The sequence below is a fragment of the Copadichromis virginalis genome, linkage group LG20 (assembly GCF_057382275.1).
Source record: "Copadichromis virginalis isolate Kocher_CV1m ecotype Utaka linkage group LG20, C_Virginalis_male_GT1.1, whole genome shotgun sequence".
Classification (NCBI taxonomy): Eukaryota; Metazoa; Chordata; class Actinopteri; order Cichliformes; family Cichlidae; genus Copadichromis; species Copadichromis virginalis.
The window spans coordinates 30,180,469-30,466,490 of NC_140637.1; the positions used below are offsets into that span (position 1 = coordinate 30,180,469).

General features: G+C 39.1%; 17 protein-coding genes, 3 long non-coding RNA genes and 1 pseudogene across 28 annotated transcripts; 15 read left to right on the forward strand and 6 right to left on the reverse strand.

Annotated features, from left to right (window-relative positions):
- Positions 1-636: 636 nt before the first annotated feature.
- On the forward strand, positions 637-17,817 carry cs (citrate synthase). The gene is made up of 11 exons (XM_085443496.1): positions 637-818; positions 4,683-4,733; positions 5,005-5,112; positions 5,839-5,904; positions 7,686-7,817; positions 9,672-9,860; positions 10,027-10,226; positions 13,115-13,244; positions 14,446-14,547; positions 15,505-15,714; positions 15,812-17,817. Exons 1-11 carry the CDS (start codon positions 768-770, stop codon positions 15,980-15,982), a joined length of 1,410 nt encoding a protein of 469 aa, XP_085299622.1. The 5' UTR covers positions 637-767; the 3' UTR covers positions 15,983-17,817.
- Positions 17,818-20,810: 2,993 nt separating this feature from the next.
- On the reverse strand, positions 20,811-27,417 carry coq10a (coenzyme Q10A). Of its 2 annotated transcripts, XM_085444814.1 has the most exons (6): positions 26,809-27,417; positions 25,127-25,276; positions 24,853-25,045; positions 24,585-24,686; positions 23,573-23,751; positions 20,811-23,336 (listed from the first exon to the last, which is right to left on the reverse strand). In XM_085444814.1, the coding sequence occupies exons 1-5, from the start codon at positions 26,943-26,945 to the stop codon at positions 23,584-23,586; spliced, it is 750 nt and encodes a 249-aa protein (XP_085300940.1). In that variant the 5' UTR covers positions 26,946-27,417; the 3' UTR covers positions 20,811-23,336; positions 23,573-23,583. The 2 variants fall into 2 exon arrangements, with proteins under 2 accessions (XP_085300940.1, XP_085300938.1); XM_085444812.1 differs by having other exon boundaries at positions 20,811-23,751.
- Positions 27,418-29,848: 2,431 nt separating this feature from the next.
- Positions 29,849-50,510, forward strand: ankrd52a (ankyrin repeat domain 52a). Its single transcript, XM_085444811.1, has 28 exons — positions 29,849-30,069; positions 30,694-30,777; positions 30,868-30,946; positions 31,144-31,214; positions 31,420-31,620; positions 31,701-31,788; positions 31,917-32,059; positions 32,225-32,437; positions 32,926-33,004; positions 33,123-33,237; positions 33,414-33,496; positions 33,608-33,725; positions 33,863-33,931; positions 34,048-34,188; positions 35,331-35,393; positions 35,520-35,631; positions 35,810-35,881; positions 35,979-36,180; positions 36,302-36,389; positions 36,534-36,651; positions 37,357-37,576; positions 37,682-37,769; positions 37,848-37,931; positions 38,432-38,577; positions 38,719-38,801; positions 38,943-39,025; positions 39,411-39,502; positions 40,491-50,510. Exons 1-28 carry the CDS (start codon positions 30,043-30,045, stop codon positions 40,760-40,762), a joined length of 3,234 nt encoding a protein of 1,077 aa, XP_085300937.1. The 5' UTR covers positions 29,849-30,042; the 3' UTR covers positions 40,763-50,510.
- A 2,285-nt stretch (positions 50,511-52,795) lies between these two features.
- Positions 52,796-57,636, forward strand: rnf41 (ring finger protein 41). The gene is made up of 7 exons (XM_085444389.1): positions 52,796-52,924; positions 53,726-53,808; positions 54,923-55,031; positions 55,127-55,398; positions 55,501-55,636; positions 55,964-56,067; positions 56,165-57,636. The coding sequence occupies exons 3-7, from the start codon at positions 54,942-54,944 to the stop codon at positions 56,517-56,519; spliced, it is 957 nt and encodes a 318-aa protein (XP_085300515.1). The 5' UTR covers positions 52,796-52,924; positions 53,726-53,808; positions 54,923-54,941; the 3' UTR covers positions 56,520-57,636.
- Positions 57,637-59,046: 1,410 nt separating this feature from the next.
- dgkaa (diacylglycerol kinase, alpha a) lies at positions 59,047-77,154 on the forward strand. The gene is made up of 24 exons (XM_085443346.1): positions 59,047-59,460; positions 66,119-66,222; positions 66,555-66,631; positions 67,829-67,958; positions 68,141-68,215; positions 68,296-68,345; positions 68,435-68,509; positions 68,805-68,921; positions 70,471-70,588; positions 70,760-70,848; positions 70,963-71,082; positions 71,295-71,393; positions 71,634-71,720; positions 71,860-71,933; positions 72,027-72,101; positions 72,232-72,317; positions 72,406-72,495; positions 72,668-72,828; positions 72,920-72,984; positions 73,369-73,459; positions 73,586-73,772; positions 75,799-75,916; positions 76,094-76,154; positions 76,254-77,154. Exons 2-24 carry the CDS (start codon positions 66,147-66,149, stop codon positions 76,326-76,328), a joined length of 2,196 nt encoding a protein of 731 aa, XP_085299472.1. The 5' UTR covers positions 59,047-59,460; positions 66,119-66,146; the 3' UTR covers positions 76,329-77,154.
- A 1,172-nt stretch (positions 77,155-78,326) lies between these two features.
- Positions 78,327-88,383, forward strand: tamalin (trafficking regulator and scaffold protein tamalin). Its single transcript, XM_085443822.1, has 8 exons — positions 78,327-78,684; positions 80,568-80,620; positions 81,917-81,971; positions 83,837-83,939; positions 84,999-85,092; positions 86,149-86,215; positions 87,001-87,067; positions 87,551-88,383. Exons 1-8 carry the CDS (start codon positions 78,490-78,492, stop codon positions 88,018-88,020), a joined length of 1,104 nt encoding a protein of 367 aa, XP_085299948.1. The 5' UTR covers positions 78,327-78,489; the 3' UTR covers positions 88,021-88,383.
- A 22,160-nt stretch (positions 88,384-110,543) lies between these two features.
- On the forward strand, positions 110,544-114,900 carry nr4a1 (nuclear receptor subfamily 4, group A, member 1). The gene is made up of 7 exons (XM_085443923.1): positions 110,544-110,653; positions 111,680-112,484; positions 112,598-112,727; positions 112,833-112,996; positions 113,112-113,314; positions 113,421-113,599; positions 113,923-114,900. Exons 2-7 carry the CDS (start codon positions 111,690-111,692, stop codon positions 114,177-114,179), a joined length of 1,728 nt encoding a protein of 575 aa, XP_085300049.1. The 5' UTR covers positions 110,544-110,653; positions 111,680-111,689; the 3' UTR covers positions 114,180-114,900.
- A 9,888-nt stretch (positions 114,901-124,788) lies between these two features.
- gtsf1 (gametocyte specific factor 1) lies at positions 124,789-127,675 on the reverse strand. 4 transcript variants are annotated; one of them, XM_085444990.1, is made up of 7 exons: positions 127,649-127,675; positions 126,742-126,842; positions 126,538-126,644; positions 125,953-126,079; positions 125,744-125,833; positions 125,180-125,237; positions 124,789-125,099 (listed from the first exon to the last, which is right to left on the reverse strand). In XM_085444990.1, exons 1-7 carry the CDS (start codon positions 127,660-127,662, stop codon positions 125,024-125,026), a joined length of 573 nt encoding a protein of 190 aa, XP_085301116.1. In that variant the 5' UTR covers positions 127,663-127,675; the 3' UTR covers positions 124,789-125,023. The 4 variants fall into 4 exon arrangements, with proteins under 4 accessions (XP_085301116.1, XP_085301115.1, XP_085301117.1 ...); XM_085444989.1 differs by lacking the exon at positions 127,649-127,675 and adding an exon at positions 127,521-127,619; XM_085444991.1 differs by lacking the exon at positions 127,649-127,675 and adding an exon at positions 127,343-127,503.
- An 827-nt stretch (positions 127,676-128,502) lies between these two features.
- letmd1 (LETM1 domain containing 1) lies at positions 128,503-137,058 on the forward strand. The gene is made up of 9 exons (XM_085444987.1): positions 128,503-128,630; positions 128,916-129,070; positions 129,838-129,953; positions 131,454-131,536; positions 131,667-131,853; positions 132,990-133,091; positions 133,184-133,336; positions 133,421-133,517; positions 135,901-137,058. Exons 1-9 carry the CDS (start codon positions 128,515-128,517, stop codon positions 135,975-135,977), a joined length of 1,086 nt encoding a protein of 361 aa, XP_085301113.1. The 5' UTR covers positions 128,503-128,514; the 3' UTR covers positions 135,978-137,058.
- A 38-nt stretch (positions 137,059-137,096) lies between these two features.
- cd63 (CD63 molecule) lies at positions 137,097-147,737 on the reverse strand. Its single transcript, XM_085444988.1, has 8 exons — positions 147,564-147,737; positions 146,782-146,870; positions 139,300-139,488; positions 139,079-139,153; positions 138,885-138,983; positions 138,551-138,694; positions 137,697-137,780; positions 137,097-137,519 (listed from the first exon to the last, which is right to left on the reverse strand). The coding sequence occupies exons 2-8, from the start codon at positions 146,845-146,847 to the stop codon at positions 137,454-137,456; spliced, it is 723 nt and encodes a 240-aa protein (XP_085301114.1). The 5' UTR covers positions 146,848-146,870; positions 147,564-147,737; the 3' UTR covers positions 137,097-137,453.
- A 4,624-nt stretch (positions 147,738-152,361) lies between these two features.
- nemp1 (nuclear envelope integral membrane protein 1) lies at positions 152,362-161,713 on the forward strand. Of its 2 annotated transcripts, none has more exons than XM_085445064.1 (9): positions 152,362-152,512; positions 153,441-153,562; positions 153,771-153,987; positions 154,078-154,150; positions 154,241-154,334; positions 154,437-154,572; positions 156,206-156,431; positions 156,722-156,898; positions 158,565-161,713. In XM_085445064.1, exons 1-9 carry the CDS (start codon positions 152,404-152,406, stop codon positions 158,722-158,724), a joined length of 1,314 nt encoding a protein of 437 aa, XP_085301190.1. In that variant the 5' UTR covers positions 152,362-152,403; the 3' UTR covers positions 158,725-161,713. The 2 variants fall into 2 exon arrangements, with proteins under 2 accessions (XP_085301190.1, XP_085301191.1); XM_085445065.1 differs by having other exon boundaries at positions 154,437-154,551.
- Positions 161,714-161,723: 10 nt separating this feature from the next.
- On the reverse strand, positions 161,724-172,499 carry ormdl2 (ORMDL sphingolipid biosynthesis regulator 2). The gene is made up of 4 exons (XM_085445066.1): positions 172,414-172,499; positions 166,991-167,164; positions 163,401-163,552; positions 161,724-162,287 (listed from the first exon to the last, which is right to left on the reverse strand). Exons 2-4 carry the CDS (start codon positions 167,162-167,164, stop codon positions 162,152-162,154), a joined length of 462 nt encoding a protein of 153 aa, XP_085301192.1. The 5' UTR covers positions 172,414-172,499; the 3' UTR covers positions 161,724-162,151.
- LOC146685125 (uncharacterized) lies at positions 172,061-174,051 on the forward strand. The gene is made up of 3 exons (XR_014917335.1): positions 172,061-172,342; positions 173,661-173,760; positions 173,924-174,051. It is a non-coding gene; the product is annotated as an uncharacterized LOC146685125 (long non-coding RNA).
- Positions 174,052-184,266: 10,215 nt separating this feature from the next.
- Positions 184,267-185,477, reverse strand: LOC146685126 (uncharacterized). The gene is made up of 4 exons (XM_085444628.1): positions 185,246-185,477; positions 184,888-184,995; positions 184,577-184,747; positions 184,267-184,498 (listed from the first exon to the last, which is right to left on the reverse strand). Exons 1-4 carry the CDS (start codon positions 185,390-185,392, stop codon positions 184,337-184,339), a joined length of 588 nt encoding a protein of 195 aa, XP_085300754.1. The 5' UTR covers positions 185,393-185,477; the 3' UTR covers positions 184,267-184,336.
- Positions 185,478-190,280: 4,803 nt separating this feature from the next.
- On the forward strand, positions 190,281-204,897 carry pan2 (poly(A) specific ribonuclease subunit PAN2). 3 transcript variants are annotated; one of them, XM_085443523.1, is made up of 26 exons: positions 190,281-190,502; positions 191,591-191,896; positions 191,980-192,149; positions 192,418-192,538; positions 192,650-192,727; positions 192,814-193,084; positions 193,963-194,308; positions 195,337-195,433; positions 195,600-195,719; positions 195,850-195,969; positions 196,063-196,191; positions 196,340-196,539; positions 197,176-197,324; positions 197,658-197,764; positions 197,857-197,955; positions 198,050-198,132; positions 198,692-198,836; positions 200,117-200,254; positions 200,347-200,406; positions 200,508-200,598; positions 200,674-200,831; positions 203,096-203,239; positions 203,315-203,494; positions 203,615-203,708; positions 204,293-204,496; positions 204,613-204,897. In XM_085443523.1, exons 2-26 carry the CDS (start codon positions 191,609-191,611, stop codon positions 204,645-204,647), a joined length of 3,627 nt encoding a protein of 1,208 aa, XP_085299649.1. In that variant the 5' UTR covers positions 190,281-190,502; positions 191,591-191,608; the 3' UTR covers positions 204,648-204,897. The 3 variants fall into 3 exon arrangements, with proteins under 3 accessions (XP_085299649.1, XP_085299647.1, XP_085299650.1); XM_085443521.1 differs by lacking the exon at positions 190,281-190,502 and adding an exon at positions 190,511-190,885; XM_085443524.1 differs by lacking the exon at positions 190,281-190,502 and adding an exon at positions 190,511-190,885 and having other exon boundaries at positions 204,293-204,484.
- A 14,236-nt stretch (positions 204,898-219,133) lies between these two features.
- LOC146685128 (uncharacterized) lies at positions 219,134-225,824 on the forward strand. Its single transcript, XR_014917132.1, has 4 exons — positions 219,134-219,317; positions 221,040-221,072; positions 225,118-225,277; positions 225,497-225,824. It is a non-coding gene; the product is annotated as an uncharacterized LOC146685128 (long non-coding RNA).
- A 14,349-nt stretch (positions 225,825-240,173) lies between these two features.
- LOC146685129 (PAN2-PAN3 deadenylation complex catalytic subunit PAN2-like) lies at positions 240,174-246,334 on the forward strand. The gene is made up of 22 exons (XM_085442988.1): positions 240,174-240,440; positions 240,534-240,703; positions 240,792-240,909; positions 241,031-241,108; positions 241,186-241,441; positions 241,583-241,871; positions 242,047-242,143; positions 242,270-242,380; positions 242,512-242,631; positions 242,725-242,853; positions 242,967-243,166; positions 243,292-243,434; positions 243,613-243,719; positions 243,816-243,914; positions 244,012-244,140; positions 244,397-244,534; positions 244,622-244,681; positions 244,772-245,020; positions 245,165-245,308; positions 245,407-245,586; positions 245,698-245,791; positions 246,123-246,334. The coding sequence occupies exons 1-22, from the start codon at positions 240,174-240,176 to the stop codon at positions 246,305-246,307; spliced, it is 3,363 nt and encodes a 1,120-aa protein (XP_085299114.1). The 3' UTR covers positions 246,308-246,334.
- Positions 246,335-253,754: 7,420 nt separating this feature from the next.
- Positions 253,755-259,177, reverse strand: LOC146685130 (uncharacterized; annotated as a pseudogene). The gene is made up of 3 exons (XR_014917211.1): positions 258,623-259,177; positions 256,244-256,503; positions 253,755-255,198 (listed from the first exon to the last, which is right to left on the reverse strand). The product of XR_014917211.1 is annotated as an uncharacterized LOC146685130 (transcript).
- Positions 259,178-269,281: 10,104 nt separating this feature from the next.
- Positions 269,282-274,542, forward strand: LOC146685131 (uncharacterized). The gene is made up of 4 exons (XR_014917220.1): positions 269,282-269,608; positions 270,193-270,234; positions 272,437-272,843; positions 273,719-274,542. It is a non-coding gene; the product is annotated as an uncharacterized LOC146685131 (long non-coding RNA).
- A 2,159-nt stretch (positions 274,543-276,701) lies between these two features.
- On the forward strand, positions 276,702-281,531 carry LOC146685132 (uncharacterized). Its single transcript, XM_085444428.1, has 7 exons — positions 276,702-277,022; positions 277,462-277,797; positions 278,016-278,156; positions 278,715-278,816; positions 279,136-279,173; positions 279,256-279,393; positions 279,842-281,531. The coding sequence occupies exons 1-7, from the start codon at positions 276,983-276,985 to the stop codon at positions 280,028-280,030; spliced, it is 984 nt and encodes a 327-aa protein (XP_085300554.1). The 5' UTR covers positions 276,702-276,982; the 3' UTR covers positions 280,031-281,531.
- Positions 281,532-283,636: 2,105 nt separating this feature from the next.
- On the forward strand, positions 283,637-285,326 carry LOC146685133 (uncharacterized). Its single transcript, XM_085444192.1, has 2 exons — positions 283,637-283,877; positions 283,995-285,326. Exons 1-2 carry the CDS (start codon positions 283,637-283,639, stop codon positions 285,074-285,076), a joined length of 1,323 nt encoding a protein of 440 aa, XP_085300318.1. The 3' UTR covers positions 285,077-285,326.
- The last annotated feature ends 696 nt before the right edge of the window (positions 285,327-286,022 follow it).

Here is a 286,022-nt window from a genome sequence, read left to right on the forward strand (position 1 = left end):
GTTGTGTCGTCCGCAAACTTGATGAAGAGGTTGGAGCTATATGATGGAGTGCAGTCATGGGTCAGCAGAGTGAAGAGGAGGGGGCTCAGCACACATCCCTGCGGGGCCCCCGTGTTTAAAATGATGGTGCTGGATGTATTACTGCCGACCCGTACTGCTTGAGGTCTTCCGGTGAGGAAATCCAACAGCCAGTTGCACAGTGAGGTGTTGAGCCCCAGCTGGACCAGTTTTTGAGTGAGCTGTTGGGGGATTATAGTGTTGAATGCTGAACTGAAATCTATGAACAGCATTCGAACATATGAGTCTTTTTTGTCCAGGTGTATGAGTGCATGGCAAACATAAGTATATGTTACTGTAGCCTCACAAAAAAGCTCTTTAACTGCATCTGAACAATAGGAAGGATAAAGATCATTTTAGAAGAAAAATCCTTCAATTTGTTCGATTTGTCAGATTAAGCTAAATAATTGCGCGGTTTTATAATGTCAGTGTTTGTGAACAGAGCCTGATATTCAGCCCTCGTCACAGGTTGAAGGAGAATCTCTATCCAATGAAAATAACCTCAACGGTATGTAAACCAATCAGATGCCTTTACGTAAGTGCGCCGATCCAGCCCATTGTCCAATCAACGCTGTTTGTAAATGCGGGCCTGAATCCCTCTTCAACCTTCTGCTTTCTGGAGGGGCACCTTCAACCAGGTCCGCGGTGCACTGGCAGCGGCTGTCTTAGTTGTAAAGAATAACTGGAAATAAGACTTTTAGACAGACACAATGTCGTTCCTCACTGTCACCAGGCTAGCGCCCAAACTACTTAATTCAAAGGTAAGAGAAACAGAATGAGCCTCGATGCCGCTTTCTTGGTTAAATCTGTGGACGTTTCCTTTAAGCTAACGTCGGGTTTGGTAGCTAACAGGCTAGCTTAGCCCTGTCAACCACATTGTGAAATGCAATTGGCCGAGTTTTTTGCAATTTGCTTAAACACTGACAAGAACTTTGATCATAGTAATGTATGGACCCTGTTTTTCGTAGATATTATTCAGAGACAGAAGCCGTGTTCTGTTTGACAGCTCGTATCTTGTTAGCTAACGGTAGCGCATGAATCATTGCACTCATGTTGGCCTTGTAGTGTCATAACTGTGGTATGTTGTCCAACCAGCACAGAGCAGACTCTTAACTTTACGCTACGAGTTTCTACTATTTGTAGTATAGCGTAATAACATTAAATTGTACTTTCTTTTAAATTCACTTTAAACTCTGTGTTTATTCACCATCGCAGTTGATCTTCATATTAAGATTTTAACCAACCATATAATGCTTATGTTTAAAATACAGCTGAATAGCCGGTATAAATCATTTTTCATAAATCAATTTTTATGTAATCAGGTTAGGTCCACTGAAAAGACCTCTCTTAAAATAAGAGCTATGAAGAGGCAGTCAGCAGACAATTACAGCGGAAAAAAGCTGCAAAAATCATATAATAAAACTTTATGATATCTAAAGGTAGAGATCATACTACTTACAAGGTAGAAGGGTGCATACCTTTGGAACATCTGGGGTTAAGAGGTGAAGTATTTATTATGTTGTGTGGTTAATAATATAATAGTTATGGGATGGTTTGAAAGCTTTACAAATGAATACCATAAGATAGCTTTTAATTCATGACGGGAAGGAAGTTCATTCAACCTTTTCAAAAAGAGCAGTGATGAGTATAAAATGTTGTATATTAGACGTGGTTTAACTGCAGAAGTATTTATAGGTACACCCCACAATCTTGAAGATGTCCATGGTCAAGGACAGGCATGAAGGTTGACTACAGTGGAGGAAGTCAGGGTTCTTTAATTATAAACAGTTTTATTTTCCCTTAAGTGAAAGTGTTTTGTAAGGGCATATAGCCATTTTTATTTTCTGCCTTTAAAACTCAGATTTGGCTGCTTGGAAAATGTTAAAGGTAGATGAAGCATAGTCATACTCTGAGCTAGGACAATTAGGTATTCATTAAAATGATTACATTGACAACTAGAGATCCCCTGTGGTGTTCTGTTTCTAATGGTAAAATTGCATGATTGATGATATAATCCCATCAGCAGCAGTCTGGGTTTTGTCTGTGAGGTTGGATATTAACCAGTTAAATGTGGCTTTATCTTGACATGGAGACAGAAGTAAGATTTATGGTTTATGAAATGGGCAGGGCACATTTAATATCTTATGTTTTTATAAATATCCAACATATCCAGTTGCATTTGGAAGAGCATATTGCTGTAATGTCCATTGAAAAAAATGTGATTATTTGAACAGATAAATGACTTTGTTTTAATTAAATCATTTAAAATATGCTTTGGCCAGCCTGTCAATCTTAAAGTACCCTTCCAGTGACCTTAGTCTACTGCTTTACTCCAGTGACCTCTCAGTATGAACTACTTGGTTGCCATATCAAGTCAAGTCTCCTACTACTGAAATAATAGAGATAATTTTTCAGTCATGGCGACTAAGTAGTGTCTCTCTTTCTTTGAAATCTCTATCATATGTGGGGACCTCACCTATGTCACAGTTACCTTTCTCTCTTATCATTTGTAATCTTTGCTCTGGAGATTTATTAGTAAGCTGTAGTTGCATAAGAACGTATGTGTCTGAACTATGAAAGTCATGTGATTTTTAGTAACACAATGAAGTCTTATAAAGGAGAGTCTCATGATTTATTTTTTTCTTGCTTCACATCATTTCATCTTTTGAAAAAGGGGATTGTTTTAAGTACCTCTAGATTTAAATGTCATTAAAATGTGTATTCCTTATACCAAGATGTCTGTTTTGATTTGTTTGTCCATAGAGAGGGTGGCTTTGTTGCTAATCACTCAAGTATCATGTGTTTCTTCTAAACACAGCCTCCGGAGGGGTTGCCTTTTTGTGTGGAGTACTTGCCATAGTTGCTCTTTAACCCTGGCTGATGGACAGTTGGGAGTGAGTGAGTTTAACTGGTGCTCTATATTTAAGACACTGAGCTGTTACATAATCTCCCCGATGCTCAGCTGGGTAAACTGTGTGTGTAGTGACGCACCCTACCTTTTTGTTTCGCTGAGCCTTGATGGTCCTGATTATTCAAAACGGTTGTGGTTATAAGGAGTAACTGTCTCCTGCCCATTGATAATCTACTGATATGTTTAAATGAACACACAGGAGTCGCATTTCACTAGTGAGCAAGACAGCCAGCTGAACTTCTCAATACTATCAATGAGTTTCCATTAAGAGTACTTTCATAAAAACTTTTTTTTTTAATTAATGCCTTGACATGAAAGGAAGGAGGCATCTTTTCCTAGTTTGTGAGTAATTAGGTTGCTTCACTCTGGATTTGCCCCTTGGATACATGTAATGGCTGGTTTACATTTTACCAACAGTTAGATCTGAAAGAATAAGACTAGATGTGCTTTTCCTGGCTTTACAGGACCAGTCTGATTGTTTTACACCAGCATTAACATTGTGAAAAAAACAAACTAGAAATGACACACGAGCGTGAATAATTTGTTTATTATAATGAGATTGTGGTGTGAGGTTTTTAGAAAAAGTGCACACTGTGCTGTTTGAAAGAGGTGGGGTAATATTTGTGACTTGGAACATCTCCACAGTATTGGCAGATAACACAAAGCCCCAGTTTGTGATCCGATTTTTTTTTTTTTTGGCCAGGTTGTCAGACTTTGAATGCACCTGAAACCTTCAGGTGCAGAATGCCCTGAAATGGCTGTCACTAGTGGCCTTTGTTGCAGGCCATGTACTGTGAACTACCCAGTTATAAGTGTTGTTGTTTTTTTAACTCTAAATTTTGGGCAAGTTTGAGTGGCAGTTATAAAACGATGAGGATGAAAATGGAGAAACTACTCTGAATAACTGCTTAGTTTAGTGAAAGCTATGTGTTATGCTACAAGGTACACTTTAATAGGTAAAATGCTAGAAAGAACCTGTAATTATATGTATTAGGCATGCACCAGTACAGAAAACAAACATTGTTACTGAAAATATGGTGCTCTACACTGTTATCGTCATATTAAAAAAATAAGATGGCATTTACCAACATCAGTAGCCGATATGTATTTGGTACCATGTAATGGTTAGTGTTCAGAAATTGTTTGATGAAGAGCAGGAATGGAAATGGGCTTGTGCTTGTAACAATCAGTGTAATATTGGTGTAGCACCAGTCTTGCACAAGGATACATTAACATTTGGAGGAGCCTCTAACCGAACCACTGACCTTCCAATTAGTAGCGCTACCTCCTGAGTGACAGCCATGCTAGTGCTGTGGACAAAACAAGCATACGGTATTATATAAATATAATACTGTTTGCTTGTAGTGTAATGTTTTTTTCTGGACCACAATAAGAACAGTTGTTACTGTGGGAAAGAGAAAAAAATTATTATAGAAAATGTTTTTTTTTTCCTGTGTAAAAGTTTCTGTACACTTGGTAAGAACACGGTGATTCGTTTAACATGTATATTGCTTACTACAGAGAAAGAGTTGGAGCCATTTCACTCACAGACTGATTGCAGTATTATCCTTAGAAATGTTTTGTCGCTTTTAAGGTCCTCCAAGGTTGTTTCATTTTAAATACAAGCAGTAGGTAGTCTAGAAATTCTGTTATTACTATAATGTTGTTTTGTTGTACTAACAATCCAAATTGTATTTCCTAATATGTTCTGCAGAATGCCTCTTTCCTATTTGTGGCTGCCAGAAATGCCAGCGCATCAACAACAGTAAGTGCATTTAATTTACTCCACTGTTTTCTGCTTGTTTTATATAGCTGTTCTGTAGTTTTACTGTTTGTGTTAACAACCTTTGGAAGAGACACTGGTTCTTACTCTGTGGTCTCTGTGAAGATATTGACATTTGTGGAGCAATAAATCATTTTTTTTCCTGAAATGTTTGCATAAAGTTTGTTTAACCACAGGTCACAAGGGAATGTAGTCTATTTTAAGGCTGAATGTTTATTCAAGGGCATTAAAGAGTAAACATCGTCTTTTACAGAATCTGAAGGATGTCCTCTCAGACCTCATTCCTAAAGAACAGACCAGGATCAAGAACTTCAAACAACAGTATGGGAAAACCAACATAGGGCAGATTACTGTAGACATGGTAAGTGGCGGAGATTTTTGCACACGTTTAGTGAGCTGAATAAAATAAGACCCTCACACAAGCGAGTCACTGAGCTGGATTCCTCAGATCGATTATATTAATTCAGGGAGGGCTTTACCTTGATGCAGATTAGCTGTGGCATGTTAGCTGCACATAATCCATGTAGGCCTGCCTGGTCTTGTTTACTGTGCCAGGTATCACTGTTCGGTCATCTCCCTCAAAGGTCACAAATTGTGCTGCTTCCTGCCAACAGGGATATTTGAGCTGGCACTTGCACTTTCTCTCTCGCACGCACGCACGCACGCACGCACGCACGCACGCACGCACGCACGCACGCACACCACTGCAACAAATCTATCCTCTTCCATCTATCAAACACTGCATCTAACTTGTTGCATTGTAGATTTAAGTTGAGCTTCATGTGTCACGGCAATAATGCATTCAGTGTCTATTAACTTATTATCCTGTGTGCAGAATTACAAACCTGAATAGTATTTAGGATGTTTCTTCCTGCCTTTATAAAGACATTTGGTGGACACTGATAGCAAAAGCAAAGAGGTGAGCTTCTGAAATGGTCTACTGATAAAAATAATCAGTAGATAAAATGTTTTAAAGTCCAGTATAGCGTAACTTTGTTACTACAAACACACACGGCTGTTTATATATATTATGGGCAAGACAATTTTCTGAATGTCATTCCATGTTTTTGTTTGTTTTCATCCATAGGTCTATGGGGGTATGAGGGGAATGAAGGGTCTGGTGTATGAAACCTCTGTGTTGGATCCTGAGGAGGTCAGTATCAGAGCTACAGAGAATACACTGATATATTATTGCAGATCTATTAGTGCCTGCGTTTGTTGGTACATTTGTATTTTTAAAAAAAAAGAAGGGGGGGGGGGGTTTGCAAGACAGAGGTGCCACACTAGGTTTGAGGTTGTTTAGAAACAGAACGAGTCAGTACTGCAAAGTAGTGCAGGTCAATATGGCCAAAAATATTTAGCCCGTTATATATTTGAAAATTTGCGATAACCATACAACTGACGTTATAACTGATGCAAGACAAAATATTTTACAACTCCATACCTCAAAACCCTGCATAACTTTATTTTCACTTAAAAAAGCAGCTGTTTTTTATGTGCATTAAAGCCATGTACAAATTTAACAGTGCAAACGCAAATTCCTTGCTGACAGTTTAACCAAAAGGCATTTCCAGTGGAAATGGGCCAACGTATCCTCAGCATAACCATGCATAATATCCACAAAAGTTAAAAGAGGTGCTTTGCAACATGAAACTGCAGTGTGCCAAATAAATAAGTCAAATGCGTACTTTTCAGACCATAAGGTGCACGGGATTGATTATAAGGCAGATTAAGCGAAACAAAACAGTCAGATAGCCTTGAGTTTAAAATCCGCTTCATACGCATAAGTGCCACACACACAATACGGTAAAATTATGTTGAAGCACTGTACGTATTACTCCACGAGGCTCCTGACTACGGTACTCTTAATGTTCCGACAATCCATCAAGCGGTGCGGCTTTTTAGTATGACTGGTAAGCTTCAACATTTTTTTGACAGTTTTCTGAGCGCTGTGTACCGCATAAAATTGGTTTGAGGTCAGTACGCACAACCAGAATTCATACAAAAGGCACACCGGATTGTAAGGTGCATTGTCAATTTTTGAGGAAATTAAAGGCTTTTAAGAGCACCGTATAGTCTGAAAAATACAGTAATAAGGACGGCCCGCTTACATGTTCTACAAAACACTTTGCTTTGGTGGCTATCTGACGGACAAAAATCAAACCAGTTCCACATCACTGAAGTTGAACCATTTTTATAAACCAATTCTGGTTCATCTGTTTCATTCAACGATCTGCTTTCGCCCTTCTCATTCTCTGTCGCCGCCACGCTTTTTCCACCATGTGTGTATGAAAATAAAGGCACTGCGCATGCGCGTTTTACCCATATTCTGTCACGATATTTAATTTTCTTATCATTGCCCAACATTACTGTGAACAGTATATTGTATATTATAGCTTGAAATTCAGGTTAATCTATATTAGAGATTAATGGTTGCTCTCTGCTCACGTTCAACATCGATGACAAAAGCGCAGAGTGCATAGTGTAAGTTCTCATAGCAGTGACCACTTGCTGCTCTGTGCGGAGAGTTCTTGGAAGTAATGTAGAAAAGGCAGCAGCCAGAAAGCTGCACTGGCATGACATGATATCTTAAATTTAAATCAGTTAAGGTTTTTGAACAAACATGTTATCAGTCAGACTCTAAACACAAAAAGCACAAGGTATTATTATGGTAAGCTTTTTTTCTGTTATTTTACTCTTAGCTGCATTAGCATTCCCTGTAGGCACTTGAGTTGATTGCTTTCTGGCCAAAGCTGAGGCACTCTGAGGCATTGAATCATCAATATTCATTGGTAGAGATGCAGCTTATATTAGCAGCTTGCCAGCACTCAATTGATTGTGCATTTGATGATAACAGGAATATGTAGCTAATTATCACAAATAACATTTACTTCAACATCTTCTCTCCCCTCTCATCTCTACTTTGATAATCAGGGCATCCGCTTCAGGGGCTACAGTATTCCAGAGTGTCAGAAGCTGCTGCCTAAAGCTCCAGGAGGTGAGGAGCCACTGCCCGAGGGTCTTTTCTGGCTGCTGGTCACAGGACAGGTCCCAACCGAGGAGCAGGTGAGTCGATGCAAGAAGTTATTGTCGTAAAATGTTGTTGCCTACTGGAGTTTCAGTGAGCAGCTATCTGTCATGGTATGTCAGATGCTGTCAAATCTCTTCAGAATGCTTCATCAAAACTGAATATTCTTGCAGTGCAGTAAATAAGGTGACTTTGGCACCTGGATCAGTTAAGGTACCAAATACGTGAATCATGACATTTTCTTTTGCATCATGGAAAGGTGAATAACAAGATGCTTGGCGTGTGTTCAGTTCAAGTGTATTTATGTAATGACAGATACAAATGTACAAAGGCTCAAGGCACATTAAATTTTAACCTTGGTTCTTCTCAAAGTGCAAACTGCCATCCTTGTTAAAAAATAAATAAATTCCGTGGCCTTGTCAAGGAAAAAATTTATATAGTAATCTTTAACTCAGAAATGTCTTAATTTCATTCGTTTCTAGTTATCCTCTACATTTAATTTTTCTTTAAGTTCACAATAAAAGAAATGGTAGCTTAACAGTAGTTTAAAAGCTAACTCAGTGAAAAACTGACAAATACACACAAACAACCAACTGAAGTGATATATTACACTAAATGTCTTGACGTGAGCATTTCTCTTGTGCAGCCTTTAAAAATATATTTGCGCTGAGTAACCAAAATTTTGAGAATCACTTAAGGCTCAAAAAAAAAAACAACCCACCCTTGAGCAAGAACCTGTTTGCAGTGGGGAGTAAAAAAACAGGCTCTGTGTGTGTGGCAGTCTGCCTTGATTGGTTGGGTTGAGGAAAGCGAAGATGAGCATTTTACAAACCAAATGACACAACAATAATAACCTCTGGGCAGGTTGGTAGGGCCAGTCACTGTTGATGAAATGCATGCAGTTTTAAACTCAAAGATTTGCAATTTTTGCAGAAAAAGGTACAGGGACAGAGAGGACAGAACAGAATGCACAAACTACAAGAAAGAAAATAGAAGCAAATGACATACAATACTATAATAAATAAATGCCTGCAGAGTGAAATACAGAACAGCACAAGACAGGTGCTCTGTGAGTTTAGAGGTCTCAGCAACATAGGCCTATGTAGCAGCAAGAGTCAGAATCAACTAAGCCAGCTCTAATTGTATCCATCAATCCATCCATCAATTTGCTTCCACTTTTCCTTTTCAAGTTTGCGGGTGGCGCTGGAGCCTATGCCAGCTGTCATAGGGCGAGAGGTGGGGTACACCCTGGACAAGTCGCCAGTCTGTCACAGGGCTAACACACAGAGACAGACAACCATTCGCGCTCACATTCACTCCCGCATTCACACCTATAGGCAATTTGGATTAATCAATTAACCTATCCCCCTAATTGTAATCATCAGTATTTAGTTTTTTGTACAGCGTCTGCCGCTGAAATATAAAAGCTACTTACGTTAATTTAAAAGCTCTGAGAAGCACAAGTAAGGCTGAGTGAAGTTTTCTATATGGAGCTGTGAGAATTTTAGAAAGTAGATACAAGAATAAGCTTGATTTTTACAGGGAATCAATAACCAAAGTCAATATCTAAGAAAAACTGTTTCTGAAATTTGGCGTGTATAAACTAGAGGTTGTATCTTGTTTTTACAACTGAGAAACAAGACACAATCTATAGGGATTTTATTGCTGCCAACTATCTCCTTACAGAATGATATGAGGACAACCTATGCTCCTTTCAAATGCTTGCAACTTTCAAGCGCACCTCTCTATCTGTTCTTCCTGCGTCTCATATCTGCTCAAATCAGCCAAGGAGGAAATGTTTATTCTCAACACACATTTGTCTCCTTATTGATCGAAGAGTTTTCTGAGATTTCTGCCTCATCTATTTATTTTGTGTCCATCTTTCTTTCCAGGTGAACTGGGTGTCCAAAGAGTGGGCAAAGAGAGCAGCACTTCCCTCTCATGTTGTCACCATGTTGGATAATTTCCCCACAAATCTGCACCCCATGTCCCAGTTCAGCGCTGCCATTACAGCTCTGAACAGTGAGAGCAGCTTTGCACGGGCCTACTCTGAGGGAGTCCACAAGTCCAAGTACTGGGAGGTGAGTTTACACCCATACCTTTTTTTGAAAAATATGGACTAATAGAAATTTTTTTTTTTTTTTTTTTTTTGCTCAAGAGACTGAATCACTTTAGACACAAGAACGCTTTCAGTTTGGTTTCATGTGGTCTTGTTGTGTAATTTATCTTTTTTTTTTTTTTTTAAAGTTTATCTATGAAGATTCTATGGACTTGATTGCCAAGCTCCCCTGCATTGCTGCCAAGATCTACCGTAACCTGTACCGTGAAGGCAGCAGTATCGGAGCTATCGACTCCAACCTCGACTGGTCCCACAACTTCACCAACATGCTGGGCTACAGTGATCCTCAGTTCACTGAGCTTATGAGGCTCTACCTCACTATCCACAGGTGCAACTTAAGATGCCTTTTTACATAAAACAAGTTGGATTTAATCTTATTTTTTTTCTAGTAACACTTGAATCAAAGTCTTGCCTTTTTAATCTAAGAATTAGAGATGTTAAGTCAGATGTCGAAAAGATGAGAATGAAACTCGCAAACCTATCTGGAGTTAGACAGCATGACATTATGTCACTACTTGGTTTGATTGATTAATGATGAGGATGATAGGTTTGTTTTTTTTTGTTTTTTTTCATCATCTGACCATCAAAACTAACCAAACTATTACAAACAGAAGCAGTAGTTCTCAGGTATAACACAGCCTGAGGTAACTACCTACAGGTTTCCTAAAGTGACCTTAAATTTATTTAGCATGACCTTTTTCTTTTTTTTTTTTCTCAAGCTTAGTTGAATTAGTTGCTTAATCCAGGTGGAAGGAACTGCAAATGTAATGACTGTTTCTCCAATTTTAATATGGACAGAAGCAAAAACTCTTCCCAGACTTTTTGGTTGATGTAGGTCAGTTAAGTAAGATGGGAGCCGACTGAGAATAGTATTGTAAATAGGAATATATATATATATATAGTAGTAGGGCTGCACGATTAATCGTTAGAAAATCGCGATCTCGATTCATACTTATGTGCGATCTCATTTCCAAATGACAACAATTTAAAAAAGAAAAAGAAGAAAAAAGATGACGATTGTACCACATTTTGATCCATCCGGGATGTAATCTGCATGAAAACAAGCGCTCACTCTTCCTGCTCAACAAATGACAAGGGCGGAGCCTTATACCACGTGATACAGAAGCTGTGCCGTGTGATGCTAAAATTGGCAGGGAAAAAACAACGGAGAGCACGTCAGGGATGACGAAAGTGACAGGAGAAAATCCGTCCCGGTCAACCACCCAAACATCAATAACGGGAACCTTATACAGCGCTTCCCTATACCCGTCAAACTCCCGCAGGCACAAAGAACTTACAGAGGCTATCACTTATCACCTGACCAAAGATATGGCTCCCATCAACACTGTGCAAAACGAGGGATTTAGGAAAATGATCAACATCCTAGACAAACGCTACACAGTGCCGTCCCGCAACTATTTTTCTATTGTTGCACTACCTGCTCTATACACACAGTGTCGAGCAACGGTGGAGACGGAATTTCAAGCAGTACAACATTTTGCGACAACAACAAAACGTGAGACATTTGTTGTTTTTATGTTTATTTATTGTTTTTATGTTCAGTCTCAACTGTTACGAAGTTGATGTGCAGTTAATAAGTGCAATAAATATTTATACTGGAAAAGAAAATCGTGAGAGAATCGTGATCTCAATTCTAAGCCAAAAAATCGTGATTCTCATTTTATGCAAAATCGTGCAGCCCTATGTAGTAGTGTAGTCTACAACACAGTGTTGGGTGTGATGCGTTACTAAGTAACGCGTTACTGTAATTAAATTACTTTTCCACTGAAAAAGTAGAGTAACTGATTACTGTTCATTTTTAGGTATTTTAATTACAGTTACTTACAATGTACTTGCGTTACATTGTAGAATAATTAAACTCGCTGAATATCATTATTTCATTTCAATAATTTATCTTCTAAACGTAGAAGTAAACTCTGCCGCTTTAACATCGCTGTAGTGCAGGTGCACGTCATTTCGCGCCAGTTTGCTGCATAGTCGTATTCTAAAGCGGAAGATGTCGGACTCGACTGAAGCGTGTGGCTGTTTTATGAAACGGAAATATTCCCGTCTCTTAACTTTTCTGAAACAAGCAGACAAGAACATTACAGTAATATGTAAGCTATGTCCTGGGGAGAAAAAAACTCAGCCGTTGTTAATAGCATGAGTAATCTACTGACACGAGAGCATAGACGAACACTTCTGAGTGATCCTTGTTCATCATCCATGGATAACACCGCGGCAACTCCTGCTAATCAGGCAAAACTTGATTTTACTTCAGCAGCGTAGAAATTGTCTGAAGGTGAGCTTAAAAAATGATTGCAGGCTACATTGTGGAAGAGATGCTACCGCTGCGTACTGTAGAGTCTCCGTCTTTCAAAAAATGTATTTATTATTTAAAGAGTTTAATTTCTATTGTTTGTCCACTCAAGGTTTATATGGTTTTTAAAAAGTATTTAGTTAAATTACTTACTGAGTAATTAAGTTACTTTTCTGACACAGTAATTAGATAAGTATTTTAAATACAATATTGATTAAGTAATTAGTAATTAATTACTTTTTAAAGTAACTTAACACTGCTACAACATGACAAAACAGACCATCCAACCTGAGTGTGCAATGATGTGCAAAGGCTTTAAGGTTTGAGTGCTGAGGTAATGAATCTCAGTGCTCCTGAATAAACAGAATCCACTGTTGCTAAGGTGCATGTATATAAATAAAATCGCTATTATCAGACAGACAGAAGTTAGAGCAGCGAGGCTTTTTCTTGCCTCAAAAGAAATGCTGGGTTGAAAAAAAAGAAAGGAGAAAAAAAAAGAAATTTAACCAAGAAAGTAGCATCTTCAGTTATTTATGTGGAGAAATTCCTGCTTTTTACTGTGACAGCAGTCCTCTTATCCTGAATTTGATGCAATATACAATAAAAATAGATATTGGTTTACACAGTCTGCAGTTTGTTTAGCAGTCAAACATGCCATGTAGGATATGTGCACTGAAAAAAAACAGACAAACTCTAGGAGCAAATTCAATTTATCTCCCACACAGATGGTTCTGCTCAGATAAAAAGGATTGACAACTCTCCAGCCTCCCCAGTGTTACTATTTGCCATTGTGATGAAGTGTAGACTTAAATGGCACACTCTAGAAACCTTACTGTTAGAATTATAATTTTAATGTGTTCATTACTATGTGTTTTTGTGTGTTTGTAAAATTGTAGTGATCATGAAGGAGGCAATGTCAGTGCTCACACTAGCCACCTAGTGGGGAGTGCCCTGTCTGACCCCTACCTGTCCTTCAGCGCTGCCATGAATGGTTTGGCCGGTCCTCTCCATGGCCTGGCCAATCAGGTTAGTAATGCACAGATCATCATTTTCATTCTGTTTTCACACTGAGAGATTTGATAGAAACAACTTGGCGATCCCAAGTTAATCCCCCATTCATCTTTTTATAAAGAAAGCATTTTCATTAGGAAGACTGCAGTGGATATTATGTGATAATGATTTTTATTTCAGTCAGTTTATTACAATTGTTCCAAAAACACTACATACAACACTTTAATTATTTGATTTTTACCAAAAAACTAAGAAATCTGATGAGGAAAAAAACTGAAAACAAGTTTAATGTGTAGTTTAATGGTTGGTTCATAATTGTTTAATGCCTTTATAATCTCATAGATCTCTTCTGTAGCATATAGATGGGTTAGAGTTTATTTCGCCATACCTTCTTACTAATATTAAAGATGACCGAGTTCTGCTAATCAGCTTTACTGTCACAGGCCTGGTATTCTGAATACTAGCTTACTGTCACATTGTCACAACACTTGATTAAAACGGATCATTAAATTATTAGACACTTCTGTGTTTTTAATCACACATCAAAATATCCACTGTGGTAGAAGCCTTTTTTGAAACAACCTTGTCACCTTTGTGCCAACATGGCAACATAATCATTGAGGACTTGGCTGTTTTTTGGTCAGTGCAGTAGACAAACACTAAAGGTGAAAATGACAAAGAACCAAGAGTTCAGAGTCAAACTGCTGTGGTGCTCAATTATAAATATTATTTTAGAGTTCAATAACGTTCACAAAGCACTGCTTGATTACCAGCACCCGAGGGAAGCTCTACCCTCCTTTTATTAGCTAGCAATTTGTCAAAGCTGCTTCTACCTCCTCCAATAAATTTTGGCATCTGTTTAATTACTATCCATCCATTTTCTTAAGTGCTTATCCAATTATAGTGTCAGGGGGGCTGGAGCCTATCCCTGCTTCATTTATTTATTAGCTACTTAACTAGTTAAATACAGTCATATGATATGACCAACTATTATGAGCAGTTGTACAGTAACCTATGATTTTTGGATTAAAATGTTCATAATGATTTTTTTTCTTTCAATTTGCGCTTTGCTCACATATTTGACATATTGACACTTAAAATGAGTTTTGGTTTGATTTCAAACACAGTGCCAACAAAAATACAGCAGAAAATTCACTTAGCTTATGAATGTGTGTTTTGTTTTGTCTTGTTTTGTGGGTTTTTGCTGCACCTACAGGAGGTACTGGTGTGGCTGACTGCTCTGCAGAAGGAGTTGGGAGGAGAGGTGTCTGATGAGAGGATGAGGGATTATATCTGGAACACACTCAAGTCTGGAAGGGTAAATAAGCACCACATCCGCAAACAAACAACTCTAGTTATTATTATGACTTCATTTTCCACTCTCACTCATTTTCAGAATAACACTTCTGGTGATGTCAGGGGTCCAGTTGTTTCTACCAGAAGTTACAGCTAGATTTAGGAACCTTTGGAGGAGCTCAAACCAGATTCTTTGTTAAAAGAAAAAATTAACACTTTAAAAAGTCCCTAGTGGGCTTTTGTTGTTTTCTAAAAGAGTAGAAACTTTGGGCATGAGGCTTTCTGCATTGAACATTTCTAATTGGTTCTAATCTCCCTAAAAGTGTGTGAAATCTGTTAGGACCCCATTGTCAAAGCAGTAACTCGAAAGCAACATCAACACAACAAGTTGCTTATTGTTGTTGCAGTGTTGTCACTTTATATGGCATCATTGTTTTTTATAGTCTTCCTTCACCTACAGGACTAAGAGGAGTAGTTGATTTAATGTTGGCACAAAGAAAGTTGTGTAATTACAACAGTTTGTTGTTGTTTTTTTGTTTCCAAAACCAAGAAATTGCTATTATTACAATTTTTATAATTTACTATATTTTACACCTGATTTACTCTGACCTTCATCTAAACCTTCATATTCTAGTTTGATTTACCGATTAACTAAATTCTGTTTTTGTCTTTCATAATAGGTTAAAATTGTTAATGTATACCATAAAGAATTTGTAAAATAATAGTATTTTAGCACAGACAGAACGGTGTTGATGTCACCTAACAGCAAGTGGTTTTACATGTAAGTTCTGCACCTGGTTGGTTTCTTCTGGTTTTGTTCCCCAAAACATGCATGCTAGGGTAATTAGTGATTGTAAATTGACCTTATGGGTGTGTTTAAGTTCTTAATGCGTTTCTGAAGGTCTCGTGAGTACTTAGTTGTCAGAGAGACTAGAAGAGTGCACTGTCAGGTTAAAAATGTTGGGTTTCTTGGCTGTAGGTGGTTCCAGGTTATGGCCATGCTGTCCTAAGGAAGACTGATCCACGTTATACCTGCCAGCGTGAGTTTGCCCTGAAGCATCTGCCCAGTGACCCCATGTTCAAGATGGTTGCCCAGCTTTACAAGATTGTACCCAATGTGCTCCTGGAGCAGGGTAAGGCCAAGAACCCCTGGCCCAATGTAGATGCTCACAGTGGAGTGCTGCTGCAGGTAAGACCTGGGATTATAATCATGCATTTGTTATCTAACTGAAATAATCACAGATGCTGAAGTAACTGACTGCTTTCCTGTTTGTGTGTATGTTCAGTACTATCAAATGACTGAAATGAACTACTACACTGTGCTCTTCGGTGTGTCCCGTGCTCTCGGCGTGCTGGCCCAGCTGGTGTGGAGTAGAGCCCTGGGCTTCCCCCTGGAGCGCCCGAAGTCCATGAGCACAGATGGACTGATGTCTCTGGTTGGAGCAAAGTCAGGCTGAAGCACCAACCTGGAAGTAGCTGTGGGTTAGTGTTAAGGGTGGGAGGAGGTGGAAACATCAAAAAGCAGACATAAGTTGACCCCTTGTCATTTCCAACCCCAGGGATTTAGAGGATTCAAAGAGACAGTATGTGTTTAATGCCATTTCACAAAAAAAGGGCCTTTTTAAATTGTCATAGCATTAGTCTTCAAGTGTGTTTAGTTAATCACTGACAGGCTTTCCAATCATGTCTCTCTATCTAAAACATGAGCAGAACAAACTTTATATATGGCCACGGTAGGCTCAAACTACCTACCACTTTTAGGTCTGCTAGCATTGCTAAGATTTCCCCTGAGCGGTGCTTCTCATTGGACACTGGGTCTAAACTAAGAATAGGTAGTGGCATTCAAAGGGAATTGTGCACTTCCTTTGTATTTAAGCTTCTACGTTTAAAAATCTGACTAAATCTTTTTGGCCACTACAGTGATGTGTTGTAGAGGATACTTCCAAGCAAAATACAGTTTTGTCACACAGCTCTAATTTTATTTTTTCGTCTATGCAAAGTTGTCATCCCACCCAGTTGATCGATGCGTTTCACTCCCACTTATGAACACTCCAGTGTAACGGGAAAAAAAGGTCCTCACTAGTAAAAATCCTAGAAAGCCGTTTAAGAAAAAATATTTGTTTAAAGACACTGCCCCTTTAAATCTCTGGTCTCCCCTTTTTTTCTCTCTCTCTAACTTGTAGTTTTTTCTTTTTTCTAGATGACCTGTAATACCTCTATGATCAAAATAACAGTCTTTATTAAAATTTGTTTCCTTGGTCTTATTTTCCTCAAAATAATTTCCTATTTTTTTAATGGGTTTCTTATATTACGAATCGCTGAGAATCAGGACTAATGAAGGTAACTGATACAGATTTGAGCAAAGGGTGTTGTAACTGGCAACCTGTAGGAAATCCTTAAGAGCAAGCTTGAATAAAAACAGGATGGGAGGGGGGGCTTTGTAGAGTTTTGTTGTTTTTAAGTCTTCTTTTATTTGACTGTATGTTCATGTCTTTATCCCAGCAGCAGAGCACTTCAAATGACAATTGTAAAGTTATGATGTATTTGATTGGATTTCCTAAATTGTAACAGTAGAAAATCTCCCCCCTTTTTTTTTCTTTTGGTGTTAAATGATGTATAAAAATATATTTGGGTTTGAATTTTGTTGTGGTTTTATTTATACTCTGTGTACATAGGTATATATATGTATAGCATTAATGTATGAGCTGTAAGCATTCACTTGCTGCTTATAACCACAATGAGCACCACAGTTTACCAGCAGTGTAGTCGTGCCCACTATATGTCCAGTTTCGCTGGTCACTGTGAATTTCTGACAATGAACAAAAAAAAAACAACTGCAGCTATCTTCTGTATATAGAGTTTATTCCCAAGCTCTGTTTCCTCAGCTGGTGCTGTATTTCAGGTATTTCACTTGAATGTGTCAAGCTTGCTCTTAAGTTCTGGGTTTCTCAACACTCCATTTTTGTCTAGTTAGAGTTCTTGCGTATTTCCTCCTAAGAATACTCTTTAACGTGTTCGCTCCGATACTTGATTCTCTCTGCTCTGCTCTTCTGGCTTTTTCGGGCACGTGTTTTGTGTTTTATTGTAGTGTTCTTCCATTTGGCAGGTTGTTCAACAGATGTGGTTATTTTGATCGTAGAGGAGCTTAAGGGTTGTAACTGGGGGGAATCATTAGAGAAACACTTGGGGGCGGGGGGACAGGGCTGGATGGGTCAAATGGGCAAGAAAAGCTTGAAACAACTATTGGAAAACCTTAGAAATAAATGAAAATTAAAGGTTTTTATTAACACTTGTTTGGTCTCATTTTCTTCATAAGTGCTTGAAAAAGAAATTGTGATGTAATTCCAGGTCCAGTTGCATGTAACCTTTGAAATTACCAGGATTTCTGAAGTGATTACCCAAATGGTCTATACCCTCCTTGTAATACACAAACACAGTCTCACAAAACGCTGTCTTTTAGCCATTGCTAACAGTTGTTAAGCTTTCACGATTTAAAAAGGACTGAAATAATAGTTAACAATCATTATTAATGGCTGTGGAAAAAAAATTTTTTAACAATTAAATTTGCACTTGTTAGATACCGTATTATACACTTACTGGACACTGTTAGTTACACCCTGCTAGTACCAGGTTAGACTCTTGTTTTCATTACTGCCTTATTTCATCATGGCATTTAGCAAGATAGTGGAAATTTCTTTTGTCCATATTTACATGATAGCATTACACAGTTGCTTCTGATCTGTTGGCTGTACATCTATAATGTGAATGTCTTTGACGTTTAAACGATACTCAGTTGGTACAGTTGGAATCTAAACTGGGCTGAGGAAAATATCACTCATAAGGTTCCAGCAACAGCCTGAACGGTTGATACAAGCCAGTGTGGAAGCATGCTTTCAGGCTGTTTATACCAACAGCAATGGAAATTCATCAACCCAACATTCAGTCTACTGTTTTCCAGTTATGGTGAGCCTCAGTTTTCTATTATCTGACCGGAGTGGCACCCAGTGTGCTCTTCTGCTGCTGGATTCTATCGGATCCAAGATTTGTCAAGTGTCTGTGAAGGTTCTCAGTCATCCAGGTCATCGTAGTCTAAGGAGCTTGCAAAGACAAAACTCCTAAACACTAACTTAACAAGGTAGTGTATGCTCTACAGTGCAGTGAGGAATGCTCAGACCTCTACATCGGAGAGACCAAACAGACACTTCATAAAAGCATGGCACAACATAGAAGAGCCACCTCCACAGGACATCTGCATCTAAAGGAGGATGCCAGTGTTCCCATTTTGGACAGAGCAGAAGGATGGTGTGAAAGAACCCATCTATGTCAACTGTGAACGGCCATCTTTGAACAGAGGCGGTGGTTCACCACACCAACTGTCTGCCATCTATATTTTTATATTGACATCCTTTGTTGTGTTCCTACCTTTTAAGTTTCTTGGTTAGGTTAAACTACCGTAAGGTGTTAACTGATGCCTTAATGCCCACTCACATCCTGGGCAATTTGACCTCAATAAATCACATGATAGGGTGGGGATGGGTTTCACAATGGATTCACCTGAAACCTTGGCTGACTGTGAGACACACCCGTTTTCAGACCTTGGACCTTGTGATTAGGTAGAGGATCAATAGAGGGTCCATGACCCTCTTGCGGACACTCCCATAGGGCTTAAAATCTGGGACTCTCCACCAATTGCGCTTAGAACTGAAGAAGCTTCTCGGATGAAAGGTGAAACATCTTCAAGACAAAACTTAAAGAAAAGAAGTCCAGACGCTTTTGTTTCCAAGCTCCTTAGACATTTCATTTTGTTCCCCATTCAGATGCTTGACTGGAGCATCACAAGTTCATCTTGACCATGCCATGCATGCCTAAATGAATTGAGTTGTTGCCATGCGATCGGCTGATTAGATATTTGGGTTAAAGAGCAGTTGAACAAGTGTACCTAAAATTCAGGAGCAAATGTAATAAACAGTGAATATAACAGGACCAAAACTGCATTCTCCAGCTTCAGTCTGGTGATTTACACCCTTACCTACCTACTTATTATCTATTTAAACAAGTATTAGACTTTACACTTGCATCCAAATAATTTTTGAAAATGCTTTACACAGTAAATATTAGCAGTTTACTAAGATGTATAAACATAATTTGCATTTTTATAATAACCAGATAATGATCTTCAAACCAATGAATTCATTAGTAAACCTTATGTCCATTTGTTAACAGCAGTTAATTTCCCTTATTGTGGACTTTGTGTGTCGCTGTAATGCTCCTGATTCAAAGACCATTCACACTGAGCAATCTTTACTGAGAACATCACTTCTTGTCAGTTCACACACTTTGAATGCCTTTATTTATAGGAAGGGCACCTCTTCAACTCACACTTCCAAAATGAGATCCTTAGCTGGAACACTTGACCTCAAAACTCACTTCTCCTTTTGGAGAAGCTGTTCCACAGAGGTTTACCTTTTTCCATCTCACACTGTGTGGTTATTCAGTGTGGACCATAAAATATGAAAAGCATAAATGTTTAAAGATGTTGAACTTGTCAGCTGTTGTGACTTTAGATAAAAAAAAATATATTTTATGAGTGATTAGTGCTACTTGATAACTTCAAAGGGATTACAGACTTTTTTTTTCTTGCAATGGTGTGTGGCATTTCAAAATGATTTATGACAGTGACAGGTGAGGTCAGTTAGGTAAATTCTCGTCATGTTTGTAACATGATGATGGCACAATGTAAAAAAAAAAATGTATTTACACTGTAAACTTTGAGTAATTTTCTCTTTCCAATGAGACATACAGCTCTAGGCAAGAGCGTAAAGAAGTGTTTGAATTCAAAAACCAGATACAAAACCTGCTCATTTAAGAATATCATGATCATCAATGATTCCTGTTGTAATGCTCCAATTTCAATTAGTCTTTATCCCATACTGTGATCATGAGAAGAAGATGGCCCAAATGCCCACCTCTCCTATGTGCTGTTATTAATAACTGGCCCAAATACCATCACCCCACTCTGGTTTCTTGCTGGTCAGCTGAGCTGTGCCACTCTTTCCACTCCACTTGTGCAACAAAGGCAACCAGTGCTAAGGGACATCAACTCAATGCCATCCTCTGGAACACAAGCTCAGTCTAAAAACGGTACCTGGTGTCATCTAAATGCATTACAACGCAGCTGCTGCAAGTGAAGGACACAATGCTCAAGCACTAATGCAGGTATACCTTCAGGAGTCGTTTTTTTTTTTTTTTTATCAATCACCTTTAAAAAAAAGCACATACGCAAAATGTGACAGCTCCTTTTTATTTAAATACAAATTTAAAATACACCAATATTTACATAGATACATTTTCTGCTTGCAAAAAAAAGCAACTGAAATCCAAAACAGTGAAAATAATTTTGATTGAAGCAACAAGTGACTGATATTTATTTATATCTCCTTTTATACATACAAGGCTGCCTGTATTAAGACCAGTGGTCATTAATACGCCTGCAGCATGAATATTGATGTGGAAATGTACAGAGGGGTCGAAGGGTTACAATAATTTCAAGTGAACCCTTTATGCTCATCTGGACTGTACTAGAGTAGCTTTTGCATGAGTCACAGTTCATTTATCAGTTCATCTTATACTACAGCTTGGTGCAGCCCCTCAGTTCATCCACTGTCTGAAATAACCTGTTTTAGTTCCTCCACCTTTCTGATTGGGCAGCCTTTACAAACAGGAGGTTAGAACAGCAGGTGGGCGGGGCTTCTGAGCTCATAACCCAAGCAGTGTGCCTGAGATAACCACTGTCACTGACATCATATAGTGCAGACAGTAGAAAAACCTGCCTGGAACCTGAGCGTTTGGCTCACAGGCATTACTTGTGCATACGCTGACCTCATTATGTTCAATTTTTGGCATATTTAATACGAGCATTCACTATTATAAGAATCTATATGTATATGTCAGAAAATCAGGAAAAGCATAATAGGCTAATTCGGAAAATATTTCTGTTTACACTGCCCCTTTTTTTCCAATAAGGATTGGCACTTACAATGAAAAACAAACTCTCTGTAATACACTTAAAGACAAAAAAAAAAACTTGAGTAAAGATGAATTCTAATGTGATGCAACGTTAAAAACACGACACAAAATTTTCATTAACATTATTTATAATTATGTTAGTCCACTTTGAGTCTGGCAATGGTAGGACCATCTTAAATAAAACTACAGTTAATGCAATACTTTTGTTAAACTAAGAAAAAAAAAAAAAAAAAAGACGCTGGAACTACACTTCAATCATATCTTGATTGTGTACTATCAAAATTTGAAAAGAAGCAAAGGCCAAATTGCAACATAATACACAAAAGTGGTATTCAATGATTTTACCTCAAACCATTTTTAAATGTATTTATTTATTTTTTTAAATAGTAACAGTGATTCTCAGACTGAATACGCCTGTATTGGGTTTTGATGACTCATTTTTCCTCAATTCCCAAATCACTTTACTAACCAAAAATAAAACAACATACTTCAGTTTCACAAAAATACGAAAAAACCTTTTAGGTTTACTGGACCATTTGGACAAAATGAAACATTTTTCACAGAGAAGGTCACACTACATTACTTCTTTAGCAACTTACGAGTCACCTTTAAAATGTAGCAAAATACAATCAGTTACCTTTAATAGCCCTTTATCACAGAATACTGTGAAGGGGCTGCTTGATTTTAAATTTAAGTCAAGTCCTGACAATGCAACACATAAATGCTACAAATATATTTGCCTTTGTTACTTATATCCATGCATCAAAATGTGTGTAAAGATAAGCCGAAATGTCAACAAATAAGCATGAAACTCATTGATAAATAAGTAATGTTTTATTCTACAGCCCACCGCTACAATTTATAGATAGATGACTTGAGTGTTTCATCCTCCGGATCACCTTCAAACAATCTAAACACAAAACAGCCCACTAAGCAAGGACACACCTACATTTTTTAAACTATAACCTAAACTGACTCCTAACAGTTAGAATCCACATAACATGGCAATGTTTATTTTTGATCCAATTACAATATAAGCCACATTCAAATCACAGGAAGCCATCTTTAATTTCCAATTCTTCTTTTGTTTTTAATCGATCATAAAGATAATTTTTGAGTGTAACATTGTACTCTTCTTACATTCTTTGTGATACCTTTTACAGTACTGCAGATTTTTCAGTTTCAACAGGGGTTCTTGGTTGTGCTAATTCTTATTTCCCCACCTTTACTGACTGATACTAGTGCTGGGCTGTAAAACAAGGCAGTATTAAAACTACTATGCTAATTTTTCTTTTTTAACGTTCTAAAGCCCAATCCTCACAGCATCCAAGTTAAAGTGACATTTCTCAAATCCTAGCATACTGAGGCCACAGCTAATTTTCCTCCTTTGCACTTCATACTAACCTACAATAATGCTCTTATAGCATGGCACTGTCAATATGAACCCCTATAAAACTGGTTGAAAAGTGCTGCTGAATAAATTAAAGAACTAAAAGCAATATTATTTTGCAGCAATACCAGTACTTTATTTCAAACTATATATTACTATTTCCATTTGAAATGAAGTCAATGCTAAGTGTAAAAGCAAAGAATGTGCTTTCCCAATATATTAGAGCTGAAGTTCACTTGATAGTAGTAACCTCAAGTTACAGTGAGACAACTGCTTCGGCAAAAGGGACTGTGTCTTATAGAAAAACCGAAGTTTAAGTTTAAAGTAATAACTGAGTGTCCAGCACAATGTAACAATGCTGCGATGACTTACTGTTCTTTCTGCTAAACAAGGATCTGGAGGTAGACAGAAAATGGACAAACGTAACACAATGAGAAGGGATGTGAGCAAAAATTTACTAAGGCAGGAATTACAACATTATGTTTGCAAGCGTTAGATGCGCTACACCTTTGGTAGCCGCTATAACATCTATGAAGCAGTGGAGATTTGATGTAGTGGCCTGCTAAGCCACATCATGCAAGTTTATTGAGGGAATAAAGAGGGTACGGTTTAAGGCCAGATGAAGACGTACAGTTGCTGAGATCACGTCTGATGCACCTCATGAAACATCAGCTCTCGTGGGATGCGAGTCTCTGGGCCGTAAAGCTTGCCGGCTCGCCGCTCGAATGCAGCAACATTCTGCTTTACCACTTCATCGAAGAACATGGTGGCTAACTGTGAGTGCAGCAAAGAGCGGAACTCGAAGGATATCTGTTAAACACACAGAAACATAATAATTTAGTTTAAAGAAATACGGCAAATATATATAGTGGGCATGATAGGTTAAAGCTAAGCTCATTTGTGTTCTTGCAAAGATATCAGATGAGATTGGAACACAGTTAGCTTAGCATAAAGAGTGAAAAAAGTGGAACGAAGCCAGTCTGATGGTTTAAAACAAAAAACAAAAACACAACAAAAACAAACAAACAAACAAACACCTGACTGAAAGGTTTCCTGCAGAAATACATCTTGTTCTGGTGGCATTTCCTTTAACTTGCAGTTAAAGAGGGTGGAGCTGGAGTCTGACCACAGGACAACAAACCCTTTAGAGAGAGTGAAACGATAGTGGCCACTGCTAGTCTTCAGCCAAAATGAACAAATTAGACAGGAAGGGGGCAGGAGCTGCTGATAAGAAGCAACTGACCTTTTAAAATAAGAAGTTGGAGACTGCCAACCAAACAGTAAATCATCTCTTGAATAGATATAAAGAAAAAGTGCGATATAATTGGGTAGCTGCTGTTAAACCTAGGAGGCTGACACAAGTAAATCAAATGTTTGGGAAACACTTCCACGGGTGGTCTCTCTTCCTTCATCTTGTTCACTGTAGATGAAGGAAAAACCACACGTAACCACTCATAAAACCACAAAGTGTAATTTTTACATTTGTGCTTTTTCACAGCATAAAAAAAACCCATTAACTAATGAGCATGAATACAGACTTTAATGATATCAGTCTTCTGATGTATCATCTATCCCATGTGGTGTTTAGTACACACAAGCAGTTAAAGTGAGCTACAGGCTAAAGTGAGGCACAGGCTACTTACAGAAAAGTCTACGGTGCAGGTACGAGGGTAACCGGGAATGCCAGGACTAAAGCGCCATATCGTCTCCAGGTGATTGAAGAGCTTTCCATCTGTACACACTGCCTACAAATAACAAAAACAAAGACAATAATTAAAAGTTGTAAAACACAGAAATTGTGTTTCAGTCATATCGTTTCTATATAAACAAATTCTAGCAACAGATGGAGCATTAAAAATCACATATCACAATTCAAAAAGACTGGGATAATATTTCTCTACCATTACTTACTTTGACTAGATGAGGTCTAACATTAGTGATCATAGATGTGTATCTTTCCACTACTGGAGGAAATCCCACTTCAAGCTGGGCTTTGGAGTGACCTGCTCTTTTCATGATGGTCTGGGACTTCTTACACCAAGGCACAAAGTGCTTGTACTCGTCAACGTTGGCCACAACATCATACATTTCCTGCATAGAATACCTGTAACAGGAATATCCTTTTAATTAATTTTTTGTATTAATGATCAAATTTATGATTATAAAAAGGCTCATCAATACTTACCCAAGTATTCTACGTTCAGAGTACTCCTTCCTTTTGTTGGTGAGGCTGATGAAGCTTCTGCTTTGGGAAACCGCTGTCATTGTGTCACAATCTTGAAGGCAAAGCACCCTGGGACTTCTTGTCATCAAAATGCCACATGACGACAAGTGTCTGGAAAGGTAATTAGAATCTGTGTTGAAGTGATGTGCCATAAGCCCCTATCTAGAAAGAGTGCAGTCTGCAACAAAATAGGTCCACTGCTTTCCAGTTTCAACAGTCAGTGAGTGCATGGATGGACCAGAGAGTTATGAAAGGTCAGTGTTGAGAGCATGCTGGTATTTTCCACGTCTGGTCTTTTTTTGTGAATAGCAAAAAGCTGTAAGGTGACACCTACCTGCTCTGGTTGAACAAATTAGCTTTGTGCTTTCTGGAAGGTAGCCTGTAGGATAGGGGTGAGCAACATTTTTTCCTCATACTGAGAGTCAAGGATCAAACTAAATAAGCAAATTAAAATATTGCTGTATCAAATTATGACACAAAACATTAGATCCTTGTGAATAAAATATTCCACTTAAACGAAGCACCAGTTTTCAAGTTTTTATATAACTTTACCATAAGACATCATAGGTTATGAGAGAATTTGTTTGCCATTTGTTGGAATCAAGTTAAACAGCAGTGAAGCAGTGATTTCTTTTATTCTTTCATCTAAAGACCCATTAACACAACGTTTACCTCGATCAAGGTCAACCTGATCAAATGGGTTGTGATCAGGGTGATCAGACTATTTATTTATGAGTGACTTATGTATGTATATATATGTATATATTGTACTATTCTTAGTTAGTGTATTGTCTGTCTTGTCTTAATGTTGGTTTAAAATGGAGCACTGTAACAAAAAATAATTTCCCCCAGGGATCAATAAAGTATTCTGATTCTGATCACTAGTTAATGCAAGTGATTATGTGTGTGTGTGCTTCCCAAAACATGAAAACATTCATTCATTAAGTCAATGCATCATACTATTCACTGCTACCACAAACAGGCTGTTTTGGAAACTGTTCTCCACATTTTGGAAACATGTTATCCATTATGGATAAGCCCCCCCAATTTTTTACACCATTCTTCAGCTCTTACTTTCAGCAGTTTACTTATGGAATAAAATAACTGTGGGTATTCTGTAATGTTTATATTTCATGCATGAAAGAACAAAGTTGAGTGGTTTATAGTTGTGATTTTACAGTTATGTAAAGTCAATACAACAGTGCAAACGTAGTTAATATCCTTCTTTATCAAGTTAGCTTCTTGTAATTTGTTTTCACCAGCAACATGGCACAATTATAACGATTAACTTGCTTGTTTTCATTTATGTTTATGTATGTATTCTACAAAAACATTAAAGAAGACTGGACTGCAGAACCCATGTCGAAGGCAGTTGTTAACAGCTGCCTTTACCTGGTGAGACAGTTCTAGTTATTGGTAGTTCTGTTACACTAATCAGCAGTTGCTTCTCAAATGGAGGCTGGTCACACTTTAAAGATAAGAAACCAGAATTATGGAGCTTGATAACATTATCTAGTGACCTTCTCGTTATATATCGTCCGCCCTCAGTGGCGGCAGAGCGTCAGTTCCTCTGTACTGAATGACCAGCTCGGTGCTGTTAACCATAATAATAACAGCCTCCAGTAACTCCCCGACGGGCTCACCTGATGTTTTGTCGCAGGCATCCTCTTTGCACCGCCGTGCGACACGAGCGAGGGGATCCCACAGTGGCGATCTGGAGAAAGTCACTGAACGTCCGAACACCCATGGGTAATCTCCGGGCACCGGTCGAGGCTGCCATCAAGTCAGCCTCTCCGCTTCAAGAGAGGGAGATCCTGGGTCTGTCGAGCTAGCCCGGGGTCTGCTTTAAGACCGAGGGCACAGAGATTCAAGGGTCCAGTCCAACCTGCACGCTGCTTCGGTGCGGGTATATTAATGAACAAGTAGCGTTAGCACAGCCGCTTTCCGAACTGCGAGCGTAACTATCGTTAGTTACGGCAGTCAGCTGCTAACGTTAGCTAGCAAGATTTCCAACAGCCCAACCAATCACGACGTATGGTTACGTTCCGCTGTTTTTTTTTACGTAATACTCACATTACTCCACGCGTCGAGTTCCAAACTTCAAACAAAGTTAAATTATTTACGTCACTTTCTGGCTATAAATATTGCCAAACTGCTGCCAGCTGCGAACGACCTTCTGCTGCTAAATAAAACGCCGGTGGGACAAATTGTTCCTTTCTTCTGTCATCGATTCTGCCCAACAGCTCTGAGAAGAAATGCCGCCCCCTACTCTACAGGAGGTTAACGGCGGGGAAAAAATATTTTTATTTTGTTTTATTTTATTTAACTTACGAAAGCACTTTTATATTAGTATAACAATATATATATATATATATATATATATATATATATATATATATATATATATATATATATATATATATATATATATAGTATAGACTGTATAGACTGTATAGACTGCATACAGAGCTGAAGTTCAGAGGCTGTCAGATTGGTGTGCAGACAACAACCTGGACCTCAATACCACCAAAAAAAAGGAACTGGTAGTTGACTTCAGAAGGAGGAAGTCCGAGCTGCAGCCTGTCAGCATCAACGGGGAGTGCGTGGAAAGGGTCTCCAGTTTCAAGTTTCTGGGTGTGCACATAGACACAGACCTCCAATGGAGCTCTAACACCTCTGCGGTCTTAAAGAAGGCCCAACAGCGTCTCCACTTTCTGAGAATCCTCAGAAAAATGGACCTGAAGAAGGAGCTGCTGACCGTCTTCTACCGCTGCTCCATTGAAAGTGTGCTGACATATTGCATCGGTGTGTGGTTCTCCAGCTGCACCACAGCACACAGAAAGGCACTCCAGAGGGTCATCAACATGGCCCAAAAAAATCATTGGACATCCTCTTCCCTCCCTGAAGGACCTGTACAGCACTCGCTGTCTCAAGAGGGCACGCAGCATCCTACGGGACTGCACACACCCAGGACACCGGGTGTTTAAGCTGCTGCCGTCTGGCAGGAGGTTCAGGCTGCTGAGGTCCCGAACAAATAGACTCAAGGACAGCTTTTACAACAGGGCAATAGCCCTGATCAATGTAAATAGCTGACCTGACTGGATACCTCCCTGGACTTTTTAGGGGGAGGTAACAATGTTTAAAACGATAACAATAATATTTATATTTATAACAAGGTGCAATAATAATTAATGTGCAATAATAACAGTGTGCAATACACATACACTTATTCTTCTTTTTTATACTAAGTTAATATACTGTGTTGTGTTGTTTGTTACGTTGTGATGTGTCATATCGTGTCGTGTTGTGTTATATGTAGTGCCGACGTAGGACAGTTTTTCCAATTTCATTGTACTACTGTACTATGTATGACTGTGCAATGACAATAAAGAGTTATCTTATCTTATCTTATATATATATATATCCTGAACAAAATGCCGTGAGACTGTATAAACAGGGTTCAAGTGTTTGTTTGTTGTGTGTGGTAGGAGTGGCAGATAGGATGAAAGTGGGGGTGGGGTTCTGAGATCTTTCTTTTTTGCATTGGTGATGGACAGGTTGACAGATGAGGTCAGGGAGTCTTCCGTGGAATATGTTGTTTGTGGAAGACATCTGTAGTGTGAGTAGGAAGCGGATGGAGAGTAGCACTGGAGAGAATGAAAGTCAGTAGAAGACAGAACACAGTGTGTGAATGCGATAGAGACAGTAACAGTGAAGCTGCAAGGAACAGAGGCAGTGAAGGCGAGAACGATAACAGAGGGGAGATAGATCACGTTTAAAAACAAAGGTCCTCAAGCTAAATAAAAAATAACAGTCAATAATTTCTAGGCTTATTTTACTGTTTACCATTGTAGCCTGGACGAATATCCAGCAAATCTGGATATTTAACTCGATCTTAATTATTACACCCAAGGCCTACATTACTTTTTTTCATCTGTGATTTTTCACTTCAGTTTCACTCTCACACATGGAAATGGAGATGTCGTACTTTTTATTGGCTCTTGTTTTACAAAAAGTAGAACTCCCTTTAACTGAAATGGAGATTTGCATGGATATGGCTCTGCAGTGACAGCCAAAAGCCAGTTAGCGGGCAGAACAATATGATGGAATTAATGTTTTTAAGTTATAGTGATAGAAAAGGGAATACATGACTAATCAATGCGATAAAGTGTTATTGTATTTAAACTGTAACCACCACAGATGGTGTTTTGGGGGGTTTTCTTCAACCGTTGAATAAAAAATCCCCCAAACCCCCCAAAATAGAACACTTTTACCATCCATAATTCAAAATTTTGGGATAATATCTCAAAATGTCAGGTTATTTATTTATCATAAAGAGTTGGCTACTATTTCAAAATAACTCACAATTGAGAAATTTACTTTAAATTTTGAGTTCTTAAGTCAAAAGTTTGAAATAACCTGAAATTAGTGGAACTTTTTTGTTTTTCAGTGGTTGGATTTTTTTTTCTTTTGTCATGCAGAGCTAAGTCGAAATTTCGACTTACTGAGTAAGTTAACCGAAATTTTAACTTGTAGGTTCCAAGTTTAAAAACATTTTTTTTCGGTGGCAGAATCAAGTTTCCATGCCACAGACGTCACACCGCCGGGCTGTTTTACCGTTCTTTTGCCGCACGGTGTCGCCATTTTATCCGAGGAGACGAAAACAGACCGCCACGCCTGTAGGCGGACCCGCACAGTCGTAGCCAGTATCAGCAGACCAGACACTGGATACAGACAACAACAGTGACAGACCGAGACCGTATTTCTGTTTGCAATCAGCTATGGGTGTAGTCTAAGAAGAGGACACAGTAGCGCACCACAATATACCTCGAAGTTTTATCCTCATGAAGGAGCTCCGTCCTGGCTGAGTTTGGGAGATGGGAGTACTCAATATTGCAGACCAGGTACGCTGGAAGAAAGCGCTCCGAATTTGTGCTGTGGCGCAGTCTATTTGCTGGGAGAGACTCTGCTCTTGTGCGCAACATACTACGTCTTCTCCGCCGAACGGCTTGCTTTCATTATTAGCTCGCGGCGGGTGCATGCATATTTAGCCGGATATTCGCATGGTAATGGTATTATTTGAAAAGATTAGCAATCTTCGTCTTTTAAATGTTAATCTGTGAGGGGTTTTTTTGTTTTACTTTTTAATTTTTTTGATGGTGTAGTTTAGGCCCTGGTCTGGGTCAGGGCCAGCTCTGTTGCAGAATTAGCTAACAGAAGCCATTTGGCTAGCTGACGTAAGTAAAAATGGCCTATAGGCCTCAGCCAAAGGCTTGGTGTATCTGCTGGAAGCAAACAAGAAACCCATTCAGTTACACACAGTAAAAATATTCAGTGAAACATTTAATGTCACGGGAGTACATTTAACCTCTCCACTGCGCAGTTGACGGCTTTAACGATGGTTTAACCTCCTCAGATGAGACGTAGATGATGTGTGATGGTCGTATAAGAGTCAGCGCTCCGGCTGCACGTAATTTTTTTGCAACGTTATTTTTTGCGGTAATTTGACTGATGTTCCTGTATTGCAGCCTCCTCTGGTCCAGGCCATCTTCAGTCGCAATGCTGAAGAAGTTCAACTATTATTGCACAAAAAGGAGGATGTCAATGCACTGGTATGAAGCAGATTCAGTTACCATGATCATGATTTTGAAGGACGTTACCCCCAAAAAAATACCTTTTAATTTTTTCCCCCCGCATATCAGGACCAAGAGCGTCGTACGCCACTTCATGCTGCTGCCTGTGTGGGAGACGTCCATATAATGGACCTCCTCATTGAATCAGGTGACTGAATTGCGTCCATCTATCTGTGCATTAAGTATTGGTCACCTCTGTTAGCAAGTAATCCTAACACCTGATCATTGTTCCACAAAAATAAGCTTGCTCATTCTTGGTTCACTCGACCTCTGTATCACCTGAAATATAATTAAAATCTACTATGTAATATAGTATGTAATAGTGTTTCTGTTTCTGTATCACAGGTGCCAGTGTAAATGCTAAAGACCATATATGGTTGACCCCCTTGCACAGGGCAGCTGCTTCCAGGAATGACGTAAGCAATGTATTTCCTTTTTTTCGTTTAAGACTGATGATTTCCCAGTCAGATGACCTCATCATCTAAGTCTTTTATGTATTAATTTACAGAGATTATAATTCTTATTTAGACTTACACACTCATGAACTGCACTAAATTAAATGTGGGAAGCTGCAGATGTGATATGCACCTTAAGCTGTGGTGATTGCTTCCCTCTTCCCAGAGGGCAGTGGGTCTGCTGCTGAGGCGCGGAGCTGACGCAAATGCACGTGACAAGTTCTGGCAGACGCCTCTGCATGTGGCTGCTGCCAACCGTGCCTCGCGCTGCGCAGAGGCCCTGCTGACCCAGCTGAGCAACGTGAACATGGCAGATCGCAGTGGCAGGACTGCCCTGCACCATGCGGCGCAGAGTGGTTTCCAGGAGGTGAGGCTTAAGTGATTTGCTTTGTTTTTGAAGGACATAGTGTTTTCTTTGCAATAAAGTTCCTTCAATTTGTCTTGCAGATGGTTAAGCTGCTGCTGAACAAAGGGTCCAACCTGAGTGCCATCGATAAGAAGGAGAGACAGCCTATCCACTGTGCTGCTTACCTGGGTAAGCAAGTTTTACTTTTCTTGCCAAATAGCACTTACAGGAATGATGACAAGTGCCGGCCTGGGCTTTTAATCTGTTGAAATAAGTAGAACTTGTAATGAATTGTGTCTTTCTTGTATTATCCACAGGGCATCTAGAGGTTGTGAAGTTACTGGTGTCGCGCAGTGCTGACAAGAGCTGCAAGGACAAACAGGGCTACACACCTCTCCATGCTGCTGCTGCAAGTGGTCACATTGAAATTGTAAAGTACCTGCTTAGGATGGGGGCAGATGTGAGTAACTATGCAAGAAATATTTACCTTTAGAAAAGCCAAAGTAGTCTTCCCTCATGTCTGGTTTATAAATCGTGAGCGTCTGAGAGCAGCTCAGGGTGCACTTTATTTATTTTTCAGGCTTTTGGCACATTCTGATGTCGTTTTGTTCTGTTTTATTGTCAGATTGATGAGCCCAATGGCTTTGGAAACACTGCGCTTCATGTGGCTTGCTACATGGGGCAAGAAGCTGTGGCTACAGAGCTGGTGAACCATGGAGCTAATGTTAACCAACCCAACAAGTGTGGCTACACCCCTCTGCACCTGGCTGCCGTCTCCACCAACGGTGCCCTCTGTCTGGAGTTGCTGGTCAACAATGGGGCAGATGTCAACCAGCAGGTAGCTGTTTTGGTTCTTCTTCTTGTTTACTTTATTTCACTGCTTCTGAAAGTAGTGAAACTCCACATTTTTATTTAGGGCAGCTTTGCAAGAGTCAGAGTTGGAATAGTTGTAGATGGGTTGATCAGATTATTCGATCCTTTGGCCATTCTGACAACATATACAAATATTAAGAAAAAAAAGAACCAAACGAAATCCAGGTCCCAAGGTTTCATTTACCATTTATGATTTCTCAGTTTCTAGTTTACAGTGCCTTAATAAGAATATTACTGCACATTTTTGTTGAAGAAAATTATCAAACGAAAATCTATAGGTGCCTTTATCCTAGTGCCAGAGTGCACCGGCCCAGGTTTAAGTCTGGGCTGTCTTCCCTCTTTCTCTCTTGCTCTCTACTTTTCTGTCTATCTTCACTGCTCCACTATCTAAAAAGGCAAAAATGCCCCCCATGCATAAGATCTACCCTGAAATGTGATTGTTACCCCCTGCAGAGCAAAGAAGGGAAGAGCCCCCTGCACATGGCAGCCATTCACGGACGCTTTACACGCTCTCAGATCCTCATCCAAAATGGTAACACAGAGTGTCCGGTCTCATATTTATTTTTATTTTATTATAAGATCATGTCACTGTCTCTTTCTCTTCTGTTAATGGGTCTTTGATTTACTCCCTGTACTCTGATTTCCGTCAGGTGGGGAAATTGATTGTGTGGATAAGTATGGCAATACCCCTCTCCACGTTGCTGCTAAGTACGGCCATGAACTGCTGATCAGCACTCTGATGACCAACGGAGCAGACACAGCCAGGTATCAGACAACTTTAAGTGGTGTTGCTGATGTAGTAATGTTACTGTGAGGTTATAGAAATGGTTTAAAGCATAGCCCAATATGAGGGTGCATTAAAGTTTATGTTTCACGATGTAAGACGCTTGGTTGTAAGTAGATGCATTTGTACCATCGACTGTTTTGTTTCTTCTTTGCAGACGTGGGATCCATGGAATGTTCCCCTTGCACTTAGCTGTGCTGTACGGGTTTTCAGACTGTTGTCGCAAGTTACTCTCCTCAGGTTTGTTTAATAAATGTGTGCACTCTTCTTTACACTAATCCCTTACCATCTGTATCTGTGTATTACTTTGAGATAGTTGTTACCTCCAGCTGTTTGCTCATTGCCCCACAGGTCAGCTGTATAGTATAGTTTCATCTATGAGTAAAGAGCATGTACTATCAGCTGGGTTTGACATAAACACCCCTGACAACTTTGGGAGGACCTGTCTACACGCTGCTGCCTCTGGAGGGTGAGATGCAGAATCTGGTTTAACACTAAAATATTAAAATGAGCAGAAATGTTGCACATGCATTACATTAAATTGTTTACTTCCATTTCATTTATTCTCATGATCTTTTTTTTTTTGTTTGTTTGTTTTTTTTCCAGAAATGTTGAATGTCTGAACTTGCTTTTAAGTAGTGGTACCGACTTGAATAAGAGGGACATAATGGGAAGGTGAGTCCTGCTCATCTTGTTCAGGTGTCATCTGGTTTTAAACAGCATCTGAGTATCATGTCCTGCATACTCAACACAGGTTAGAATTCAAAGTGAGGACTTTTTTCTGTCTGCAGGACACCGTTGCACTATGCGGCTGCTAATGGGAGGTACCAGTGCACTGTGACCCTGGTGAGCGCTGGCGCTGAGGTCAACGAGCCTGACCAGACAGGCTGTACTCCCCTGCACTATTCTGCTGCCTCTCAAGCCTTCAGCAGGTTAGACACTTGTTAATCTCCTTCTCTCTGTTTTCTGTTTGAAAAGACCGAGTCAATACAAGCTGCCAAATTCAGCCCAAGTCAAAAAGTCAACTGTTATTTTAGAAAAATGGCTGGCTGATTTTAAAAACTTGTAATATAGATACGTTATTTTGCCTCTCATCCAAAACCAGGGGTCTCAAACTTAAATGAGCTGTAGGCTACTGCTGGCACTGTCATCTCATGTGAGGGCCACTTTACTAACTACCAAATAAACAAATTGGTACTCTCTTTCTGGCCTTACACATGGCAGCACTTCTGCTATAATTTTGTTCGTATTTAACAAAATAAAAGCACAGGCCGAAGTGTACACGTTAGTTTTTGACTGCTAGTGAAAATTTTTTCTTTACAAATAACTTTTTCACTGGACTAAACACAGCCAATCCCTCAACATGTTTGTACATTCTGCTCATATTGCCTTCATATTAAATATTTTTTTTTGCTTTTTAAAGAACTTATTTTAACATTGCACTTAACAACAAACAAATCCTCCCTAACAAAAAAAAGTAACTTCAAGGGCCAAACTGCATTATGTTTTTTCACGTGGGCCACAAGTTTGAGACCCCAGTCCAAGAAGCTTCTTCAGTTCTCAAACATGTGATGGTTGTTTTAGGTATTTGGGTGTTCTAAAACAGCAGCTCACACTTTGATGCAAGGTGTGAGATGGGGTTGAAATGCCTGGGAAGGCATCTCAAAACTGAATCATCAGTGGCTGATAAGTGGTGTCATAATCCACCACCTCTAAACGATGGTTGTTCACAGTGGATGTGGTCCCTCGTTTACTCCTCTTTCAAACCGGCTGTCTTCACGGTCCTGCACCCTTTAAATGCAGGTGTACACTTGTTGAGGTGGATCTGGTATTTTGTGCCATGTGTTTGTGGAAGAATTATTTTGTTTCTCCATGTTAAGGTCTGAGCACTACTCACAGCAGACACTACGTTTTCCTCTGTATCGGATAAACTGTTCTCGCCAGCCTATACAGACAAATATGACTCTATATATGACCCATATGAACCATCAAGTTTGAGAAGTTAAGTTTTAACCACGTCACAGCATAATTTAGGAAAGTTTGACTAAATGGAAGCATTTCTCATTTGTTTCAGAGTTGATCGTCATTTTTCTGGGAGCCATCAGAATGATGAGGATGAGGCAAAGGAGTCATACTTGTAAGTTCTGGTTTTGTTTTTTGGGGTTTTTGTTTTTTTTGTCTTTTCATCACCTGACCATAACCGGTTAATTGTAGGCAAATTACATGTCTTCTTTATGTCTTTTTTTTCTTCTTCTAATAACAGCTGCTTGGAGCATCTTTTGGACAATGGTGCTGATCCATCAATGGTGAATTCAAAGGGTTACAGTGCTGTTCACTATGCAGCTTACCATGGCAACAAACAGAATCTGGAGCTGGTGAGTTTCCTGTTTTGAGCTCACCAAATAACTTGGCCCATAGATTAATCAGTCATCTCACACGTTTTGCATCAGGTTGGGGATTAGTTCATGAGGCTAATGACAATTTATGTAACATTTTCTTTTACTAGTTTCTTTCCTAAATTACACAACATCAATTCTTCTGCCTTGCTTTCAGCTCTTGGAGATGTCCTTTAATGCACTAGGAGACATAGAGAGCAGCATTCCAGTCAGTCCACTGCATCTTGCTGTAAGTGTTGCACTCACTTGCAGTCACTTCTGCTCGTCTTCAGCTTCATAATCTTAACTAAATGCAAAATTGTGACTACCTTCCTCTGCTCGTTCAGGCTGATAAGGGCCACTGGCAGGCTTTGCGTGTGCTCACGGAGACAGCAGCATATGTGGACATGCAGGACGCTGCAGGCCGTTCTGTACTCTACTTGGCTGCACAGAAAGGCTACGCACGCTGTGTGGAGGTGCTATTGGCCCAGGGGGCTTCCTGTCTCCTCAATGACAACCGCCTCATGTGGACTCCAATTCATGTTTCAGGTATCTGAGCTGGAAGATTTCTTGATACAGCAATGTTTGTGATTCTTTCCCACAAGTCGATTTTGTGTTTCGTTTTTGTTTTTACCTTGTAATTGTTCTTTTGTATCTTATTACATTCCAGCTGTGAATGGACACTCTGACTGCCTGCGCATGATGATTGATTATGGGGAGGAGGGAGATCTCACTAACATGGCAGACAAATTTGGCCAGTGAGTTGTTTTATATTTTTATTTTTATTTTATTTTTATTTATTTTTTCATTCAGCTTCAAAAAACTTTTAATGCTTAAAGCTAACTTGACGAGTGAACATCCAGTGCTAAAGTGTATTTTTTGTTGCTTTTGTCCCCATCCAGGACCCCTCTGATGCTGGCTGTTCTCGGAGGACACACTGACTGTGTCCACTTCCTGCTAGAGAAGGGTGCCCTGCCAGATGCCAAGGACAAGAGAGGCAGCACAGCTTTGCACAGAGGGGTAGGTCAAAGAAACAACAGTTAACCTAGCATGCATGTCTTTGGACTGTGACAGAAAGCTGGAATACTCCTAAATGCCATCTCTGTTTGAAATATAGTAATTTAAATGTTGCCATTAAACTTGGAAGTTGTTATTAACAAACAAAAACAACATTGTAACTATAAAGCTGGTTTTTAACATGTGCCCCTGTTTGAAAATTCTAATGACAATGACAATGCCAGGTGCATCTTTCTGGTCCTGTTTCAGCTCTTTGATGGATTTTCTCCCTATTTTTTTTTTTTTTCTTTTTTCCAGTTGTAAAATTGTCATCAAATGTTTTATAAACTGGACACTACTCAGATGCACAAAGTTTTCACCTGTTAGTCCTATGCAAATGCATGTTGCTGCAAAAATACCCAAATGCATGTTAGATTGTGTTGTCTTTGGCATTTTTTTTTTATTATTTTTTTTTAAAGAAAAAACAAAAAACAAAACTTGGTCACGTACAAGCACTGAACTAAAAATGAATGGAAAAAGCAGCCAGTATCCAAACAAAACTTTGAAAGACCTTTGGAAAGCCTGGAGAACTATACTATCGTTCAAGACCACTTTAGAAAAAGTCTGGCTCCTTGGAAGTAAAATGTAAAGGGAAAAAAAAAGTAATATTCTGAATTCAGTTTTTGACATTGAAGTTTAGCTCATTCCCCATTGTTTTTCGTTGCACAGGCTGTGTTGGGTCATGATGAGTGTGTGACAGCCCTGCTGGAGCACAAAGCTTCTGCTTTATGTCGGGACACCAAGGGTAGGACACCGCTGCACTATGCTGCATCCAGAGGCCACACAAAGATCCTGGCCAGTCTGGTGCAGGCCGCCATGGAAACAGACCCACAAGATAAATTGCTGGACAACAAACAATACACCCCATTACACTGGGCTGCTTACAAAGGTTTGCTCAGTTTAATGCCTAATCCCCAAACATTAATGTTACACATAATCACTGTCACATCTGTTGTCTCTAATGTTAAATGTGTGTTTGTGTGTTTGTTCTCAGGGCATGAAGACTGTTTGGAGGTTTTACTTGAATATAAAACATTTATCCATGAAGAGGGAAACCCTTTCACCCCCCTGCACTGTGCTCTGTGAGTATCTTGGTCTGGAAAAACGAATTACCTTTAGATAACATTAACTTTTCATTAACATGGTTTTCTTGCTGATAGGATGAATGGCCACTGCGGTGCTGCAGAAAGACTGCTGGAAACCTCTGGGGTCCACATGATTAACACCAGAGATGCCAAAGGAAGGTGAGGCTGCAGAATGAAAAGTACTTTATCAGGTTTTTAGGAATAAATTTGTTCAATTTAGAAAAAAAAAACAAAAACCTGGGACTTTTAGACTGTGCAAAAGATGACCAATGTGGAGCAATTGTGGTTACCAAATTGTGGTTATTGTTGGGGTTTCCTGCTTGTAGGGGTACCTTACAGTACAAAGCACCTTGAGGCAACTGTTGTTGTGATTTAGTGTGATTTTGGCTATAAACAAAAATATAGGGATAGGATGTGGAGTTAAATGTTACATAGTTTATAAATGGGCAAACATTTTCCCACATTCTCGACTGGGAGATCTTGGTGGAATATCCGAAACAGATCTTTAATAAAGGGGGCATAAAAGACAATTTAAAAAGACGTACAGCAGCCTGGTCCTGTTTGATCGCAAAGAGCTTGACAGGAAAGTTGGCTCGTAAGCACAGACATTTAACAGGGTTTTGTTTGTTTTGGGGTTTTTTTGTTTCCTGTCTCTATAGGACCCCACTGCATGCTGCTGCATTTGCTGAGGATGTCGCAGGACTTCAGCTTGTGCTTCGTCATGGAGCAGACATCAATGCAGTGGACAAAAGTGGACGCTCTGCTCTGATGGTAGCAGCTGACAAGGGACACAGCGGCACCGTGGGTAAGTACTACAACTGTTACTTATGTGGGATTTAGTTTTTGTTGCAGAATGTGAAACATTTCTATAACAATAAAAAAAAGAAAAAGGCAAATTAGTGCAACAAAAAAAAATAAACAAATTTTGTGTCTTGGTGTTGTCCAGCCATCCTCCTTCACCGGGCCAAGGCTGACCTGACACTGCTGGACGAGAATAGGAACACTGCCCTGCACTTGGCCTGCAGCAAGGTACACGTTAGTTTTTCACAAGATCCTCAGATCACAGGATTCTCTAAGGAATATCTTTCTGTTGACATTTTATTATTATTATTATTGTTTTTATTTATTTATTTATTTATTTATTTAATGGTCATTTGTTTTATTCCTCAGGCTCATGAGATGTGCGCCCTGCTGATTTTGGGCGAGATCCACAGTCCCACTCTGATAAATGCCACCAACAGTGCTCTGCAAATGTGAGAACTTGGCAACATTTTAAACCAACAATAGATTTTTTTGTATATGTGGAATTAGACTGACACCCACAACATGCTGCATAGTCCATGTTTTTTCAAACGTGATTTTTTTTTTTTCTCCCTTTCAACTGTAAAGTGTTAATATATTACATTTTTCATGCAGGAATCTACTTAATTTAGATTAATTAATTTGTAGAATTTATCCCCTGTATTGTTAAGAAGATATTTTGCCATGTTGCAGTAACAGATGTACAGGAATTTAATTACTATCACTAGGATCTACATCTGAGCATTGGATTTAGGATGGATCTTTTATTGAATATCATGACTTGCATTTATTTATTTATTTATTTATTTTCCCACACACTACCTTGTTTGTCCACAGGCCCCTCCATCTTGCAGCACGCAATGGCCTGGCTACGGTGGTGCAGGCACTGCTGAGTAGAGGAGCCACGGTGCTGGCTGTGGATGAGGAAGGTGAGCAACACCGAAATTGAGATTTTTCAGTTTGTTTCGTTTTTCTATAGATAAGAACACAAAAGGCAGTCCATTTTTAATCAGTTCATTTATTTTGTTAATCTTGTTACTGTTTGAGGGAAGTAATGTTGAAAGCAGATTTTAATAGGTCTGGTAAACAAACATGCATTGGCCACCAAACACTGCTACCATTATATCCAAGTGTTCTTTTTGTTTTTAGCTCTATATTATTACTGAAACTTGTGATCTTTATTAATGGCACATGGGTTAAATATGCAGGCAGTGGAATGATATTAAAGCCATTACTTATTGGATTTTGGCCCTTTATGTGCAGGTAGCCAGCGGTGAAAGAAAAAGATCTATTACCTTAATAACCTAATGTGCAAAATGTCTCTTTCTTCAGATGTAAAACATTTCATTGTGTTCACTAACTAACACAGACTTTGCATACATGTGGCTGTGCAGGTAGTGAGCAGTGGCCTTTCAGTGCTCTGAGGGTCATTGTCCAAAGGCAGCTGCTTTTGCACTGGGTGTGCCTGTGATCTAATTTGTAGAGGGTTTTTTCTGAAGTGCTTATTATTGCTTAGTTACAAAAGCTTCCTTCTTCAGTGCTGGATGACAGTGACAGACAGGATCATTGTAGACGATGTTGATGCAAGTCTCACCCCTTGATTTTGATTGGCCACTGAGATGGAAGCAACAATGTATGAGGCGAGTGTTCAGAAGTTGAGCTATACTGAATATTAAAGTGGTTTACCGATGCCTGTGGACAACAAACCATATACTGGAAGTGAGTCAGTAATAAGAGCTTTAAGAGGGGGAGCTGAGGCAAACTAAGCAATTAGAATTAAGAAAATGTAGTATTTCTCTGAAATTGTACCACTTTTTAATTGTTTAAATGTTTCATTAGTTAATTATCGGTAGTTCCAATATTGATTAGAAAATCTCTGACACATGATGCTCTAATGTGCATTTTGATGTGGAACAGGACACACCCCAGCTCTGGCCTGTGCTCCCAACAAGGACGTGGCTGACTGCCTGGCTCTGATCCTCTCTACCATGAAGCCTTTCCCCCAGCGGGACCCTTCCTCCTGCTCCTGCTCCTCTCCTACAGTCTCCCCCTCCCCGGGTCTCAACTTGTTGAAGCACTGCGGCATCACTGCCGCCTGCGCCCCGCTGCCCAGCAACGGCCTCCACAACGGCTACGTCAAAGACCGTCACGGTGCACCAGTTGGCCTCGACGGGTGTCTGTCTGAGTGAGGCCACACGGCCCTCTCAGTCAGCTGCTATCACCATCATCACCACCAGGGGGCGACTCCCTTTAAAATGGCCCAGAGGACCAGGAGAGCACCCACCCACATGTCTGTTTTCTGTGTATGTATGTGTTTGTGTGTCTGTGTGTGCGTGAGTGTTTGGTCTTCTCTTGAGGTGCAGTCAAACCTAATATGCAATTAGATCCCATTCCTCCATTTCCTAATAGTGCTTAATATATAGAGGCACATTGCTCTACAAGGTCACTCAGATAAAGTGTGGCATTCAAAATAAACACTAGCAATCTGGCCATCTCTAAATCATTTAACCCTTTAAAATCATGTTGACATAGTTATATAACCAACATTTAAGAGCATGTCTTTATCCTCGACTGTATTTCGCTTCATATCACTCACTATAAAGAAAGTCATATCATGTTAAATCAGTTGCAGTGACCTTGTAGAGGAACATACAGCCTTCCCAAATTAATGATCAAAGAGTTTCTTTGTTTTTTATGGTAATTACTTTCTTTTTTTTCTTTTTAATTTTGTTTTTAAATTGTCCGTTAGCCTAGATTTTTATGAAGGAACCACACAAGGGAAAAATCTAAATTTAGCTTCAGAGTGCAATGCTTGTGTACTACAGTACAATCTGCAAATTTGGAAAAGGGTCACAAAGATGTTAATTCCATAGTGTACTTTAAATGTACGGCCTAGAATTGTTTGGCATTTTAAGATAATTTGGTAATGCTGCTGAATACATTGGCATGCTCTCCTTCCAAAGGAGAGCTATGCTCGGGTCAGCATCGTAACATCGATCTGTTCTTAATGCTGACTTCCTTTTTTTTAAAGATGCTAAATAAGTGTTTGTTAAGCTAGAATGTTTCTAAGCATATAAGTTATGACCAAAGTTGATCAACACTACTATGGCTATAAATTATTTATTTGAGATGAACTGTACTGTATAGAGAAAGACAATAGATCTCGATATACCTCGTCAACTCGTTTAGCAGCTGCTTCATCTTCACCCAGGGTCCGTAGGCCTAATGTTCTCTTTTTGTAGGACTAGAGAACTACTGTAGGATAGTGACTGACTGAGGCCTTGTTTATTCTAGATGAAGGCTTTACTAGTAATATCTGCCAACAACACCTCATCAAAGCATCATATATCTGAGCACATAAGTGAACAAGCCATTTCAATTTATTTCCCATCTCTTTAACAGTGTTTTTAAGGAAAAGATTTTAGAATCTGAATGACCTGATTGTTGAAAAGAGTGATCAATTTTGGGTTTTGGCGCTAATGATGTTTTTGCTCTTTGTGTTTCTGAAGTTGAACCGGCCATCAGCATTGCGGTTTTAACAAGCTCTCTCTAAAGGAGTATTTCTCGGAGCTGATGAACTAGTCTTAAGCATCTAATAGCTTATATGTCAACCGGTAAACGCTGATCAATTAGAACAGATTAAGGAGTATTGTCTGCTATTTTTATTGGGCAGTTTTCAAGCAATATTTTCTTTTGGCCTTCTTTTGTTTGGCGTTATTGAATAGACAATCACTGTCACAAGGGCTTTTGTTTCCCTGGAATGTGTTTTGATTTTTCTTTATTTCTCGGGGGTTAGTTTTTTGGTTTTTTTTTAATATTTCATGGAAAAATAACCTAAAGACTAAACGAATGGCTCTGTGTGCCGGGCATTTTACTGTCAGTGTCAACACAAATGCACTGGATTGCCTTTATGGCATCTCATGAAATGCCTTTTTGACCCATGCCTTCCGTACGTAACACATCATTTCAGTTGGATTGCTTAATGGCAGAGAATGACGAGCCCTGAGACCAATCATGTCTCCACCAATTTGATTGGAACAGCATTAAACCACAGTATCTAGTGGGAATAAAACTGCCCGGCTTATCTTTGTGTCCCGGCATTATCAAAGACCAGGGAGTTTGAAATCCCTAATAGAATCAAATAGGGCTAAGAGGAAAAAGAGGGATCTTTGCTTAGGCCAATACCTGTTATTTAGATTTCAGGAATAGCAGAAATCCAAATATGTGCTTTTTTTGTGTTCATTTTTTTGTCTCTTCACCCCATTTTCTGGTACTAAGCATACTAAAGATGATTGTATCGGACCACTAGAGCTGTTTGTGACTTTTAGATGTTGTACCTATGCTATTTTGTTGTTGTTTTTATTTTTAAAAACCATCGGCTGGTGGTTAAATTACACTGAGTCAGATTGTTTTCATTGGCGCGATAACTTCATATCCACAGGTAATGAAGTGGCACAATTGCACACGTTAGTTGACTGGATGAGAGATGAGGACCTAGGCTAGGCTATGTTGTTAAATACATCTTACAAAAACACTTTCGCATAATTGTATTTAACTTGGTTTTCTAAAACTGACAATAGTACACGTTAGGGCAGTGATTTCTGAGTTCATGATTCATAGTTTGCATTTAATACAACCTCTATAACTGACTGAAATGACGCGAAACTAATTGGTGAACCCCGGCCTTCGTTCTCTTGATTAGTTTATAGTTTTCTCGAGAACCAATATAATATTACTGGGGATGGGTACATACTTTGTTGTAATCTCAGGATCTGTGCTGAAACAACAGGCAGAATTTATTAATCCAATCAGATCTCTGCAGGATTATTATGTCTACACTTTTCTTCTTGATGGGATGTTCCATAATTTAATTCCTTTTTAACCCCAATCCCACAGCACTTAATTAGATAGTCAAGCACGCACTTTAGTACATTCAGGTTCTAAGTGTGCAAAATAGAGCAGATGTAATGTATGTACTTATGTTTACATGCATGTGTAATGCTGCTGAAAACAGGAAAGAAGGGTTGTAAAAAGACAAGCAAAGGCTGCAATGAAATTGTACTCCAACAATGCATTATTTAAAATAGGGAAAAAAAGAAAGGAAAAAAAAAAAAAAAAAAAGGTGTATTTTTGGGGACAGTGTCCACTGCCCGCTCACTTGAGTTATCGGTTTCTGGGTGCATGGCCCAGCAGCGTGATATGGTTACATTACCCAGCCTACTGCTGACGATAGACTCTGGTCTAAGTCACTTAAAGTCAGTCCAATGATTTTTAAACACCTCAGGCAGGCTCCTCAAAAACTGCATACTCTTTCTGCCATCAGTAGGTGCTGTCAGGCCAGCCTGTCCAGGCAGGGGTGTCCTTTTTTTAAATTTTTTTTTTTGCTTGCCTCTTGTGATGTCCATATCTGACTAGTAAATGGAGCCATTGCCCCTTGCAACTATACAAGTCGTAACTGAATCCTTTTGTTTTATTACAGTGTTCTTATACATGCTTTTTTTTTCATTATTATTATAATTATTATTTGTGTGTACCAGTAATAACTGAATGATTGTGCACGGAGCTAGATCACGATTTTGATATAGCAACGATTAAACAAATGGAGCATATACAATATATCTGGAGTCAGAAACGGAAAGCAATGAAAGGTCCACTTGTAGCAATAGCGCACGTGCGTGTGTAATAGTGTGCAGCACAAATATTGCACTGCCATCCATTTAGGCCAGTTTAGTAAATCAAAGCATAAATGCCAATGGAAGATTTAAATGCGGGTTAGATGTCATAATCTTTGGTCACAAAAAAAAGGCCTGATTGCCAAAATGTGTTAAGGGGGGAAACCCCTCTTAGTAAAGCAGCAATGGATTTATGCATTCAAGCAGTTTACAGTCTGACCATCAAATCTGAGCCATGAATTTTCTGACTGAAATGAATGTAGGGTCAGTTTAGAGCAGGACAAATTGCTTTCTCCCGACTTTAAACTGTTGCTCTTCATTTGTCTTGCATAGATATGATTATACAGGTAGCATGTAGTAAAAAGATTCTCTGCATATTATACTGTGTGTGTAGTAGTCTTCCTGCATCGAAAGTCTGGATATTTCTTTTGGCATCATCATTGGTGTATAGGCTTACTGTTGTGAAATATCACTTTTCTTTCTCTATACATATTGTGTGGAGTGTAGCCTACAAGGTAAACGGAGGACAGGAGTTCAGATGAATTCAACATTCATATTCATCCATTCCATTGAGATTGCCTTACAGTACAGTAAAACAAGAGGGACAAGGTGGTCTTCAGTAGATACGATCACACGTTAAATAGCCTATATTTGACAAAAAAAATGCACCTAAGCTACACCCATTTAGTGCCATAGAAACCTTGATTTGCCTTTAGACATTAATCACATTTACTCAGTCCGTAACATATTCAGACATAGGCAGGAGTATTATAAATTTTGTGTTTGGAGCTGCATGCTTTTCACCAGTTATATTAGTCAAAAGAAAAGCTATAAATATTTGCATGGGATATTCATACTTGAAACCAAGTATTCTGTTTGGAAAAAAAAAAAAAATTGGTGTTGCTAGAAGTCTATTTTATAATTGGACATTTTTTGAAGAATATACTTAGTCCCTTTGGTATTGGCAAAGCAGTCCCTAGGTTTTGTGGTAAATAAGGTGGTTTGTAAAGTGTGTTACAAGGAGAAAAAAACAATTTTTGATGTCCAAAACTGCATGGTATAAATACAGAATAGAATTGATTTGCCTCAATGGATGTCTTGGTTCTTACTTGAAGTAAATTGCAAATTTCAATTCAACCCTCTGATCCACTGTTGAGCCTTTTGCCTTAAAAGCTATAAAAGAAAATGATACCTGGCAGTACCTGTTTAGTTGTCACCTTCAGAGTTATGCTGCTAGGTTGGATTGCTGAAAAAGAAAATTGGCTTCTTTTTTTTTTCTTCCTTCTTTTGTTTGGTCTTACAAAAATCTCTGGGTGTCAAGAAGCACACAAATAAATTGAGGTAGCACATAGCTCAAGGTTGCCATGGTGCAGAGATTGCTCGGAGTGGTTGGGATCTCGCCATATTTTCCACTGTGAATGAATTCAGAGTTCACTCGTAAACAATCGACTTTGGCTTATGTAATATCTAGAGCCAAACGACCGGGGTGGGGGGTGGGGGGAGAGCAGTGGTGTACCTCAGAAATATTCAGACAGAAAAGAAATTCTTGCTTGTACAGCTATGCTAACAAAGAGTTCAGATCTTTCGATCCATTTCGTTGTGAGTTGTGTAATTCTGCTTAAACCAGCCTAAATCAGATGTATCTACGCGGAAGTGTTTGATTAGTGTCAGTAGATGTCTCATGTTTCCTACCTTGCGAAGGGGCAGCCAACTGCACTTTGTACTTTTTATTGGACCTGCAGTTTTACCTCATCAGTGATCTTTTGTGTGACAATGCTGACATTTATCCTCTGTGATTTTGGGGGGGTGGGGCGTTCTTTTTTTTTTTTTTTTTTTTTTTTTTCTTTCTTTCTTTCTTTTTTTTTTCCTTCCTGATGCCAGTTGTGAAGATTTCTCTTGTAGTGTGAGTGACTTTTCAACATATGCATGTCGAACCTAAACATGCACAAGCCCTTTTATTCTTCTTTTTTTCCTTTTTGAATTGAAAACTGAACTGAAAAGCTTAGTTAACCCTGTTGCGACATGTTTCTCTTCATTACGATCAACCAATGACTCTGTTATCTGACGCAAGTCATGTGGAGCGAAGGGTAGAGTCTAAGTTAAGGTGGGAAATGAAGGTAGCTATAAAACTTTACCTCTGTAAGTCAGAACAATACAAGTTTTACATTATGACTAATGCTCGTTTGACCACCTTCCCTGCCTGAACACTTGGTCATTAATTTCCCCCACCAATAAGACCTGTGTAATATCGAACACAGTGTTGGCATGGTGCCTTTTATTTGTTACTACCGAAAGGTACGGTCTTCCATTTGTATTTCCCAGAAGCCTTATATTGGGAAAGAGAAATTACACTGAACATACATGACTACAGTAGATGGGCTCATACTCCCACTGAGCATTATTACTTCAATCTAGTGTGATCCAAGTTAAAACAACGAAAACAAACAAAACACTCTAAAGAACTCCTACAGTTTTAGTCTGGATTTCACTATTTGCTCCCTTCGGGAGGCTGAATAACTTGCACAGTACTGATGCGATTTAGGGCACATCAAACATCAGATGGATGAGGATCAATAGTACGAAAGCACAAATCCAAAGAAGGCACCTCGGGGCTCAGCTGGCTCTCTCAACAATAAGAAGCGAAGGAGCCTATAGACCAAATTGAGGCAAAGAAGTGAGGAAAAACATCTAACTCTAGTGCAGGAAACATGAGGTTTGATTGTCAGTAACACATTAACTGTAGAAAGGCCATTGCCTGGAATTTCAGAGCTTTCTTCTGATTGTTCTTCTCAACTCTTGGGTATTCGTTGACGGTTAGTAACTTCACAGTGCAGATTGTGAAACGATGCGGTACCTGAATTCAACATCAGACATAGGTAAACTGTTTGTTGTGACTGTGTTGCGATTTGATTGTGGAGATTGTTTTTTGTCTTTTATTTTTAGGCTAGACTGACTACAAGTAGGGTTGCAGTAGTAGCTGTGTGCAGTGTTAATAACAGTGTGATCATATTATAGGAGTGACGTAACATTTGTTGTCTTACTTCGACATTAAGGCATGGATCATCTTCTCTCAAGCTGACCTCGTTTGAAATGGAAGATAAAAGTGCAATAACCTTTTGTTTATCATTGCTTCCTCAGTTGGGAAAAATATTTAATATGCCCTTTTTTTTTGTTAACACCAAAAGTCACTCATCTGTAGCAAATGAAGGATTTCAAGTGGTCCTCTTGTTTGTGATCAGAGAGGTGGCATTTGATTGTGGAGTGTGTGTGATATTCCATTCTTAAAACTGTGATCGACATACATCTTTAACAGCTGCCTGCTCAGACAAAGGACCCTGCACAAGTTGATAAATTTGAGTAGGAGCATTTTTTCTTCTTCTTTCTTATGGATGGACTTTGATGGTATTGTAGTTTGGACTTCTGGTTTAATAGCCGGTGTAGACATGTTCATTTGCATGTGTAGATGTGTATATGCATCCTTTCTTCCTCCTTGAATGAAATGTTTTCTCAAAAAAAACACAAAAAATATATTTAGACCTGCTGTCGGCGATGTATGCGGATAAATGGAAATATGAAATGCCTTATATTTGTTTTCAATGTTAAGCATTAAGGGTTCTTACGTGTCCCTCCCTTTTCAGTGTGTAGCCTAAAGCTTGTACAGTTAAGAAACTCATGAGATTTATATCTACTGTATAGCCTGTGTGTTTTCAGAATTTGTTACTTGGAGGTCCTGTGATTGTGGTTTTAGAGAAACATTCCCCTTGAAAGTGCCGTTTGTTTTCACCAGCAAAAGATGTGTCTTTGGGGGGAAACATTTATTTACACGAAGGAAAACAAATGTTCGAAACACTTTCCAGTGTTTACCGTCGAACTGAATGACACAACGCATTCGTGCAGTTGAACCAAGGCAGCAATCTTCTGACGGAGCACCTTATCGACATGCTCCTTCTGTGAGCCCATAATAGAAGTAGTCTCTCACCAAGCTTGATTACTCTAAAGCAGAGCCATATCAAAGAATTTGCCCTTTAGGAGCCCCCTTGAATGTGCTATTAGGAATAGCTTACTGTAGGAAAGGATGTATACTGCATGTTCTGTGACATTTTAGTAGTGGTTGTCCCTCTTTCTTTTTTGTTTCTCCGTGTTTTTATGTTTAGTCTGCTTCACTGTAGATGTTGCCACCTCATTGCAACTCACGAGCTATTAACAATCCTCTCACAACTGGACTTAAAGCAGGCGTTGATCTGCTGCTGATGCAGCCTTAAGTCATTGCGAGTTTTAAAAAGGAAACGCTAGATTAATGGGTTGCCTGTTTTGTGTTTTTTTTTTTTTGTTTTTTTTTTGAGTGGCTTATTATGGGGTAATGACAAAGGATCTCCACGTGAGTGGAAGGACTTTGAATCAGGTCATGTGATGAATTACAATCAAAGAGTTTCACAGTGCACCTTCATAGAAAGTTAAACAAAAAAAAAAAGTTGGCTTGTCCACCCAACATTCCAAAGTTGATTTAATTTTCCACAGTCCTGTCCCTCTGATTGAGAATTTTTATTTTTTTTCTCTTTGCTGGTGAATGAAGTGGGCGTGTGTGTCAACGACAGGGTTCCCTATTTAGCCTAACGCTGATTACCTCATTTACAAATCTGCAAATACACTATTCTACTGTGTGTAAAGGAGTCAATGCCATCACCAGCAGCGCGGTCTCGAGACCTGTGATGACAACAGGACCAATGAAGTTGAAATTAGTCAATTTTGAAATATGACCAGTCTGGGAATATAGGGTTAAGACACGATTCAGACATTTTTTTTTCTTCTTCTTTTTTTGTGTAAAGATGAATGAGCCTCTTAAGATTTCTTTAACTAGTACATCACCACAGCTGCTACCCCAGTCAATGCAGGAGCTGTCAGAAAGCTGCAGATACACTTTTGTTTTTTTTAAATAGCCAAGTCAATATTCAAAGTTAAAATCAAACACTTGTTAAAACACAGCTCGTCAAACTCCAACTGGACTAGCAGCTGTTGGCACTAGCATGGTTCAGGAAGCCTGGTGTGTCACAATTGTTTAAGTGAACGATTGCGTTAGCGTCACTTGCTGTTTTTTCAGTAGCATTTCTCCTACCTCCTTGTTTTGCAGCCTTGAGTATTGTTCGTCTCTCCACCTGTTCTGACTTACAAAAAAAAAAAAGTTTATTCACAGTGCGGGAATACAGATTTATCATAAGCAATGGTAGTTATACATAAAGTGTGCTTGGTTGTGCTGTATGTGTACTTGTCTATTTGACGTTTGGAAAAAAAATATTTATGAGAAGCATTTATACGACAAAATACCACTGGAATGTGAAGCCAGACAACGTTATGATGCAGATTATGATGATAGTCTATCCCCTTTAACATTCAGTGGCGAATGGTCAGAGGAATCATCTTTTTAAGAAAATGAATAACCATTGGCTTTATATTTTAACAGCATTTATTTCTTTGGTTTCCTCTTATACATATACTTTCCCTATCTAGCCCTATGCTATACAATATTTCAACGTTTACAGCTTCCTTTTGGGTCAGCCATTTATTTATTTATTTTCATTATTTTTATTTTTTCTCCCCCCTACAGTTGTAATGATATCACAGGTTGTCACAGGGATGATAGTAAGGTGTATTTGTAAATGTGGATGAGTTTGAGCCCCTCGAGCCGTATGCCTTTGAATCCATCTGTCCACTCTGTACCAAATTCTGCTACACAGGCGTCTTGTTTCCGCACTGCCCCAACATTTTACATCCAGTTTTGACTACAAAGGGGTACGGGACAAAGGTGAAAGGTTTGAGGTTTTTCAGACCAGGCCCCACCATCCCACCACCCTCACACCCACCCAACAGCTCACCCATGCCTACTCTAAAACAGGACCAGCCCAACTCCCCCACCCTTCCCCTCTCACCCACCGTCTCACCTTTAACCTCAAGCCATTCATTTTTCTGTTTTTGTTTTATTTTAATTTTTTTCGACAATGCAATCCTGAAAGCACTTTGCCTTGTTATTCCTTTGTGTGAACATCTGAATGATAATTTGTTACAGAAATGTTAAATATGTAAAAGATCATTCACTGTTTTGGAAAAACCTGCATCTGTCTTTCTGACGTTAAAAGGAAAAAAAAAAAAACAATTTAGTGACATTAAACCTGAATCTATTTTATAAAATGTTTGCTGCAGCCAATTGGTCTCGTCATTCAGTATTGTGGCTTAGGGTTGTTTGTGTTCAATAAAGTGCTATTGCTAAATATTTCTTGAGTCTGGAGTTATTTATGTTTTTCGTGTGTTGTGTTTTCTGCAGTGTCTTTCAAACTAGGAACCCAAGAAAAAAAACATATAGCTGAGAAGACATTTTAAACCTTTTAATGTGTGTGTATGTGAGAATCTACTTGAGGCTTGAGGTTTCTCAACTCAAATGAGGAACTGACAAAGCAAAGAACTTGACTGTTTTTACCACCACTGTTAGCTCGCATTTTATAGTAGTATGATGGGAGTGTATTGGACTTTGACCTTTGTGTGTTACTCATAAGGAATTTATATACTTCTTAAAGTGTTTGTTTTTGTGCAAAATACAGTAACAAGCGACATTAAAATATTGATCTGCTGGAGTTTATACGAGATTGAACCACTAGTTTCATAAGAAACTAATGTAATAAAATGACTGACTTGCATGCAAAAGTAATGTGAATATTGCTGTAACTAGCTCTAAGTTTCCTCACATATTTATAAGAGTACCAGTGCAGTTCAATGACACAGTGTCAGTGTTGGAGGAGCATGCACTCACACTGTTATAGACTGAGTCATTCATTTCAGTGTGCGCCCTGTTCCGCTAAACCAGATCCACCCACTCTGCATAAAGTGCATTTTCTGTCTGGATATTTCTACCTATTTTTTTCCCCCTTCCTGTTTACCTTCTGTCCTAAATATAACATCATGTTCTTTCACGGCTGAGAAAGAATCGTGTCATATTTGTGTGGCTGTGCTGTGGAAAAGTAATGAGCAACCCTCCGTTTCTTTATGCTTTGCTAGGAAAATGGCAAATGGTTTCAGCAATTCAGTTACATGCACAGACATATCTTGAAATTTGGTATATTAGGCAGTTTGCACAACTCCAACAAGATTGAAAATCAATATTTGGTATTCCTAAAGGACGCCTGAACTCTCTTAGACACATTTTAGTCTTTAAGTAGTCTTCAGGAATAGTTCTATAAGCATCTTGAAAGAGATTCAAAGTTCTTCTTTGGATGTTGGCTAATTTGTGTTCTGTTCCCTGTCAAAGTCACCCCCACACTGTTGACGTCTAGGCTCTGGGAAGGTGAGTCCATGACGGATCGTGATCCATTGTGTGTGTATGTTTTTTTTGTTTGTTAGTCCGGGTATTCTTTAACTTAGTATGCTTTTTGTGGTCATTTTGATGGTTATAAATTAAGCCATTCATTGTTTAATTCTCTCCTGACCACCTCCAAACATTGAGACAAAAACGTAAAATCTGGATTCATCATCCTCACACTAAACAGGTCATCACAGATGGATCCCCCTCACTGGGACTGGTCCTGCAAGAGGTTTTTTTTCCTGGTAAAGGGAGTTTTTCCTTCCTGCTATCACCAGCTGCTTGGTCACAGGGAGTTGGGGTGACTGTTGGGGTTTTCTCTTTATTATTGCCAAGTGTATACCTTACAATATAAAACACCTTAAGGCGACTGTTAATGAACTGTAAATACAATTTAATTTAACTAAACTGAATCACACGTTGCAACTCATTGTCAGTCATTTGGCATACCTCAGCATTTTCTGTTTTCATATTTTAAGAATGTCTTCTTGACTGCCACTCTTCCACTGAGACCATTTCTAATGATGCATTACTCAGGTCCTGTGTCAAGTCTTTGCTGGCTGTTTTCCTGTTTGTTACAGACATAACATTCAGACACAGTTTTTTGTAGGCCTTCCACTTCTTTTGTCTTCCAACAGGCTGCTAATAACAAAGTACCTAAAGATGCAATTTAAAATCAGACAAATTTAATTTAATTTAATGCTTGAATGATTCATTCAAGTACCAAAAAGCTTGTCTAATAGAGTTCAGGCAATGCTGTAAGTAGTTTCAGAGACAAAAATGTTTTTATCTGAATATGGTGGGTAATAGGGATAGACTGAAAATGAATGAAAAAAGCAACCAATGTCCCAAGAAAATCTTTGAAAAATCATCCAGGAAACCTAAAGACGTATTGTTGAAGAGAACTTTAAAAAATACAAGAAGATCAAAATACAAGATTTTGCTTCCTGGAAGCAAATTATAAAGACATGAGAGGTGGCTCAAGTCTGTTTCAGATTACTGTATGTATTTGTGCCATATTTGTCTTTACAAATGAAACCATCACGGAAAAAATTAACTGGTAGTTCTAGTCAGATTTGAGTAAACGTGTATTATAATGTGGTCTGTAGATGAATGAAGATAGAAAGATGGATAGAGAGAAAAAAAAAGTTAAAGGACCAATCAAACGAACGTTGTAGCGGTACGTCATGACGTCGCCGCTCGCTTGCGTCTCAACGACGCTGAAGTGTAGGATGTAGCACAGGACGTGGCTATCAAGCTTCTAGCTACACTGGGACGTCTGAAAACCCCCCCCACAGAATTCGTCATAAAGAACTGGTTTAATACACGCGTAGGTAAGTATATCTGTTAGTTATGGTATTTTCTTCTAGCGTGTGCAATTGTAAGCGGACATTTCTCTGTGTAATACGCCTAGACTGAGCTCTGTCTGGTTAGCTTGATGCTAATATCCAGGGAAAACCAACGGTACCGTATTTGCTAAAAGGGATGGTTAGTGGAATAGCGATAGCTACATGTAATTCGTGACTAGAGAGGGGTTCTTATATCCAAGCATTGAGGTGCTTTTTGTGTGCTGACCCCAGTTGCTTTAATTATAAACCCCAAATTACTGGAGCAAAGTACAGCGTTGTCAACGAAATATCTTCCATATAGCTAACGTTAGCGATGCTAATGTTTGCAGGGCATGTTGAGAGCAACTGGAGAAATGGGGGGTCTGTAAATCGCCTACATGTGCCGCTTTCAGTCAAATTGGGTCATCAGCCAGTCAGCTGGAATGACAGGATGTTCTCATTAGGTGCCATAGGTGATAGTAGGGTTTAATTTACACAACGTTAGGTCAAGGGCATCGATACAGGGCTGTGTGCTCAATGTCTTGAGTCATTGTTCCTTTAAAACATTTTTTTGGTTAAAGCAGAAAACGATGTTCATAAGGATAAAACAGGTGTGAGATGCTGTTAGGTAAAGAATATAGATTATTGCAAGAAAATTTGAAAACGACTGAGCTCACGTCTTTTTTAATATATCTCCAGATAAATTGCGTCGATCTTGGATTTTGTCCCATGCAAGAACTGTAATGAATCTAACAATCACTGTGAATATTATAATTTTTCTTTTTCTTTTTTTTTAAACTCTTTTAGCAAGGAGGCCATTTTACCAGATGTGACGTATCAGCAAAACATCAGGACCTGAATGGAAACATTTGAGGCCTTTTGTGCGTGAGGTAGGCTTAAAATATTTGAACGTGTGAAGGATTTAGGCAGATTATTTGGCTTTGCTTGGCAAGTAATTTGTCAACATGTCTTGGTAAACTTGCCCTTGTTCTTTGAATCTGAACTGCTTTTGATTCTTTATGTAAACTCAGACTGAGCTGATGGTGTTGAGCACAGTTGTATTATGAAGCAGGTTCAACATATCCAGGGGTTTTGTTTTTTTTGTTTGTTTGTTTGTTTGTTTTTTGCATTAGCTGGCTTTACCAAACCTAAAACTTTATTTTAAAAAAACGAAGATTTTTATTCATTCTCACACTTGCATAAAAAAAGGGAATTTGATGCACATGACTGCTTCTCAGCATGAAATTGCCAGATTGTGTGATAGAGATCTATGAAGAACATACATACCTCAAATGGCAATTGTTGCTGCTAGACATTGTCAATAGATCAAAGCTAAATTGATTTTATTGGTTAAATATACTCTGTGACTGATATACAGCAAATTGACTGATTAATTTCTAATCTGCTGTATTTTCAGCAGTCTACTACGAATTATGACAACTGAATACATGTACATTTATATGACATGTGGTCCACAGTATGCACTGTAATGGCTTCATTTATTTTTATTAGTGTTGTTCAGCTGGTGCTATATATAAAATGGTTTCCTTCAGCAGAGAATCTGTAGCACACTTGGATCATGCTGTCTTTAAGAGTACCAATTAAATTGTGGCAGTTGCTCACAATTGTAAACCAGAACTCTGAACACACCTGCTCTGGACCAGGTTAAGAGTTTAACATGAGTTACCATGGTGACCACTTTTGTGACACTGAAAACTCTTGAGTTTTAAGCTTGACATACGCTGCTGACCTATTAGTCTCGCTTTGTGGTACACCCCTCAAGGCTAGTTGAGTACCATCTGGTGTTTTTCTTGTCACTAAAAGTGTTTTTTTTTAAATCACTTTGGGGTCATTATCATGCACCCAAATAAATTTAGGATTAGTCAGTGCCTCTCTGTTGCATAAGAATTAAAAATACTTAGTCTTTGTACAGATTAGTATCATCTGTCTACAGTTGTCTCTAAGAAGTTAATATGGCTAAAAACCTTTTTGTGTGTTGTTCAGGAGGTGTGGGTAATGTACCATGGGGTACGACGTTACGAGGTTTCAAGGGGAGGTGGATGAAGACCTGTTGTGTCCAATATGTAGTGGAGTGTTAGAAGAACCAGTGCAGGCAAGTCTTTGATCAAAATACCCCCCACCTTTTAATTCTATCTGTATTTCTGACATTACATTTGTTTTATATGCATATGCATTTTTCCACCTCAGGCTCCACACTGTGAGCATGCTTTCTGCAATGCCTGTATAACGCAGTGGTTTGCCCAGCAGCAGATTTGTCCTGTTGACCGCACAGTAGTGACGCTGGCTCACCTCCGTCCTGTGCCCCGCATTATGCGCAACATGTTGTCCAAACTTCAGATCAGCTGTGATAATGCGAGCTTTGGCTGCACAGCCACACTGCGGTTGGACCAGCTGCAGTCACATCTCAAGGACTGTGAGCACAACCCCAAAAGGCCTGTCAACTGTGAGGAGGGATGTGGGTAAGTGGATTCCATAGAATAAATCCTTACAAGCCTCCTTTGTATTTTATAGTATTACATTTTCTTTTCTTTCTTAATATTCTGTTTTTCTCACTCTTGCAGGCTTGAAATGCCCAAAGATGAGCTGCCCAATCATAACTGTATTAAACACTTGCGGAGCGTTGTCCAGCAGCAGCAAACTAAAATTTCAGAGCTGGAAAAAACTGTAGCCGAACATAAACACCAGCTGGGGGAACAAGTAAGAGTATTTTGCCTACACAATAGTATATTTTTGACAAAATATTCAGTCTAGTCTTGATAAAATATTAACAGTTGTCTGTCTGTATGATATTTGGCAGAAATAATTCGAGTGCCATGTCTTTGTGGTATAACACACAGATGCATGCCTATTATATGTGTTTGATGGACGTGCAATAACAATGGTCTCCTCATTCTTATTGCACTTTTTTTTTTTTTTTGGTGTGGATGTGAATCTATTTGGGTTTTTTAAATGGACAGTTACAGATTTTGTACTTGAGGCAGTTTTGAGAGGTTTTTCATTCACTGTATTGCTTTTCATTTCCAGAAACGAGACATTCAGCTGCTAAAAGCCTACATGAGAGCAATTCGCAGTGCAAACCCAAACTTGCAAAACCTTGAGGAGAGCATCGAGTACAATGAGATACTTGAGTAAGTGAAGCTTTCCTTTCCTCTCCCAATATTTGATCTGAAATAAATTCAGTTCCTAATTTTCTTTTTTTTCTTTTTTTCTTTTTTAAATCTTCAGGTGGGTAAACTCCATGCAGCCTGCTAGAGTGACACGCTGGGGTGGCATGATCTCCACTCCTGATGCTGTCCTCCAAGCAGTCATCAAGCGATCCCTCATAGACAGCGGCTGTCCTCTCTCGATTGTAAACGACCTGATCGAAAACGCCCACGAGCGTAATTGGCCGCAGGGACTGGCCACTCTCGAGACGCGGCAGATGAACAGGCGCTACTATGAGAACTACGTTGCCAAGCGTATCCCTGGCAAGCAGGCAGTGGTGGTGATGGCCTGTGAGAATCAGCATATGGGGGAGGATATGATCCTGGAACCCGGCCTGGTTATGATCTTTGCGCACGGAGTCGAGGAGATCTTATAACTGTGCAGCTAGCTGAACTGATCCAGCGACGAATAGGGACGTTTTGCTTTGGGGGTTTGCTGTGATGAGTATGATTTCTCTCTTTGGAGTGAAACCTTTTGAATAAATCTGGCTTATTTAAAGTAAACTCTTAGGCTTACTCCTAAGCTTGATACCTATGCCTTAAAGTAAGGACAAATGCTTATTGAACCTGGCAAATATAAACTTAAACTGACTGATATCTAAGATAAAAGGTGAGATGTGATGTTTACAAGGTTTATATTTAGTGCATTATATGATCTGATTGTTCTGCTCCATGTCCTGATAGAGTAATAAGCCCAAACCCCAGTTTAATGTGCTCTGTTGTATAAATGCTTGTAAATAGAAATACTATATTGAATTATAAATGTTATACTCCTCACTGTAATTAGATTTTTCTGTTTTTGTTAATCTCAGTTCTCTTTAGTCAGCTTCTCTTACTGTCTACAGGGACGTGCTTGCTTTAGTATTTAGTTTCCTGTGAATATTCCCAGAGACATTGTGCTTCTCAGTTTAGATTGTTCAGACCTTCCGTGCCATTTGTTTTATTTATTGTGTTGCCTTTCACACAATTATGCTTGAAGATGTTATCATGTGACATTTGGAGCTCTGCCTTTATCGGTGCATTTGAAGTTCACTGCAGAAAGAAATTGATTTTGTGTTCTATCTGTTTGTTGCCTCAGTTGTACATATAGTCTGTATGTTGGGTCTAGTGAAAGTTTTAAAGTTTGGGATATGACTATGTATAATGAGCTTTGAAAAAGTGTTGTGGCTCATTTCTGATTTAAATATAGACATTTACATCATGGACATCTTTTTCATTATTCACAGTTGGCTAACATTGTTGCTGAAATGCCACTAAAACCAGACACAGCTTGGAGATTGTACCAGTATTTGTAAAGTCACTTTTAAGGCTTTCAAGAGGAGAAATGCTTCGCCATTAGTCACTCATTACTGTAGTAAGACGAGCAAAAAAAGCTGTTGTTATAGAAACCCACACAAGTGGATAATTCCCTTTACTATTTTCCTTGTTATTGTTTTTGTTATGTGTCTGTTATGTACCATGTTGTACAGACAAGGTAATAAAATGTAAAATCTGGGTGGATTTTTGTCATTGGAAAAGCCTGAGTTTTTATTTGGCTTCCTAATTAGGAAAAAATGCAGTTCCTTATTTTACCACAACATGTCATCAGAGAACTGCTGGGAAGTACACTTCATAATTCACTTCAGCTGACTGCTTTATATAAAGATTTAAGTCCAGAGAAAACTGCTGCAGCCTGTAAGAAGTCACAATATGGAGTGTGAGGTGGTGCTGTCCCAGTTTACGAAAAAAGAGGAAAGTTTAACCACAAAACTAAAGACGGGGGGAAAAGTCTGACTACTCTGACCTGACTCACTCTCCTTTTCTAACCCAGACACCCACATGTTTTCCATGTCTGTTATCCTCTCCTGCCAGCCTCGTCCTCATTGTGCAGCTTAATCCCTCACCATTGTGCTCAGTGGAATGTGAAATCATGTGCTTTACCAAATATTGTGGTTCTTGTTAAAGTCCACACATATAATTATGTCATGTGGTTGGTTGAGGACTGGTATGCTGCAATACCGCACTGGCCAGAATATTACAATACACCTCAGAATATGTGTAAATGTATAATAAAGTACTTAAGCCTTTCCACAAGAAGCATAATTTAAATAAACAGAACTTGGTTTAATGGAGACGCAGAGGAAGCATTCACCTCATTTAAGAAAATTTAAAGTGTGGCTGCATTATACTGCAGCTATATATGTGTTTGTTAGGAAATAAACAGGCAGTGCAACTGTTTGAATTTCTCTGTTATATTAATGGGCTACTGCGTGAGCAACTCATTCACATACTGTGCGATAACACCAGAAGCTGTACGGCGTTCACCCATAACAGACATCTTGCATGGTAAGTTCAATTTTTCATTTTATCTGTAACGTATCCGTCGTTAGTGGTGTACAAATGTAATGAAGTAAAAAGGAACAAAAAACAAAACTTTTATTATTTAATAACAAAATACTCGTTTCTAATTGGATGAAGTTAACGTAAAACTCGCCAGCAATAGTATAGTCCCGGATTTTGTTCACGTTCGATATCAATACGCACTGTTTGTTAAAGATATGAGTTCATAGCCGCAGTATTTACAGTATTTCACTGTTTACTCACTATTTGATTAAAAGCATACATCGGATAGCAGCGTAGCCTCTATAAGGCTTATAACCACGCAAATACAATTAATATTTATCGTTATTGGTCACTATCTATAAACAAATTCTATCAACACCAAGGTGGCTCGAGGTCTGTAGTCTAAGTAGCCATAAGTTTAGTATTTATTTATCTATTTTTTGTTAATGTTGTTACAAGCAATTTGAAGGGGTTAGACGGTGATATTGCTTTATTGTAACCACGGTGGCTTTTTTTGTTCTGCGCCTTAACATGTGACGTCAGCTTCATCACTTTAAAAAGGCTCACGATGGACAGCAACACCAAAAACAACAACAGCGCTGCAAATGATAAAACTGTTGAAAGCATTACGGTGCAGCTTTTAGCGTATACTTCCTGAAAGATGCAGAGTGATAACTGCGCTTTTACAGCTGCATAATTTAAACGAAGCATTACTTTCTAACTTTGCAGATGGACGCACGGGACCGGAATAACGGGTGTGTATTGGCTAGCAAAGGAGGGCGCAGATCAGCTGAGGCGGTGCTTCGCCGGAGGGATCCTCAGTCGCTGCTCTGCGCAGTAGTTCACCGCTTCCACTCGGCAGACCTCGCCGCCTCCGTTTAAAGTTAACGACCACTTTGCTTCGCGTCTGAGAGCAGGATTTTGGTTTTGATTTTTTCTTCTGCACAGCGTCGAGACGGACTGTGTAAAGGCAACCAACACAGTGGCGGCGGAAAGGTAAATGACAAAAAAACAAAACCTTGCACCGTTCGCATTGATCGAAGTTTTAGCAAACCTCTATACGTCTTTCGGCTGCAGATGAGCCCCAGTCAAATAAGAGAGAGTAAAATTTCGTCTTGGTTTTGCGCTGCTATTAAGAATTGAATGAAAAGATCCGAGCAGATTCATGAGGATATCGATGAATTTCAGCTTGGTGCTTTTTTGCTGCTAATAACAGAGTAATTCACTCAGCAGATCAGCCTTTTAAAAATCCCCACAAACATGCAAAATTTCAGTTCCCTTTGCCAATAAGTTTGGTACCTTTGTCAGCCTATTTCATGTGTCAGAGTAGGAAATGGTAAGCATGTAGGCTGCTAAACACCTGAAGATACTTCATGTAAAACACTTACTGTTTTCTGTTTGTCCAAGCATGTCAGCAGCATACTCGACAAACAGGTTATTGGGTGATTACACTGCCTGATAGGACTTTATCTGAGTAACCCCCATCTGAGATTACAGGTGTTGCAGGGTATGGTGCTACACCAGTGGGAAAAAACAATAAGTACACCCCATAAGGGCTTTTGTATGAGTTTTCGTCACTACTGGGAAGGCAAAATCCTTCCTGGTGTGAAGTAGGTGATGGGGCACGTTGGTGAATAGCACTATTGCATTGTTTACTCAAACCTCTCCTTTCACTGGCATATGTCTGCAAAACACGAGTCCCCATGTTAAGTGGAAAAAGAAAGCATACAGGACAGTCTAGATATCAGGTTTGTGCCCCCCATCACCACTCTTTTTGTCCCAAACTCTCCAGTTTTGCAAGCGCTTTACATCCAAGTGATTTAATTTACAGAGCAGTTTTTCCTTTGTCATCTTGTGAGCAGGTTATTTTTAACGCTGAATAGGCTCCGAGGTGCTCATTTGTTTGCGGCTGCAAGAGGGTTTTTAGGAACAGACAATCAATAGTGTAGTCAGGTCAATTGTGCCATTGTTCACGTTTGCATCACAGGCTAGAGGATGTAAATTAAGTAGAATTCAGCCCATTCTGTGACTTTCGGTTTAATTTGCACATTTTTAATGTTCCAGCTATAGTTTTGCAGGATATGAGAAAGGATGAGCTTCCCTTCCTTTATTATATTAGCAAACCAGCCTAAAATGAATGAGCTACTACCTGTGAATATGGCATGAAGTGTCCTACATCAGTAATTTTCAGTAACACACTATGGTAGCATGCTGCGACTTGTAACGCTGATCCTTTCCAGTGAAGAAAATTCCTCAAAGTACAGGTTTTTTCCCAGTTCATAATTGGTCTTTAGTTGGCGGTAACTACACAAGTAAGCATGATCAGATCACATAAGTTAAAAGCAAAGATTAGGTATCTTATTTGACAGAAGTCCAGTTATTTCCACATTAGTGCTGATCATTTTGAAATAAAAATATGTATTATGCAAGAATTAATAAAGCCTCAATCAACAAAACTGGTTTTTCTGGCTCTGACTGAACCATTTAAAAATGTTCAATGCAGGAAATCCCGAATCTGTATATTATAGCTCTTTCGGATGGAAAAGACTAAATTACTGGTATGATAGTGGAAAATACCGCTGAACAGCACTTGAGATCATTTTAAAAGAAATGTAACATTTGTTTCATTTTTAGTTGTGGAGAGATCTGTGGGTGAACCAGACGAGACTCCCTGATAAGTGCAAACAGTCACACCATAAAAGCAATGTGGCCCTTATATGACAGCATGCACTCTCACTAGTCTGGGCAGGTTTGAGGGTTTTTTTTCTGAAGGCAGTATGGTGTTCTACGGGGCTGTCTCCACACACACAAACACGCACACACAGCTATTATATAAGTCACATTCAAGTCTGAACTCAGAGTGATGGGCTGCTTTCACTTTGAAGCTTGTGAGCATGTAAAGCCCTGCCTACATTTCCAAGAAATGTGTGATTCATGCTGTAGTGAATAGCTTTTGTTGTTTTTTTGTTCAGTCTTTTTTTGTCTTGATTTACAAGCCATGTTTATTATGTTCACATTATCCAGTATTCCTCCTAACTGGAGCCTGCAGTTTGCATTCTTCAAATATCACCAAACAGTGGTAGACAAGGGAAAGCCCTGTTTAACAGAGCATGCTCAATTCTGACTGTGGAATTGTTTTGGCCCAGCTTTGTGCGCTCTATCTATCTATCTATCTATCTATCTATCTATCTATCTATCTATCTATCTATCTATCTATCTATCTATCTATCTATCTATCTATCTATCTATCTATCTATCTATCTATCTATCTATCCTGATTGATGAAAGTTATAATGAAGTTTTACTGAAGATGACCCCCCCCCCCCAAAAAAAAAAAAAAACCAACAACCCAAAAAACAAAACAAAACAGAAGTAGAAGCACTACATAAATGTGCAGAAGTACCATTTTTCCACCACCACCAGTTAGTGGTTTGTAACTTCAGGCTTAACCTGCAAACTGACCCCTTAAGCAAACAGTCCTTTTATAGTTAGGGGAGTGTTTCCCTCTTCATGCAATGAGTCACAGTAGCATCTGCATGTAGAACGCAATTTGGAGCGTGTCCTCTAGTTTTGAAGGCCAACCAAGACCTGTGGTGTGGGAGGAGGCACCGATGAAGGGGGAAGACTCACAGTTATGACTGGGCTCCCCTTCCCTCTAATGGATACCCCCCCCCCCCCCCCCCCTTTCTGCCTCTGGATCCTCCTACCTGTTAGTCACCCATGGCAGCACTTTGACAGAGAGCAGCTGATGTAGGGAAACACTTTCCATAGCAACCAAACATGTCTGTCCTTCCACTTGTGTTAACCCGATGCATTCGGCACACGGTTCAATGAGCAGACTCGTTGTAGATTCGAGAGAAAAACAAATGGCCAACATTGTATGTTGACTTCTCTTTCTTCAAAGAACCTACGCAGTGTTTTCCAACCGCAGAATGACGGAGTCAGTGACTTACACCCTGCAAGTGTTGCAAAACAGCAGATTTCCTTGACACAAGGCGTAGGCGTTATGACAGCTTGCACAAACATTAGCCTGCGTGGAAAAAGGTCATCCCCAAGTATACCTTCAAGTGCCTGTTGTAAACATGGTGGTTTTAGGGTCGTTGACAGTTTTAAATGAAGACTTTAAGAGCTCATAATTAAACCCTTGCCATATGTTAAGGAAAATGTAAATGGAACTGTCGCTTTAATCCTCCAGTTTTATTTTTGTAGTTTTTTTTGTCCGTGTGGTGAAAGCAGTTGCTTTGGTGTTTTTTCTTTTGGGCAAGTGGTCAGAAGTTAAAGCCGCTGTCAGGCCTGAGACAGGTGGTTTTTTTCAGAAGTTTATTTGGGAAGTCGATGTTTCTGTCACGAGTCGTTGCTAACCACTTTAACGTTTAAATTGTTCTTCAGTGCTATTTGAAGAACCACTACTGCGCCAGTAGCTTCTGTGCACGGCTGCTCAGAATAGGTTGCATCATTTATTCTGTACTGATTATATGGAGCAACATTTTGTTTAAACAGTTATACCTCAAACTGTCTGTCTGTCGAGCAAATCAAAGTAAATCACGTAGAAGAACTGTACTCTTTTTAGGCCAAATATGAATTTACATAGCCAAGACTCTACCACATAAACTTTATATAAAGGAACACAAACAGTTCCTTCATAAGGTATCTGCCATTTAATGTTATCAGTGGGACCTTATTGACCTGACTTAGTCACATGGTCTGTATTCGGTCTTACCGAGCTTCAGGCATTTGTGAAACCTCCTGAAATATGTATGCCCACTTTAGTAAGCTCATTTAGTCAAGGCCATAATTTTTCAAAGAAATCCATCCCATGCTTTTGAGTGTAAACAACTGGCTCGTGTGCATTACACTCTTCATCCGTCCTCTGAGAACATAGAATGCTTCTTCCTGTCCTGACTGGTCCCGATTTCCCACTCTGCATCGTGCATGCAAATCATTATCTAATCAGGAAGTGTGGAATCAGATTACTCAGATAGGCTCAAGATCTAGTGGAACCAGACAATAATGATGATGATGGTGATGATGATGACCATGATGCTCTGGGAAGGAGAGAAAATAGGCACGACGCTGTTCATGACATCATGAACAAAAAACACCTAAAACGTATCGAAAATGAGGTGTCTTTTTATCTGCAAATAAAAACTCACTCGTAAGCTTGTTTTTAGTTTATTTCTGGGGCAGTTTTTAAAGAGATGGAGACAGGAGAACATTTATAGAATAAAGAGGTTCAGGCTGTAATCTGGTGATCAGTAGCAGATGGCTTCTCATGATTCCTCCATGTGTCACTTTGCTGTCGATAAAAACCTGGCCCACCTGATCGGCTGCATAAACAAAGTGCTAGGCAACGGCTCTGACCTTTTGAGGGAATTAAGTGAGGACAGCCTGAACCTTTCGGAGCCCAAAGAGAGAGCAAATGGATTCAAAGGGAGTGGGTGTTATTTCAGATTATTTCATTTCATCTTCTCAGGACGTTCTTTAAGTACTCTGATTTTCCTGTTTGGTGCAGGCAGCCTTCACTAATGCCTAAACAGACTGCACATAGATGTGTGAAAACACCTGTAGACAGCTGTGTGAACGGCACATTTACAGTTCGTCAGCCCGGACGGAACACCACCATGAATTTTTTTTATTCTGTTATTCATAAGACTGGATTTGCAGCGTGTGCATGAAACTCGTCTTTAATAAGAAACAAACAAAAAAGATTTTTCTTGTAATAATTTTATTAATGAACACATTTTTAAGCATGAAATCACCATCATTTCTAGTGGGTGCTTTAAAGTTTGTTCATAATCAGATTAGTGTTCTCAGTTTTTCAAACCTGAATCTATTTTGTTGTTGTTTGCCTTCGAAGTCTTATTTTGCATTCCAGTTTCCATTTCTAAACAGTAATAAAATCAATTAGGAGACGATTCAAACTTTCACATAGTGTACTTGTACTCTTAGAGAGTGTTATATAAACGGTATTTAATGGTTTTAAGTACCCATTACCGCTGCACAAGAATGCTGAAGAAGAACAGATCGATTTATAAAAAGTCTTCCCTGCATTGCCTCATCATGGTAATATAATTCAGACAAAACCTAATGTAGCTCGCTGTGATTTATAGCACAGAATGACAAATACAAAATATTCTGTCATGTGGAGTATTCAGGGGTTAAACCAGTGCTGGTGTAATCCTTTTGAGAAAAGCCAAGTAAATTTAGCAAAAGGATGACAGGATAATAATAGATGAGAAAATGTGTAAAAGAAAGAATTCGTGACAAGTTCAGAGGAGCCATAAAATCTTTGAACAGCCTGAGTCTTGTCAGTTTTACAGCAATATTTAACACTGTACCTACGTATCCTCTCCTTTATTTAATACAGCAAGGGTTCTGTTTGATTATTAATTCAATATTTCATTTCTAGATGGGAGAAAAATGGCACGTTTTTTGCCTTAACATTAAAGAAATGGATACTAAATCAGAAAAGCACGTGTGCTATTTCTTGGTGCCAGACGTGATGGAGAGATTTCCTGGCTCACCTAATTGTAGAACATTGATCACGAGTATGTTAGGTATACTAGAAATTTGCTATTGATTTTATCCGTGCATTTCCTTAGGAACCATTTTTATCCACACACATCTAAAACAACATTAAACAGGATGTCAGGATGCCACTTTGCTCCCTTCCATTAACCAGTTTCTCCTCTTTCTTTAATTAGTTATGAGCTGTATGCTTTCCTGTCATTATAGAATTCATCCCCCATCATGTGGAGTCGTTAAAAGTAACATACCAAATCTTCATCCGCACTTCACGCTTCCTTGCTTCTGAATGACTTGCCGGGCCAGTTTTTATTGAACTTACAAGCTCTTTTTCTGTGTCAGATTCAAATTCACGCTGTCTTTCAGCCTTCTGTGACATTTAAGTCTCTTCCTTTTGTTTAACGGGGAGGCCCCTTGACGAGCCAGTTTGGTTTTTGCAACCTCTCCACAAGGTTTTATTGTTTATCTGTGCATTTTAACACACCAGTGCATCTTCTTGTCCTAAATGAAACCAAAATACTCCCTGTAGCTGGTACTTTGCAAAACTAATGTGGGCCAGTGAGTACATGGAAAAAGACTTTGGGTGCAAAAAATCCCTAGACACAAGGCATCATGGGAAAATTTAGCCTCAAATTATTTTTGAAAGCCTTTCGGCCCAGTTTCCATTGGCTAGTCGCATACTCTGGTGGTGTGAGATCTAAAACAAACAGTGTAAAAGCACAAGTGCTTAAAGTTTGCTGTGTTTGGCAGTGAAGTTGCATTTTAGTGCATCATACGAGGAAAAATGTTATCATGTTGAGGAAAAACTGTGGGCGTATGCACCTGGACCACAGTGACAATATTGCGTTCTGATTTAAAAACGCCCTGTTGTGGTTGTTTTCTGATTAAAGACATTTTAATGTGTGCACAGTTCTGTGTACTCTTGCTTCTGCTTCAAAGAAAGTTTGGATGTTAAGAGCGATTCTCCCTGTCTATAATCATGGATTTTTACAGAGCGAGATGAGAGATGCTATCTTTTGCTTGCAGCCACGCTTTTATGTTTTACAAAGAGGCAGGCTAGCGTGCACCCACCTTCTCTTTTCTCTCCGTCTACATCTAACTGTTTCTCTCGCTGCCTGCTTGTTCACAGGCAGGCAGTTTGTGCAGAAGCAGGCACCATGTCCTCCCCCACAAACCCAGAGGTGAAGGAACTGAACCCTGTCGACTTTATCCAGCTACAACAGTACATTGAATGTGAGTACAGACAGGCGGGCAGGCAGGCAGCTTTCTCAGCGCTTAACACCCCCCCTCCACTTCCACTTCCACCCACACACACTCATTTACACTCGCTCATGGTTTCTCATATCTAGAGGAGGTAGCAGTCTACCACATTCTCTTTTTCTGCAAACTGAGCATGCATATATATATATATATATATTGTTGTACTCCAGATAAATCTATATTTATGGTGTAATCATATACACAGATGACATTTAGAAGTGTGGATTAAAAACGTTTGCACACAAAGTCGAATGGACGAAGTATGCGTGCGTATCCCTGTGTGACCTGCGTGTCTTTGCTTCCAGACAACAACTTGAAGGTGAAAGATGTGCTGAGGGAATTCTATGCAGATGGCAGTCTGGCCCGGCACAGGCATGGAGAGGTGAGGGGACAGAGTGTCCTGCTGTTCACAGTCAAATCCATCCCTCCAAAACTAATTCACAGAGATGCCATCTAAAAGCTTCATAGCTCAACAGAATAATAGGTCTGAGAGTAGCTGTTCGCTGTAAAATGAGAATAAGATTTACGTGTATTGGGCAGTTATTAATTATCCTTCGCTGATGAATTAGATTTCAACCTGCAGTATCGATCAGGCTGACTAAGCTGTCCATGAGAAATATCGTCAGCGTATTCAAGCGAGACTGCAAATGTAAATTACCTCCTTAGATTTGCCCACGCAGCAAGGCCTTGTTTAACAGTGTGCTGGCTTTCCTCATGCAGTGTAAGCTCAGATGTGATTGAACAGCAAAAAAAAGACTGCTCAAATCAATGGCTGATGCTGACTAGTAATTTGTGAAGACAGCAAATACAATAATTTCTTAAGTATTTATTACAGCAGTGAAAGTTTATTTGCCACTTTGAGTTTAATTAGAAGAATGAAATGTTGTTTTTCATAATGGGAGAGAACACAGTTGCGTCCATAAAGTTACAAGTTAATTGCTGTCAAAATACAAATACGGCTACAAGACTACATTTAAATGATTTGTTGGAAATGTTGTTGTGTTTTGGTGCTGCAGCTCCGTTAGTCTCTCTCCCTTGTTTTTTTTTTCTTTGTGTGATCCGGCTGCCTTGCATTTATGTTATTTATTACTCGGGCAGCTCTGCAGGGTAAAAAGTATGGAAATGCATAAGCAACAAGAAATGGGTTTGTAGTTCACCATTATCAGGGGACTACAGCTTGTTAGCCCTGCAGCATAATATCATGTGAGAAACACAGATGCCATGCCAGACAGATGGACTGAAATCTTCAAGCAGGAGCTTATTTTTTTGTTTTATGTCATTGTCACATGACACCCTGTAGACACTTTGTTTTGGTACATTTTTCAATTATTGATTAAATCTATTTGAGAAGCTTTTGAGGCTTCTGAGATCTTGCCAATCCCTATTTGAGCTTAGAACAGCTGATAAAGCGACGCTTGTAAAATATACGTTTTTCACACAGTTGTTCATAGTATTATCTTTTTTTATTTTCAGAAGTAACAAGCATATTATATACAAATAAGCTTCAACCCATTCATTTCGCGCTTCACTAGACCGCTGTAAACAGAACATGCTTCTCCCATTCATGTTTTTTTCCCAGTGCATCAATGAAGAAGGCTTTCGTCTGTTTCTCAAGACATATTTAGAAGTGGAGGACTTCCCTGTGGATCTCTGCCAGAGACTCTTCCGCTCCTTTCAAAACTCTGAACCCGGCCAAGAAGACAGTACCAGTGAGATTATACATACGCACCGTGCATACAAACAGCTTACCGCCTTTTCAGCCGACCCTTTTTGCCTCATGGCCGATTTGGCATGCGTGCAGTTATCACCACATCCCTGCATCGTACTGTTTGTATACATATGTTAACTAGAGAATTCACAGCCTCCTCTCTCTCCTCAATCTCTCCTGTAGAGGAAGTCTTCCTTAAAGATGTCTCATGTTACTTCTCTCTACTTGAAGATGGCCAGCCCAGGGACAAACTGGAGTGTGAGTTTTTGTTTTCTTTTGTGCCCAAAATAGTAATGACTCATCTAGCAGCTCCACTTTCATTTCCATTCTTTCTTTAGTTGCTTTCAGGCTTTATGACAGAGATGGGAATGGAGTTTTGGACAGCTCTGTAAGTTGTTGAGAAAATCTTTTAAAGTATATTTAAAACATCTTCAAAACAGCCGCAACACTAAAACAAGCCTGCTACATTTTGAACAGGAAGTGGATCGGATTATTGCACAGATGATGCACGCTGCAGAATATCTCGACTGGGATGTGTCAGAGCTCAAGCCGGTAAGTCCCAGAATATAAATGTAATGCAAATGTTCTGCATGCACTGCACTTAGGTAACGTATAGTAAATGTATGTGAAGACAGATTTATTTGCACAAGACATCCATAACAGTGTCGGGTACACACTATATGGCACTTCTTGTTACTCATTTGCCAGAGGTTCATAAAGTGATAAGCTTCTCTGCATATACAATTTACAGATTCCAGCTCGACTAGTTTCAGAAACCACATGGCCCTTTAAGTAATAGAAACGTGTGTGCTGATTGGATAATAACAACTGAATGTGATTTCATCAGGTTCTGAAGGACATGATGACAGCAATTGATGCTGACAGCAGCGGCACAGTTTCTCTGGATGAGTGGGTACAAGGAGGCATGAACAACGTTCCCTTGCTGGTCTTGCTGGGTCTAAAGGTGCTTTTAAAAGGAGCGTGTGTTGGCTCCAAAGTCCAAGCTCAAATATATTTCTTTTTTATAGCAGATATCTCACAAAGTGGTAACTACTCTTGTAAATTCCTGGCCTCGCATGCCTCGCCTCTGTCCTTCGCCTCCTCCTCCTTTTCCCTAAAGCCCTTTTTGCCAACTCACTGTTACAGGGTGTGGTAATCTCATTCCTTCCATGCTCTGCACCATCAGAATGCCTTTGTGTTTTCCGTTTATTCTGCACAATATGAATGCTGGAATGATATAGCAGTGCTTAGCGCTAAGGCCGTGTATATACAACTAAGGAAATAATTAAAGGAAAGCACCCTAAGATTAAAAGAAAACAAATGACAAAAAGGGTTTCCCTTTGTTGGTATGTGCCAATCCATGTAATTAAAGAAACATTTTCATATGCTTGCACCTCCCCTTCCACTCAGAGCTAGACTCTCAGCTTTTCAGCACTTAAAAACTTAAACCCAAAGAGCTCAAGCATATTTGTTTGTTATTTTTGTAATTTTATTTTTGGGACTACAAACCAAGCAGAAACATCTTTGGGTCTAATGGAATTTCTCTTGTGAGACTTTTCTCACGTGTCACTCTGACCTTTTCCTAAAATGTTTTAATCCCAAACAGAGTAACAGTTTCCCACCACCATCTGTACAATTTGTATACAAGTCTGGTATATTTTATTTTATTATAAATACTTAAGGAGTTACACATGCTTGCATTGACCGGTTGTATTAATCTGAGGCTAGTATTCACAAGAGTTAAACAGAACTCTCCATTGACAATTCAGTTTTTCATTTCATCCCTTTAAAATGAATCCATTTATTATTGGCCCTATACTTTAAAGGGGTTTGATGAGATCCGCTTTGTGTTATCGATGTTTAATGTGTTGCCAACAATATAGAGCTACGCACAGTCTGTTTGACAGTTAGCTGCAGCGACCTAAACCCACAAACTAGATTGTGTGTTTGGCCTCTGCAACAATGCCAGGGACTTCCCCTCCAGCTATTTCTAGCCACCAGTGGACATTTGAAGCCTAGGGTGCATGAATTCAGCCCCCTCACAGTTCCTGTATGCTGATTCGCAATTCTGTCTACTGATCCTCTTGCAGCAAGTGAAAGGGTGATACATCCTGTCATTTAAAAAAAAATGTTTCAGTATCTAATCTGGATAAGAACGCTGACCACTCAGTAAACAGATTGAAACAATTTTATAATCTTCTGTTAAGCGAGATTATAGATAGTTTTGATTTGAATGTCCATGAAGTTGTGCGTTGTGTGATGATATGTAGAGTCACCGCCATACTACATAATGAGCCATCTCATTAAGTTTAATAATGAATGGGTGCAAAAGATGAAAATCATGCCTTGTTGTGGAACTAATATCTAAGAATTGGAAGAGAGAACAGCTTCTGTTCTTGCAAACATATATTTTTCTGTTCAAAAATCATATTCACAAAATAAAAGATCATAAACTGTTTTATTCTTCCCTTTCTTGCACTGACTTCTTCATTGACTGTTGTTTCAACAAATAGATGACCCAGAAAGACGGCCAACACCTGTGGAGGATGAAAAATTTTAACAAGCCTGTTTACTGCAACGTGTGTCACAGCATGCTGCTGGGTTTGAGGAAGCAGGGACTGTGTTGCACCTGTGAGTACAAGAACTAACCAGAAGAGGGCGCAAGGAAGTGTCTAATTTGAAAATTGCATGATTTTTTTTTTGGGATTAATCAATGCTTATCTGCCTCCTTGACATTTACCACAGTAATTTATATGTATTTACAAATTATGTGACAGCTGGTTTGTGTGTCGTTTTGTGCAGCCTGCAAATACACAGTCCACGGTCGCTGTGCAAACAAGAACCCGGCCCCTTGCGCCAGGACATACGTGAAGTCAAAGAAAGAAATAGGGGTATGCTGATGTCTCCATGACAACCTTTACAGTCACATGCACGGTCTAAATTTGATTTCATGCTATGTCTGAGTGCTCTTACATGGACAATTTAAAATCCATCTCACTTTTCAGGTTTCAACACACGACTGGGTGAGTGGGAACTGTGACTCTAGGAAGTGTGACAAATGCCAGAAGAAGATCAAGAGCTTACAAGGCCTAACAGGCAAACACTGTGTGTGGTGCCACACGATGGTGAGCAAACATATCAGTGCATGACTCACTGAGGAATAAATTTGAGTAAATTATTTTCTAATCAAGGAGGAGATTTGATTTAGTTGCATTCTGGAATTGTTGTGCGCATTTGTATCTATTGAATCCAGGAAGCCTCCTTTCTATACAGTTTTTTTTATTGTATGCTCTAAATCTGCACTGTATTTCTGAGTAATTTTATTTGTATTCTACAGCGTCATGATCAATGTGTGGACCAAGAGTCAACACCGTGTACGTGTGGGCTGCTCAGAGACCATATTCTTCCTCCATGGGCCATATATCCTGTTATAAAGGTACACAACTATCCTCAGGCACATCTCAAGCAAATGCACAGCTCAGAGAGTACGCAAACAGTGCCTCTCTCACACCAACGCAAAGCATAACATCGGCCAGAGGCTGTTTTTTTCATTGGTAAATCATTCTCACCTGTGTGGCATTTTGTTAGGTACACAGTGTAGATATTTTTTATCCAAGGAACGCTATGATATTTTTAATGATTTATTTACTCTCTGTCTTTATTGTTCTCCCTAAAGGAGAGACCAAATAATGTAAAAAATGGCTGCTCTGGGTCAGGAGATGACAGCGAGCTCAATACCACTCCTGACGGACAAGTGCTTCAGGTATTATTCATGCAAGCAAAAGCTTTTCATTAAAGCTGAATAACAAGAGCTCAAAAATGTACACCATGCTATTAGTGTGGGGTTTGCTTTTTATATTCCTTTAGTATAATACCTGTAACATTTGTTTATTAATCATCAGATCTGCCCTGTGCTGAACGCCCATCCTCTTCTAGTGTTCGTCAACCCTAAAAGTGGTGGTAAGCAGGGAGAAAGGTGAGCTCGGAAAAGAATATTTTACTGGAAAAAGAGATTTCAAATCCATGAACATTGTGCAACTTGGTTTTCTTTATGTTTTCTTTATTTCAGAGTGCTGCGCAAATTTCAGTTTTTACTGAATCCACGACAAGTATACAACCTTTCAAATGGTGGCCCTGGACCAGGGTAAGTAAAGTGATACAAGAGTTTTTGTTCAAATTGATTTTAATATTAGATTATTTCTTACCACATTATCCTGAGTACTTACTTAAACCTCCATAACTTCCCCCCAAAATATCTTTCACATTTCTTTCAGTTTGAGTTTCTTCAGAAATCTTAAGGAGTACAGGATCTTGGTGTGCGGTGGAGACGGCACAGTTGGGTGGATTCTCGATGCAATAGGTGAGATTGTTGGCATAAACTTCACAACATCACATGTGAAATTGATTGTTACACGCTTTGTATTTCCTTCCCTTTTTTTTGTATTCAGACAAAGGCAATCTGCTGGTGCGGCCACCTGTTGCTGTACTTCCTCTTGGCACAGGAAATGACCTTGCTCGATGCCTTCGCTGGGGAGGAGGTGAGAAACGAAGAGATGAAGTGTTCCCTTATGTAAATAAGATAATACTTGCACGTCACTATTTTCACGTTATGGCGCCACTGTCTATGTGTGCTTTCAGACAGTGGTTGCACTAATTAAATGGGCTTCAGCAAGTTCTCAAAATTACAGTTCTCTTGTCTTCATCTTTAAGGGTATGATGGTGAAGATCTGAACCGTATTCTTAAAGACATTGAGGGGAGCTCCCAGGTGCTGATGGATCGCTGGAGCGTGCAGGTTATCACTGATGAGAATCAAGAGGAGGGTGACCCAGTGCCATATGAAATAATCAACAACTACTTCTCTATTGGAGTTGTGAGTTTCTCATAAATGTGTAATACAAGAGGAAGTGTTTTATTTTCGGTTTAGTAGGTCGTATAATTGCTATATTGTTTTGTGTTTGCAGGATGCCTCCATTGCCCACCGGTTTCACACAATGAGGGAAAAACATCCTCAGAAATTCAACAGCAGGTTTGCATATTTGTTTGAATATTATGTGTCTCTAGGGCACATTGTCAGGAACAGTAAACAAAGCGAATGCATTCCTGCTTATAGCAATACAACAGTGTTTCATAGCTTAACAGATGCACAGTTTAAAAACACAACAGAGCTAAAAGACAGCAAATTTTCTCTTCGCAACATGACTTCTATATTTCCTGTTTGCCTTTGCAATTACTGATTTTTTTAAAGCAGTAAAAGGCACGAATGCTCGAGGTGACAGCAGATGTCTGTGGCACCAAGTGTTGCTGCTTGACTCCTACTCTTTCTAAAGCGCTGCGTGCACTAAAAGGAGAAAATGTTCTGTGAAAGTGAAGTATCACATAAACCTAAAGGAGACGCTTTTTCTAACGGCAGAATGAAGAACAAGCTGTGGTATTTTGAATTTGCCACTTCAGAAACCATCTCTGCTTCCTGCAAAAAACTGAGCGAAAACTTAACAATCGAGGTGAGAGCGCAGCACACAAGTTTGCAGTTTGCTACTTTGAAATAAGTAGCCTCGATACAAAACAGCAATCAGAGACAGCGCACTGATATTTCACTCTAACGCTGCGGTGCGCTGTACTGTCTCCAGTGTTGCGGTACTCCCCTGGATCTCAGTGCTGTGTCTCTTGAGGGTGTTGCTATCCTGAACATTCCTAGCATGCATGGTGGGTCCAACCTGTGGGGTGAGACCAAAAAAGTGGACACTAAGGGACTGACGGCGCAGGAAGAGCCGGAGGTGATCGTCAATCCAGAAATCCTGAAAGTGACTTCCCAAGGTATTTTGCAGTTGACCTGTATTATTCAGATGTCTGATCTAACAGCAGTGGTCCTGACAGAACACAATGAAATTAATGAAATTATAATTAGCAGCAAGTATAAAGTTTACCTAAATTCATCCTCACCACAAGCCTCATCTCCTGACCTGAAGTCACGGCTCTAATACACAGAAACGTGCAATAATATGTTTATTTCTTTCTGATATTGTAACGATTTCTTGTCAGCAAATTAGACATGCAACAACTGACAACCAGCAACATCGAAAACTAAACAACGTCAGACGGATATAAGCTAACATTATGTTTGCTTTAGTGTCCTAAAGATTACATTTTCCCTTTGTTAAATTCCTTCCTTCAACATAGGGAAGTTTATTCACTATGTGAATGTTATCAGCAGCATTTACTGATAGAAAAGTTCAGCTTATCCTCAAACTCACATCAGCATCAGCGTCATTGGACAGAAGTAAGGTTCACTGACTCATCGACTCACCATAGACACATTAGACTTTTCACAAAGTTTAACCTGTCACCAACTCCTTTATGAGTCTTTTTACGAGCCACCAGCAGTGTGTTCATTAAGTACTTATCTCTCTTCATCCATTCTGTTGGTATATATCCAGAGTATATAAACTTACTTCCTAGAGGAATTTCACCATTAAGAATGTGTTGCGGGCACCATATCTCTCTCTTTGATAGTTTTAAATAACCAGACAATCCCAAAATACACGGTAGTCATTTGCATTTTAATTTCCAAATTTTCTCCAAAAGACAGGGGGTTAGTGCTCTAGTCTAGTTAGTGCTCTAGCAACAGTACTAGAGGGTGTAATAAAAAATAAAAATCGATTTATTCCAACCAAACTTCCTCTGTTTCTAAATTACACAAATTATAATAACAGTCCAATGAAACTGGAACCCATATGATGATGTTTGCTCTAACTTTGAATGTGGAGTTACTGATTTTTCCGGCCACTTGAGGGCAGCATAACCCTGTGTACGTGAATTTGACCCCTTTAAGGTCATCTATGCTGTACTATACTGTACTTCTGTCCATCTCCATATATTTATTCTTGGATTCTACTACAAACATATTTACTACATAATTCACAGTTAAAGATAATCCCTATTTATCCTATTTATTTGTAGCAGCCCCTCTTCTCTCTTTGAAAGCGATAGTCCATTTTATGTTCAATATAGGTATTTGTTGTGCCTGAAAATGAACAAATAAATGAAATGAAATGAATGAAGTGTTTAACTTTTTTTTGACTTGCCAAAATATTAACACTTAAATGCATGGTTTTAGTGCATACATACAAATAAGTACCTGGTGCTATTTGTGTAATCTGGTTATTGAACTTTATGATACCGAGCCACCAGAATAGCAAGCCAAAATTTCAATGCATCTGTATTCTTATCTGCAAAAAAAAAATGTTTATGTGTTATCTTCTTTTGATTGTACTGTAATGTCCCTCCATCATCTTATCAGAAGATTTCAGCATTCATTTGAAGTAGGCCCAATTTCTCACAGAAGGGATGCTAAGTTTCCACGTGCTTCTTCAGTGCTTGAATGACACCATGCTAACATTAGCCAACTTCCCAGAAACGATGACGCATACAGGCTGAAAGCTGTTGACATCTCAGCTGAAATCTTAAGAAGCAGAAACCAGCTTCTGCAAAAATGTTAGTTTTTTTTTCTTTTTCTTGAGGTTCTCTGCACTGGTGGTTAGTTATGGTTTGCTTCTCAAACCCGTTTCCTCCTAACTATTCATCTCTATGCTGTCAGCCAAGACCTGAGTCCAACCATCCTGCCACTGTATGCACAGAGAAACTTGTGCACGTAAACTGCAGTTGTTTGCAGGTGCATGATGATTATATATTATGTATGATTATTGATATGCATTGGTGTGCTTCAAACCGCTGTTGTTATCGATCTCCACTCTGATGCACATTAAATATGAGAAGTGGCATCTGCCTCAGGCCCAATCTTGTCTTCCTTCTCTGGACTGATTAGCCTCTGCTTTCTTGTCAGACCTCAGTGATCGGCGATTAGAGGTGGTCGGCCTTGAAGGAGCGATGGAGATGGGCCAGATTTACACTGGACTCAAGAGCGCGGTGCGGCTCGCGAAAACGTCTCAGATCACCATCAGGTGAGGGGGGAAAAAAGGCACATGGACATGTTCAGACATGACAAGGCTGGGCTCTCAGCTTCAACAGTGGGTCATAGTTAGGGATCATCATTAGTTAATTTACATAAGAAGATACATTTACATTTTAATGACACATGACCATCCTGATGCATTCTGTTTATCCCTCTCTACACGTAGGACAAAGAAAGCATTACCAATGCAGATAGATGGAGAACCGTGGATGCAACCTCCCTGCACGGTAAACACTGCACAGGCACAGAAACACAGTGGCTGCTTAATGTAATGAAGTCACATGCCTGAAATGCCTGATTTTATATATATATTTTTTAATTTACAGATTCAAATCACACACAAGAATCAAGCCTGTATGTTGATGGGTCCTCCAGCCAAACCATCTGGCTTTTTCAAATGAAACAGACTGACGACATGCAAGTGTTTGCTGTAAATAGACAACTGACTCTTTTTCTTTGTAACATAAAATCAGTTTGGATGTGTATGCTGTAGAAAAACTGCATTGTGACAGTCAAAGTTAGGATAACTATTTCAAAAGTTCTGCATTACTGTAACACATAAACTAAGCATGGCATGATACAAATACAAATGTTATGGTACGCATTGTGGCAAAAATGACTCTGACCAAATTTTCTCAGTGTTTTCTATCAATACTCAACACTTGCTGTGTGAGTGCTAAGTGGAAGTGCTGCTCTGTAGAAACTTAAAGCAAGCTGAATATCATGCGAAGAGTAGAGTATTCAGCTCCATGTGCCTTTATTAGCTGTTCTCTTCATTATGGCTTAGGTAGACGAACATACAGGCATGCACTTTGAGCATAGACCATGTAGTATTGCTGTTTCGTTGTTGTTTTAAAGAAAGTCAGAAATATGTTTGTGTGAATTTGGAACCAAGACAGAAGAAAAGACAAAGCTATATTTCAGTGATGTTGAAGATACTTGAAAGTGTTTTTGGGAATAGCAAAGAGGCTGCATGTTGATTCACTGCCTGCTGTTCCCGTGTGTGTGTTTGTGTGCATCAGTATGAGTGTGAGGGCATAAAGCTGAGATATGTTGATTTTAATTTGTAATTTGTGATGAGTTCATTTCGAACTTATTGGTTAAGATATGTTTAAACATGTTTATTTTTATTTAAATGCTTTATAAATCATATCATTCCAGTATATCAGAAGGATGTTGATGTAATAAGTGACTGTGTAAAGATTTTAATAAATCACCTGGACTTCAGTTTTTGTTTTGTACTTCTTACAATTCGATAATTTTTACATACCACAAGGGGGCATTGCTAACTTTTTTAGTCCTGGGTCATCCTCTCATCAAAGTCTCTCTCTGGGAAAGACTTTTGACTTTTTTTTTTTATCTTAGAGATTAATCTGTTTAGTGTCACGGATCAATAATCTGTTCAGATTTCCCCCTGCTGAATTTTAACAAGTAATAAAAACACTAAATTTGCAACTAAAGGTTGGTTTGAAAGCAACAAATGTTGCTGTCACAGCAGTGTGAGCACTAACAACACAATGACACACTTGTGGAAACTCTGTCAATGGCTGGTGGTCACAAAGGTTTACACAACTGTAATGCAAACAGTCGGCCACACAGAACATTATGTAAGACCCCAGGTTTCTAATGAAATTTACACACGATTATTTCTGCAAGGCACATTTGCTTTTTTGCAGCTTCTCCCTCATTTGAAATAACCCAAATTGATGAAGGAGCAAATAATCAAAGCAGTTTTTCAATGTTATTAAAGAAAAATAAGCAGAATCGTTTTTTTAACTTTTAACAAAAGGATAGAAAATCATCAGTCAACTTATTATATTGGACTGATTCATAATGCATGGGCTGGTAATAAACATAAATGAAAACCTTCCTGCGTCACCTTATCAGAGGATTTAAATCTATCCAAATGGTCCTGCTGCCTGGGTTCAGATCCAGCACTCATTTGCAGCAGGCTTAATCTCTTTTGGCAAAGACTCATTAAGATTTCTAAAGACAGAAGGAAGCTGAAGTGGGTGATCCAACATTCAAACTGCTACCAATTAGTATGAGAAGCTGAGGTATTTCAGCTGATAATTTTGTCTGATACTTCTAAAAATCAGAAGTATCGTTTTGTCCTATCAGTTGTCCCTATAGTGAAAATATTTAGAAAATATTAGCAAATAAGCGGAAACTCCGTCTTCTTTTCTGGAATTTTTGGATTACATTTTTACCTACTGGTTGATTTTCTTTCGACTTTCTTTCTTTCAGCTAAGAAACTAACGGCATTTATTTATTTTGTCTTGATAAACACTGTTTGCTGTTGTTTCAACACGAATCAGAAAAGATCCGAGGTGCACATGAAGGCACCGCGGAGGAGGCAAGTCTCTGTTGCTATTGGCACTCATTTGTGTTCCTCAAAACAGTCCCCGCCTCCAAACTATTCAAAGGAAACAAGAGAAATTGTAGTTGGCTCCACGCTGAAGCTCCAAATTCGATCAGCATCTCCCTCGGCAGGTTTCAGACTCTGTGGGAGGACACCAAGAAAGTTATTTTTACTTTTTTCAGTTTTCATTTTCAACAACAATGACGTTCAGGAGGCTGAAGAAGGTGAACTCCAATGGACCGGACAGCGGTCCCGCATCTCAAGACGACATTTATTTCCCTTCGTCAAAGTCGGACAGCTGCAGGACTATGGACACACCGAGCAACTCCTCGGAGGTTTACAACTACAAGACCCTGGCTTACTCGGGGGGGACGCTGCCCAGAAACTACAAAAAGGTATTGCTACTGTTCCTTTTAAAAGTTTATTAGCTGAATGTACCTGCAAAAGTTTATTTTTTTGGCAGGTAAACTAATAAATTAAAGTTTTATTAAATTTATTTAGTGCTTTTTTAACTTACAAGGCAAAAACCATTTACACAGTAATTTCTGTATGTTTCCTATTAGTCCTTTTATTATTTAAGCAGAGACTGTAAGCTTATTAAAAGGGTTATCAAGTTATTGTATCCAGTGAGTGGCTGGTCGGCGCCACACAGGACATCTTATAGCAGCCCATCTAGGGGCAAGGGTGCCCACCCAGACTCTGAATCTTATGTTGCATGAAACAGACTTCGCCCATGTTCTTTATGCCTTAACATCTTTATTTAGATGAAAGTGATCTCTAAGATTAAACACATGACTCATGACTGATAAGAGTTTTAGTTGAGAACAGGTAGATTGTAACAAAAGCAAATTTGCATTTGATGATTCATAGAAAGTTTGTCACTGTTGTCATTTTAACAGTAAGTTGCATCAGAGCTACAGGATGCGCTACAGAGTCCGGAGGGACGTGCTTATTTGTTTAAAACTTACAGCAGTTAGTCACAGCATGCAGATCACCTGCCCGGATCTTTCGCTTCGGGCTGTTTGTCTTCTTCCTTCCCTGAGCTGTTTTGCAGTTAGGGACAGCCGTTGACTTTGGGGCAGGTAGGTGGGGGTGGGTCAGCATGAGGATCAGTGTGATCATTGTTATTCACATCACCTGCCGTGGTTTGAATGTTGTGGCTGATTGTGATCTGATTGGTTATAAATTGGCCCTGAGTCTTCTTATTTCAGGGGAAATGATTTTAACCCGTGGCCTACATATTAGTCTGGATTTTAGGAACGGTTTCTGACAGCCCTCATCCTTTAGTCCATGTTGCGTAATGCTTAATGTTTATACTGTAAATTTGTTTGGCTACTGCATCAGTCGCTTTTATTTTCCTCTCATGAAGCTGATTTCAGTGAATTCTGTTGCTCAACTTGCTTTGGAGTTTCTGCCCAAAGAGCACATCAGAGTTGGAAAAACTCCTTTCACAGTGCCCTGTTGTGACTGAGGCATAGTTAAACCCACACACATACGCTAGTGCGCCGGGTTACAACACAGCATTGTGTACACTCGGGGATGGAGATCCTGCTTGAGCCACCCCTGTTGGTCTCTCTGGGTATTTGGGAATAAATGCACTCATTGAGACTCCTCTGGGTCAATTCTGTAAGTGTTGGGACATAAAGAAAGCAACATTTTACTACCCAGAGAGACTGTAGCACAAAGCAGCCTTTCATTGGAGCAGGATTTGAAAATGATTGAGCTGGAACAGAGGTGGATTGATTCAAGTGATTTTAGTGGAGCCTTCTGGACAGATACCTGCCTTATTTACACAGTTAGGTGGGGCGGGGACCTGAACTGCTCCTGCTGGTGAGTTGGCTTTTCTCTCAATGCTGTTATTGTGCTCACCTCTGTGTCTTATTTGCTTCTTTTAATAGACTGAACTTGGTGTAAACAGCGCTGCAGTTTTTAGATTGGTTGACAGTTTGTGCCTGAAGGCAGCCAATTTGCTGTTATGCTTGTAGGTATGCGTGCAACTTGTTTTGATGTAATGAGTAAACAGAGCAGCAGTCACGCATTTCTGGTTTTGTCAACAATATCTCCATGCTGGTATGCAGGTTAAGTAGCTTAACAATACCAAAACACTCTTGGCTCATTATTCGAGACGACTGGATGGACTGGCCACTGATCGCTGAAGTGCTCAGTAGGTGTGCCTAGGAAATGCCCGGAGGGGGAGGGGGGGAAATCCTCATGAGTAAACTTGAAGCTACGCAGGTGTGTGACATGCTTCACATCTTGTTTCGTTTTCTCCTTGCAGGGTGGCGGCTTACAGAAGTGGAAACCCCTTACGCAGACGCCAGAACCACAAAGGTACAACATCCCTCATCTTTCTCTGATATTTTTTTTGGACTTTTTAAATTTTTCCCTCTCACTGTGCCTTCACATGAATTTTTTCACGATGGCATCTTCCTCAGAAAAATGATTCAGGGCGAGCAGCCTCATATCGGAGTGACTGGCAGTTGTTCAAACAGGGGGAACACTGATTAAAGCCATTGTTAAGGGAGGTTATAAATATTCATTGAGCCTCACTCCAACAGACCGCTGTACTGTTACTGTACGTCTGCATGTGACGTCCACATGCTCCTGCATACAGAGGAAGTCCTGTGCAGCCAGTGGAGGAGTTTTGTTATGCAGTTTAGTTAAGGATGCAGAGAAACACAGACATTAACCTCTCACTGACTTTCACTCATCCTTCCTCTTGAATTTTGTGTTTGACGTACATAAAAGGCTGTTTTATGGATGCGTCAGAATAAACATCATTAAGCTATGTTCGAACGAGCTCTAAAACCATAAGCCATACTTTTATTATTGGACTGTGCTAGAATAGATTTGCACCATCGTTTATCTCATTCTGGGCAGCCTACTCCATGGTCCCTGTGACAGAAAGGTGATATAAGCCTCTAAAGGATATCCCCGCTCTTTAACATCCTACAGTGTCACACCCTGACCTTATCATTTCAAACTGACCATGTCTAATATAAGCACACACCATTGCATAAATTACAGAAACTAAAGCAACTACACAGACTCTGCTGGCTTTGAAGACTACGAGTTTAGAGATAAAACTAAAAAGCCGTGATTGTGGTTCATGTAACCCCCATCAAATTTAAAAAAGGAAAGGACATTTATGCCTCTGCTGTGTTGGAAACAGTGAAAACTTCTCCTTAACTATATCCTAGTGTTCAAGGCGACATCTATAAATGTCCTATTTTGTCCAAATCGTAGTATAAAACCCATTCATCCGCCCATTGTCGTAACTAAATGTCCCATTCAGGGTCGTGGAGTTGCTGGAGTTGATTCCAGCTATAATTGGGTACACCCTTGACAAACCCCCCCTTGTTTACCCATCGTTTATTGAGATTGTTTGTACCGGTTAACCTTCTTATTTTTCTTGATTCTACAACTGAATCAGAAGGTGAATACCTCCTTTAAGACTAAAAAGAATTAGGCATCAACTGTTAGACCGACATGACTCTTACACGATCACTTGGTCTTTGCACTGCTACCTTTAAAAACGTAAAAGAAGCAGCGTTGGCTGCAGCAAACCCAGAGGAGAGTTTGTCCAGTTAACAGTGACAAAATGTTCCTTTTATCATTTTATTTTAGGAAGGTGGTGGTCCTGGAGAAAAAAGAAGAGGAGGCATTTGGTTTTGAGATTCAGGTAAGTTTGGGAGTGATATTTGGGGGGTTGGAGTGGATTTCTGAACTTCTCGAGTGCCACTTTCACGATCCGCCACTATCTCTGTCCACACATGATAAAACCTAAGTGACAGAAGCTTGTACATCCTGTTCTGTGTAGGAAAGGTCACACATCAGTCAATACATCAATAAACCCGTTGATGTTAATCCCATGACTGTGGAGATGCTTTTATTTGTACTTTTTCTCCCAGCATCTGTATTTTGAGCAGTGTGGTTTATTCACATGCCTTCCATGTAATACCTGCCCCGCTCTGCCCTGCTCAGCAGACAGAAACTTTTCACTTCTGACCTCAGTTTGTCTCTGATCTCACTCGTGTGCCCTGAAGCTCCCTACCTCACAATATCGGCTCTGTTGCTCAGACCTCATTCTTTAAATAGTTTGCTAAATGATTAAAGCGTGCGAGTACATCTTCACATTATCGTGCTTTGGCGGTCTTTTTAGACTTCTTGGACTGAAGTACTTCTTTGAGGAAGCGATATAACTATATTGTTCTATTTCTGGATTTTTGCTGCACGTTCCCACCCTTCCTGACCAGAAGGAAGTGAGATCATGAGGACAAGTTTGATGCTACACAGAGAAAGACAAATATTTTTTTATTTTTTTTTTCTCTCGCCGTCTGCTCTGTTAATACTGGGAGTCGAGGATCGAGCACATCAATGTGATATTTGCATTTGAAACAATATTTGCATGGTTGCGTGAGAAGGAAACGAGCAGCAGGATCAGGCTGATTTGAATAGGATACAATCTGTCAGGCTGAATTCGGGAGCAGATAGCCTTTTATAACTTGAATTTTATTTTATGGGATACTTCGTTTTCTTTTTTTCTCTCAGCTGGAAGTTGGTTTTCTTTGTAAGGTAGAAGCTCCTTCAGCAGCAGCATGCTGACTAACAGTTTTGCTGCTAGGGGAAGTCTATGTTCTGCAGTGGTCTGACCTTCTGTAGAGGAGCTGTGGTGACAGAAACTAGGAAGAGCATGCAAATATGTATGGAAGTTACAAAAACGGTTGCCAGAACAACAAAATATTTGGCCTTTGAGTTTAAGTAATGCTCACGTCATGTGGTTAGGTTAAAGTAGCAAATACAACCCAATATCCTGGAGTCAGATTGAAGTTTTCAAAAGTAAATACTACTTGTTATAGGGGACATTTATTACCCCTGAGTAAATGGTAAATGGCCTGCATTTGTATAGCGCTTTTCTAGTCCCTAAGGACCCCAAAGCGCTTCACACTACATTCAGTCATTCACCCATTAGTTTACAGCAATTTCTTGTTGATTTTCCTTCCCCCCCCCCCCCCCCCCCCCCCCACCACCACCACCACCACCCACCACCAATCTTGTCACTTTTCTCTTGCAGCAGTTAATAAAACCCAACAACTGGTTATGAAATTGGTCATGTGATGATAGAACAGTAAGAGTAATTACAACTGTAATTTGTCTTTTTGTGTTTTATTATCTTTATAGCTGTAGCTTTCCAAATTATTGTTACAGTACTTCCTTTTGACATTTAGTGGTGTATAGTAGTTGATTTGTGAACTGTGATGAGCGGGGCATTAAAATAACTTCAGTGTGGTGCATCAACCGGGCATGTTTCATCAGACGAGGGGAAGAAAACCTCATTTGCTTCTTTGCGTCACATCTCATCTCTGCGTGTTCAGTGATATCTTCTTTCCTGCATTGTCTGTCATGACTTCCTCTGCCGGTTATTCAGTGGCTTTTCAGCGTTGCCACATTCATTTACAACACGTATAAGACGGCACCTAGGCTGGGAAAGTTTTTTGTGTGTGTGTGAGTTCCTTTTATTCAGTGTGATTTTTCTGTCTCCTTCAGACTTACGGTCTTCACCATCAGGACCAAAACTCTGTAGAGATGTGTACGTTTGTGTGTAAGGTCCACAATGACAGCCCGGCTCAGCAAGCAGGACTTAAAGTTGGTAAGCAAACTTCCTCCTTCTGTATGTTTTCCTCTTTTTATCTGAGCTGTATTTAAGCCTAAAATAACCTGGAGAAAAACTTGAAATAGACTCGAGGGGAAGCGAGCGTGACACGAGGCTTCGGTTCAGGTCGTTGTTTGCCAGCTGACGCTTGTGTAACGTGCGTCAACATAAGCACTTGTGAGTTTCTGTTGGTTGTTTAGGGAAGCACAAAGAAGACTGTATCCCTACTCATTTTTCCCAGTCAACAAACAAGCTGGTGATCGACTACTCACCAATGTGGCAAATGACACAAAAGCAAATTAACTTTGAAGGAAGTGATATTTTTTTAATGTCTGGCTTCCTTCTTAAAAAAACAAAATAAAATGAATTTTAAAAAATGAGAAAAAGAAGTCAAAATTACAAACAGCTAATGTGTTATAACTAATTAATTAAACCAGGAAGTGCATTCATATTTTGTGTTTTTGAGAGACTGGGGAAAGACAAGAAAATATTTTATCAAGTGAATTGTGATTGGTCAGTCACAAGCTGTCCACACCCAGTGTTATGTTTCCATTATGTCAAAAAAAGAGGGAAGGAGATTATGTGCTGCTGCTCTTACCGCCCATTTTCTTCAACCTGCGTCTGTCACTTTAGTTTCACTTCCTAAATTCCTTGCATACTCGCTCCATTGTCCCCCCCACTCTCAGTCTTGCTGTGAACACAATGACTTCATCGCAGTGGGGATTTTTTTTTTTTTGAAAGGTCAAAGTAGGCTAAAATCTCACAAAAGATGCTGTCACATGAGTATCCACGCCGCATCTTTTCCTGCTTTGATGAAACTGAAGTAGAACTTTGTGACATACGCGACTTTACAGCTACCCAGATGTAAACGGTTTAATGGCAAATAAACGCTTTTCTGCGGTCCTGTGACGAGCCATATGCCACGAAGACGCGAACTAGTCTTCCCACATTTGTCTCGCACATGTGTTGAGGTTTCCTTCAGAAGTGTGCCTCATCTGGCTGCTTCGTGAGGCGCGGCTGGCTAACATACACGTTTGTATATTTGTGTTTGTGCAGGGGATACCATCGCAAGTGTGAACGAAGCCACCGTGGAGGGGTTTCGACACAAGGAAATCGTTCAGCTCATCAGAGCCAGTGGGAACTCGCTCAGGTACACAGACTCACAAAACCCAACAACAGTGGCTTCAAAACACTTTCCTCAGAATTTGTTAATAAGTATGCTCAGTTCATCGCGGTGGCTAAACGGTTGATAGAGCTGACAGGATGCTCACTTCATGGTTCACCTCTCTAACTCTAACAAAAGTGAATGTGTTTCACATGGGAACAGAAACCAAATAAGTTTGAAAGGTAACAGAGGGCCAAATCAGGAAAGATGAGAATAATTTCTCACAAAAGTGCCGTTTTGGTTTTGAGATTAACGTCAGGGAGGCGGTACATCCTGAATTCTGTTAAGGTAACATGAAAGATGTTAGTTACAGTTTTTCATTAACAATGCAGATGGTAAACATTTGCACTGGCATGAAACGTGGCAGTTTGCTTTTATTGTCACTTGCATATAGGAAAACAATCAGAAGGTGCTATTTCTGTTTTTGGAGTCCAGGAAAAACGTGAAAAATAATTGAGGTTAACTTTAAAAATCCTTCCGTATTGTACTCGTTTAACTCTCTTAGAATAATTTGTGTGCCTCAGCTTTATTATCTGGCACATCGCCGTTTAGAGTCCTTATCTGTCGGTGTGCTGAGTGGGTGTTTTTAATTTGAACCACACAGTCTTCTTCAACTCCCTTCTCTGCTTGTAAAAGATTAAAAGAAAGTTAGCATGGTGTAAGATTCTCTGAGCTGATGCAGAAGAAGTGAGGCGAACCGCATCAGAGCGCCAGTGTAGACACACTTTACAGACTGACATCATCTAATTATACTTACAGTTCAAGTCAGTAAAAGCTGTTAGAGTGAAAACGAGCTCTGTATGTTCTCTCGCTCATGTTATTTGAACAGATTTGCGGCACTTAAGTGGAAACTGTGTTTCTTGTTCTCCCCCCTTGCTTGTAAACCAAACCCGTTCCTGTTACTAACTTTATGAAAAGAGCCTTTCATATGGTCAAGTTTTATTTATTTATTTTTTAAATCGCTGTTTTCTGCCCTTGTAGTTTTTATGCGCTTCCTGCTACGCCTGTTAACTCTACTGCCTTCTGGTTTTTTGTTTAAAGGCTGGAGACGGTTTACAGTGACTCAATTCGAAAAGCTGAACTAGAGGCCCGGCTGCAGTATCTAAAGGTGAGTTGTTCACTGTTTGTCAGTGGTGAGTCAGAACGGATGAGCGTCCAGCAGCCTCTCACACATGCGCACCCGCTTAAACATTAAGTTACACGCTGGATATAGACACCACACCTCCCTCCCTCCACACCTGTCCCTCCAGCAGCACCGCCACCTGTTACATTAGCAGTTTGTGCAGCAGGCCCACTGATGGCTGCACACATTCTTGACTCGAGCTGCCTGTGAAGTGGCCTTAAGTGAGCGAGCTTTCCCCCAAGATTACAGCAGCTGTCCTTTTTCTAATCCTCAGCGACACAGCTGCCTGAGAGAATAAACCAACATTTTAAAACCTGCTGCTGAACACGGCACGTTTGACGCACAAGATGAAGTAAATGTTAATGTGTAAATAAATGTGACGTGGTTGTTGACTCATTTATGAAAAGATAAAAAAAAAAAAAAAGTGAAATGAGTGAAGGCTGCTTATGCAACGATGACAAGTCTAAACTTCAGTTAACAGTCTATGACATGTAGATTTACCATCTTCAACTCCGTTTTAGTCTGTAGCTTCTAATTCTAGCCACGTGGCATGTTGGTTACCTGCTCAAGCACTGATCTAAACTGGCACCGTATTTTTAATATTATTATTATTTTATTTTTTTGTTTAGTACACCTGTGGTGTGGGCTCAGATGATTTAGCTTTATTGCTTTTAAAGGTTGCACATGATGGTGGTGGATTTCCTGTCTGTATGTTGTGTTGTTTTGTTTTCCTCTTGTAATCAATTCCAATATCTTGTGTTGTCTTTTAGCAAACGCTTCATGAGAAATGGGATGAATATCGCTCACTGATGGTGCAGGAGCAGCGCCTTGTTCATGGTAGGTGATTTTTTTTTTTTTTGGCCTTGTGCAGCTCAACTTGTACATGCATACAGAGTCTGCATTCTTCTATTCTACTTTATTAGTACTTTTTCCACATCCAGACAAGATTCCAAAATGTAGTCAAATTCCAGGTCACACTAAATCCCAAATGTAAAAAAACAAACCATAAATTAATTAAAAACAAGTTCATGTATATGTATCCAGAACATTTTATGTCATCCTGATAACAAACTGTACCAATCACATTACCTCCTTCTTGAGGGGGAGAGAATCAGGATGTGTATGACTGCTGCTTTGCAGGAAGTCCTGATTACATAGTAGAAAACAAACAGCTCGTTGCTATAGTCGGGTGGTCGCTTGTGCAAAATGAGGCAAACAAGACTCACAGAAAATTAAAGCAGTGTTTTTTCATTTATTATTCATGTTTTCTTTACAATTGGTCAGTTTCCCATGTCCTCACGCTGCCCTTCTTCACCGCAGGTATAGTAATGAGTGACGCCGCCTTGTATGAGTCCCTGGAGTCAGCCGGTGTGTACGGCAGCCTCGGCGCTCCTAGCCCTGCGCTTCAGAGAGCCCTGCACTGCACAGGCAGCACCAGCAGCAGCGCCAGCTTTCTCAGCACGGCCACCGAGGATGACCCTCTCTACCAAACCTGCATATATCAGGCGGATGGCAGCGTGGACTCTGACAGTGCAGAAAAAAAGAAAGAACAGTTACCGAAGCTGCAGCGCCTCCGGCCGACCAGCGAGTTCTTTTCAACGCCCAAGACGCAGCTGACCCGCAGCGCCAGCACTCGCAGCTACGTCAAAGGATCTTCGTCGTCCGTTCCGGGGGAGAAGCCGGGAGCCACGCTGCAGAGGAAGCCCAAACAGAAAAGCTTCCGCAGACGCCTCCTCAAATTCATCCCCGGCTTAAACCGACCACTGGAGGAGGAGGAGAGCAAACTGTGAGCGGCAAACTGTTCACAGACAGCAGAACTAAAGACTTAAAGTAATAATTACTGCCAAACTAAAGTGCCAAAGAAAACAGCAAGCAGCCCCAAAGAGTGAAGAATTTAAGACCAAAGTGTATTGGTTCTGTAGTTGCACCTCTTCCTGTTTAAATGGGTAGACCAATGGACATTTAGCTACATTCGGTAGCATTCAGTGTTTTATGGCTGTACATAAGTTGTTGTTTTTTTTTTTTTTTTGTTTGTTCTAAGTTATTTATTTATTTTTGCATGTTCAGTTTATGTTCAGAATGAAGGATGTCCCAGTTTGTACTGCATGCACAAGTTTAATTGTGACAGCTGAATAAAACACCGATGATCATTGTGACTGCGTTGCAGAACATTTTGTAAGAAAAAACTTTGATAATGACTTCAGATGACTCAGGCTGATCATATTTTGTCTTCTCTACTCGAGGTCACGGTTCCCAAAAATAAAACTTGTGGCTGATGATTATATGCGTATTATTTTGTGCAGAACTTGCTTGAAAAGCTATTTTCCTCCCCAAGCCACAACTGTTTGTGGGAATTGTAGCTGCCAAGCTTAAATTGGTGCCAAGACCCCGAGTGTACACACAATCTGTAATTTCCCCTGGTGGAGATGTGCTCTGCTCCATGTGATGCTTTTAAATATAGTAAGCTTTTATAATTTCACAACTCTTCCAACGTTTAAGAATCTTATCAGCCGAGTTCTGGAGGTTAGCGTGCGGCTTGGGATGCTTTAGGCTTTTTTGTGGTGTGAGATATCCAGAATGGAAGCTGTTGTATCTGCTCTGACACAGTTTATTGTTGTGAGAATAGTGAGGAATGTGCAGAGAAAGGCATGACCCAGAATTCCAAACACAACCGCTTTCTTTCAGCTCCTGCAGGCGAATGCTGATTCCTACTCTTCCACACTACCATATTCCCATGGCGGCTTCAGTTGTCCAAAGGCTCGCTGGGTGTTGGGGTGTGTGAGCGTTTGTTGGGCGGGGGTCGCTTGGAGTCTTTTCATTCCTGGCTCCCAGCTGACCCATGAGGTCATGGTGGTCACTCTCTCATTGGCTCTGTTGGGTTGATCCCTTTTGTCCTCTGCTGCTCGTTCACAGATGCATTAGGAGTGACGATGCTGGTGAGCGATGGTATGTGGACATGTGTCAAAGCCAGGCCCTCTCATCCTCGTTTTTCTAGTGAGAAGCAGAGGAAAGGACGTCGTTATAAAGGATTGTTATGCGTGTGTATTGGTGCTTAAAATATGGGGTTGGAGTGAATGGGCCAAATGTGTAACGAGGGTTTAATTAGTCAAGATAATTGTCATTAGTGCACAATGTGTGGAAGAGCTATATAACGGAGATGTGGGGCCCAAACAAGCAGGGTGCAGTTGATGCTCAGCAATTAACACCACAGGAGATTAGGCTAGGCGTGTGGTTGCTGTTGCAAATATTTGCATGACACCCACAAGCTTAAAGACTGCTGTTGACATAAAGACTAAGTGGAGAATTTGTTTTAGTCTTTGCACAAGTGGGTTTGACAGGTTTGCTTCAGTTTCTGCTTCTTGTGCTTCGTGAACTAATTACTAATAAACTTAACTGCCATCTCTACTGTCACAATAGTTTATGACAATTCTTAGTAAGCTGGATTATAAACTTTCTTCTCTCACAATGTTTAAGTGGAAAAGCAGCTTCAGAATTGGAAGTAGGTGATGCAGGTACATGAATAAAGGGAAATTAACAGAATATTTTCCAGGTTTTTTTGTTTTGTTTTGTTTTTATATATATATCACGCCTCGTCTCAAGCTGTTTCTACTCAATTTAAAATAAAAAATCCAACGCGGAACATGAGACTTTTCTAGCTTAAATTTCCACTTCACTGCATCTGACGTGTGAGATGATGGGCCCCTGGGAGTAGTCTACCCGCTAATGTATGTAGCACGATGTCACCTGAGCTGAAGTCCGGTGATTCTATAGACTGCAAGATTTGGAAATGACCTCTGGGGCCAGCTCTTGTGAGATGCCTTTAAAAGCATTATTGAGAACTTTCAGTTGTGTGTGTATGTGTGAGCTGTTTGTCCTATTCATGTCATACTTAGTGTGAGTTCCCTCCAGACCAGGAATGTCAGACATGTGGCCTGAAGGTGAGAACCGACCCCGAATCTAGATTACTAAATACTAATTGCTTAATAACCTCAGAAAGCATGATAATTATGCTAAGTCAATAATAGCTTCAGTTTTATAGCTCTTGGCCTGCAATGTATTTCTAGGTCTTGAGAATGTCTTTGACTGAAAGGGTAAAATACTGCGCTTGTTTAGATTCACTTATTGTCAATGTGTAAAAAATGCACAAAGAAATCCTGCACACTACCTGGGTGGCTGTGGCTCAGGTCGTAGAGCAGATCCGCTACTGATCGGAAGGTTGGTGGTTTGATTCCTGGCTCCCCCAGTTTGCATGCCAAATATCCTTGGGCAAGATACTAACCCCAAATTGCGTTCATCGGAGTGTGAATGTTTATTAGTTGCACTTGAGTGCTTGTATGAGTGGGTGTGAATGGGTGAATGAGGCATGTTGTGTAGAGCACTTTGAGTACTCCGGGAGAGTAGAAAAGCGCTATATAAGAATCAGTCCATTTAGCTCAGGTGTGCATACACACACACACACAGTTCCATATATTCTTGTATGCTTAAGATAGTAAAAATGCCCATAGCAGTTTTATTGCACTTGTGTAAGAAAACTGTGTATATATAGTAAACAAGAAATAACAATAAATAGTGTGGCCCTGGGTGCTTGTAGATTTGATGTGTTATTGATTTTAGTGTGGGTGATTTCAGAGCAGAGCTCACTGTGATGGATCTGAGATTAATCGTGCAGTCCATCATGCTTTGATGGACCTGAAATGTTTGCCTGAGGGCTGACATTCAAACAGCAGATAGGCAGGGGAGATGAGTCCTTTAGGATGCAGTGTACTTTCAGCAGGCAGCGTGATCTGTTGTTGAGAGCAGAGACTCCCTTCTTATCTGCTGCAGAGTTCCAAAAACTTCTACCTGAGAAGATTTTGTGGCTTTGTAGATGGAAGTTAAACTGTAATGGATGTGCATTAGGAAATACTGTTAGAATGACAGTTATATATTTTTCATGTCAGGCGTTTTTTTTTAATCATTACTGTAAATGGATGCACTTCTTCACACTGAAAGAAAGGTAGGCTGCCACGCAATAGGTTTAATGGTCTGGCCCACTTGAAATCAAATTGGGCTGTAAGTGGCCCATTAACTAAAGTGGGTCTGACACCCTTGCCCTTGAGAGACTTTCTGCCTACACCACTTTGTGTGTGGAGGGATGTGCATGCATACACAGACACAGACATGGCTGCTTGGCTATCTTTGCGTGGACATTCAAAAACTCTCATCTAAATGCAATTCTGACTTTTACCCTAAAGCCAAGTCTTAAATTTCAAACAGGCTCTTTAAGGGGTGTGAAAAAAAAGATAACGTTTTATGCACTCTTACAGTTTCAAACTGAAACTGGTTCTGACAAAGATAGCATAAAATGTTTTTATTCTGGTTTATTTATGTCTTGTATTTGGTTTCCTGTGAGTTCAGTCACTTGCTGAAAGCCACAATATGCTTCTTCTGCACAGCCACATGTAACTTTTGTTACTTATTGCGTGCATGCGGGAGTTTTAATGAACATCTGCAACCGCTGCTACAAAAACAAACCAGCACTACACTCTCCCCAGTCGAGCACTGAACTAGCTCTGAATAATGCCTCTAATAGTTCCTCATACACTGCTCATTACTCCAGCAATAACAAACAGCCATCACAACACACGCGAAACAAAAATGCCTAAATAAAAAAAGTATGCTGTCTCTGGCCTTGCTGTACTTATTTATCTACTTAATTTTAGTTTTGAGCTTTTCATCCAAAGTCCCAGAGCCTTGTTTCGACAGGGTTTAATCAATTGGCGAATCTTAATTTTAAGACTGGAGATCAGAGGGGAAAAAGTTCCACTGACCCCTCATGCATATGCACGTTCCTTTTGTGTCCCTTTACATGCAAATTCAGCTGCAGAGTTGGACTTTTTAAACCAGCTGAAAGTAGCTCAAGACACAGTAGAACAAAATGTGCCTGGGGGACGAGTCCTCTTCCCGTCTGTCAGTTGTGAAAATGAACATTTGAGAAAGGGAAGCGGGAGGGCCTGTAGGACAGAACTGAGCCTCTGTGGTGAAACAGTTCAGACCAGAGTGCTATTTCTCAATCCTGCTACATGCTGTGGCATCTGATTGGCCGTTAGTCCCCTCAGGTTCAAATGCTGGATCAGTGTGCTGATGGTTAATAATGAGGAAGCAGTTTAGCTTAGCACTTACACAGCTACTTATTTGCAGAGACGAGACGCCAGACAAAACCACTAATATTGTTCTCACGCAAGATACCAGCCTCTCTGAAGCACAAATATCATCAAAAAAAAGGAGGAGGTTTTTAATCTCAGAAACTGGGGGTGGTAAGTTGTGTGTGTTACGAGGGCAGGAGCTTGTGTGGGCCGTCACGGCAAAGGATGTGGGTAACAAATGTGCCGGAAATCCACCCTAAAGATAAGAGAATAAAACTCAAGGCAGGGTTTGAAAAAAACAAAACAAAAAAACCAACCCCCAGCTTTATAGGTATGCATGCATCTACATATCCATCTGTCTGGCAGTCTGCGTGTGTGTTTAATGGGGAGAGCGAGAGTAGATAACGTGCAATATTGAGAAATGATGTCTGAAATAAAGACAGAAATTGTCCTTTACATAGAAAATATAAAAAAGGAGCGAAACATGCCCAGCGTGACTAAGATGACTCGGCTTTATTGCAAACCTGAGTGGCCGTCAGCTTCAACAACGGAACAGCTAAATAAATGCAAAGAGCTGTAATCGCATCATAATCTGCATATCAGATAAAACTCCTGCATTTGGTTTCCCAGCAGCGGGGTACTGATACCTTCAGTCGTCTCTTCTATCATCACTTTGTGGATTTATCTGCCCCTTTCCTGTACGGTTCACAATTTTAACCCAACAGCTTGTTAAAGAACAGCCCAGAAACTCTATTAAGGAAGTGTGCAGATGTTTAATTTGTAAAACTTGGTCTGTAGCTGCATCGGTTTGAAAGATTTAAAAATAATAAACATTTCATCCCAAAGTAACGGTTTCCTTAGAATAAAAGATTAATGAAAATATGCAAACAGCAACTTGAAGTACATATTAAAGCCTCTTTTTGTTTGATAGACTGATGGGAGTGTTCAAAAGTGGGGAATTTGCAGCTACTGAGATTTTCATATTTTTATGTTTTTATATCTTGTCTGTGGTTCTCTCACTGGTTTGCAGTAGGCGAACCACGGCTGGGGAAAAAAACAAGAAATGTAATATCATGTGTTTCCATACGACAGTCAATCAAGACATCTGATGAAAGTGGTGTGTTTGTTTGCATTTGTTGCAGCAGCTGGTGAAAAATCTGATCAAACACACACCTACGCAGGCCAGAGGAAGCAGATGAGATAAGTATTCAAGAAGAAATTCACAAAATCTTTTTTATCCCACTCTGGAAACGTTCTAGACTTTATCATCTACCTGTATGCGAAAAACAAAAAGAATGTCATGTGAGCTGCGTGTTATACTGTTGATTTTTCAGGGCTGTAACACAGAACAGTTGAAAGATTTAAAGGCTTCATGCAACTCTGACAATACAAATCAAAGTACAGACGTTTCTGGCAGAAAATTAATTCTGTTTTCTGCATGCATGGTGTATTGGAAACACGTGGTTATATCATGTAATGTAAGCCTTGCAATTGTATCGTATTTGCATTAAATTTATGGGGAAAGAAGCTGCCCTTTAGTGCACAAAAGAAACCTGCGCCACGCAAAACACTTGTCTCACAACAAAGTTCATCTTTACACTACTGACCCTGGAGTTTTGACCTACTCAGACATCTTCTTCTTAGAAACAGGTGAACTTGTGCCAGAAACCTTTAGTCTGCTTCCCATTTAGAAAACAAATTACAAACTTTGAGAGACGTTTGAAGGACCGGGCAGAGAAGGCGTGATGAAAGATACTGCATAATGGATCCAGTGTTTTTAAAGATCAACAAGCGATATTGTATCTGTGGCTCTCCTGCATAAAATCGGGCAGTTCTTTTATCTAACTTAGTGGCAATGCCAAATGAGGTGATAAACTGCCCTATTATAGGGTAATGTTTTTGTTTATGTGCTTTTGGGTGGAAGAAAGGGACTTTGTGATCTGTTAAAATCCAGTTCCATGTTATGTGGTTGACACACAGATACATTTTAGGTAGAGGATGGATATCAAAGCTCTGGAAGTGACAATATTTGTTTTATTGCAGGGAAGCAGGTAACTGAGGTTGAAACTGTTTGCATACGTGCCAGACTGTCTACACAGACGGTTACTACAGCAACACTTCCTTTTCATCATCACTTCATATCGCAGCGTTAAATAAATTCAGCTTTAACTCACCATCCCACACTCTAAGCTATATTTTTATTTCCTGTTAAAAGAGTAGCAGGCGTTAAGCCTGCGTCATTGAACATGCTTTTGTTTCCCTCTGCCGCTCATGTATCAGACACTCGTGACCGTTTAGCTTCACTGCCCACTCTGGGGAACAACAGCTGCATGCAGCTTATCTCAGTACATAATGTGTATATAAAAACATCCTGATGTGATGAATCATAGGCTGTCTTTTAATGCAATACACATGTGACTGTGTTTGGGTTAAACTCTGAATCTCTGTTTTTTTTTGTCCTGCTTTCAAAGCATCATTACTGCAGCAGATCTGGAATAAATCTTTACATCTGGAAGGCTAAATCGTCTGGATTAGATCTAATAATATGCAGGTTATTTTCTTGATTCTGTATCTTTGGAATGGTGAAGCATAGTGTGTGTCCAGATGGTGTAGGATGGGCCTCAGGCTGAACGTTCAGTTTTAAAGTGGTTCCTCTTTTTTTAATATAATGGTTTTATTGTGTTTGAGAACAAAAGTCAGATAAGGAAACACCTGTTAATCCTCTGCCACTTCCACTGTAACCGACGAACATGGAGGTTTACCGAAAATGACTGAACGTATCTTTGCTCAGTGGTCAGATTTCCAATCAGGTTCTGTTTAAGTGAAGTTTTCAAATGCTCAGATCAAAATAAACCTCCATATGTAACTTTTTTCACGTGTTTCTTTCTGTACTTTACTCTACTATTGACCATTCAGCCTGAAAAATGTTTTACTTTAGTTTAAGGCATCTCAAATTATAGTGAAATAAAATTATATCAAATCCTATGCAGCAAAAATACAAAGAAAGTTAAAATCTAGTAAAATCTAGACTAAGTAATCACTGTGTACTGTGATGTCACCCCAGTGGCACTAAAGTATTGCTGTCGTCAAACAGGATAGTAAGCTTTGTTAGCAAACTGCGTCCATACAGTGCAGCAAATATAATACCAGTCTTCCATTAATACAATCAGATACTCAGGAAGCCATTTTATTATATAGGCATATTTGTCATATATCTTCAAAGCACCAACACCACAATCACATTTAACAGGTACCATTAACCGGCTTGAGTTACTGCAGGCAAGGCCTTGCAGACAGCTAGTAGTTTAGTTTAGTTGACAGTATAAAACATGCAGTCAATACACAAGTGCTTTAAAGCTTCATTGTTTCTGAAGACTACCAGACGGTGATACCCGTGGCTGCAAAAATACCTGCGATCCTATAGAAATCTGTGCAAAAATAGCTTTTACTTTGGACCCCTGTAAGCACTTTCCTGCTGAGTTTATGGCCTCAGCAACTCATTTTGGGTCACACAGACTAAATAATCAAGTCTATTTTGTAAATCTTGGTCATATTATTTTTCTGCATGCTCATTGGCTAAAGACATAAAACCCAAACGACTTAATTCTTGCATTTTTATTTTTATTCTAAGCTTTATTATTATTTCATTTGAAAGAAGACGTCAATGGCATGTTGCATGTGATGCTAATTGATGACAACAGATTAAGTGCTCCAAAATACACCAGAGAGGAGACAATGATGAAATTTAAAAAATGAACAACATTTTAAAAACCACACATAAAATAGTGTTTTTAAGCATGAGAGGAACGTGATAAACCTGACTGACAAAGTCATTTTTGACCCATACTGTATGTTTAAGGGTTAAAAACTCAGTCTCTGTTATATAAAACCCCTGACAGCTGTGAGTGTGCACACAAAGACAGAGAAAGTCCTCAAACACAATAGCAGGAAGTGTCATGAGGTTATATCTTTAAACACACAGTGGCCTCAGTTTCAAACTTTTCCCCACAAATTGTAACAACAAAAACATTTCAGCTAAATTATTTACCCAAACCATCACATTTTTTTGCCGTTTTACCCCCAACTGATTCTCATAACTGTAGTTTCCACATCAAGACTCCCTCCACATATCTACACTCGAATCCAAAGACGCAGAATAGTGACTGTAACTTCTTCCTGCCTCCAAAGACAGGAAGTGTTGGGGATCAACTTGTTCTGGACGACATTTTTTCCCCAGGAGATGCTGAACAAACATAACCTCCACGTCCACACTGATGGAACAGCACAGCAGCATATTGTCTTCATCTCCCATCATTCCAGAGCAAATGAAACCAGCATGGCCGCCTGAAAGCTGCAGAGCAGAAGTGTCTGGCCTTCAGGAATGCTGGAAGCTGAAGCGTTTGGGAGAGAGGATGTTGACTCACCATTTTTTTAAGAGCCAGCTTCAGGAAAACAGAGGGGATGACGTTCAGAGATACTGTAGTGTGTTCCTTGAGCGTAGTTAGCTGGAATTTACAGGAAGAAAAGCTTGTGCTTTGTATGATAACAAAAGGAAATTACACAAACAACCCCAAATTTTGTTTCTGTACTTTACTGGAGTACCTGCATGATTCACAGTTCATAATGATCCCTTTCTACCTGATAGAGGACCCAGTGTTTGAAACACTTGCCTTCTGTTTTAGCCAGCCTTCTTCTGATTGGTTGTCCCTCACAAACATAAGGTTTAAACAGCAGTGAAGTATACCATATTAAGATATCCCCTCTTACTGAGCAGAAAAAACTGTCTGAACCTGGGTGTTTAGAAAAGTCAAGAGTTACTTCTACATAAATGGATGCATACTGTACATAATGTGGGTCTGCCTCAGTACACCACCTCAGTGGATTCTAAACAAAACAATAAACATATGATTGAAGTGTGGGGCATCTTATTCTTCATTATCGGACTTAAAATACTTGGTACACCATTACTTGGGTATTTTTAAAGCTCAGCAAGGTCGTATTTATAAAACGTGTGGGTCCGGATTTTACACAGACTCGCTTTCATCTGGTGGTGTTTAGATCATTCTCACTTTTGCCCACACACTCTCCACCTCAAAGTCCTTCACTCTCAATCCAAGAAGGTAGAACTGACTCATCTGTGGTAATGACACATGCACAAACACTTCTTTGCGAATAAAGTGACGACTGTGAAAGCAGACACTACAGCGGCTGTGCTATCATATTCCTAAAACAACTGAATTATCTTTGTTGGAAAAAGAAGAAGTTTGCGTGTCTGTCTTTTGACTTTGTGGCTGCTTCGTCTGCTGCCACTTCTTCCTTTTGTTTTTCATTTTGGTTCATATCCCATGATTAAAATCTATTTCTAAGAGCCAGAAGATTCCCCTTGGTTAATCATATCTATAATTTTCATATCCTTTATGCTCTTCAGTTTGGTACCACAGTAGTTTGTTGGGCTCGATTTAGCACCAGACAAATAATGACTGTATACGCCGTGTGCTGATGAGATCGGGGAATTCACTGTGATTTGAAAAGAGACCAAACAAAAGCACACTGGGGCACAGCTATTATCCATTTCGGTGAATGGCAGCAGTGGTTCTTGCGGCTGACGTCTCTTTTCCGCCTTCTACGAGTTTCTTCAATCTCTGTTTAATGCTGAGAAGCAAGCCTTTGTATTGTTGGGGGATTTCACCTGCATCAGTGCAATCAACCCTGTGATACAAGCGCTTTATAAAGTCCCCTGCTTACGCTTAAACAACTAGATCCTGACCTTGAGCAGGTCCAGGAAACTTTGAGACAATAACACCACTATTTCATCCACGGACTGTATCTGGAAAAACAAGAGGAAATTCGCAGGGAAAAAAAGGGAAAAGTTTAAGATGAAAAGCGGCCAAAGTCAGCCAACAGCCAATAGAGTGAGTCACTTATGGCGACTGTCCCAGACCTGGAGAGGAATCAAAACAAAAAGCACCAACAGCTCACCACAGCAGCTCATGAGGAGATGCTAGTTAAGGGGAGTTCCTGGAAGACCTTTATGCTGCCCCCCACCACCCTGTTTGGGGCCTCGTGTAATACTTCCTGACTGTTTTCCTGTGGGACCTGTGAAAACAGTCCCCACCCTCGTCCACGCCTCTGCGGAGATACAGCGAGAATGAAGGCAACCACGACGACCCAGAAATCCAGAATAAAGGAGACAGCTAACCAAGGTGTGACTTTATGAAGAGGTGCTTCCCCCTCTGAGCTCATGACCTCGTATTATTTTCCTACAGAGGCGCTAAGTCTTTACTCAAGTAGCACTGATGCTACTTAAGAATTGCTTTACAGATGAACACTTCAAAGTCTGTTGTGTTCCTTTGATTTGTTACTCATAAATACAGATCAGTAACAAATTAAAGACGCAGTCGTGTCTATATTGAGGGCTATGTTGTGGAATGGCCTTACTGGCTGGTTTGTCTTCTTAAATTAACTCACAGTTCCTCTAAGTCCACCTTTTATCCCTGGATAAAACATTTTTATCCTGATAACAGTGGTTTCTGTAAGGATGACAATATCCTCATGCCCTCATGGGCAGTGAAAGTTTTGATGTTTCTTAACGAGATACAAGCCATATATAACTGCTTTCTTCCAGTCCCTTAAACCTGTTTCATTCTAAGGTCCAGCAGGGGGAAACCACTCCAGCGGTAATCTCTGTTCCCTCAATAAACATTTTCCTGGTTTTAGTCAGTAGTTTCCCATCACGTTGAAAACATGGACGGACGGACAGACGGATGGATGGATCCTATCGCAGGGCTGAGACAGAGAGACACACACAATCCTTTGGACTCACATTCACACCTTTGGGCAAATTTAGAATGACCAGTAAACCTAACAGTTAATCTCACCTTCTGCATGTCTTTGGACTATGGGAGGAAACAGGAGAGAACCCGTGCAGACATGGGGAGAACATGCATACTCCAAGCAAAATACGGTGGACTTGAACCCATAACCTTCTTGCTTTGAGGGAAAAGTGCAAACAGCTACACCACTGTGATGCAACCATCATACTTAGCTAAAATCCTGCAGCATTTCCATAAAGTTTTTTATTCATCGCCATTTTTCTTGGTTTTGATGGCCTTGGTTGTGCCCCAGTGACAGCCACACATGTATCCCTGAGAGTCAACCACACACAGTGGACGAGGCCCAGCGTGTGTGGCTAAGTGAATGTGGGCAGTTGGAGGAATGTGAGAGTGGGAAGGTGGGGGGCATTCTTGTGACCTACAAATGGACGACAGAAAAGATTTTGTCCTCTCCGGGTGACAGAGACAAGCTTGAAGACAGAGCTCGTTATTCAAACTATGCCGTGATGAAATGTCTCTGATGGCAGCACAGCCGGGTCTTACGTCACTTTCGCTTAATGTAATCTGGACCCAAAGTCATTGTGCAACACTGGCAGCCACATGGCTTTGGAGACAGATTTAGAAATCCACAACTTTAGCATTACATCTGCAAATCATCTTCATTTACTAAGATCTCTCTTTTGATTCTCAGCTGTGGAAAAAGTACCATCATGCCGAAACATAATCCTATTTAATCAACTTGAATCTTGTACAATGTGGTCTCCATCCTCACATCTTTTTCCATTGAAATATTTATTGGATCAAGCCAGCAGCTGACTTAAGCTTTATTTGATCTATTGTTGGCAAATAATACATTGGTTGCTGTTTATTTATAGTGTGTTGTAAATTTCTTCCTCTCTTATTGACAAACTCTAATTTCACTTGTTATTATTGTGTTGTTTTTAGAAATAAGATCTCACTGGCACAATCTTTGTGTTTTTGTGTCTCATTACCTTTCAAATGTCAGAAAATAGTAAACAAAAATGTTCTTGCTAGATTCTAAGCATGCATATTGAAGTCTTTAAGTGTCTTGTTTTGAGTTCAAAACCCCAAATAGAGCGGAAATAGCTGCATTTAACACAGCAAATTACTTTTATGTAAGCTTTTCCTTGTGTTTCCTCGTGTTTACTGATGACAAGAAGATAAATTACAACCAAATATGCCGAATACATCATTTTAAACAGCTTAAGCCTTCTCGAGTAGAAATAAATGACTTTATTTCAATGAATAAAGTGAACGTATTCATTTGTTTCCTCCCTCTCTGCTTCAGATTGCGTCATGTAGAAGATGGACCCTCAGTGTGCAATACACAAATAAACTAACTAACTTAATTTTGCTTAAATCCCGTTATTCAGCCAAAGGCAAGAGGACAGTAAGCTGCTGACATGCTGTAAAGGTCCTGCTCTGCAGTGAAGACACGAGTGTTTGCTCACTTGTGTCAGGATGCTGCCCTCCAGTGGTTAAGTTCAAAGATGACAGTTTTTTTTAAAAAAAACAATTTTTTTGTTGTTTCTTTGTGGATCACAAGCTAGTGTAAGTTGTGTCCCACAGCACTGGGACACAACTTACATGAATATAAGCAGCTGGAAATGATATTGTTTCATTATAACCTCAAAGACTAAAGTGTTACTAATTTCAACAATTAAAAAACAATCTGTCCCTTTATGTGAACGGAGATTATTCATAAATACTTCCACAAAGTATTAAGTTAAGGCTTTGGCTGTTTACTGACTGACAGATATGATATGTAATCAGGTTGAGCTTTTCGACTTAAATAAATACACTCACCAAACACTGTATTTATTTCATATCTCTCCTGACACTAGTCTCATTCTCAAGAGAGATGATTTGAGGTTTTTGACGTGGCCAATTATCCTCCCTGAAGCAGCATGGGTACACTGTGGTCACAAGGAGATGGCCTTGGTGAGTAACAGTCTGCACGCTCTATGTTTAAATGACCCTCAGTTAGTACTAAGGGGCCCAAAGTGTGACAAGAAAAATCCCCCACAACATTACAATAACAGCAGCAGCCTGAACAAGGATAAAAGGCAGGATGGATGGCTTTTATGTTGTTACTGCAAAATCCTGAGTCAAACATTCAAATGTCACTGCAGAAATGAAGGCAAGGAGACTATTTTCTTCTTTCCAGTTTTGGTGACTCTGTGCAATTTATAGTCTTAGGTTTCCTGTTCTTAGCTGACTCAACGCAGTCTTTTGCTTCTGTAACCCATCTGCTAATGTGTATTCAGACATGCTTTTGTGTATAACTTGGTTGTAATGAGTGATTATCTGAGTTACTATTTCCTTCCTATCAACTCAAAAAAGTCAGGCGATTCTCCTCTGACCTCCTCAGACATCAACAAAGCATTTTTGCCCCGACATCTTTTCGTCTCTATACGTCTCTGTAAATTGCGGAGAGTTTTGCGTGGGGAAAATACCAGTAGATCAGCAGTTTCTGAAATTACTCAGACTGGCACGCCTGGGACCAACAACTGTACCACATCAAAGTCAATTAAATCACATTTCTTCCACATTCTGAACTTCAGCAGCTCGCCTCGATCGTATCTATATGTGTAAATGGACTGAATGGCTCCCACGTGATTTGCTGATTAGAGATTTACATAACAAGCAGCTGAACATTTGTACCTAATGAAGTGGCCAGTGAGTGTGAGGGAAGCAGCCGCAGGAGGCCAGCAACATCCATACCACTCACTTTGTAACATTTAAGTGAGGGTCAGCAGAATCTTATGGCCCTCCATCTGAATGACCTGAAAACCAACACAAAATATGTCAGGTAGTAACTTCCTGGTAAAATGCACAGAAAACTGTTCGCTTTATGTGTGACTAATAACTCACAGCTGATCTGATTGCTGTGGCGAGTTATGTTAGTTTGTATGTTGGAAAGCTGGAGTGAGAATCTGCAAAGGGGCATTTCATTTACTTCTTTTAAAAGTTGAAAGATGAGGAAAAATATTTTGTTGAACACTGAGAAAAGAGGCACTCTCGGACCTATCAGGGTCCCGCTGAGTCACTCAGGCCGGAAAATTGATAAGAATCAAAGACTTTCACCCACACAGATTAAGATGAGAACAGGGAGAACTCCAACATGACAAGAAAAACACGAACAGCACTTAACTTGTCTGCTGTAGTAATAGAGCCTGCAACTGTCAGTACTCACAGTATTTGACTTATTTCACATAAGATATTCTTATGTACTTTGAGTCTTTATCTTTACACTTTTGACAGCTACAGTCAATATTATAGTCACATTTATCCTCTCAGATTAAGATTTTGTTGTGGTCGTTGTTGAAAGCAGATCAAAAATCAGTTAAATGTTGTTTTTATTAAATTATTTATTTGCCTTTTTTAATCCAAATGGATGTATGCTAAAAGCTTTAGCGTACATCCAAATAGCCTTGCTTTGCCTTGGTTTGACACGACATTTCAGTTGTTTCTGAGCTGATAACAGCTCTACCAAAGTGACATTTTCACTCTGACCTTCTCACAAGGTTTCATTTATGCAGGGCTGTCACATCCACTGACTGTTTGACTTCTTGCCTCTGAGAGTGTGTGTGTGTGCCACACCTGAATGCCACTGACAGCATCTGCTTGTTAGTGAAGCTGCGTATTGAGGCCCAGCTGTTTGCCATTTGGGCACTGAGCTTGTCTTGGATGGATGTTAAGTTCAGCCTTTGATGTACCTTGAAATGTGTTTCTTGAGAGTTACTTGTGGCAAACCTATACATTCTCAGTTCCTGTTCTTTTTTGTTGAAATTTGCCTGTAAGGCGATGAAGCTTGGTAAAAGGTTTTCTGACGCTTTATTTTTAGTATGTTTTTCCTGTTTTGTGGCCTGTCAGGGAACCTGTGTCGTCTAGTTTTTGTTTGAACCTGTAGCTTAGTGTTTCCCTTTTTTTTAGTTGGGGTTTTGCTCGTCGTTTTGGTCTGTGACCTTGGCCCTTCTCAGGATGTTCAGTACTTTTGATGTGAATTACCAAGTTTACTGAGAAAAATCTTTGATGTCACTTCCTGTGCCACCCTGGATTCCAGGTAAGGGTTCTCTTATGTGCCTAATTTGCTTTTCCTTTCTGTCATCTCTGGTCATTTTATTAGGTACACTTAGGTACACGCTCAACAACATAACTCTCTAATCAGCCAATTGCATGCCAGCTACTTAACGCATTTACATGGCATTTGAATTGAGTAAGCCCCTCTAAATGGAGTGAAAACTGCAAACATTACAGAAAAGTTACAAAACTAGACTTATAAGATACTGCTCTCTGATTAACAATACAGAATTAAAGGGACATAAAGACATTGTACACGTGCAGCTGCTATGATCAGCCTTTTTTTTTACTTTCCCCGTAAGTTATTTAAGTCGTTCTTATTTCTCACTAAAAACAGTGAATGCATTTTCTTTTAAATTTATTACACAGAAGGAAAGTTTTGGCTGCACTATTTTATAATGATAATATACAAATAAACTAATTTTATATTTAAAAAAATGTCAGAAAATGTTTGAAGTATGTTTAAAATCTTATTACATGTATCTGTATCATATGTATTTTTTATACCATTTTTTATTTTATTTATTCATTTTTAGAAATGTATACTTTCACTGTTGATACTCTAAGTACATTTTTTGCTTTGCATTTTGAATGTGAGGTTTTCTCTGTGATGGAGTACTGTTTTATTTTTTTTTACACTGTAGGGGAGACCGGGGATAGTTGTAACATTTTTGACATTTCTGTCTGTAAATTGGAGCTCGTTTAAGGTAGTGGATTCAAAATGTAATGCAAAGTATTTACATGTCTCTGCTATTAAATAGTGCAGCTATTTTCTCTGCAGCACAATTACCCATTGCATGGTATGGCCTCAAACACAAAGAGTGAAATGTTACAATTAACCCCATAGTCTGGGTTAGTTGTAACATATCCTGGGGTGAAATGTAACACAATGAAATAAGGGTACTAACAAAACATTAACATGTAATCTTTGTTTATTCAACACATGAATGTACTTAGAGCCATTTATGTAGCTGTGTGTGTGTGTGACAGAATGCAGAAATCTAGCTTTTGAACATATTCCAACCCCCAAAAAAAGACAAATTATGGAATTTTCTGCAACTGAATATTTCATTAATTTTGATTGGTCTTCCTTGAGTTTGGCCTCATTGGCTCAGTGGGCATTATAACCTACAACTCTTGCACCAATTTTGAACATAACAATGAAGCTGAAAAAATGTAGTTGTTCACCAGCATCGCAATTCCATTACTTTTTATCATGGCTTACCTTGGTGTGGTTTGCAAAGTGCTTCAGAAAGATGAGGAAATCTGTTTCTTGCACCCATCCTGATTTATTTCCACTACCAGTACTTCCTACTGGTCCATCTCTGACACAGTGGTCTGCATAATGTATGTGTGGGGAACACAAACAGTGGAGGAATTGTGTTGCCAATGGCATTAACCGCATATACAAAAGTGACCAGTGAACCTCTCTCTGCTGATGTCGTTGCCCCAACTTGTTTAATATAAGTTAAAGTAATAGTGTGGTAAGTTGTAACATCTGCATTATTGTTACAACTAACCCAGACTGTTGCTGTTACAACTGACCCAGACTCCTATAGCCATGAACTAGCTAACATTACAGCCAACGGCTAAAACATTAGCACTAAAGACCTACACAGAATATATCCCCATAGACATACAAATAACATAATTTAAATTTGATGAGTTTAACTGCAAAGCAGATAATGCTATTAAACATTGAAATAAAGTAGAAAAACTTACTTTTTGGCATACAAATTACTTTTTTTCATGTTAAATTGTCTGTGTTTGACAAAATGTGCTGATTTTTCACATGTGATAGCAGAACTGAATTGGGCATGCACAGGATGAGTCACATCATTTGAAACTTAGCCCTGATTGGAGAAATTGGAAGTGTTACAACTGACCCACGTTACAACTATCCCCGGTCTCCCCTACTTATACAAATATTTCAATATTTTAAGAACTTTCTCATACATGTTGGTTTGACTATTCAGAGGGAAAGTTCATTTTTTTGAAATGGCAACAATAAAACCGTAACTAGTCTGGTATTTTTCCCTTCTTCCACCAGAGGGAGCATGAACAGTATGTGCTGCATCCTCTCCTTTCTGCAAACATAAGCAAAAATTGAGAACTCTGTAGTCACCACAGTCATAACAGATTCGATGTCACTTGTTCCTAGACTGACCTGTAGCTCTGTGCACACCAATGTGGCTGTTCACACCCATTAAAAACAAAGTCAATGTGTTATTTTACGCAGCAAGAAGAAAAAAAAGTTTAAACCCCCCCAGAAATGACCGTTTTTGGAGATGTGAAAATGAAGGGAAGGAAGTGCTCATTTATGTGATCTGAATTTAAAACATGAGCTGTACTTTATGTGTGGTGCCTGATCCTCTTTTCATTTGAGACTGGAAAGTGGAACCTGATAAGGACAGTGGCGATTTAAGCCTCATGGAGGAATGTGGGGGTGATAAAAAGTGTCTCACGTGTTCGGTATAAAAAAGAAAGGGGAAGAGTGGCAACCAAGCCTATCATGTTTTCGTCATGGGTGCGACCAACAGCTTCTGCAAATACGTCTACTCCAGAGTCTGACTTGTGTTTCTTGCAAGTTATTCAGCATTGTGGCATTAAATGTGGCACGAAGGATTTCCCACATATCTCAAAATTCTTTTCACAGAACAGTTAACAAAAATGAAAACGTAAATAAAATAATAATTTGTTTTTATTTATACAAAATGTGATTGGAAATGTCAAATATCAAATAAGTGGATTGTTTTATACCTTTGAATGCACATTTAATAAAAACAAACAAACAAAGGCATCACAGAGCACACTAGCTTTGTAGTTCACAAAACAGCAAAAAACACCAACAGTAACACAGCTTATTGTGAGCACCTTAGTGTATAATTTACCAGATGCTTTAGTTTATGATAGTTTAATCCTCTGTAGCTATGAAATTCCCTGACAGTTGACTGCTTTGTGTCAAAAGCTTTGAAATCAATCTCTCTTTTAAAAATATTAAAATATATTTTGATGTTAGATTATAAACTATCTATCTATCTATCTATCTATCTATCTATCTATCTATCTATCTATCTATCTATCTATCTATCTATCTATCTATCTATCTATCTATCTATCTATCTATCTATCTATCTATCTATCTATCTATCTATCTATCTATCTATCTATCTGCCTGCCTGCCTGCCTGCCTGCCTGCCTGCCTGCCTGCCTGCCTCCCTGCCTAAGATGTGGAGGATGTCCCAGTGGTAATCTGAGTACTAGGTGCGGTGACTCCCAAGCTAGGCAACTGGCTCCAGCAGCAACATCTGAGATCTCTGTCCAGACAGAGCTCAGTCCTGGGAACAGCTAAGATACTGCGCAGGGCCCTCAAGCTCCCAGGCCTCTAGTAGAGGACCTGAGCTTGGACAGAGACTGCGCACATGAAGTAAAGAGTCCCCAATGTATTATCAGAGGCACATTTTGAAAGAGAAAGTAAAGTTAACTAGCTGATATTTTATTTCATTATGTTCAAGGTTAAATGATTTTCATTGCACTGTTAAAAAAAGAAATCTCTGGTGCACCGACTGATATTCAAGCAACAGATAGCATTTGACAATACTATACTATACTATTAGATATGATAACTTTCTTTTTTAGTTTATATGGGTGTGGTTAAATTTTCATATCGGGGGGAGGGGGCGGTCAGAGGGTGTAGTGTATTAAATGTTGAAATCAACAATTTGTAATTGTACCAAGGAAGTGGAATTCCCTAAGGTTTGGAAAAAGATGTGATATGGATATCATATCTGCCTCATTTACATCTGTATGCAAACTACCTGGGATCTGGCTTCAACAGCTTTAGCACTTTTTTCCATCTCTAACGAACAGATGCAGCTTTAGTCCAGCTCCCTGATGGGAGTAATTTGTGTACAGAGCTCTCTGTTATCTATTATCAGTTTCATTACAATGCTGAAGTCCCTCAAGGATTCCCTGCAGCTCTTCGTGAAGCTTTGATATTTTTTATCAGATGGTAAATGGTAAAGGTGCACAAACGTGTCTTCAGTTTGCAACAAGTTTGTCTAGAAGAACTGGAGGATTTTCTCCACAATCCCAAACATCTTCTCAACACTTAAAATAGCCTCTGGAGGAGCAACAGGTGGTTGGTGTATGTGTGAGTGAGAACAGTTGCACATTATAAGGTCTAAGATCTTGCATCAGCTTTAGCCTAATGGAAACAGAATAAAGTGCAACCTCCTAGCAGCTATGATTTAGTGACGACTTCCTCCACGTTTTGTGAGTAAGCGCCCAAAATTAGATACAAAGAGCGGATGTCACAAAGCAATGACGTTGTGTCTGATAAGACAGATATGATAACAAGCGAAATTTGTTTCTGTGCAGCAGGGAGGACCCAGACAATGCTCACATGACATCACAGATTAACAGGAAAACAAACGCGCAACACCAGGGTGATTAGTTTCCACCACCCGAGGCTGCCATCAGTAGCTCAGAAGCCAAAAATGTGTACTGTCCGAGAATTTTGTCTCGAAGCCAGTAGCAACTGTGTAACCATGTTGCCTTTGGTGCACGCAGCTCAATCATTCACCATCACCCGTACTCACAATTTCTGCTTGACGTGTGAATGTGTGCGCGGCCTGCTTCCTCTGCTGTCAGCTTGTGAAAAGCTCTTCCTCCCATGTGGCAACAGCGCTATGACTGACATTCGGGGGCAGTGAGCACATCATTAATGAGAGTCTGGAGGTTGACAAACGCTTTGAGAAAACACGAGTCGAGGTGGGAAGAGATGTGACGCAGTGGGGTCTCACGTAAAGCCTCGCAAGACAGTACTGGTTTCTGAGTGGTAATAGTAGAGGTTTCTGAGTGGAGGAGTGAGAAAAAGAGAAACGCAAGTGCACTACACACTACTGCACGACAGCAACACCTCGTAGGGGTGCCCTCTAACGAACTTGTGTAGGTGGACAGGAGAGCCTCATATGAGTAAAGGCTATACGCTAGCAATTATCACGTACAAATGTCCAACCCAGAGTCTCTCTTGATCTCATTGTGTACAGTTTTTCTCTACTTTATACTGATTAATATCTTTGCAACAAAACACAAAAGAATTTGCCAATATGCGAAACAGAAACAATGATCTCAAACTAGGCTCTGAGACTGTGATCCTCTTTACAGTTAGGTCTCAAAAAGGCACACACACATAAAGGCCTTTGTGTCACAGTCAAGGGCTCTCATTTAAATCAGTAAAAACCAGTTCACACATAGCAAAGATCAGGACCTCAGCTCTAAGGACTGAGTTTTCACTTTAACTCAAGTTTTAATTTCTGTTTTACTCGATTACTACTCTGTGAATCACACTTAAGGCGATCAGATGCTAGCAAGTAAATGTAGGGCAAATGTGGGAAGCATTACTAATATTGAGAGGTAGTCTGCAAAGCTGATACATATAACTCGTTGAATAAACATAAGCTATACGGGTTAAAAGTTTGGTATTAAGAATATGAACAAAATGTGTGCTGTTTTAAAAATAACATTACTGCCCAGTTTTTTGAGGCATAAATGGAAGGCTTTGTCTTTGTATGCTCTTTTATTCACCTTTTCCTGTTGCAGTAACTGTTATTTCAGCTGCTGTTCTGTCTGTTAGTCATCTCTGGCTGGGAATGCAGATTTCTGCACAAACACGTGGCTGAAGAAGAGGCAACTAAAAAATGTGGGGAAGTGTCTCGTGAGACAGGAGCATGAATGGATTACGATGGCTCTCCCTCCTGCTCATGCAAAGAGTGCTCTCTATGTGTGCCTTTCCTAAGCACTCAGTGTTTAGTCTAACAATTATGCAAGGCGGCTTTCTTTTTTATATGTTAGGTGCAGGACAATATATTCGCGTTAAGGATGCAAACACAAGCTTGAATCAAAACCACAGTAATAAATCTGACTGGCCCTCATTAGCTAAAGGGCCTTAAAACCCAGCCTGATTTGTCCATGTAGCACACAGAGTATAACACATCAATTACAGATACTGCTGATCTCAACTCATTTTGTGTATATAGCACATCTCTCCACAAAGTCATTTTCTTCATTCAACTTCTCCCCCACCATGGACAAGACCAAAGAGCTTTCAAAGCAAGAAGCTTTGTGAGAGAACATAACACCTGTTAGTTCGACCATTCAGAATGCTATGCAAGATCCTGCCTGGGTCCTGGGTCCATCAGAAAGGTGATTGATCGGCCCATAGCAGGAGCAGTTAAGGTAATTAATATAGCTAGTCTCCAGACCTCAATGCATGATGCATCGTGCTGGCAAGTACCACCCAAGAAACAGATTTAGACTGTTTCTGTGAAGAGGAGTGGGCCAAAATCCCTCCTGAGATGTGTACAAACCTGGTGACCGAGTACAAGAAACATCTTATCGCTGTGCTGCCAACAAGTGCTTCTCCACCCTTGTACTACTAAGTCATGTTTTGCTTAGGGATTAAGGTCACTAACTGACATGCAAATCAGTTTATAACTTTCATGTAGTGTATTTTTTTTTCAACATTTTGGTTGATATACTGTCTCTCTACATTAAAATGAAACTATCATAAGACAAATAGACTATTCAATTTTTGTAACTGTGCAAACTTACAAATTCAGCTGGGGATCAAATAATATTTCCACCATTGTGTGTGTGCCTACTTTGTCCTTGCAATAACCCCTCTCTAGATGGGAGATTGAAGGATTTCTGTGCAGTCCCATACAAAGTAGAACACCTGATGGATATGTACACAGCAGATATGTAAAATGTAGGTCTCAGCAGTATTCTTCTCCATTCTTACCCAAAGACACCAGGCTTGAAAATAGCTCTTTTTTTCTCTGTCTCTCTCACAGGAATAGAAAGACATCTGTGACTTCCTGTTTGTAAATGATAAAATCACAGTTTTTCCACCAATAATCAGCAAAGCATTCGCAGCCTATAACAAAGACATTCTTGTGGGGAGTCGACTATCAGTGTTTGCATGCGCAGAATTACTTTTATTTGTATTTGTAGAGTTTTATTTAGCCATGTGTGAGAGTGAGAGCGTGCCTGTGCGTGCGTGTCTGCTCAGGGAGGACAATGCTGCGGTTCTTGGTCGTATGCGCGTCAACGGAATCCCGTAGTGCGTCATCCTGTGACTGTTCTCTCGAACAGCGCTGTGATTGGCCGCAGACTGGAAATCTCCCCGCCCATGTATGGAAACCTTCCTGCGTCATGGGTAGAGTAAAGCCAATCGTATAAAGTTGTTCCCGGGTCCCGAGCTCAGGGACTGCTTCTCAGCTGAGAGACGCATAAGATGACACACGGTCGTTTGTGGAATACGGACCGTTCAAAACACTTGTAGACGGACCCAACAGGTGAGAATGAGGATTAATGATCTTTAATACAATAGACTTGAATGCAGGATGTCGTTTTTTCAGTTCTCAGATGTACGGCTGCAGCTGAATGATACTAAAACTTAATCTGGCAGCAAAATAACTTTAAATCGGAACGAATGCAGCCATCTGTTTACACCTTTATACACGAAAACGTGTTTGAAGTTGTGCTTGCAGAAATACATTATGTTGTAAGTTTGCTAGATTTACATCTACACTAATATAGGCTACGATTGGAATAAGTATGTCAAGTGGGTTCCCTCATCAGTCTTCTCCGCGGTATCGTAATATGTAACATGTGATTCATGGGTTGGCATTGGACCCATGTCTGAAAGTCAAGCTCAATGAACTTTGCAGGCGTGACTATATATATATACCCCACGACTAAGTGATATAAAAAAGCGGGTAACCTTCTCCAGTAATGAATGATGCCTAACGCGCCTCCAGCCGGGCTCTTTAATTTCTTCGAAATTCACCATGTGGCGGTTCCTTGTTGTGGATTTGCAGAGGGGTTCAAGAATGTCGCGCATGATGGTCTTCCTTTAAGACTTTCTGCATATCTATAGATGCTGCAAAGAAGCATACTTGATGTTAATTAGTGTTGTATCAAACTAATGCTTGAGAAGTTAAGACATCCAGGGCAAAGCCAGACATTTTTCATGAAAAATCTACAGCAACATAAATTAAAAACAGGCAATATTTTGCTATGAAATTTTGAGCTGAATCACTGCAATGACTTTGGGCCACTTTTCAGATGATTCTAGTCCGTTTTTATTTGAGTGTTTATAGTATTGTGAGCTTTTTCTTTCCATAATAATACTTTTATTCTAACTTTTAACCATTGGTTATCCAACGTGTGGCCCTGCACTTATGTTGTCTAAGGCTGTGGAGAAACAGTGTCTTCCACCTCTGTTATAGCTGGTTAACCTGCCAAAGCTTGAAGGTTGGGTAAAGATAATGACAGGATTTTGTGGCTTCTCTTATATTCTCATTTTTTGTGTTTTTCAGTCTTGCAGTCATGACTTGCATATATTCCCAGCACGGATCTCAGCCTAGTGAGAACAACCTCGGCAGCTCAGAGTTTCAGAACACAGACTTTATCTCCAGGCTGGCTGTGGGAATGAGTAGCCCACTGGACCAGCACCTCTCTGCACCATCCTTGCCAAGCATCGGCTCCCTGGTGGGCACTCCCACGGGAGACTTCGATGCATATTCATGCCAGTTTACTACGGCTCCTGCCCATGTTGCTCCATCCTCAGCGCAGGAAACTCCTTTCAAGCTCGATGAACTCCAAGTTTACGGCTGCTACCCTGGATCTTTCATGTTGAGTTACCCCGATGAATCTGTGTCCCCCACTGGGTCAGATTATTATGGCAGCCCTGCATCAGCCTCGGCTCCTTCAACCCCTGGGTTTCAGAGTCAGCACACATCCACCTGGGATTCAGCCTTTGGGCCATATTCACCCAGTCCAGGGTACTGGGCAACCGAGGAGACATCAGCACCCCATGCACCATCTTTCTTCACGTTTGGTGCAGGATCCATGGAGGATATGTCCCCTTTGGGTCAGCCACACTTACGAGATCATGATGCTTTTGCCTTGAGCCATCCTCACCCATCTACGCTGACCTTTCCCACCTTGGAGATGGAGCATGCACGCAGCTTTGATGGTGCTGACCAACTGGACGCTGGAAGCTTGTCACCCAAGCTGAAAAGTCCAGGTGGAAACGAAGGCTGCTGTGCTGTGTGTGGGGATAACGCCTCCTGCCATCACTATGGAGTTCGCACTTGTGAAGGATGCAAAGGGTTTTTCAAGGTAATAACATCTGATATCTCTGTCCTGCAGAATCACCTATTTGAAAACAGTTGTTATCGAATTGTTTGTTTGTGCTATGTGAGTTAAGAGCATTTCTTCTTTCTGTTTTACAGCGTACTGTGCAGAAAAATTCAAAGTATGTATGCCTTTCCAACAAAGACTGTCCTGTGGACAAGAGGCGGAGGAATCGATGCCAGTTCTGCCGTTTCCAGAAGTGTCTAGCTGTAGGCATGGTCAGGGAAGGTGAGCGCAGTGCAAACACACATGATTCATAGTGTAGAAGGATGCTAACACTGAACCTGAAGTAACAGATTTACCACATTTCTTATTTTGTTTGTTTTGTTACAGTTGTCAGAACTGATAGCCTGAAAGGGCGAAGAGGCCGCTTACCTTCCAAGCCTAAAATTATTCAGGATGTAACAGCTGCTGTGTCTCCAGTGAGCATGATCGCCGCACTCGTGAGGGCACATATTGACTCAAACCCCAGCATTGGGACACTGGATTATTCCAAGGTAAGAAAAATACATTTTCTACAGCTGTTTCAGTTCTTTTGGAGTAATCTTTGCTAAAAAATAAATGAATAAACTGAGATAGCTACCTAAATGTCTGCGCTGTGTTTAATTTCAGTATGTTGAGATGGATACCAGCCCTAATCAGAAAGAGGACGCCAGTGACATCAGACAGTTTTACGACTTGCTTACAGCCTCCATGGAGGTTATCAGGCAGTGGGCAAATAGTATCCCGGGATTCTCTGAGTTCTGTCTTGAGGATCAGGAACTGCTGCTCGAATCGGCATTTGTTGAACTCTACATCCTGCGTCTTGCATTTCGGTGAGTGTAACTTCCTTTAAAAAAATTTAAACTACCTCTTTAGCATTTACTTTTGACATTCTTGAGATATTTTATACAGCTAACAAACTGTGTTTCTCTTGTGCAGGTCTGATCCTAAAACGGAGAAGCTCATCTTCTGCAATGGAGTCGTACTTCATAAAACGCAGTGCGTACGGGGTTTTGGCGACTGGATCGAGTCCATCTTGGAGTTTTCGCAAAATCTCCATCGCATGAAGCTCGACGTTTCCTCCTTCTCCTGCCTCACAGCCCTCGTCATAATCACCGGTAAGAAACTATCATGCTGAGTTCAGATTACAGCACTATATATAGGGAATCTGCTTCAAAATACTGACATGACAGGTGTATGACAAAATATAACATGGAGCACATTATATATCACAGCTGACCTAAACGCAATCTACACTGTGCTATATTTCAAAATATAGTCCGCAATTTCAAAGTGGGGTCATCTTTGATACCCTTATATTGGTCTTTATTTGCTTGTTTCCTCCCTCTGTGGCCACGATGCTATGCTTTCCCATCTGTATTTAGTTTTATTTTGTTAAAGTCAGATAAATGATTGCTTAATGACTCTTATATTTTCTCAGATCGGCATGGTCTTAAGGAACCAAAACGTGTGGAAGACCTGCAGAATCAGCTCATCACCTGCCTCAAAGATCACGTCTCTGGCTGTGGCTCTGGCTCTTTGAGGCCCAATTATTTATCCAGACTTCTCGGGAAGCTGCCTGAGCTCAGGACTCTGTGCACTCAAGGCCTCCAGCGCATCTTTTACCTTAAACTAGAAGACCTCGTTCCTCCGCCACCGATCGTGGAAAAAATCTTTCTGGATACGCTTCCATTTTGAGCGTGAGATGGGAGATATGCCATCTGTGATGTGAAATCTGGAGCTGATCTGAGAGCCAAAGCAAACAGACTGAGTGCTCATACTCCAGGTAGCAAAGTAAAACTGCATGCAGCTAAGAAATAAAAAAAGCAATCCTTAGGGATTATGCATTATCAGAAGTAAAGTGCTACTTCTGACTTATAAAATGAAATAAAACTTGTAGAAGTCCCTTTTTGTGGAGCAATCACATGATTCTTTATTTGGTTAGGAAATTGTAATCTCTCAAGATGGAATTAGAGAGGTCATCTCATGGATCAAACAGTAACTGTTTACATACGAGGTGCCATGAATGGAAACTTTGTTAAACTGAGGGAAATGACAGCACTTTTCCAAACAGTTACAAATGAATTCAAATAAGGTCCGCACCATCATTTGAATGATATAAGCAAAAAGCATTAATGTGATATTTTCAGCTCCAGTATTAAAATAGCCAATACCCACAGATTTATTCAGCAGTACAGTTCATGTATCATGAATCGACTCTGAGCAGCTAACATACTGTGTATTTTCCAGTACAGTCTTACACACTGGTCTTGTTTGTAAATGATTTTATATCTGTTATGAAGTCTGGTGTTGGTGCCACTTGAACTGTTTTATACAGTTTGTTTTGGATGAGTTGTTTTTATGTACAAAGATGTTCTCTTCTACTGCAGATAAACACTTAATAAAATGTCGAACTGCATGTTTTGAGTGCGTTTGTTGTTTTCTCTCTGAATGTTTAGGATATTTTAAATGTCTTAATTTATTTATTGTTTAGCTCAGGCAGCGTTGGGGAGTAATGAACCGATCGTACATCTTGATCATTCACTCGCTTCTTTTTTTGTTGTTGTCATTTTTGATATAGCTTCCTACCGAAACTATAAAAAGGAAAAGAACCATAAAAGGAAAGGAATGTTTTTTTTTTATCTCACGCTGCCTGTCTTACTGTAATTGAAGCCCCTTTTGCAAGCTCCGCCTCCAATTTCCACTACAAAGTCATGCCCAGGCAGTGCATTTGGCAGGCAGCCACCACCACACACTTAGAGCATGTGCAAAAGGTGTTACTCAAGTCTCAAACTGCAACAGCATAATCATGGATAAATTTCCTGAAAATATCAATCATTGGTATTTATAAGCCAAGGTTCAGGGTAGTTATTGCATGGTGGAAGTTGACTGAGTGGTGCAATTCCCCCACCATAGAATCAGGTGTCTGTCTGATGGTCTTTGTATAAATATAAAGCCAAATTCGATATTAACTGTGCTTTTTCTTTAAATAGTGAGTCTTTTTTAAATGTAGTTCTTCTTATGCATAACTAGTGAACAATTTGCTGCAATAAATCCAACTGAGTTGTGTGAATTATTTGTTACATCTTACAGTTTTGTGTCACTTGAACTGTACATTGTGAATTTAAAAGTCGTTCCCAGCAAATGCTTGTTGACCAAGCTATGAAGGTCGGTGTACTACAAAATGAGAAAACATCTTCATCAGTCTTACGACCAATGGCCTAAAAATTCTCACAACACAATGTAAAACTTATCAGGATAAACAAAAACAAGTGTTGAAGTCAGTTGGACACACGTCTTGATGTTTTGTGACTTCTGAAGTTGATTGTCACCAGTGTTGGAAAATTAACTAAGATGTATGAGATTCTGTTTGTTCATATACGATGTTCTGGTGCTATAAACCTCATAAAAATGGAAATAACACAACATACTGTAACTAAAAGAAGGAAGCCACTGTGGTAGGAGCCACTGGTTTGCAGAGTCACGGTCTGCTAACCTGGACTGAGCATTCTGGTAACTCTAATGGCTACCACCACTTATGAAACGATCAACATACTGCACTCAATAAAATGAAGCTAGCAGCTGACACCAAAACACCAAAAATCATTTACTGATTTAGTACAGATCAAGATCGAGAGAGCATTTGGGCTGTTTTCCCATATACTTGTATGTGACTTGTAGGACTTTCTCCAACCAGAGGCATCACCCGCTGCTATTAGAAAGAATGCAGGCTTAAGGCACTTCCACATTGGCTCATCAGAAACCACCTCTATCTTTTACATACAGTCTATGATAACTAGGAGGAAAAAAAACCCATGGAGAATACTTTTCCACTCACCAATTTAGTTAAAGTTTCCTCTTCAATGTAGCGGCATGTATTTCTATTTATGGTAGTTTCCATCATATTCCATCAAACAAACAAAAAGAAAGAAAGAAAGAAAAAGAAATCTGCATTGCTTGTGACTGTCTGGTGACCTGCAATTCACCATCTTGAAAAACTGTAACATGGCAACCTGCAGGAAATCTATGATTAGGGTTTTCTTTAAAGCCATTTAATAAAAGCAGGAAAATAAGGAATCTTGTTGTAATAAGCGGGACAGGAGGACAAGGGATAAAAATGCTGTGCAGTCCCACATAAAGATGCACACTTTTTCACCCTGACGGCAGCTGCAGCTGGAGTCATCACATCACTTGTGTTTTGTCTGCTTTAATATGCTTTCTTATGTTGCAGCGTGCTGAGCTCTCTCTCAGTCACTGTATACTGTTGTGAATGTAGCCTGTTAAACTGAGTCAAGGTATTCTTGATTGATTGCCTCAATACCCTTTGACCTCAGTCAAGATGAGTTTCTTCCTTTGGCGACAGATCAGTACATACCGCTCAAAAATGAATCCCCTCCACCCTCTTCCCTCCCAGATATGTGCTGATCTGTTTTTAGAAGCTGGTGGATTTCTCAGTTCGGTCTCAAGTGACCCAGACTACTTCATCATTGCATAACGAATACATGTGTGAGTGTATGTCAACACACACATGAACCTCATAAAAACAACAATGGGAAGTGACTCAAAATGCTTTCCATTGTTGTTTTTGTAGAGCCAAAACACATTTAACACATAAATATGAAAAACACACAGATAAATAAAATTGTGTGTGTGTGGGTTAAGCATGTGGCACTGCGACCCATTTAGCAGTATTTACATGGGATCATATTAACAGTCAAGCAGGAGAAAGAAGATGAGATGTAACAGTGAAGGCATGGAGACCTTTTTGACCTGATGATGTTGCAAGATGAGAGTTCAAAACCAAAATTAGATCAAATTCAGAGGAGGACATGATTGAGCATAAAATGTATTTAAAAGTCAGAGTAACCTTCACTAAAAAGTATCATGTGGCAACAACAAACTAAAAATGTGTTACATTTTAATGCTGTTCTTCCATTGTTGAAATGACTGTCTGGATGCACAGATGATGCCACACTAAGGTTCAGGGATCACAGAACTATTAAGAGTCACTACACTGCATCATTATGAGTGGCTCAGGATAGTGCTTTCTATCCTTAGCTGCACTGTACGATAGACCCTCAGTACGTGTTGTTCTCTACTGTGCACATCTCATGTTTCTTCATGACAGTTACAGAATCTCAGATCTCTGTCTGGTAAGGTAATGTATCTTAATACACAAGCTGGAAGATTATATAATTGGAAAAGTGAAGACTTGTCCAAAAAGAGCTACTATATAAAACCAGTATCGCTTTGATTACCAAACTTATGTGAGTGATAAAGATAGCGTGGATAGGACAACTCTTTTATGATCTACTCATTACACTTTGGTTGAAACTGGGGAAAGTGAGAGTAACTTGAACATGTCTTGTTAGATTTCAGGTGATAATAGATGAACAAGCTGTGACAGAGTTCCTCATGTGTGTAAAAAAATTCAAAACAAGACTAATTGAAAGGTTTCTGTTCCAAATACATGCTTTAAGCTTGCAGAGTGATGAGCTTCATAAGAGACTCATCTGACCAGGAGTGAAATAAAATCTGTTGTGTAACAGATGAACACGAGTGAGAACATGGTGATCAAGGGGTTCATCTACCCATGCAAATAATTGTTTTAAATATGTCCTTGAATGTGTTTAGATTATTTAAATTTGTTTAAATCATTTTAAAGAATTGTGATTAATTCACAGTAACACTCAAAACTCATTTTGCACAATGTAGAACAATCTTGATATCAGCCCTGCAGAGGCTTTGATCCTTGCCCAGCTTGTTTGGGTCATCAATCAAGCTGGGCATTCCTTGTTAATGGATTAAAACCATCAGAGATGTTTTTGTAATAGATTTTTCCAATTACTGAAGAAATCCATATTATTGCAAGTTATATATACATGTTTCTTTCCAGATGTTGCATAAAGCTTTTATTACAACAGAAGTTGTTGCAGCCACAAAAAAACCATAAAATTGTCTCCTAAGAGAACCAACTGAAAAGAGGACCCAGAGATCCTCTCTAATACAGAAGATTTATTAGAGCTTCAAAAATCACCAATTAAATGCACTCTACAGTTCATATCAGCGCTTCTCAAGACACATCTTGACATCAACTGTTGGACAGGAAGCAGCATGTGAGGCTGGGAAAGAATGTCTCGGATTCCCGGACCATCAGCACCGGCTCCCCTCAGGGCTGTGTTCTTTCTCCTCTGCTCTTCTCCCTGTACACCAGGGGTGGGCAATTCCAGGCCCCGGGAGCCGGTGTCCTGCAGGTTTTAGATCTCACCTTGGGTCAACACACCTGAATCACATGATTAGTTCATTACCAGGCCTCTGGAGAACTTCAGGACATGTTGAGGAGCTAATTTAGCCATTTAAATCAGCTGTGTTGCTTCAAGGACACATCTAAAACCTGCAGGGACACCGGCCCTCTGGGCCTGGAATTGCCCACCCCTGCTGTACACTAACTGCTGCACCTCCACCCACCAGTCTGTCAAGCTAATCAAGTTTGCAGACGACACCACCGTTATTGGACTCATCTCGGACGGGGATGAGTCTGCCTACAGGAGGGACGTTGAACATTTGGTGTCCTGGTGCAGCCACAACAACCTGGTGCTGAATGCCCATTCGGACCAAAACCTCTCGCCATAAGAACAGTTTCTTCCCTTCTGCTGTTGAACTCGTGAACAATGGCCATATGACTGTTCGCACCACAAACACATGACCCTATACTGTGTTCTCTGCATCTGTTCAATTTTTGCACTGATCATCACCTGCATTCATGTATATATCTATCTGCTTAGCACTTTTAATTTACATTTTTATTTAAGTGTTGTCTTACAGTATGTTTTGCACTAAGTACCGCAGCAATTTCCTAATGTTGTAAACCTGCTCGACATTTGGCAATAAAACCCTTTCTGATTCTGAAGGGGGCTACAAAACAAGTTTTTCGCAGTCAAAGAGCCGCAAAAAAGCCATTGGAGGAGAAGAAAAGGATAAAAACCACAAGACAGTAGATCAGGTGAAACCTGGACTTTAGTCTGATATGTTCAAACATAAGCAGACAAACCAGAGCAAGACAGCCACAGCTTCCAATCTCTGCAACTCAATGACATCTAGAGTGTAAAAATTTGACTTTTTATTGTAGTTTGACTAGGAAACATTGTGCAATTCGTTAAGAACAGGAGAGTGATTGAGCTTCATCTGAGCCAAAGGTCTGAATCGTTATCAGTTTTAAAGCCCTTGTTATGACAAACCACAGTGAAGCAAGAGTTAGTTAACAATGGGCTTGAACTTCGTCAGACAAACAGAACAGAAAAAACTTAAACATTTGTTTTTAGAGAATATTATTCATCTATTTTACCAAGCTGAGATCAGAATGAGATCAACTTGGTTTCCATGTGGCCACTAATTTAAAATGAGTTTGACCCCATTTGTTGTCCTAAAAGCTGATACCGCCCACGTGAAGTCATATTTAGTAGTGTTTGACATTATCTGTCAAACACAGTGTAAGCAATATTCCAGCACAGACATGCAAAGCTGCGAGCAGAACAGGGTCACCAGTGTTTATCTCACTAGCTGGGACCACATCCTCAGTGACGATGATCGACGATGGATGAGGAACCGTGCACTGGTAAATGGTAAATGGCCTGTATTTGTATAGTGCTTTACTTAGTCCCTAAGGACCCCAAAGCGCTTTACACTACATCCAGTCATTTACCCATTCCCCATGTACTAACGAGAAGTGGATGAAAGAAATATTAGAAGAAAGAAGAAAAAAGGGGCGGGAGAAGGGTGGGGCATGAAAATGAGAACAGCAGGTATTGGTGAAGGGGCTTATAGAGCCTGAGGCCGGAAGGGGCGTGAATGAGGTGTGATCCCGCTCCTGAAATTCAGATAATATCTCCACTTATGATGTGACTGTTCATGGAAGGATGAATTGTGAAAAGTCCTCTCTGCTCAGATTCAGCCAATGCTCTAAAACTGCAAATGGATAATGCAAAGTGCAAAGGCAGTCTAAGAGCGATCAATCTAATTTCTCTCAAAGCAGAGAACTTAGATATTTTTCTGTGGCCAAGTCAGTCACCTGATCTCAACCCAACAGAGTTTGCTTTTCAGTTACTGAAGATGAACCTAAAGGCAGAGAGGCCCATAAACAATTTAGGGCTGGCAAAGCATCTCAAAGGAGGACACAGAAGAATTGGTGGTTTTCCAGTCTTCAGACAGTTATTGACTTCAAAACCATGACTTAAAATTATATTAGCTTGCTGAATTACTTTTGAGGTTCTGAAAATGAGGAACTTAATATAAGGAACTGAATATTAACTTCTTTATGAATAATTCCTAAAGAGTTGAAAATGAAATTAAATACGGTTGAACACCTGCACATCAAATTACATCCTCTTTGTATGGAGGCTTGTATGGTGACTTTGAACCTAATGGTACCCCTTTCTTTTTCGCTATTTTGCAACTTCTGATCATTTTTACTCTGTTCATTAGCATCATCACAATTAATCCTAAAACAGTGACTCTGGTTAGTTGTATGCTCCCCAGTCTGAAGCCTGGAAGGAGACACGAAGCAGTGAACTCCCAGTGAGAAACAAGGCAGCAACCAAAAGTAACTTCAGGTGCCAGTGCATCGAAGACTGTATCACAAGATGAACTGATCTTGTCACTCCAACATGTCAGCATGTAGCTGATAGAGCTGGTGACTGCAACCTACCATAAAAAAAGAAAAGAAAAGAGTAAAACCAGAGACAAAGACGATTTTAACTGATAGCATTGATTACTTTGCCAGTTCTGTTGGTTACAGTAATTGTGAAATTAAAAATTGTGATACATATGACAATTTTGTATGACAAATTTAATTTTACTTGTTGCTACAGATGAAAAAATAAACATTCAGGATGTTTAAGTTAAATTCAGTATTTACAACTGTGGTACTTTCCGGTTTTTAATTCTACTTTTAAATCTAATACATTTTGATTCTTCACATAAAGACCCTTCTTGTTCAAAAGTTTTAACACAGTCCAACTTCTCAACTAAGGAACGGATCTTTTTCCACTTTTTGACATAACATAACACCCTCCCTCCCTGTGATGTCTTTAAATAAACTGGCAGCCTTGAAATAATCACATATGTATCTGATGCACAACCACGACAATGAGCACAGGGTACTACTAAAAATCTGAAGATTTCTTCCATGCTGAGATAAAATCACTTTCTAAAAATACTCATAAAATCTCAGATACGAACACCCGTGGTATTAAGAAATCAGAGAGCATCTGAAGAGCTATTTATAATACTGGCTCAGTTCAGTTTACCTCCTTTTTTTTTAAAGACACTTTATGTCACATAACGTGTTATTTAAATAGACAGCATGGGCTCCTACTAGCAGTTATTCGTTGATAATACACAATTACATCATTGGCTGGTTTAAAAAGGGCACCGTGACATTTAAGCCTGCTTAGTGGCAAGGTTATAAGATTTATATCAATACAAGCATCTTCATGTTCCACCTTAAGTGGTCATACAAGTAGTAACACAACTATAAGCAGCTCTTGTAGCTCATTGAAACATATTGGTGTTAATATATAGAACAGAGGTCCAGCAGACTGGGTACAGATGCATGAAAAATAAAAGGAAAAAACAGCATCAAGTTTCTTAGTCAGGTGTTGACACCGTGTCTTGCTTGATCAGCTTCAATGATCCTTGGCATGGATTCTACAACTGAAAATTACTGGTAGGGATTGGGGATTGTACAACAATCCTAAAAAAGAAATTCCCGTATTTGGTATTTTGATGACGGTTGTCATCAAAAGGTCAATCATATTTAATTAAGTTGATGTTAGCTAAAATGGTTAACATCAATTTAATATTTATCAGATGATTGGTGAATGTCCATGGATGGAGTTAATGTCATTCTGTAGGATACCAATCCCAGAAATACAGAAATATAACAAATTTGGTCACGTACTATAAACTTTTTATTGCTTTGTAGAGATGCTTTCCTCTAATAGGACCGGAAAACCTTAGAACAAAATGTTCCCTCACTGCTTAATAGAGAGATCACTTCGCCTTAGAGGTGAAGGGTTCACGTTTTTTTCTTTACTCAGTCACCGGTTCTTACAGATGGTCACAGAGCAGTTTAGCGCCCCCGTGAACATTTCTAATAATAGCCACAACTAAAATAGACAGTCATCACATGAAATCAATAATGCCACTTAGATATGACAGAGTGGGCTGGCATGCTGCCCCTCACACTTGGATTATCGTGACACTTGCAACTAAGCTCACTCTTATGCGGCAGCTTTGGATGCATGACAAAGTTAATGTCAAGAGAGAAATGTTCTTTATACCCGGAAAAGCCACATGTTAAACATGTCCGACAAGAGAAGATCATTGAATCGATGTGTGATAATGAAGTCAAAGTGACAGAACGTAAAGAGAAAGAATGAATGTAGAAAGTTGACAAATAGCGCCATCCAGAGGTCAGAAAATGACAGTTAATACACAGCTGTGCTCAGACTGATCTTGGGTATGAATGTTACTCTGGCCTTTTAATGGTTCTGCATAATCCACACAGGATCAAATATTTACGTATATTCACTTTAATCTTTTAATACATGATGAGGGCCAAAGCACATTATCTTCTAGTTACTGATCATGATTGACTACAACTGGTAGTTTCTTTTTGCCAGAATAAAAAGGATTTGTTTGACAGCACTTACTGGATTGACCAATACCCAGCACAATGTGAAAGTCCAAGGAATTCAGTTAACATCTAAGGACAATTGTAGATTTACACGAGTTGGGAAGGCCGTTTCTAAACAGTTCAAACTTGTCCTCAGGATCTCCTTACCTGGATGATTGAGCATGTTCAGACAACTGTATGCAAGTTCAGGAACAACCCAGGAATCACTCAGAGTGAAGCCTGCCATGAACTGGAAACCAGTATCACAGTTTACCATTGTCATGGTCTAAGAAGGTGCTGGCCAAGAAAGACACCCCTGCTCCAAAACTGACACCTTCAAACTCGACTGAAATTTCCAGCTGTCCACGTGGATTAGCCTTCTGGAGAAAAGTTTTATGGTTGGATTAGACAAAGGCAGAACTATCTAGCCACAATGACAAGAAGCATGATTGAAGGAGTAAAGGTGAGGCTCTGGGGATGGTTTACAGTCACTGGTGCATTATGAAAAGTGGAAAGAGTAATAGAGGATGACGTGTACCTACAAATTCAACTTCACCTCAAACCAACAGCTAGACCAGTTGAAACCTAAAAACAATTAGGTTTTTACTTCAGTTAATTTTATTTTCAAGCGTTTATGAGCCCTGATCCACAGGATATTTAAGGGCTAAAAAACCCAAACATTTTACCTCTATTAAAAATTACAACCACATCCAACCACTCCACACAAAGGCCCAGCAGGACTTTGCAAACCTCTTAAGTCATGTCAAACTGGTTTCTTGAACTTGATAGCAAGTTCACTGTACTCAAATGACCTCCACGTCATCAGATCTCAATCCAATAGAGCAGCAGTCCCTAACCCCCGGGCCTCGGACCGGTACCATGTGTTATGAATAAATTTTCTTTTTTCGGTACCGGTACTAGTTTTATTTTGTTGTAGTTATCCACGACACCTTAGGCCGGTCCATGAAAATATTGTCGGGCATAAACCGGTCCGTGGCGCAAAAAAAAAGGTTGGGGACCGCTGCAATAGAGCACGTTTGCAATGTGGCGGAACATGAAATTCCAGTCATGGATGTGTAGCAACTGTGATGCAATCATGTCACTCAAAATCTGAGGAATGCGTGGAGCACCTTGATGAAATTATGCCAAGAACTCATTCCAACTCAATTTTATATAGTACTAAAACACAGCTACCTCAGGGTGCGTTATATTGAATGCTAACCAATCAAAGCAACACTGAAGTCAAAGTGTTCCAAGCTGTTATAAGCGTACGTATGCATGCTGCACAACTAGAATAGCCACTACACAACTCATGTTACACCAAGCAGTTTGTTTAAAATGGCTGAATTACCTCCTCAAAATGTCTTGAAATTCTCCAGAGGCCTGGTAATGAACTAACCATTTGATTCAGGTGTGTCGACCCAGGGTGACATCCAAAACCTGCAGGACACAGGCCCTTGAGGCCTCCAGTTCCCCCATCCCTGCTCTACACCAACTGTTTTTGGCGTTTAATCAGACCTTGTGACTTGATGTCAAATATAGGATGTGCTGCAAATATAGGACTTGAAAAGTTTGCCTTTAAACCATCTTGAATCATTGCATAGCATGTGACTGAAAATGAATTTACTCAAGTTTCCTCAGGTAAACAGCTTTATTAAGCAACAATGCAGTCTGACTAAACAGTGAGGATGCTAGACGCGACGAAAAAAAAAAAAAAAAAAGTGGACATATCACATCAACGTAGTCTGCATCTGGCAGAAGGCATGAGTCACATTGAGGGAGATTTTTAAAAAAAAAATGTTAAGAACAAATTTAAAAAGGGAAATGCCTAAACATGCTTGCATATGCAGTAAATACAAATTATAGCTTAAAAACCAGACCATGGAATGTCACTGGGTGATCTAAACGTTGGACCAAGATTGTTGGTGGGTCTTGTTTCCTGTCTGGTGGGAGAGAGACAACAGTTAGAGAACAAAGAAAAACTACTGTTAGCCGATTCAGACTGATGGAAGAGCTGACTTACTTTGGCCCAATGGTTTTGGTTTCACCCCACACAAATGGAGGAGCAGTGTTATCTGCCTCTGCAAGATGGGACAGTTACCTTAATACTTTCACTAAGTATTGTCTCAATGTCTCAGGGTGCAGCACAAAAAGTTTATATTTCAGGTGCATTTAGACCCAGACCCATTCTTAAAATGGAAAGTATTGTTTAACAGTCAGAAACTGAAGGGGGAAAAGCAGTTTTCAGACACAAGGTTCGAAAAAGGTTGACCTAGGTGAGAAATGGGATATTTCACATTTTACACAGTAGCAGTTCATCACAACAGCCCTGAACAATCTTCCAGAGTTAAAGAGTTTTATTCAGTAATAATTACTAAAACTAGCAACCAAGACCATTAACCCAGATGAAGCGTTTACAGAGGTCACAGATCAAGTGAGCGTAAGCTTCAAGCAGGAGGAGCAGTTGTCTTCAGCTTTCCATTACAAGGAAAACGAGTCTAAAGCACTTTAATGCTTGATTCACACAGCCAGGTAAGGGTTAGTCATCCTTGTGCCAATACCAAGATGATGAGGTTATAAGTCATACCTTGATCCCAATCCTCAGTCATGTTTGGGTTAACCCAAGTGCTGACTGGGACATGCCAGTTACAAGGTCCATTTGAACTTGAACTTCCATCTGTAACAGGGGTGTAAAATAAGAAATATTCACGAGGTTAAACATGATTAAATTTAAGTTAAAGAAAAAAAAAAAAAAAAAAAAAAAAAAAAAAAAAAAAAAAAAAAAAGCAGTCTTACCTTCTTCCATGTCCACAGGAACTCTGTCCTCGCAGGTCTCAGTGTGGTGAGCCAGCTCATGTTTGGGGACCAGGTGGCGAGCATTAAAAGGGCAGGTTTTTAGTTCACGGGCCAGTTTGGGATGGTTCTGCAGAGAGTTTGTATAAACAATCAAACTTTCAATCATGGCTAAAGTTTCATTCAAGCCAGGAAATTACTCAAGACCAGTACCAGCTTCGCCACTTAGCAATTTTTATTCTCCCTCATCCACCAGTGGAGAAAATTTGGCTACTTTAGCGTTTTGATGTTCTGCTGAATAAAAATAATTGTAAGCACTGGTTCAGTGGTTAGATTATTCAATAGGATCCTGTTTAACTCAGCTGCATGAAATCCAGAGGCCCTTCCAAGATTTAATGTTTGCATTGTAATGGCTGCTGTGAACATCTAACAAGGCCAAAGTCTCTTATAAGATTAAAACCATCACTGGAACTACAGAAACTAAAAAACAAAACTAAAATGAGTAAACTCAATTTGACAGACTAATGTAAAATAGAAAGAAAATACAACTAAAACCTAAAATTTTAAAGATACTAGCACTTGACTCACCTTCCTGCACTTTATGATGTGGTAAGGAAAGCGGCTGGACCGGATCTTGTGGTTTTTATCAAAAGGGCACTGAAGAAGTTTTTCTGGGTCTGTGTTTCCTTTCCCATCTTTAAAAGGGGGGGGGGGGGGGGGGGGGGAGAAGCAAATGCATTAACTTAGGATTTAAAGTACTGACAACACCTTAATGTTAAAAAAAAGTTTCACCATATTCCTCCACCAGCTGTGCTGGCTCTGCAGAAGAGGTCCTGCAGGGACTGCTGGTGCTTCCAATTACAAAATTGCTCGCCATCTGTAGCTGGAATTTACTGTGGGCAGGCAAACAGTTTAAATTAAAATATAACCACCCACCCCCAAATAGACACGCAGGAATTGTGTAAGCTAAATGCTTGCACTTTGGTAATGCCAACACATGGCACAGCATTCACAAGCTGCATAACCACATTAACCCTTCAGCTCTGCAGGTGTGCAACATTTTTCTGTTACCCCAAAGTGAGCTTAACTTAGCCTGCTGGTTTGGATTATTTTTAAATATAGAGAAGAAGAAAAAAATACTCCTAATGTGTGTACAAAGACAGAAACATGAGTGACCTTAGTGAATGAAGCTAGCTCTTCCCCCCCAACTCTTTGTGTCTCAGTATAGGTGCAGGTGGTTCCTACACCCCCAGTTCTTCTTTGACCTGATTAAACATCCCATGATGACCAAATATTCACGTTTGACTAATATAAAGCCATTCTATATGGATAAAATAAGTCGCAGAGCTAACTCGTGGACACGCTACACAGTACCTAGCTCATCAAACGTTACCGTAAAATATGCAGCAAGAAGACCTGGCCGGTTTCCAAAGTCTGTTAGCAAAAAAGTTGCCTAGCTACTCAGCACATTGCCTGAGACACTAACACGTGAATTTTAAACACCTGCACTTAACTTTTGTAACGTTTATAGAAAATGGTTCGAATAAAGCCTAGAAGCAGTTTAAAATTACCATGAAAGAGATCCGTTTCTCTCAAAAGACATCAAACAACCAGAGCCGCCCCACTTCTTTAAATCTCGCGAAGAGTCACGTGATTTTTGGCAGTTAAACTTTTTTTATTAGCTCTACGGGGATTTTACCTTTTTCCATCCATCCATTCGCTTCCGCTTATCCTTTTCAGGGTCGCGGGGGGCGCTGGAGCCTATCCCAGCTGTCATAGGGCGAGAGGCGGGGTACACCCTGGACAGGTCGCCAGTCTGTCGCAGGGCCGATTTTACCTTTTTTCTTTTTAAAAAATATTTTTATATGAACTATGAATGCTATCAATAAAATGTGCAAACTGAATCTCTGGCTTTTGGTGGAAGAAGCAGCTAATTAAATTAGTTGTCCGTGCAAAAACTACCCACTCATTTTTAAGTAAAGATGATAAATAGCATCAATAAAACATGCTAATTAAATTGCACTGACTTTTGGAAGGATTGCTAAATTAAATGAACTGCAAAAGTAAGAGTACATACAGTAGACACTACTGATTACATGTAAAATTCCAGTACTCAAAGTAAAATGCTAACGTAAAAGTACACAGCTACTGGCAAAGAAGTAGTATGAAGAATAAGAAAAAATCTGAAATTCTTTAGTGATCTTAAAAGGTTAGAAATTATTGTATTAGAGCAGCGAAAAACAACAAAATGTAATATACTTATAATAAAATACTTATTTGTAACTGGACCTATTTGTATCACATCATATCATATTTTTCTTATATTAAAGCAGACGTTTTATTTTGTGAATAGATGGTTCATTAAAATATGAAAGAGTCAGTGTTTTTAGAATGGTTATTTACATTTATAAAACAAAAAAGGTTATTTTTTGCCATCATTTTACACACTTAGTAGCATGTGACTCTTATTTACCCTGGCACCATTTTTTTCCATTACGGTAACTGACTCACTTTAATCTTTGCTGTATATGAGCGTCATTACGGTAAGTGCGCTGCCTGTCAAACATGGCGCTGTCCTGTTCGAGTCTGTGTAGTCAACTGTCTTTAATCCGACACTGTCGTCTCGGTAAAAACAGGATAACACATGGTCTTTACTCTCCCTACGTGGTCTGTCAGTTCAGGTATATATGAAGCCGATTAACATCGTCGCTTCCATCATTTATCATTTTTGTTTTACTCGTGTTTCGTAAACCTTTGCTAAGCTAGCTATACCTACCGGCTGATAAGAGATATTGAAAATAAAATTTAAAATAAAAAATAAAGTACGTTGTTGATATTTTCATCAGAGCAATTATTATATCGTGATCGGTGCATACCCCAACGATAAAGAGTAATCATGTTTAATTCTTTAATGTACAAACAATTATTTTATTCCTTTAATGACAGATATCTTTCCTCTCTGACAGACTGCCCCTGTGTAGACACTACTCATCGTCCGAAGTCAGACGAGGTTTTGCTCGTTATGTTGCCTCCAAACTCCAGTGGGCTAATACCAAATATGAAGATTTCCTTAAAAAGCGATTTCCCCGCTTTTTTCTGCTCTATCACACTTTCGTGGAAGGTAAGCTCACGGTTTACTCACTCCTGAGGTCTCCAAAAAACTGCAGGAGAGCCCTGTGAGTGTTGTTAGCCCAACAATGAGGTTGGGAAACCTGACTAGGGACCAGGAAACAGGCTGCTGTAGTACATAGGCACCTTATATATGAAGGTTTTTGAAGATGAAAGTTGCTGAGAGAGAGAATTCAAGACCCAACTCATGATCAGAATCTGGAGTTAAAATAAGACATTTAATAGCCAGATTTCTCATATTCCATGGCCTTAATATGATCGTTTCACCTGGTCTACTAACATCAGGGTCCTCAGGGTCTTTACTTCCTGTATAGGTGTGTCTGCTTTTGTTCTAGAATTGAAAAGCCTTTTGGATGGTAGGTGAAATGTCTTCAAAAACCTAAAGAAGTTCAGTTGTCTTCTTTCAAACATCACCCCATCAGCAGCATTATATCCAGAAAACACTGTTCTTGTCCATCACTTACCCGAGCTTATTTTTTTCAGGTCTTGCAAGTCAAATTTTCATTTTACTTTATTAAAACTGCATTAAACAAGCAAACAAACATTGCATACTACATACTGTTTGTAATATACAAATGATTATACAATTACATCATTTTGTGGCCCCAATCTAAAGCGAACATCTACAGAGTACAAGCAGGCTAAGGAGTTGGTGTCTAAATAAACAGCATGCTACAAAGCACTTTGTTCTAAGAGTCAAATAATTTTTTTAAAATCTACAGTAATATTTAAAACAAATTTTTCTGTCACTCATTCCAGGATTCAAGCTACTGTTCCGAGATGCCAAAGATATCAGGAGGATAAAAGGAAAAATGTGGTCTGATGGAGTAAAGTTCCAGGATTTGCCTTACAGGGACATGGAGAAACTCAGACAGGTGGGTCTGTTTACCACACTGCACACAGAAATATCAGAATTTTCCACACATATTAGAAATGGAGGGAATCAAACTGCTTATAGCTCAGTGAAAATGAGTAATTTCTTTATTATTATTAAATTTGTATTAAATATAATTACATTTATTTTGTTATTATTAAATCTGCAATAAGTCAGAAAAACATTATTTGATTTTTTTAATCTTTCAAATTGCAAAAGTTTGGAATATACTTGATTTTGATTGTTAATATGATGCTATTGCTTCTGAGTGTAAAATTTTCTTTTGACTGCATTCTATCTAATGGCCAGCAGGAGGCGAACCCTGGTTGCAAAAAGAAATTCCCTTGTATAGAAATTCCCTCTGCTTTTTTTTTTTTATCTGGGATCTTTTTAAAAATCCTTTCCTTCATACATTCACTCTTAGCAAAAAAAAGTTGCGTTTTCTATCACGTTATCTACCAAAATGTGATGCATTTTGTCACAGAAAATCCAATATAATCCTATTTTATTTAGATTATCGATTGGAGTATTATTAGTGTAATACCGGCAATGGGAATTCATGTCGGGTTAACACCATCTCCATGCACACAAATAAAACCAGTTCTATTTTGTTTTGACACTAATTGGCAAAACTGTATAAAATTTTAAAGGCAAATAAACTATCATATTATTTAGTGCAGCCATCAGTTTGTATTCATTAAAAGAATAAATAGACAGAAAAACAGAATTCAAGATCAAAATAACAAATTAATATATTCTAATTTAAACTCCTAAAATGAAAAGGCTTAAATCAACCATAAAAAGAAAAAACAAACACCTACTGTTTGAACCGGTCATAATGAGTTAATTCTGTCTGGTATTAGGTTAACAGGCGTGAGGATTTATCAAGATGCTAGCACTTCATTAGGGGTGGGATGGCATGCCTCAGGAGGTAGAGGAGGTCATCTACTTTATCAGCATTGAAAAATGTGTAATGCTGATGTAAGCAATGCTCTTATTTATTTTTGGCAGCTTCTTCTTTTTGATTAGTTCAGTGGAATGTCTGTTTCCAACTCTTCTTGTCTTCTAAATCTTCCCTTTTCATGCCAACCATCAGCGTTTCCTGTCAAAACAACCGTAAAGCTCCTTTTTCTTTTGTTTTTTTCTTGCTTGTCAGCCTCATCTTCTGCATCCTTTTCCCGATAATCCCACTTTCTCCCCTCCATACATCTCAGCCGATTCATCTCTCTGATTTTGTACGTCAGGTATTCAATCTGAGCTATCGCTCTGAGTAAATACTAATGGTATTTTAAAAGAATTTCATAATCGTGAGGACTGTCAGAGCATCCTTTAAGGGGAGGGATTAGCGTTTAGTCACCCATTCTCATAAATTAGTGTAGATTTTGGTAGAGTTTCAATTCCTGTGTTTATGGCAGTGTAGTATTTTTAGTTTATGCATTGTCAGTGTTTCAGGGCTGTAATGTCTCACAGTAACTTGGCTCACTTGACTTGTGTTTGACAGTTTCGCAGAGACTTGATCAAGGCCATCCCGCTGGTGATCATATCCATCCCTCCCTTTGCCAACTACCTGGTTTTTGTCTTGATGTGAGTCCTCTTGAAATAACCATCTCATTTGATTTGCAGGCTTATTTATGTTGCTGTCCCTGTTCATTAATCATTTTCTGTCACTTAGTGTGCCTCACTCTGCTAACAACACCTCCTCCTGCATCGACAGGTATTTCTTCCCCCGTCAGCTCCTGATCCCTCACTTCTGGACTCCCAGCCAGCAGCTGGAGTTTCGGAGAGTGTACCACTCCCTCAGAGCTCGGCACCACTGGCCGGTGCTCAAAGGACTTGAGTGCACGAGTCAGCAGGTCAAAAATGGTCACTTACAGAGACAACTTAAGGACCTGTGTGCAAAAGTAAGTATCGGGAATGTGTAGCAGTACTCCTTTCTGCTTTCAAAGTACACTAATCATTCACGAACAGTTTTTACAGTGTGGCCCCTTATAATGTTATCTTCCTGAATGTAGCACAAGTTATCAGGGAATAACTAGATATTATGTCTCAAAGTAACATCCTCATTAATGTCAGAACCAAAGATTTTTCAGCCGAACATTGCCCAGACATCACTTTTCTTCTACTGTCTTGCACTAAATCTGTAGCATATCCTGCCAGCACTCTTCCAAAGTTAAGGACACGCACACACATCCTCTTGGCCGTGCACATGATGTAAGAGAAAATGTGACTCATCAAACTGATCCATCTTCTTCCCTTGCTCAATAACCCAGCTTTGCACTTGCATAATCACTAAAGGCTATCCAGCTGATGATTTGGGTAGATTTTAGTGGTGGAGAGCCGAGAGCATGCGCACTATGACCTGTCTGTGGTTATTGTGCTCCATGCATGTGTCCTGTCAGCTTTCTTGGGTGCTTATAATCTTGTAAGCACCCAAGAAATCTTGTTGCTTGTCTGTGCTTGGCCTGCTTCTAGTACTAACCCATGCTTATTGGGGAAACACCTGATACCTGTGGTTTGAAGATGATCTGTGCAAGTGATCTGGCCATTACAGTTCTGTCTGAGAGATTCTTATGCTGTCCAATTTTTTCCCCACTTCCATGTCGACTGTGAAAACTGACTCCTCACTTGCTATTTAATGTATCCCCCCTCTTATTAAGACAATGGAAATCCTCACTCTAAATTGTCAGTGGTTTTAAAATAGTGCATTGTTTTTCTGCTCTGCTAAGTATTCTTTCGCGCAGTTTTTCACTTCAAACTTTGGACACATAGCTGGGATACTTGGCCAGTTTGCGAGGATAACTGTCATTTCTTTTCATTAGAAAACTACAACTTATTTGTTAAATTTTAAACTGTTCATTATGGATGCACAAATAGTAAGTGCACCCTAGTTCTCATTCTTCAGTTTAATAAACATTGCAGGAGTCAGTCATGATGGTGCCTAAACGCCACAAAGTTTGGCTGTGAACTGTGTGAAACAGTACAGATTTGCAGATCTGTTCATTTCTAACCAGTACATGTATGTTTGATATTTGTTCAGGTCCAAAGTGGAGCAAACCCCAAAGCGTCTGAAATCCTTGCTATCCGAAGCCTGTTTTCTGGACCTCCTTTGGGTATAAGGAGAATGAGCGTTGATCACATGGTCAGTAAAACTCCTCCAATTTTCTGTCTCAGTTAACAGGAATGCAAAAGGCTTAGTAAAGCCTTCGTATTCATGTTTTTATGGCTAATCAGAGACACATCAGCCCGCTGCTCTTCTTGACGCCACGGCTCCCCGGCTTCTTGATTGGCCAGCGGCTAAGCAGCCACGGGCTGGAGTTGCTCCAACTGGACCGGGGCCTCAGCAGACTGGGCGTTCACCAGCTGAATGACTCTGAACTCAGACAGGTCCATCACTCTCCATGACTTTATATACTGAGTGCCTTCCTCTTTAAGCCATTTTATAAATACTTGATGTTTTTCTCCTTTCAGGCATGTTATCTAAGGGGCCTCAATGCTGATGTTCTTGGTGTTAACCAGTGTCGTGAATGGTTGTCCCAGTGGCTACAGGTGTCAAGCTCATTGAAAGGTATTATTATTATTTGGATTTGCAGTATAGATTCTTTTTTTTCTGTCACCTACCCTAAAGATTTTGATGAGAGCCAAAGAAAAATGACCAGAACTGTAATAAAAATAACTTTACCTGTTTCCTTAAGAGGATTTATGTGAAGAGAAATTTCCAGACAGAATATTGCACAGATTTCTCCCTAATAAAGTAGCTGAGACTTGATTGCTTCTACTGTGCTTACCTGTATAGTCAGCCCCAAAATGTCCATAATGAGTCAGAAAAACCATGGATTAAAATAAAACAAAATAATAGTTCAAAATGTAAGTAAATATGAGCCTAAACTAAAGTTCTGGCTTTATGCATGTGTATGTGGAGCACAATTTAGAGTTGATGTGCTTTGTGGATGCTGTGGATAGCTGAAGTGCAGCACATCTGTTGGATGTACACTGCTCAAAAACATTAAAAACACTTTGAAAGGACATCCGAAAAGAAATCGCGCTAGATATTGATGTGGACTGGGTAATATGTTAGGAATGAAAGAATGGCATACTGTGTGATGGACATGGAAGTATCAACCTACAGAGGGCTAAATTTAATGACACCCTGAAAGTTAAAGTGAAAAAGTTATTTAACAGGCTCGTCCTTTTTGCCAAAATTTAATCGATCCCGGTGCTGCTGATGGGTTAACGACCTTCTACAGCCTGTCCCCTGGAATCCACCTGTTCTTGAGACTGCACTGAAAGACACAGCAAAACTTCTGGAAATTGTACACATTAATGTGCTATCCTGTAGAAGTGGGACTACCTGTGCAGCCTCTATAGGGCCCAGGTATTGCCTCATGTTACCAATAGTGAGACTGACCCAAGCCATCGAGTGAAAAATCTGTCAGAAAAGATGAGAAGGGTAAAAATGTCACTTGCCCCCATGAGGTAAAATCATTCCTATTTTCATGGTTGTCTCATTGGTGCCCCTCCAGTGCACCAAAAAAGCTGAAAATGGTTATAAACACACTCTGCTACTTAACTGACCAGATCAACATCCCAGAAGTGTTCCTAAAAAGTGTTCCTTTAATTTTTTGATCAGTGTATAAGGCTTAGACTGTCCCACAAATCATCTCTGTTCCAGTTTTACTAAACTCCAGTGTATCTGTAGCCAAATGAGTGGAATGAGTCTGTACTGCTATTTGACATGATTCCAACAGATGGCACTCCACTTTTTGTTTCGGTAAACCAGGGGTGTCAAACTCCAGGCCTCAAGGGCCGGTGTCCTGCAGGTTTTAGATATCACCCTGGGTCAACACACCTGAATCAAATGATTCGTTCATTACCAGGCCACTGAGGCCTGGAGTTCAACACCTGCGCTCTAAACAAATGAAACACCCTGCAGATAATGGCTGATGAAATATACTGCATGTTTATCTAACATATAAATCATCTTTATGAAGAGTAACCAAGTCTTTCTCCTTCTATGTACTGCAGTAGTATCAAAGTAGCTCCAGAAACGGTCTCACTCAAGAACATGTGTAGTGACAGAACAGAAAATTATTTAAGTTAATTCTTATTTGAATATGAAGTGTCTGTTTGTACTTGAATGTTAATACTCAGTTCATTCACTGATGCAGGACTTTACTCTAAAGTTAAACATTTAAAAAATACTTAATCTGAAAGGGCATTTAATTGGAACCAAAATTCAATATAATTCAGCATTACCTGTGCATGTTGCATTTATTGTTCAGTACATGACCCTAGATGATGAGCCGGTGAACTTTCTAGAGGAGGTGTTTGGTGCACAGCTTATGGCCCTAACAAAGCAGTGTGAACAGCCTGATAAGTGCACAATCTGCTGCTCTACAGATTTATGCCAAGTCAAGGAATAAGATTTTTTTTGACACTAACAGCATTTTTTGTTTCTCTCATAATTCAGAATCTGCTGACAATTACATTTGAGCAGGCTTTGCTTTTAATCCAAGTACAATTCAGAATGAGAGCAAGAGGGATTGCATTTGCCAAAATGCATCTGGAAACCATCAGGCTATTGTCTATCTTTTTAATCAGCTTTATCAAGATATTCTGCATTCTTAAGTAGCGGCCGGACACAAAAATCTTGGCTCTTTTAGGTTATAACGGGAGGCTTGAAAAACTGTTTAGAGGCTAAATCTGCTAACTAGCTAATGTAATAAATGCACATTGTCTCCACACATTAAACAATATAGGAACTACTTGTTCTATGTACAATAGTCAAGACAAAATATCCACTACCTTTTGTGACTTAAAGATCAGGCTTTGAGTTATATTTAAAGCATTTTGGGGGGTGCTTTAAAAGACCTTTTAAGTATTTCCTAAATGTTGCATGATTATTTTATAGCTATTACATTAGCATGTATTTTTTACTTTCATTTTTGCAGACTCAGAGGTGTCACTGCTTTTGCACAGCATTGTGTTTCTCTCTGCAAACTACCCAAGTGGTCCCAGCCATCACTGACAGGAAGCCACATGCTATCTGCTGTTGTGATTATACTCTCTTACGTGCAATGAAAAGCAAAACTTTCCAAGAGGTTTTCAACAGCTCCTTTTTGGAAAGTAAACAACATTTTAAGGGTGTTTTTGGCAAGAAACCATTTCTATTCAAAGGATTTACCACAAAAAAGAAGCCTTTGCAGTTAATAGCATTTAAAAACAAGATGAATCCATTGTCATCTATTAGACATTAGTGCTATACTGGTGATGTGGAAGTAATGTAATGATTATCTATTGCTATATGTGAACCTTGTTTGCATGTGTGAACTGATACATGTTATTTAAGTTCAGCAGTTCTTTTTGTTTGGTGATATGCTCAGACACATTCTATTTAAAAGAATTACATTAAGATGGGCATGTTTGTTTTTACATTTCACATCAAACATGTCCTGTGTTCTTTCATGCCAGTACCTCACTTTGTGTTTTTTTTTTTACATACTTTGAATATTGTTTACCATGATCAAGGTTGTGGGTAACAGGACTTGTGGTGGGTAATGTGGAGATGAAGAGGCGTTATAACTTGGTTGACGTCAAACAGCAGTAGACAATATGAAAGTCCCTGAGAGTAACTATGTAAAGAAAAAGCCCACTGGTGGCCCAGCTGTAAAGTCATTGAAGCTTGCTTGTGTGATGAGATGCTGAACGTCTTGCACGTTCTCAAAGTTTTTGGTTTGTGGCACAGCACACATTTCTGACAAGATATCACTTTATTGTTTACCTTCTTATTTTTTTGAAAGGCTGGAATGACATTAACTTAAGTGCAAAATTTGTTGTAAGCCCTTCGCCTGCTTTCTGGTTACTCCTACGAAGAGGAAATTCCTGTTGTATCTGCTGGTGACTTGTGTAAGTGTAAAACTGAACATGTCATCGCTTCCTGTGCCTTTTGCAAGAGCACACAGAGTTTATCTGAAATAGAAGATGCAAAAATTATGTTGTGTTTTTTAAGATTTTTTTTATTACTTGCTCTGCAAATGTTCAGTGTTGTGTTGTGCCAATATTATATACAATATCTTGGAAATGTGTCTGAAATAAAAATCTTAAAGGTGCATTTTCCTCCTGTATAACTTTATACAGAAAATTCAGATGAAATTAAAAAGGTCTTTAATGAAAAAATTAAAAACTGGAACCCAGTACGACGTATAAACACCAAAGCAGTTCAAAGCTTAGAACAGATCCAGGAACACCAAAATAAACTCATGTTTACAACAAAGCAAGCAAAGTTAAGAGAGAACATTCACTTATGCTAATATGACACTGTACATTAATCTCCATTTCCATTCCATGTACAGCATCAAAGCAGAGCCATTAACTATGAAAATATTATCTGTATGAAGAAAATTATATTCTGCGTTATATGTGGAAAGTATGATGAACATTTTAAAATATCCAAGTGAAGAACTTTGTGAGTAGCCCGAACAGTCAACTCCTCTTCTGGTGTCGATCACATAACTTCGTAGCCGTCCCGAATGCCTTTGATCAAACAGCAGGCAAACACAATACCGAGTAACTGGAAGGAAGAGAGAAAACGGTCATCATTTTTGTTTACAACTTTTTAAAAACTAAAAGTCTGTAGAGTCCAGAAGCAAGATGAGCAACAACACATTACCATAGTAACAAAGGAAACTAAAATGAGCTGATAGACTCTTGAGTTTAAGAGCAAATTTTGTTTAATGGTGTTACATACCTGCAGGATAGCAATGACAACCGCTGCTACTATCACCCATAAGATGTTATTCTTTAGAAATGTCTCCATAGCAGCACTACAACCCTAAAGAGAACAAACAGAAAAGTTAGAATTGATCTCCACTGTGTCTGAGAAAGGTTAACTCAGAGTACACTCTGTATGCTTGTGGGCTTTTTGCCGTTTCGTTTTTCTTTCCTCCTTCCACATTTGAGGTTCTACAAATCACATAGTGTGACAATGAGAGCAGCTAGCTCAACCATTTTCTCGTGCACGTAAAGCAGTAAATCTTTTTTTGTTTGTTTGTTTTAGTCACTAATCTCCTGGTGGAAAATTTGTTTCAAAGATTTAACTTTGGAGGTACTCTGTTTGCCAGTTGTATAGTCTGTGAGAAAACAGCACTAGGCTTCTTTGCTTTGTAGCCTCAAACACTTTCCTTAAGAGTTTATGACCTCAGACACTCATTTAATAGCACAAAGTCCATTTTGTAAATTATGCTCACTACTGGATTCACAAAGGATGATTAACTAGTGCGCACTCATTGCCTAACAACATATCAATCAGTCATTAGCAGATGAGTTTGCAGTTCCAAATCCTTTAATCCTTTTCTGTGCTTGGCACAAAGCAAGACTGTTACGCAGCTGGAGTCCTGTTTCTAATATTTACATGCCATCCAGTTGCAGTTTGGTAACAATTATTTACTGTATGTCTCTTTAGCTTGCCAGATATATATATTTTTTTACCTATTTAAGCAACATGCTGATAACTTAGATGTTTTACTAAATAAACAGGACTTAAGAATTAAGAAAGTGAATTTCAGGTTAAATAAACTTAGAAAGAAATTGACCCCTGTTTACCTGCTGATACACTTTGTCAGAGTCAGTCATGGTTCCTATTCCACAGCCTTTAGTGACATTCTTGCAGCATGAGTCAGGCACAGAGTTTCCTTTGCTAGTGAAGTTTTCCCAGTCAGAAGAACCGTTCACACCGCAGCATTTCAGCTGGAAAATGCAAACAAGTCTATGAACAACAGCTATGAACTTGAGATGTAGAGTAAAATGATATGGAACACATTGTGCAAACAGCAACAATATCCTGTCACACGAAACTTACCAACAGGATGCAAAATGTTTTGACAGGGTGGTACCATACTAACCAAACAGTGAACAGGAACATTTACAGTGAACTTACGTTATGCTGAAGATTGTCCACGGTCTCTTTGAATTCTGGTGTACCCTTTTCGTACTTGGAGATCATTTCAGTGACGCTATCGTGGACGATAGTTGAGAGCTACACGGGAGGCACAACACACACAACATTGCAGCTCAAATTAAAACCACACCTTCTGCAGGGACTCACATAAAACAGATGTATTCAACACTTACCTTGTTTCTGAAGACGTATCCAACAATTGCTGCTGCAATCTCAACGATAACAATCAGTGAGAGAAGGACAGCAAACTGAGGGAGGAGAAAAGGAACGAATGAGGAATTGAATGATCTACCTGAGTGGTTGTCACACAAATAAACAGCAATTTTTACAATGAAATCTCGTGCAAAAAAGTTAACAAAAACAAAGTTACTGCATATGGTGCTGTGTGAATTACCGTGGTGACCATGCAGTGGTTTTCTTTGAAGGCTCCACAGCAACCAAAGAAGCTGATGAAGAAAATCACCACACCAACTCCGATCAGGATAATGGGAGCTGCCGAGGCAGTGGGATCAGTGATCTTGAGGGTTTTGTTAAGCGACACCTGAACCATGATTCCTACCACAATCAGTGCTAGGCCACATAGCTGCAAGAATAAGAAGTTAGGCTAGAGTGAATTCATGGGGAAAGGTTTATAATTTGTAATGTAATATTTTATTTGGCTATTTGACAAAAGTATGATAGCAAAGAAAAGCAACAATAATTTGATTCTTATTAGCAGCTAAACAATAAAACTGTACCAAATACACTTGTGTTTTTATACACCCAGGTACTTGACTTTGATAGGGATCAATCTAGAAAGTGTCACACCTGTGTGCCAGTTATGGAGGGTGAATACCACTACTTTAATAGGTGTATGTTAACCTTCTCTGACAGTTGGCAGCAATGCCAAGGGGTAATGGTAAATGGACTGATTCTTATATAGAGCTTTTCTAGTCTCCTGGAGTACTCAAAGCGCTCTATACAACATGCCACAGTCACCCAATCACCCCCATTCAAACAAGCACTTTCTTTCTATACTTAGTGCTTCCTAGCTTCATTCATACACATTCATATTCAGATGGATGCATCGGAGAGCAACTTGGGGTTAATATCTTGCCCAAGGATACTTGACATTCAGACTGGAGGAGCCTGGGATCAAATCACTAACCTTCCGATCAGTAGGGGACCTGCTCTGCTTCCTACAGCCACCTCAAGGGGGGACAAATTTCCCAAGACAAGTTTTTTTATCTTAATATAGCTACTACAAATTTTAAAGATTGAAAAAAAAAATAATCTGATTATGGTATCATTAAATCAATTTGATTTTTATATTATTGTACTTTTTCATTTCATGTAAGCAAACAACATGAGAAAGGTCTAAAACAAAAGAGGAAGTTGCAACATTTTTCAGTCCCTGAATGCGGATGTAAAACGATCAGATGATACAATGACAGTGTCACTGTCTGGTTTGGGTGATAAGAGCAATTCATTCGATCTTTTACAAACACTAATGTCTGACCGCAATCAGCTGTGTCCTTGAGCAAACTGTATTCTTTTTACTTTTATTCCCTTTTAACTCAGTCCTGCTACTTTTCTGATAAACAATTGTTCAGTTGTGCACTTTTTCAAGAAAAAAAAAATTATATATATATATATATATATATATATATATATATATATATATATATATATATATATATATATATATAAAAGAACAGGTGTTATTTATTTGCCATATCAAACATGTTTCGAATGACTAACAGTATAAAAATTGCTAAACTGTAAAATGTAGACCTATGTTAGATATTTTAAAGCTTTTGTATAAGGTGTGAGTAAGATTAAATTATTCATTAACCTGTTTTTATTGTTCTTGATACACATGGGCGAGGGCAAAAACAAATATATTGTGGCTGGAGATACCACTGGGAGTCCCTGAAGAACAACTTCAGCTCCCAACAGTATGCTCACTATTGTAGGGGTTTAATATTTGAAACATTTAAGGGAAAATAAATGTTTTCATACCAGTATGACAACCTGATACCTCTCCAGCCTCAGTGTCAGTCACATGTTTGCTATGCTATTCATATTAAGACCTGGCTGCTACTGTAGATCCTTCTGTGTTGGCTCCACCAATGTAAATATTTGAGCCTGAGTCAAACAAACAGCTAATGGTTGGTGTAGGACAAAATATAAAGGAGTGAACAGAGAAGCCAAGCAGAGCCCAGAAAGTCACAGAAATTCAGAAGAGAGTATACTTCATGTTTCCTGAGAAGGAAGCTGTGGCAAAATTTGGTGGCTCTCTTGCTCTCACAACTGAAGAGCTAATCAACAGGCAGATCAGACTGTGAGATTAACGTACAAAACAACTGTGCTGTTAAGACTTTTTGAACATGAACGTTATTTGGAGTTGTGGTTGCTCGTTTTCCTTTTGTTTTGCTGTGTTCATTTGTCTCTTTTAATTCTATTTTGTTGTACTTTTTCAACATGTTCAAAATAAAGATTCAATCAATCAATCAATCAAAAGAGTTCACAACACTCATCAGAATTGGTTATCATTGAAAAGATATAGAAGATTGTACTGAATAGATTTTCAATAGCTCTCTCCAGAAACTATTCGAATGTCTGTTATTCAGCCAGAGGCACTAGTTGTGTTGCCACTCTGATCTGAAAATCAAGAAAAACTTGCGCAAACTAGCAACACAATAGGGCTGAAACTCACAGGTCACTCACCATGAGGCTCCAGTTTACTTATTTACAGTGTCTACAGGTGTAACCAAAGTCCTTTTACAAGGAAGTATCACAACTCAGCAACCATAGTAAAAAGAATTCAGGTAGTAATTTTAAAATCTTACTCGAACTGAAAGGGAGAAGACAAATGTATGAACCAGACGCAGAAACTAGCCAATCAAATACACACAGTTTCACAGCATTAATTTTTCACGACTCACTGCGGTCACCACAGTCAGCATGATCGTTCCGCAAACAGATAAGGGAGTGGCTGTTTCTTTATTTTAAGAAACTGTATGCATTATTTTAAAAGTTGTTTTATTTGAAATCCAAAAACCTATATGTCTTTTATGCCTGAGCGAATGAAACTTCAATCTACAAAAAAAAAAGAGAAAAAGTGGCAAAGGGCTAGAAAAACAGTCAGTCTATGGCTACGAACATCCTTTTTTACTAACACTCCCACAAGGCAAAGCGATGTCAAAATACATAATGGTGCAACCAGCTGAGGAAATTTCACAACATGTCAAATAGAGGTGGGAATCACCATACAACTCACGATATGACATTATCACAATACTTAACGCACAATACGATATTATTGCAATTTTTAAAAATATTTTGCGATATGCAAATTCTGTACATAAAGGTAAACTTTATCAATATTCATTTTATCTAATATCAAAGTCTCACACTCAGTCTTTCTCTCATTTCAGTCAGTTTTATAAACTGAACGGTTTGTATTACAGTCTAGTCCAACTTAACTGAATGCAACCATCTGGTACAATTATAGCTATTCTGAACTATGCAATTTATGAAAACTATGCAGCCCATTCAGCAACTGAAGAATTTGAAAGTAAATTAAAACAAACTATAATTTTACATTAAATAAAAAAGTTTTAAACTTCATTAAAATAAAACATGTCTTAAATTAAAATAAATAAACTGTCATGTTTATTGCTGCCAAAAAAAAAGTTAAACACATTTGGACAGTAAAGGAATGTCAGGATTCTTGCTCAGAAAAAGGAGCTGATCAACATGCTCTGAAGTCAGAGCATGTTCCAGTCCACGAAAAAATTGTTTGTAACAAAATATCGATTTCTGCTGTCCCTGTATCGATACATTATTAGCAAACAAAATATCACGATACTACACAGTATCGATTTTTTCCCCCACCCCTAATGTCAAACCACTGCTCAACACTGCGAAATCCACTGAGTATTTCCTATATGGGGAGTTATCAGTGAGTGAACACTGACATGTTTCTTCATTTTTCTGTTATACTTTCTTCTTTAGCGTGCAGGGATCAATTTTAGTTATTATTAAGTAGTAAGTTGTCAGTAACCAGTGTCAATACACATTTTGACCTTTTTTGAGAAAAAGATCAAAATGTGGAGATTATTTACAGTTGTTGTTTCCTGACAACTGCATTAAAAATCGCACTTCAGAATCGTTTCTAGTAACAAGGAAGGAAATGATGTCTCATATAGCACATAAACACAGCATGGTGATAAGTATGATGGTTCAGGATGGTTCAGAAAGCTGCATCTGGTCACATGGAAAAACCACACAAACCTGGAGGAGCTCACAAGGTGCCAATTTGTTTCATTAACTCATCTACACAAGGCTTTTTGTTGAGGTTATAGCAGCAGTGACAGTTTATCTTGAAAGAACATATGTAGTGTGCACATTTTGACTTTTTTCTCGAAATGCAATTACGACTTTAATCTCAAAATTTTCACCTCATTCTCAAAATGATCTATAATATGTTTTCTTAATGTGGCCCTAATACACCTTTGTAGAGTTGTGATGTTTGAGTGGGTCATTGAGTAGACAATTTTCATATATGGAAAGGCACCGTAGAGTCGAGAGGCATTTCTTACTACTGTCTAATTTATTTATTTACAACTATCAATTAAATCAATTAAAGTAATAGTCAATTATTATTGATCGGAATTCGTCAGCATAATGTTTATATATGCCTCCACTTACATCAGTGTGCTACACACATTAAATTATTATATACTGTTTATAAATACTGACCAGAAGAGTGAAATAAGGTGTCCCAATAAATAATGAAAATAATGACAGCACTTCTAAAAAAGTGGAAAAAATTAACAATACCAAAGTGCATCTATAACAGTTTATTGTTTATAACTGTTTATTGTTATTCTCCGCTCACTCATGACCAACAAAAAAGCTCTTAATAGGAGTTGAGAAAATTGCCACCTAAAACAAATAAACAGAAAAAGTTTTTATTTCTGCCTTAGACTGTAGACTTTATGTGCCCAAGACTAGGGCTGGGCCATATCATACCATTCACGGTAATACCAGTATAATGTTGGGCAACGATAAGAAAATGAAATATCGCAATAGAATATGGGTAAAATATGCACGCGCAGTGCCTTTGTTTTCTGCTGGAAACCTCACATAAAGCATATACAAGCCAAACTGTCAAGAAGCATCTCCGTACTAAGTAAAGTTAAATATTTTTTGCCTTCCAAATCACTCCGGGTACTTTATTGTTCACTTATATTGCCATATTTGGAATACTGTGTGGAAATTTGGGGAAACACATATAAAACTGCACTTCAACCAATATGTAAAATTCAAAAAAAAGCAATCAGGATGATTAATAAAGCAGGATTTAGAGACCATACTAACATCATGTTTTTGAAATTAAAAATACTGAAGTTTATGGATCTTATAAAATATAAAACTGCAAAAATTATGTACAAGGCCAGATACAATATGTTACCAGGAAATATACAGAGGATGTTCTATGACAGAGAAGGAGACTATGAATTGAGGGGGAAATTGAATCTAAGGATTCTTAAAGCACGGTCAAAGGTTAAAACCTTTTGTGTCACTATTTATGGGGTAAAACTGTGGAATAGTTTTACTATAGATCTACAGCAATGCTCAGGAATTAGTAAGTTCATGAAAATACTTCGAAAACTGATTTTGGAAGAATATGATACCGATAAAGATGATCACCCATTGTATGTATAAAAATATCAAATTATATCCAAATTATATCAGTCACGGTAGCCAAGTTTATATAGGTTCTCCTCGTGTATCGTGTGGAGTATGTGATGATGGGAATTAGGTGAATTATGTGGGATCAATAAGATGTTGAGCAGGGGTAGGAATTAATAAGTATGTTCATACTTCTTCCTACTCCTTTTCAGACCAAACATTGTTACATTATGTCAGACGATTTTGTTTTATTTCATTATATATTTTTTGTTTATCTGAACACATACGTGTGTGTGTGTGTATATCTACATATATATTCGTATCTGTAAATGAAAATATATGTAGTGTGTATATATTGTTTTTTGTTTTATATGTCTGAAACAAATAAAGATACAATACAATACAATACAATACAATACAATACAATACAATACAAACATGGCGGAAAAAGCATGGCGGTGACAGAGAATGAGAAGAGCGAAAGCGGATCGTTGAATGAAACGGATGAACCAGAATTGGTTTGTAAAAATGCTGCAACTTCAGTGGTGTGGAACTGGTTTAGCTTTCGTCTGTCAGATACACAACAAAGCACTATTTTTGCTAGAGCATGCTAGCGGGCCGTCGTTATTACCTTGTTTTTGGAAAATACGGCACACTTAAAATCAATCCTTTGATTTTTCTGAAAATCGACAGTGCCGCTTATAATCCCGTGTGCCTTATGTATGAATTCTGGTTGTGTTTACTGACCTTGAAACGATTTTATGTCGTACACTGCGCTTGAAAATCTGTCAAATGTTTTAGTACAACTTTGCTAAGCTACGAACCTGCACCGCTTGATGGATTGTCGGAGCATTACGACTATCGTAGGCAGGAGCCTCGCGGAGTGATACGTACCGTGCTTCAACATAATATTACTGTATTGTGTGTGTATAACCTCTTTTTAAGTTTTGTGGATATTTTACATGGTTAAGCTGAGGATATGTCGGCCAATTTCCACTGGAAATGCCTTTTGGTTAAACTGTCAGCAAGGAATTTGCATTTGCACTGTTACATTTTTATATAACTTTAATGCACACAAAAAACAGCTGCTTGTTTAAGTGAAAATACATTGATGGTTTGTTTGTTTTTTTGCACTAATAAAGTTGTGGAGTTGTAAAGTACTTTGTCTAGTGTCAATTATATCGTCCGTTATTTTGTTATAGCAAATTTTCAAATGTATATCGTGATAAATATTTTTGGTCACATCGCCCTGCTCTACCCAAGACTTGTCAAACTTAAAGGCATGCTAGTGTTCAAATGTGAAAAAAACATCTGAAATAAAGGCAATGACAACTTTGACTGTATTGTCGAGTTAAAGGCCATTGACTTCACAAAAACTGTGTATTATTTTCTTAAAACAATTTCATTTTCATTTTCTTTAGATTAAGTTAGGTTTTATGGTGACATCTTAAAACAATACTGCTCAGTTGACTCAAAATCCCAGGGTACACCTGGACTTAAGGAAATGCTGCTGTAAAGACTGAACTGTTTACCGAGTATAAGTATTAAATAATGGGACTTAAAGGGAAGTCCCGTCAAAACAGCTTTGTCATTTTTACTTCCTCTTGCCCTATCATAAATAACAGTTTGTTAATTTAGAGTTAACTGTGCAAACACCAGCTTACCGAAATTTATGGGGTGACTAAGCAGGAGGAAAAAATGATCTGGAGTCACATGGTACTGCAACACTTTGGAAATCTGGTCATAAGATTCACATTCCTGCCTCTCTTATACCCTCTCTCTTATCGTCACCATGAAGGTGATGTAAAACGAACTAATCTTGGAAAAAGTTCACTAATTATCCCATTAGATTTAAACACAAAACTGAAGAATGGGTAATGTGACTTTCTGTGTGTGTGTGTGTGTGTGTTCATCATCTGATTTTACAAATGATTCCACCCTATATGCTCAACCTTTAAGCCAGAGTCACAGTGCTAGTAAAAGGAGAAATGTGACAAAAAGGTCCTGAAATGAAAATATTGTGTAGATCAAGATCAAGAAGATAAGCCGAAAACATAAACGTATACTAGACAACAGTGTTGCCTTCCTTCCTGCAGTTAGTTTTAGGTGGTTTCCATGTCCACTCTGCTGTGTTTTGTTTCTTTTTTTCATAGCCCAGTTTTACTATAAAAGAAATGTGATTGCTGCTACTTACCCAGAAGATGAAGTTGAAAAAGAAAACTAGATACTTGACACATTTCATTCCTCCTGTTACGCTCATGATGAATGACGAAGATCTGTTTTCTACATTAAAAAAAGAAAGCAAGTTTATTGCAAGTTTAATTCTTAACTGATTACATCAGCTGTAATACGAGCAGCTGAAGGGTGGAAGAGCTGACTCGTTTTCAGTAGGATACTAACTCTCATTGCTATGAAAACGCTTGGTGATTTATATTTTTAAAGTTAGATCAACGCGTCACACATTTCGCTGATTGATTTGTATTTAGATTTACTAATTAAAAGTTACGAAGGAGTCTCAAAAAATGTTAGGACTGTACTTTAATGTCATTATATATAGACACGATAAAATTAAGGAAACACGCAGATCTGGATAACACTTAATAATTGGAGTAAATTGAGAAGAGTCTGAGGAACACACAGCCCCACTTCTCTGACCGTTAATCACTGCTAGCAAGCAACAAAACAAGCTTTGTCAACGAGTCAAACTTTTTACACAAACAGCCAAGATCAAATTACCGACAGCTGTTAGTCTGAAAACGGAATTATTCTTAAATACACACAAATAAGTCTACAAATTAAGTTAAAAGAATTACGATAAACCACCCTTATCTACATTAGGCGACATTTTTCTTTTGTCTAAAAGAAAAGACAACGGAACCGCTAGATGCACAGTTTAGAAAGCGACCCAAAAAAAACACCGGACGGAAAACGGTTAGGAGAAAAAGAAAACTTTTTCAGTGCTATTTTAACACCTACCTTTCAGAAGAAGTTTTTAAAATCTTGCCACGAAAGGCGAAGACAAAGTTGAAGCTGTAGGGGACTCTGATGCGTTCCGCCGTTTATACTCCCTCCTCTTTCTTTCACGCTCTCTGCTACCTCCTGCTCCCTCCTTTTTACTGTCCTGCGCAACTCTACCCTTCAATGCTGCCTTCAGGGCCCCGTCGTTAAATGCAAACTCCTACTGCTGTGTAATATTCTAGCGTAGTCGGTTAATGTTAGGATATGTAAAGATATATCGGTTGATTAACTAGTTGGTGTTATTGGAGAATTGGAGTCAGGTTGAGGTGTGGCAAAACCAATATGGCAAAGCTGTAATTCTAGAACTTTCTACATACCAATCAGTTTGACTTTCATTTTCCCATTTTTAAATGAGCCCCATACATCCATCTATTTAGAAACTGACCTGACTTGTTTACATAGTCTGGAAGTTTGAATCCATAAAAATAACTCCATCAGTCACCTAGAGATCACTTTAATTAGTATAAATAGAGGTAACTCTAGGACCACAGCATCATATAATCCCAGTGTCACTTCATGTTAGCTGTTTGTCTGTGTGCGCATGTTTATTATGTATAGCTTATTTTTTGAGTAAAGCTAATACTTTCTCTTCATTCACTCATACAAATATTTGCAAGTTGTAAATACCAGCGTCATAAGCTGCTAATTAATATAAATTCGTTGTAAGGCATTAACAACCAATTTTGGGTTGTCAGGGAAAATGTATTTTCTCTTCTTGTTATTTGTAAATTTGGTTCACATTCTCTTAACATGCTGCTATTGTTCAAAATTTACACATACATCAATAAAGGGCTACTGATTTAAAATATCTACATTAATTGCACCAGTTTGTATTTCACAACAAACGAGTAGTATACTATGTGCACAAAGCCATGATTATCTCCATCCATTTGTTATTAAATTATCTCACTTCCATTAAAAAAAAGGGTGCAAATGTAAAGTGTGACACAAGTTATGTTTAATACACAAGTTACAACACAATGTGTGAAAGGTGAACTCCTCATATATTTCCCCATTTTACACACTAACGTTCTTATCCTGGTGATTAAGTGTCTTACTGACCAAAATTTACAAAGAATTCAAATGAGCTGTGATCACTCAAGTCACTGTCACTTCCTGTGACATATAAATTACAGTAAGGCTGTGCTTTTATAACATCAGAAAGTATTATTATCATTTATGATCATGTGGTAAAAGTCTGAATGATGTGAACAAATCCAGTACAGATAAAGATAAACCTCCAGCAACACTTTAGTTCATACAACAACTTTATTATTTAACCAACACATTTCAACTTATGGTATTCCTCAGGTCATCATAAAACAGTTCAAATGCTGAACACTTATATTTTTATGGTGCTCTATTTGCAAACAGTTATATGATTATTTTTCTCTTACTTTTAAATATGTTTTACAGTGTTTTCCAGAGGAAACTAAATCACTAATCCTAGGTGCTCTCCTTGTTACCTGCAAAGTAATAAATGTGTAGTTGGTTCATAAATGTATCACACACAAAAACCACCCGAGTAACCTACATTCCTGAATAGACCATAAAGTAGTAATAATACGTGTGACCTAGTTTAAAATAAAATAAAATAAGTGACACAAGTGACAGATGGTGTCACAGTTGGCTAATTTGATGTATGCACAGCAGCAGCTTTTAGTTTAACCTTCACTGAGTGTCTAACTGCGAAATATTAAACAGCACTTTGCTTCCTTCCACGAACACATTTCAAAGCTGCTACACTCTCTGCATGCTGCGGGAACATAGTGATAACATTGTGAAATGCAGCGTCATGTGGTTCCGCCATTTGACAATATTAAATGACACGTATGCCAGTAGGTCAGGGCAGCTGTTCAGTTTGTAACCGGAGCCTAGAGCTACACTCACTGTGTTTATGTAGCACTACTTTGAGCTGAATGCTTGCTTCAGCATATTTAAAACATTTTAGGTGTTGTGTTTGCCATGTTTTCAATTTTGCTAATCACACTAGAGACATATCATAAAAATATATTTATGCATTTCGTAAGTGTATGTCCACATTATTTTTGTTGTCGGTAAGGCGGTATCTTTCAACATCCTTTGAACACTTCACCAATTAGTTGCTAAAATTACATGCTAAAAGTCCTTTGTGCTTTAATGCCAAGCTTTTGAAGTGGTGGTCATTTTCACTCCTCATAACAGGAAAGGCGTGGGTGATACTAAAGAAGTAATGATGGCTTAACCCAAACAGTTGCACCACCCTTCACATGACAGTCTACCTCCTGGTCTTCAAGGCGAGACCAGGATCTTAAAACTGGGTGAGCACAAAAATGAGTCATGAATTAATATGATCAATTACACTTGTCCTTTGCAGCTTGTGACATTTAAATATGTCAGTGTGTGGTCTTGAGGGCTTGAAAAAAAGAAGATAACTGGACATTTTTACGTTTCCCAAGACCTTTCAGCTCTCATGCAGTTGGCTTCTTGAGAGGTAAAATTCCTAAAGACGTCGAGTTACCTTATTCAAGCCCTCAAGACTACTATGATCTGGATGACTGAAAACTTACACAGACATTTCACTGTGTGAAGATAAGAACAACTTCATTTGTATTCAAGCTCTTGATAATGATTAAGTACTTACATGTCCACAAGAGGGCAACACTTGTTTGACATTACTGAACTTAAGTGGAAGTTCACAGAAGTTCAGTGGAAGTTGTCACTGTGCTGTTAGTGCTGAGTTTTTCTCAGCAGTTTTCCCCTTTAGCAGCCAAAACAAACAAACAAACAAAAATATCACCCTTGGTTACACGACCATAAAATGTAATAAAATGGCCTGATTTTTTTTCTTAACGCATATTATCAACAATTTAACAAATAAAATGAGCAGATGGAGTGGTTTTAGCGTACTCTATTCAGGATCGCAAAGAGGTCAGAACTTTAATATTGAAGCTTTAATTTTTTTATTTTTTCTTTCTGCCTGTCCCGTTTGGTTCTTTTGCCAACCAGAATTATTGTCTAAAGGCAAAGAAAGATGCCCAACGGATTTACTTTACCAAATGGACCATCCCGGCCTTGCTCTATTGGTCTATTTGATTCACCTTTGCTTTTATTGTTTATTTTATTTTATTTTCACTTGCTACACACGGGACAGACATGACTGGGGGAAAGAGAAGGGAGAAAGAAAGAGAGGCAGGGAAAGAAAAACAGCGGGGAGAGGAACGGTGATAAAGGCATAAAAACAAAAACCAACAAAACAAACAGACAGAAAAAACATATATCAATTACCTGGATCACCTGTTGAGAAAGATAAAAGAGAAAACAAGCAAAAAAAGAGAGAGCAATATAATAAACAACATCATCGCAACAGGCTGTATCAAGACTAGATTAGATTAGATTAGATTAGATAAAACTTTATTAATCCCTCGGGTGGGAAATTCGGTTTCCAATAGCACAGAACTGACAGAAGTTGCAGAATGTGAGCAGAGTACTATATATAGGCAAGGCAAGGCAAGTTTATTTGTATAGCACAATTCAACAACAAGGTGATTCAAAGTGCTTTACAGAGACATTATATACACATATATAAATACAGAGACATATATAAATAAAATATACAAAAGGGATAAATAGAATAAATAGGAATAAGAATAGAAGGGAATTGCACATTTCAAGTATTGAAGTCTATTGCACCGTTGGATATTAACAAAAAGTATTGCACAGTGAAGAGGCACTACAGCTTAGTTGTTCCCCCCTACTTTGTCCTCCTGTTTCCTCTCCCTCTCCCCTCCAGAGAGGGGTTAAACAGTCTGATGGCATGTGGGACAAAGGAGTTTTTAAGTCTGTTGGTTCTTGTCTTTGGGAGAAGCAACCTGCCACTGAACAGACTCCTCTGGTTGTCTATGGCCGTGTGCAGAGGATGCCCAGCATTGTCCATAATGTCCAGCAATTTTTTTAATGTCCTTTTCTCTGCCACTGTCACCAGAGTGTCCAGCTTCATGCTGACCACAGAGCCAGCCTTCCTGATCAGACTAATGTAATCTATTAGATAATTTAATGTATTCAATGTGATATTGAATTGTGGCGATTGCTTTATGTTTAATTCTTTGTCTGGACCTCTTTCATAAACTTTGAGATTCCTCTTTCTGGAGATCAGTCGGTCCTGTGCAATAATACAAAACAGACAAGACCACATAAAAGGCTAAACAGCAGTACATGTTCTTACAAATCATTAACTGACCACAGCAAGGATTATATTAATACTGAAACAATGAATGTGAATTCTCCCATAGACTTAAGAATATACTGGGTAGGAATAACACAATTCTATCTTTTAATCAAAGCCTTCTTTACCCTGAGCTGTGCAGGGCATTGTGGAGTTCAGATTTTTGTGTATTTGCTCATCTGATTTCACATGCATATGAACTTGAATGATATCTTCAGTGAAGTAATTTAAGTATTGTGGGGGGGCGGGGGCGGGGGGGGGGGGGTTGGAACATAATACTTAAATGATTTATCTAAAAAATAAAACATCTTCTAACTATCAAAACAATTTTTCTTGTGGATTTAAGGAAGATTTTTTTATAACTTTATTTGAAATTGTAAAGTGAACTGTTAGTCATTCCAGTTCAGTTTGTACAGTAGACATACAGGGCAAATAGGAGTGGATTTCGGGAAAATAAAGAGACGTACTCTAAAAACGATGACGAACGATCCAGTGTAACGCGGTGATTGGCTGATCGGCCTGCGACTCAACCGAGTTCTCCGGAGACGGAAGGGGCGGGACAAGGCGTTAGAGGCGGGGTACAGTGGAATTATCATGGCGGGATGCATGAAAATCATAAACGGTTTTATTTCAGCAAACGCTAGATTCATGGTTCTTGCGGTGCTCCTTATGTGTTTACCTCAAATCTCACAACAGGATACGGGTAAGAAGCGGTCTTGTGAAGCAGAAACATACACCGCGAGTTACACGGGGGCATATTTCGAACTGGTTTTGCTCAGGCTAATTATTGTTAGCTTGTGTTCAGTCTTTGAGTCAGTGAGACCGCAGAAAGGTTATTGTATGGTGAACATTGGTGGCTATTTTCTAAGATTCCTACATCTTGATTATTCCCTGGCTCCGGTTGTGTGTTCGTATAAATAATAAATTAGACTAAACATTATTTATGCAGCTCTTTCAGATTTGTTAGGTTTAAATTTGTCGAACCGAAACCCTAGAAACCTGCATGAACTTGCCCGAAAAGAGGTTGCAGTTAACACTTGTATATTTTCCTTAACGGAAACAACTTGAATGCTTAGCCTATAATTTAAAGTAAATGCAAATTATTATTAACTCTGTCCCAAAACTGAAATATTTCCTGAGAAAAACTGAGTATTTTTTGCCGTGTGTCGTTTAAATAATGAGCATTGTTTCCATTATTACACTACCATTTGCTATATTTTGTAACATAACTAGCGGATAATGCAACAGTGTGAAAACATATAGAACATCCCTACCAGCAAACAAAATCATTAATAATAATGATAAAATAAAAAGTCTCAACCACACATGGGTAATTGAGTACTTTTTTGAAAATTAAAGGGCAACTATGTTGGGTACCCTGACACCCGGTGGGCCATAGCACTGTGAAATATTAGAGACATTAAGTGTGAACTGATATAGTTGCAGGTTTTTGTCTTTTCTTGGGATTTACAGACACTACAATTTTTTTATAATGTTTGTATTATACTGTAAATGCTGTAAACAATGAGAGTTCAAATGTGTTCTGGTCAAAGGTTATTCTTGCACAAACAATATTGCTTATAAGGTACAATGGCAGTTGCAGTCTTACTATTTATTGGCATGCATCCCAGGTGAAGAACATGAAATAACTAATCTGCGGGATGGTGACGAGTATGTCATGTCAGGATCCAACCGGTTCTGTTACAGAAACACCGTATTGCCAACCTGGAGGCAGACATGGACAAGAATTCAAGTAGGTGAATCTGCCAGCCCACAACTGGTAAAATACTGAAATCCTTTCTTTCTTTCTTTCTTTAAAATCATCCCTCAGTTTGGGTATTTTAGTGGTCTAATGTAATCTACTCTAACATACTTCAAATTTTATTTACAGCTTGACAGTCAGCTAAAAAGAGCCTCTGGATTAAATTTGTGAGTGATATAATATTACCAATATCTGACAGGTCAAAGTGTGGAGTTCAAAGGTGTTTAAGGTGGACACTGTGGAAGGTGAGGAGGAGCTGCAGGAGCTTGATCGCTTCAGTTTTTGGGGCTGGTTCCAGAGCCTGCTGCGAGAGAAGCACAATGAGACTGTTATTAACGTCAGCCTGTTCAGCAAGAAGACGTGCTTCAAGGTTGATCCTATTGGCAATGCGCAATACACTGTCAAACCCATTCGCAGTAAGTGGGATGGGGGTATGGAATAAAACAAATTTGCTGGTTATTGGCAGTTAAAATATGGGTGTTTTACTGTTCTTCATTCCCTTGCAGAGTTTGATATATATCTATTCTTGTTATTCCTCGCTGGAGCATTGCTGTTTTTCTTTGCAGACTCACTCAGCAGGTAATTTTTTCTCATGGACTAAAGTTTCTTTTTCAGGTTTGTTGGGTTTATCATAGTAATTGATATATTTTTTTCACCACCTGTATGAAGGAGTCAGGCTTTCTTCTATTCTGCCGGTATGAGCACTGGCATGATTGCCTCTCTCATAATCCTCTTTTTCATTCTGGCACGCTTTTTACCAAAGGTAAAGTTTTTAATTTTTATCCAAAATCCAAGTTTTTTAAAAATATTGAATATCTCTAATATGTTTGATATTTATACCATTTGTGTTTGTTCCTTCACACAGAAAAGCCCCTTTTATGTGTTGATAGTTGGAGGCTGGTCATTCTCTGTGTACGCAATCCAGCTTGTGTTCAGGAACCTCAGCATTATTCTTCGAGAGCACTGGCATGTGGCATTAGGTACAGACTCTTCATGGACAGGTTGTGACTAGCTGATAACTGAGGACCAAAGCAAATATCCTAATATTTAAAAAAAAAAAAATTGTGTTGTCAGTGTTAATCTAGTTAAAATGACGTTAACGCCATAACTGCATTAACGCGGCAAATCTCTGTTAACGATTGCTGGACGGCGCCAACATGTTAAAAGGGGCGATCCGCGGTGACTCATTAACAGAGTCACCGTATATACACACATACATATATTTTTACAGCTTCTGATTATTCCGCTAATCAAAACTTAAAGTGATAGATAATTAATCAGCCATAACTTTCTACATGTCCGCTTAACCTTATAAAAATCAAGCATTATTTTTGAATTATTTAGGGTTTTAGACTGTTAAAAATATAACCTAAGCAACAAAGCAGCTCGTCGGTCATGGAGGAGTTTTCACTTGGGTCCATATGTTCTTTTGGTAGTGACGCACTTGTCATTGTTATCACCCCACTGGGCGGGTGGGGTAGGTGAATGTGAGAACAAGGCAACATACGAATGTAAACATGGATATGATAGCTGTATCTACCAAAAATCTCAGATAAGTTTGAATCTCAGTGACTTCAACCTCAAGGGCAAGGTCAGAGGTCAAGTTTTCTGAAAATCTTGTGAATGTTAATAATTTGAGCACAAGATGATGTAGGATTGGGAAATATTTGTATCTACTATGAGGCTGAGGGGTTGCACTGGCGGCTACCAGTATTTTGTCATTTTGCAGCTGCAAAATCAGTGACGGTTTGATTTTAAAGCAAATGATCACTATGTGATTGAAGTAGGGACTTTAAACTTTAATTCATGGAGTTTAAGAAAACTATTGTTTTAACTGTTTAGAAATTACAGCAATTTTTATTTGCATTTCTCCATTTTCAGAGGCTTAGAAAGAATTGGACAAACTAACAAAAATAAAAAATATATAACAATTTTGTATAATACTTGGATGTTCCATGAACCCATGGGGGCACCAAATGCTGTGTTTCTTCCCTTAAGATGTTCTGTTCGATCTTTACTGCAGCAGTCTCCAGTTGCTGCTTGTTTGTCAGGTTTTTTCTTCAGTAACTAAAAGCATGGTCTTTTAATTTGAAATCAGGTGACTGATGAATATCTAATTTCTTTGTGTTGAAAAACTTTTTCTGTGGGGCACTATCATTTTAACTGTGAAGATCTGTCTTACCAGTTTCTGAGCAAAAAGGAAAACCCTTTACATTCAGAAATCATCTTGCTACATCTATCAACAATCACAGCATCAATAAACACTAGTGACCCAGTTCCATTGGCAGCCTCTGCAAGTACTTTTAAATGTTTTGTGACACACTGACATCTGGCTTTCTTTTTCTGGACGGTAACCTGCGGTTTGCTCCTTGTTGTTAACCAGATTGAACCAGAGGAAATGGGTTTGACCTGGCCATGAAACTGTTTGCTTTCTCAATAATCCAATTACTTCATAGCATTTGAAAATGGGAAATTGTATAAAAATGGCTGTAATTGTAAAACTTTGTTCTAAAAGTAAAGCATATGGGCATTTGGTACATAACTTTGCAGTGATTTAACTATTTTTAATGCAGTGTAAAAACATCTCACTCTCTCTCTCTCTTTGTTTGTGTGCTTGGTTTTTTTTTTTGGCAGGTTATGTAGCAATTGTGGGATTCATCAGCTTTGCTGTGTGTTACCGTTATGGCCCTCTGGTTGATGAGAAGAGCATTAACATCCTGTCGTGGACCCTGCAGCTCTTTGGTCTGCTCCTGGTTTATTTAGGAATTCAGATTCAGCAAGTTGCCTTCGCTCTTATTGTAGCTGCTTTGTTTACCAAAAACCTGGGGTACCCAGTCTATCTGCTGGTTGCTGCATGGAGGTATGCATTTTAAAATGCTGACACAAGGTGGCGTAAGAGCACAGTGTACTGTGGATAATTGTTCCACAGGCAGTATAATCTGACTTCTGTGGTAAACACACACTTAGTTTCACAGAATAAATGAAGAAAAACACTTTTCTATTGCATGTTCTTAACACGGTAAATTATTTTATGTGAACTGCTGAACTTAAAAGTAGTGATACTGTGCTTGTTGTAGAATAAAGAACAATAGTCATATTAAGTTCATATAATATGGATTTATTTAAGCCATGAAAATACTCTTTTTGCAGAAAAATCAAGCAGTACATCTACTGGAAGCCACAGCCACGACGCCTGCTGACTGAGGAGGAGTATCAGAAGGAAGCTGAGGAAGAGACTCGGCGGGCTCTGGAGGAGCTGCGGAAATATTGTAACAGCCCAGAGTTCAGCCCGTGGAAGACAGTCTCTAGAATTCAGTCTCCAAAAAGGTGGGTTTATGCTCGTACATTTGTCATTTGCTAATTCAATTCAATTCAATTTTATTTATATAGCGCCAAATCACAACAAAAGTCGCCTCAAGGCGCTTCATAGATACAGAGAAAAACCCAACAATCATATGACCTATGAGCAAGCACTTTGGCGACAGTGGGAAGGAAAAACTCCCTTTTAACAGGAAGAAACCTCCGGCAGAACCAGGCTCAGGGAGGGGCGGCCATCTGCTGCAACCGGTTGGGGTGAGAGAAGGAAGACAGGATAAAAGACATGCTGTGGAAGAGAGACAGAGGTTAATAACAGATATGATTCAATGCCAATTTTGGCTTAACTTCCCCCTAATCCTAAAATAATGAGAGGAGTGTTATATCTACTAATTGTTTTCTGATTCAGTTATGTTTCTTATAAAATAATTTATTTTAAGTTTTCATTTTTATTATTGCCTTGCAACTTTCTGAAATCATCTATACAAAACTAATGGGAAACAATATTGATCACCAATAGCTGACTGCTTTAGACACGGTTTATAATACAAACACCCCTTAATTACACACAGTAAATTGCTGTAACCATGTTTTTTTTAAGATCATTTCTAAAATCTGGAAAAAAATATCTGCAATACAAAGACTGCAATAAATCAGCTAGTGTCACAAATATTAGGCTTCTTGTCTGGATAAATGACAACCATCAAAATTACTACTTTATGCCAGAAACATTACAAATATTGCTAAAATCATATAAGAACTTTCTATCTAGCTTATTTATCAGTAAGCCTTTTCTGCACTGCTTGTGCAATAATGTTTTAGACAACAAACCTGGGGGAAGAACATTTGAAAAACCCACTTTACAGACACCAAAGTAATGATTTGAATCAAACAGCATTTGCAGAAACTGCTTTAGTTCATGGTTTCTGCTGAGTGATTCATTTTCCCAGTATGCATATTCAAATGCACTTTATGAATGATATCTTTTGTTTTTCCTCACTTATCTAGAAGAAAAGCAAGCAAAACAGCATTTTCACTTTGAAACACCTATCTGTCAAATGATCTTCATTGGTTTTCCTGTCTAAAGGGGCGTCACTAAATCTATTAAATGACCTAAACTTCAGTAAGAATGTGCGACATTTCTCATATCTTAACATTACTTCCGATATATCGTGCCACAAAACTTTCTATGTAATCCAGTCATGACTGGCAAACACTCACACTACATTTGCAATTTTGAGTCAAGGGTTTAAATACAAGGTACATTGGTAGCCTGTCCTGTGTAAAATGTAAATAAATAAATGAATAAAGATCTGAATGCAGTCATTATAAACCATTATTGTATTTACAGAGCATGAAAAAATCAAGTATTTAAACATTTTAATGTCTGGGACATTTCAGTATTTCGTGAAATAAAATGCATGTCTCAAGAAAGTTGAGATGGGGCAAAAAAAGGCTGGAAAAGTAAGTGGTACTTTAGGATTTGGCAACTAATTAGGTTAATTGGCAACAGGTCAGAAACAGGAGGTTGACATTAATAAGGGATAACTAGCGTGTGTGTGCGTGTGCGTGTGTGTGTGTGTGAGAGAGAGAGAGAGAGACATGTATAACAAAGACTAAGTATTGCAGCATGCTTTGGTTCAGTTTTGGTCCACGATGTCGTCATGCTTACCCACAGGTTTGCTGATTTTGTCGAAGGCTCCCCACACTTGATGCCTAACGAGGTGTCCGTCCATGCTCAGGAATACGGTTTTGGAGGATCTTTCTTTGAGGATGAACTCTTTGATACAGACGACGAAGATGACGACGATATTGTACCTGTGATGAAACCAGAGTGAGACGGCGCAGTGTTGGAAACAAAAACACTTATTACTGCCTTTCAGAAAGGTGATGGGAGACCAGCTCTCCAGGGCCGTCCAGACTGACTTTTAAATGGCTTCTTTGGAGACGGGATTAGCGGCATCCCTGAATTCCAGGATAAAGAGCCATTTTGTATCACCACAGGCAAAGTAAACAAAGTACTGTCAAAGAATGTGTAATACTTCTTTATTTCAGGGAATTAAGATTTCTGTTGAGAGGTTTAAAGACAGTGAAAGCTGAGACTTGCAGGTTTCTTTGTGCCCAGTTGTGGCCCAGATAAGTTTTCAGTTTTCTAAACATATTTTGTTTACAGCCTTTGGCTCTAATTGGATTTTCTGCTGTGGAATGTAATGAGATTATGCTTGTAGATCACTATTACCAGTTATTACTCTAGTTTCCTGCTTGGGAAGAGAAAGAGATGTCATTTTTTAAATTTGACTTATTTCATTCATTTTAAACAAAAACCATCAGTAGAAGTGTCCCCAAGTAATTTGAATAAAGATATATATGACATTTATAAGTTTTGTAAATGTCAGCATGGTTTTATCATATGCCTTTGATGCAAAGAAAAGAAGTTATTTTTCTTGTTTAGTGCCGGTTGACACAATTGTCATTTCAAGCACCTTTATTTTAAGTAAAGACTCTGTAGTATCAGAGAGACAAGTTCAAGGATGCAATGAACTCTTATTAGCAGCATCTGGCATCAGTGGGAGGAAGATTTCGAGGGGCCAAGTTCGGGCTGGATGAAAATGAGTAATGCAATAACAATACTTATTTATCATATAAAACATTTTGTTGTGTTGCGCTTGAACAATCCTTCCATCACACCAACACATGACGTGTCATCATTAATGACATATTACCATATGTAGGTAAAGCCCCCGGTCAAACAGGCCTCTAGAAGGGAAAATTGTGTATTCCCTAATGCCAGATACCTGTGAATGTAAAATTTGAATTTTAGTCATCTAGCAGTGACTAGATGTTACAAGGATTTGGGGTCACTCGCAGGGGAATAAAGCGGCCTTTTTAAAAAAAAAAAAAAAGCAGGCATAATGTAAGCATTCGGTTATATGGTGTGAGTGTGGATTATAATTCTTGATTATTTAGGTTGTGCTACTGTCTTTCTTGGTTTACTTCTATTCACTTTTGTTTAGTAGGTGGCCTTTCTACCAGCTCTATCCCCGTCCTTGTACAGAGCCAGTTCTACCTTGATGCCTTTTAGGAAGCAACCCACATTTCGGTTTGAATTTGGTCACAGCAGTTTTGTGGTGCTGTGTTGGTGCCAGGTTTGTTTGGTGGTCTGGTCAAAATGCCATGACTTCGGTGAATGAAATTAGCATGGGAATCTTTTAAGAGGACCTGCTTGTTTTAATAAAATACTTCTTTTCCACCAATTTGATGTCGGAGCCCAATTCTGTCCTGCTTCTTTTTGACAACCAGGTCACATTTCAACAGGTTTAACAACTGATTTACTAAAGATCGGATCATTTTTTTTGAAAATAAAATCAGGTGGTGGATTGCACCTGGCAGGGCTTTTCTGTGTAGAGTTTGCATGTTGTCCCCGCACTCCAGCTTCCTCCCACAGTCCAAAGACATGTAGTGGTGTTGGGTTAACACTAGTTAACCTGCCTGCTGTTAGCCCCGCAGCAGGCTGGTGACCTGCCCAGGTTGTAGCATATTTTGCTCTGTGGATAGCTGGAATGGGCTCCAGCCCCTCAGTCACCCTGAATTGGATAAGTAGATTCTATCTGTAAATCATTGATGCTTCTTTTGGTAACTCCTGTCATAGCAGCAAACCCACTTTGCAGACAACAATGGAGTGATTTGAATCAAACAGCATTTGCAGAAACTGTTTTTGTTGTTTCTGTCGAGTGATTCATTTGTCCAGTATGCAGATTCAAATGTACTTTAGACACGATATCTTCTGTTGTTCCTCACTTATCTAGAAACAAAACAAGCAAAACAGTATTTTCAGTTTGAAACACGCATCTTTCAAATGATTTTCGCTGGTGTTCGCATTTAAAGGGGCATCTTTAAATCTGTTAAAATATGACCTTAACTTCAAAGAAACCACCACTCAGCTGTAAAGTAAGAATGTGCGACATTTCTCATATCTTCGCATTACTTCCGACATATCGTGCCACACAACCTTCTATGTAATCCAGTCATGACTGGCAAACACTCGCATTACATATGCAATGTTGAGTCAAGCGTTTAAATATACGGTACGTATCTTCAAGGTTTTACTAAGTTCACAATAAACTGAAAGTGGAAACAGAACAGGGAAAAACTGCAGTGGACCTAACTTGCTGTTAAAGCCACACAGTGTTATCTTCAATCAGGCAGCTTTAAGTATACGTTAGAGCTAAAACATTGTATTCATTCTTTCTCTCCCACTCTCTAGTTTCAGTGAGCCATTTCTGATGTATTGGGGACATTTTGACATTTAAACCCGACTGCCCTGTGCATTCCACCTCTGGCTTCTTTACATTATACGTCTGCCCTCACAACATTTGGAGACAGGGAACAACCCAAATACCACTTTTGCAAATGATTACACTCGATTACACAACTTGTTTGAAACAGCTGGCGTTATTTGCATGTGTTTCCCAGGCACTGTTTGGCAGTGTAATCACATTCACACGTCGCTCTTTTTTCTTTTTTAACTTCCCCAAAGAACGTCACAAACAGGGAAACCTCGCTGCAATGCAAACGCGACCACGGTGCATGTGGAAGGGGGAGAATCCCTTGGATATACGAGTATATTGCAATCTCTGTGATGGCCCTCACATGGCTGCTTCATGTAAAGTGTCTGGATTTCCCCGGAGCTTGTACACTGACCTACAATTGATCATTTATAATAGAGATTTTGGCAGGATTTGATTCCTGCACACCTCTGTACAATGGGATTTTGCACTTTTCCCACTAGATTCTGTGAAATAAAGATAACCCTGCTGTTGAATCAAACATTACATGATTATGTTTATCATGGCAAAATGTTTATTATTATTATGGGCATGTAAATGCATGCTGCATGTTAATCCTTCATAGTAAATTAAGAAAAAGAAAACTTTCAAGTGCCATTTGCAACATGAATCAAAAATATTCATTTACATTCATGACAACAACCAACATCTGTAGAAAAGCTACACGTGAAAGCAGTGCAGTTATAAATATGCTCTTTCTCCAAGACAAGAGCAAACATGTCTGGCCTTTACATCGGGAATGTCATCGTTTACTTTGATTAAACAGCAGCAGTGCATTTACTTTCACCAGGCTGCAAGCAACTTTCATGTAATACTCCAAACAATGTGTACATGTTCAGACCATTTAAACAGATTTTCTTCTTTTGCAGCCTCTAAAATTGAAACAGTCCAGTGTTGAAGTTTAAAATCCAGTGTTCTGTCAGTACTTGTTGATCCCAAATATCCGTACTCCATGAAACTGAGGCAGCTTTGGGAGGAGGACGCTAAGGAGCGAGCACGTGTTGATGAGGAAATGCGTAGGATCGTATTTTGTGTAGAAACTTGCAAGAATATATCTGTAAAGAAAGAGAGTGAGAGAAAGAAAGCATCAGCATCAACATGAATTCTTCAGGATTATAACACACACACAAATACATGATAAAACAAAAGTACATGACACACAGAAAGTTCAGGCTGAGAATATTTGGCCTTAGCTTTTCAGTTTTTGGCCAACCTCAATCCCAGAAACTCATATTCATCACAACAATTTTAAACAAAATTACAAATCTAAAAACAAAAAGAAAAAAATTCTAACAAACTTCTGGAACCAAAGCCAAAAGAATTATCATTGGATTCAACCTATAAAAGGGGATCATACAAGTTTAACCTCTACTATAAAAATCATATAATATATATATATATTTAATATATATGTTTTAAAAAAAACTGCATTTATTATAAATGACCTCTCATGCCCCATCGTCCATGCCTTCACAGCCCACACTTTGGGAATCACCGGCCTACGTCTATCACCTCAGACCTTTTCCTCTTAGTTTCACTGAACCTCAGTAGCGGTGGTTAGCATGAATGAATACATGCAAATTGCTTTTCCCGAGCGTCCCTAACTATGGTTTTGAAATCCAAAAGGAAAAAAAACAAAAACAAAAAAAAAACAGTCACAGAATAAAACAGGGGATTTAACAGTGAGTTGACAGATTTGTTTGCTTTCACTTGCTTTCACTACCATCCCTGCTGGCTTACTAATTTGCTCAGCTGCAGTCAAAATTATATTGAAACTGGTGTACTTTTTTACTTTTACTCTTTGGAGAACTATTAAACTGCCAAATCTTTTATTTATTATAAAAGCAGACTACTTTTTAATTTAATTACTTTACACAAACACATGTAGGACTCATGTTGGCTAAAGAACATAGCAAAGTTTAACTTTCTATCCACTGATAAGGGCAACGGGTAATTCTTGGGGTAGCCAGTCGCTATTTGGGCTGATATTTCTGTTTCTGTCGGCTGATCACTGTTAACAAATCCTTTAAAAAGCGGTTAAAAGCCTAAATTGTTGTCAAATAACATACAGCAGTTATGCAACCTTTACATGTTAAATTACTCATCCTAATGAAAGTGAAACTGTAAGCTATCTGTGACGTTCTGTTGTGAACAGTGTATGTACTTACAGAACAATTGGTGAGATGGTAAGAAATTTGCGTGAAGATGTGAACTGGACGCCGTAATCCATCTGTTCCCAGTGTGTGAGCAGACGGGCTTTGCCTTGGTCTGGTGTTTCAAAGGGAGTGCCCTTCACTGTGTGCAGAAACAGGTACATCACCTGCAGAGGAGACATAACAACAGTCATCTACAAACATTATCAGGGGGAAGAAGAAGTAATACTCCATGCAAGTTCAAGTGCAACGACGAATCAAGGAGACATTTCAGTCACTGCCCGGAGAGCTGATGTTTTCATTAACCCTGGAAGTGACCCAACAAATTTTCCCAGCTCTGACATGTAAGAGCAGTATTGTGGAGAGCAAAATTACCTCCCCCAGGTGCAAACCACACTGAAGGTATAAACCGTGGGAAAAGAAAAACAACATACATTTTGTCTGATGTGCACTGCAAAACTGGTGGTTTTTTTGGTTTTGTTTTTTAAAGAACAGCGCTTCCCTGAGATATTAAAACAACAACTAATACACTTTCAACAACAGCAGCAATTCAGCTGGTTTTTAGATTTTCAATCATACTGATGTAAAGCCAAAATGATTCTGAAACAATTGCCAATGTTCGCTAATTTTTAGTCACTGGAACTGAAAATGATGCTGTACATTGGTTGGCTCCAGTTTTAAATGATATGTTACCAGCTTGCCTCTTAGACCAAATTATTATTCTTAAACTATTCATCTAAAGTTGATGAAGTTGGGCTCTTATACAGATTTCAAATGTGACATTGAAATTTGACCCTTCAACTTCCACTCTGACCTTAGATTTGACCTTTCTAGTAGCAGGAAATCTAATGCCACACAGTAAAGTTACATGTTTTCTTAAAGCATATTAAAATATTAGATATAAAATATCTCACAAGTAATTTTTTTAGTTTTCTTTCACAATATGCTGTATAAAGTACTGTAAATAATGGAAATTGTACCAGCGAAATGCATGTAAACTTAGTACTAAGTAAATACTTTCTTTTATTGATCCCCTTCACTCTTAACCCTGTAATGCAGAGTGCATCACATTTGAATTCTTTCGTATCTCTTTATCCATCACACATCATCAGTGTGATGGATAATTATCCATCACACATCATCAGTGTGATGGATAATCCTACAGGGATCGGAAAATGCCAGGTGTAGTAAAAAAATATCCAAATTAAAACTCATAATGCACATTTTTATTCAGCTTTGTTTTAAATTCTCAGAAGAATCAATAAAGACTCCAGTTTCAAAACGATTGAATATTCTGGCAAGTACTTAATGGTTCGGGCTTTACAGCGATAAATAATTTGGTTTTGTTGCGGAAACATCCACAAACTATGTATAAAAATTGCAACAATTCCTAAACAGTTAATGCAGTTTTCTGGAACCCCAGAAAGTCTGCACTTCAATCACTGTTTGAGTTCAAATCCACTGTGATGGTGTACAGAGAAAACTACAAAAACTGAGTCTTAACTCAACAAATTATGGACATAACTGTATTAATATATAAAACTATAAACAGATGAGAAGACATAAGCTTACAATTTATAAGTAAAACTCATCTAAGCAGCAAATTGGTGAAAATTAAAAAAAAAAAAAACCAACTGTACATGATTTGAATTTAGCATATCAAAATCAAAAATTTTTTATCTCTGAAGCAGACGACTTCTGATAAACTGTTTAGCACTGTTATGAACAACCAAGATCATGGTACTTCACAAAGTTGTACTTTTCTCATTAACTCTGGACACCAGCACGCTTTACTGATATTGGGGGAGGGAGGTGTTAAGGAAAGTAGTGCTGTGTGCTGATCTGCAGATTAAATGCAAATGAAAGCGTGACCACAATTTCAGTTTCTTTTCACCTGAAAACAGATAAACCGATATTTTACGACACATACGCACCCTACAGTAAAACAGACAATGCCACCTTTCAGCATGTAAAATGGAATAACATCCCAGGATCACGCAATATTGTTAGGCGGGGGTGCCACACAAAAACATGTCAGCACAAGTCATGATAAAACTGAAGAAAAGCTGATTAAATATGCAAGTGTCCACTGTCTTTGACGTCATATACCAAAAGGTTTTACTGTCATCTATTTGTCAGTTTAGTGTAATAGCATTGTTTAATAATTTGATGTTTTTATGATCTCACAAAATATAGAAGCTAAATTATGAATTAATCAGATTAGATTCTGATATTATCTGTATCTATACCTGTCACCTGCTAGACTACAAATACTAGCAACTGCCAGTGATAACGCTCAGACTCCTAGTACACAACTATTGTATCAATTTAAAAATCCTATGTCGACTTGTCCCACAGTTATCAGTCGTGTCCAAATTCATGGGCTGCATTTGTAGGCCGATTACATCACAGCGACGCGACGAAGGCTGTCCAAAGTCGTACACTCCTCCGAATGCAACCGACAAATGCGTCCTCCTTTTCCCTGAATTTAAAGGATGGGTCAGGTGTATCCTTCGTGGCCCATCATATCCCAGAATTCATTGCGCAGCCAATTCCAGTTATAAAACAATGGCGGCCACTAAGTTTTTAATATTACTCTTATTACTCTGGGTCACAAAATAAATGTTTAACATATTTTCAGGCGAGAATGTGGGTCTGTAAACTTCAAATATCTGCTCAGTTTATCAAGACATCGCATATTTGCAAAAGTGCTCTGACGTTTTCGGAGACGTCTGTTATCCACCAGCTCGATAGCTAGCCGGGGGCTCGAGGGTCACTTGAGCCGCCGAGAGCAGCAAACTCCCGGCAGATCATTTTTCAGATTATCGCGGTCTTTCGCTACTCAGGTTAAACGTAATATATATATAAGTCACTTAGATAACCTAAAAATTTTCTTGTTTGGCTTTTTTCAGTGTTTTATTTGTTCGTGAGTAAATCGGTTTGGCTGAGATTAAAGTTATTAGGTTACATAAAATAAAACTTTATTAATCCCCCGGGTGGGTTCCTCCTTGGTTTTCACACAGCTGAATAAACGTCAAACCAAAAACTGATTAAACAGAAGTGTGAGATAGTCGAGAATTTACACCAGTGTCCTGTTATATTTTAGATAGCAAGGAGCAGACGGCTGAGTTTATTAAACTCCACCGAGACAGCGGCGACACAAATCTGAAGGCTAGACCGTCCAATTTCACAGCCGTTTACTTCCGGCCTACCCAACCTTCTGACGACCTCGCCCACGTAGACCGCGAAGGGCGAGTCCTCAGGAGGATGCAGCCCATGAATTTGGACACGACCATCATGTTCAGAAGACTCTCAGAAAACTTGACCTCTGACCTGTAGGTTGAGGTCCCTGAGATCTGAACTTGTCAGAGATTTTTAGTAGCTACACCATCAATTTGAAGCTCTTGTGTCCACGCTGCCTGCCCATCCGGAAGCCCATCAACCTTTTACGGCTGAAAGGTAAAAACTGAAACTAAGTGTGGAAAAAGATTTTAGTTAACTGAAATAAAAACTGAAACTAGGCTCATGAAAAAAAGAAAAATGAACTGATGAACTGCATGAAAATGTTCATTTCTACACAGCACAGCTGTTTAGGCTTTACTGACCAGATTGTGGATGACGTTAGTTAGTGTCCAGACCAGCGGGACAGTGAAGAAAGGGATGCTGAGCAGGACGATGTGTAAGACGACAGTGAGCAACAGATAGGTAAGCCATATCCCTCTGCTGTTCATCACCCGTGTGTTGGGGTTTACCTCGCTGTGAGCGACGCCCACATTCATCTAGAAAAGGAAAGAAAATGTAAATGGAAAAAAACCAAACAAAAACCCACATGCTTCAGAAGCACTCAAATGTAAACATTTGACCCCACAGAGTTCCAGCTTCGAGACGTAAGCAAGCAGAAACTTGGACAATTTAAACAGTAGTAATTTTATAACAGTGGCTAATTTCAGTTGCTTTTTGTTTTGTTGCTGTATTGCGAATCATCTTTTTACGTTGCGTTTTATTATTTTATTTAAATTTTCATTCATTTATCTCCTTTATTATATTTTACAGAACTTTTTTCTCTTAGGTCATTTTTATATTTTTGAGCTCATCATATTGTATTTATTTTTTTCAGCTAGTCTATTTATGCTATTTTATTATAGATTTTGTTTAATGGTTTGGCTTGTGTAACACAGGAATTTCCAGATATTTGGGATACCTAATGTAAATCTTATCTTCACATCAACATGCCTATTAGCAACAAAGGTATCTGTTTATGCAACAAAAGCTTCAAAAAGCTTTACATTACAGCAGTGACTACAACCTTTGCACGCAAGCTCAGTACATTGTTTGTTCCTGAGTTTTGCTTGCTGTACCTTTCATATAGACAACAATAACGTCAAGATCTTGATCTGCTCTGCAGCTAAAAGGACGTTAAATCAGTGAATAATACTTTTAATTTATTCTGGGCCATTCCATGAAAAAAAACCAACAACAATCCCATGTGACCTGTCAGAATCAGCTGGTTTTTTTTCTTCATTTTGTACAATCACTTTAGTACATTTCGTGCAAAATGTTACTTTCATACTATCAACATTTTCCAAGTTACAGCAGCATGAAGTATGCTAAGTAGGGAGAGAGATGAAATCCTTATTTTAATTCAAATTATTTTTGTATATTTTATAACTTCTTCAATATAAGAGATAAAATTACACACCAATTAAAAAGTACAAAATGTTTACCCTCCCACTATGTCCTCTATGACCTCCAAGGGTCTGTGACTGTTTTAAATGCTTTCATAATATGCTTAGATTATTTTAGAAAGATATTTTGCTGATTTTGAGGAGGTAAGGAGTGGGTCCATATTTTTTCATGGAAATGTTTTCTGTCATGTTAGCTACTCATTTCATTCATATAAAAAGAAGCAGGGCTATCAAACTAATTTTAGTTCATCAGTGCAGGACTGTGCAAACTGTATGTGACGTAATCTTGCAAATATAGCGCTTATAATGTGGGAAAATCCCCCACACAATTAACTGAATCTAATAATATTAAGCCCAGTCAACTTCATACAGGTAACAAGTAGGGCTGTTTGATATAACGATATATATCGGATGATGATATACAAACGTCTATGTTTCATTTTACGCTATCGTTTGTTTCGTGGTATTGCAAAATAAACTGTTTACGGCAATATTTTTTCACCGTTTTGATGGTCCCTGTAGTGGCTATATTAATTTCTTAAAGTTCTCTCTTTCTCTTATATTTAATATAACCACACTACAGACGGACAAGCGCCTGTTTTTATGCCTTGTGGTTAGCAACAACGACAGTAACACCATCGCGTGTCCGCTTGTTTATGTTCCACATAAACCTTTCACAATAAAGCTCAAGATCCTGTTGAGACTTTTCAAAATAAACTGAATCACGTGAAAGAGCAGATTATTTACGGATGAGAAGTAAAAAAGAGCCGACAGGTGCTAAAAAATAAACCTTAGACTCAAACGTTAGAACAGGCTTTTCCCCGCAGCACGCTGTGTAATAAATACTCACAAAGAAAACGGCGGCCGTTACAACTTATGTCTAAAAATATATCGTTTCATGCATATGTTAAAACACTCGACTCCAGGTACATGACGCGCAGCTGGAAACACTTCACGCAAGTCGAGCTGCCCGAGATTCACAGAATTTACAGAAAATGTTACATTTTTGTGATTTATATCGTTATCGGACGATAGAATTCTTATATCGGGATATGAGATTTTGGTCATATTGCACAGCCCTAACTGTGGTCACATACAGGTAACAAGTATAAACTTTTCAATTAGAAGTTACTTATGGCATCGAAGAACAAGAACAGCCTAATAATGTGTAAAGAAGCTTATCTGCTTATCTTATTAACACTTTTTTTCTCCCTGCCTTTGAAGAGATGCTCTGTGAAATTATTTTGTTTTAGTGGACACTCATTAATTATTTCCTTTTACTGGAAGTAAGCTAACTCACTTACAGTAGCACTGGTAAAAAAAAGTTTTTCGGTCATCTCAGAGAAGCCAATATCTCAACAATGACTCAAATCCACAAGCTTCAGGTTATCGGTTATCTGTTGAAACCTCTGAAATCAGTCTTTTTCAGGTTGTATTATATCTAGAACTGGCTATAACCCACCAAAGTGTAGAAATCCCCCCTGTGGGAGGCATTTAATTGGGGGAAGTCCCTCTTTCTTGAAGTCTAAATTTCAAGCAGTGGTTTATGGCCCCTATACAGCCCAATCTGATCTGAAACAAGATAGACCACTACAAACAAATTACACATTCATCATCATCCAAATGTTCCTCTTTGTTTAAGCTGTAAAAAGTCCTGAAAATGCTCACATTATATGAACTATTCACATACAAAAACCCTTCACTTGGTTTCACTTTATTCATGTACCATTCACTTTATTAGGCACACCTTTCGAATACTGGTTGGACCCCTTTCACCTTCAGAACTGCCTTAATTCTTTGTGGCTTAATTTCAGCATGGTGCTAGAAAATATTCCTCAAAGACCTGAGTTCATACCGACGTGATGCTTCCTGCAGTTGCTGCAGATTTGTCAGGTGCATATCCATGATGTTAATCTCCATTTTTACCACATCCCAAAGCTGGTGTTTGCATTGAGATCTGGTGACTCTGGAGGCCATTTGAACTTTGTCGTGTTCAAAAAAAAACAAAAAACAAAACAGTTGGAGATTCTTTTCAGCTTTTCTGGAAGCAGCTATCAGAGGAGGGGTACATTCTCTTTTGCTTATGTCATTTAAATGATGCTCTGTTACAGCGACCCTGAGAGGTCGAATGCAACACAACATAATAAAAGATCAGCAAATAGAGAAATTCTACGCAAGCACAGAAAAAGCACTGGAATTCAATCTCGCAATTGTTCTGTCATTTTGTCTTCCCCAAAACACTTGTGTTTTACAAGTTGGATTTTTTTTGGTTTCAATTTCTGTTGTGCTTTATTCAACCTTTGTGTTTTTGTGTGCTTTTGCAGCATTTTGCTATTCACTGGTGTTTTTTAGGTTGCAGTGCATCTGACCTGTCAGAGCCACCATATCAGTTGGCACAAATTAACCGAAATGTGGCATGAAAACACCCCCACACCAAAACACCAGCAACACCTCTCTGTGTTTAATTATTCGTTATTATTAATCCCCTGCTCTCTTCCACAGCGTGTCTTTGTCTGTTTTCCTGCGTGTTGTGGATTCAGAGGTGCTTTTCTGGATGTAGTAACTTGTTTTTTAAGTTATTGTTGCCTTCCTAACAGTTCAAACTGTTCTCCACTGACCTGTAGTATCAGCCAACCTGGCTGATGTCTGGCTCAAATTCAAGTTCAGATGTGACAAATTATTAATAACCTGCTATACAATGTTTTCTGGTAGGAAAAAAACAAACCCCCAAAACTTTCCATCTTCTACAAAGCCAGCTAAATGGCTCGTTAACATGCTTCTAGCATATTCAGACTTTCAAACCTGAGCAATGTTTGAACATGAATCTCTCAAAAATTTTAAAGATAGAAGTAAAAAATGTTCACTAGCCTCTTTTACCATCAAACTGAATGTAATTACTGATTGTAATTTTTTGTACAAGAATAAGTGCTGCAAGAATTCTAATAAAACTGCTCAATCCACAATGACAGTTGAATGAAAGTAGCATTGTCTTCATTTCTGTGACCTTTTTTATGCTAAAAAGTTTTATTTTGCATTATTGCGAAATTCAACTGCATACCATTCAGAGGTTCTCACTAGTTAATTTTTGCAAAGTGATTTTTGATTCATGTAGGACTTTGCAGGACTACTTGATATTTAAATGTATTTTATCAAATCAGAGATCTTAATTCAAGGTAACAGAGGCGAGTGAGCATTTCAAACCTTTGTCTTATTTTTTATATATCCATGTTCAAACACTGCCTTAGATCTCAATCTCAAATCGGAGCTGATTTAACAAAGAAATATTACAAAAAAAGTGACGATTTGAGATGGAATAACCCTACTTTGACATTTCAGTCAAGTGTATCAATTTGCCTTTTGTTTATAATCTCGTTAACTTCCAGTTAGTTTCCAGAGTGGGCTTTCTTGTGCAACTTTCGCGTTAATCTTTTTTTTTTTTTTTTTTTTTTTTAAAACATGCTCTGCAGGGGCATTTAAAATTTAAATTAAAGAAGTTCAGAGTATATGTCACATTGCAAACACAGCACTTTGTTGGTGCAGATGTCTCAAAGTCATGCAGGCATGACAGTTTCAAATGCACACAATCCCCAAAACCTCAACTAGCATGATGAGGGTTTGGAAAAAAAGCGCTGGGGGGGGGAAAAAAAAAACACTTAATACGAATTTTGTTTTGGTGGCCAAAATACACGCTTCCTCTCAAGTAGATGCACCAAAGGCTTATCGTGCTAGATGTGGTCAACGTAAGCAGCATGATGAGGCTTTGGGAAAAAGTGCTGGGGGGGGAAAAATGACTTATTATGAATTTTGTTTCGCTGCCAAAATACACGCTTCCTCTCAAAGTAGATGCAACAAAGCACATGCACCAAAGCCTTATCATGCTAGATGTGGTCAACATAACTAGCATGTTGAGGTTATGGGAAAAATGACTCCACCCGACTGAGTTCTTCTGGTTACCAAAACACACGCTTCCTCTTTTAGCCGTCCCCAACATCAGTGGGCCAACATTCAGTCGTCTCACCGCAATTTTCAGACTCCTTAGACTCGAACAGTGTTAAATATACCACAAGAACAACACAGACAACCTTTCAGAAAATGCTCAGACTTTTCGAGTATATTATTTAACTAAATACGAGTCACGTGACGTTCGCGGGCTAGCTAACAGCCGCTACCTACAGGTTGACAAGCTAACACCAGTTTAAATGTACTTTAATTACAATTAATCGTTTCACACGATACGTAAGCACTGAGGACGTAAACCGATTCCGTCGTGCGGTGAGTAACAAATCTAGCTCGTGTGGTATTTCTAGATTTAAAGCGCTACATTTCACCGGAGAAAACTTTACCTTCCTGTGTTGTCGTAGCTCACCAGGAAATTCCTTGTTTTGTCTTCTTAACCCCGCCTTCGCTTGAGCTGGACTGGTTCCTCTGTCAAAACTCCAGCCTGTCTTTAACAACGGCAGGTAAACAGGTGAAAGGGGAAAACTGTGAGAGGTACACTAAAGATCAGCTGTCCAAGAAATTCCCGAGATGCCCCAGTAAATGTGTTGGCCACAATTTAGTGCTACTGTTAATTCCCATATAACTACCTAGATATCAGGGTGGCTGCAGGCATGCAGAAGCTTTCAGATCATCTTTCAGGAACGCACATGGACAAAAAAACAAACAAAAAACAAACAAAAAAACCCTTTATACACTTACTCGCTGGGCACTTCATTAGGTACAACTGTTCCACTGCTTCTTAACACATCAATGTAATTAAGAATCACGGCAGCAACGGCGTTATTTGAGCATGTAGAAATGGTCAAGACGACCAGAGCGCCAAAATTCAGAAAAAAGGTAAGGTAACAGACTTTGATGTGGTGCCAAACAGGCTTGTGTATTTCCAGAGCTGCTGATCTACTGGAATTATCACACACAAGCATCTCAAGGGTTTATAGAGAATGGTCTGAAAAACAGAAAGTATCCAGTGAGCAGCAGCTCTGTGGGTAAATTCCTTCTTGATGCCAGAAGTTATAGGATAGCGGTCAGGCTCCTTTAAGCTGAGAGGAAGGTAACAGTGACTCAAATAACCACTTTGTCATCTTACACAGTTTTGTGGTTTTTGAGCTTTCACATTCTGTTTGTTATTAAATATCTTCAGTTGGTTTCTTAAGTTTGCCTTCCTATAATTATTCTGAATTATTATTATGCCTTTTATTGCCTATTATCGGAGAGCATTTGTTTTCTCTTTTGTAAGTTGAGTTTGTGAATTATATACTCGTGCAGTTTGATTTGCCATCTTGTTTTTTTCCCCCATGGTAGCAGTTTGTTAGTGTTGTATTCCTTCTTGTAGTTTATCCTGCCTCCCTTGTGTTCCCTGTATATAGTTAAGATCCCTGTATCCATTTTCCTGTTTAACTTTGATAGTCATGATTTTTTTGTGCCTTGTGTTCAGTTTGACCTTCTTGTCTTGTGTAATTAGTTTTAGCCGTATCTTGTTGCTCTCCAGCATCCACTTTCCTTGATTTCCTTGTGTTTACTTTTGTCTCAGTTTCTTCTCATGTCATACTGTTTGTCAGTTTCCCTCGTGACTCTTTTTCTTTTTGTTTAGGGATCTTGTTACCTGCTGCCTGCTGGACACTGGCTTGCCAAAATTGGATGATGAAAGATTGGAAAAGGTTTTCAGATGGATTGGAGGGGTCAAAAATAGGGTAAATAACTTAAACCTATGAGCAGTTCAGGGTGGTGGTAATGTAATGGTGTGGGGGATATTTTGTTGTTACACTTTGGGCTCCTTAGTACAAGATGAGCATCATTTAAACACACTCTGAATCAGTAGTGTTGCTGACCATGTTCACCCCTTTATCACCATAGTGTACCCATCTTCTGATGGCTGCTTCCAGCAGGATTCACTGCATGGAAATTGCCTCCACAGTCACCAGAACTCAGGCCAGTAGAGCATCTTTGGAATGTGGTGAAATAAAAGGTTTTCACATCATGGATATGCGGCCAATAAATCTGCAACAACTACATTAAGCTATCCTGTCACTATGGATTAAAATCTGTAAATGTTTCCAGGAACTTTTTGAATCTCAGTCACAAAGACGGCAGCTCTGAAGGCAAAAGGGGCTCTGACTCAGTACTAGCAAGGTGTACTAATAAAGTATGTAGTGAGTTTGTATGCACTAATCTAAATATTCAGCACAATATCCTCTGCAGATTAACAATAACTCTCACACTAACAATCAACAAATGGGGTGAATTTAGGGAACATAAGATTGAAAAGCACAGTAATACTAGGTTTGGTTTTCTTGTCCGATGATTGATAGTGGAATGTTTTTGTTAAGCCACTAGAGTCACTATAATGTTCTCATCAGTGTGACATGACATGTTGTAGTGGTTAAGGATCAAAGAGGAAGTTGACTTTGAAAAGCAGAGGAAAATGACACAAGCTAGTTTTAATCAAATATATTACATAAGTGATTATAGTGAACATGATGAAACCAGTAAATTTTCTTCTTATCATCATCTCTATCTTAGGAACATGATATTAGATCATCCAAACCAAGTAATTATCACCCGTGCAATAGAAAAGTATTCAACAGACTCTATATCAGTGGGTCTTCATATGTGCCGACACCAGATCAACAACAAAAGGTTCATGAACTGGTTGAATGTTGTCAGATGAGATATTCTAACCCTCTTTTCAGGATTCATGCTAACTACAGCCATATTGGACCAACGTTACAATAAAATAATAACACTTGCTGGTGTAGTGAATAACACATTTGCTAGAAATCCCCAGGGGGTCACAAGCTAGCTTCTGGACCAAGAAAGCAGCCAAAAGTACCTTCTCTCATTTATCAAATAAACAATATACAGGCAAAATACGAGCCAAAGGACCATGTCGATGTGACCCACTGCATCTTAAAAGGAACACCAAACAACCTCTAAAACAACAACAAGAATAGAATTCAATTTCTAGTGCATATCAGAAAATCTGTAAGAAGTAGCCTTCTTTTATTATTCGTTTAATTTTATTTATTTATTTTTGAAATAATGCATCATGCCCATTGCAACTTCAGTTATTAGCATGTTGATTGGCCATTTCTCAGGTGGTTTTATAAGGTAATAATCTTTCCCCCATTCTGGGTTGGACAGGACACATATGATAACAGTGGGTCTTTCTAAAGTGAGGATGGAAGCCATGACATGACAAATACCTAGTCACACATCTATTGGTAAGAGCGTTGTTTTTACAGTAAAGAAATGAAAGTTGAGTTCAAATTCATAATGATAAAAACATGATTACATGAACTATTATGACCAAAAAACTATAAACTAAGTATGAACGGAACTGTACAAAAAAGTACTTAACCTAGTGTAAGCCAATGATAAATATCTGCTGTTCAAACCACCCAGATGTTTCCAAAAAAGTTTTTGGCTTAGGTTACACGTTCAGAATATGATATGATCATGTCCTTCTGAGACCCAGTCTATTCATTATGTCCTCTGTAGTGGACAAAAGAGTTAAACCGAAAGATTTCCTCAGTTCTCAGGAGGACATGATATGACCTTTTCACATCAAATAGATGAGGGTAATTCCATCTCAGTTCATCGTGTTTAATAAAAAAATTCCCTCCTCACAGCTTGTCAAAATATTGAAAAAAAGGGGGGGAAAAGTACATTTAATATGAATTGTAAAACAAAATAAACAAAAAGAAATAGGAAAAAAATGGAAGGTTTCCTGGCTTTATTAATGTGGAATCTTGGGAATGTAGCTAAAGTTACTGCAGCATGATTGATGGAAGTCCCTAAGATATTTGGATGTTTGGTCTTTGAAGGTAGATTTGGATGCCTGTAGAAATCATAATTTAGTATGTGTGGGAATAATATTTAATAGACAATTCATGTATGGCAGCCAAAGATTATAACAAATTATATCATTTCTAAAATTCACAGATTTTAAGATAAAAGACCTAAATTATAACCAATGATTTTTGTTTACTAGGCAAGAAGGCTAGCTCTGATACTAAGGCTTCAAATATTAATTCTAACAATATGTAAAGTATTTCCAATATATAATTTTTAATCAGTAATATTTTCATCAACAGTGCTCGGTAATTCAGTTTATTTATTTTTTAAGGGAAACTATAGTCGGTACACAAACAACTTTTTTCCCTTTCAAGAAATCATCGACTGAATGCAATCGTCAGGTGTCATCAAAATTCACTTGACTTCCTTCAAATAAGTCATCCTCTTTAATACATTTATATATTTTTGTTTTGTGTTGTAATAGCAGGACGTTAAAATCTGTCCAAATCACCCTTAACCTGGATCCGGTCTTTTATCAGTTCCCAGAGTCAGAACCAGACACGGAGAAGCTGCATTCAGCTTTTATGCTCCTTATATCTGGAACAAACTCCCAGAAAGCCTCAGATCAGCTGAAACACTCAGTTTATTTAAATCCAGGTTGAAGACTCACCTATTCTCAGCTGCATTTGAATAAAGCACCAAATCCACACTTTTAAGCTTAAATTTCAAAACTTACACTAACTACTGATCTTACCTATTTCTGATTTTATCTGTTTTGATTTTATATACTGTTTTGTTTGTTTGTTAAGCTTAAATTTCAAACTTACATTAACTACTGATTTTATCTACTGTTCTGATTCTATCTGTTTTGATTTTATATACTGTTTTGTTTGTTTGTTTGTTAAGTGGGTTTAGAGCTCTGGGTAGCTCCCCAACTGGGTCTAGACTGGGTCTAGAGAGTATTTTAAATTCAGGGAATTTAAAATAGAAAGTAGCTCGTCCACAGAAGGACTGGTAGCTCCCCTTACGATAAGGGTTCAGATTGCGCGAACAGGTGTGAAATGTGTGTGTTTAGTTAGTTTGTTTGTTTGCTTGTTTTAATCAATTTTAAATCATGCTTTTTATTTGTTTTTGTTTCTAATGTCTCTGTAAAGCACTTTGAATCAGCTTGTTGTTGAATTGTGCTATACAAATAAATTTGCCTTGCCTTGCCTTAATTAACCCCAAATTCTTATTTATTGTTTTACATAAATATTTACTTTTAGTGCTGTTTAGGAACGCAGTGAAACTGAATTTTAAATATTCATAGCTGACAGTGTTTTATGCAGTAAAACTAAACCACTCTGCCAGCAGATGAAATATTAGTCTAGTGTAAAAGTATTATGAAGCTAGTATTGGAAATTACTTTAAAACTATGACTAGGTAACCTTTGTATTCCTCTTTTCTACTATAGAGATGAATAATATAATCATGTTTTCTACAAACGGGTCTTGCAGCTCAGTATGTTTTCCATTTGTAACTCTGAGCTATATCTTTGTCTATTTTTTTGTACAAAGCCACCAGTGAACTACAGAATTATACTGTTAGCTTCTATGGTATCGTGGGCATTGATTAATTTTGCCATGAAATTAAAAATAATACATAAATGGAGTGAACTGACATTCATAGTCTTTTCTAGACTTTCTGACTACCCAGAATGCTTTATACTGTAGTATGAAGTGGCCACATTTAACCATGTAGTCATACATTCATTTGATTATACCGTACTTTGTTCTACACATTATGCACTTTATTTACCTCACATCCAGTTAGCCTCACATGAATGGACTGTGTAGGAAGACTGGACTACCTGAAAGGAACCTTGTGAATTCACAGGAAGGTCCCAGCTACTTTGATGTTCTTAGTTCACAGACTTATTGTTTTTTAATCCTTGAAAACAGGATGTCTTCACTTGGAGGATCTGAATTTATTCTGTGAAGAGCAATTGCTCAGTTGAGTCATGCAAATGGCCTGTTTTGATTCTCTGTTCCTTCTGAGCAGATACTTCAGTTTCAGTCCGGCTGTGAATGCACAGCACTCACTTGAGAAAGGAAGTGGTATTTTTTCCCTAAGACCATCAAGTTTATGCTGATAAATCGAGAGTTAAACTCGATATCTATTTCACTTTGACATCTTGTTAAGTTGCATTTGTTTTCTTAGTATCAAGTTTGTGAATTTGTTTAACAGTCACAGGTGTCGAACTCCAGGCCTCAGTGGCCGGTGTCCTGCAGGTTTTAGATGTGTCTTTGATCCAACACAGCTGATTTAAATGGCTAAATTACCTCCTAAAAATGTCTTGTAGTTCTCCAGAGACCTGGTAATAAACTAATCATTTGATTCACGTGTATTGACCCAGGGTGTTATCTAAAACCTGCAGGACACCGTCCCTCGAGGCCTGGAGTTTGACACCCCTTGTTCTTCTTTATACTGCAACTCTGTAATGAGTCTCTATGTGCAACGTTACTGGCCAACTCCCTTTCCAAACAGTGTGTATTCTCTCTTTGATAAGAGACTCCTTAGCTTAAAAATAAAGAAATGGCTTTTTGCTAAATGGAGAGCAAGGGGAAGCAGTCATCACTAACCTGCATTTTTGGTTTGAGCAGTCAAAAGGGCAAATGCTTTGACTCTTATAGCATTTATGTTATATTATAAATATAGTGAGAAAGAGAAATATGCTCATCAGCTGAACCCAGACAACACTGATTGTACAACTGATGATTGATTGTAAGACTGTCTGCAGTGACGGTCTTACAATCATCAGTTGATTCACCATGAGCTTGATTCACAGGCGCAAGCAGTCATAATCATCTTGACACATAAAAGGATAATTATTATTAGTATTATTATTAGTATTATTTTTACACAACACAGCTGCAAAAAAAGCTCTGGAAGTAAGCCAGTCACCTGACCATCCTTTTCTCTATTTAATCATTTATTTTTGTTTTTACATAAACATCAGTTTCAGGTCTCTAATAGATGCATATTTTTTATTTCATTTCCTTTAGTCAAGCTTTGTGATTCAATGCATGCCCCTTCCACAGTAAGCAAACAGTTGGGTGAGTCGATCAGTTGGAGCGTATTTTTTGTGCCAGAGCCCCGTGACTTATTAATCCCACCAAGCTTCAAAAAACATAATTTTGCATAATGAGTACTTCTGATGATTCCAGTTGATATAGCCTATTAAGATTTTATTTATTGAATGCAGAACTCATAAAATGGGCTTATATTATGATTTATTAATCTCTTTTACTTTGTGAAAACTGAGTTAGCCATTGGGTAAACTCCAGTGCAGTCCTATTATAAAGCTGAAGTAAAGTAAACAGAGAATCTCTTTGTAGCTGCTGTTGATGCATTGTGATTTCAGAATGCTCAGAGCAGTAAAGTGTTTAAGTATAAGTGTGGCAATTCATTCTTAATTTAACAAGCTTGATTTTATGGAAATGGGAATACCTCTTAGGAGGGAAATAAGTAAGCCTATGCCAGTGTGAACAAAGTCAGAAGTACTGTTTGCTATTCTGTCACACTGAGGAGACTCCTCTTCAGTAGCACGAGAGCTGTGTAAAAAAGGAGAAAAAGAAAGTGATGTCGTTACTGAACTGGCTGAATGTCTTGGATATTCTGAAAAACTTAAGCTTGCTGCGTCAGACATTTTTCTTTAGGGAAATTTAATATTTACCTCTGAGTCTTTTATTTGCCCTTATTAAACAATAGTTGAATTGTCCACACAGAATTTGTCTGATCATCTGCAGCAGTTGATGGGTTATAATCACTTAGTACTTAACAATGAGCTGTAAACTCAAGTGTGGAAATTCAACCTTGATTTGATGAGTCTGATGGTGCAGTAAGGGAAGCGTCTTGGAGAGCGGGAATGAGTAGAATGATTGAAGAGAAATAAAGCAGAAGTGCTGTTACCTGTTATGTCACTCTGATGTGGTTGCTTCCCAGCATTGTGTGAAAACAATTAAAAAGCACAAATCATGTTATTCCTAATGACCACTGACTGAATGTTCAGGGTGTTCTGACAAACTTTTTTGAGTGGAAAATGTATATTTATCAGTATATTTTAGGGGATGATGTAAATGAGAAGTCATAGAGGGGCTCAGAATAAGAGAATTTCTATCCAAAAGCAAGCAGCTCTAAGGAACCTCTTCTTTGGTCTAGACTGAAATTTTGTAAAGACATTTATTGTCCTCAAAGAAATATGGATCAAATAACTAACAGCGGCGCTGGCTTGAATACTGAAGCCAGAGCTAAGGTGACCAGATGTCCTTCTCTAAGTGTCCCATATTTGGATGACCATGCACTTTTCTAAAGTCTGGCTTCCACCCAATGGTTGTGAAGGGAAGGATTTTTATTGCAGTAAAATGAAGGTTAGCCTCTCTAATGCTATGCCCATCGGTGAAAATTACAAGTCAACAGAAAGTCACAAACTTGGCAGATTTTGTTGAATATGATGGAAAGCACTGAAAGGAAAATGAAGCACCAAGAAATATACTGAGAAATGGAGGTTTTGTCATTTTCTGCTAGAATTATTTTTCAGTTTCACACAGAGGGGGGAAATGTTTGTTTCATAATTGGCCAAATTGTCAGATATGGCTCCATACCTCCTCCAAGGTATGTCAGTCTGTGCATGCATCTTTACTGAATCCCAGTGACTTTTATCATTTGAGACCACAAAAAAACCCTCAGTTTTCTTTTATTCTTATTGTATTAACATAGTAAAAAAGAGTAGGAAAGGTCAACACAGTCAAATATAATATGTATCTGACTACCTCCCAGCACTGTTAATGTGTCTGAGTTTGTCCAAGTCAAACACCATATTTAGGACAGGCAGAACCCCCCCCCCCCCCCAAGAAACAAACAAACAAAAACAAACTACTACTACTTATATTTACAGGTGGCCACATCATGGTCTCTGCTGCAATGTGTGGCCAAACTGTTCACATATATGCTAACAATTACCACTTGGAGATTTTCTGTTTTGGCTGCAGTGTTTATCTCCTTCTGACTCACTACATCACTGCACTCAAACCACTTCCCCCTTCCAACTCAGACTTGGCTTTCCCTTGCCAAGTCTGAGTTGGCCATCCCTAGTCATTTTCCCTTACTCTTCGCAAAAATCATTTTGACCTATGCTGTGTCTCTCACTTGGTATCTACACCTGAGTTCACCTGGTTATTGTCCCTCTAACAGTAAAAGGGGGGGGGGGGGGGGTAGTGCTGGAGGATCCTGAGGATATTGTTTCCCGGTAGCATGTGCATGTTGTTAAATAAATAAATAAATAAAAAGAGAAGTGATGTCACTGCTATTGACCACACGATTACCGTACACTATGTTCTGATGAATTTAAGCGTCACACTTTTTTCACACAATTAAACAAGAAGCACTCTGAGAGCACAAATATCCGCCAACACAGGTCCCTTTCTGGGCAGTATTTACTTTTATAGTAGTAAATGAATTATTGTATTATGGACATGTTCATTTTGTTTTCTTTGTTCTTTTTACATATACTTTAAGGAGTTTGTAGTGCAGTAAAAAGAAGCACACAGTAGAAGCTTTTGTTATTTGCTCTGTTGAAACCTATTTTAATATACCTGACATAATTTTGAGTATATTTATTTGTTATTTTTGTGGATATAGTAAATGTGTAGCATTAATTTTAATGTTTAGTAAAATTTGCTTACATTTTTAGTAAATATCAGGTGAATAAAGTTTTTGATCACAAATTCATTTTGTTTTTTTAATATATCTGTATATATTGGCAAAAAAGTCTTACAATATATTTTGTTTTCAAATCTTTGACAAATAAATAAATTAAGCTGACCTTGAAATTCTCAGTGAATGTAAGCCAAATTTGAATGGATTGTTGAAACCCCACTCTCCAAAAGTTGATTCATGTGGACGTAACGTTTTCAGTGGCAGAAATGTTTCGTCACTCATCCAAGTGACTTCTTCAGTCTCAGCTGACTGCAGGTTTCCCCAAATCTTAAAAACAGTACATTCGCATAGTGACTGAAACCAGCCCACTGAAGGAACAATGGGCTGGGTGGTCAGTTCCTTCATCATGATTATGCAAATTCTCATGACCACTGATCAACAACCACTGACCAAACCACATTTTCTATAGTGCCATTATCAATCATATTATTAAATGGCAATGGGTGGCTGCATGTGGTAATGAGGATTTCTATGTGTCTGATCTCTTAGATGACATGTTTGCCTCATTTGACCAAGGTGAATTTCTCCCAAGGGAGACAATAAAGGCTAATCTAAGAATCCTCTGATTGACCAATCGACATAATCATAAACCAGGGGTCCCCAATCCTAGTCCGCGAGGGCCGGTGTCCCTGCAGGTTTTAGATCTCACCCTGGGTCAACACACCTGAATCACATGATTAGTTCATTACCAGGCCTCTGAAGAACTTCAAGACATGTTGAGAAGGTAATTTATCCATTTAAATCAGCTGTGATGGATCAAGGACACATCTAAAACCTGCAGGGACACCGGCCCTCGTGGACTGGGATTGGGGACCCCTGTCATAAACGACGAGCGTTTCAGAATCAGGGACACTGAACAGCTTAAGTGTTTGCAACATAATAGAGCACACTCACAGTATGGACAAAAAAAGAAAAAAAGTGGATCATGAGCTGCTGTTTTGACAGCTGCTGTTTGAGTTTAAATAAATAAAAAAAGACTGTACAATATGTTCCAGTATGGTCAAACATCTTTACACAGCCATCTAGTTTTTTTGTTTTGTTTTTGTTTTGTTTTTCAGCAGTAATTCTATTGATTAACTTGAGCTGTCCTTTCCAAAGGTGGGAAGGAATAACTGAAAATCTTCAGTTTCTGCAAAATAACAGACTCAAACAGTTGCTGTTTTGATACTGGTGCGCAAAAGCAAAAAACAAAAACAAAACAAAACATTTTGAGTCACATTGGCAGCTCTTCAATCCAGACTGAAATTTTTAACATTTACATTTTAGATTTTTATCATAAAGCAATGGACTTAGGGGGAGAGAAGACAGGAGTTAATAATATGCATGATGAATGAGGGGAAAAGGAAAGAAATGCTCAGTGCATCACTGGAAGTTCCCCAGTCTGTAAGCTTTATCAAAAGGAAAAGCTTGCATTATTGTATATAAATCATGTGATTACATCTGATTGCCATGAGTATATTGTGTCGTATTTGGTGATCTTTTCATTTTGCAATCTAATTGGTTCAAGATTTTTTTAAAGGAAATAATTTTGACCTAATCCCTTCAATACACCGCCCAGGATTTTTTTAAATTATCATAACCGTAATTACAAAATCTCTCGAGTGACTAATCGTAACATTTCTGAACTTCCTGATTGCATCACAAATCCTCTGCAGAGTAAACGTCACGTCTCATACAATAAACCATGCAGGTGATTTAAAAAAAAAAAAAAAAAAAAAAAAAACTGATCCTACCCACAGACATCAAAAGCATCCATTGCTGATTAGTGTAGCACCTTAAATGCTGTATGTGGGTTCACATCTGTTATTTTTCTTTGTGTGTTATATTTGACGTGATTACTTATTGAACATTTTTCAGTTTTTGCAAATGTGCTCAATAGGTAAATAATTTCCTCATGTGCTCCGAGAGCCAGGAAAATAAGTTGTGCTCTCCAGCAGTGGATGGAAACTGTAGAGTATGGAGTTTCGAACTCACAAAGAGTGCAGGTGGGTGGGACACGAGGGAGGCGGAATAATTTCAGGATATCAAACCACTCACAGTAGGAGAGACTTCCTTGTTGAGCAGCCTATAGTGCCTTTACGCTCATTAATACTTCCTCTTCCCCTTAAAAACGTGTCACATTCTCTCTCTTTTCCCCTTTCTTTGAATTACCGCTGTACATGCGTTGCATCATCTGAATGCAAACAAACAGGTCTGAGCAGAGGCGTTGACTGGGAGGAAATATGCAGGAAGTAGTGCAGCAGGAATGTTTTAGGAAAGCACAGCTTCCTTTTAGCACCATAACATTATTATTCAAAATTATTCGATGAGAAGAGGGATACCTCAGCGCAGGTAACTTCATAAATTTCCTGAATGAGTAAGCATTTATTGTGATCGTTTGGGCAAAAAGAACAATCGCCATAGGATAAATAATATATATCTAAATAAATTTAAGGGTCAAAACACGTTATCATGCGTAGCAGTTTTTATTATAATAAATATTGTATACAGTTTGAATGAAAAATACAGTGGTGAATACATTAAGTATTCATTGATTATTATGAATAAAAACAATAAATACAATAAATAAAAACTTTAATAAATATATCAAACCTTTCGGAAAGATCATTAAAATCGATAAATTATTAACTACAGAAAACTGCACTACAAACTGCGATCACTGTGATCAATTTAAAAGATGCTCAATACATTGAGTATTTAAAATACTGTGAGGTTCTACATGCATTTCTGAGTTGTCCCGTCTGTGTGGTGAGCCGGATCTCCAACTGAAAGGACGCGAGCGGTGAAGATGGAGAAGGAGAAGAGTCTGTCCAGAATGTAGCGACACAGATACGGCTTCTCCCACTCCGGAATTGTTACTTCTCCGACGGCTAGATCCTGCAGAATCAGACCGATCAGCAAGCATGCTGTATCAGTGCTGTTGTCAAAAGCAAATACTTTGATGACCAAACTTACCACTGCTCCCCATTCTCCCTTCGAATCAGCGCACTTCGTCACGTCAGTGTGCAGCTTATTTATCACTGGCACCACCTGGCTGGCAAACTCTGAGCACCTTTCAAATTCAGAAATCCTCCTCACCAGACTTCTGTAACGGTCAAGGACTTTGATGATCTTCCCAAAGCATGGCTAAGGACGAAGAATAGACAAAAAGGATTAGAAATCGCACCTAATCAGATAACATATCGTATTTTGAAGTCACAGATTTATGTCAATATCAGTTCAATTAAATTCATGTCACAGTTTATAATTCTTATAGGTGATATTACCAGAGATTCCTGTTTGAGGGTCCCAGGATCACACATGTCTTTTGAGTTCATCCACACAAGTAAGGTGCTAAATTGTATCTCTTCCCTCGTAACTAATCCCTTTCGTGCCTGCAGAACATTTGGAAACAGTCGGTATGAGCACATCGTGGTACAATGTAATGTATCTCCTGTGAGAAAACCTTTCATACTTTAAAACTAGACTTTTTAAATGTGTTTATTGCTTTGGCATCGTCTAAGCATGCGTTTGAGTGAGCAAAACATATTCCAAATGCGCAGTAAAAAGTTTGTTTTCCCCTCCACTAGTGGTTAAAAAGGAGAAATTAAGAAATAGCTTGGGAAAAAAAATTGAACAACTCACCTCCAGAGATACATTTCTAGCAATTTTATTAAGTTCCAGCGAACTGGTCTGTACGTCAACGCAGGATTCTTGATGCCCGGCTGGAGCAGCAGACGCGGTGGAAAAAAACATTAAAGAGAGAACAGCAAAAGTAAAAGAGTGCGCCATGGTTAGTTATTTGCCTCCTGCTGTGAGATCCTTTCTGTGAGAGAGGTGCTGGGACCTTAAATATCGTCTGTTAAAAAGAACTCGCCCCGTCTGAGTGTGATTTGAGAATGAGAGCGCGAGGGATGCTTTTAACTTGTGACTCAATGCAGGGTTTCCCAAGGGCTTCCCTCTCAGGTGTGAGCCAATTAACTACGCAACAGGAAGACAGGAAACGCATTAGGTAATTCAGGTCGAATTCATTGGAAGAATGCGAAACTCCGATCATAACAATGATATTCGTCGGCTTGCAAAATCCACGTCTTTCCCTTTTTTAATTATTGAGTTGCTCTAATTACACATCATATGAAATTAGTCAGCGCCACCACAGTTTCATGCTTTACTGTTTGTGATAAGGCTACAAGCGAAAAAGGCCAACTCGCTTAAACATTTTCTAATCAAAGTTTCACATCGGGGCACAGTCATGCTGTTACCCTCAAAGGGAAAACTGCATTCACCGGTCACTTAACTGGGGACGCCTCACTCGTACCAGCCTTGTGCCTGCTGAAAGTGATTTGCGATTTTGTTGTTTCTAATATCTTTGCTCATGTTAATAAATGCCATGTATATATGTTAAATATATATGTTATATATAAAATAAAGAAGTTACCTGTTTTGCAAGTTTAGCTATTTGTGACTGCGTTGTTGTACAATACCTACTTTTTAGGTTTATGATCAACCAAGCCTTTTTGGGCACATAAAATATCTTTATATGAATTCCATATTGCCGCCCTCTTGGCAGGATCTCTCTTGAAAGAAGTATTTTAACATCAATTTCACTTTTTACCAGATAAATAAAAACAATATGTAAAACTAACTGGCTGGTGATAGGAATGTTCTTTTTGATTAAAAATGGCTTGATATCATTCATGAGAGATGTGTTTGGCATTTGTTTGACAGGTTATAGGACAACAACGTCATTTTTATTTTTATTTGCAGACTGTCACTCTTTGGCACAAGACCTGGTTGAGCCCTCCGTTGTGTGCCTTAAGCACAGTCTTAATTCTTCGTGTCAAACCTCAAGATGAAGGTGACATTTATCAGAGATTGTGGTTCATATCGGCATGATAGCATCAAATAGTTGTTGCGGCTGCTTAACCACGATGTGATTCTCCATCATCCCGAATCTCGACTTAGATCTGGTGGCTGTGGAGGCCATTTGAGTACAGTGAACTCACTGTCATGTTTCAGATAAGGCTGCTGCCATCAGCTATCAGAAGATGGGTACACGGTTAGCAAAAATACTCGGGTCGGCAGGCTGTGGGCTTTAAACCATGACGCTAAAGAGCCCAAGATGTCCCGCGCCGTATACAATACAATGAAAGAAAGACAAAAGAAAAAATCCAGGTTAGCAACAATGTTATTCAGTCTGACAATGTTCATGTCTTCCCCTTTATGGGTCGCTTTAATCGTGTAATATCAAATCATTCACAATGACCACATTTTTCACTTATTATGTGCGAAAGATTACAAGGAAAAAGACACCAACTAAAGTCTTTCTAATCAAAGTTTCACATCTGGCGAGGAAGTGAGAGTAACCTTTGTATTTCAGAGCGATAACGAGGTGAGTTCTTATTGGGCAAACTTTCCGTTTGTGTCCATGATCTGCCCCTCTTCACTACCAGAGAAAAACCAAATAGTCTGTTTTTTTTCTGAGAAAGAAAAAGTTCAGGGAAGACATAAGATATACACTTCCTTTATCTTTCCCATTTCTGTTCAACGTTATTGCGAAAACACACAAACACTAATGATTTGGTCCTGCTATTACATTTACTGACCATCTATGTGTTTATTTGTCAATTAAAAAGCTTTGGTTAGAGACTTTATTTCAGATTAGCAGAAAAATGCATTAAGTTCCTACCTCTGTCAAATAGCTCATCCTCAGCTGATAGGATAAACACATATATGGCGTTTTTGTCCAATCAAGAAAGATTAACACGACAGAGGATCCGAAAATTGCGGGTCAACCATCTCTTTCACACACTCTCTGTTGCTTTGATGTTCTCGCTGCTATGGGAGATTTCCCCCTGAACAACGTCAACATACGCTGCTATGTAAACCCCTGGATCACGCACAGTCCCACTTCTGTGTGTCCTAGTTGTTGCTGGGATTAATCACTTCTAACTTGTGGCTGCGCAGTTAAACCACGCGATGCTATAGGCACTCACTGTGACACGACCAGGGGGAGAATATAAACTGAAACCAAGCTGATTAAACTTATGATATAGGGGAAATAAACAAGAGTGTGTTGGTGTAATCAAGGCGACCGTTATTATTATTATTATTATTATTATTATTATTATTACTTTTAACTGTAGGGGGAGGGAGAGGACATGCCAGAAAAGGTTTGAGAACCACTCAAAAATACGGCAAAGACATGACCAATAAAAGCATAAACGTTATAGCTCCTCACTTTAGGCTTGTGAGAAAACCATATTATGCACATAATTCTTATCACACTTTGTCCAGGAATAAAAGTCCAGAAAAAGCTCCTGCTCAGGTCGTTTATAGTCGGTTTGTGCTGTTATCAAATGGTGCAGTCCTCTTTGTTATTTTCAGTAGCAGCGAACAATTACTTTTATTATCCACACTAAATATTTCGTTTAGAAATAATTTGTATGGCAATAATTATTTATTAGAAAATATTGGAACACATCCGGTAGGTGCAGGTGTTTTACCAAGGCAGTAATCCAAGATTCAAAGATATTTAGTTTAATATGATTTTTTTTAAACAAAGAAAGAAAGAAAATCGGAGGGAGTTCTTGCATTTCACAGAGTTTGCAAGTGATGGATCATAAACTCGTACTTCCACAGTTTATCGACACATGCAGGTGAAACACCACGGATACCTTTCTGTAAAAAAGAAGAGCCATCATGGTTCCATCATAACAGTTTATATTAACTGCCACATTTGATTATTTCTGCGCCATTCATTTTAATATCTTCACTTTAATTTGATACAAATGCATATTTATTTAAATATATAATTTCTTTTAACACTCCACGTTGATTTCTGATCGACTTCACTATTCACTTTCTGTGATGGCAAGCTCCACAACTCACCACTAGTTGCTTCACTTTAGTTTACTCTGCAGTCAATACTTTAAATATATTTAACTTATTGTCCAATATATTTTTTCTTTATTAAATGTATTTTTCTCCATCACACCTTCCAAGGTTTATATGGACTGCGCACATATCAACACTGCAGGGCCAAAGTTCTGTTTTATGGTATAGTACAGCAGCTTTCTTTGGCTGAGTTACCTGGGGGTTCTGTTTCTCCTTTCCAGTTGGCAAAAGGTTTGGCAAAAGGTTTGGCAAAGGGCTGGGGGATCTGAAATACCGCTGACAGCCTCATTGGACTAAACCACATGCTTCATTGCCTCGGGGGTGTTTGGAGTTTGTTTAATTGTTTTGTGTTAATTGGTTATATGGCAACCACTTTGTTTTCCCCTTGTCTTTCATATAATTTAGCTAAGCCAGGAAGTTCCCTTGCGTCATTTCAGGTGACCAGTTTTTCTTATTCTTTGTTTGAGATTTTGTTAGTGGTTATTTTGAGTTTAGTTTATTGAGTTGTCCTCTTTTATTGGTCTGCCTATTTAAGGTTTTGGCTTTGTCAATTATTTTTCATATTTTTGGATAGATAAAATCCAATTTTTGAATTAAACACATGTGTCCTATGCCTTGGTCCCTGACAAGCAGTATAAGAAATAAGCGTAAGAAATAAGAACTTTTGAAGCACAAGTAGTTCTTTAATCACCTCAATTACCCTACAAAGAGACAAGATTTATTTATTTATTTTAAATAAATGATTGCTTTTCCGTGGACACGAATTATCACTTTCCCCCTACGTCTTTAGTGTCACTGAACACGCTTTGTGGGTTGCGTCACCATGATAACATGATGATTCCCAAGTTTAAAACAAAGATTTAAAACTTGGGAATTTGTTGAATTTTAATATTCTCTAAGCCCAAGGTAGCATAGTTTTTAATTCCTAAATTTAAACAAGCGACATCTTTTTAATTCATTGCGTAGTCGAATTGATACAAGCCATGTGTGAACATCTGTGTATGAGTCTAAATCCACCGCCTCCAACCTCATCATATGGAATTTTTGACATCATTTGGAAAATATTATTTTTATGTCGATGGACACAGATAAGAGTGGATTGATGAAAAGTACCTCATCTTGGGGGAAAAGGTCGTGATTATTTCCCGAAGTGCGCTGAACGGCTGGCCATCAGTGAAGTGCTAAAGAATTATTTTAAACTAATCTTTACATTGAAGAAAATCGTGTTATAAACTCTGCTTTTTATGTTAGAAACAGCCCATGTTTAATAGCAAGGTTACATATATTTCACTGAATATAATTTACACATTTATCCCAGCTGTAGATAAAGAAATACCATATTTTGAATTATTATTAGCTGTTTTTAATATTGCAAATTTGATTTGACATAGCAAACGATAATTGAAACTATCAGGATGAGTAATCACTGGCAAATCCCAACGAAAAACAACCAAAACATGATGTTAACACTTTCATTGACTTCAATATGTTCATATTTCCAGAAATGCCTCATGCAATACAGCTACTGGCTTTGACTGGCTTTGTTTGTTAATGTTTGTTCATGACCTTATGATATAAAATTAGCCTGAATTGTCATTACACCCATGATGGCATGGAAATTTGAGTATAGAGAAAAAAAACCTTTTAATTGTCACCTTTCTGATGATGAAATAAACAATGCGTAATTTTAAAATTTCCCTTGAACTCTGGCATACCTTAATCTGATGGAGCGTTTTCGCAGTTACCATAGTGACCATAGTAACCCAACATTCACAGCTATGAGAAATTTAGAATCAATCAGTTAGTCTAACCCCGCTAATTGGATGTCTTATCACCGTGGGAAGAAGCCGGAGTACCCTCAAAGAAAACACGCAAACTCTATATAAAAGGAACCCGACCTGAGTCGAACTCAGGAACTCACAAACACACACGGGAGTTCACGGTGCATTCACGTATCATGCGGCGCTAGGGTTAGAGAGCTAGCCATACAAAGAGAATAATTGATGTTAGTATTAGATTAATATATATATTTTTAGCGCTGTCAAGTTAGCTGTCAAGATAACTGAGATGTTTGAAAACAACTCCAAAAGGACCTATAAATCTCATGTGCTTGTGTTTTTGTCAGTGAAAAACATAAACTATGAACTATGATTAATAAGATAATTTACTAGTGTTTTACTGAATGACTAGCTAAATCAACTTAAAGACTTAATGAATAGGCCTACTGTACTCTTAAAATGAAATGTGCGTCTGGCATAACAACGGAAGCCTACGCTCCAGCGCGGTTCCTAAACGCACCAGAGGTGCCCCGGAAACGTTTTCCAGTATCCGTGTGTTTGTTGTTGTGAATGAAGTGTGAGCATGGACACCTTTGCAGTTCAGGCTTAGGTAGGTGATGACCTTAAATCGGTATATTTTTAAGTTTAAGAAATGGGTGGGCCTGTTTAGTATTACAGGTATCGTACAGTTTAGCATGAACAATTCAGGTTAGCCACAACGCTGCTAACATTAGCTAATTTAGATACAGGACACAAACAGCGTTCAAACACGGCTGAATTAGACAATACTCTTGTGTGTGAGATATTTTATTTTACTTTTTAGATTATCTACCCTATTTATGTTTTAGAAATGGATACCAGAGAATCGTCTTTCGGGTCTTTCCCCCTGTTAGCTTACAAACGCGAACTCTAAAGCTACGTCAAAGCTAGCATCAAAGCTGCAGGATGTTTTTGCAGATTCTCAGTAATCCAGGTCATTGTAGTAGCGCCTGCTTTTAGGACTACTGGACTTCTTCTTAGGTTTTTTAAGATGTTTCACCTCTCATCCGAATTCCTTCTCCAACTCTAAAAGTATGATGGGATATTAAGTCAGTGTTAAGTCAAAGAAACAACCTCAGATTTTAACCAAAAAGAAATAAAACAAGACTACCGTCTTGGAAAAGGAAAAACTCGAAAGAACCTTCTCCAAGCCTAACATCCTAACATTAGAGCACTTCAGACCCAGCAACAAAAATACAAAGACAAACTGGTTCCAATCCAACACCTTAACATGACCCCGGTGTCACTATTAACATGCGTTGGCGTTTCTCTTTAGGTTGATTTAACTGAATCCATGATGAACTTTGACGGTCTTGACCCTGGGATGGGTGAATACTCAGCCAGCCTTCATGGAACTCTAGATGCAGGCCTGGAACCCTCCATGGACCCACACCTAAACCCAAAACTACTCCAGGGTGTGGAGCTATACCCAGAGGGACAGGCTGTGACCGTCCCGGAGCCTGTACACCTGATGGAGGGGATCTTTTCTGAGCTGCACAGTGTAGTTTCAGAAGTTGGCATCCCTGTCACTGCAACACATTTTGACCTGCAGGAGGAAATGCTCTGGATGGGAAACCACAGAGTGAGAACCAGAATTATATTGGAGGACAGATCGTTTCGTCAGCCGTTACACTTTGTAATATTCCTTTTTTGTGTTCTTTTAAGGGTCATGTAACATCATTCTTTGGACCAACAATGGCACGCTACTCTTCTTTCCAAGTCCACGCAACCGATGACATCCGACATATTCAGAGTTTGGAAACAGGCGTGCTGGTCCTCTCTAAATGCAACCTGAGATGTTACACTCGTGGAGGTCTCGTCATGTTTGATTATCCGTAAGAGTTTACTTTTACATTGATTGTTGATATGTTGCACAATATTGGTGAGAAATTAGAGAAAATACAACATTAAGTGTCCTGGTGAAGTTTTCTGCAAAAATACAGAAGAAACACTGTCAGTAGATATTATTGTGAATCCTACCTATCTTAAATAGGGGTGTGTTTTTCCTCTATGTTTTTGTGCTCATAGTGATTGTATATGACATGGAGATATGAAAATATTTTTACGGTTATGGAATTAATGGCCATTTTTGGTGCTTTGCAGGATGGAGGAAGGAGCTGATATGCACAGCCTCCTCATGACTGATAACAACACGCTGCTCATGGGTGGATTGCAAAACTATGTGGCTGAAGTTGACTTGAATACAGTCCAAGAAACTCAAAAAGTAAGACATCAGGCTTGCATTTATCAAGCCTGATATAAGCATAGACCACTGGCACAACATAGCACTTCACAGCGAGTGTCTGACTGTCTGCTGTTTTGGTTGTACTTCCAGTTCACAGTGGAGGTACCTGGAGTGGCAATAATGCGTCAGACCAATCGTTTCTTCTTCTGTGGACACACTTCTGGCAAAGTAAGTCTCATATGATTATATCAGTTTTGAAAAAATATATTTGTTTGTTTTACATGACTCTCACATTTACCCTCCGTTCAAAACAGGTGACCCTTCGTGACTTGCGTACCTTTAAGATGGAGCATGAGTTTGACGCATTTTCTGGCAGCTTGTCAGACTTTGATGTTCACGGAAACCTTCTGGCTGCATGTGGATTCTCCAGCCGAGGCCTGAATGGGTTGGCATGTGACCGTTTCCTCATGGTGTATGACCTCCGCATGATGCGTGCTGTAACCCCCCTTCAGGTGCATGTGGATCCCCTCTTCTTGCGCTTCATTCCTACCTACACGTCACGGCTTGCAATCCTCTCACAGACAGGTATGAACTAAAGAGTCTAGTCAATTTTAGAGTTCTTTAGTCTGATTGCTTGTTAGTTTCCTTGGTTTGTTTGGTCAACATAAGTGAAATACCAAGAAATACCAAGACGAAATTTCGTCATTACAGTCAAATGTATTTTTTTCTCTTTGTAACTATGGTATCATAAGTGAAAAGGGGTTGAGTCTTTTTCCCACCTGGAGTATGTTGTCCAGCTCTTAGTGCTATAGAAGAGTGTGCTCATGACACAAGCAATGTACACAATTATTTTCATTTTAATGCTGTACAGTGAGGCCAGCAAGAGCTGTTGTGGCATTCCTGATGTGTTTGTTCCTCTTTCCAGCTGTTGCACAGGACCTCATGCAATGACTGTAGTTTTCTGGTCTTGTATGGTTTTAAGAGCTAAAGCAGAACACTTTGATGATAGGAGTCATCATTTAGTTTTTATATATTATCATTAGGAAAGTCAATAACAAAACTGACATCTGATAAGTAGTTTACCGCAGTCTCTTATGCTTCCAAAAACTGGTACATGTAGCCGGGCAACATGGTTATGTGGGGGTTAGCGCTAGTCCTGGATATGAATCCGCCTTCTGGCCAGAGTTTGCATTCTCTGTGGCTCCCTCCTGCAGTTCAAAGACATGCAGTTAGTGGCATTAGGTTATCTGGTGATTCTCAGTTGACCATAGGTGTGAATGTGAGTGCAAATGGTTGTATGTCTCTCTGTGTTGGCCCTGCAACAGTCCGACAGCCTGTCATCCTATGATAGCTGGAATATGCTCCAGCCCCGCTGCCTCGTGATCCTGAATTGAAAGTGCAAGAGAGTGGATGGATGGTACATTTAGCTTCACTATAACCGCCTGTATTCTCTCTTTTTCCAGGTCAGTGCCAGTTCTGTGAGCCCACCGGCCTTGCCAACATGGCAGATATTTTTCACGTCAACACAGTGGGCCAGTTGCTCATGAGTTTTGACGTGTCAACAAGCAAACAAGCCTTAGCCTTTGGGGATTCAGGGGGATGTGTGCACCTTTGGTCCGATGCTCCAGAAGTTTCATTCAACGACTACTCACGGGAGACGGAATTTGCCCTGCCCTGCCTCGTGGACACACTGCCTCAGCTGGACTGGAATCACGACCTGCTGCCCCTCTCTCTGATCCCCATGCCGCTGACGAGCACTGAGCCTCTGCTGTCAGACTGGCCCACTGCCCTGGCTACACCCAGCCCCAGGTAACACAATTATTAACAGTATATACAAAACTGTTGTACTTAAATTAAAAACAAATAAGTCACCAAAAACTGAACTGAAACACACACTCTGGAAAGTAACTCGGATAGAAAACCAAACTGTTTTTGTCTTTAAAAGTTCATCAGGGTCACTATAGTTTATCTCAAACGAACTCCACATTACACTGTCACACTTCTCAAAATACAAAGAAATACATCAAAGGCAGAAAGTGGTTCCAAAAAATACACTATTGCCAAGACTTTAAGTTCCCAGCTGTTTTAGGAATTTATTTAGCCTCGGTGGAAAATTAAACTATAGGTTTATGACGTGTTTTTAAGAAATTTACATTTTCATCAGGAACCTGTGGGCTCGGGGCTGGATGCCACAGACAGAATAAGGAAGTTGGAAAGAATTGAGAGACAGAGTAAAGCATTGTTGACTTCAGTTTTTTAAGGATCGTTTTTCTTTACCAAAAAAAAAGAAGAAAAAAAGTTTTTAAACAGTGTGGAGAAATATCAAACATTTTCAAGCTTTTCTGAATTTATATGGTAAAACCAAACCAGGAAAGAGAAGCTGGATCAGTGGAGATGTACGATCTCATGCATGACATAACTGTTCATACCATAAACATATTACTTGACAATCTGGAAGTGGTTAATTTCTCTTCTCTGCAGTCATAGTTGATAACATTACCTATGAAAATGATGACATCTGTATTTGAAGCTATATATTACTCACTTTATGTGAAGGGACAGAGACACGCCATATTTTATGACACTAATTAAAACATGTAAACTATGGCTTGAAATTGGTTGGATTTCGTGTTCAGATTTTGTAAAGTTTGTGATGCAGTTTTTTTTTTTTTTTTTTGAACGAATATATTAATTTACTCCTGTTTCACTATTAAAGGCACTTCAGAATGAGAAGCATGGCTTGTAGCTGCCCTTTTCCCCTTAACTGCTTTACAATCTAAAACGTGTGGGGTTTTTTTTTTTGGTTTTGGTTTTTTTCTTCTTTTTTTTTTAAACAGACGAGCCCCTCCGGTGGACCCAGAAATCCTCCGCACTATGAAAACTGTTGGCTTCATTGGTTACGCAGCAAATCCTCGTACCCGCCCCAGGAACCAGGCATGTGAAGAACTTGGTTATGCTAATTTAAATGGGGAAAAAAGATTTTTAATTGTCCTTCTTCACAAAATCCTAACAATCTTTCTATTTTAAGGTTGAAAACCAGTTAAACACATGGTTTTTAACATAATTTAACATTTTTTTGTGGTCCCTGTTTTGGTTTCAGGTTCCTTATAAGATTAAAGATGTGGAGCCTGATTATGATAATTACAACCAGGTCCCTGAGTCACCAATAGGACGTGATGAAGAGCCACATCTTTACATGGTGCCCAAAAAGTATAGAAAGGTTGGACTTTATTTCATTCTCGTTCTCATATAGAGATGAGATTTATTGTTGACGTATCACAATCTATAAAGTTTTACTGTAAATTTAGATTTCCAAAACACGTGATGAAGATGTCTTTGTTCTGCTTCAGGTCACAATTAAATACTCTAAACTTGGATTGGAGGACTTTGACTTCAAACATTACAACAGGACCTTGTTTGCTGGCCTGGAGCCACACATTCCCAATGCCTACTGTAACTGCATGATCCAGGTAAGAGACTGAAGATTTACAATGTGTTTGGTAAAAATTTATTTTTTTGATATGAGACATCATCAAGAGTTGCTCTCTGGTTTTTTGTCTTAGGTGTTATATTTCCTGGAGCCGATTCGCTGCCTTGTTCAGAATCATTTGTGCCAGAAAGAGTTTTGTTTGGCCTGTGAGCTCGGCTTCCTCTTTCACATGTTAGATTTGTCACGAGGAGATCCATGTCAGGTAAGTTTTTTCATTCATTTCTCTGAAATAACGATTCAGCCTCTTGGGAAATACAGAACCCTTAAATTGAATCCTCATTTCTTTGCAACTGGACAATAATTTATTATGTAGCTTTCCCAAAGTACCATCTCCTATCATCTTCCTCAAGGCCAGTAACTTCCTCAGAGCATTTCGAACCATCCCTGAAGCCTCGGCGTTGGGCCTGATCCTCTCAGACTCGGACGAGCAAACGGGGAAGGCTAGGCTTGGTCGCTTAATCCAAAGTTGGAATCGTTTCATCCTCACCCAGCTTCACCAGGAGACACAGGAGCAGGAGGGTCCGCAAGCCTACAGAGGTGCTAGCAGCAGGTATAATACATCAGTCTGGATGTGTTCTAGGCTGCTTAGAGAAAGAGCCCTGGGTCTGTGGGTTTCCTCTGGAGCTGGTGTTTCTTCCATCCTTAACATGGTTACTTTACACTTCCCGTCACTGTGGCCTTGGCCAAAGCACACACATATGGGTGTTGTGCCTGGGGACCAATGCTTGGAAATAGTTCAATTGTTATGTTGTCATTATCCTTTGAGAAATTCTCTTTCTGAGTGTGGTGATTGTTCGATAAAGACAACCACATCAAAAAAGGCATCACAATTACAGACATAATTACATACATCTAACAATTAAGTGACAGTAACATTACAAAACACCTCATATCACCTGGATTTATTTAACATCCAGTTTATTGTTACGTGAGACTGTATAAAAGATCAGACGAGTACCTTGACAGGAACTTGTACCTCTGTTGAGAGAAAGTGAATCATTTGCAGGATTCCTTACTCTTTCCCCACCGCTAGTCACTCACAGAGCAAAAACTGCTCTGAGTCTAGAAAGCCCTGCAGTCTTACTGAACATATTTCCAGTCTTATTAAGTTTGTTTATAAAAGTAGAAACCGTTTAAAAGATAACATCTGCGTAACAAATGTGACTGCTCTGTGTTTGTGTTGCAGTTGTCTGGGCTCCTCTGGTGAGTCTGTCATTGGAAAGCTGTTTGGTTGTGAAGTTGAGAACAGTAGTTTGTGTCGCTGTGGCAAAGAAACGGTCCGCTCCTCCCTCACGCTGCTCTTCACCATGCATTACCCCGAGCAGAACACTCAAGGTCAGTTTGAGAGCACTGAGGTGTGCATTTCACACTCATAATATCTCCTCTTTCTTACACGTGTATATATATATCATATGCTTACATTTAAAAATAATAATAATAATGATAATTTTATCTTATCAGTTTCCAATATGTTTTTTTAATCCTGTATTTAGAAATTTAATTATCTTCCTCTGTATATCCTTTTCCAGAGCTACTATATTTTATTGTTCTGTATTTGTAGCTTTAAATATTTGAATGTCCTCCATTACAGATGGGTAGTTTTAATGTTGAGTGAGCAGTAGGCTATATCTGTTACCAGTATATTCATTTGACTCTGATATTTTTCAGAAAAAACAATAAAGGAGTATGACTTTGCTGAGATCCTGAAGAAAAGCATCTGCCTGGAGCAGAGCACTCAGGCATGGTGTGAAAACTGTGAGAAGTATCAGCCCACAGTGAGTTACAGCTTTTATTCACTCATATTGTCAATACATAACAGATTGTTAGCCATGCTGCAGAGTGATAGTGTGTTTGTGTTACACTGTAGGTGCAGACACGAAACATTCGATGTCTACCAGATGTTTTGGTGATAAACTGTGAGGTGAACAGTGCTAAAGAGGCTGAATTCTGGAAGGTTCAGGCCGAGGTAAGCGACATTGATTCTGTCATTAAAAAGATAAAAATTAAAACCAAGATGGTCTTCTTCAACTTGTTATTAATTACATGAATGTTTTTTATAGTATGCTTTCAATAAAGCCAAGCAGAAAGAGAAACCAGCAAAACCTAAAGAACCACCTCCCATGCCCACTGAGTGGTGCTTAGAGTAAGTAGAGTAAGACCCCTTTTCATTTTAAAGAAATAGTCTCTCACACACACACACACACACACACACACACACACACACACACACACACACACACACACACACAGCTGTACATTGGAAGGAGCACTTTGAGAAGCCTTAGGGGTGTCAAACATAAGGTTTGGAGGCCTTAGTTGGGCCAGAATGAGCTTGACAAAGACTCCAATCTGGTCCGGTAGACAACTTTGGAAAAATGAAGGTAGGTATAAATTATTGGACTTTTAACTGTGTTTGTTGTGTTATAGTTTTTCCTCCCGATAAAGACCTTCCCCTGTGTCCATTCATACTACACCAAAGTAGTGAGGATTGGATAAACAATTAAATGACAGAAAAGTTTCAGTAGGAAAAAAAGAAACATCAAATATGGGACAGTCTTTTGGCACTGAGCTATCAGATCTTTTTCTGTAATTTTCTACATTGATCATGGAGAAAAACTGAAATGTGCTGTTGAAATTGCACTTCTTTATCTTAAATTGTGATTAAATATGTTGTTGAACTTTACACTTTAAACTTTGTGCAGTGGGGAGGAGATTTGCGGTATGGAGGGCATCACCTTTGACACTCGCACAGAGGATCTGCGGCACATCTGGATCCCCGCCACTCTCAAGATGTCCATCAGCAAAAGTCAAGGACTAGAGATCAGCAGGTGGTCTGAGACCGAGGAGGTGAGGCCTTTAGAGCTTCTTGAGCTAACAATAATTTGAAATAATTTCAGTCTGTAATTTTCCTCCCTGTCCACTCACTGCAGTATCCCTGAGCAGTAAATCTGCTGGCCACACTTAGACATTGTTTTATTGAGCAACTTTGCTGCACTTTTTTCCCCATTACATTTAGTAAGACATCTTTATTCTTTCTTTGTTAAATTTATATCTCTTATTTTGTTTTACTGTACACACACACTTCATTATATTATATATTATGTAACTTTTTATATAGTTTTTTTACAACCCCTGACAAACTGACACCTTATTGATGAGAGAGGGATTTGCACATCCCTTTGATCCAGGGATCTGTTTCATGTTCCAAGGCTAACTGCTATCAGGGCAGGGATAAGAGACTAAGAGAGATGTAGAAAATCCACATTGCCGGGCACTGAGCGGGGCAAAACCTGTAAACAGATCTGCCCCTCTATGGACCCACCACATGCAGGGAGAGACGCTGGGCTCAGGTGCAGTGTGACCTGGGTATCAAGGTATCAAGAAAAGACAGGGGCTTGGATATGTTGACTCGAAGCATCACTGTCTGTTCATTGGGATGTGGAATGTTCCCTCACTGGTGTGGAAGAAACCTGAATTAGTGCAGATGTAGCTGGGGTGGGTATCTGCTTTGGGAAGCTCAGAATAGCATCCCTTTTTTTTGGTTCTGCGGGCTTCATCTGAGTGAGACTGTTAGCATGTACTGGTGTGGTTTGCAGTCAAGTGGGAAACAGCTGGTATAAGCACCTCCAAGTCACCTATGGTTATTACCAAAAGTGTTAGTTGAGGTGAATGGGTGTAGTCCGGGATGTCTCAGAAACCATTGAAAACATTATATATCTCATCTGGCCTGCTCTCCCATCTGGGGACTTCAGGAGTAACTGGAGAGTATTAGGGGAAAATCTCTGGAATAACCTGCTGCCATATTATTATTTTTTATATATAGCATTTAGCTATATTTTATTTCAATTTTTAGATAATTTTAAACCATTATTGTCTTTAACTTAAGCGTTTTAGATCTCTAACCCCTGTATTTATTTTACTTCATTTTTTTTTCTGTTCATTTGTGCTCCTTTCTGTTTTGGTTTTTTTTTAAACAAAAACAGAAAGATTAGAGTTTGAGTTACTGAGATATTCTATTTTAACGGTTATTTATCTTAAATTGGGTGTACTGTTTTGGCTGCTGTAACAGCATGTGGTTAAAAAAAAAAGTTTATCTTCTCTTTATCTCGTACTTTATCTGTTACTAGTTAAGTGCTGCTGAAGAGGCGGAGGGAGCTTCTCTGTATGACTTGGTGGTCACGGTGCCGCACATCCTGGATGCTCGCACGGGTGGTAATCTGGTTGCACACATTAAAGTGGGTGAGACCTACCATCAAAGAAAAGAGGTGCGTTAGTCTTAGATAAGAAATTGCAGTCTGAGATAAACTCACTTTGAAAAGTTACATTTTTAACATTTAAAATGATTTTATTATTTCAGGGAGTCACACACCAGCAGTGGTACCTTTTCAATGACTTCCTCATTGAACCGATTGATAAAGTAAGGATTTTACTGCTTATTTATTTTTGCTAATGTAAACGTGTGCAGTCACCTAAAGCTATTTATTATTTTATCTGTTGATTTATTGTTTTTGTTTTCAGACTGAGGCTGCACAGTTTGATGTGAGCTGGAAAGTGCCAGCCATTCTGTATTACGCTAAGAGAAACTACCACACCAAATACGACCTCCGCAGTAAGTTTCAGCATAATAAATCTGAAGGTTTTCTTTTTATTGATCTAACTGCTCATGCTCTGCTGTTTGCCTCAGTTAAAAATCCCATAGATGCTAGCGTGCTGCTCACAGAGGCGTCACTGGCTCGGAAGCAGAGGAAGACACATGCCACTTTTATCCCTCTCATGGTCAGTGAGATGCCGCAGGCTGGTGATCTGGTGGGGCTGGACGCTGAGTTTGTAACACTCAATCAGGTAACTCTAACCACAATACCACTGTGTGAAGTAGGGCTGCCACGATTTGTCGACTAGTCACGATTACGTCGACTATCAAAATCGCCGACGACTGATTTAATAGCTTTGTAAGAGGAATAAGTGGCAGGATTTAAGAGTGTAATAACGGACTGAAACAGAAGATGGCAGCATTGCATGTACAAGGATGTCAGCTACCGTTAAACCCCGAAGAAGAAGAAGAAGAAGAAGAAGAAGAAGAAGAAGAAGCAGCAACAGCTGTGTCCCAGAATTCATAGCGCAGCCCAGCTCAGTTTCCAACAATGGCGGCAGCTAGTTAGTTTTAATATTACTCTTATTATTCTTTCTGGGTCACAAAATAAACGTTTAACATATTTTCAGGTGAGAATGTAGCTGTGTAAACCTCAAATATCTGCTCAGTTTACCAGGACACCACATATTTTCAAAAGCGCTCCGACGTTTTCAGAGACGTCTGTTACCCACTAGCTCGTTAGCGAGCCGGGGGCTAGGCTCACTAGCGCCCTGAGAACACCGGACTCCCCGCAAATCGTTTTCAAACCCACCGCTGTCTTTCGCTACTCAGGTTAAATATATATGAGTCACTTAGATAACTTAAAATGTTATTGTTTGGCTTTTTTTTTTTTTTAGTATTTTATTTGTTCCTGAGTAAATCAGTTTGTCTGAGATTAAAGTTATAGTTTTTACACAGCTGAATAAACGTCAAGCAGACAGCTGATTATCAGAAGTGTGAGATGCTCCAGAATATACTCCAGTGTCCTGTTATATTTTAGATAGCAAGGAGTTTATTAAACTTCACCGAAACAATCTGCAAATTTCATTAAAATTTAATAAACTATCATCTTGTCTTTATTTTTAGTTAGCACAGACCTTACACACTTAAAGCTGTAAGCTAATGATAGTTATATAAAAGCAGATGCTGCTGGTGCAATAAGCTGTAGTTTTACGTCTAATGGATGATGATCTGATTAGTCGACTAATCGCAAAAATAATCGGTGACTAGTCGACTATCAAAATAATCGTTTGTGGCAGCCCTAGTGTGAATACATTACCCTGTAAAACACTTGTAACCACATTAATCGGGTTGTCGTTGCTTGCTTTACCGTATTAAAAGATCCTTCCTCTTCATTCCGCATACTTCTGCTTTGTGTGGCTTTGAATTTTTTTTCTGATTTTGGATGAATTTAATTCAAAACCCATTCAAGTTTTATCCACCCACTCCATTACAACATTCCCCATCTTAAAGGAGAACTATTCTAACCATAATGCACTGGTGTTAACTTGAAACTGAAAATAATATATTGTGTGGGATTTCAAAGGAGTGAAATTGCCAGATATTTGTCACATTGTTTTGTGGTTAGTGTAAACACTTTGATAATAAAGAGGAATCCATGGGATTAAACCACTTCTGCTTTTCCTGTAGCAGTGTGACTTCAAAGCGCAGTGTACTCTTTGAAGTTTTTGTTTGGAGTTGTTTACCTGCGAAAAGCTGACAATAAAGTCTACACAAATCTCCATGACATGGAAATTTACAGTGACCTGGAGACATCAGGCCCTTTTTAATCATAATCTGATTATGATTTGTATCGTCTTATGTTAAACCAAATAACTAAAAAAAAAATTGCTTCCAGGTTGAAATCTATAACACTAAATATTAAGTATTACCTGTAGCTGATGACCTGGTTATGAGGAAAAAGTGTTACAGAAAGAATAGGATTAGAAATGAGTTCATCAGAGGGGCTGCTCAGCCACGACAAAGTTAGACAGGCAAGACTGAGGTGGTTTGGACATGTGCAGAGAAGGGATGGTGGATATATTTTACAGCCTGGTGGAAAAGAGGAAGGCCACAAAGGTGGTTTATGGATGTAGTGAAGGAAGACATGGTGGGTGTTATGGGTAGGGTGAGATGGAGGTGACCCCTAAAGCCTGCCGATTGAAGAAGAAGGTGGGAAGACATAATCTTTCATGATAAAAAAATATTATAGACATTTACAGGGAGCTCTTTGTCACAACAGACTGGTCATAATGGTTAACTCATGAAACTAATCCAGGTGTCCAGTTAATAAGGTTAGTAATCTGTGCTCTCCTAGGTTAGACTGTGTTAAATGGAATGCTTTTTACCCATAAACAGTAAAAAGCTGATGTATTATCGTGAAAAGGTACTGGGTTCGAGTCCACTGACAACCTGGAGTCTTTCTAAAGTAATCTTGTTGTTATTAAACCCAACTCTTTAATGTGTGCGTCTGCAGGAAGAAGCAGAGCTACGCAGTGATGGCACCAAATCAACCATTAAGCCCAGTCAGATGTCTGTGGCCAGGATCACCTGTGTGAGGGGTCAGGGGCCCAACGAGGGGGTCCCCTTCATCGATGACTACATCTCCACTCAGGAGCAGGTGAGAAGCTGCAGAGAGTATGATTACATAATGTTTAAAGGATCCACCTGCTAACTGGTCAATTTGTTCTTCCAGGTGGTCGACTATTTGACACAATACTCTGGCATCAAACCTGGAGACCTGGATGCCAAAATATCGTCTAAGCATCTGACCACTCTGAAGTCAACCTACCTAAAGTTGCGCTTCCTCATTGACACAGGAGTTCGCTTTGTAGGTCACGGCCTACAGAAAGATTTTCGTGTCATCAACTTACTGGTATGTTGTTGCTATAAACTAGTGTGTATAATTTAGAGCTCAGTAAAGTCAAATTTAGTCATCTCACAACTTTTAGAGTGATTAGATGTGATTTTTAAGGTTTTTCTTTTGTTTTTTAAGGTTCCAAAAGATCAAGTTGTTGATACTGTCCATCTCTTCCATTTGCCCCGCAAGAGGATGATTTCTCTTAGATTTCTTGCCTGGTATTTTCTCGGTAAGTCAAGGTTAAAATATAGAGCTTACTGTAAAAACAAACAAATCAAAAAATGTACAAAAAACAAAGGTTAGTAGTTAACACATTTGGCGATGCCGTGGTGCAAGGGACCAGCTGACATTAGCATTTTCTACAACCTTACCTGCAACTCACGTCTATGTACAGCATTAAAGTCTTTGCATTCAATGATCTTCAGACATACAGATGAATGCCTCAAAAAATAATCCTGTACTTTTTATTTAATTAAATTAACTAATTCAAATATGTGTGAGTTTTCCTTTAAATCTTGAAGTCTTAAACCAACCAATCAAAAAATTAATAAATTAATAAATAAAATCACAACTTCCAACATACACACAGTGTAAAAAAATCCCAGATGGTAGCAGATTACAGTACACTGATGTATGAGTGTCGGAGACCTTTCTGTCAAGGTTATAGACACATTTCAAGCTGAAACACTTAAAAATGTATAAAGATAATCATTTTATTTCACTCGTTATCAATAAATGTAATTCTCTTCTGAAATCTGAAGATAACAGTTTACCTTAACTCATTTCTGATTGTTTTCTTCTTGATGTCCACAGACCTCAACATCCAGGGGGAAACCCATGACAGCATAGAGGATGCACGCACTGCCCTGCAGCTGTACAGGAAGTACCTGGAGCTGAGTCATGGCGGCGGGAATGATGAAGTGAGGAAGGTCCTTAAGGGACTCTATGAAAAAGGGCGCCAACTGGACTGGAAAGTCCCGGAATCGGACACAGGAGATGGTCAAGGTAGCCCAAAAAGTACGAGACTGCGCTGAAGTAGACGCAGACTGATTTTGACGTCGTGTGAGTTTAGATGACAGGGGTTAATGAGAGACATTGTGAATGGATTGAATGCACTCTCCTTCCTTCCACAGGTGCTGCTGTGTTTCCCTCTGTGATGGGGCTGTGAGCAACACCGTGACCGGGAGATTCTCTTGCTTATTTTCTTCAGATGTGTCACATTTTATACTCGTTTGCTTTGTGTACAGTTTTCATGCAGGTATGTCTGCATCTGTAAACAGACTGAGTCAGTGACTGATCATTTTTAGTCATGAATAAATTTGGGCTTTTTAGGTCAAAGGTTTTCAAAAAAATTGGTTTGTATTTTATCTTTTTGAAACATTAAATAAAAAAGATTTTTGTTGCTGTAAACGAACGCATCCTGAGCGTGTAAGATGCTTTTTTTATACCGGGAAGTGGGAAATGTACCGTAGTTTTCGGGTCATAAGCCGCTACTTGTGAACACTGCGGCTTATACTGACGTGCGGCTAATGCATTTTTTTTTTTTTTCATGTGGCCAAAAACATTTTGCCTGGTAACAGTAGACCAATAAAATTGATAAGTAGTGTATATATACGGTATATATTTTTACCGGTTGTTAAGAGATGTTTTAATGTTGTTTGTGCACTGTTCCGTAAAAAAACCATAAGAAACGTAATTTGTGTGTTACTGATACGTACGTATACTTAAAGGTAGCCGTGTTACAGGCGCTGTTCGAGGAAAAAAAGCATTTGCAGTATGTATTTTTGTATGTTACCATAACGTTTATGTTACCTTACGGATTAAATTAAACTTTAAAAATCCTCACATGTAATATTTCTGTGTAAATATCTTTTATTACAAGTGAATTAAAATCCGGTGCGGCCTGTACAAGTATGAAATTGATTTTCTTTCTAAAATTAGAGCATGCGGCTTTTAATCAGGTGCGCTCTGTAGTCCGGGAATTACGGTACATGAATACTTGTCAATCTTGATTAAAATCGAATAACCCAAACTCTGTGACTGTTCAGAGAAATCTATTTACATCTAACAATGACTTTAGTTTGGTCTTTTCCCTATCCTTCTGTGAAAACTGCTATCATTGATAATTTTCCAGGTAACTTCTGTAAAATAATTTAAATGATTTCTTACAAATCTCAATGCAGAACTATTTTTTCTTTTCCTGTTTTAGTACAGTTTGTTCTGCTAAAGTATGAAAAAATGTATTCAAATGCAACTGTGACCAGAGAGCATTTCCAAACACAATGGATCACTGAAGTTAGTCAATACCAATAAGCTAAAACTACATTACATCACATCTGGCCCCTCCACCTTTTTGTCTGGATTTGTCAGAATTAGTTGTGATTTAAATAAAGTGAAGTTTCATTGCCTTTGTTCCCTCATGCAGAAAAAAACAAAAAGGGTACCCTGTCTAGTTGGACTCCTTTTCAAGTTTCAGACGTGTGTTGTGTTAGCTGATCTACTACAGAAACATCTTCCCTCTAAACTTCTCGTTTTTTAAACAAACCAAGACCTGGAAGCATCAAATATTTTAACAGCAGTTACTGGAAAACTGATTTGTAGATTGTTTTTGCTGTTACATTAAATTCAATTCTATTTTATTTTTTCAGTGCCAAATCACAACGACAGTCGCCTCAAGGCGCTTTATGTTGTAAGGTAGACCCTATAGTAATGCATACAGAGAAAAACCCAACAATCATATGACCCCCTATGAGCTTTTCCAACAGTGGGAAGGAAAAGCTCCCTTTTAACAGGAAGAACCCTCTGGCAGAACCAGGCTCGTGACCGGTTGGGGGAGAGAGAGAAGAAAAACATGCTGTGGAAGAGAGCCAGAGATGAATAACAAGTGTGATTCAGTGCAAAGAGGTGTATAAACATGTAGTGAGTGAGAAAGGTGACTGAAAAAGAAATACTTGTGCATCATGGGAATCCCCCAGCAGCCTACATCTATTGCAGCATAACTATAGAAGGATTCAGGGTCACCTGGTCCAGCCCTAAGTTTGAAGCCTAATCTTGAAAGTAGAGATAGTGTCTGTCTCCCGAATCCAAGTTGGAAGCTGGTTCCACAGAAGAGGGGCCTGAAGGCTGAAGGCTCTGCTTCCCATTCTACTTTTAAATACTCTAGGAACAACAAGTTAGCCTGCAGGGCAAGAGCGAAGTGCTCTAATGGGGTGATATAGTACTACAAGGTCATTAAGATAAGATGGGACCTGATTATTTAAGACCTTGTGTGTGAGGAGCAGGATTTTGAATCCAATTCTGGATTTAACAGGGAGCCAATGAAGGGAAGCCAATATAGGAGAAATATGCTCTCTCTTTCTAGTCCCTGTCAGTACTCTTGCTGCAGCATTGAAAAGACATTTTATTCTTTATTTACCGTCACATGTACTTTGAGAATTGAATGCATGTATTAAACATGTCCAAAGTATTACATAATGAGGCTGGTGTATATAGGCTTAATCTCTGTGAATCAAAAGTTGAGTCTGTAGACTGCTCTAAATGTGAGCAGTGGGCAGGGTTTAACTGGTTAAAAGAAAATAACCATAAAGTGTACTAAACTGATTACCTCCAAAACAAACAAAACACGGGGAAGGAGCACCACCCAAACCAAGAATAATTTTACTGATAAGTGGCTTCTGGAGCTTTAAAGACGACCGCGAGTCACTTACTTAGACATATATAGCTTAACTTTAATTTCGTGGAAATGTGCGTCATAAAGATCGCTCGTATAAAATCATGGGTCCGATGTCATTAAAAAGGAAAAGAAAAAAATTATAGATTGCTATAATTGTAGATAAAACATCTCTTGAAGAAGGGCAGGTTTTTAAACATTACATGGCCTGACCCAGTCAGGCGGTGATCAGATCCCAGCAGCGACCTGCTTGGAAAAACTCCGTTTTGATTGGTGAAGCGCTCTAAATCACATTTAAATGTAACGGTGCCCCCTGCTGGACAATCTGTGAACTCTTAACGTTTCCACAGGGGTGTTTTAAAATATGGATTTATTGAATGCCAAAGGATTGTAGGACATTTTCTCAAAATTTCCTCATTCTTTAAGAGCCGTTTGGCATCTTTTAAAAGGACCTGCGGTTTGTAGCATAAGAAAGGTCTATGATGTACGTCTTGAAATTCCCCAGTCACTTTTATGTTGCAGCTGAAGCCATGGGCCGGGCTAAGGAAAGTGAGGTAAAATTCAGACTTTTTAGTCTGAAAACCCCAGTGCAGTGGTAACACTACAAGGCACCATGGTTATTGCTGAATATGCATGTTTTACATATTTGGGTGTTGCACTTTGTAGATGGTCCCTGCACACTATTCTCGCAGTGAGCAGCAGATGAGCTTGTAGCTTGTTGTCAGCCTTAATTTGTGGGTGTTCTATAAAACTATATTTACTAATTATTTCTACTAGCAGTTCAAATGTCTACATTTTTCCATTATAACCTTGAAAATAAAATACATAGATCTTACTCCTTGACTTAAAATGTTTAGACTTTCCAAAAGAATTTTACAGATATTTGTCATAAATTTCCAAACTGTCTTTTCCCCCTAATATAGTATAAATTAGACACCGTTTTGTGAGTGAGTTGATTTTTTCAACGTCATACACACACTCACACGCCCCGTGTGAGTACGGGGAAACTTGTGAACACAAAAAATAAAATAACAATAATAATATTTGAAATCCATAAATGACAGCCAGTGACAAAAATAGAAACATGATGATTTATTTATTTATTTCTAAGCCACACTTGCAGACACATGTTCTCTTTGTTAGAGCACAAAATATAAATGTTTGTACAGGAAAGATAAAATTTAAGGCACGTTTTATTTCCCACGCACAAACCGCAAAACTACAGAAGAGTGTGAAGCTGCTGAAACTCAGAACGAACGATAAATTATATTTACAGAGCCACAGACTCACACCAGACTTCAGAACAGTCCTCTTTATTCACAGGTTTAAAACACACACACGGCTGCAGGTCTAAATCTGAGGCGGACCTGCAGTGTGTTCATGTCTCAGTTTTGTCTTCCAGGCTTTTTGCAGAAACATCTGTGAACCCGCAAAAGCAGAGGACATCACGTGCATTCAGGTGCACCTGATGTCTGTTTGCTCACTGACGCCATCGTTAGAAGGTTCATTAGCTAATCGCTGACCTTTGTTTACTCACATCACTGATGACAAGCTCCTGATGTTAAGCATGAACTAAAAGCTGAAACACGGCTGAGACTACACAAACTCCTGCTGCAGCTTCTTTTAAACCCTGTATATATATATATATATGTATGTATGTATATATATGTATGTATGTATATATATATGTATGTATGTATGTATATATGTATATATGTGTATATATATATATATACATATATATATATATATATACATATATATATATATATATATATATATATATATACATACATACATACATACATACAGGGTATTAGAGAAAATTGACATTTTTTGCCATTTTTCTTGTTTGTTTGCACATTATTATTGTGTACATATTACATATGTAACATTATTGTTAATATTATTATTAGATATCAAAGATACAATTTGATTAAGGGTTTTCCTGTCATAATTTCAATACAAATGCAATTACACACGTAAACAATAGGATCAAAATAAACTTTTAAAAAGTCTGTTGATCAAATGCTGATTTTCAAAACATTCTAGAGGAAAACAGATAAAATAATCTGAACAGTAACAGTGATCTTGGATGATGATGGAGGCTTCAATGGATTATTCTGTTTCAATCAATAGGTTCGTATCTATGACAATAATTTGATAAGTTTAACAGGTTTGTTTAGGCCTGGCAATACTGGAAATATTCACAAACTTTTGTTTTTGAAGAATGTTTATCTTTTTTGGGATGAAGCTATCTGGCAAAATGAGACAACCCTTTTAACCTCATCTGTATGTCTATCATGTGGCTATGATACTGGATTTTGGTTTGATGCATATGCAGGTTACAGCTGGGGAATGGCAGTATGTTGTGGATTGATTTGGCATGTTCAACCACTGTTACACCAAACTCTCTCACTTATAACATGATAAAGGCCTCTTACTCAGTGTCATGGATTTTCTATACTTTTGGGGACACAGGGCCAAAGTCTGAGGCAATAAGTCAGATCAAAGAAGGCAATGATTCTAAAATGGGAGTTTACTTATGTCATTATATATATCCAGGAATATGTGCCTGAGGATAGTTGTCATGAAATCAATATTAAATCAAAGTATTCCTTAATTACCACAGCTGACACGAGTTCTCCATAGCTGCCTGCTGTCTCAGGATCTGTCTCCAAAAAGGACCAGGGAGCGCTAACATGTTATGTTCTAAACTGATGAAGAAAATGCACATTAAACATAACATAAACTTACTGAGTGACGTAATGTCAAGAGGATTCCTTTAGCTCCTATTGGGTTGGTTCCTTGATCAATGCGATACAGAATCATTAATCTGGTTTTATGTAATGTCCTTAAAACATGTCAAAATGAGGCTCACTAGTCTGTGTGGCCTCCACATGCCTGTATGACCTCCCTACAACACCTGGGCAGATGCTCTCCTGATGGATCTCCTCCCAGACTCCAGGACTAAAGCATCTGCCCACTCATGGACATTTTGTGGTGCAGTTGGTGGATGGAGCGAGACATGATGTCCCAGATGTCCTCAATTGGATTCAGGTCTGGGGAATGGGCGGGCTGCACCAGCATATGGTCTCACAAGGGGTCTGAGGATCTCATCTCAGTACCTAATGGCAGTCAGGCTACCTCTGCCGAACACATGGAGGGCTGTGCAGCTCCCCCAAGAAATGCCACCCCACACCAAAACTGACCCACTGCCAAACTCATGCTGGAGGATGTTGCAGGCAGCAGAAGGTTCTCCACGGCGTCTCCAGACTGTCACAAGTGCTCAGTGTGAACCCGCTTTCATCTGTGAGGAGCACAGGGCACCAGTGGCAAAGTTGCCAATCTTTGTATTCTCTGGCAAATGCCAAACATCCGGCACGGTGTTGGGCTGTAAGCACAACCCCACCTGTGGACGTCGGGCCCTCATACCACCCTCATGGAGTCAGTTTCTGACCGTTTGAGCAGACGTGCACATTTGTGGCCTGCTGGAGGTCATTTTGCACAGCTCTGGCCTTTCTTTCCTACCCCACAGTACCTTTCCTTACCATTCATTTCCTACTCTTTTACTTCTTCTTTGATGACGGTTGTCTTTCTAGATAAGCAATTTCCATTTGCTCTGGGGCGAGTCACTGGCTCGGGTGCATTCTGGGACTGTCAGTTCACCAGTGTGCTGGCATGCTTCTTAACAAACACACCACTACAGCAAACATCTCAATTGTACTTGTTGATTTCTTCGACAAAACACTGAACAAAAAATTTACTTGTGAGTGTGCTGCCTGGTGCTTTTAAATTTTGTGATAATTTGAGCAGCCCAGAAAGCATCCCATAAATTAAATTATGTTATCGTATCTGAACATGTACACTAGTCATTAAATTAGATGGGAAAGAATGATTCAGGGTAAACAACTGCACCAAGGAAATTCCATTTTTCTTCTCAAAATGTAAAATGTCTGTTGAAAAATCACATTAAACAGAGATGTGATTAACTTTTTATTTTACCAAACATAACATCAATGATGACACAATCGGTCTTCATCAGAAGTGCTCAAATCACTCTCAGTGGCATCGTCTGGAATGTCCTCCTCCTCCTCCGAGTCCATTTCCAGGAGTGGTTGGTGGCTGAGGATTCTCTTGTACACGTCCTTTACTTTGAGCATTTCAGCTTTCAGTTCACTTTGTTTTTTTTAAAACCAGGCTACAGAGTCCCTTCTGTGCATCCTCCGACATGCCAACAAAGGAGGCTGTAAAAAGAACAAAACAAATAATAATTATGAGTAAAGTAAAAAAAACAAACAAACAAAAAAAAACCTCACCTCATAAACACAAGGAATTAGGATCCTGTAATTAAAAATAGTTTTTAAAGGGAGAAGGCAGTGTTAGCTAGCAATCTAGATATAGGTAAAAGATCCAGTAAGACTTTAGCATCTGCTCTTATTTTCAATCGATTCATCAAAAAATTAATAAATAAAAGATGTGCTTACAGTCTGAGGAGATTGTCCCCAACACCACAGATCGCATTCGCAACACTGTCCAGTGAGACTGCATCTCTCTGCAAAGGATCATCTCCTCCTCTCTCGGGCGCCTCACAGCCATCACCTTCTCAAAGACCTTTCTCTTTGTCCGGAGGTCAGCAGCAGCTACAGTTTAACAACATCAGATGGGAAAACATAGTAGCATATTATGATTCAAGAACAAAACATTCAACTACTGCTCAGATACTGGGAGTTTGTTTAAAAAGGATATTTATAAATCAAGAGCTTACGTTCACATCTGTAGCCTTCATGTGCTGCATTATCATTGGATAACAAGTATGTTGGTGTTCAGGTTTATAAAACCAACTAGTACGACATCATTTCAACCCAATTTGATGAAACGCAACAACTCTGCCATAAATTCTGCTTTTACAAGGCTTATTTTTCATTGTTTGTTGACACTGTCAGAAAGATCTTAATTCTTCCTTAAGTTCTTTAATGAGGCCATGGTGGGTCCTATTGTTATACACGAGTGTATTATATTGAGAATCACCTTCAGCCCATTTCTAGACATCGGCCACCCATTGCTGCAGTGTGTCGTCATCCACACCCAGCTCATTTTTGGTCGCATTCAGGCTCTCCACTTGTTCTCTAAGGATCCTTATGATCTAAGAATACATTCATAAATGTCATTCATATTGACATTAAAAGAGTACTGGTGTTTTTCCCCCATTACCACACACATTAAAATGGTTTTTGAAAAAAAAAATTACCTTTAGATATCTCTGGCTCAAAGTGCGGCCCAGTTGTTCCACTTTCCTTTTGTTCCAGCCCAAAGCCAGGAGGGTCAGCATGTCTGTTCGCCCTGCATTTCAGTTAGTATACAAATAAGAATTAATGAGCAGGAGACTGAGTGGAATCTCAGACACGGACACATACCTGCTTTAGACATGTACTTCGTTGTGATGGCCGCCCTAGACAGGAAACTGTTTACTTGTTATACCTCGCATTTCCAAGTGTGAGCCTTTGCTCAGGGATTATTATTATTTGTAAATATGTCTACAAATGGTTGGTTTTTTGTACTGTTTTTATCAATAAATCTCAGCAACAAAGGACATACACCCACCCATGTGTGTTGATTTCTCCCTAAGATGGCAAACTGAAACACTCCAAGTTGGTGACTTTTGGAGATTTATTTCCCTGGATGATTGAGAATGCATCAAGATGAAACACAAAAGGAAGTGCACAGCTTTTAGCAGCTCCCCCACGCCCTCAATCACACACCCCCACTCCCCTCCCTCCAGAATTCCCAGGTAACAACCTAATATACATATGAATGACTAGCCAATTTAGCTTCCACTTGGCTGAAGCTAAAGCTTAGCTAAAAGCCTACCAGCCATTTGGCTGCTCTCGGGTTTTATAGGTAGAAAGGTAGAAGCCTGGCTTTGCAGGTGTTTTAAATGAGGAGAAGGAATTTTCTGGGATTGGAGATCCTCTGGGTGTGTGGTTGACTGAAAGCATGCATAAAACATAAGCTATCTGTTGTTATTGATTGGTAATAGATTGATAATTGGCCACCTTTACAGCTGTATTGACTTGTTGTGGACGTAGTTTACTTCATGGTTAAGCACTCTAATTAACAGGTTGAAAATAGTGACATTAAAGGAAGAGTATGCAGTGCCACCCTGTCAGACCCCAGTGACGGTGGGGCTCAGTGATGAATCTGGTGAGCTGGATTCATGGTTGATTGACTTAAACTCCCTGAGTCTGTCCTCCTTCCATGCCCTGGTAACTGGTCCATCCAGAGCCATATGATCTCGAAATATACATACAACAAGCCAAACCACACCTTGGTCACACCAACCCTTTTCCGCCCTGAAGATGTTCAACGCCATCTTAGTCTGGACTGTCAAAGGTGACTTTAACGCTGACTGTTCCGACAATCCATTTTATAACGTTTCCTGGTCAGATTTGCCAATCTCTGCACCAGGGTTTTAATTGTTTTGCAATCTTCATTAGTTTTTATTTTTATTTAGTTTCAACTCCAGATTTTCAATTTTATACCAGTTGTAATTAGTTTTTACCAATTCTTTGCTAGTTTAGTCTAGTTTTTTTTATTTTCTGAAAATCGTTAGTTTTCAGCTTAGTTTTGATTAGCGCCAGTTATAGTTTTAGTAGTGTCTTGCAAAAATTAAGTGTAACCAAATCCCAGTTCCATCATATCAGTCATGCTCTTCTGCTTATCCTTGGGTATTGAGACTATTAACTCTTGCAGCACCGGGTGCGCCTAATTTTGGTTCAAGTGAATTGATAAACTTTTTGAAGGCGATTGACTCACACAGTTATTTAGATGTCCCAGTCCTGTTGTCTTGGGATGTGGGTTGAGTGGGGGAGCTCTTCAAGGAGGGGGAGTGTGCTCCCCCTGATGAGCTCTTCAAGATAAGTTAACCTTCTTGTGTGAGCTTTTCAAGTGCACTTCAAGGTTTGTGGGATTTTTCGTTTTATAAATGTCCCTCATAACCCCCTGATGACCCAGTACTTCATTTTTGCGCACTGTAGTACACATTTAGTTTTTGCTTGTAGCTCTCATACTCTACTTGCCACTCATCTAAGTCCTGATGTTTCTTAAAGAGGACAACAGTACCTTTAAAATTATATCACATGTGTGGGGGTGTGGCCTTGCCAATTGTTTTTCAAAATGGCTGGCATGCCCACAAGCACATTTTCTGGAAGAAAGAAAGGTAAGCTTGATATTTACATTTAAAATGTTTTGTTAAACTCAGATTTTTATTAATTTTCAAAAATAAACATCTAGTAAATAATTTGAGGGGTCTTTAAGAATTAAGCTTATTTAGTTTCACAGAGGAAATGACTAATTTATTACTGTGTACTCTAGTGCACGTCAGGACTTTGTACTTATATTTATTTCACTTTTTCCTAGTAGACAACTCTTTAACAAAGGCGGAGAGAATTCTTAACAGAATAATTGAGCGAGATTCAGACATAGATTCTTCAGAAGATGAGAGTCATGTGAGCCAGATAGGAGAGGGTGAGAACCCAGGAGGAGCCACGCAAAGATTATCGAGATGCAGTGGCAGATCTAATAGAGAAAAACACAGGGCCACCTGAAATCTGTCGTCCTATCTGGTCCAAAACCAACATGTAGGAGAATCTGGAATTTTTGATTTTGAGTTAAAAATAAAATATGGGTAAAATGCAGAAATGTTTTCCAGTAAAGTAAAAAATAAGAGTCGCATTTATAGCTGAATCCATGACACCTAATTGTTTCTACAAGATCACGTCGTTGCTAAAAGTTATCAGTGATCTCAATGTGCGAAAAGAACTCACAGTATCTGGAGTTCAAGCTCCTCTTGGCTGAGAAACCTGGGACAAACATGTGAACAAGACCTGAATAATACCAGTACCCAGCCAACATGTATATATGGGCCCCACCTGGTTTTTGCTCGGGCTGGATGGGTACCATGTGGGCATGGGCTCAAACTGGGCTTTTTGTATGGGGCCTACTTGGGTTCTTCACATTAAACCCATATGGGCCATCCCAAGTGAGCACTTTTAGTAGGTCCTAGCTGGGTCAAACATGGGAAACACTTAACTTGGTCCAAAATGGGAAACACATGTAGGACCCACTTGGGTTTTCCACCTGGGATAGACATGGGCAAACACAGTCATTTAAGGATAGGCTGTTGTTGTGTGCCCCAGGTGGGGCAAAGTTAGGTAATCAATATATGTTTTAGTATCGATGACACAGGTGGGCCCCACCTGGTCAAACTAAATGGGTCGCACATGGGCAAATGCAAGTCAGACCCTGAAAACATGTCTATGTGGGCCCCAGGTGGGGCAAAGTGAGGTAATCAATATATTTTTTTAGCACTGATGACATAGGTGGGGCCCACCTGGTCAAACTATATGGGTCGCACATGGGCAAATGCAAGTCAGACCCTGAAACATGTCTATGTGGGCCCCAGGTGGGGCAAAGTTAGGTAATCAATATATTTTTTTAGCACTGATGACATAGGTGGGGCCCACCTGGTCAAACTATATGGGTCACACATGGGCAAATGCAAGTTAGACCCTGAAAACATGTCTATGTAGGCCCCATATGGGTTATGTTAAGTTAATATGGGCATATATTTTATGTGGGCTCAAGATTGTTTAGTATATATGGGACCCACTTGGGTTTCTCACATGAAAGCCATATGGGCAAAACCAAGTGGGAACATATAGTAGGTCCTGGCTGGGTCAAACATGGGAAACACTTCACTTGTTTCAAAATGGGAAACACACGTAGGACCCACTTGGGTTTTTCACCTGGGTTAGACATGGGCAAACACAGTCATTTAAAGAAAAGCGTTTGCTGTGTGCCCCAGGTGGGGCAAAGTTAGGTAATCAGTATATATTTTTTAGTACTGATGACACAGGTGGGGCCTACCTGGTCAAACTAAATGGGTCGCACATGGGCAAATGCAAGTCAGACCCTGAAAACATGTCTATGTGGGCCCCAGGTGGGGCAAAGTGAGGTAATCAATATATTTTTTTAGCACTGATGACATAGGTGGGGCCCACCTGGTCAAACTATATGGGTCGCACATGGGCAAATGCAAGTCAGACCCTGAAACATGTCTATGTGGGCCCCAGGTGGGGCAAAGTTAGGTAATCAATATATTTTTTTAGCACTGATGACATAGGTGGGGCCCACCTGGTCAAACTATATGGGTCACACATGGGCAAATGCAAGTTAGACCCTGAAAACATGTCTATGTAGGCCCCATATGGGTTATGTTAAGTTAATATGGGCATATATTTTATGTGGGCTCAAGATTGTTTAGTATATATGGGACCCACTTGGGTTTCTCACATGAAAGCCATATGGGCAAAATCAAGTGGGAACATATAGTAGGTCCTGGCTGGGTCAAACATGGGAAACACTTCACTTGTTTCAAAATGGGAAACACACGTAGGACCCACTTGGGTTTTTCACCTGGGTTAGACATGGGCAAACACAGTCATTTAAAGAAAAGCGTTTGCTGTGTGCCCCAGGTGGGGCAAAGTTAGGTAATCAGTATATATTTTTTAGTACTGATGACACAGGTGGGGCCTACCTGGCCAAACTATATGGGTCACACATGGGCAAATGCAAGTCAGACCCTGAAAACATGTCTATGTAGGCCCCATATGGGTTATGTTAAGTTAATATGGGCATATATTTTATGTGGGCTCAAGATTGTTTAGTATATATGGGACCCACTTGGGTTTCTCACATGAAAGCCATATGGGCAAAACCAAGTGGGAACATATAGTAGGTCCTGGCTGGGTCAAACATGGGAAACACTTCACTTGTTTCAAAATGGGAAACACACGTAGGACCCACTTGGGTTTTTCACCTGGGTTAGACATGGGCAAACACAGTCATTTAAAGAAAAGCGTTTGCTGTGTGCCCCAGGTGGGGCAAAGTTAGGTAATCAGTATATATTTTTTAGTACTGATGACACAGGTGGGGCCTACCTGGCCAAACTATATGGGTCACACATGGGCAAATGCAAGTCAGACCCTGAAAACATGTCTATGTGGGCCCCATATGGGTTATGTTAAGTTAATATGGGCATATATTTTATGTGGGCTCAAGATTGTTTAGTATATATGGGACCCACTTAGGTTTCTCACATTAAAGCCATATGGGCAAAACCGAGTGGAAACATATAGTAGGTCCTGGCTGGGTCAAACATGGGAAACACTTCACTTGTTTCAAAATGGGAAACACACGTAGGACCCACTTGGGTTTTTCACCTGGGTTAGACATGGGCAAACACAGTCATTTAAAGAAAAGCATTTGCTGTGTGCCCCAGGTGGGGCAAAGTGAGGTAATCGGTATATATTTTTTGGTACTGATGACATAGGTGGGGCCCACCTGGTCAAACTATATGTGTCACACATGGGCAAATGCAAGTCAGACCCTGAAAACATGTCTATGTGGGCCCCAAATGGGTTGTGTTAAATTAATATGGGCATATATTTTACATGGGCTCAAGATTGTTTAGTATATATGGGACCCACTTGCGTTTCTAACATCAAATCCATATGGGTGGGCATCCAATGTAGGTCCTAGTTGGGTTAGTGATGGTAAATGTGTACATTGGTTCAAAATGGTAGCACATGCTTATGTGAGGATTCTTCTTCTGTGAAGAGCCTGAGAAAGTGTTATTTGAATAAAGGAGGATTTATTTCAAACAAGCCCATCACAGATTGCGCACAACCCAGGGAGTTCTGAAAGTCAAATTGTAAAAATAATCTCAAAAGAAAGTATGAACATAACTCTCTTTTATAACCTGCAGACGGCACCCACGTGGTACCATTCTCTAAGAAATCACCCTAACTTTAACATATTTGGCACAACCTCAGTCTATCACTTTTGCTACCCTTACGTACAGTCAGATGTTCTTGACCCTTCATTTTTGACCCTCTCAGTATTTAGCCTTGGCTAGCAAATGTACTCAAAGTCCACATTGAGACCTCAAGATGTTATGTGTTATCAGACACTACAACCCAGCTGTCAAGTGAGACTATAGGAACTTTGGTGTTTTTGAACATTCAATGTTACTCAAAACACTCTGCACACTATTCCAAATAACTGGTTTGAAACTGGTTACTTTTTAATTTTAGATTTCATTTTATGTACTTAATGTGAACTCTGCATGGTAGGCTGCATGGTGAGGCTCAGATAAGATAAAATAAGGACTTCATGATTCTTCTTAGGTAAATTCACTTGTCACAGCAGCAATAATAAGTGATTAAAACGGACACAAGAGTAGAAAAAAAGAAAAGCAAAAAATACGAATAAAAAACCTAAGATAAAAGTGAATTACACAGACAAAATCCAGATTTGGCATTTGCAAATTAAGGATTACTGGTTGTTCAAACAATTAAGACTATTTACTTGAGCAAACATGCAGTTGAGGATTTTTAGTAGATCAGACACACTCTACTGTATTAGAGAAAAGACAGTTAGTTACATGGAAGATGGAAGTTTTGGTTAATCAGATCCAGTAAAGCTCCTGAAGTATATTACCGATCTGTTAAAATGTTACTCTTCAAACTTGTGCCCTCAAATTATATAACCAGAAATAATTTATATTTTCTTTGAACTAGTGGAAAGGAGAGGGAATGGGGTCTTTCAAGCAGTCACACTTCAACTGTGAAACTCCCTTGTCCTTATGGTGTATTGACACTATTGAAACTTTTCAAAACCAGTCTAATGTTAGAAGAGCTTTTAGGTAAACTGTTATTCTTCTTCTTATCATTATTATATTTTTATTAATTATATTTTTATTATGATGTTGATTTGGGTGACACTTTTTGATAAATATTATATATTACTTTTTAAAACATATTAACCATCCCTATGCTTAAAAAACTTTTAAAAATAAAATTGTTCTTTTAAACTTGTGCATTGTTTGACTTTTAAAATTTTTGTATCAGGTGTAAAACGACTTTTTAAATAAAGTTGTTTTTAATGTGAGCAGCTCCTATTGGCTCGTTTAAAAAGAGGGAGGAGCAGATTGCACCGCCTAGCGTCTAGTCTTCGCGGTCTTTCGTCTGTTGCGCCTTTTCTCTCCCTGGTGTTTAAGAACGTGGAGGACAAAAGGATACCAAAGAATCGAAAACTATGACAAAGGTAAATACTTAAAGTTTGATACGTTTTCATCAATGGTTATTTTAGTAACTTTCTATAGTCGTCCTAAACGGTATAAGGGGGAGAAGCATAACATCTTTAGCTAGCAGGTAGAACTGGGTTAATTTGCTGCATTGTCTTTGGCAAACATAATTTAAAGTTAATTAAAAAACTCTTACTGCCTATATTCTACTCAATAAAGTTCATCTTATCTTATTCTGTTTTCATTGCACCATTCTCTCTATACAGTTTTTGAATTTACACACTATAACGTACACGGCAGTTTTTTTCTGTGCTTCTGCAACTGTTTCTTGGGTTTTCCTATAAGGTTTTTGTAATTAATTTAAAAAATTTATATTATTTTTTTGGCTTTAGTGGATTCCTGCTCAGCTAACTCGGCCATTATGCACTACCCAGTAAACAAAATGGCTGAACAGTATCTTAAATGTCTGAACATGAGCTAGTCATACCATGTTACGTAATATTCATGTGCAGTGTAGCAAGGTGATTGTTTAAATTACAGGAGTAGATGCCTGCAGCTGAAACGGTTTTCTGATCTGAATACGGTAATGTTACCAGATATGCATTGTACTATGGGAAAACGGTGGTGGATCAGTGTGTAAAAAGCCCCCAAAAGAAACACACAGCGTCTTTAGCTCAAACACTGTCTGATCACTCTCTTAGATACTGTGCTGTTCCATCTAGTTATTGGTTACTGAGAAATGTTAGGTCATTAATTAATTAAGAGAGTGCAGCTGTTCAGATCAGATGGTGAAGTAGGAAAATGCAGAACATGTTATTATAGCTGAATGCTGTGTAAAATACTAGTAATAAATCTAACTCCCATTTATGGCTTTTACTACTGTGGGGCTAAATAAAAAATTACAGACAATGAAATCTGCTACAATTACAAAGCTTAAGTTTAAAACAATTATTATATATTAAGCATTTTTTTGCTCTTTTTTTTTTTTAATTCTTTTTGCTAATAATGGACTCAATTTTATTATCAACTTCAAAGACCTATTAAACTTTTAAACCATTAAATCCAGGAAATTAGATGCCCGTAAATGTACGAGACCCTCTTTATGTCTAGTATCCCCAAATATTTAATAATCCTTTCTAAAAGTACACAAATTTTGTTCTTTTCAATTAAATATTGCATGTTCAATGTATTCTTGAGCAGGTAAAAATTCCACTAAATTAGTTTTTGCATATTTTTAAGTATAATCAAATTTTTATAGTTTGCGAGTACTTTTAATTTGGAGATTTTGCCACTTGATTTGAAGTTTGGATAGTGCTTTATAGTAATTTGTAAATGTTTTGAACTCATCTGGCTTCTTAATAATTTAATAAAAAATTAACAAGCCATGTAATAATTTGAAAACCACTAGGGACCACTTATAAAAAAGTAATTCCTTTTTTACTTAAAGGAATTTAGGATTTATGTCTGTCAAGTCATTTGTTCTGGCATAAGTCACCATTTTGATATATCTTCCTGTGACTTTAAAGTCTGTCAGCTAGTTAGGTACATTTTTGCACTGCTAGTGTTTTCTGCTTGAATTAGTCAGTTTATCATATAAACACATGCAGTGCCTTTCAAACTTTTAATTACACTGTTCATTTTGTGCATTAGTAAGAGAATCTTTTATATTGAATTATCCTGGGAAAAAACAAAAATGTTTGTATTTTCTCATGCACTTTCTTTCATTTCCTTATCACGTTTAGATTCTTCAAGATCACAAGCACCATCTTTGACATGTAAGTAACTTTCATATTATTTGTATTACTTATTATTATTATTATTATTATTTTTGAAAAGTGATGGTCTTTGGGGCATCCTTTTTTTTTTATTGGTATTAAGTATATATATTTATTTAGGCACAGGAGGCAATGATCTATTTTAAAATTTAACATTTATTTAATTTTCATCTTTTATGCTAACAATAATGCCAACAGTGTTCTCTTCACTTGACCCACAACTCTGACAGTTTTGGTCCTCTGCTCTCCTCACAATTGGCTGATTTCCATCTGAGCTGCTACTGTCAACTGCATTAAACTGATTTTACATTGCCTTGTTATTCTAATCTTTATCTGCGTTTTGGACTCCAAACATTCACACCTGCTGTTAGTAACCAGAGCTCACAAGAGTGTAAGGCGTGTAGTTCAATAAAGTGATCGATGTGTTCACTAGCTGATTTCAATAAACCGGTAACTTATCAAATCCATATTTTATAGGAAGTACATTACTGATAAAAGTGGTAATAAACACGGTAACCAATAAAAATTTAAATTTCCTGTTATAAAAAAAAATACTGCAGTGAGCTCGGTTTTCTAACACCAGGTGTGAACATCTACAGTCTTTAAGCGCTGGTAAAGATTTAAAAATAAAAGCATTCAATAACATAACATTAAACAGTAAATTAGTTTGATGGTGTTGACTGCAGCAGCTCAATGTTAATCAGCTGATGGTGATGGAAGCAGATGAGCGTTTTTCATCATGGTTGTTAGTGATGTGTTGGTCAAAACGAAACGGCTCTTTGAAGTGAACGACACAAGCGTGTTTTTTCTCTCTCTCTCACCCTCTCTCTCGCACTTTTTTTCCGCTTCACTCTGCACGCGAGCCTTGTGCTTTGCGCTGGGAAGAGGGGGGAGGGGCGGTTGTTACACACGCAGTAGCACAGTAACAGAGCAGGAGGGAGAGAGAGAGAAAGAGAGCCAGGGACAACAACGTCACATTAGAAAGGTATAGTAATCATCCACAACTATTTTCAATTGCGGATGATAAAGGATTCAGAAAGTTTATTCATGCAGGCCCATATGACAGAGAATGTGCATCTTCTGTTTGTTTTCATATTATAATTTATATTTAATTGTGTTGTGGTTTGCAGTGTTTTGTGTTGTTTCACTTTAAATTTGTTTAAAAGGAAAAAGCTGAAAATTTAAATAGTTAAAAGTTGAAATGTAAATAGTTGTTTTTTTTGTATTATATGATTTATTTATTACATTTTATGTGGAGAGAATAAATAAAAGTATATTTACGGTGGCTGCTAGAGACAAAGCACGTACAAACCCCAAAACACGTAAAAACTCCATAGCACGTACAAACTCCAAAGCACGTACAAAACACAACAGAAGTGCTCCAGGATGCTAGGCACAGTGTTGAGATTTTGTTACCTAGTGGCTACACAAGCCAGGAAGTACCAACGACCGGATTTGGTGTGTGGTAGTAACAGGTAAATGAACAGCTTTTGGAATTTTTTATGAATATATATGAGTGCTTGTGTATAAATACACAAAAAATACACATATGATTTCAATTGTGTAAATTAAGTGATCTAGATAGCTCTGTTTTGGAAGTTCAGTTGACGCTAGAAATGGGTTTTGGAGTTTGTACATGCTTTGTCTCTAGGGGCCACCATATATATTTATATATAAACATATATAAATAAAACCACATTTCTTTTTTTACATTAGTAATTCCTTTTGTTCATAATTTTATATTGTTGTTAATAATAAATTAATTAAAGCAACAAAACAACCTGAAGAGCCGGTTGGGAGCCGAAAGAGCCGGCTTTCTAAAAAGAGACGAAAATCCCATCACTAGTTGTGTAATATGCTGGTATTGATATGATCAAAAATGAACTGAGTTGTTTCGTATTCTATAGAAATTGTACATCTAATTAATAACAAGGCTTTCTGCTGATGTTATTAATTAAAAATTTATTGTTTTATTTTTAAGCAACAACTTTTTAGCATGCAATCAGTCCATGCTGTACAGGACAGATTTGTAAACTGTGCATACAAAAATAGACTATTTTACAAAATTGCTCTTTCAACAAATGTAAATCACAGCAGATTTTTTTTGTTGTAGGTGCACTGTCACAACTAGAAATGTGGGGGGAAGTCCTCAAAGTTGAAGGCAGAACAGGAAAATACATGGAAATAACAATTTTCCTTTAAATGGTAAATGGCCTGCATTTTTATAGCGCTTTTCTAGTCCCTAAGGACCCCAAAGCGCTTCACACTACATTCAGTCATTCACCCATTCACACACACAATCACACACTGGCGATGGCAAGCTACATTGTAGCCACAGCTGCCCTGGGGCGCACTGACAGAGCACATCAGTAAAGGTCGATCTGGATACTTGATAACTGTTGGTATAGGTATGACATGAATTTGAATCTCCATTATCACAGGTTTTAATTGGGAGGGAACATGCAGATATACAGGAGGACTATAAACAGCAATTCCTATTGCATACAACTGTTTTAGAAAATACCAACAACACTGTTAATTTATCACTTGCTGGTCTATAGACTTTACAGTGTGGATGGATGGAAAATCCATCTGGCTCCACTCTGGCTGAATTGGTGCTACAAACAACTCTGCGCTCGGCTTTCCTGGCTGTGTGTGGATTTATACTTACACATCCAAATTTTGACCCTATTTTTCTTCCTTTCAGCTGATTGGTCAATTTCATGTCAATCACCAATTAAACAATCCAATCAGAGAACATCTCCAGAAGTTGATTCTGTTCATCTGGACGTAGCATTTTCAGTGGGAGAAAATGCTGCAAGCGCTACGTCCAGATGAACAGAATCAACTTTTGGAGATTTACTTACCTGGATGATTGAGCATGCATCAAGACAATCAGAGAACAGATAGGTTTGGCTGTTGGAGGGCTGCATTACGGAGCTTCAGGTCCTGGAAGAATAAATTCCCTTTTACATACCAGACCAGCATTTTTCTTCATTAGCACGAAGGAAAACAGTCTGTGCGTGTCAGAGTTCTGTGGTTTTTGTGTCACAGGGCTTATAATATGTGTAAAAATCTGGCCAGGGACCATCACATCACACTGCTATCATATTTTCTGTTGCTATCATGTTTTTTTTCTGAGATGTTGTTACTTTTATGACAGATGTAACGAGAAATCTTCCAGAAAGTTAAATTTTTTATTCTAATCAAATATTTGATTCTGATAACAGATAAAGATTTTTTTTTTTACTTTTGTTCTGCTATTTCATAGTTTATACAAATTTTGGCCAATTCCTATTTATTTTAACCCTTTAGCCCCCAAAAAGTCGCCAGCGACAGGTTTTTCCAAACCTGTCTCGTCAAACCTGAGCTCTGCCAGGGGCCCAACACGCCTGGACTTTTAGAAGAAAAGAGATGTCCGAAAATAAACCACAGGGTCAAATACTTAATTTTGTTCAGTGTTTTAGAGTTATTAATTTGAATTGACTAATTTAAATATTTTATTCATGTACATTTTGATTGCCTTTAGTAAAAATGGCAAAATTTCAATTTCTTTTTTCTTTCTGTTATTAATCCTTGATTACATTCATATAGTATACAGTAGAGGAAAAAACCTACCAGACCTACCAGTTATCCTGCGTAACATTATTGGGGATAAAGGGTTAAGGAAGCGCAATTAATTTTTTTAGTTTAGCTTGTGTTTACTACCATTTTTTTTTTATCACCACACAGTAAACATTAAGTAATATGTAAAGTGTCCATTTATCCTCCATTCCGGTCCATTATCTTAAGCTTAGGCTGCTGCCCCTCGACCCAATCCGGTACTAAGTAGAGAGGCCCAGACTTCGCTCTCTCCAGGCACTTGGCCCAGCTCTTCCGGGGGAATCCCAAGGCATTCCCAGGCCAGCCGAAAAACATAGTCCCTCCAGCATGTCCTGGGTGTTCTGGGTCTCTTCCTGGTGGGACGTGCCCAAAACACCTCACCAGGGAGACATCCTAACCAGATGCCAGTATCTAATCTGTCCTTTTTGTATGTTCCCCTCAGGTTGCCATGGTAGCAGATACAGGGGAAACAAGTGTAGACGATGCCACAAGAAGGATGATGAAATTCCTCATATCACCTGAGCTGGCTGTGGAGTACAACATGCTTGGCCGACATGGGGAAAAAAAGTTCAGAGATTTGCGTCTTTTTAATGTTGTGTATGGTAAGTTAGTTTCACTTGAGACATTTGAACTTTAGAAAACTAAACTTTTTTAATAAAGTGTTTGAAAGTGTAACTGAGATTGGTTATCATGCAATTTGTATATATTTTTTGAGGCAATAAAGTGAAATAAACATTGTTCTTTGAAAATCATCACCAAATGAAGTAAGCTAAGATTAACTTTACTTTGGCTTGCCCGTTTTTCTTCTTCTTCATTTGCAGAGGCACTGAAGAATTATTTAACATCAAAAGTCAACTTGCAAGAAGCAGAGAAGGCTCTGTCCAAGTGGTTCAGTGGAGCTAAAGACAGAGGAGGACCGAGGGCTGCAAGGGTACAAAATAGACTTACGGCTCTGTAAAAAAACAAACCCTGCTGATTCAAGATAAGCTTTTGAGTTTTCCATCTGACTTTTTCCCCATGTTGCTACAGTTCCAAATATCTAAGGAATTTTGCTGTAGTTTGACATTTCTAGTTTTTAAACGTTTACGCACTTTGGAATACAGTTACGTAAAATCACAGTTGTTGGACAAAATAAATGTGAAAAATGTTGTTTTGTGTACCCTCGTGATTTTTGAAATGGTTTTATTTACAAACTAGATTTTGTTTGCGGTCAGCTTTAATATATTTGGTGTCTTTGTGTCACAGAACCCGTATTAGCCGTCTGAAAAATTGATTTTGTGACTGTTTTACTACATGGGGCCCACTCAGTGCCAGAACTTAGTCAATTCAAACTAGAAATAAGATGCAAATACAGAACCCACTGCTAATGCCATTCCAACTTTTTAGCTCATGTTTTCCTCATGTTGTACCCACTAAGAACTTGAAAAATGGGGCCTAGGTGGGTTTCAGTGTACTTTGCCCAGTTGGGGTCCATTTAGTTCCCAGATTTTACCAATATAACACCGAGATGGGCTTATAAAATGGGGCCATTATGGAACCCGCGGACAATCCCACTTAAAACCCACTTTTTAGCCTATGTGGTACTCACATGGTACCCACAAAACAACTTGAAAGGTGGGGCCTGGGTGGGTTTCTTTGTACTTTGCCCAGTTGGGGTCCATTTAGTTCCCAGATTATACCAATATAACACCGAGATGGGCTTATAAAATGGGGCCATTATGGAACCCGCGGACAATCCCACTTAAAACCCACTTTTTAGCCTATGTGGTACTCACATGGTACCCACAAAACAACTTGAAAGGTGGGGCCTGGGTGGGTTTCTTTGTACTTTGCCCAGTTGGGGTCCATTTAGTTCCCAGATTATACCAATATAACACCGAGATGGGCTTACAAAATGGGGCCATTATGGAACCCGCGGACAATCCCACTTAAAACCCACTTTTTAGCCTATGTGGTACTCACATGGTACCCACAAAACAACTTGAAAGGTGGGGCCCGGGTGGGTTTCTGTGTACTTTGCCTAGTTGGGGCCCATTTAGTTCCCAGATTTTACCAATATAACACCGAGATGGGCTTATAAAATGGGGCCATTACAGAGCCCGCGGACAATCCCACTTAAAACCCACTTTTTAGCCTATGTGGTGCCCACATGGTACCCACAAAAACTTGAAAGATGGGGCCTAGGTGGGTTTCTGTGTACTTTGCCCAGTTGGGGTCCATCTAGTTCCCAGATTTTACCAATATAATACCGAGATGGGCTTATTAAATGGGGCCATTATGGAACCCGCGGACAATCCCACTTAAAACCCACTTTTTAGCCTATGTGGTGCCCACATGGTACCCACAAAAAACTTGAAAGATGGGGCCCAGGTGGGTTTCTGTGTACTTTGCCCAGTTGGGGCACATTTAGTTCCCAGATTTTACCAATATAACACCGAGATGGGCTTATAAAATGGGGCCATTATGGAACCTGCGGACAATCCCACTTAAAACCCACTTTTTTAGCCTATGTGGTGCCTACATGGTACCCACAAAAACTTGAAAGATGGGGCCCAGGTGGGTTTCTGTGTACTTTTCCCAGTTGGGGCCCATTTAGTTCCCAGATTTTCCTAACATAACACCTATATGGGCATTTAATATGGGGCCATTACGGAACCCGCGGACAATCCTATATGGGGCCCATTTTTCAGCCCATTTCCAAACCATATGGGCCCCACATATAAATGTTGGCTGGGTAATGAAGAGTTCTCTCCAAAAATCAAGAAAAGGAGGCCCCAATCAGATGAGAGTGTAGCAAAATATGGTTCACTCCACTTGCCTGAAATGGTTAACAGTCCAAAGCATTTCAGTTGTAGAATGATTGGGTGCAACAGTAAAACATATGTGAGATGTGGGAAGTGCCAAATGTTCCTTTGTGTCTCCAAATAAAAAATCACAGTACTTCCTCAGATATCATAAATGAATTGACTTTTGTGAAATAGAAAGCCCAGTGCAATCACTTGTTCCTGAACCAATGGCTTACAGCTAGTGAAGTGTCAGTGACTACTAAGTTGATCCCTGATCTACATTTTTATGATATTGTTATATAAATACGTTTTAATATCCTGCTTACAAAAATTTCAGTGGAGCTTTTAATTTTCTTAAATAGCTCTTGAATGTTGTTAGTTTCACATTCGTGATCAATGAACTCCCCTTGTGCACTGTAGTGCACATGTTGTAGAATTTAAATAAAATTAGTTAAAAACAATTTTGTTTTTGTAATGTGTTTTTTTTTACCGTCCCAACATTTGATTTATCTTAAAGAAAAAAGAAAAAGAAAAAGAAAAAGAAAAAATGAAAATACTTTTCCTTTTTTTTTTTTCTTCTTTCCCTGGGCCTCAGGAGGACATTGTGTCTCTTTCCACTACAAGACACTTGCTATATCTAAAAAATAGTCATATTCAAAGTAATCCCAAATTGGACTCTGGCGCTTTCTCCCGACTTTTCCTGACATGATTCTGCGCGTGGACGGAGCAGCAACACAGACGACTCGACTAACGTACTGCCTTGACTTCTATTGCAGGGCACGCGCACATCAATGAAACTAAACACATTTTGCTATAAATCCAGTCAATTTTAGTTAGTTTTGTGAACATTCATTACAGTTTTAGTTAGTTTTCCATTTTTGTTTTGATTTTATTTCCGTTAACGCAAATGTTTTTTCACTTCTAGTTTTCTTTATTTCATTTGTTTTCTTTAATAATAATAACCTTGCTCTGCACACTGGAATAAACATAATCAACATGATCCACATTTTACTGCGTGTCAATGCACCATCTTATCGATTCAAGTGCTCCATCCTTATGTGGTTTGTGACATTATGTTTATCTAAACCTCCACTCTGTCTCTAAATGTTTGAAGAATTTTTCAAGTTCGGGGCCAAATTTTAAGAATTTGACCATAAGTGAAAGTTATGTCGTTATCACCCCCTTTGGGGCTTACCTTTCCCAGTTTTGATGATATTCCTCCCCATTCTCTATTCTTTGCAAGTACTCCTTTTCGGTGGTGAGAAACTGTTGGTGTGGTCAAGCGGGTGCTGTAAAAACAAAAGCTCAGGACAGAACAGTCACCAGTCATGTACTTCATACGAAATTAGCATATATCGAACTTCATATTGATCCTCTGAGTGTAATGGTACATTTTAATTTGAATTTCTCAAAGCTAAACAGAATATTTTTCTTTATCTTGCTCTTGTTCTTGTGCAGCACCACCCCTCAGCACATGCCCCTGTCGGTTCTATCTTACTTTTAAATTGCTGACTATTTCAAGAAAGCACCCAAAAGGCGGGGACCAGTGTTTATCATTACATATCTCCATTTTGAGTGTGGCAAGTCTATCATTCCCCTGTTATTCATAGACCTCAATGGAGGGTTTTTTTTAGTTTTTTTTTTACCTCTATAAAAGTTGATTGACTCTTTACAGTGGCCCGCCATAGTTAATAATAACATGCTCAGTCATGAGTGGAATCAAACCTTTTCTTCACTTTAGCAACCAAAGGGTTAAGTCTGCAGTTCACACTCCTGTGAAGCTACAGCCTCCCCCCTTATTCTCTGTCAACCCTCTGTCCTTGCAAAAACAAAACAAAGCAAGACAAAACATCCACCCTTCTTTTACAGGCTGGGTGAATTGTCTGTGGACATCTACTAATCCTAAAGTCGGTACCGTTTTTGTCTCAGTACCAAGTCAGTTAAAACTTTTAGTCGTCAGTCCGTCACAGTCCAGTCACATGCATACATCCACACACATTCATACCAGATATTGCTGATAATGGAGTCTCACACGCAACCTATTCGAGGCTCCATCACCAGCAAGATGACGTCATCATTTTAAAGGAAACAGTTCCTTGTTTGTTTTTTCCTTCTTTGGACTGGATTGACTCGCTGCAATCCTTTTAAGCTCAGGACTTCTCATTCGATCAGTGTCCCATATAAGTGAATTTCTCCCAAGCCCATTATAATCATGGAGAAAAATACTTTGCGACTGTTTTCAGTAAGAATATTTTATAGTGCTTTAAAGTTCAATCTCTCAGGCCTGGATTAAAGAGCTGATTTGTTAAATCAGGAACTCACAAAATACCAAAATATCATCACTGGTGGATCACACCTCTCTGATGTTCTTATCTCAGTGCACTGTAACAAAAGCAAAAACAAACGTAAACAATAAAATACTCATATAGTAACAAATACTGGGGCCCATTGCAAACATGTCCAAGCATAAAACCATCCTTCTCTCTCTTAGAGAAAGAGAACAATCCAAACCTCACTGATAGAATCAACCTAGTGTCAAACAAAACCCAAAGATCAACCAAAACTTCACCAGAAAGTTTTTCTCCCTCCCGGGACAATATTGTGTAAGCATACAGGCACCGTAACTCCTTTTTGCACTGACAAAAACATGTTGGATTGACTTAATTCAATAGTGGACACTGGTTGCACACAAATGCTTTGCTTTGGCAGAAACGTAAACAACTGAGTCAAATCAACACAACCTTTTCATATTCTCTCCGAAATAAAACTCACCCCGTTAATTCATCATTTTCACTCTGTACCACTGCTCCTTATCAGGCTGTGTGAAGCACAGTAAACAATTCAGTGGAGGCCTTAAGCCATAAACAGACATCACGCACAGACATTGTTTTCACAACCCAACTGCTTTAGACCTTGTCCCCTAAATCCACACAAATGCCCTCTGGGTGGCATGAAATGCATTTAACCAATAAACAATCAATGGGTTCTTGTTGTTGTAACCGACTCCGTATTTGGATGTTTGTGTGCAGCATTTGTTAGGAAAGCATTCTTCATTGCATCAGCGTGTGTGTGTGTGTATCACTCTTCATTGCACAAGCTTGTGAATGTGTGTGTCATTTCTCAGTGAATTGAATCAGCATTTCGATTTGTGCACGTGTGTGTGTGTGTCATTTCTCACTCAATCAACGAGTGCATATGTGTGTTTCACTTCATTCTGAGTCAGTGCATGTGGATGTGTGTGTTTGTGTGGGTGTTTGTGTTCATCACTTTCCTGTTCTGGTGTTCTGGGTAAACCACGGCCTGAAGCGTGCCCTGGGGTCCTGCCCTCCTCCTTTTCAGTCCGTTTGCATCCGTTGGTGCTGCTGCTCAAAGTTCTGTCCATACTGGTTCTGGCCCCAATTGAGGCAGTGCTTTTCTCCAGTGTCCTGCATCTTCTCCTTGTTCCGCTCCTCCTTAACTTGACCCTTTTGCTTCTGTACCTCCTTCAGGGCTTGCTCCTGCTGTTGGAGCTTTTTCGTCAGGTTTTTGCGACCTCCTGCTCCAGCAAGCTCCGGCCTGATTTCAAGTCCTGTCTCTGGGACTCCAAGCCTGATTGGTTCGATTATCAGCCAGCTCCTTCTGAGCCATGCTCAGTTCCTGCTCTGATGCCTTGAGCTCTTACTGAGGGCAGAAACCTCAGAGTCTTTTCCGTACAAGTCAGATTGAAGTCCATTGATGTTTCCCTTGCTTTGCTCCACGGCCTTCTACAGCTCTGCTGTTCGGCTCTTCTCAGAGGTCAGCTCCTGGCCGAGCCCCGACACCTGTGCCTTCAGCTTATTTTCTCCTGGTGCTTTTGTTCATTCCGAGGTGCCTCCTGACCTCAGTTACTCCTCCTGTCTCTGGCACGCCCTTTTTGCTGCCCGATCATCCGTGTTGGTCCGTCACTGTCCTGCACAGTTTTAATGCAGAGTTGTTAAGGTCAGCATTGTCTTGCTTGGCCTCACTTTTCCTCCGGGCTTAATGGGCGTCTCGTCACAGCTCTGTCAGCTGAAGCTGTCTGGAAATCTCCCCCGTGTAGTGAAACGGGCCTTGGATTTAACGCTCTCCGTCTCCGCTGCATGAGATCGTTTTCCTGCAGCACTGTTGACATTTTCAGGTTGTTGTTGTGGGTCCAGCTGCTGTAGCATTTGGTCAGGGTCACATTAAAGATGGTAGAGGAGAGAGCAAAGATGGTAGGGGGGGGAGCAGGAGTCCAGGGTCAGCCTCGGCTTTCCGGGCCGACAAAGCAGCCTGTAATCAAACATAAAGAGAAAAAACAAAACAAAAACAAACGAACAGGAAAATGATGTTATTTTGGCTGCGTTATTCAGATAGGGGCGAAACAACGGGACCAGGCCCTGTGTCAGCCTTCTCTCCCCCTTTTTTGTTTTTTCTCACCATATAATCCACTCATGACCCGCCAAGTCGACAGGACAACACAGGTACATGTTAAAATTCTTAAGATCATGTTTAAAAGCCCAAAAATGGGATTTTCCTTCATTCAGTAATCACTTGTATTAATCAATCAGCAGAAAACATGTCACAATTTGACTCTTTTTACCACTAAATTTGTTGTGTCTTCACTGGTTGGTCAGACCAGTGTCTCTTTTGAAGTTAAGTTATAATCTAACACCAGCTCGACTGTTCCTATCGTCTCCTCACAGTTTGAGAGGATCAGGCCCATCTCTTTGGCTTCAGGTACGTTTCGAAGTGCTCTGAGGAAGTTGCTGGCCTTAACTTAAACTCCCGGAGAGCAGCCATTTGGCTTTTCTACCTTTAAAACCCGGAGAGCAGCCAAATGGCTGGTAGGCTTTTAGCTAAGCTTTAGCTTCAGCCAAGTGGAAGCTAAATTGGCTAGTCATTCATATGTATATTAGGTTGTTACCTGGGAATTCTGGAGGGAGGGGAGTGGGGGTGTGTGATTGAGGGGGTGGGGGAGCTGCTAAAAGCGGTGAGCTTCCTTTTGTGTTTCATCTTGATGCATTCTCAATCATCCAGGGAAACAAATCTCCAAAAGTCACCAACTTGGAGTGTTTCAGTTTGCCATCTTAGGGAGAAATCAACACACATGGGTGTATGTCCTTTGTTGCTGAGATTTATTGATAAAAACAGTACAAAAAACCAACCATTTGTACACATATTTACAAATGGCCTGCTGAGTGGTGCATGGAGCATGTTCATTGGTTCATGGACCTCCCTGAACTAATGGCATTTATTGCAATTGTCATCTTGCGGGGGGTTAACAGGGTTCCATCTCTAAATGACTGCTGGTCAGCAAACCTGGGAAACCCACAGATAATTGGAACTATGGCACGAAACCGCTTCCAAGACATCATGCAACACCTACGCTTTGATGACAAGTCCACCCGCAGTGATCGAGCAAAGAAGGACCAGTTACATTTATGATTTGTTTTATGTTTATGATTTGTCTTTAGATTATGTTATTACATTCTGTCTTTATACTATGTTATCATTTCATGATAAAAGGAGGGAACTGTTGTGATATTTTGATACCATGGTAGCATTTACAGGATATTGTTTTATAGTGATATTATACAGGAAAACTGTTACTCACTAAGGCCCATTTACTAGTTGTTTTTCTCTTTCTCTGTGACCCAAGAATTAATGTGTAAGAATCACAGGCTGGTACCAAGGTCGAAAATACCACAGAGATCACTTCCTTATTCCCATCCTCCCTTCTTTATCTCCTAGAAAAGAGCTTGTTAAAGGCCAGGTGGTTTGTTTCAGAATTCACTAATGAAAGAACTCTGTATTCTATGTCTAGGAGTGTATTTTGCTGGGATAATCATAAATTGTAGCTGAACTGATAAACTATACAAAGGATACTTCTTTGCTCAGAGGGCAGGAAGACGCTTCCTTATTTGGTCTGTACCGGTTTGAACTGAGAATCTGCTGACACACGAACCTTTTTCCTCTATATAAACTGTTGTCTGATGAATAAACCTTTGAGTTGATTTTGGGAAAGCAACCTGAAGCAGTCTGTGTTTCCTTGTTCTCCCAAGCTACTCCCGGCGCTGTAACTAACCTGCTGAACCTGAGTGTTACTTTGAATAATTTTGAATCTTATAGGGTAAAGACAAAACTCTGCTTATAGGTGCCCACGCCTCGGAGGAAACCCGATCCACGGAGATCCTCGGCACAGTCAACAAGATTCGCAGGGAAATTCCTCAATCCACTCAAACCCCCACTCCCCTCCCTCCAGAATTCCCAGGTAACAACCTAATATACATATGAATGACTAGCCAATTTAGCTTCCACTTGGCTGAAGCTAAAGCTTAGCTAAAAGCCTACCAGCCATTTGGCTGCTCTCCGGGTTTTAAAGGTAGAAAGGTAGAAGCCTGGGGATGCTACTGTTTAAGGAAGAAGACATTAGAGGTTACTTTGGGCAGTTACAACAAAATGAGATTTCAAAGTAAGAGCCTTGCAATCCCCAACAGATTGAAAACAAAGAAAGAAAGAAAGAAACTTACCTGACATGGATCTCCTTGTGACAAATCCAACATGTGGAAGAGGAAGCCGAGTTCACAAGCCAAACAAAACTCCTTGTGGCACAAATGATTCTGAACAAGGCAGCGAACTGGCTCCAGGAAGTATAACACCTAAGATGCAAACATAAAAGACCCATGGAACATTTGACAAATTGTCTCATATTAAAAATTAAATGTACACATTGTGAACCTTAAGCTTCTTACCTGGATCATGCAGTTACAGTAGGCGTTGGGAATCTGTGGCTCCAGGCCAGCAAACAACGTCCTGTTGTAATGTTTGAAGTCAAAATCTTCCTGTCCACATTTAGAGTATTTAATTGTCACCTGAAGCACAACAAACACATCTTCGTCACATGTTTTGGAAATCAAAGCTTGTAGCAACACTCTAGAAATTGTTACATATCATATTTAACTGTATCTCTGTGAACACCAGGGTGAAACATAACAAGTCCAACCTTTCTGTACTTTTCGGGAACAGTGTGAAGGAGCGGCTCTTCATCACTCTCTGTTAGAGATTCAGGGATGTGGTTGTAATAAACAGGTGACCCTTCTTTATTTGCAGGGACCTGCAAACAACAAACAGGGAAAAAAACTTAAAATACACCACGTGGAGATGGGTTTAACTTTTTTGTAAATTTATTACAATATTGTAAAAATGACAGTTTAAAACAGCAATAAGTTTTTTACATACCTGGTTACAGAGGCAGGCGGAAGGATTTTCCACAAAACTGTTGAAGCCAACAGTTTCAATAGTTTGTGGGATTTCTGGGTCCATCCCAGAAGCCCACCTGTTGAAAAGAAACATGTTTTAGATCGGTGGACAAGGAAGAGAAAGACGAGAGAAGTTGGGAAGAGGCTCCACAAAGGAGATGGAAAGAAAATAGATGGAACAGAGAGAAAAGACACTAAAATTAACTGGATCACCTGCCAGAGGAAAAACATGCGAGAAGAGAACAACAAAGCAGGGAAACTACAGCAACCACCAACATAACCGTACATTACAGTGAATGCAAGATCGACAAGTTCAGCTCAGTTTTGCTGTTCCATAACTGATCAGAATTATTCCTGATGAGCAGAAACAGAGAGACAGAGCGGGAGCGCAACCTTTCGATCATTATTATTTCGATCCCTCTCTCATATTCAAAACATCAATGAAAGAATATCTGATTGGGACCTGATTGAAAAGCTGAGTAAAATGAGAAAAGTATAAACAATTTGTTTCATTGTGCATATGGATGAAATATAATGTAGATAAATGGGACAAAGGTTGAACTGAATGTTAACATTCATCAGATCACAGCTCAGGTTGTGTCAAACCAGCAAGTAAAAACATTTTTGAGACACTAGAGGATGTTACCCTTCAGAGGTCCTAAATGTACTAAATGTAATTGATAAATATAAGTTATTAGCCAGTAAATGACTTGGCAATGTTCATGTAATACAAATTTATGTATTTTATTTTTCCTGGAGGGCAACAAGATGGCAGCTGCAGTGTAAGTCAGACTGTGAAATAAAAGATCAAAGAAGACTTAAACAGTATTTAAATATTCAGGCTTTTTCAACATTTAGACAAATTGTGTTTGAAACTCAAACTAATCTTTATAGTATTTGTTTTATTTTACTCCAGAAGCAAAAGATGTTTTCCAAAAATTGGGACAAACTGTTGTTTAATTTTATGGTTGGTGTGGTCCTGAGAGTCGTTGAGCTTGTCTTTGTTTTTAGGGTCACAGGTTTCAAGCTGGTATTGAAGGAAATTGCCTTCCCGGGTTTCCTCCGTGGCGTGAGCGATAAGCAGAGTTCTGTCCTTTCCTTCTAAGATTCCTAATTATTTAAAGTAACACTCAGGTATGCCATTCAGCGTGTTAGTACGAGCTCGGGAGCAGCTTGGGAGAACAAGAAAACAGAGACTGCTTTAGGTTGCCTTCCCAATCGACTCAAAGGTTTATTTGATACACAGCAGTTTATATAGAGGAAAAAAGGTTCGTGTGTCAGCTTTCCCAGTTCAAACCGGTACAGACTAAATAAGGAAACGTCTTCCTGCCTTCTGAGCAAAGTATCCCTTGTGTAGTTTATCAGTTCAGCTATAATTTATGATCATCCCAGCAAAATACACTCCTAGACATAAAATACAGAGTTCTTTCATTAGTGAATTCTGAAACAAACCACCTAGCCTTTAACGAGCCTTTTCCAGGAGATAAAGAAAAAGGGAGGATGGGAGTAAGGAAGTGGTCTCATCTCTGTGGTGTTTTCGACCTTGGGGTACCAGCTTGTGAGTCCTACACATTAATTCTTGGGTCACAGAGAAAGAGAAAAACAACTAGTATATGGGCCTTATTGAGTAACAGTTTTCCTGTATAAAACAATCTTCTGTAAATGCTTACCGTGGTATCAAAATATCATAACAGGTATCAAGGTGTGAATCATAAATGAGCCCCGCCTGGTCTCCAACAAGCCTGCCCCATAAAAGACTTTTTCTTTTGTTTCGGCCCAAATCATGTCTGTGGATCTTTTCTTTGTTAGTAACACTAAACATGTTAAAAGCTGAATTAAGGCAGGGTTTATTTTCCTGAGTTAAATTCTTTGCTAAAAAAGTTAAAAAGCTTAAATTTTCATGTTCTATTGCTGTGACACAGGTGAGTGGGTCAAACATGAAACAGGAAGTTGACCCAGAAAAGCACAGGCTGAGGAAAATGACTTAAGTGTCTTTATTGTAAGATCATAAACTTGTTATAGCTAGTTTGTTGAATAAACTGATGGAAACAGGAACATGATGAAATCAATAAAAGTGCTCATTTTTGTGTTTTTGAATGTTGGTTGTCATTTATTTTATTCACACAAATGCAGTTTGGATAAGTGCTGATGGTCCTTTGTTAATTAAAACCAAACAATCACCATTCCAAGGTTAATCAATACCACTGAAACAGATAACAGACAATAGCTGAAACTATCTTTAATCAACAGTCAACTATTAGCTTCAATTAAACTGACTCAACCAATGAGGGCATCAAATTTGGATTATATGGTTTCAGCTAGGACTAAACCAAAAGTTGTATTTTTCATTAAGTGGATGAGAAAATAAAGCCTGTAAAGTTTAAAACTTTAATTTCATTTAATCAATGTTGAACTCTGAGATTAATCCAGTCAATTTTTATTTGAATTGTTACTGAAATGTTGAATTCACCACTGATGATAATGTTTTTCATCTATATGGATCCATTTCCACAACTTTTTGATCACCACTTCAGAACAACAACTACCTGGATACACAGGATCAAGACTGAACTCTGACATTAATCCAGTGAATTTTAACAACAGTCACGCTAAAGGACCATTTAATTGATTAAATCATGGTTAGTTTGTTACAATATGTGTAACATAACTGTTGTCCAACATGCAGCAAATTTGTTGGAGAAGCTCAGAAGAATCAAACTCAACATCTGGTGCATCTCGGACATCAAGGAATTTGGTGCTTTTGACGACCTGTTGACGACGGCTGTTAATCAAGGTGTGGATTAAGCGTGCTAAACGAGGTCCTCCCAGTCTGATCAAACTCATTATCTTGGTGCAATTCAGAAACAATACGCTCAGGCAAAAACTGGGTCGACCCCCCTCTGACACCTTAATGTGGGCTTAATGATGACACGATGCCCACGTCTCCCAAAGAATTCACACCTGTATTCATGTAAACTCAGCCGCACTCACCTTGATTCAGACCCTGAAACCTGTGAGCCTAACGTTTAATGCAGGAACAGTCAACGACTCTTAGAGGAGTAGACAAGGGCAGAAATGTTACCACGGACAATTTTTTCACATCGCTTTCACTTGCGCAAAAACTTCTTAGACGGAAAACCACCATCCTCGGCACAGTCAACAAGATTCGCAGGGAAATTCCTCAATCCACTCAAACCCCCACTCCCCTCCCTCCAGAATTCCCAGGTAACAACCTAATATACATATGAATGACTAGCCAATTTAGCTTCCACTTGGCTGAAGCTAAAGCTTAGCTAAAAGCCTACCAGCCATTTGGCTGCTCTCCGGGTTTTAAAGGTAGAAAGGTAGAAGCCTGGGGATGCTACTGTTGTTTAAGGAAGAAGACATTAGAGGTTACTTTGGGCAGTCACAACAAAATGAGATTTCAAAGTAAGAGCCTTGCAATCCCCAACAGATTGAAAACAAAGAAAGAAAGAAAGAAACTTACCTGACATGGATCTCCTTGTGACAAATCCAACATGTGGAAGAGGAAGCCGAGTTCACAAGCCAAACAAAACTCCTTGTGGCACAAATGATTCTGAACAAGGCAGCGAACTGGCTCCAGGAAGTATAACACCTAAGATGCAAACATAAAAGACCCATGGAACATTTGACAAATTGTCTCATATTAAAAATTAAATGTACACATTGTGAACCTTCAGCTTCTTACCTGGATCATGCAGTTACAGTAGGCGTTGGGAATCTGCGGCTCCAGGCCAGCAAACAACGTCCTGTTGTAATGTTTGAAGTCAAAATCTTCCTGTCCACGTTTAGAGTATTTAATTGTCACCTGAAGCACAACAAACACATCTTCGTCACATGTTTTGGAAATCAAAGCTTGTAGCAACACTCTAGAAATTGTTACATATCATATTTAACTGTATCTCTATGAACACCAGGGTGAAACGTAACAAGTCCAACCTTTCTGTACTTTTCGGGAACAGTGTGAAGGAGCGGCTCTTCATCACTCTCTGTTAGAGATTCAGGGATGTGGTTGTAATAAACAGGTGACCCTTCTTTATTTGCAGGGACCTGCAAACAACAAACAGGGAAAAAAACTTAAAATACACCACGTGGAGATGGGTTTAACTTTTTTTGTAAATTTATTACAATATTGTAAAAATGACAGTTTAAAAGAGAAACAAGTTTTTTACATACCTGGTTACAGGGGCAGGCGGAAGGATTTTCCACAAAACTGTTGAAGCCAACAGTTTCAATAGACGAGAGAAGTTGGGAAGAGGCTCCACAAAGGAGATGGAAAGAAAATAGATGGAACAGAGAGAAAAGACACTAAAATTAACTGGATCACCTGCCAGAGGAAAAACATGCAAGAAGAGAACAACAAAGCAGGGAAACTACAGCAACAACCAACATAACCGTACATTACAGTGAATGCAAGATCGACAAGTTCAGCTCAGTTTTGCTGTTCCATAACTGATCAGAATTATTCCTGATGAGCAGAAACAGAGAAACAGAGCGGGAGCGCAACCTTTCGATCATTATTATTTCGATCCCTCTCTCATATTCAAAACATCAATGAAAGAATATCTGATTGGGACCTGATTGAAAAGCTGAGTAAAATGAGAAATGTATAAACAATTTGTTTCATTGTTACTGAAATGTTGAATTCACCACTGATGATAATGTTTTTCATCTATATGGATCCATTTCCACAACTTTTTGATCACCACTTCAGAACAACAACTACCTGGATACACAGGATCAAGACTGAACTCTGACATTAATCCAGTGAATTTTAACAACAGTCACGCTAAAGGACCATTTAATTGATTAAATCATGGTTAGTTTGTTACAATATGTGTAACATAACTGTTGTCCAACATGCAGCAAATTTGTTGGAGAAGCTCAGAAGAATCAAACTCAACATCTGGTGCATCTCGGACATCAAGGAATTTGGTGCTTTTGACGACCTGTTGACGACGGCTGTTAATCAAGGTGTGGATTAAGCGTGCTAAACGAGGTCCTCCCAGTCTGATCAAACTCATTATCTTGGTGCAATTCAGAAACAATACGCTCAGGCAAAAACTGGGTCGACCCCCCTCTGACACCTTAATGTGGGCTTAATGATGACACGATGCCCACGTCTCCCAAAGAATTCACACCTGTATTCATGTAAACTCAGCCGCACCCACCTTGATTCAGACCCTGAAACCTGTGAGCCTAACGTTTAATGCAGGGACAGTCAACGACTCTTAGGACCGCCTTGAATCCCAGTGGAGGTTAAATACGTGGCTCTATCCATCAGACTTTAGATCTGGACTCCAGTTTTCTGCATTTCAAGAGATTGGGATTAAACCTGCAAGTACTACTATTTACAGAAGTTCCAGTTCCTCTGCAGGCTGATTTAGCTGAAGAAGATTTTTGAAGCTCTCAGCACAAGATTAGGTGAATACTGGGCCAACCATCATAGGACTATGAACTCTCTTCACTGGACTCCTCACTGGTCTCCTCAGTGGACTCCTGGGGGACTGGAGCCCTCCATGAACTCATATCTGAATCCAAACCTCCACCAAGACGTGGGAGTGTACACACAGGAGCTGGCTGTGACCGTTCCTGAGCCTGTGCACGTAAGGAAGGGGATTTTTTCTGAGCTGCACAGTAAAGTTTCAGAAGCTGGCATCCCCGTCACTGCAACACATTTTGACCTGCAGCGGGAAATGCTCTGGATGGGAAACTACACGGTAAGAGCCAAAATGATGCTTCAGCAGAGTTTGTTTCTTCTACATTCACCTTAAACGTTGCACTCTGTAATAATATTTGTGCCCTTCTCTTAGGGTCATGTAAAATCCTTCCTTGGACCTACGATGGCACACTACTCTTCTTTCCAAGTGCACGCAACTGATGCCATCAGACACATACAGAGTTTGGACACAGGCGTGCTGTTCCTTTCTGAGTGCAACCTCAGATGTTACACTCGTGGAGGCCTCGTCATGTTTGATTATCGGTAAGTGTTACATTGACTGTTGATGATCTGAAGCTGTGAAATTATTCCTTATGTTATTGAATTAATGGCCATTTTTGGTGCTTTGCAGGATGGAAGAAGGAGCTGATATGCACAGTCTCCTCATGACTGATAACATGCTGCTCATGGGGGGATTACAAAACTATGTGGTTGAAATTGACATGAACACACTTCAAGAAACTCAAAAAGTAAGACACCAGGCTTATGTTTATCAAAATCCACAACTATCTATGCTTACACCACTGGCACATCATACAACTGACTTCACAGCGAGTGTCTGACTGTCTGCTGTCTTGATTGTCCTTTCAGTTCAGAGTGGAGGCACCTGGAGTGACAATAATGCGTCAGACCAATCGTTTCTTCGTCTTTGGGCACCCTTCTGGCAAAGTAAGTATCACCTGATTGGATCAGTTTGATGAGGTTTGGTTTATATCTCTCTAACACTGACCCTCTGCTGATAACAGGTGACCCTTCGAGACTTACGCACATTTAGGACACAAAAGTTTGACGCATTTCCTGGCGGCCTGTCAGACTTTGATGTTCACGGAAACCTTTTGGCTGTGAGTGGGTTCTCCAGCCGAGGGCTGAATGAACGTTTCCTGATGGTGTATGACCTCCGCATGATGCGAGCTGCAACCCCCCTTTGGGTGCATGTGGATCCTTTCTTCGTGCGCTTCCTTCCTACCTACACGTCACGGCTCGCAATCATCTCACAGACAGGTATGAAGCTGGCTTCAGGATTCTTTAGTCCAGTTTTCTGTAGCATAGTCTTACTATGTTTGGCCAATAAATGTGACACACAATTTCTTTGTGTGATTTGTGGCTTTGCTATAACTGCCTGCATTCTGTGTCTTTTTCCAGGTGAGTGTCAGTTCTGTGAGCCCACTGGCCTCGCCAACATGGCGGATATTTTCCACGTCAACACAAACGGCCACTTTCTCACAAGTTTTGAGGTCTCATCCAGCAAACAAGCCTTAGCCTTTGGAGATTCGGGGGGATGTGTGCGTCTCTGGTCCGATACTCGGGACGTTATGTTTAACGTCTACTCCAGAGAGCCCTGCGTTGTGGATGCACAGCCTCAGCTGGCCTGGAATCATAACCTGCAGCCCTGCTCTCCCATCCCCACTGCCCAGGCTACACCCAGCTCAAGGTAACACAATCACTAACGAGACTGAAGAGTTTGCATTAGAGCGTTCATAAATATTGTTTTCAGATTCAATAAAAGTTTGTAAGATAATGTCGAGTCTTCCCCAGTTGATATAAATGGTTAGTCTCACGTAGTTCCCATTAAAGGTTTCCATCTAAAACATGTTTCTTTTCAACAGGTGGGCTCCTGGGATGGACCCAGAAATCCCACAAACTATTGAAACTGTTGGCTTCAACAGTTATGTGGAAAATCCTTCCGCCTGCCTCTGTAACCAGGTATGTAAAAAACTTATTGCTGTTTTAAACTGTAATTTTTACAATATTGTAATAAATTTACAAAAAAAGTTAAACCCATCTCCACGTGGTGTATTTTAAGTTTTTTTCCCTGTTTGTTGTTTGCAGGTCCCTGCAAATAAAGAAGGGTCACCTGGTTATTACAACCACATCCCTGAATCTCTAACAGAGAGTGATGAAGAGCCGCTCCTTCACACTGTTCCCGAAAAGTACAGAAAGGTTGGACTTGCTACGTTTCACCCTGGTTTTCATAGAGATACAGTTAATTTTAAGATGTAACAATTTCTAGAGTGTTGCTACAAGCTTTGATTTCCCAAACATGTGACGAAGATGTGTTTGTTGTGCTTCAGGTGACAATTAAATACTCTAAACGTGGACGGGAAGATTTTGACTTCAAACATTACAACAGGACGTTGTTTGCTGGCCTGGAGCCGCAGATTCCCAACGCCTACTGTAACTGCATGATCCAGGTAAGAAGCTGAAGGTTCACAATGTGTACATTTAATTTTTAATATGAGACAATTTGTCAAATGTTCCATGGGTCTTTTATGTTTGCATCTTAGGTGTTATACTTCCTGGAGCCAGTTCGCTGCCTTGTTCAGAATCATTTGTGCCACAAGGAGTTTTGTTTGGCTTGTGAACTCGGCTTCCTCTTCCACATGTTGGATTTGTCACAAGGAGATCCATGTCAGGTAAGTTTCTTTCTTTCTTTGTTTTCAATCTGTTGGGGATTGCAAGGCTCTTACTTTGAAATCTCATTTTGTTGTGACTGCCCAAAGTAACCTCTAATGTCTTCTTCCTTAAGGCCAGCAACTTCCTCAGAGCACTTCGAAACGTCCCTGAAGCCAAAGAGATGGGCCTGATCCTCTCAAACTGTGAGGAGACGACAGGAACAGTCGAGCTAGGTCGCTTAATCCAGAGATGGAATCACTTCATCCTCTACCAGCTCTTCCAGGAGACACAGGAGCAGGAGGATCCACGGGCCTACAGGACGACCAGGAGCAGGTAAAACACATCGTTGTTGACCTGCATTCTTACTGGACACTGTCCCAGTCTTATCATTATGTTTGTTTATAAATGCAGAGTTTTCCTTCTGGTTTCTGAAACTGTGATTTGTGTTTGTGTTGCAGTTCTCTGGGCTCCTCTGGCGACTCTGTCATTAGAGAGCTGTTTTGTTCTGAAGTTGAGAACCGCAGCCTGTGTCTCTGTGGCATAGAAACAGTCTACTCCTCCCTCATGTTGCTGTTCAACATGCATTACCCCAACTCTCAAGGTGAGTCTGAGAGCACTGAGAGCATGGATATCTGTGACTGTGAATTACTCTGTCTTTGAAACTTGAACTATTAATGATTACATAATGGTTTGAATTAATTTAGTTTTTGAATGAGCAGAGGGAAATATCTGCTTGATTTGATGTATACACTGATATTCATTGTACTTTGACACTTCAGGAGAAAGAATAAAGGAGCACGACTTTGCTGAGATCCTGAAGAAAAGCATCTGCCTGCAGCAGAGATCTCACACATGGTGTGGAAACTGTGACAAGTATCAGCCCACAGTGAGTTACAGCTTTCATTCACTCATAATGACAATTCATTTATGGTTGGTTGTTACCTGTTGTGCAGGGTAATCATTTCTTTGTGTTACACTGTAGGTGCAGACACGCAACATTCGATGTCTCCCAGATGTTTTGGTGATAAACTGTGAGGTGAACAGCAGCAAAGAGGCTGAATTCTGGAAGGTTCAGGCCGAGGTAAGCCACTGATTCACTGTGTTTAAATACAGTTAAAAGAAAGTAATGATTTATCTGTTCATTATTTACATGATTGCCCATGTTTCTGTTTTTATAGTACGCCTTCAACAAATCCATGCAGAAGACAGATCAGGATCAGCGTCACGTGTGGATCCCCGCCACTCTCAAGATGTCCCTCAGCAAAAGTCAGAGACTGGAGATCAGCAGCTGGCCTGAAGGCGAGGAGGTGAGGACTTTAGATTTTCAGCTGATCTTTGCACTTGAAGAAATAATTGAGTAACTTTTCATCACCAAGTTAAAATTTCACTTCAAGATTAAAACCATATTTCCAGGAGCAATATTTTTAAAACATTATTACACTAATCTGTAGATATTGAACTATAGGTTGGTTTTAGTGTTTTTGTTTCTGTAACACATGAATTTCTCAGCTGTTGTGAAATAAAAAAGTTTATCTTACAATTATTTGCACTTTCTGTTACTAGTTAAGTGCTGCTGAACAGGCGGAGGGAGCTTCTCTGTATGACTTGGTGGCCACGGTGCCGCACATCCTGGACGCTGGCGCGGGTGGTAATCTGGTCGCACACATCAAAGTGGGTGAGACCTACCATCAAAGAAAAGAGGTGAGCGACGCTTAGATAAGAAAATTTGACATCTGCTGACTACAAAAAGTTTCATTTTTAACATTCAAAATGATTTTATTATTTCAGGGAGTCTCTCGCCAGCAGTGGTACCTCTTCAATGACTTCCTCATTGAGCCGATTGAGCAGGTAAGGATCCTAGATAAGATTCCTGCTTGTTTATTCATGCTAACTTTAATGTGTGCAGTCATTTAAAAATGTTCTCCTTTTTGTTTTCAGACTGAGGCTGCACAGTTTGATGTGAGCTGGAAAGTGCCAGCCATCCTGTGTTACGCCAAGAGAAACTACCACACCAAATACGACCTCCGCAGTGAGTTTCAGCACAATCAGTCTGAAGTCAAATCTGACTTAAATCGGACTGAGAAGCAGAGCAAGACAGACGCCACTTTCATCCCACTCACAGTCAGTGAGATGCCGCAGGCTGGTGACCTGGTGGGGCTGGACGCTGAGTTTGTAAAGCTCAGTGAGGTAAGTCTGGCTATGATACCATCATTTATTATAATATAGGATCGAAAACAATTTTAAATATTCCTAGTACATATTTTCAGTAGTTCAGCTAATCTGACTCAAGTATTTAAAACAAATTTGACCCCTGAATGTGTGCGTTTGCAGGAGGAAGCAGTGCTGCATAGCGACGGCACCAAATCGACCATCACGCCCAGTCAGATGTCTGTGGCCAGGATCACCTGTGTGAGGGGTCAGGGGCCCAACGAGGGGGTCCCCTTCATCGATGACTACATCTCCACTCAGGAGCAGGTGAGAAGCTGCAGAGAGAAAAGACCACGATGACCTAAAAGAATGAATATATAATGTTTCAAGGATCCACCCGCTAACTTGTCAATTTGTTCTTCCAGGTGGTCGACTATTTGACAAAATACTCTGGAATCGAACCTGGAGACCTGGATGCCACAGTATCCTCTAAGCACGTGACCACGCTGAAGTCGACCTACCTGAAGCTACGCTTCCTCATCGATGCAGGAGTTCGCTTCGTCGGCCACGGCCTGCAGAATGACTTTCGTGTCATTAATTTAGTGGTACGTTATTTCATCAGTTTTAAATTTCAAATTAGTTCATATAGTTTAAAGATGTGATTTTTTTTATAGATGTGCTTTGATTTTAATGTTTTTTATTTTCTGTTTCTTAAGGTTCCCAAAGATCAAGTTATCGACACCGTGCACCTCTTCCGATTGCCCTACAAGAGGATGATTTCTCTGAAATTCCTTGCTTGGTATTTTCTTGGTAAGTTAGTAGAAACAAAAAAAACAAAATCAAATCCAAATAATCCAAATATGAGTCTTTAATCGAATTAAATCACATTATTACAGTGAGAGGGATTAGGATCCAAATATGTAAACTGGATAATCCGCTCATATTACCGAAGTCAGTATAGTTCATGATGTTTTAGTTGTCATCAAACTCATCTTGGAATTAAATCTGAACAACAAAGTATTTAGAGGCTTTTTTGAGTTCATGCACTAAAGCGTACGTGTCAATTCCTCATATCCACACTGTAATCTGAAGCTGAACACTTTCATTTTAATCATTCCTGACCTTTTTTTCATGTCCACAGGCCTCAACATCCAGGGAGAAACCCACGACAGCACGGAGGACTCATGCACGGCCCTGAAGCTTTACAGGAAGTACCTGGAGCTGTATCAGGAAGGAGGGAATCATTACGTGACGAAAGTGCTCTACGAAGTCTACGACAAAGGCTTCCAGCTGAACTGGAAAGTCCCGGATTCGGACATGAGATAGTCCGTCTGAGTGGACGGAATGCACTCTCCTTCCATCCACGGGTGCTGCTGTGCTTCCCTCTGTGATGGGACTGTGAGCAACACCATGACCTGAAGATGCTCGGGCTGCTTATTTTGTATCATATTTTATAGTTATTTGCTTTGAGTCAGTGACTCAGTTGTTTTTATCATATCTAAATATAAGCTTTTTATTTCAGAGAGGTTTACAGGGGGGAAAGTGATCATTCAAAATATGAATTTGAAGCATTTTGTTTTTGTTTTAAAGGAAAAAGTCAAACTTGTTGCATGTAAATGAAGTCATCCTGAGCACTGTAAAATGTTTGTTGTTTGATACCAGGAAGTGGAGAATGTGCACGAATCCATGAAAATCTTGATTAAAACAGATTCCAACCACAATGAATTTAGTTTGTTTTTTTTTCACCAGATTCTGTGAAATCTGTTGCACTGTTCATTTTCCAGCTAACTTTTTGCAGCTTTCTCAGAATTCAGATCAACGTTCAATTTTTCAAAAGCTGTTATTTCTCTTCTATAAATGACACATTTAGCAAGTTTGAAAAAATTGTCCTCAATATTTCACCTCGACATCTTTAAAATGCTCTAACTGGTAAGGACTGTGCTTCAAGTGCAGCATTTACAGCCACCACCAAAAGTAGTAACTATACTTTAATAGACGTGCTTCATTTAATAAAGCTTTAAGTCACATTTGAACGATTTTTTGATATAATGGTGCCCTCTGCTGGATAATATGCACACTCTTACCGTTCACTCTTACAGTTGTTTTTAAAGGTTTATGTCATTATTTTCATTGTTTTTCGGCTTGTTTTGTTTTGGGAACCATAAAATGAAATTGTTTGAACTCCTTGTCTGGTCTTACCAACAACTCTACAAGTAAAACTAAACATACAGTTAGTAATGATCCAGGAGATATGTTAAAAAACTACACAACACAGTTATTTCAATGTTCCACGAAAGAATGTGTAAATCTACACAGAGTATAGTAATCCTGTTCAGCTGGATATGTAGAGGTCAGGGATGAATGTGTTGTGTAGTCTCAATAATATTAAAGCAATAGTGTGATCACAATACTGATAACTGGGGGGCTTAAAAACGAGCTATTACAGTCTCAGAAATATTGTAATATCGACAATAATACTAAAATAAATCAGTACGAATATTGTTGTCAATATGTGGCGAGTAAGACAGTCAAGGCCTTTGAACCAGTTCAAGGCTCCGAAATCAACAGATTCTGTGAGAGAGAGGAAGCATTTTTTCAGGGGTATAAAAGTCCAAAGAAAGTTGTAACCTTTTCCGTGCCAGAGTATTGTTTAAACTTAAAAGTCAGTCAGAAGTCACCAAACACTCAGGACTCTTCAGAAGATCGTGAAGTAGACTTATAACACTACGAATGGCTGGTGTGAAGCTGATATCCAGGTCCAGATTTAGTAAGTAGAAATTTCCTTGGGGTGATGCACAGTGCGCTAATTCATGTGATTCATATACGAAGATGTAAATATTTAATTTCAACAATTCCCAGCCAAACGCAGCGCAAAGCAGCGGCTTACACATGAGCACATCCGCATCCACAGCAACAACCAACATAACCACAAGTAACAGTAAATAATAAATATTGAATGTTACTGAGCAGCACACAAGTCCGACAACACACACCTGTGTGCGTGTAGATCCATATATTCACAAGGGTTCTCCGTGTAACTGTCTAATAGTAGGTGTGGGGAGCCCTGCCCCCCAGGACATGAAGCAGGAATGGAGGAGATCAAGGCCCCAGACATCTACAAGCCCCCCAGAGCACGAGAGCAGTGTAGCAAAGTAACTGCGCGAATTGCTCGTTATTTTCTGCAGGCTGTGTGAGGCTGTGTCTTACTGGAGTCTGACACCGACAAGGTCACACTAACAGCTGCATTTTGATATTTGAATATCGTGGTTATGTTTTGACTGAGAGAAGAAAAAAAAACGAAGTAGACGAAAATCGCTCCAATTTCAATTATGGGTCGATCTGTGTGAGGATATTAAAAAAGAAAAGTTCATCTCAGTTTTGCTGTTCCATAAAAGATCAGTATTATTTCTGAAGAGCAGAAACGGAGAGACAGAGAGGGAGCACAACATTTTGATCCCAACCCTCATATTTACCTATTAACAATTAAAGAATGCCTAATTGGGACCTGACTGAAAAGATGATTAAAATGAGAAATGGACCCTTTCATTCAAAGCAGGACACAAATGTGTTCAGTTAGTCACAGCTAAACATAAAAGTACAATAACAAAAATATGAGCAAAGATTGATGCTTGACTTTAATGGCAACTTTGACAATTCTCATGGATTTCTGTCAATTTGCAAATTATATGTACTATGTATAAAATTTGTCTGTTTAATAAAAACAATTTGTTTTATTGTGCATATCTATGAAATATAATGTGGATAAATGGGACAAAGGTTGAACTGAATGTTAACATTTATCAGATCACAGGTGAGGCTGTGTTAAAGCAGCAAGGAAAACATTTTTTGAGACACTAGAGGATGTTGAATTTCAGAGGTCCTAAATATGCATTATTTAAAGGTCTTAAAGGTCTTCTGAGTTTTTGCTTTTTGGTTGTGCAAACAAACTAAATACAGGTATGTCTGTGAAGGTTCTCAGTCATCCAGGTCATCGCAGTCAAAGGAGCTTGCAAAGAAAAGCGTCTGGACTTCTTTAAGTTACTTGAAGACTGTGATGGCTGCACTTACAGCCACACAGTGGTAATACCCACCATGTTAGTGTAGAGGCTTATAAGTAACATTGCATTCACATTTCTTTCTTTAAATATAGGAATTTATTTACAGGACAATAAATAACTGGTTTTGGTTTAGTTAATTAATATATCCACATAACGCTGCATTCTAAAATAAGTGCACACATTTTAGTTTACACTGTTATGTATGATTAATCTTTTGTTTTCTGAGTTACCTTAGTTGCAGCTGTTCCAGTCCCTTGATTAAGGAGCCAAGAGGTGGAAAAGGGGCAGAGCGAGCTTTAAAGGAAGGCTACAAATTGGTTCACGCCATAACTCAGGACCATGGGGGGGAATTGGAGTTCATTATGTTTGGTTTAGTTAGGTTTTGTGTGTTTTACCCCTTTTCCTGTTTTTGTGGGCTGATCAGCCACTATTTAAGTTTCCCCTTTGTCTCATTAAGTTAGGTCAGTTTGTTTGAGTTATCAGTTGTGTTGTTAACTTTGAGTAGAGTTTTGTTAGTTTGACCTCTTTTATGGGCCCAAGATTTTGATTCTTTTTGCATGAGTTAACCAATTATGTTTTTTGGGTTAAATAAAAAATCATTTTTTGGACTTTAACCTGTGCCTAAGTTTCCTTCACTGCTCGGTCCATCACAAAGACGTTGTAGCCGGTGTATCAGAAAAACTCAGGAGAGTTTTCTCCAAGCATGACATCCTGGTGCATTTCAGACCCAGCAACACGCTCAGACAAAAACTGGTTCACCCGAAAGACAAAACGCCAAAACATATGAGTGTACAATGTGGTGTATGCTGTACAGTGCAACGAGGAATGCCGAGACCTCTTCATTGGAGAGACCAAACAGCCACTTCACAAGCGCATGGCACAACATAGAAGAGCCACCTCCACAGGACAAGACTCAGCAGTCCATCTGCATCTTAAGGATAAAGGTCACTCTTTCGAGGATGCCAATGTTCACAGTTTGGACAGAGAGGACAGATGGTTTGAAAGAGGAGTGAAAGAAGCCATCTATGTCCACTGTGAGCGACCATCTTTGAACAGAGGCGGGGGTTTACGACACCAACTCTCTGCCATCTATAATCCAGTTTTGAGATCCCTTCCCAGACGCCTTAACGCCCACTCACATCCTTTTTTATTTATTTATTTATTTATTTTTTGTCCCGTTTGGATCTATAGCCATCAGAATTGTTGTCTTAATTGGCCTTAAGAAAGATGCCAAGCAGATTTATTTTACCAAGTGGATCATCATGGCCTTGCCATATTGGTCCATTTGATTGACCTTTATTATAATTATGAATTTATTTTATTTTCAGTTGCTACAAAAGGGACAGACATGACTGGGGGATAGGACAGGGAGAAAGAATGAAAGAAAGAGAGGGAGAGAAAGAAAACCAAAGGGGAGAAGAGACGGGGGGAAGAAAGAAAAAAAAAACCAAACAAACAAAAAAAAAAACACCTGGGTCACCTGTATGGAGAAAAAAAACAGAAGAGAAAGCAAACAACAAAGAGCAACATAATAAAAAAAAAAAGCACCATCACAATAAACTAGCTAGCAGTAGATATCAGTACTTACTAAATAATAAACGATAATGTGCAGCACGCAAGATAGAAAGCGCACAATGTGCTTTGAGGCAGCAGCCAAGAAAGCTGTAGTCCACGTCTGTGAATATCCAACACCCACTCACATCCTGGGCCATCTGATCTCAGGAATTCGCATGATAAGGTGGGGCCAGGTTTCACAATGAACTCACCCGAAACTCTGGCTGATTGGGACCCACACCCAGTTTCACACCTTGGCTCAGGCATTTAGAGGATCATCAGGGGGTCCTTTTGTCCCTCTGTGGGGGGTTAGTCCCACTAGGTTTATATCTGGGACTCTCCACCATTTGACCTTAGAACTGAAGAAGCTTCTCGGATGAGAGGTGAAACGTCTTCAAGCAACTTAAAGAAGTCCAGACGCTTTTCTTTGCAAGCTCCTTTGACTAAATACAGGTATGTTACTTTTCCTGGAGGGCAGCCATTTTTAAAAACAAGATGGCAGCTGAAGTGTAAGTCAGACTGTGTCAGACCTTCGTCCCGTAATGATTCTCTCCTTCCTGAAACAGTTCCAGGAACTTCCTGTAAAGCTTCAGGGCCGTGCATGAGTCCTCCGTGCTGTCATGGGTTTCTCCCTGGATGTTGAGGCCTGTGGACATGAAAAAGAATGATCAGAAATTATTCTCCTTTCTTTCTCTCTCAGTCTATCTTCCACAAGCTCTTCTGGAAGCTTTGCTGATTTCAAATAACCCTTATCTTCACCTTACACTCTCTTGTTCGTGAGCATGGAAGAGCCTTTGCCTGCCCTGGATCAATTGTTTGGTCTTTTTCACTTATTTTCCTAACTTAGTAGAGTTGAAATGCCTGCTCAACGAGAGAAAGGTAAGATGACATTTTTCTTGCAGACATGCTTGTGGCTCAAGAAAAAATGAGTATCTGTGTTGCATCATTTAGACATATAATGCTTATGAAACTACACATAGTGAATTCAAGAGGGAAATTTGTGTCACACGCTGAAGAGTATTTCATGGTTCTCATGGAGTGGTCACTTTTATCATGAAAGGCAAATGAAACTATGCGGAGAGCAGCATCTGATGAAGGCAGTAGATTCCATGTTGGTTGGTGGAGAAAGATCCTGAAAGACGTCCACTGTTAAAAATAAGCATAAGTGGAGAGACCTGAGTATGGTTTTCATCTAAAGCTAGTCCACCTTCCAGAGGTCGTCTAACTTCCAGGATTATTAATGGTAAACCAAATCAACAGTCAAGTATCTTTTGTCATTAAGTGTATTTTAAATGAAATTCAGCTTTCTGTTGGCTAAACAGCATATAGTACAATTCAGCACCTGGAAACACAACACTTACCAAAGAATCAGTACAGTGGTAGCTTAAGTCAAAGTGAGCCTGCTCAGCACATCTGTGAAACATCCAGCAAAAATCAGCAGCACAATCACATTCAGCCAAAGAAATATGTCTAGTATCTCGTGAACATGGTGGTTACCCTAACCCTAACCCCTAACCCCTAACCCCTAGGCAGAAGGGAGAGGAACCTGGCCCAGGGGTCTTGCCCTAAACATAACCACTCCCCTCTTCTCGCCTAACCCTAACCCTACTTAACCCCCTAAATTCATTGGCACCCAGAAAGAATTAAAAATCCACAAAGGATATGAATAAATAAATAAATGTCACTTAAAAAGCCTGCCTGCAAGGGAATAAAAGACCACACGGGACACAGAGAAAAGGGATAAAAACTTTATTAAGAACAGAGAGATAAAACCCAGAGAGGGACACTTAAAGATTAAAATTCATTGAGCTCCAGCCTGAGGAAGGCGTTACAGACGCCGAAACGTCGCGAAGAAGAGCTCAACAAAAAGATTGATGGCCTACTAAACCCCCGTGATGGGCAATTTTTTGAACAATTATGTTGGTGGGGGTACCATCCCCCGTTCCACGAAGGACCGTGCACTTGTGGGTCTCCAGCATTGTCCCCAGTCCTTTCTCAAATCCTAACCCTAACCCTAACCCCTAACCCTAACCCTTTTTGGTCTTTTTGGTGGCTGCCACTAATCTTTAGGATAACCTCCCCGATTAACATAACAGGTGTCTGATCATTTTAAGACTCTGTTAGAAATCAGTTTACTCTGACTGGCTTTCAGCTTTAGCTGTTTCAGCTGTTTTATTGAGTGTTATGTTTTTATTGTGTATTTCTGTGCATGTTTGTTGATATAGTGATCATAAATGTACATTTTTTTATAGCCTGTACAGCAGGTATTTTAAATGAGCTTAAAAAATAACCCTAGTCTTGACTTCTCACTGAGTAACAAAGGCTTCCCCTTAGAGTTGTTTTTCCTGAGCAGTAAAACCTGGGCTGTAAAGAAAACATGGCAGGGAAAAAGAAAAGTGTCTGACTGCTGTCAAGTGCTTTGCAAAAAGTTTTATTATGACAAGTTTTATTCAGTTTAATCAGCAGCTGGATTGAAAACGTTATATTTGCTTGTAGGAGCTGCACTGAGATCAGAATAAACGCTGAATTTGTCTGTGTTGATGTGGTTTGGTCTTAGATTTTTCTTTCTAAGTTTTAAGAGGCGCTGATCTTGACTATTAAAATAATGCAAGAAGCTCTTTTTAGATACTGTTTTATTATATAATTTAATTTATGGTTGATTTTCACATTTGCTTCATTTAAAATGTAAGTGATTCTCTTGCTTCAGACGTTATATCGGCAACAATAATAGATTGTATTAAAGATGGATGTGTTTTAGGTTTTTAATAGTGAAGCTGACACAGAAGTGTCTTAAAGCTGCATTCTTTCTTATGCTACCAAGGGGCAATACCTGGCTGAAAGATTTGTTGTCCTGTCTGAAGTTGTTTGAAGTTTCCAGATCCAGATGCTCCTTCAGTCCCCACAGTCAAAGCAACTGAGGCACCTCTGAGAGTTAAAAACGGTCTTTCAATGTGCAGCTGTTCTCAGAGGTGTTACAATAAGGACTTCACCAAGTTCAGTGGAGTTAGAAGTTCACATGAATTTAGCAAGTTAGTTTCAACCTAAATATGATAAACCATGTTCTAACTAAAATGTACAGCTCTACCCTCATCATACGACAGGGAGAAGACACCAAAAACCAATACCACTCACTCATGAAAGGGAACAGCCATGGAATTTATCCATCAGGGTCAACTTTATTTAGCATCAGTAGGAATTTGAATAATGGAGGAACCTTCATTTGATTTTAATGTTATTGAAACACAAAAACTCCCAGGGCTTATGTGGCTGGTAAATTAGCCAACTAAATTAGCTAACTATAAAATTATAGCTTGCAAAAATGATTGCTAGCTAAACCATATCCTTTTATTCTCTTAACTTGTGTTTTATGCAGTCACCAACACATTGAAAAAACACAAAAGTCTCCTTTCTGCAACGTTACAAGCTGTCAGGAGAGATATGTTGAATTTTAACATCCTCCTGGATGTCCAGCAGTTGGTTGTCCTGTCAACCGCAGCATAAACAATGTGGCCGAGAGAGGAAGCAGGAAAGAAAAAAAAAAAAAAAAAAAAAAAAGGAAAGAAAAAACCCCACGTTGCATGTGACAACTTAGTTCAAGCTATGCTGCTTCTTCACAATACGGTTATCTTCAGAGAAGGGGAGATAGGAGAATTCACCTGTGTGAATTCTCATGTGTCTTTTGAATGTTGATGAGGAAGCAAATCTTTTCTCACAGGTGCTACAAGAATATGGCTTCTCACCTGTGTGAATTCTCATGTGTGTTTTGAATGTTGATAAGTCAGCAAAACTTTTCCCACAGGTGCTACAAGAATACGGTTTCTCACCTGTGTGAATTCTCTTGGGTTTTTTGAATGTTGATAAGTCAGCAAATCTTTTCCCACAGGTGCTACAGGAATACGGCTTCTCACCTGTGTGAATTCTCGTGTGTGTTTTGACCTTCGATAAGGTAGCAAATCTTTTCCCACAGGTACTACAAGGGTACGGCTTCTCACCTGTGTGACTTTTCGTGTGTTTTTTGACTTCTAATGAAGTAGCAAATGTTTTCCCACAGGTGCCACAAGAATACGGCTTCTCACCTTTGTGAATTCTCTTGTGTTTTTTGAATGTTGATAAGTCAGCAAATCTTTTCCCACAGGTGCTACAGGAATACGGCTTTTCACCTGTGTGAACTCTTAGATGTGTAATCATATTGTATTCATCCTGTAAAGTTTTTCCACACACTTCACATTGTACAGACTTGTTCTTTGTGTCCGTTCTACTTTTACTCGATGACACAGGAAGGTTGTCTACTCTTTGACTGTGACGTCTCTCATTCAGCTCTGTATTTCTAGTAGTTCCTGAGACCACATGCTGACTTTTTTCATTATCTCGGGTCTCTGCTTCAGCAGGCACTTTCCTCATAAGCGGGTGTCACCATGAAGGTATCAGCCTCCTGCTTCAGCCCAAGCTGCTCTCCCTTCTGACTGCTGCCAAGTTCCTCCTTTTCCTCTTTAATCTGTGGATTCTCTGGTTTCTCCTGGTTCAGACTGGAGTTCCTCTCCTGGTTACAGACCTGCTGGTCTGTAAGAACCTCCTCTTCCTCAAAAGCATGCTGCTGTAGGGCATCTGAATGCACAAAGGGGAAAAGATGATAGTAAAACAAACATTTGAGAAAATATTTACTGGTCTAAACCATTAGCAGGTCTCTACATAGTGAGCCTGTTGCTCACATATACCACTAAAATTAAAGTCTACAAACGTGACAAATTATTTGGGCACTGATGCAAATGTTTAGTTCTGACACTCTTATTAGCAAATTTCAAAGTTCAGCTTCTTATGTCTTTGATATATAAAATAAATAGATGTTGTTTTTTGTTAAATGAATGTGGATGTCTGAATTGGCCGCAGTTACAAGAAGGCATGCTGGGGAAGAGCTCTCTTACACAGTAGTAAACGTTTTGGCTGTGCTTGAAATGCCATGAAAACACTCTTCTTGTCTAACAAATTTAACTTTAGAAACTCTGAATTCCATATTTTCCAAAACAGAATAGAAATATTTATTCATATTACCCAGACCTGTAAACTGTTCAAATTTACCATTTCCATGCTGCAGAGGAAACATAATTCTTTAACTTAAACTGATAACAGAACAAAATGAAACTTGTGTTGTTGACTTTGTGTCTCTGTGTAGATTTTGTCTGACCAGTGAGTGGAAATTTGAAACCCAGATGTTTCACGTCTTTCATTCTGGTGAATTTTTACGTACTAATTTTCACCGTTTTGCACAGGTTAATGGTGGAAATGTGTTTAAATAAAGAACAGAAAATCAGGCTGAAGAGATTCATTCATGTTGCTTATTACTTTTTGACCTTCAATTCTCTGACAGTTCATCAGTCTGTCGGAGGGTCAACACAGAAACACAGACAACTATTCACACTCATATTCACACCTATGAGCAATTTAAAATCACCAACTACCCTAACCCGGCTGTTCGTATGTCTCTGGATAGTGAACAAGGGGAGAACATGCAAACTCCACACAGAAAGGCTTGGCTACTTGGTAGAGTCAAACTCAGGACCTTGTTGCTGTGAGGCAACAGTGCTAACCACTGGTCCACTGAGCTGTCTGTGAGTTATATTCACTTTTATTAAATCAACATAGTTTTACATACCTATTCTGTGTAACTTTATCACAGGTTTCCAGATGGTCTCCAGCAGTCTGAGCTGCTTTTTATCAGTCCAGACAATAATGCCTTCAGCCTCCTGCTTCAGCCCAAGCTGCTCTCCCTTCTGACTGCTGCTTTGTCCTTTTCCTCTTTAATCTGCGGAGTCTCTGGGTCCTCTTGGTCCAGACTGGAGTTCCTCTCCTGGTTACAGACCTGCTGCTCATCCAGATCCTCCTCTTCCTTACAGTCATGTTGTTTTGGGAGGTCTTGAGGAATAAAGAAACACAAGAACAATAATCACTATTGTGTGATACAAAAACTATATATTTTTTATATTTAGTGATTGTTACGGCCCTAGCAGGGCCTCCTCCTGAAGGTGAGCTCTGGGCCAGAGTGCCATGTGAGTGGTTACAGCTAGTGAGCTGAGAGTTTGTGGTGTTTGCCGCTAGTGAGCTGTGTTATTGTGGTTTGCAGCTAGTGAGCTGCTCTTTCTTTTTGGCTTATGTTTTACTTTATTGACCAACGCCTGAGTTTTGTTTGTTTTCTTAAATGGTGATAGCGGCTCTTTTAGTTGAGCTACTTTAATAAAACTGTTTAATTTAACCCGTTTGCCTCCTTAACTCTTTTTCCTCACCCGGACACTTTTTGTTACTTCCCCCTCACCACCTAGACCCCTCAGGGGAACATAACAGTGATATAAAAACTAATATTTTTAAAAGTATGAATCAAAAACCAAGAAATGGTGATCAGCCTATCATATGACCCATTACGAGCCCCACGCACACGCACGCTCAGGGAAATAGTTGTGCACACTCACAGCAAGGATCCTCACTGTGAGCAAAGACACAAAGTTCACCAAACTAAAATGCAATGTGACCACCATGAAAACATCAGTGTGTGTAAGGAAGAGGACTCCCTTACTGTATTTATTTATATTGTATTGTCTGTATAGCACTTTAGAGCACACCTTTCACTTTATTAAAAGCACCTTATCAAGCAATTTATGAGCATTGCACTTTAAGCATGGATTTGCACACAAGAAGTTTAAATATTTGTTGACTATTTATTGGGAATTTTAGGGTCAGTTGGTGGCCTTGTTTCAGATCCTGCACAGCTGTTCCTCGTCAAGGAATGTGGTGGTTGTCTGTCAGGAGAGAAGAATGGTGATTGAGATTGTGATTAAGGTTTACCAATAAGGAAAACTAAGGCAAATGTGTGTGTGAAATCTAGGGATAAAAGTGGTGCAAATAAGTGTTTGTAAGTTAATGATTACTCACCTTTCTTGCCTGTGTCCTCTTCAAGGTGTTTGGGCAAATGTTTCCCCGGGGGTCCAGACACCATTTAAAGGTTCCGGGAGAGACCATTGGTAAAGAGAGTGTGGTGAATCTTTTTGTGCTTGGGTTTCTGGGTTTTTATAATATTGGGTTTGGGGTAACATTAAAGTGTGAAATATTTATTAATATGTAAATGTGAAAATGTATTTATGTATTTATTTATTCTTATTGATATATTGTGTACTGTGGTGGAAGGTTGGGATTTAAGAATTGACCTGAGAGTGGAATAATGGTTAAGTCTGTGACAGCTGAACATATTTAAGGCTGCCAGTTGTCATTAGAGGGTGGATTTTTTTTTGTGCTGTGCAGAAGCTCGACAAGTTAATTGTTGTAAGGAGAGCCATATAGCAAATAAATATTTTGTTCCACTACGCTTGCCTTGGTCTGTCTCACTGTGTTTCCAGCCGCTAAGGGCTGCCCTGTTACAGTGTGTAAAATCCTTTTTTAAATGAAACTTCACTTCAACTTCAGAGAAGGCTGTTAACAACTTGTTAAATGTGTATTCCGCTGACATCTAACTATATTTTACTGCACAATCTCAGTGTTTACAGATGATCTAAAACACTAATGCCTGATGTACTCAACATTGGAATCTGTTAGAGAAAAAATTGAAATAAATAAATGAATTAAAATGTATTAAAACCTAACCTATCAGTGACCATCGACCTGCACCAGTTCAACATAGTCCATCACTGAACATTGAACTACAGCACTGATAAATTCAATTTATTTATTTATATAGCGCCAAATCACAACAACAGTCGCCTCAAGGCACTTTATATTGTACAGTGGATTCTACAATAACAAATACAGAGAAAAACCCAACAATCATATGACCCCCTTTGAGTGAGCACTTTGGCGACAGTAGGAAGGAAAAACTCCCTTTTAACAGGAAGAAACCGCCGGCAGAACCAGGCTCAGGGAGGGGCCGGGCCATCTGCTGCGACCGATTGGGATGAGCAAAGGATACCCAGTTTAACATATTCTAGTAAAGCTAATCATACTGAAGAATCTCAGCTTCAACAGCACATTGTTAAAAACATGTCCATACCTATGATGTGTGAGTTTCTGTCAGGTTTCCGGTTGATATCCTGTCTGCGTAGACGGTTGATCTCCTCCTCATACTGGATGATGGTTTTTTGAACCTCTGAGAAGATTTGTTCATAAACAGCAGTTAGTCTCTCCTTGATGAACTCTCTCAGATACTGTACTGAACTCATTGCTGCTTCAACTGAGACTGGGCGGATCAATACAAGCATCAATAGAAGTGACACAGATGTTAATATTGGTATCAGATCCACACTAACTTGACGGGATCAATACTTTAGCTTCTGTCTCTTCTCTAGGTTCAGTCCGCTTCTTCAGCAGCAGCTATGTCTGCAAACACACTGCTCCACTACCACAGTAGTGCTGTCCTCCTCCCTTCTTCTTTGGGGGTTGATGGCGTTTGACATATCAGCTTACAGATGCATTTATCCCACCTTCTGGACTGGAGTGTGAACAGGAGAATAGCAGGGAAGACAATTATATTCTTTCATCAGTCTTATAATTCAATACTACAATTTTCCATTTACGCCTAGATTTCTGGGTTTAATGTTTTCCATAACACGTTGTATGCCTGTATTAAATTAGGTAACAGTTTGAGTAAAAAAGTAATGAGGACCTCAGGTTATGGCTGAGCAAGTACAGCGTCAGCAGATTAGAAATACGTTTTGATGACGGGGCTACATAGGGCCTTGGAAAATTCACAAAAAAAATCTTCAAGTCAATTCTCAAATTAACAGGTCACCAGTGAAAAGAAGCTAAAACAGGGCTCATGTGTTCTCAATTTTTGGTTTTAAGTAAGAAGTAAATGGTAAATGGCCTGCATTTGTACAGCGCTTTACTTAGTCCCTATGGACCCCTTTGCACTTTACACTACATTCAGTCATTCACCCACACACACACACACACTGGTGATGGCAAGCTACACTGTAGCCACAGCTGCCCCTGGGGCGCACCGACAGAGGCGAGGCTGCCGGACACTGGCGCCACCGGAGAAGTAAGAAGTCTGACTGTTGCATTTAGGATCAGCTGTAGTTTCTGTAAACTTTGTTCACCATTTAATTTCTTTAATTGGGTCATTCGCTGCACTGAGTTTAGGAATGTCAATGGGAAAGAGATGTGCAGCTGATGAAACCTTCACTGATGAAATTATGTTCACTATTTGTTCAAAATGTATTTCGAGAGATGATTAATCAAATTTACGAAGATTTTGGAGGAAGTAGTTAGTGTTGCTGTGGATTTGTTTTGCATCAGTAAAGTAGCTAGCTTGTTTTGTACACTCCATTTTTGTATATGCAACAATGTCGAGAATAACTGAGGATGTTAGAAAGATTTGGGACACAAAATGTGGATTTTTACTGTTTATGCATATATTAAGGGCAGAGCAGGCTGTACCCGCTGTGGAGACTCAGGTCTTTTGGAGTGAAGGGCCCACTCCTGAAGACCTTCTATGACTCTGTGGTGGCCTCAGCCATCTTTTACGGTGTGGTCTGCTGGGGCGACAACATCTCTGTCGGGGACAGGAAGAGACTGAACAGGCTGATCCGGAGGGCCAGCTCTGTTCTAGGATGCCCTCTGGACCCAGAGGCATGAGTGACAGGAGAATGGTGGCTAAGCTGTCATCCCTGCTGGACAGCATCTCCCACCCCATGCAGGAGACTCTGGCAGCACTGAGCAGCTCCTTCAGTGGCAGGCTGCAGCACCCATGATGTGGGATGGAGAGATTTTGCAGGTCTTTCGTCCACTCTGCTGTCAGACTCCACAACAAAGACTTCCACTGATCAAACACACACAAACCCACACATGTGCAATAGCAATAACACTAAGTGCATTACTCTTTTTCTGGCATCGCTGTATTATACTGAATTGTATATAGCATTTGGATTCTATTTTATTCGATTGTATGTAGTATTTTATTTTATTTTATTTTATTCTATTCTATTGTGTACAGTATCTTATTGATATCTTATTCCAGTGTTGTTCTCTAATTTTTCTATGCAACTTTGCACTGTCCACTGCTGTAACAAAGAAAATTTCCCACGTGTGGGACTAATAAAGGTTATCTTATCTTATCTTATCTTATCTTATCTTATCTTATCTTAAATAAATCTATAAAAAATAATTTGTTTCAAATTGCTTTTAAGAAACTAAAGTTTGTTCTCACTTTTCTTTCAGGCTGAAGACAACTCAAGTACTCTTCATTACTCTGAAGTTGATTTTTCCCACATTCCTGCCACCAACAGCGCTCCATCTCGTAATGCAACTGATGCTATTTACTCCACACCTGTGGTATATACCAGCCCTTCCAGCCACACCAAAGATTCTTCATCTCCTCTGTACTCAGCAGTTTAAAAACGGTATTAATGCTGCCGATGGCACCTTCCCTCTCACAAAGATCAACAGGTGTTCGTAATTCATAGAAAATGAGGTTCTTTTCTGCTTATTTAAGTGAACTGAATGTTCAAACTATTAGCCTCGGATTAATTTATTTAATTACTTAGTAATATCTACTTTAACTTAACAGATAATTGCATGCATACTTCTTGGAAACTGGAGTATTTTCCATTAACAAATACAGGAAAACCCAACTGACATGGAACATCCATTGCTGTGTGAGAGCATGCAGTGGTCTCAGCTCAGTCAGCAGGTTGTTCTTGGAGAAACATCCATAAATGGAGTTAGCAAAACAGCTTCTTTCACATATAGAAATTTACCTCAAGTGATGTCTTTCTTGCCCAAACCCAACAAAACTGAGACTGAAAAGTGAATAATGGCATGAAAAGCTGCAGAAAACTCAAAAACATTGTGTCAGAAAACCCTAAAGACAAGTTCACTAGAGACAGTTTCTGTATACTTTCTGTTGGCAATGTAAACAAGCAAAAAAAACCCAAAAAAAAAAAATGGGTGAATTGATTTAAAATATTCTTTTAATAAAGCTTTTGGGACTGCGCTCTTCTTGCCTCATTATCCAGTGTTTTCGATCATACTTGGCTCCCATAATCTCTATAATACATGGCGCAGTCTTATTGTTCAGGCCTGAAAGTGAAGCTGATTTGGAAGGTTCAACAAATCCAGCAAATCCAACCACATGTTAGACTTTAATGTGAAGATGCCTAAATCCACAGATGAAACAAAATGCAACCCACCATAAAAAAACAAATAAATGAGCAAAACACCAAATTGAATTATAGGCCCCCAGCTTTGCTCACAAACCTGCTTGTTTGTGTAATTTTGTACTGACACAGACACTGAAAGTACTGTGTTAATTGTTTTTATAATCTTAACAATATCACAGTTCTGTGGGTTATTGGATTTGCACAAGGATCTTTGTGTTCTTATTTTAGTTTGCTTCACTGTGCTCAACCTGATTTTTAAATCTTAATTAAAATAAACATGAACATCAACAGTTTTAACTGTATGGTCTTGATTGCAGAATATTTTTATATATAAAGGTACATGGACTGGTTCTTATATAGCAATTTTTACTCTATTTGAACACTCAAAGTGCTTTATACAACACGCCTCGTTCACCCATTCACAGACATTCATTCTTTTTTCTACATCTAAATTGTTTCCATCCAACATTTACACACATTTATACTTATGCATGTTTCTGCTATTAATTCATAAATACAAACTGTCCTCTCGTGCAAATGTAGTAGTACAGGTCCTGTTGTGCCTGGTTATTTTCCCCTCTGCAGCTGTATTGTAACACATGGTGAAGTTTTTATTGCTATTGTAAACGTATTTATGGTATAGCGTCTGGTTCTGTGTGAAGTCAGATGGAAGAGGACTGTGCAGTGTTGTACTGCAAGACCTCCCTCTTCTATGTGGTGATAACCCAGCTATAAACCTTACCAGCATCTACAACGCTGGTATTTTTTCCCAGTGAGGAAGCACTACATCATAGTCGATGGATCAAAAAGGCACCACCTAGTGGCGATGTATGAGAACTCAGAAACGGTGGTGTCGTAAAACAAATTTTCACTTCCATCTTTATTCATGAATGGATGCAAACACACCTTTTCTGCATTCATAATTTTAACAAAAATGAATTGTCTGCACCACAAGTTTGACTGAATGAGACCAGCAAAGTTGGAAAATAGAATACGTGTTTGGTGCAGGTAATCTAATTTTTAAAATCAAAAAGAGGAGGGGGAAAAATCAAGCTTTCAAATTTGCGTAGAAAGAACAAGAGAAAAAAAAGGTTTGCCTTCAAATGTCAAACTACAAACTGCATCACAAAGCCACAGCACTGTCTAATAATAGTGCAGACAACAAGACAGCAAAATTTATTATAAACTGTGTTGTTTGCAATGACTTTTATACTGACTTTTTATATTGTTCACATAAGTTTGTGACTTTAATATCAGAGAATTTCATATATTTTTCCTTTTTCTTTGGAGTAATATTTTCACTTCATGCAAATTTTTAGATGACTGCTTATTCAAACTTCCTATTGGGAATTGTTTTAATGCAACGTTCCTTGTGAAATCCAATGAAAATATAGTTACATCAACATAAGAAGAATGTGACAACTCGAAGGCAAAAAAGCTGTTTTGATAAAAAGGCTACATTTAGTTTTGACTTTTATGAGATTGCATCATGATGTTTTCTATTTTGTTGTTATTTTAAGTAACGCTTCATCTGGTGAACAGAACAAAAGCTCACTGGCACTAAAATAAGTTTCTCTGAAACCCAACGATTAATTTGTGAAGCAGGATTTCATCTCATCCAGGTTAGCCCTGGGTTCACTTTTCAGAAAAGCAAATTATTAATGAGAGCTAAGGACTAATCAAAACTCACTATTGCATTGCTACTTTTTTGTACTACAGCGTAATCAGCTGATTCTGTGCTATTTCCACCTAATCACGTTTATCTTCACAACCACATCACGCCTTCCTTTGTTAACTTATTTTTCTTTAGAATTTCTTCTTAATAGTTTAATAATTATTCACCATTTACTTTACTACTTTTGTTTTTGTCATTGCACTATTTTTATCTACATTTGACACACAAACTACCCTGTGTAGTGTCTTTAAATGTCCATCATATTTCCATGAGATGACACATAAGCCAAGGGACGTAACATTGTGCATTGGCCTCAATATACAGAAACAGAGATATTTTTGAATAGTACAAAATGCACACAAATGAAGGGTTTGTATTTTTCTGAAATATCACTGATGACATTTGTTTCCTATGGATATAATTATCATTATAGTTAAAACAGTAATAATAATAATAATAATGGATTGGATTTATATAGCGCTTTTCAAGGCAACCAAAGCGCTTTACAATTCCACTATTCATTCACTCTCACATTCTCTCACATTATCACAAGCTACGGTTGTAGCCACAGCTGTCCTGGGGCAGACTGACAGAAGCGAGGCTGCCATATCGCGCCATCGGCCCCTCTGGCCATCACCAGGAGGCGGTAGGGTAAAGTGTCTTGCCCAGGGACACAACGACCAGGACAGAGAGCCCGGGGATCGAACCGGCGACCTTCCGGTTACAGATGCGCTTCCCAACCCCCTGTACAGTACAGAGTACAGTACTCTGTACTGTACATATACAGTCAATTTCTAGTTTTCAGCACTCAGGTACATGTGTGATTTTGGATGAGGATAACAACGTGAGATCTTTTCAGGGTATAGAAAACATGAGATATAATATAAATAAATAAGTAGAAATGCAGAGCTGACGAATGGGTCTCATCATTAAGAGAAGTGAAAGGTTCCTGGTTTACAAGTGAAGAAGGAAGACAACAGCATTAAACCATCAGAACCTTAACATGAGAGCCTGTCACTTTTTGTTCTGCTTTATCGCTGTAATCTTGTAATTTTGTGCTTTCTGGGTGTTACTTGTCTTTGTGTCAAGAGTTTTGATTTTTTTTATATAATTTGATCAGCTTCATGAAATGTGCTTTTTTCTGTTTACTGAGCAATCTACATGTCTATGTGACTTTTCACCTAATAACTTTGTGATGAACTTATTCAGCTACTAAATCACTTCCTGTTTTTAGAGAATAGATGTAGAGAAGATAAACCGCAGCTCTTTCCGAGAACATGCAGTTGTAGAAAAGGGCAAGAACCTGTTGATTCTGAGTGACGTTGTTATTTTCACACACACACACACACACACACACACACACACACACACACACACACACACACACACACACACACACACAGAGACATAAGACCTATAAATAAACTACGCAGGCAGACGCAGAGTGCCGATCTCAGAAGTTGCTGCCCACGCGTGTAAAAACGACTGCAGTCTTTGTGTTTTCTAACTCAGGTGTCTTAGCTGAAGAATTACAGGGTGATCTAAAGAAATCCCCTGTCATTTAGTTTTCTTTTAATTAATCATTAAGTTTTGCATGGTTGATGAAACATTTTAATGGTAAACTGTTTTAATATATTTGTTATATAGTTTTAAATATATTGTTATTATATTCTGTTTCTTATGTATATTGTTATTTTCTGTGGTTCTCGTGCTCGTTTTTCTGCCTAGAAATGGTTAACTTGTTGTTGAATATCCAATGAAATATCCACCCCTGTACTTGGCTTTTCATTCCACTGAAATATACCTTAGAAACTAGTTTTAAAAACAAGGATTAAAATAGATTTAGAAAACATATTTAAATAAACTAAATGTTAATGTCATTTGCTCTGTTTGTCAAACCGGTTTCTGCTTGGAGCTGATGCAGCAACAATGTTACTTTTTTTAAAATGTGAATGATAATGAGAGAAATAGCACTGCATAGATGTTGACACACTGAAGTCTCTAAATATTAAGCAACACATCCTCATTTCACATGCGAAGCTCTGCTGTAAAACACACATTACCTCCCATTGCTCTCATGCAGACACACAAAAATGACAAAGATGATATTTTCTTTGTTCACAGCTTCAATCATTTCAACATCAAACAACACTTCGCAACTTTTTCAACATCAGTCTCCACAACAACAATAACACAGAATTTGAACTTCCATGACTCAACCATGACAGAGAGTCATTCATCGGGCTCAGGTAGGTAGGTGTGATGTGAGCGTGGATCCATCCACGTGTTTATCAAAGCAACTTGTCCCTGTCCTCCTTCAAAGTAAAGTAAGAAATTGGGAGTTCAGCTGAACTAATTTGAACAAGTTACGACTTTTCACATAAAGTGAATTAATTGTACACAAAAATATTTCAACAACATATTTATTACAGGGTACATATTAACTATTGATTGTTCATCATTTCTACAGCACTGCACGGCGGAAACTTTGGTCAAGTCAATAGAGGAATTCCCACTTATAGAATAATGGAAGGAGAAAACAGAGTTAAATGCAAATTTTCTTACTCTGGAACCAACAAGTTCTTCTGTAAGGGAAAATGTGAAAAAACAAATATCCTAATTGCAACAACAGAGAACACAGCTAAAAATGGCAGATACAGCATTCAGTATGTAAAAAAATGTATTCTGTCATCTGATATTCTGTATGTGAGGATCGCACAACTGAAAAAGTCTGACACGGGACCATACATGGGTCATTTGAGACAGACTGCAGGCTATAATATCTGTACACAATAACCTCACTAATATTTGGTAGGATTGAGGTCAGGGTCATTTGAGAAGTGTAATGTTAGCTTGCTTTTTTCCAAAACTTGTTTTGAATTGTGTTGGGGATCACGGTCCTGAAGCTTCACCCCAGTTTAATTTAAGTTTAAACTGCAGAGCTGTTGATTTGGGTGAAGCTGAAATATTTGGATGTAGTCATTTGTCTTCATTATTTGATCCACTTTGTGCGATGTACAGTACCACAGCAAAACAGCCCCAGACCATGATGCTACTTGGCAAAGTGCTGACACATCCAAATAACTTTTACTTACATACAGTTATTTGAACTGATAATCTTGGAATCTGCAGTTGTTTAGAAATGGTTCCAAGAGATCTTCCCAGTTCGTCTAAATATACATTTCTCCTTCTTGGATGGTAAAAAATTAAAGTCAGTGTAAGTATATATTTGAGTCTGTATGTATACTTTTGATGTTGTGTAGAAAATCCAGAATAAATTCAAACTTGTTTACCCGGTTCTATTTTCTTTCTTTCCTGTATGAAGGCAGTAATTTCTTTTCTCAGATTTAACTGGATATTCTGTTCATGTCCAATGATTCCAAATAACTGCCCAAATTGCCCAATCTGCCCATCTAAGTACCCAGATATGTTTCAGTATGGCTGCCGAGTAAAAGGGCTTTCCCCTGGAGAAACCTCTGCAATTTGAATGTAAATACTGATCCATAAGAACTCTGTGGACTAAAAGTTCCTGCCACAAAGTTGTGCTATTGAGTAAATGAGGAAAATTCTCAAGCAGACGTGTCACAAAAGAAGGAAGTGTCCTTATTCTTACCTGCTGCACGCAGTTAAATCAGATTTTTTGTAGCAGAGGTTTCTAAGGGTAAGCCAACACATGTTGCTTAAAGGTCTGTTAAAAATAAAAGTAGTGTAATTTACACAGCTCCACAGTGTCGGCCTAATCTCTGGTTGGTATGGGCAGAAGTCAAGAGGCTGCTGCTGGTAGTGTTGCAGTTGTGGGAAGGTTGGCCTACTTGCTTAAGTCATGGTTTTAATGTCACAGCCTGTCTTAGTATTCGTCTTGACCACATGCATGCCTGTCTGCCTGCGGTGCACCGTCATCTCAAACTAGCAATAAGTTTTGCAATAAGGAGATTTATATCTTGAACAAACAAAGACTTTCATTAAAACTATATCAGGGGTAATTTTCTCTGTGCAGAACCCTTTGCTTCTAAGAAATGTTTGACTGAATTGAAATCCATTAGTGCTGAACAGTATAAATATCAGAATTTTATATCCTACAGCACAGTTAAGGAACTGTGTGTTGAGACTCACAGAAATCCAGCTGAGTACGGCTTTAGAATAACTTTGATTGTAGAGTAAAAACAGTTGCTAGGCAGTGTTTGCAGTTTGACGGGTTTGTGTTCATTGTTTGACCCGATGAAACTACAATACTGCCATCCAGTAAATTCATACATGTAATTTAATTAAACCCAAACAGCTTGTGTCAGTAGAAACTAAATAAAGCTAAGAAAACCAAAAGGATAAATAAATGGATTCTGTAGGACCACGTTTTTTTAAATGAAGAAGGGAAGATTGTGTATCTGTGTGTGATGTGTTTGAAGGAGAAGTGTCATCATTTTAAAAAACCCAAAAAACACAAGTTCCTGTTTGTGAGTGAAAAAGGAAGAGAAGCAGCATGAACCCACCAAAGCCTCGATATGAAAGTCTGTCAAGCTTTACTCTGTTTCATCTTCCTCAGTGAGTAAATTAACCTCACATTTCTCTCATTTCTCTGTTCTCGTCATCGCTGGCCTTTATCTTTGTTTTTTAGGAGATCGTCTGTAAGTTTTGTTCCTCATAAACAGTTTTGTCTGCATACTGTTTCATCACTCACGCGTTTTTTTTTCAATGTGGTGTTTAAAGTTGAAAACATCCTCCTGAGATCCAGAAGAAAAAATGTTTTGATATTTCGATTTTAAAAAATGTAAGCATTGCAAATTTCTTTTCAGAATCATTATTTATCTATTTATTTATTATTTTCTGTCCCTTGAAGTGGAGATCAGGTCTTATTTGATCACACGATGATATGATCCTATGAATCCTATGAAGGGAAACATCTTTCCAAGGCAGCCTTGTTGAATTCTGTTTAATTTTTCTTCTTGTTATTTCTCTGGACTGCCCAATCTTGAAGAACCTGTCTCAACTCATTGAATTGGCTATAAATACGAACCGGTAGACTCAGATCCTAGTCTCTCTAAGGCCACAGATATGTTGAAGAATATTATTGTTCCAGAATGTTTTCATCTTTAATGCTAACTTCAGAAATAACCATCTCCCTCTTATTTGTGTACTGATTTTGTTTTCTAAAACCTGGTTGCCTGTTTTCTTTTTGGCGTAATGAGAGGACCACCTGTTCTGTAGTTGCAGGCAGCTTTGTTCTGTTTTCATATTTCATCCTGAAAATAAGTTCAAGCCAGTTGCAGCATTGTTAAAAATGAAATGATAAAGACAAGAAGCACACAGTTTAATGCACTTTTAGCATATATATTATGAATAATGTAAATTGGTCATTAAAATTAAAGTGGACTTAAACAGTATTTTTAAATCACTAAATGCTACAAGTATTTTACAGAACTTCAAAGTTTTTTGAATGACTCACCATTTAGACCTTATGAAGCCTTAAAAAATTCATGTTTTTTAAGTCAATGTGTCAACAATTTTTTCAAGCTAAAAAGGAACAGCACAACCTCATGGTGACAAACTGAAAACCTTACAACATGTGTTAAACAACAATTTCAAAAACCTCATCTGACAGACAAATACACAAAAAGCAAATAAAGAAGTCATCACAAACAAAACTAAGCCTGTAACTAAGCTTTCGAGCTTAGCCTGACGCTGATGTCTTTTTGCAGCTGTAAGGAAGAATTGGAAGACTTCTGTTCACAAATTCAAAAGTAAAAGTAGAGATTTTAGGTGAAATTGAATTGAAACTAATTTGAGCTATTTTGTTTTAAATAATTACATCTTTTCAATTTAGTTTAAAATATTTATTCAGACTGCAGGTAACTGTTCATATTTTCTACAGACCTGCAGGATGGAAACACTGGACTTGCCAACGCTGAAACTCTCGTCTATGAAGGAGTGGAAGGAGGAAACATCACAGTCGAATGCAAATTTTATATCCTTGGAAGAAAGACATTGTTCTGCAAAGATGAATGTGAAAAAGGAAACGTTCTCATTGAAACACCTGATTACACAGCCCAGAGCGGCAGATACAGCATCAAATATGAAAAAAATTATTTCTCAAAGGATATCGTGCACGTGAGCATCACACAGCTGAAAAAGTCTGACTCAGGATGGTACAGATGCACACTGGACACAACTTTACAACCATGTGATTTCAAGATCTTTGTCAAAGAAGGTGAGTCTCTACTAAAAAATCTTCTTCATGTTTCTGAATCAACATTTACTTCTCAGATTGTTTTCTATTTAAATAAACTCCATATGTTATTACTTGCATGCAGACAAACAAACAGGGAAAAATCAGACAAAAGACTTGCTTGTTCACAGCTTCAATCATTTCAGCATCAAACACAACTTTCTTCAACATCAGTATTTCTCTTTTCAGGCTCTACAAAAACAGGAAATAATTTGAACTTCCATGTCACAACCACAATGCAGTGAAACTAGTCTTAAAAACGAGGATTAAAATAGATTTACAAAATATATTTAAACAAACTAAATTTAAACATTGTTTTCTCAGAATTTTTAAAATATCTGTGATAATAAGAGATGCATGGATGTTGACACACTGAAGTCTCTGAATGTTAAGTATCACATCCTCATTTCACATGCAAAACACACATTAACCCCCATTACTCTCATGCAAAAAGTCTTCAAGCAGGAATCTTATAGTTTTGATTGCTTCTGTGTTTGCAGCTTTAATCACGTCACCATCAAACAACACTTCACGACCTTTTCCAATATCACTATTTCTCTTTTCAGTCTCCATGACAACAACAAGAACAACAACAATACCTGACTCAGGTACGTCATGTGTGCATGTCTGTGTGAATGGAGTGTGCATCCATCCGTATGTTTGTCAAAGAACCTCATCCATGTTCATGAATGAAACATCAACAGCTGTGTAAGCACCGGTCTGATTTATTACTGAAAATGCAGAAATGGTAAACGGCCTGTATTTGTATAGCGCTTTACTAGTCTCACACACTGGTGATGGCAGCTACATTGTAGCCACAGCCACCCTGGGGCGCACTGACAGAGGCGCGGCTGCTGCTCTGACCACCACCAGTAGGGTGAAGTGTCTTGCCCAAGGACACAACGACCGAGACTGTCCAAGCCGGGGCTCGAACCGCCAACCTTCCGATTACAAGGCGAACTCCCAACTCTTGAGCCACGATCACCCCACAGAAATACACAACTTTGTTAGAAGTAACAGAAAATGAAAGTATTGGCACTAAAACAGAATTATCAAAGTAAAAATACAATTTATTTCATAAACGGGGACATTATATTTTTTGGATTTTAACTTTAACGTCTGTTAACTGTAAAATGGACTTGCTTCTAATTTTCTAGGATTGTGGGATTAAATTACATTTCGTAACATTAAGCTGAAACTATAGAAGAAGAAAAGTTATGACATAGATGTAATGAAGTGAACAGCACAACAGTTAAATGAAATGTCAACAGCTTTGAGGGACTTTCTCAGAGCATCACTACATGTGGTCTTGATAAAAGATAAAAATAAATTCTATCTATAATTATACACGTTTCACTACAACAGTCACAGACAAAGGAAAAGCTCAAGTGAGTGAGTGTGGGTCTGAGTCCTGTCAGGGCTATATGCATCTACAGCTAGAAAATGTAATCTTCTTGTATTGTGGCAATTTCTATCATGTTGTTGGTGTTGAAACAGTGACTATACTTATTTTATTTTTGGCTGTATTTTCAAGCATGAACCCAAAAGCAGAAGAGAGTTTGAAGCATCATCCTGCTGATAGATAGCATCAGTTTCAAGCACAACTGCGTCTTATACACATGAAGTTTAGATACAGTTACTTATTTGGTTTCTTTGTTTTTTATGGTTTTGTTTTGATTTTGATTTTGTTTTTTGCAAAAGCTGCCTTCAGAGGAATCATATTCTCTCACAAATCTTTAGAAGGTTTTCTTTGCAGATAAAACTAAACCATATAAGTGTCATTTTATTTCACTTCAACTCATATTGATACTGTATTTGCAAAAACATAAAATAAAATGTGGTCTTTTTTTTTTTTTTAAATCTAGACTCTACTATAAAAAAATACTTTAGCTGTTTACATGGATTTACTCCTACTGAAATGCAGCACTTGATTACGCTCTGCCTCTCCTCATACATCTAGAGCAGCGGTCCCCAACCCCCGGGCCAAGGACCGGTACCGGTCGATTGGTACCGGGCCGTGAGAGTTGAGGCTCAGGTATGAAATGTATGGTTTTCAGGGTTTTTATCGTTTTTCAGCGTTATTTTATTATAGTTTTTATTGTTAACTCGGTTTTCCTGGGTCTTTTTACGTGTGTTATGAATAAATCTTATTTTTTTCGGTAACGGCACTAGTTTTATTTTGTTGTATTTATCCGCGACACCTTAAAGGCCGGTCCGTGAAAATATTGTTGGGCATAAACCGGTCTGTGGCGCAAAAAAGGTTGGGGACCGCTGATCTAGATGATGAGGTGAGGATTCAGAACATTTATTCTGATTAGTGCTCAGTTCTAAACCATGAAAGGGTCAAGAAAGAGCTGTTTTTGTACACCGAAAATTCACCAAACTTGAACGATAGTATTTCAACATGAAAAATCGTTTGTGTCTACAAACATGTGTCTAACACGAAAAGTTCACGAGCTCCTGTAGGACTATGTTGTGGTTTATATTTTATAGATTATTTCCTGTAATGTATTTCTGTTTCCTAGCGGTAACCTGCACCGAACATGCTTCACCTAATTGAATTCATTCTATTCAATTTAGTTGCTTGACGGATGATCCATACACAGAACAATAATGTTTTTACTGAATTGTGCTCTTCCTTAAAAAGAGTAAAAGGAAAATAAATCATACTTCTTTAACAGAAGCTCTTAACCAGTAAACATGAGGCCTAGTCATCCATCCAAAAACACCAACGCAGCATCAAATGCACACACACACAAATGCTACACATGTGATCAGGGATGATAGTATTTCACTTTATATTTCACCAGGATTTACCAGGAACTGTGCGTCTCCACCTCTCTTGTCTTTCATCCAGGTTTCTCCTTGCATTTGGTTGTAAGTATAACTGTGGTGGTGGTTCTGCTGCCTGTTGCTCTGCTGCTTATCTACAGAAAATGGGCTGGTGGCTCTTTCGGTGAGTTACCTTCCAACATTATCTGCACATTTGATATTCATTAATTCAAAATATTTCTTTTGCCACTGATTGGTTGCTGACGTGCCCAGGTTACGTCACAGTTTATATCCAACAGGCAAAAGCACTCACAATGCACTTTGCTGAAAATGTTTTAGGTTCTGAAAAAACATGTAAGAATTCAGTGAATAAAGTTAATAGTAACTTTCTGTCTTTTCTACAGGTCTGAACAGCAGGAGACACTCAGAACAAGGCCAGACTGAGGTGACTTATCAGTTACTTGTTTACTCTCTTTGTCATCTTAAAAAAAAAACTGTACTATTGAGCTGGAAAGAAACAAAAGATCAGGATTTCCAATTTATGTTTATGTGCTGATCTAATGGGAAACTTTTAAGTAATATTGCACTTCAGCATGTGCCTAACATGCATTAACATTATACTACACTAAAAAACTTTTTGTTTGTAATTTGAACATTAATAATCCAAAAGAATCATCACCTGATTTTTTAAACCCCACTCAGCTTATCTCGGTCTTTTGTGCCGTGCAGCTTAGTGTTTTAGTCACAATGTTGCTGTTTCCATCAACCCAAGTACGAGATCTGACAGCAACCACACACTACAAGAAAGTAACATATTTAGTAGTTTCAGAAGCAGATGTGTTTTTTCTGGATATGTATGAAACTAAACTCAAGATAAAAACAAAAAAATTAAGACTTCTCTGTTTTCCGCTGCTTACATGTTTGGTTGAATAAATATTTGTCCTCCACAGGGGCAGCAGTGATCAGCTTTCATTCAAATAGTGACATTTTCCATCGTATACTTTTACATTTGAAATAGATTTTTTTTAGGTCTGGTTGGTAAAACAAAAGCAGCGTTTCAATGACTCTGCTGTGTTACAATAAATTCATTTTATGAAGCTGAGCAAACTGAAAAACTGCTAATAAATAAATAAATAAATAACTCCACTTACACCACTTCTCTTTATACTAAGCAAGTATAAAACACACAGCTTCTGTTTCCATCCTGACACTAAAGACCTGTAGTATGTCATCAACTTTAGGTCTGTTGTGTCACTGCTATTGTTGTGTTTCTGTCTTTTCTTCTCAGTTCAGTTAATTTATTGTTGTTTTTTTTCCCAGATTAGTCTCAGTGAACGCTATCATCCAGTCTCCTCATGTGAAGACTCGATCTACCAAAGCCTCAATATGGCGAGCAGAGATCACGACCAAATCTACTCTACACTCAGACACAATAACCAGTTTTCAGACATGAGCTCCTGTCAGACTGAATGACTGCATGAAACATGGCAATAGTACTTCTATTGTTTACGTTACCAGGCTCAGTGACGTGGATTTTGTCGTCAGACTTTGAGCTCAAGGTTTTGTGCAGACGTCCACGTGCCTGCCAACTTTTAATGATGGCAGATATGAGTCATTTGCAGAGGACAGGAAACTCCTCTACAGTGCACCAACTATGAGTTCAAGGAAATGTAACGGAGTAGTGTCAGAGACTATTGTAAAATTATAATATTATTTTATGCCATGTCATACCCCTAGTTAAAGATTGTGAATTATTATGTAGTTTTAGTTTGCATTATTCTCCTGAATTAGAAGAAGCTGATAACTATTGCATTCGTTAAACTGATTTGCATTACATTAGACTGCTGATTTATTGTGGATGAATGATATTGTTTTATGATGTTATAAGAAATACTGTTTGCAGAAAGTCATCGCCTTATTTGTCTGATTAGAAGAGAACAGAGCATACTGGAGTTTTCTGCCCCATCTCAGCAGGAGCAGATAAAACAGGGAGCCAAGGTCGTAGCTTAGGCGCCGTGTGAGAGAAAAGCATGTGAATGTTTAGGCTTTTATGATAAGGTGGGGGCACCAGAGGCTATAAGAGTTTGATTAATGCTCCACCATTTGGAGATCTGAGGCTGTCTGCATCAGTGTCCATCTCCCACGCGTGTGACTATTAAAATCATCGTTTGACTTAACCCGGCCGGACCAGTGTTGTTATTGTGGTTTTTCTCTTGTCTCCATCCCCAATTTTGAACTCGTAACACTATCTTGGTTTATTTTCATACACTTGATTTATTCCTAGTTTTTTAAGGATGTACCAGCAGCCTTAGCACGCATTCAAAATGTTTTGTATTTAAAATCTGTGTAACTTTCCTCCAGATAGTAAAACATAAACATAATGGACAAATCTGAACCTCAGGGGAGTGACTTTATACTCTCTAATATCAAAAAGGACAAAGATATTGAAAATGAAATAACATAAAATAAAACCTGTAATATCATGAAAATTTTGGATGTAATTCATTTGCCTTTTTTTCCCACCTGTCCTGATTGGTTCTTTTGCCATCAGAATTGTTGTCTAAAGGCAAAGAAAGAAGTCCAACGGATTTACTTTACCAAATGGACCATCCCAGCCTTGCCGTATTGGTCTATTTGTTTCACCTTTGCTTTAATTGATTATTTTATTTTATTTTCACTTGCTAAACACGGGACAGACTTGACTGGGGGAAAGAAAGGGGAGAAAGAAAGAGGGAAAGAAAAACAGCGGGGAAGAGGGACGGTGATAAAGGGCAAAAAACAAAAACCAACAAAACAAACAGACAGAAAATACAAATATCAATCACCTGGATCACCTGCTGAGAAAGAAAAAAGAGAAAACAAGCAAAAAAAAGAACAATATAATAAACAACATCATTGTGATGATCTATGTGAATATAACAGTAAATACTAAATATTAAATATTATTGTGCAGCACGTAAGATCAACAGAACACAGTGTGCTTTGAGGTAGGAGCCAAAAAGGGTGTAGTTTGTGTGTGTGAGCACCCGTGTGTACACCTGTGAGCATGAGCGCGCTTGTATTTAAAAGGTTCCTTCATGTAATGATCTGCTGGAGGGTGTGGGGAGTCATCCAGTCACTCAGCTGTGCCAGAGTGACCGAGCCACAGGTCGAGAGGCTGAGGGCACCCCACCCCCGAAGGAGCCCGAGCGAGCCCCAGGCTCCAGGCCCTGACAAGAAGCCACCAAGGAGTGAGCCGGTGCATACCTGGATGCCCATCCCCGAACACAAAGAACCACCAATGCACCGATGTCTGAGGGCGTCTGCCAATGGCAGGGGGAGTGGTGGGGGGAGATGTCCCCAGAGAGGTGGCGTCTGATACCCGACCTGACATATAGACACAAACATACAGGCACACACAGATACAGACATCTATTCCCACCCTCATGCTCTCATATGCAGTTACTCAGCACTCACCCAACATGGAGACAGACATAAATAGACACTGTACACACAATCGCACTCCCCACGCGTACTCTAAGCCCCAGGTCTACTTACCCTTGCTCCTGGAGGGGGAAACTGCACCCAGACCCAGGTGGTGTTACCCTTTTCCCTGGGGTGGAGAGAAGCAGACCGCCCCGACTCTGCAGCAGCAGGGAGGCCCCACATTCCAGACCCCAATCGGACGGCCAACTCCTCCTCCCAGCCCCCCCGCCCAACAGGCAACAGAAAACGGGGGTGTGAAGACGCCATACCTCCCTCCACCCGCTCATATGTAGTGTTGATGCATGTGTGTTCTAAGGTGATTTAAAACCCAGGGGGCATGGACCTACCTGCCAGAGAGCAGCAGGTAAGCGCATAGCCCCTCCTGATAGTAATTTGCTTGCACTATTCATTGGTTCCGGGATTCTTGAGCCTCGCATGTCCCACAGGGACACAAGTGGACAGGTGGACAGGTCACTAGACTGTCTCACGTGAAAGTCTTCTGACTATAATAAAAGTCTTACGAGTCCCACAAAGAGAGGAACATCTGATCACCCTAACTGTGAAGCAAAGCCAAGCATTCACTTGATAGACAGTCTTTCTTTTCTTTTCTTTTCTTTTCTTTTCTTTTCTTTTCTTTTCTTTTCTTTTCTTTTCTGTGTATGACGTCAGTTAGAGGGGATATTTTAGATGTTGCAATCTTTGACACACAGCTCAGGAAGCTCCACCCACCTGCCGTTACAAACTCATGCTTACAAGCCAATCAGGAGAAAGCTGACTTAAATGAAGGCTGGTCTTAACGGAGGGGTGAGCTGAAAGAGAATGGGGGACGAACTGAGGGAAGCAGTAGTACAGTGTCAGACAATTATTTAAAAGAAATTTTCATTGAAGTCCATACAGTCTGTTTTGGTAGAGACAAAAAAAGAACTCTGAAAACCAAAAGAGTAAAGTTTTGGAGGATAATTTAAATGGAAACAGACACTTATCATGTCTCTGTGGAAAAACTGCAGACAGGAGGAGTGTTTATTTTAAGGAAGGGGCACATTAATAAGAGAAGTGACAAGTTCCTAGCTTGTAAATAGAGAAGGAAGAGAATCAGCTTGAACTCTTCGGAGCATCAGTATGAAAGTTTGTCACATTTTGTTCTGCGTCATCTTCCTCCGTAAGTAAATTTTCTTCTTCTTCATATTTAATTTTCTCTCCTCTCTGTGTTTATTTGGTTGCTTTCTTATAAGAAAGTTGACCTCTAGGTTTTGTTCCCTGTTGAACCGTTTTAACCACAAACTGTTTCTGTCTTTCTCTGTTCCTGTGGTTACACATAGTGTAAGATCACTCAAATTTTGTTTCTTCCCACTGCCTTGCCCGGAAATGTTTTATCTCAGTTTGTTTTCAGTCAAATGTTTTTTCTATAATGTCTAAAAAAATTAACTTTAGGTTGCCTTTTCTCACGCAGACAGTTAAAATGCAGACTGTAGTCTTATACTAATATATCTGTATGGAAGTAAATAGTCTGTTTCCAGTTTTATTTATTTAAAATACTTTATCATTGGACTGCAGTGTTTTACATGATGGTAAGAATTGATTCTTCCTGTTTTCTACAGACCTGCAGGATGGAAACACTGGACTTGCCAACGCTGAAACTCCCGTCTATGAAGGAGTGGAAGGAGGAAACATCACAGTTACATGCAAATTTGTGATCCTTGGAAGAAAGACATTGTTCTGCAAAGACAAATGTGAAACTGGAAACATTCTCATTGAAACAGCTGATTACACAGCCCAGAGAGGCAGATACAGCATCAAATATGAAAAAAAATTTTTCTCAAAGGATATTGTGCATGCCAGCATCACACAGCTGAACAAGTCGGATTCAGGATGGTACAGCTGCACACTGGACACGAGTTTTCAACCATGTGATTTCCAGCTTGTCATCACAGGAGGTGAGTAAAAAAAATATTATTCATGTCCCTGAAGATGTGAAAGTCTCAATGATCACAGTTCCATATCTTTCAAATAACCTACATGTGTCATATTTACACTACACGTTTAGTTTCATGAGTTGTGCTGTAAAGACACATTCACACCTATTACTCACATGCAGACAGAAAAGCTGCTTCAAGCAGGATTGTGATTATTCTGATTGTTTCTTTGTTCACAGCTTCAGACACTCCAACACCTCATGAGCCTTTATCAACATCAACATTTCTCTTATCAGCTTCCACAACAACAACAACACACTTCAGTTCAGGAAGCTTCACACCTTCATCAACCTCTCTTGAAACACCATCATCAGGCTCAGGTATCATATATGCACGTGTGAATGTGTGAGTGTGAATCAGTCTCGTGTTTATCAAACAACCTCCATCCATGTCCATTAATGACACATCAGCAGGAGTGGAAGAGGCACTTTGAATTATTCCTGAAGTATAATTAAAAACAGTTGCGGTGAAGAAATACACAACTCTGTTAAAAGTAAAAGAAAAAAAAGTATTCACATTAAAATAGAATTAAAGTACAAAAAGTAAAGTACAAGAGTCATTTTATTTTAAGCTAAACTTCAAAGTTATCAAATAAAAGTAGTGCAGTATGGCACAACATCTGAATGAAGAACTCAAGAAGTTTAAACCACCGGGCATTAAAAGCTGAGTGAGAACATGCCTGACTTCATTAGAGTTTCACTACATGAGTTCTTAGTGGCAGACAAAGATGTTGTTGGTCCATCACTCAGCAGTTTCTCAGATTTCTTTCCATGAATTTATACAAGTATCAGTGTAACAGTTTGTGTGTCTTTAGTTGCATCAGTTAACCTTTATTGATTAAGAGAGTAACACTAAAACTCTGTTCTGCTGAGGTGCAGATAAGATGCTTTACATGATTCTGACTCTGGTTCTTGTGATCATCGTCTTATCAGCAACTTTGCTGATTTTCTACAAGAACAGGAAGGCCATTAAACCCAAAGGTGAGCCTACAATAAACACACAGCAGTGTTTTATCTTTACAGCGCACATCACACATTAATTTCCTGGAGATTAACCCGACATTACAGTTAATCTAAACTTATGCTGCAGACCTAGTCATCAGGTATGAACTTAACACCCACTGATCTCTGCTGCTGACAGAATAAAAAACTGACTCATGTACATTTTGTTTAAATTCTATTGTGTCTTAACGAAAAAGCTGAGATATCTTACAAAGTCAGTAGTTTTCCAGCCTGGCTTTAAACAGGTCAGACTATCAATTATGTTAAATGATGTTTGTTTTATGAACTGCATTTTCAGGACCTCCTGTGGAAACAGAGTATGCCAACATTACACGGGTGAGTTTTAGGAACTGTGAGACACCTGAGTTTCATTATCGCTTTATTTGTATCCACCATCTGGTTTATTCTCCTTCTCCAGGCCAAGCAAGAAATAAGAGAGAGGGCCCCACAGAGGAAGGTGGAAGTGTCTTCAATTTACACCACTGCAAAAGGCCCCCAACCAGATGGAGCTGAAAACATCGACCTCTACAACCTCACCACCTGTTCTCAGAACAAAGTAGATACAACTCGTTTCTTATTTTAAACTCTGATGTCCAAATCCAGGACAAACCAGTCTGAGTAATGAAGTAATTCATCAGTAGTCATGGATGGATATTATACTATTATTATGCCCTGTGGATATACTGTTGCATTTCTTTCTGCCGGCTAATAGCAATGACTAGAAATGGCCAAATTCAATGCACAGGATTTGGGTCCAGTTTATTAGGTACAAACACTTTCGTTTTATTCACGAGACATTTGTTTACTTTTTGTTTAGATATAACTTAAAGAGCAATTCAGAAAACATGGCTGAGGGTTATGTTTTTAAAGATTTCACACTCAAAATGTGGGTACAACTTATGTGTACAAGAAAGAATGATGTCTCAGGCTGTAGCTCCATAAACCTTTATTTAATTACAAACACGTTTTTAAGGGTCTGAAGGTTGATCTCACTTTTCTTTCAGGCTGAAGACGACATGAATAAAGTTAATTATGCTGAAGTGGATTTTTCCAACATTCCTCCCACCAACAACACATCCTGTAGTAAAACGGATGAAGTCGTCTATTCCACACCTCTGGTACATACCAGCCCTTCCAACCTCACCACAGATGCTTCACCTCCTCTGTACTCTGCAGTTAAGAAACAGTATTAATGCTGTTGATGGCACTTTACCTCTCACAAAGATCAACAAGTGATTATAATTCAGACAAAACTGAATGTTCTTTTCTGTTTATTGCAAATATTAATGTGCTTTCAATCAGTTAATCTCAGGTTAAAAATGTTTCTTTATGGTAGTTGATAGTTTAGTTTAACTTAACAGAAAACTAATCCTGTTATTCCCATTAATATTTCCATAGAAACTCTGTAGGACAGATTTAATGAAACAGTTGCATAAAGCTCTGCAAACTGACCTGTGAGTAGTACATTGCATTTAGCTGTTGGATTTCCAGATAGTAATCCTATAACCAAGCCTGTGTCTGTAATCATGCAGCATTATTAGAGATCCCTAATTGTATTTTTTACTGTGGCTAACAGTCTGGATAGAGGTTTACCTCAAGACCATTCTGTCTCAACTCATGCTCCATAACTTTGGCTAACGGTGTGCATGGTTAATCATTTTAAAAGCATTTATTTTAATCAAATAGTAGTTTTAATCAAATTAAGGAAGCTGCAAAACAAAACAAAAGCAAAGAAATTGTTATTATATTATGTTATTATTCCAGTTTACTCTCACCAAAGCCATCCTGGTCCTAAACAACTTTTACCTGTGTATAAAATCACAGCAGAAATAAACTGTGACCTGCTACAAGCAGGTGGTTGACAAGCTGTCATGGTGGCTACATCCATCTTTCATATACATTCTCTAACCTCCAAGGACCTGACATCCACATATGTGGAAAATACATTTTGGGTTGTCGACACCAAAATACCCAATTTTGCTCTACAAGGGCCAGAGATCCACTTACGAGGACATTATACTGCCGCTGTTCTATCGAAATTTAAAACAAATGTCCTCTTATGTGGATCTCATTATTCTCAGAAACAAAAATCAGGTACAAAAAAAATAATCAGGTAATTCTTTGATTTTCCATTCATCAGGTCCCAATCAGTCTAAATAAGGCTCACATATCATTCACTCATACTAAGAGTAACTAAATACGTATTACTATATAATCTTAATAATATTACATTATTATTTTTCTGAGATATTGCATTTGCACATACGTTTTCTTATTTAAAATTGGTTTTATATTTATGTTTTAATATGTGGGGATAGGTTAATTGGATAATCCAAATTGCCACTAGGTGTGAATGTGCGAGGGAAAGTGAGTGCGAATGGTTGTCTGCCCCTGTGTGACTGGCGACCTGTCCAGGGTGTACCCCTCCTCTCGCCCTATGACAGCAGGGATAGGCTCCAGCGCCCCCCGCGACCCTGACAAGGATAAGCGGAAGCGAATTGATGGATGGATGGATGGATTTATGTTTTATTGAACAATGTTAATGTATTTTTTACAGTGTTGCTGTAAAATAATATTTCACTGGAAGGATTATACTATTTAAATAAATAAAATGTAAGAATATTTTGATGTGTTTCAAGGAAATGAACGATCAAAAGAAGTACATAACGTGTTTTCTCAATAAAAATACTCCAAGTCTGGATACACATTTCTTCAGTGTCTGCATTGAAAGGCAATTTATTCTCCAATGTAGCTGTTGGAACTACAGGACCTGTTATCATACTGTAGAACTACAATACAACGCAAGTGTGTGTGTGTGTGTGTGCGTGTGCGTGTGTGTGTGTGTGTGTGTGTGTTTATCACATTTGTATGGCATGCAAGCAATGTTCCCTCTAAGCTGCGCACGTGCGCAATTGCGCACTGCTGGCACGGTCTCTGCGCACATAAATTCTGCGTTGTGCACAAAAAAAATCTAACCTGAATTTAAATTAAAATTAAAACTTTAACAATTCTGTTTTGCAGTGTTAGTCAGTGAGTGACTGGCTGCTCCCATATGGGATTAGAACGATGCCACCTTATCCCATAGTCCAGCCAATGATGCCTATATATGCAGCCAATCAAGGTCGTTGACAGGCTATGACAGCGTCCTTATGCGCCGACACCGGTGTTTTAGCGAGCAAAGCGGTGTGGCTGATGTGGAGTGAAGCCACGTTAATGACAACGTGTACAACCATTGGAGATGTGAGCAGGACAGACGGAAAAATTGACGGAAAAAGTGTGGACTTTATACCAGTTTTTAAATTCTGTTGATCGGCCACGTAAAACCAGAGTTATGATAAAAAAATATGCAATGTTTGGTTTTCTTCCTGAATACTGTCGTTGTTTATATTTACTGCAGGAAGAAACGGTAAAAACGGCATTTAAAAAAAAAAAAAAAAAAAAGGCTTGAAAGCACTCTCCACCTGTGAGGAAAAAAAAAAACCCACCCCCCTGTCCCTTGTGTAGTTAGTGTGTAGTGTAGTCAATAGTTTTATTGTGTGTGTCAGAACAATGAGGCGACTGCTGAATGTTACAGGAGTGACAGGAGTGACACATCTCCTGTTGTCAGGCCTGCAGGTATCAGGCTGTTGTTCTTCTTTATCTCATAGTGGACAGAAATTATTTTTGGAGTGGCACAAATAATTTGTGTGGCATCAGATTTGATGCAGAACAGCTGATTGTTCTGTAAATAGTTTGAAATGTTTATTTAAAAATGCCTTGGCTGCATTTTAAAAAAAATAGCTGCAAAAAAACTTTGTTGTTTGCCAAACTCAGTAACTTTTTTGAAGAAATAACTATATAATTAACTGCCCAGCATTGGTCATTATATACTGTATTTTGCAGACAGAGTTACAGGACTCTCTCCCAGACCACAGACTCATACTCATAATACAAGTCAGAGCTTTATAAAAAAAAGAAAGAAAGAAAAGAAAGTTGTGTTTTCGAAATTGGAGTTTCAATTTCAATTTCAATTTTATTTCTATAGCACATTTAAGAGTCACAGGTACAACAAAGTGCTTCACAGACGAGCCATATTTGCAGATTTACAACAAAAGAGAACAGTCAACAACAAAGAAATACAGTTATAGGATGGTAATATTATTACAAGCACGAACCGGGAGGAAATTATACTAAGTAGTTTGAAAGGCGAGCTTAAACAAATGGGTTTTTAACCGTGACTTGAAAGATTGAATAGTTTCCGACGCACGGACATCAACTGGCAAGCTGTTCCAAAGTTTTGGTGCAGCAAAAGCAAAGGCACGATCCCCTTTCGTCTTTAGTCGAGACATTGGTTGCATTAGGAGCCCCTGATTAGAGGATCTGAGTGCCCTTGTGGGGATATATAAATTAAGAAGGTCAATCAGATAACTAGGTGCCAGGTTATTTAAAATTTTAAGTTCTACATACTACACAGGTCATGAACAAGATTTTTTTAAATTGTCATTGTAAGTGGGCTAAAGCAGTTAATTAAAAGTAGCCTAACATAAATGTAAAAACTGACAATGAAAACTGTCGGTTTAACCCTGCCTGCGCTGGCCTGACCTGCAAAGTTTAAGGTGTGCACTGCACAATTTACCCCACAAGGTTGTGCTGTTGAGTCAGATAAGTTCTCATGCAGAAGTGGCATAGAATAGAGATTGAAAATGTGACGTCATTCAAGGGGAAAACCGCAAAGGATTGTGGTAACTCGTGGCAAGAGCTACTAGCGCACACAGGCTTTCAATTGAAATCAGTTACACAGCGATAAAAAGAAACCAAAAATGGCAAGAAGCTGTTGTATTATTAACTGCACAAGCCGGGCGAGCAACAGCCGCGTGAAGCCGACGGGTAAAGCGATTGGTTTTTATCGGATTCCGGCGTGGAGCAGAAATATTCCAAGCCATGTCTCCGAAGTCAAGAAGAGGCAACGGATGGCCTGGATTGCCGCTATCCGAAGACCTAATATAACGTTCGAAAACACTCCACCTCACATGTTAGTCTGCTCCAAGCATTTCCACAAAGGTAAGTGTTTTGTAGTAGTTAATACGTCTTATTTGGCGCTGAACAGAAATCATCGCGCTATGCTCCTTTGATCATAAAATGATCTTGTCTTTGTCTGTATGCATGTGTGTTTTTCAGCACCTGTCACTACGGAAACTACAGCTGAGATCCAACCACAGCAGATAACTCCACAGCACGAGGATGAAGATCTGCAGGACTGTAAAATGTGTTCTCTAAGGTTACAAGAAATAGCACACCTGCAGGAAGAAAACCTAATATTACAAAAAGAACTGTCCAAAAGGAAATTAGACATGGAATTCTTGAAAGATAACAACTCTAAAGTTAAATTCTACACAGGGCTGCCTTCTTTTGCTTTACTAATGGGGGTGCTACAACAAATCAGCCCGAGCTTGCCAGACACTGACAGGAAAATTTCCCAGTTTCAGATGCTCTTGTTGACTCTCATGCGTTTAAGACTCAACCTTCCAATTGTACATATTGCACACCTCTTTGATATTAGCCGGACAACCACATCCACTGTATTTAACATTACTGTAAATGTGCTATACGCTCACCTCAGTCCACTGGTGCACTGGCCGGGAAGACATTGCATACAGGCCAGTATGCCACACCAGTATGTTGAGATGTTTGGTGACCGGGTGACAGTTATTATTGACTGTTTTGAACTGTTCATAGAGAGAGCACAAAATTTATGCGCCATGGCGGAGACGTATTCCACATACAAAAGTAGACACACAATGAAATATCTCATTGGCATCACACCACAAGGGACCATCTCTTTCATTTCTAAAGGATGGGGAGGGCGTACCAGCGATAAACGAATAGCTGAAACATCTGGCTTTCTACAGAAGCTGTCACCTGGGGACACAGTGCTCGCTGACCGGGGTTTTGATATCAAGGAAAGTGTTGCCTTAATGGGTGCCACTTTAAAAATCCCAGCATTTACACGGGGTCGTAGTCAGCTACAAGCAAAAGATGTGGAGGACACACGAAAACTGGCACATGTCAGGATCCATGTTGAACGCGTTATAGGCTGTCTACGGTCCAAGTACACTATCCTAAATGACACCATCCGTTTAGGTTTTGTGGTGCCATGTGAAGGTGAGAACATGACTTTGCTGGATAAGATAGTCGCTGTGTCATGTGCGCTCACAAATATGTGCCCAAGTGTTGTTGTGAAGCATGCAAGTGATGAATAACTGTTTTCCAATTTGTTGTATCAATTGTTTGTTGTGGTTGTTATTGTTTTGTTGTGCAGCTGTTTTTTTATACAAATCAGCAAATAATGCACAACGGTATACTATTTTGCCTTTGTCCTGTAAGCTTCTGTCACGGTCTCGCTGGCAGACCGTGGGGATGTGGGGAAAGGAGGACCCAAAATGCAGGACTCTACAGTGCAACAGTGTTTATTTACAGTGGTGACAATCCAAACAACAATAAATCCCCCGTGCGATCCCAACTCCCGTTCCGTGTCTTCTCCTTTAGCCCGTGCTCCGTGCTCTGTCTCCGTTCCCTGTGTACTCTCTGTGTGCTGCCTCCTGGTCGCCACAATTCCTCGGGAAGTCACTCAACGATCCAGTGTCGAGGAGCTCTCAGCCACACTGTTTTGAAGCTCCTCTGACGAGGCTTGATCGGCGCCAGGTGTGTGGATTCCTGGGTGGGACCGGTCAGCTGGCAGGGCCACACCTACCAGGCCTAAAAGTGCCTGCCACGACCGCACCCTCACACACACACATAAACACCTGACAGTACACCAACACGGAAAGCAGGACAGCGGACACAACCATAATAACAATAACCACGATAATAATAATAGTCCACACTGCTCACGGACCCCGAATCCCTGGAACTGGGTCCGTGACAGTACCCCCCCTCTAAGGGTCGACTCCTGGCGACCCCAAAACAAAACAAACAAAAAACAGGAAAACCAACCCAGGGCGGGCGGCGGGGGGAAAACAGGACGGAGGGCCGGAAAACCCCAGTTCAACAGTCCAATCACTGCCATGGTGGGAAAACCGTTCTGGCGGCCTACCTCCAACCCCGTGATGGAAGCAGAACGCTTCAGGCGGCCTGCCACGGATCCGGTGGCAACGGCGTTGCAGCTCCGGCGGGCGGCCACGGGTCCGGTGGCGGCAGTGTGACTGC

Bases quoted from the DNA above. Each gene is read 5' to 3' on its own strand.
- LOC146685129 (XM_085442988.1), top strand. From the start codon at position 240,174: ATGAACTCTCTTCACTGGACTCCTCACTGGTCTCCTCAGTGGACTCCT. The intron at 240,910-241,030 runs GTAAGACACCAG...TTGTCCTTTCAG, and splicing joins CACTTCAAGAAACTCAAAAA to TTCAGAGTGGAGGCACCTGG. The intron at 244,141-244,396 runs GTGAGGACTTTA...TTCTGTTACTAG, and splicing joins GCTGGCCTGAAGGCGAGGAG to TTAAGTGCTGCTGAACAGGC.
- ankrd52a (XM_085444811.1), top strand. From the start codon at position 30,043: ATGGGAGTACTCAATATTGCAGACCAG. The intron at 37,577-37,681 runs GTTTGCTCAGTT...GTTTGTTCTCAG, and splicing joins ACACTGGGCTGCTTACAAAG to GGCATGAAGACTGTTTGGAG. The intron at 39,503-40,490 runs GTGAGCAACACC...GATGTGGAACAG, and splicing joins GCTGGCTGTGGATGAGGAAG to GACACACCCCAGCTCTGGCC.
- cs (XM_085443496.1), top strand. From the start codon at position 768: ATGTCGTTCCTCACTGTCACCAGGCTAGCGCCCAAACTACTTAATTCA. The intron at 9,861-10,026 runs GTGAGTTTACAC...TTTTTTTTAAAG, and splicing joins ACAAGTCCAAGTACTGGGAG to TTTATCTATGAAGATTCTAT. The intron at 10,227-13,114 runs GTGCAACTTAAG...GTAAAATTGTAG, and splicing joins CTCTACCTCACTATCCACAG to TGATCATGAAGGAGGCAATG.
- coq10a (XM_085444814.1), bottom strand. From the start codon at position 26,945: ATGGCAGCCTCGACCGGTGCCCGGAGATTACCCATGGGTGTTCGGACG. The intron at 25,277-26,808 runs GTGAGCCCGTCG...TTACCTTTCCAG, and splicing joins TGCCTGCGACAAAACATCAG to ACACTTGTCGTCATGTGGCA. The intron at 24,687-24,852 runs GTAAGTAATGGT...TGTTATTTGTAG, and splicing joins TTAGACCTCATCTAGTCAAA to GCAGTGTGTACAGATGGAAA.
- pan2 (XM_085443523.1), top strand. From the start codon at position 191,609: ATGATGAACTTTGACGGTCTTGACCCTGGGATGGGTGAATACTCAGCC. The intron at 192,150-192,417 runs GTAAGAGTTTAC...GGTGCTTTGCAG, and splicing joins CTCGTCATGTTTGATTATCC to GATGGAGGAAGGAGCTGATA. The intron at 200,599-200,673 runs GTAAGTTTCAGC...TGTTTGCCTCAG, and splicing joins CACCAAATACGACCTCCGCA to TTAAAAATCCCATAGATGCT.
- LOC146685132 (XM_085444428.1), top strand. From the start codon at position 276,983: ATGAAAGTTTGTCACATTTTGTTCTGCGTCATCTTCCTCC. The intron at 277,023-277,461 runs GTAAGTAAATTT...TGTTTTCTACAG, and splicing joins GTTCTGCGTCATCTTCCTCC to ACCTGCAGGATGGAAACACT. The intron at 277,798-278,015 runs GTGAGTAAAAAA...CTTTGTTCACAG, and splicing joins CCAGCTTGTCATCACAGGAG to CTTCAGACACTCCAACACCT.
- cd63 (XM_085444988.1), bottom strand. From the start codon at position 146,847: ATGAGCGTAACAGGAGGAATGAAATGTGTCAAGTATCTAGTTTTCTTT. The intron at 139,489-146,781 runs GTAAGTAGCAGC...TTATTCTTGCAG, and splicing joins TTTTCAACTTCATCTTCTGG to CTATGTGGCCTAGCACTGAT. The intron at 138,695-138,884 runs GTAAGTTCACTG...TGCATTTTCCAG, and splicing joins TGGACAATCTTCAGCATAAC to CTGAAATGCTGCGGTGTGAA.
- gtsf1 (XM_085444989.1), bottom strand. From the start codon at position 127,552: ATGTCTTTTGAGAGAAACGGATCTCTTTCATG. The intron at 126,843-127,520 runs GTAATTTTAAAC...GCCTGCCCACAG, and splicing joins AGAAACGGATCTCTTTCATG to TAAATTCCAGCTACAGATGG. The intron at 126,645-126,741 runs GTGAAACTTTTT...CCCCTTTTAAAG, and splicing joins ACAGCTGGTGGAGGAATATG to ATGGGAAAGGAAACACAGAC.
- letmd1 (XM_085444987.1), top strand. From the start codon at position 128,515: ATGGCGCTGTCCTGTTCGAGTCTGTGTAGTCAACTGTCTTTAATCCGA. The intron at 131,854-132,989 runs GTAAGTATCGGG...ATATTTGTTCAG, and splicing joins TTAAGGACCTGTGTGCAAAA to GTCCAAAGTGGAGCAAACCC. The intron at 133,518-135,900 runs GTATTATTATTA...TCATTTTTGCAG, and splicing joins GGTGTCAAGCTCATTGAAAG to ACTCAGAGGTGTCACTGCTT.
- nemp1 (XM_085445064.1), top strand. From the start codon at position 152,404: ATGGCGGGATGCATGAAAATCATAAACGGTTTTATTTCAGCAAACGCT. The intron at 156,432-156,721 runs GTATGCATTTTA...CTCTTTTTGCAG, and splicing joins CTGCTGGTTGCTGCATGGAG to AAAAATCAAGCAGTACATCT. The intron at 156,899-158,564 runs GTGGGTTTATGC...GCTTACCCACAG, and splicing joins AGAATTCAGTCTCCAAAAAG to GTTTGCTGATTTTGTCGAAG.
- nr4a1 (XM_085443923.1), top strand. From the start codon at position 111,690: ATGACTTGCATATATTCCCAGCACGGATCTCAGCCTAGTGAGAACAAC. The intron at 113,315-113,420 runs GTGAGTGTAACT...TCTCTTGTGCAG, and splicing joins ATCCTGCGTCTTGCATTTCG to GTCTGATCCTAAAACGGAGA. The intron at 113,600-113,922 runs GTAAGAAACTAT...ATATTTTCTCAG, and splicing joins AGCCCTCGTCATAATCACCG to ATCGGCATGGTCTTAAGGAA.
- rnf41 (XM_085444389.1), top strand. From the start codon at position 54,942: ATGGGGTACGACGTTACGAGGTTTCAAGGGGAGGTGGATGAAGACCTG. The intron at 55,032-55,126 runs GCAAGTCTTTGA...TTTCCACCTCAG, and splicing joins TGTTAGAAGAACCAGTGCAG to GCTCCACACTGTGAGCATGC. The intron at 56,068-56,164 runs GTAAGTGAAGCT...TTAAATCTTCAG, and splicing joins GAGTACAATGAGATACTTGA to GTGGGTAAACTCCATGCAGC.
- LOC146685133 (XM_085444192.1), top strand. From the start codon at position 283,637: ATGGCAAGAAGCTGTTGTATTATTAACTGCACAAGCCGGGCGAGCAAC. The intron at 283,878-283,994 runs GTAAGTGTTTTG...TGTGTTTTTCAG, and splicing joins CTCCAAGCATTTCCACAAAG to CACCTGTCACTACGGAAACT.
- LOC146685126 (XM_085444628.1), bottom strand. From the start codon at position 185,392: ATGGCGCACTCTTTTACTTTTGCTGTTCTCTCTTTAATGTTTTTTTCC. The intron at 184,996-185,245 runs GTGAGTTGTTCA...AATGTTCTGCAG, and splicing joins CTAGAAATGTATCTCTGGAG to GCACGAAAGGGATTAGTTAC. The intron at 184,748-184,887 runs GTAATATCACCT...CTTCGTCCTTAG, and splicing joins CCCTCAAACAGGAATCTCTG to CCATGCTTTGGGAAGATCAT.
- dgkaa (XM_085443346.1), top strand. From the start codon at position 66,147: ATGTCCTCCCCCACAAACCCAGAGGTGAAGGAACTGAACCCTGTCGAC. The intron at 68,922-70,470 runs GTGCTTTTAAAA...TTCAACAAATAG, and splicing joins TGGTCTTGCTGGGTCTAAAG to ATGACCCAGAAAGACGGCCA. The intron at 70,589-70,759 runs GTGAGTACAAGA...CGTTTTGTGCAG, and splicing joins GCAGGGACTGTGTTGCACCT to CCTGCAAATACACAGTCCAC.
- tamalin (XM_085443822.1), top strand. From the start codon at position 78,490: ATGACGTTCAGGAGGCTGAAGAAGGTGAACTCCAATGGACCGGACAGC. The intron at 86,216-87,000 runs GTGAGTTGTTCA...GTTGTCTTTTAG, and splicing joins CCCGGCTGCAGTATCTAAAG to CAAACGCTTCATGAGAAATG. The intron at 87,068-87,550 runs GTAGGTGATTTT...TCTTCACCGCAG, and splicing joins GGAGCAGCGCCTTGTTCATG to GTATAGTAATGAGTGACGCC.
- ormdl2 (XM_085445066.1), bottom strand. From the start codon at position 167,164: ATGAATGTGGGCGTCGCTCACAGCGAGGTAAACCCCAACACACGGGTG. The intron at 163,553-166,990 runs GTCAGTAAAGCC...TCTCCTCTGCAG, and splicing joins CTAACGTCATCCACAATCTG to GTGATGTACCTGTTTCTGCA. The intron at 162,288-163,400 runs GTAAGTACATAC...CTTTCTTTACAG, and splicing joins ACCATCTCACCAATTGTTCT to ATATATTCTTGCAAGTTTCT.